General features: G+C 51.8%; 2 protein-coding genes across 3 annotated transcripts; both read left to right on the top strand.

Annotated features, from left to right (window-relative positions):
• The first annotated feature begins 83,627 nt into the window (after nucleotides 1-83,627).
• PDE10A (phosphodiesterase 10A) lies at nucleotides 83,628-254,207 on the top strand. The gene is made up of 22 exons (XM_037060516.1): nucleotides 83,628-84,510; nucleotides 165,908-166,036; nucleotides 194,380-194,408; nucleotides 201,491-201,611; nucleotides 202,547-202,596; nucleotides 214,433-214,573; nucleotides 216,504-216,659; nucleotides 217,788-217,838; nucleotides 218,772-218,830; nucleotides 220,520-220,571; nucleotides 225,669-225,811; nucleotides 228,221-228,313; nucleotides 230,704-230,890; nucleotides 235,817-235,959; nucleotides 237,023-237,106; nucleotides 238,345-238,495; nucleotides 239,864-240,019; nucleotides 242,674-242,846; nucleotides 247,055-247,166; nucleotides 248,329-248,409; nucleotides 251,125-251,213; nucleotides 252,528-254,207. The coding sequence occupies exons 1-22, from the start codon at nucleotides 83,628-83,630 to the stop codon at nucleotides 252,643-252,645; spliced, it is 3,201 nt and encodes a 1,066-aa protein (XP_036916411.1). The 3' UTR covers nucleotides 252,646-254,207.
• A 10,697-nt stretch (nucleotides 254,208-264,904) lies between these two features.
• CUNH6orf118 (chromosome unknown C6orf118 homolog) lies at nucleotides 264,905-281,636 on the top strand. 2 transcript variants are annotated; one of them, XM_037060323.1, is made up of 10 exons: nucleotides 264,905-264,971; nucleotides 267,638-268,308; nucleotides 269,149-269,265; nucleotides 270,025-270,084; nucleotides 271,475-271,599; nucleotides 274,256-274,329; nucleotides 277,849-278,030; nucleotides 279,506-279,559; nucleotides 280,074-280,132; nucleotides 281,412-281,636. In XM_037060323.1, exons 1-10 carry the CDS (start codon nucleotides 264,947-264,949, stop codon nucleotides 281,518-281,520), a joined length of 1,476 nt encoding a protein of 491 aa, XP_036916218.1. In that variant the 5' UTR covers nucleotides 264,905-264,946; the 3' UTR covers nucleotides 281,521-281,636. The 2 variants fall into 2 exon arrangements, with proteins under 2 accessions (XP_036916218.1, XP_036916289.1); XM_037060394.1 differs by lacking the exon at nucleotides 270,025-270,084.
• The last annotated feature ends 2,235 nt before the right edge of the window (nucleotides 281,637-283,871 follow it).

Here is a 283,871-nt window from a genome sequence, read left to right as displayed (position 1 = left end):
AGAGGCACCTGAGTAATTCCTTACCCCGAGCTGAGCAGGGCGGGGGGTGGGCAGGTGGTAGGATCACAGGCCGGAGAATGCGGGCCGTCTAGTCTCGCATTTCCACTTTCCAGGGAAGGCAGCCAGGGCCCAGGACAGTTCAAGACCTCGGGGAAGCAGCCCAGGTGGTGGTAGAATCAGGCAGGCCTGGGCTGTGTCCCCCCGGCCACCTCTGAGCTGGAGGTCACCTCCTCCAAGGTCAACCTCTCGTGTGCAGGCCAGTCTCAGTCTGTGACTTGTGGAAGATCGGGGTGCCACTGCAGCCAATGTGTGGGACTTCGGGGAGGGGACAGCCATGGCCATGGCAGGCATGAGAGACCTCACTCACCTGGTGACTGCTTACAGTATTCCCGCTCTGGAGCGACCCTCTGCAGACTGTCCCGGGTGATTGGGGATGCGGACTTCCCTGCTCTCCCAGGAAGACCGAGCTTGGACGGACACCCTGGAAGAGCCCCGCCAGCCAGCTCCAAAGCAAGAAGGAACAGGAAAGCAAAGGCAGGGAAATCGGGCTGCACCCAGCAGGTGCCTCTGACTTGGCCGAGAGGCACCACGCGTGACCTTTGAAAGGCGAGTCCTTTTCCTTGCAGCGTGACCCTCCTCCCTCAGTCCCGCAGAAATCCCCATTGTGCATCACACCCATGCGTTGGAGTCGGGGTCAGAAAAAATGGGAATGGAGCTCTGCAGACACACATGGGACCAGGCGTGACGCCGGCCCGACTCTGAACACAGTTGAACTTGGGCCAAACGGGAAAATGTTGCTACCACCAGCTTCCCCGGCCCGAGGCGTGTGGCCTTCCTGTTTGCTGAGCTGCGTCCTTGCCAGCAGTGAGATCGCTTTTGTGTTTGCAGCTTGACTCTGAGTGTCTATAGGACTTTGGGGAGTTGAAGCATGTGCTTTTCAAATGCGTCGCAAGTTCCAAGTAAGCGGGAGGCTGACGTTGAACTTGCCCTTTTCTTCTCTCCAGTGAATGGTCAGCATTTCCGTGGGCCACAGCTCTGACCCGACCTCAGCGCCATCCTGGTCCCCAGTCTCCCTCGAGCCTTAGCCCCAAGGCCCCTCTCCAAACGGTCGGTTCTACGGTAACGTCCCGTCTTCGGTCCTCCCTGCTTTCCTGCCAAGGAACCGGGCGGTGGCACCTCCCACCCCGTGTGGGCGGGAAGGCAGGAAGCAGGTGGGAGCTGAAAGCAGGAGGGACTGGGGGGGCCCAGCGCACCGCCCCAGGAGCACCCTCTGAGCTCCTTGTAGGTGTGGAGAGGTGGGGTGGAGAAGCGACGGCCCCTGTTCCCCAGGGGAGGCCCCGCCGGGTCAGCGGCTTCCAGAGCGGCCCACACACGCGTGCTGCTGGTGTCTGAGGAAGAGGGCGTGCAAGCCAGCCCATGCCTGTGGGCTTGACTGTGAACACTGCGGTTTTTGTTTTTGAGAGAGAGAGAATCGAGTGCACACACTTAAAAAATGAGTAGAGCCCTGGCTGGTGTAGCTCAGTGGATTGAGTGTGGGCCTATGAACCAAAGGATCATGGTTCGATTCCCAGTCAGGACACATGCCTGGCTTGCAGGCCAGTTCCCAGCAGGGTTCTCACGAGAGGCAACCATGCATTGATATTTCTCTCCCTCTCTCCTTCCCTTTCCCTCTAAAAATAAATTTTAAAAAATCTTTAAAAAATAAAAAATGAGTAGATACTTACAGAATCTCTCTCCCAGTTCTTCATCTCAAGTTTTCTCTTCCACGAAGACAGGGCTGGGGCTTGAGCTCCAGGAGCACGTGTTGGCCCGGACCAGCGCTACGTGGAGACCGTGCTGTGTAGATGTTGGGAGGCGGGCCTCACAGTGGCACTGAGAGAGCACGCAGGCGAAAAGGGGACAGTTACAGAGCTTCAGTGATGAGGGTTCCTGTGTTATGATTCCCGTGCCTTTAAATGTACCAAGTAACGCCCAGGACCCAAGGCAGCTGGTTCTGCGTCCAAAGTTGTGATTGTCACCAGTGAATCGAGGTCCTGGAAGGCTGGGGCTCCCAGTGTGTGGGGGGCCCACAGAGCCTTGGGAGGGTCCTGGAGGCCTAGCCGTGTGTCCCAGGCACCGAGGGCCTGAACACACACGTGCAGCAGAGCTGGGCCAACTCAGGAAGGACTTCGAGCTGGCAATCACAGGAGGAGGGTGAGTTCGTAACTAGGAAACGAGCCACGGGTCAGGGAAGACCGTGTGTCTTGGGGAGTCAGGCTGAGTGGGGACAGGGTGCTGGGACCCCTCTCCCTGGTGGGAGGTAGTGGAGCCATGGAGCATGGGCCCCTCGGACAAAGGGCCTTCATTAGCATGACGTGACATGCAGATCCTACGTGAGAACCCCTCATGCGCTGCGTTTTTGCCACAGTCACACGCCCAAGACTGAAGTTTTGCAGTAAACGGAAGAACACGGGGACTGCCCTGAGGTCCCCATGGGGCGTCCGGGAGATGGCTCAGCAAGCGCCCTGCCCGTCGTCGTCTGCCCTGGAGCCTAGAGAAGGTCAGGCCCAGGGAAAGGTGCCTTGACTCACGGCATCCTCTCTCACAAGGCCGTGCAGTCACAGGCCATGTCGCCAAGCCCATGCCTCTTTGAGAGGGGACAATGGGCGTGCCCAAGACCTGCCGCTGACATCCAGTGGTGGCCGAACCCTGTTGGATCTCCGCGTTTCCCGTTCAGGGAGAAGTGCCTCATCGGAAGACCTCGGCTGGGCACCCGGGCAGCGTGGCCAGCCAGCCAGTTGTTTTTGTCACCACACTCTTGTTTCCCTCTGGAAAGAGGTGCCTCTGGAAACATGATTTACCTTCTAGAAACAGTTCAGTGAGCAGGCACTTCAGTGCAGATGGCCACGGCACAGGCGCACGTTGTAAAGTGTTGAACTCTGGTGATGGGGTCTGGTGCCACCATGGGTGGGAGTGGGGTCTGATGGAGCAGGCGGGGCTGGGGGGCTTCCACATTTTGGGGTGGCGGCCCCGCAGGAAGAGTGTGAATCTGCCCGAGGTAGGAACTGGAGCTGAGGAGGAGGGCCAGGGCCGGGAGATGAGGGGATGGCTGTTGTGACAATCATGGGCAGAGAAGGGAGCAGACAGAGTGGTGACAGGGACTCCCAGGTGGCGTTGGTCACTGTTTATCTTTCAGACTCAGGTAGCACAAAGCTTTTGCTCAGCATACTCGCCGGTGACTGTGAGAACCCCCGGCTCTTCCCTCCTCTGCACGCCCCTCTCGTCACTGGCATCGTGAAAACTCACCTTCAGGGCCAGCTGGGTCACTCCAGGAGGGGTCATCCTACTCGAGACCCTCAGTGACCACGGTCACTCTACTTGACCTAGTGGGGGGGCGCTGAAACCGGAACGATCCCCTTGACCACCACTCAACCCAGGCGAGCTTCCGTTCTGACCTTTTGTGGGAGAGAACACGAATCACTTAACGTGTCCCCCTTACACACGTCCGTGCCCGGCTCTGTAACAAAGCAGGGACAGAAAGATTAACGGGGACACAGCACGGTTGGACTGGAAAGCAAGTTGAAGCTTGTGGTCGCTGGCACCTTTGCACTGGGACAGTCCCTGGGCTCTAATGACCTGGCGAGTCCTTTCTCTCAACACAGTGTTGCCTTAACGTTCCTTCGCCGAGTCAAAGCGGACCAGTGCCTGGGAAAAGGGGAGCGCTTTCGAAGCGCTGTGCCTTGCAGGGACGGTGACTGACCAAAGACTCTCCTACTGACCGCCCCCCCCAGCCCCACTGTGGTCAGTGCGCTGCAGAAAGGGCGGGGCTGAAGGATTTCGGAGCGTGATTCACCGAGCGACACTGACGACCAGAGCAGGTTCTGTGCTCCCAGCTTCCTGTCTTTACTGTGACTTCCAATCCGGTGTCATCGGGAGATGGCGACCTGAACCCCAGCCCTGCCCCAGCCCTGTCGCCTCTGCGGCCCCGTGCCTGGTGCTGGGCTCACGCTGCTGCCCGTTCTGTCCACGGCTGTGCAGTCATCACGACCCACGACTTCCCATCCCTCGCTCTGGGGGTGCCCACCAGGGCATGCGTTTTAGTGGCACTTTGGCCTCTAATTAACAGTTGGACCTTGGACAAGTCACTCAGTGTCTCTGACTTGCACGAAGCTAGACAGTCTGGCACCTAGACTGTAATCCTAAGTTTGCAAAGGCAGGTGAGACTGGGGTTTCCCAGGCACCCCCCCCCCCGGCTGCATAGGCCACTCGCCAGGACCACCCTGTGTGGGGCTCCCCTGGGGGCTCGGCTCTCACTCCTCCGCACCGTGAGGGCAGTTAGCTGGTTTGTGCGCGGCCCCCAGGCCCCCATCCCCTGCTCACCCATGCACCACCTCCCATGGCAGCCTTCCCTGTTCCCGGTTTCCTTACATCTCTGCAGGTACACGGTCCCCAGGCCCCTGTGACAGGACTCGTCCATTCAGAGAAGACAGAGCCTGGCCTGTGCACGTCCCGGCCTATGAGTGTCCCAGCCCACGCCAGAAAGACGACCTGAGCCGGCTTCTGTCGTGCTCCAGTTCTGGGCTCCAGGGGCGACACTGCCTTGCTGGGGTGTGCCCGTGCCTTGCAAACAGTCCCTTTGCCCAGCTTTATGGAGCTCCTCCTCCTGAGTGCTGAGCCCACATTGGCGCAGCGAGCAAAGCACCAGGGATCTGTCCCCGGGAAACCGAGAGATGCCAATACCTTCGTGCCTCGACTCCAATACACGCTCACGAGAAAGGAAGCGCGACTCTCCCGACCGGCACCCAGGGGAGCTGCCGGCCACACCACTTACACCACGAGCAGGCGAAGGGGCGAAGCGTGGGTCTCACGGCGGTCACAGGAGCATGTGGCTCTGTGCGGTCCGCGCACGCAGTCCCCGGAGTGGGAGTCTCTTTGGTGAAGACTGTAACATCCACAAAAGAGGGAGAGAGCCGTTCCAGCTCAGGCGAGTGGCCGTTTCGCACAGGGGTGATGGAGAATGAGCCTCAGTTTTTCTGGAGACGGTTAAAGACTAAGCGGGCAATCTCCGAGTGAAGAAGCCGTTGAGGGAAACCGGCCCCCTCTGTGCAGTGGAGGGCGACACGTGTTGGTCGGATGGACGGGCCGTGAGCAGATGGAAGGAACAGTGCCTGCGAGTCGAGATGCAGGGAGTCCCACCTCCTGGACAATTCAGAGCAGAAAGTGCCTTTTCAGGCCCCTCCCAAGGAAGTCCCTCCATGGTGAAGGAGTGAACTGTCCCTTGCCTTTTAGAGGACGGGGACAATGAGATGAGATATACCGTCACCGAGAAGCAGAACCAAAAAATGTATCTTTAATGTTTTAAAAATGAACTGTGCTGTCACTTCGGCTCCCCTAGGCAGCTGAGGAATCTTGCCGGATAGAGACACGTTTTGCAAATTTTTAAACATCCCAGCAAACCCAAACCAACAGAAAAGGCCTGGCCACTTGCAGGAGGACGAGGTGGACATTGGGGCCTCAGGGGCCCCCCTCTTTCTCTGTCTGCATGTCCGTTCACTGCGCAGAAGCCGGACTGGGGCTCCGGTCGGATATGGCCTTTGCAGGTTGCCATGGGAATGGGGCGGGGGCTGTTTGTTTGTTTTTGCCGACGTTTAAATTGGAGTGGCTCATGTTTCCATGAAATCTGTTATCATTAATTTTGATCTTTGATAATCAAGTCTTCACTCGAGTTAATTAGGCACCTTGAACCACACTAGTAGTTTAAATTAGCTTTGATGATTAATGTCATTAAAATGCTATCTTTTCACATGAAGATTTTCAGCTCTTCCCCACGGTGGTGAGACAGTTTCGAGTGTGGTGGTGGGTTCCGGTGCTTCTCTCTCCAGCCACATGCCATCCCTCAGCCGCCCCCCAAAGGTGCGGCTGCCCTTCTGAAGCTGTGGACGGTGGTTGTGGGTTCTGCAGACACTTGAGTGTCTGTGCTCCGCCTTCTCGTGAGGTCCGGAAGTGCCCCAAGTGGCCACGTGCTGGCCCGTGGGGCGACGACTGGGCCCTGGGACCCGCCGGGCCTGGGCCACAGAAATGTGGCCGACATTCCGCAGGCCACCCTGAGTCTGCTCCTTGTTTCCCCGCAAAGTGTCTGGTGCAGGTTTTACTGGGCTTTTCCTCCCACAAGACCGGAGCGCACAGGATCGGCCTCATTCTCTGCTCAGCGAAGCCGATAAGCAGAATATAATCAGGGACTTCACTGTGAATTTATCATTGGTCTTGGTGATCATATTATTTTGAGAAAGGTAATAGCAACATACTTTTAAACTTCCAGAGTTATCTGTTTTTCCAACTCAGTGTAGACATATTTTTTTAAATGGTGTATGTTTCAGGACACACGAAGGGCGGGTGGCCTGGTTTCTGGAACAGTGAAAGACTTCTTCAATAACTATTTCATCAGCAGAAAGAAAGCCGAGCACAGGGTTGCCGATGGCTCTCTGCGCCGCTCACGTCAAGCTTTGCCCAATAACAGAACGTGACCTGAATCTCCTGACGCCCTTGCTGCCTGGTCTGCTGTGTGCCCAGAGTAATTAGATTGCACACCAGCAAACACAGTGAGAAAATCACAGCCCTGCCAGGAAGTCATGACGAATGAGCACACGCTCCTGCTCTCTGCTCAGAACCAAGAGGCATTCGGTGTGTAAACACGTGTTTGTCTTCCATTAGTCCCAGGTCGAACGTTAGGAACGTATTCTCAATACACCTGTTTTTATTTGAAGACTGAACACTGTGATTTAGTCATTTGCTAAGTTTTCAGACTGTCACACACCTGCACTACTGATCGTGTTAAAATGTCACGTGCCGTGAAAAGAGCAAGTGCTGTAAACAGTTGTGAGACTGTGCGTACACAGAGGACCGTGAGACAGTGGCGACACCAAAGAGACAGACAGGGGAAAGGCATCGCTCCCCAGCTGAGGGGTGGCCACCCCCAAGCCATCCTTCTGGACACTGTGAATGAAAGACAAGGCAGGGCCCTGTGTCTGCAGATGGGTCTGCACTTACCCTGGGTGTGACGGGGCCTCTGCGTCGCGGAGCAATGCAAGCTCTGAAACACAAAGGGTGAATGGCAGGTCTCGAAAGGAACCCTCGTAACCCCCAAGGAAATAGCAGATTTGGCCAGGACCTCCAGCAGGCTCTAAAGATTAGACAGAACGAGATATTCTCAGGGTACCCACTCCCAATAATCACCCTGCAGTTTACCTGTTAACTGCAAACAGTAAAACCATACACAGTTGCCACTTAACCGAGTCGTCACGCTCAGTATTGTGACAATGTGAGACACACAGCATCGCCTAAGAGGCGTCCTTACCTGCGTCGTCCCCCTAGACTCAATCAAGCCTTTAGACCAGGGGGCACTGAGTGTCGTTTGCTATTTGCAGCTGTGCCCGGCCTGTTACCCAGGTACAGTTTTATGAATAAGGCCCCTGTCCATCTCCGGGTTCCAGTTTGGATGATAGATTATCTGGTGCTTCATTTAAATCTTTCTCTTTGTGCACAGGACCAACAGGGGCTAGGATGAGTCACAGGGCACTTTGAGGAAACACCTGGTAAAGTCCAGAACATGGGACATTCTACAAAAGAATCGGCCTGTTTCTTCACAGCTTCAAGGTCACGAAAATGAGAAGGAGTCACGGCTGAGCCCTCGTTGGTTAAACAGGACTCAAGGCCCAGAGCAGCCGAATGAAGTCCTAGTTGACCCTCCGTTGGGTCTTGGTTTGGAGTAGGAATAAAAGTTGTAACCGAAGACAGTAGAGAATGAGTGGAGAGGCCTGATTTGACATGCCATTAGAGAGTTATTAGTATTGTTTTGGGAAACGCACCTGAGCGGGAGGAGGTGTTACGGACCACTCTGCGGGCAGGTCCTGGCCGACTCTCATCATCCGTAGCCGTGGGTTCATGTCCACGTTCAACACCGTGCACCGGGCAGGCTGCTGGGTGTGGCTGGGTCCTCCTCTTTGGGGGGAAATCTGTGCTGGCCCAGAAGGGAAAGCCAGTCCCCGAGGGGCCTCTCCCCAGGCGTCAGAAGAACTGAAAAGGGGTGTGTAAGGCGGTCTGGCTGCAGAGCCTCCCGGGCCAGGGCCGCTGTCCTGACCGTGTGGAGTCAGCAGCTTGTTACGATGAGCAAAGGCTTCCTTCAGAGGGACAGTGAGAAACTGAAGGCTAAAACCACAACACGACAAGCCCCCCAAACCCAAGGGCACGTTCCGGGGCAGGCCTCCCCCGAGGACACTCGGAACAGGTGTGCGGGGAGAATATGCAAGATGATGACGCTCTCTGGACCACGTCTGTGTCCTCAGGTCGCTGTGAGCATTTCAGGGCCTGAGAAGGACTGGTGTCAGCCCAGGGTGGTGGCCTACTGTCCCCCCCGAGAAACCGTCCCCTGAGATGTTTCTCGGAGACCCTGGGGAGCCCACCCAGCCCCTCCTGGGTCACCATCAGGGAAGTTTCTGCTGAAAATCAATCTGCTGGGGCGGCTCAGTGGCAAACGGGAATGTGCCCAGGACAGCCGAAGCGGGGGAGAAGTTCCAGGAGGCAGAAGAAGAAGAAGAATGTGGAGAGGAGAGAAAGACAAAGGCGTTGGCAGGTTACCCCAGGGGTGGGGCCGCGGCTGAGTCTCTCGAGAACCACCCCCAGAGAAGGGAACAATAGTGGCAGGCGCAGGGGCTGTGGGCCTCCGGGAGCTCACTCCCTTCGACACCGAACTGACAGCTCGGGCTTGAAAGCATCTAAAATAACCCGTGTCACATAAGGTGTTCTTTTCCAGCAGGGTATCTATAGAATTCTAATTTCCCTCGAGGGCCCGTGTGCAGTGCACAATAGACACATTCATGTTTATTCATTAATAACCCCGCAGATCTCCTCGTCGGTGCCGGAAGCTCCTCCTTCCAGAAAGTTTCGCTTTCTCCCCACACTTATCAGATCCTCACTGCAGTTGAGATGTGCCCCTCCAGGGACAACTGTGGCCAGGGGAGACCTTGGAGAGTCCAGCTGTGTCACACTGTGCCACCTTTCTGTCAGATGAGAAAACGGTCTGGGTGGGTGCTGGAGAGGGTGAGTGAGCATGTGCATGGGCACGAGTGTGTGAGGTCGTGTGGCTCTTCCTTCCTGAATGACTCCAGACAGACGGCACTGATGGGTGGACTCTCGGCCACGTGCGTCCACCCCCCAGCAAAACATCCCCATCAGCGCTCCCTTTCCCCACAGGTGTTTTTACTGCGGTTTTGGGGCTCCAGGAAAACTGAGCAGGGGCGCAGAGCACCCCTGCGCAACACCCGTCCTCCACGCCCCCCAGACCCTGGCCCGATGTTGGCGCCTGGGACCAGGGTGAAACTTTTGCTGCCACTGATGGACCTAAGTTGGTGCTTTGCCCTCACTAAAGTCTGTGCTTGGCATCAGGGGCACTCTCGGTGTCGGAGAGACAGGGACCACGGTGGGCCCTCCACCAATGCGAATGCTTCTTCCTTGGTCATCTCGTGTATTCCTGTTTTCAGCGATTCAGGGCATTTCCTAGTGCTTCCCCAGCCGAGCTGCAGGGGTGCGAAGGTGGGTGCTGGTCGGCCGGGGTGCAGGAGCTCACGGCCGTGGGGCCATCGCCCCTGAGCGTCCAGACGTCAGTGCTGGAGGCTGGGAAACATCTGTGTCATTTCTTGTAAAAGTTCCGTATTCATGACCACTTTGCTCCTCAGAAATTATGTTGCTCTTGTGTGGGTCTCAATGTTTATTAGTAACTTAGTGGTCATGGGGTTTCGGTGGTGCTTCTCCGGGGGGGGGGATTTACTGAGTCTTGTCTGTGTCTTTAAGAGACAGCTTACCGTTTTAGTCATGTTTGTGTTTATTATGTCATCAACTACAGGCCTTATTCATTCGACTGAATGTAGAAATACCCATTGAGAATTGAGTTGCAGTTAAGAGGTGTAATAATATATTTCATGACTAAGACGCATTTTTTAGGACAAAGCCAGAAAATGTTCTCTACACTAATTCAAGCTTCGGAATGGTTACTAGTGCCATTGCCATTATTACTGTATATGAAGATTTGAAATTAGTAGCTTAGTTTGAAATAGGAAAGCCCTATTAGTAAATATAAAATGATTTAAAACAGGGGGCTGTATCGGTGCCTCATTCCACAACCCAGATTTTGTTGTTTCGGGCCCGTCCGTCTCGAGTGGCTGCCGTCCTCGCTGTCGGACTTAGAAGAAGCTGCCCCCCTCCCCCGCCTCTTTCCTGATGTAGTGGAATCTGACATCGGCCGCAGGGGTGCCGCTAAAATCCTGAGCAAAGACCAAGTGCGATCCATTGGCCTCCTCAGTGCACACTGGTCTGCTGTTTGGTGGAAGCCACTGCCTCCCTCGACAGCCATAGGGACACCGAGTTTTCTTTATGTGAAGAAGGGCTTCTTGGGTCCTGCGAAGCAGAGTCCAGTGGTGTTGATCCTCAGCCCGCGTTTGCTCTCTGTTTGAGGGGAGTCGGCGTCGGAGAAGCCGCGTGGCTGCCCCCAGAACCGGGGTTGGCCACTGCCCGTCCTCTTCCCTCGCCCGTGGTGGTCACCTGGCAGCGGGTCACCTCCGGGTCTCGCTGAGTCTGCCCTGCCTGGGATCACCCTCCTCTGCGCTCCTGGGGCACTGTGTGCACCACACGACTGAGGCTTAAACCTGATTTAGCAGTAACTACGTGTGAAATTTTCACTCCCACAGATGTGCACTGTCTTAGGGGCTGAGGCTACACGTTGCATAACTGACCTTGTCCCCACATACGAGCTTCTCAATAAACTGACCACCTGGTGAACACAGTATTTTGGAATATGTCTTTCAGGTCTGTGTTTTAGGGTGTTAAGAAGTGTTATAAATGGTGAAGGATGCCATTAGTATGAGGAATATAGTTCCCATTAATTCAAAGGAGTTACGGAAGCAGTTTTGAACCAAGTTATGATCACATGTGTGTGTGCAAGTTTCGATCCGAAGCCGTAATTTTAAAGGGGGTTGATCCGAACGCTGTCAGTGGCCTCCAAACCTGTTTGCACATCAGAGATGCCTTGTTGAAATGTTGAATATGGGTCGGAAGGTGTGCCAGTGAACGATGTGTATGAACCTGCGTTCTCGAAGTCCCCGTTGTGACGCTGTGTGCAGCCGCAGTGGGGGACAGCTGAATGGGGGTCTCACTTCATACTCATTCTCTTTTTCTTCTTTTAATGAGTGAAACTGTTTTAGAAAGGTGTTCGAAATACTTTGATTTTGAACTAACCCTCTTTTGCAAAGTGCATAAACTTGATAAAATATTATTTTTCGTGGGCAGTAGATTTAGAGACTTTTAAATTTTGATCATACGAAGCGAATGAGAACTTGGTTTAGTTCATAAAGTTATAGCAACAATAATTTTTATCACTAAGGCTTTTAAAAACTAAGTCAGATTGTCTTTGTGAGGATATCTGTATATCTGTAACACTAATCAAACACTCTTGAGTTAGAATCTAAACTTTATTGTGTCGGCTGGATGGAACTATGGACTCAAAGAGAAAGCAGACTTTGGAGCCTCTGCTGTGTCAGAATTTATGTCCCCAATTTGGAAAAAAGAGAAGATGGGAGAGAGGAGGACTGGTACTACTATTGAGCAGCTGGTCTATGTAAAGCCTTGTGTTAGGCATTCAATGTGAATAAGCTCCCTCAGTCCCCCCAGCAGTGCTCAGAGGCAGGGATCATGTACCCTTTTATAGATTAGGAGATCGGGGTTCTGACACTTGCACACGTGGTGTGGCGACACGTAGCGTGTGAAAGCCGAAGTAGCGATGAAGACGTCACCAGTCTGTACAACGGTTATGGGCAGGTTGAATTCTCCCCCAGCCCTGAGTCACACGTGTTGGTTTTTGAGTGGATGACGGCCCACCCTTCTTTGGTGTAGGGCTCCCCACGACAGAAGCAGACCTGTGAGGCTTGCGGAGGTTAAAGGGCAAGTCTGCTCAGGCCCGCCCCACAGTCACGGGTCCACTGGGAGCCCTCCCGGGGGCTGACAGGCCCCGGCCCCAGCGCCACCTCCCTGTTTTGCACTTGTCTTAATGCAACTTGACTGACCACACAATCACATTGCCACAGTTTCCTTGACTTGTCTTCGTCGTCTTGCCTTGGGCAGTGCTCCTACCTAAATCCTGTTCACGGTCAGGGCCATGGAGCCCCCACCGCCTCCCCCCAGGGCCCCTGCCAACCCCACTGCCCGTCCTTCCCCCACTCTCCGGCCAGCTAGCTTGGCCTTCGTGGGAAAGGACAGAATGAAAGCGAAGTCACGGGGGACGTTGGCGCTCTGTGTTCCAAGTGGGCCTTTCACTAAGTGACACGGCGTTGCCTGCTGTGTCTGTACACTTCACTCTATTGAAAACAAACAATGTGAGTTGCTTTGTGTATTATTTTGTATTCTCCCATATTGAATGTGGGGATTATTTACATTTCCTCAATTCTCCTACCTTCCTTCCCTCTGCAGGAAGGGCTAACCATTAAAAAGAGAAGAAGGGCTTGAAATGGCTAGTGGAGAGACCAATGTCATAAGCAAATGAGCAGGAGGTTAATGTAGGAAAGTGGAGAGTGGAGGGTGTGTACCAAGAAGGTGGACTCAGGAGGCGGGTTGAGGCGTGTTGCTTGATAAGCAGCCAGGAGGGCCAATGAAATGAGCTCTACTGCGCACTGGGGTGGAGCCCCGAGGGCAAATGAACCAAAGACCTGCTCCCACAGCCCCATCTTGCTCTCTCCCCCTGATGCCAGCCGGTCCCTCTTACAGCGTAACCCCGGGTTGCTCTTGGCATCTGGGTCAAGGAAAAGAGGGAGCTTGATGAGTCGCTTGTTCGCTTTTGTTCTGATTTCATCTCCTCTAAATGGAATGGGGTTAATTACGTGTATTCTTCCATCATTCCTACAGCGCGAACAGTGTCTTTTCAGAGCCCTCACCTGTCTTACCAACAGGCAGCCGAGGGTTCACGCAGCACCCATCTGTGTTTGGAAAGTGCCCATTCTATGACACCCTGGTCCCCAGTGTGAGGTCTCCCTACACCAGTCCTCTGCCTGACCACACTCTGGCGCCTCCTTCTATGCTCTTTTGAAGAAGAACCTCCCATTCTGAGAACCCTCCTCTCTTCCATGACCCATGTGCCTCGTGCCGCTCTGGAGACCGGGCTCCGACTGAGTCATCAAACGATTAGAAAGCCCCAGTCTGAAGAAGCAGCCTCCTTTTTCGCATGCATGCACATTTCCTAATTCTTTTCCTTCATTCTGGAGAGATGGCAGGAACGAGAAGCCGTGCCCCCGAGCAGGCCGAGGCAGAGGGTAGAACTCCGAAAACTCTGACCAGGCTGTTGAGGAGGGCGAGTCCCAGAAAGACTGACAAGACACGGGTTCAAACCCGATGGGAGTTCTACCCTTGGCCCGGGTGTCAGCCACCAGGCCTGTGCCCTGACCAACGGGAAGTCCGCTCTCCTGGGTCGCTGCTCCCTCCTTCCGTAGAGGGTTTCGGGCACAGGGTCCACTCAGCGCCACCTGGGAACTGAACACAGTATTGGGAACACCGTGGCAGGTCGCCGAGCAGCCTCAGAATGGCCGCTGCCTCTGAGGACGACATTGCCTTACAGGGAGGACAGTCCTTGCTCGCTCACCGTAAAGGGGGCCAGGGCCCATGGGTGCCCGGAAGGACCGCCCAGCACTCGGGGAAGGGCTTCAGCAGCATGAAAACACATACAAACATCTACATTTATAAAGATCATTTTGTGTTTTTCTTTGTATTCAGCATCTTTTAAGAAACTGTATATGACTCCCACATGCAAAAATGGAAACTGGCCTGTGGCCCCTGCTCCCCGTGGCGTGTCCCAGTGGGGCGGGGTGTGCCTGGGGCAGCTGGTCAGCCAGCCTGTGAGTGTGTTCCTGCTTCCTCGGGGTGACGCTGTCCCGGTGTCCCTCCGAGTAGGCATCTCAGTTTTGGAATCGCTTGTGATGGAGACGGTGACCTGGGACCCAGGGGGAATTGTGGTGGATCGAGCGAGCGGAGTTCCAAGTTCCAGAAAAGGTCGTGGGGCTGGGTCGTTGAGTCTGGCGCTCGTCTCTGAAGGTCAGGTGAAGCAGTGACAGCTCACCGACCACTCACTGTGGATGTGACTCTTAGCTAACTCTGGGTTAGCTAACTCTGCTAAATCTCGTGCACGTCAGAACCCCCCTGGGCTCAGCCTGCCCTTGAGGCCGTTGGTAAGGCCCTTCGCAGATTGCCCATGCCCAGCCCCGCATGGCGGCTGCCGATGAGGTTCATGGTGCTTTTGCATTTGGGTGGTCAGGTAGGTGTCTGTGACTGCGGTGAGGGGGGTGTCAGCGGCAATGCCTGGGAGGTGTCAGCCTTACATTAGCGATGTGATTTCTCTGCAGGAACTAATCAAATTCGTGAGGAGGATGACAGCAGAGTCCCAGAAGACAATTAACTTGTCAGCAATTCACATGACTTAGTCCTTTTACTGAGCTATATGCTCCCTTTGTGATTAGTGTTGAATTATTAAGAAACTTTCGATTTAAAGAATGCGAGGCGAACTACTTTAATTAGAACTTTCAGATGACACGTTGCTCAGGCAGCAAACCCACGACCCTGGTCCCCACAGCCTTGAGGGTTTCTCCCTGCTGTGGGCTTTCTTGCCCTTAGTACTTGGGCAGATGACTGGGGCGTCAGATTATTTTTCTGTGGCTGACGTGACAAATAACCAAACATGCAGTGGGCTAACATGACAGAAATGGATCATCTTATAGTTCTGTGAGTCTCAAGTCCAACGCAGGACCCCTGGGGCTAGGTCAAGGTGTCGGCAGGGCTGCATTCCTTCTGGCAGCTCCAAGGAGGACCTGTTTCCTCAGCTTTTCCAACGTGTGAAGGTGCCTGCACCCTCCGCCTGTGGCCTCTTACCCCCTCCAGTGTCCATCTCTGGTCGAGTCCCCCTCCCCAGTGGCACCTGTCCTTCTCTTCCATGGTCACCCTCCTCTGCTTTTCCCTCTGCCCTGGGATTTCACTGAACCCACCTGGATAATCCAGGATTATCTCTCCAAGTCTCAAGATCTGTCACCCAATCACGTCGTGAAGGCCAGTTAGCCATGTAAAGTAACTCTCGCAGGTTCCAGAAATTAGGAGGTGGGCACCTTTGGGGCCGGGGCACAATGCTGCTGACCACAGACACTCTCAGCGTGACATGATGGCTTGTGTGTGTGCGTGCATGCATGCTTTACCTTCTCTTCCACATAAACCCATGCACGGAAGGCTAAAACTGTGGCTGCCTTTGTGTCTCTTTGGCTAACTTACACAATTACTCAGTCATGGGGCCGAGTGCACCAAGTGAGGAATGACAAAGCGTAACCCAGAATCCAACCAGCCAGTGGTCAGATGCCAAACAGATGCAGAAAATTAGACAAACGTGAAACAAATGCTGAGTGGAGGCATGGTCAAGGTCACCTATTCATATGAATAGAGCAGAAGAGTTGACAGTCAGATACCTTGGGCACATTCAAGGCCAGCAGCAGACAGCAATGAGGGAGGGGAAGCCCAAAGTCCTGCCTTGCACCTGTGAACCCACTTGCGACTCACTGTGAAGACTGGGTGACTTCAGAGAGCACAGGATGGTCCAAATGAATCCTCATGGAAGGTGTCTTCTTCTAGCCTCACCAGGCTCATCCTGGAAAGTCCCCGGCACCCAGGGGCACAGAGCGTTGCGTGGGTGTCCATGTGACTCGACTCTTGCACTTTACAGCTTTCCTCTGTCACTGTTACGACTGTTTGTTCTTATACAACAAAGCTCTAACGTGTCATCTAGAGAACATAGCACCTACAAATTAATCACATCAGGGACTTGGTAACTGTTCTCGTCCAATACAAAATGGTTATAATATTGCCTTCCTAGACTCAGCATCTCTATTAATTACATATTGGAATTCATTAAGCATGACAAATTTCAATTACATTTTGAAAGAAAATGATCTTTGTGAATAGCAGAGACTATTCTAAGTTATTGAATTTTCCCAGAACTGTTTAGGCAGAAAAAAGTACTAGGCATTCTTATTTTTATTATTTCTTAAATTTTCTTTTCCACGGAACAGCGATTTTGGAGTGGTGTGCCCCGGGCATGTTTGAAACATGCAATCAGTTATTTGGAGTCGTGAGCAGAGTCGTCGAGCCGGAGCTGTGGGAGCAGAGAGAACTCACGAGAAAGGGATGCGCAGGAGAGGGCGGGCTCTAGAGGGGCCTTCGTTTTGGACGGTGGGATGAGGAAGTGGAGATGAGGTTGGAGTAAACCCACGTCATGCTGGTCTTAACGGAAGCAAAAGGAAGAGGTGTGAAGAGGCACAAACACAGAGAATCAAACAAGCCCTCGATTTGTTAATGAGGTGAACGCCCATGGCCTTGAAGGTGGTGGTTTCTTCAGCCTAGAGCCGTGGCCTGGGGCGAGGAGTCCGGAGGCAGTGAGCACCTGCAGCCCCTCTCCTGAGCAGAGAGCAGAGCCGAGGGTGGCTCAGAATGGTGGAGACCAGAAAGCGGCGTGGGAAGAAGAGAATGAGCCCGTGGAAGAGACGGAGGGGGAGCCCGTGGAGGGTTGGGGGAGGGCTGGGGATGCTCGGCAGTTCCCGCCTTCGCGGTTCTCTTACTGGCCTTGGCTCAAGTCTCACTCTCTGGGGGACACACCCTCCTCTTTCCCCCTTCATCTCACCTCCTGGATTTGGACTCTGGCACCTGCATACCCCCTACTCTGTAGAGCTGACCTGTCCCACCCAGGTGCCCCCCTCAGCAAGGTGTTTGTCTCTCTCCCTCTCGACGCATCACGTGGTTTGTAGTTCACAATGTTCCCACACGCCCCAGTGGGCAAGAGTCGTGTCTTATTCAGTTGCGTGTCCCCATCACTCAGGAGGCTGTGCATGCAGAGCGGGTGTTGTTGACGGGGTACGGGAGCAGGCGCAGCAGGTGGGATTCCGTGTGGCCTGGCAGGCACGCTGGCTGGTTGCGTTGAGTCCAGAATGTGCCGAGTTCTGGAGGTGGCATGTGCCTGGTGTACTTTGCTGCACAGGTTTGGTCTCACAGAACTGAGCAGCGGGCCAGTGAGCGTATCACATTCTGGACGAGCCGAGTCTCATCAGACGGCACCGATTCTCCAGGGGGAAAGGGAAGGAGGGACTTTGCAGGGATATTTTCAAATTGGCTTTTCTTTTTTGGGGGGGTGCATAGCCTTTTTTGTACTTTAAACAAATTTAAATGTGTGTTATAAATGTTGTAATTAGTAAGAAAAAGTTACATGATTTATGTAACTCACAAGGCTCAATCTGAAAAGATCATTTTAATTGGTGTACATTTTATAGCTAAAAATCTTTGATAAGAAACAGTTGGACTGTTTTTTTTCTCATAGAGTGGAATGTTTGAAAACAGTTAATAGATAAATGAAGCTCAATTCTGTCAATAGACTTCTCTTTCTTCCCAAATATACCAGTCTGATGAAATTATCTTAGGGCTTGGGCAATGCAGAACCTGATTAAATTTATTGTTCGTGGGTTTTATGTGACTATAAAACAACACAATCACTGGCTCTTGTTTTTGTTGCGGTTGCTGAAAATTAAGCATAGGTTTTACACTCTAATGCTGGTTTAGAGTGTTAATACTAACACTATCAATTAAGTTTGCATCTCTGTGACTATGAGTGTTACAGGTATATTTTAATAACCAGCATTAGAAGATGAACCAAAAAAATGTCAAATTGCTCAAACAAAATGATTTGTTTTCAAACAATTTCATTCTTTTTGTTACTCAGAAGCAAAGTAGTAACATGCAGTCAGTCCACACTGGACTGACTGTACTTCTTTCTCCTAATATGCTCCAAATGAAGTTTTATGTTCCCATTTTAGAAAGTGCAGAAAGTTCATTTTCTTTCTCTCAATAAGCTGAGATTTTTGCCTTCGGTCGGATGGGTAGATCTCAAGGGTGGGGGGGTGGGGACAGGGGGGCTGGGCAATGCAGTCCAAGGAAGGTGGCTTGTTTTCAGCTGATGACCTGCCTTTTAAGAAGTTCAAGAACAGCAAACAGTCATCCTGTTGCCAAAATAACTGATGATTTCAAAGTGTTCAGGGAGGCGCTAAGGAAGTGTTAGGCGGCGGGTGCTGTTGTGTGGTTGTGGTGGTGGCTCGGGCCCCTGTGTGTGTCAGGATAACGCCCCTCGTTCCGAGGAGGCCGAATCCTCCCCTGGCCTTGCCCACAGCCCTGAACGGCAGCTCCGGCCCTGCCACTGACCCCTTATCTAGCAACAGGCGGTCCTGGCACGGGGTTCGGAACGGGGTGCCTCTGTCTCGCTGCCACGTTCTCAGCAAGATTTCTGAGTTAAATGAGAACAGTTCTCTCTACGTGTCCAGCTGTAAGTATTCACGTTTCTGTTGGNGTTCAAGAACAGCAAACAGTCATCCTGTTGCCAAAATAACTGATGATTTCAAAGTGTTCAGGGAGGCGCTAAGGAAGTGTTAGGCGGCGGGTGCTGTTGTGTGGTTGTGGTGGTGGCTCGGGCCCCTGTGTGTGTCAGGATAACGCCCCTCGTTCCGAGGAGGCCGAATCCTCCCCTGGCCTTGCCCACAGCCCTGAACGGCAGCTCCGGCCCTGCCACTGACCCCTTATCTAGCAACAGGCGGTCCTGGCACGGGGCTCGGAACGGGGTGCCTCTGTCTCGCTGCCACCTTCTCAGCAAGATTTCTGAGTTAAATGAGAACAGTTCTTTCTACGTGTCCAGCTGTAAGTATTCACGTTTCTGTTGGATGGAATGTAGGCCGTTTTCAAAGGTCACCGGCGAGAAGTGTGGCTTCCATGTCACCCAGCCTGGCCCTCTGCACAGGGTGCTCAGGGGGCTGCCTTTCTTGGTGTTTTCTAAAGGACGACACTGAAGGATGCCGAAGTGGTTGGCCGGTGGCCAGCAGCTCCTGCCGCCCCGCCACCACAGCAGGGCCACAGCCATGGTGGAGGGCCACTGAGCTCTTGGGGAATTATTTTAAGAATTTTTGTAGGAGGTTTTTATCAGGTGGAGAGAGCTCCCATCCGCTGACGGTGGGGTGAGTGTTTTGATTCTGAAAGACGACTGGATTTCCTCACCTTCTCTCTAACTTTCTAGACGACCACACATTCTTGTCTTTTACTATAGTGGCGGGGCGCATTGCGTGAACTGTTTTTACGTGTTAAATCAACCTTTCCTTCTTGCAAACACGGAAGCCTCCAGCAGAAGTCCTCTGATGACCAGCTGTGGCCCAAAGGTCAGGGGGAAACGTAGCCAGAAGCGAGACGGTCCCAGGGAACAAGCCTTTGGTGCGTGAACACCGCTGCTCCACGTTCACCAGCGTGGCTGTGTTTTGGTTTGGGTTTGAATTCATCTCAAAGAGTTTTCTCATTTCCCCTTTGATTTCCCATTGTTCTTCGGAAGCATGTTGTTTAATTTCTATGTATTTGTGAATTTTCCAAATCTCCTTTTTTTAAATCAATATCCAAACAAATCCTATTCTCTTCCGAGTAAAAAAAAAATGAACTGTTACAGAAACAAAAAATGCCAAAAAAGAAAGAAAGTAAGGAAACATAAAGCTATTTCCCAACCATCCAGAATTGAGAGTTACACTTTTGCCACATTAGCTTCCAAGGAATAATCTTCTTTCAAACAAAGAAAAGATTGTGGGCAACCGTGAGGAGTATTTTGGTATCGAGCCCCCGCCCCCACACTGCAGAGGCAATGCCCCTCGGGAATGTGGGGTGTCTGATTCAGGCCATTCATAGATTTAGGGGCAATATGCAGTTCTTCGTATGTGTTCAGAAAATACACAGAAAAATACATTTGTGTCTGCAATTTGCTTTCTGCCCTTGACATTCTCTTGAAAGATATTTCTAATTTCTCTTGTTGCAAATCTATTACTAGGAGTCTATGTAATGGTAGTTTTTGGAGTAAAATAGGAATGTTAAAAGGCACTCTAGGTGAAGATAACCAGGTCCAAGCTGCATTCGGGCCACCTTCACAGTTTAGAAATCCTTGCACATTACTTTGGACTCGTCCTCTCCTTTAATTGCTCTCTCCATTTTTTTTTTCATTTGGCTTTCTGATGGGGCCAGTGTTCGGATCCGAAAGGCCTGTGGTCTCCGGGGGTCCCGAGGAAGCTGCTGCTGCTCCCTCGCGAATTTCCCGAACAACCAAAACACCAGGTCTCTCCTCCAACTGAAAAGCTCAGGCGGAAGCCCTTCTGAAACCCCGTCTGAAACACACCTCAGCTTAGAAAACAAAACCACAACCAAACAGCCAAACGCACGGAACACACGGGCTGAATCCTGCGATCAGTTGTGAGACAGCAGTTCTGAGATTTTCGGGGCGCAGGCCAGTGTTTCCCATTGAGAATCGTTTCACGTGGTTCTGAGTTCTTGGGTATAGGCTGTCTGGTTTCCCCCGTCCATTTACTCATTTTTACATGGACAGGGGTGCTTTTTGCTCTCCTCTGTGGTGAAGGTTCTGGAAACATCCCCATTCCTTCTCTGCTCTGCTTCTTAATAGACTGGTCCCCAAACCAGCGAGCCCAGCTAACCGCCCGTCCGCGCGAGGCTCGCTCCTTTTGCCCACGTCTGCCTCGGGGGTCTCTTCTCTTTCCCCTGTTATTGGCTCCTGGCCACATCCTGGCCACTCTCAAAGATCTGAACTTTTCTGAAATTCGATGTGTATGATAAAAAAAAGAAATACTTGAAAATCAGAATTTTAAATTTTTTAAGTTTATATTCTTATTCGAGGCCATGAAAAAGTAATGAAGCGTGGAACCCTGTTTTGGTCCTGAGAAGAAAACCAGCTTCTCTTCTGCTTCTCCTGCATTTTGGATTTGCTTCTCTCTGTCTGTTTTCGTTCGGTTCGCATATTGCGATGTTTGCATGTCCGCACACTGTGCGGGGTGTAGACGTGGAAACTGGGGTCTGGCCAGGACTCGTTTCCGAATAAGGAAACTGTTTTCTTTATGTGTCAATACATCCCTTGATATTTCCTGAAATAACATTACAAGTAAAACATCAAAATCATGCAATAGACTAAGGATGGTCTTTTTGTCTACAAGGAACTTGTGTCTGTAGAATCTCGTCCAATTCCTAAGATAGCATGCTGCATAAATCATGAGTTTTGTTTGCATATGAGAAAGACGAGCACAGGCTGAGGTGCTAAGGGGGCGGCCGGCAGTCCTCAGCCCGGAGCTCAGAGCCCCGTCTCTCCCTCATCCGTGTCATAAATGCTGTGAGTCTTTGTTCAGACGTCCGATGCCATCCCTGCTCAGAAGCCTGCTCATGTTTTACGCTCCCATCCGAGTGTGCGTGTGTGCTTTCCAAGATTTTCACAGGGTGTAAAGAACTACTAGCAATTAAACTCCGGTTTAATTTTAGTTCCATGCTTGGCAGCACAGAGGGTCTCTTCAGCCAGAACCCCGTGTACGCGCTTGCCTTGGCGGAGAGCAGTGTTCCTGCGCGTCACCGTCTAAGCGAACCCGCATGGAGTGCCGCACGGGCTGTCTCCCACTTCCTCCTTTTCTGAACTCGCTTAGGGTTTCCACAGACTGTCATCCACTCCGAAATTCACGTGCACCGTTAGAGCAGATTCTAGACGCCAGGTAAGAAGACTGCGCTGTGAAGACAGCAGCCACCAGGTACCCGTGGCTGCTGAAATTTACCCGAATTACAGTCCCATCAAATTAAAAACGTAGTTTCTCAGCTGGACAGGCTGCGTGTCAGGCACTCAATGCCACATGTGGCCGACGGCCACGGCAGGGGACCCCAGTCCTCACAGAAACTTCTGCAGGACGGCATCGATGTAGAACACACACCGTCGGCAAGCAGGGTTGTGATGGGAAGGTTTGTGCGACGGTGTGTAAAGTGCATGAAGGAGGGCACGCAGTTTCCCGTGTATTCCTTACAGGACAGGGCAACGCACGTGAAAACTTCACAGTTCGCTCTGCACCGCCTTCCCTCACTGTGCGACACCCCGGACTTCGGGGAGACCTGTGCTTGGTGTTTGTCTGGCTTTCTTTTAGACGAACGGAGGAAAGTGTGGAAATAACCAAGAGGATGGCGGCCGCAGTGTTTCTCAGGGTTGATACTCCAAGATCCGAGTCAAAGTCAACGCCACCCAGGCACAGCGCCTCCCTGGATGGCGTTAGGGCATCGCCTGCCCTTCCTAGACTAATTCAAGGAGAAGTGAGTTAGGGGGCCAGTTGGGACTTCTGCCTGTTGTTCCTAGTGTTCTTTGAGTGTCTAACCCTAGATTGTCATTCCATATATTATGATGGATGCAATAATATCATGTACTTTATGTATCTGCATCTTCTATAAATCATATATACTATATATCCCATATTTCTGCAGTATGTTAAAATGATAACATATGGGATATGTTAGGTTTCAAAACTTCGTAGAATACACAATTGGATTATTTCTATCCTGTTCTAATGCTTTTAATGATGTTGCATGGTGTTCTATTTCCCTGTAAATGTTGGAAAGTTTGAGAGCTACATGAAAGGCATTTAAAATATTGGGTTGGCCAAAAAGTCTGTTGTGTTTTTCCATAAAGTAAAAGACACATTTTTAATTTTCAGCAGTAACTTCATTAATTTGGGTATTTTGAGTGTGTCGGCTCTCTCCTGCTATTGGCTTCTAGTGGGCAGAGGCCGGGGTGCTGCTGAACACCTTCCAGTGCATGAGACAGCCCCACAGCAAAGGGTTGTTTGGTGAAAATGTCAGTAGGACTAAGAAACTTCGCACACCACCTTTGACTCATTTGATCAGTCACGGCACCTTCTCCGCACACAGCACAAACCTTTTTTTTCAGTTCAGTTGCACTTTACCTTTCTTGAAATAATAAAGCACAATACACTGAAAATGTTGCGTATCTTCTTCCATCTTCAATATTAAAATGTCTGCACAAGAATTCACCAATTTTGATAGTTTTTTAATGTACATGGTCACAGTAAAATCTAACAAAATTGCTTTGAGTTAAAGACAACTAAGCCGTACTAGAACCATCGTCTGGAAAAACTAATGAGCTTTTTGGCCAGCCCAATAAATTACTACCTTACACAATGAACAACAGTTAGCTCAAAACAGACAAAGACCTAAATTGAAAGGCTGAAATCATAAAACTCTGAGAGGAAAGCGTGGATGAAATCTTCATGATCTTAGAGCAGGGGGTGGTGTCCTACCTAGGACACCCAAGGCACAAGCAGCCAGAGGGAGAGTAGACAAATGGGACTTCATCCAATTAAAAACTGCTGTGCTTCCACGGGGGCCCCCAGGAAAGCGAAAGGACAGCCCACAGGTTGTATCTGCTGCCGGGGTGGCAGAATACATTTGCAAGTCGTATCTCTGATAAAGGTCCGGCATAGATGAAGAACTCTTACAACTCAACAACAAAAAGACAAGCAACTCGATTTGAAAATGGGTAAAGGATTTCAGTGGGCATCTCTCTAAGGAATGTACAGAGGGTCTATAAGCACATGGGAAGACGCTCAGCATCGTTAGCAATAGGGAAATGAAAAGCCAAACCACAGCGAGATGCCCCCGCACACACAGCGGGGTGGCTAAAATGAAAGAATATGTAGGTACAGGCCTCAGACACTGGCAGGGACTCGGAGACGTTGGAACCCCACCTTACTGTCGGTGGGGATGCAAAGATGGGCGGCCACTCGGGGAACAGTGTGGGGGTTCCTCAAAAAGTCCAACACAGCGACACCCGCGATTCCCCTAGAAATACAGGGTCCGGCAGAAGTAACGCCTGAGGAGTGTGGTTGGTCGGGTAATAATGACATGGGCGTGATGATTTTATACTCAATGTGAACATTTCCCCTAAAATGTCCTGTGGTGCGCTTGAGTGTGATATTGTTATGTTACGGAATTCCATGCTTATGGCTTTGCAATAAAAGCTTTTGTAATAAGAGAGGGGTGTTCCTTTGTGCCGGACCCCGTCTCTACCCGAGATGACCGGAAGCCAACATTCCCACACAACCTGTATTTGAGTGTTCACAGGAGCCGTACAGGAACAGCCCCAGGACGGAAAGAATGTCCATCCGCCGATGAAGGAAAGGTAAATGAGAGACAGCTCCTTCATACCCCGGGACCTCGCTCAGCCACGAGGAAGAGCGCAGCGCAGACACAGGCAGCCACCCGGCCACACCTGGAAAACATCACGCTGCTGAGTAAGAGGAGCCGGCCGCAGGGGAGGGCTCGTCGCAGGACTCCATGTCTGCACAGCGTCCAGGAGCAGCAAGCTCACAGAGGGGAGAGAGGGCTGGTGGTTTCCCAGAGATGCAGAGCCAGGTCTCTTGGGCGTGGCCTCGTGGGCGTGGACGTCCCCTGGGGCGTCAGGAGCCTTGCTGGCTTGCAGCAGGCAACGAGCCTACGACCTTGAGGACCCACTGAAACCCACGGAGCGGTCCGCTTTCACAGAACAGATCCCAGGGAATGTGTATCGTATCTTAATAAAGTATTTGCAATAAATCCATGTTTATATGAACCTAATTCTGGGTGTCTACTTTTTAACCACCTAATCTAACACTAAGTAATTTTTTTCCACTGCTCTCTGACCTAGTCTTTTCGGGAACCCAAGGCCAAAAAAAAAAAAAATCCGAGAAGACTAAGTGTCAGAGTGAAATGATTTAGCAAAATCAAGGCCATGTTTTATGTGGGAGCATAAGAAGGCATTGCTCTTCACTTTAGCTAAAAGTATAAATCAGAAGTGGGGTGTGCTACTTGTGAGCCAGAAGATTCAATTATAAAACAATAGAAAGTTTAAAAGTAGTTGGCTTCTGTTTTAGGCAAAATCGCGTGTTATATAATCTTTCAAGGGAGGTATGAAAAGATCTCTGAACCGTACGGGCTCCTCACACGTCTCTGAAGTTCTAGACAAGAGGGACAGTTCCGAGCGCAGTGGCAAACTCTTCCACACGTGTGTGTCCACGTTTCCGCCTGTTTTCCTCGCGCACAGTGGTGTCTCCAGCGGCTGCAGGCTCCGGGGGCGCCGTGGGGCCAGGGGGAGCCTCAGGCCATTTCCCTGCCGAACTGCCTGCAGGAAATGTTCCCCGAACAACAAATAAACAATAAAAGGGGGGAGCATAACCGTTTTAAAGACCCGACCAGTTGGCAAAACAGAACAATTGCATGGGGAATTGAACTTAATTTGCAGAAGCCTTCAGATTATCTGCTTGCGTTCCAGGTCATTGTCTAAAGTAAAGGTTACACAGAGCTTTTCTACTGGGCACTGAACCTTGGTTTTCATGCTGAATTTAGAGTGAGGAGAAGACAAATCAAATTTTAAAATAAAAGTCTTGCTGAGGCCTTTTAAGCAATGTATAACTAGGCAAGATAATCACACGTAAGGATCGCTCTTTTTTAATTTTTGGTTTTTGCTTTTGGCTTTTTTATGAAACCTCCTGGGGTGGCCTTGGCTGGTGTGGTGACGGAGGTTTCGAGCGCACGTTTCTGTGGTGACTCATCTGTGCACTGCGCTGCGCCCCCCATCCAGAGCCAGGCCGTCTTCCGTCACCAGGTACTCGGCCCCTGCACCCTTCCCCCCCCACCCATTCCCTCTGGTGACCCCTGCGCTGTTGTCTGGCTCTAGGAGTCTCAGTTTCACGTTCTATGTGTAAGTGAAATCATGTGGCTCTTAGCTTTTTCTGACTGACGGATTCCTCTGAGCATAATATTCTTGAGCTGGTGGGGATGTGGATCGGAGCAGCCACCATGGAAACGCCTGGCGGTTCCTCCAAAATCCAGAGCGGAGTGACCACCCACCCAGCCACCCCTCTTCTGGGTGTCCACTCCCCAAATCTGAAAATAGTCGTCCACACAAGCGTGCCGCCCCGTGCTCACTGCAGCATTAGTCACGGTGGCCAGGACACAACCCGAGGGTCCTTCGACAGAGGACTGGGCAGAGAAGGTGGGGGACACACGTATGCGCTGCGGGACACCCCGTGGCTGTAACAAAGGGCGAACACCGCCGTCTGTGAGGCACTCTGTCCTGATCACGAGGAGCCTGCTCTGTCCAGGCTCACCCTCTCGTTTCTAGTAGACACAAGTGGGCGTCCATGTCAGACCTACGAAGGAGGTACAAAAGCGGCTGGGAATGCACCCTTTGCTCCTGGCTACTGTCCCTCGGGCTGTCCTGTCGGTGACTGTCATTCCTGGCTTTCTGGTGCACACGTTGCTCACGTCCCTTTCCCCTTCACGCGGTGTCTGGGGGGGACAGCCCCGCTGAGGGGGCCGGGAACGAGCGAGGTGGCGGGCACCAGCTGTCGGAGATGAGGGAGGGTTTGCTCTTGTTCATGGGTGGATGGCTCACTGACTCGGTCCTCCAGAATAGTTTCTTGTGCTTTTAGAGGAAATATTTTAGAACAGTGTATGAGATATTTAGAAAATAAAATTTTTTTTCAACAATTTACTTCATTGCTTAAATTAATTAAATTAATGACACTAGATAGAATCTGACAAAGGCTGTATCTAAACTTTGTTGATTTTTCTGAAAGGGAAACTAATCGGAGCAGTGTTGCCCCATCTGCTATATCAGATTCTTTTGCAAACAGACTTTTAACACTAGAATATATTAGACCCAGTGTGATTTTCTAAATCGGTTCTAATAATACCTCTCAGTGCTTGGGTGCCTGTGAGGAAAGGACTAATATTATCTTTGTTTTCTAGATGGTAGAATAGAATGTTCCAAACTAACTAACAGGCCCAAGGGCAAGAGCTCAGCCTCCAAGGAGAGCTCAGACCCCCGAACGCCCCAGCCCTGGCCGGACCCCCGGCGCCCAAGCCACCTCCAACGGTCCGCCCCGGCCTGCCGTCTGTCCTGTGACCGGGGACCGCCTGCTGGTCCGGCTCACTCCTCACCAGCCAAGGGATCCTGGGCTTCAGTTGGGGAATAATCAAGTGAAAATAATCATGATTTTACTCTATGATTATTGTCAAGGTACTAGTTTCTTCCCCTGTAAGGAAACGAACATTTTTCAAGACTTCACGACACGGCAAGGAGAGGAGGACGAACTTCCGAAGCGAAGACAGCACATCCCTTCGCCGCGACGGCCGTGCAGCCCTTGCTCGGGCCGGGTTCTGCAGTCGGTGGAGGAGCCGGCAGCCTGTGCACGGCGGCCTTACTCGTGCCGGGGGGTTTCGTTGGACAACCAGGCCAGGAAAACACAAGGCCTCATTAAGTGTTTAATCTCAAGTGAAACTTAAGTGACTCAGCACCTGTCACAACCTTCTGCTCACTGTGGCGATGGCCATTCCGGGGAAGAACGTTGCTCGTTCAAGAGGCGGTGTCCGTGACACTTCAGCTTCCTGCTGTTTTTACAGATTTTTGCCTCCAAAGAAGCACAGATAAGCTTGAAAATTTGTTAAGATTTACTAAAAAAATTAGAAATCAAGATGAATCCGGCCTGCTTTCAGGGGAAAAAAATTACCATTGTAAAGTTGGTAATTCTCTCTAAGTCATTCTAGTGAACACATGAAAATCATTATAATGAGACAAGGTGTTTCTAAAGGTCACATGGGAAAATAAATAAATTGAAAATTGCTTTGCCAGACACGAAGGCATTTCGTTAAACCGCGGTGATTAGAGCAGGTTGATAAAGGCACGTGACAGACACAACCAGGTCAGGGAGCTGCAGGTCCTGCGGGAGGTGCAGACCCAAGGGGGACTTCTGTGCACCCCGAACAGCCAGTCGGCAGCGTTGGGGACCATTGTCGCCCTCTGGGGAAAGCCGTGGGTGGCTCGATCTCTCATGCCGGACCCCGGGATTTATTCCCAATGGGTAAGAGATTTAAATTTAAAAAATGAAGGAATAAACATATAAGAGGCCATATGAGAATTCTCTTATAAACTCAGCAAAGCAATAGCTTCTCTAATTGTATTTCAAAATTCAGAAGCTGCAGAAGACCAGGTCGACGTGTCGAACTGCACTTGAAACTTCAACAGCTCACTGTGAACGATGTCTAAAAGCAAATGGGAAAAAATTTCAAAAACCACTAGCAGCTCACACCGCACCTCCCACAAATCAACAAGAGAAACATCTGCATTTTCACAGAAAATGGGAGGTGGGCACAGGGGACACGGACATCAAGTTCACAGGAAAAGAGCTGACAGGGACCCCCAAGCACAGGAAGGGTGCCCAGCCTCCCCGTCGGAGGTGCCGGTTTTCACAGGGGTCTGGAAACCAACCCGGTCCCAGGCAGCAGGCTCTGCACAGGGGGACTGGGGGAACAGAGGTGACCGACAGTGAGTGGTTTGGGGACACCTGTCACAACCCGAAAGATGTGACTAGCCCAGGACCACCTGCCGCACGGGCGAATTCACTGCGGCATTTTCTGCAACAGCACAAAGGAGCAACAACCCAAAAGTCCGCTGGTGTGGAGCTGCTCCCACAGTGAGCTGCGTTTGTCCGTCCGTCCGCCCGCTCTCGCGGGGACACAGAGAACCGAGCCCGGCACCGAGTGGAAGCGGCTCAGGCTGTGTTATTAAGGGGGAAACAGGAGGTGCCAGACTCTGTGTGTGCGCGGATGGGGGAAGCATCTAGTCCTGTCTTCTCGTGCACCCCAAGCTGCTTAGTGGGGGGGTGAGGGTGCGGATGGGGGGTGGGGGGCACAGGTGAGACGTGGACTATTCGTGTGTGAATAACCGTGTTTAAAATTTTTGAACGTGAACACCGAACCTTCTCAAAAACGAACGAAACCCTTTTTGATGTAGGGAGGCGGGGGAGGAAGGTGTTTCTGGACTCCTCTGTCTTCCCAAGCAACCTGCCCTAGCTTTTTCCTACTGATATTCTAAAAATTTTTATGGTTGACACCATTACAGATGTCCCCATTGCCCCCCTCCCGCCACTGTGCCCACCTCGGCCCGGTCCCCACCGGGCCAGGCCTTCCCCGCAGCGTTGTCTGTGTCCCTGGGCGGTGCATTCGTGTCCCTTAGCCCGTCCCATCTCCTTCTTTTACCCGATGCCCCACCGCCGCCCTGTGACATCTGTCTGTCAGTTCCACCTGTCCAGGCCTCTGTTTCTGTTTGGCTTGCTAGTTCAGGGTGTTCTGCACACGAGTGACACCGAGTGGCACTGGTCTCTCCCCGCCTGGCTTTTCCACCTGGGGTGATCATCTGCGGGTCTGTTCACACCGTTGCACAGGGCAGGAACGCCTTCTCTCTCACTGCCGGGCCACCTTCCGTCCTGTGAGTGACCACAGCTGTTTCATCCACGCGTCTGCTGGTGGGCACTTGGCGCTTCCAGGTCTGGGCGACTGGAAAATGACGCTCCTCCATTTCTGGCATTACATCGTCATCAAATAATATTGTTAGGTTCCCCCAGAGCCTGGTTCATCTGCATTGTCTGTATCCCTTGGGATCAGTTCGGGGCTGAGTCTGTGTGAAGCCAAGGTCACGTGTCCCTCCTGGACCCGGCCTCTGTGGGCACAGCTTTCTGCGTCCCCGGGTAGAGTCAGTGGCAGGAAGAGAAGTGTCAGCCCAGGGGCTCCAGGCACACCCGCCCATGCATGAGTCTTTGCTCTTTTCCCACATGTCTCAGGACTGTGGAATGCGGGTCTCATCCCCAGCCCTGCTACTGAGTGAGGTGCCCCCGGGACCCTCCGTCGTGACCTCTGGCCGGGTCCTGGTGTCCACTGTCCAACCTCTCTTCCCAAGGTGCTGTGCTGACCCCGTTCCCTGTCGCATCTTCTGGGAGCCTCCTCGCCCGATTCCTTTCAGTCTTCCAGCGTCAAATGCTATCGTCTCCTGGTTCGAGTCACTGTCAGCCGTTCTTCCAGATTACTGGGTAAGGAACAGCTTCGCAGGTTCCTTCACAGTGAAGACAGACGCCCTGCTCACTGTGCCGTGTGTCATGGAAACCAGTGGGCTCACAGCGCCGTTTCTGGGTGATGGGAGAGTGACGAGCAGAGGGAGCCTGCCTCCGAGGAGCCCGTGTTTCAGGGCGGCCTGTGCCTCCGGGCCCCACGGGCTGCCCCCGCGGGGTGGGTGTTGTTTGGCAACCTGATTGTCCGCAGCCCCGTTAAGCACCGCAGAGTCCAAGCTGGTGTTTACCGTCTCTCGGCATCCACTGTGCAAGGCCGACACTGGGGCAGTTTTCCACGGGAATGCAGGCACGTCCGGCAAAGCACAGCGGGATTGCAACTCAGTCCCCCGACCTCAGGTCCACCTCTGGGGGGCGGGGCCGTCAGCTCGCACCCGCATTCGTGTCCACTGTTGTTTTGTTTCACGTCTGGGGGTCTGTGTGTGGGGGGCATGGCTGCTTCTTAAGGGAAGTTCAGCTGAAGGAGAAAAACACAGGTGGGGCCTTATTTCCGCCTCGCCCCACTCGCTCGCATCCCTCAAACACCCCAGCACATGCACGGAGACACTGTCTACGTCCTCTCCAGCCGGTCCCTCGGGTGACCTCGCCCTGCTTCCCCGACCCGGCGCCTCTTCCCTGCTGGCTCAGGTCACACGCCCTGCCCACTCCCTTCCCCGAGGCGGGCCCTCGCATTTCCACCCAGCTCTTCTGGAACGCCCCCCCCCCGCCCCCCGCGCCCGCTGCGAGGCCCCTTCTCTGCTTCTGGGGTGCTGGGTGGTCACGTCGCTGCGAACAGTTTGCACCCACATCTTTCGAGTCTCTTGTTGGCATAGTCAAGGAAACGTCAATACTTCTGTTGTGTTCTTGACATTGAAGCGGCAGTGGTGGTGTCAGTGGAGCCAGTGGCTCTGCCGTACGTGGGGCGGGGGAGGAAGGTATTTGACGGGGTGGGGGAGAAAGGCAGACCTCCCAGCTGCGGCTCAAGGACGGGCCTGCACTCGCCCGAGGTCGAAGCCGCCGACAGAGGACGGGCAGCAACCCACCCCCGCGCCTCCCCTTTCTCCGAAGCCCAGGGAGCCCAGCACTTGGTATTTTCTAGGGGTCCGTGCGTCCGTTTCCAGGGCACGAGGCGCCCGGACCCGCTCTCTGTTCCCAGGGGCAGGAACCGGAGTGGAGTCCACAAGGAACCACTAATGGGCCCCTGGGAGCTGAAGCTCCTCCAGGAGGAGGAGGAGGAGGAGGAGGCGGCTGGCGTGGCCATGGCCGTGGCTGCTGGGCTCGCAGGCCCGCCTCGGGCTGGGTCTGCACAGCGTGCGGGGCTTGGGGGGGGTTCGTGGACGGCGGGCGGAGGTGGGCAGGGCTCCGCCACGGAGACCTCCGTGGGGGGAAGTGAGCCCGGAGCGGGGCCGCTGCCTGCGGGGGGCCGACACGCTCTCACCGCCCGAGGGTCCCCGTGGGTGCTGCCTGTCTTTAGAGAAAGTGCCCCATGCCTCGCTCCGTGACAAAGGTCGAGCCACACGGGCTCTGGTCCCCCTCCGGAGGGGCCAACCTGCCAGCCTGTCAGCAACCCCTCCGCCCCTACCCCACCTGTGGGCTCTCGCCTGGGCCCCACAGAACTTGGCCCACGCTACACGGCCACGGCCACGGCCACGTGGGCCTGTCCACCAGCAGCCTCATCGCCTTTCTGCCTCCAGGAAACTCGCCGAACTCCCTCATCTGCCGTTGGTCCCTTTTGGTTCTCTCTGAGGTTCTGGATTTGTTTACCTCAGACCTTAAGAAAATCTCTCTTTCCCCGCTGACCACTGTGAACACAGACTTGAGTCTGATCACCTGGGTTCCAAGGTCCCTTCTGCTGCTGGCCGGCGCTGTGGTCTCACCTCAGCTCCTCATCTGTAAAGCGGGTAAGATGCGGGCACCACTCCCAGGGCTGGCCGCAGGTCGGGCGGACGTGAAGGGGACATCCGAGCAGCACCCGACGCATCGCAGGCTCCCCGCAAACGTCTGCGGATGTGATGTGGTCTCGTGAGCGAGTCGGGACGGACACCCGCATGCTCAGTCCGACGTCTCCACCTGGAAGCCCGTTTCTTTTATAACTTAGGAACAATATTAATTTTTAATATTTAACTGATTAGACAAAAAGTAATTTAAACATTTACTTTAAAGCAAAGGATGCTGAGAACCTACACAACAGAATCGGCCACTTACCCTGGGTTGTGCTTTTGTGGTGGTTCCTTTTTTCTATAAAAGTTGGTAAATTTTCAAGTTTTCTATAATTAATATATAGCACATTCTCATCCGGAAGAACGAACAGAAAATATCGGAAGCAAGATGTATAATGAGGCAAAACAAACCTTTGCATTTAATGTTTATTTTTAAAAGCACACAATTTGTAAGGAAGCACTTGGAAAGGTAACATTCTCGCAGGCAGTTTATCAGCACGTTCTGGAAACACATCGAGCTGTTGAGGAGCTCATAGCAAATGTCACAGATGCGCCGAAGACTCAGACTTTCCCGAGCCTTATTAGTCCTCCGTGTATGTTCTTATTTTGAAAGATGGCGATCAAATATTTGGATAGCTTGGCAAACAGCTACATCTTCTTACTTCATCCAGAGTCTGCCTGGCGACAGGCCGCCCTGCCCAGCATCGCTCTTCCTGCCCCGGGCGGGGGCCAGCAGGCCGCTGTTCCGGAACAGGGACACCAGGACTGCGCCCTGCACTGCTCCCCTCCCCCCACCCCTGACACTGGTTCCCTAGGGACCATGGGCAGAAGGAAGGAAGAAACGCGCTGTTTGTCTAGGGAAAGCGCCCCCAGGGGAGGCGTCTGCGGGAACAGCCCCCCTCTGTCTCATTTCCTCACATGTCGGCTCACAAAGGAATGTAAACTGCAGTGGGCAGAGCCTTGGCCCACTCTGGTCAACACTCTGTTCCCAGAATCACTGACTGAACCTTGAGTGAATGAGTAAGTTCACCCCGCACAGTCTAAAACTGTCCCTGACCTTGACCCCCATGCACATTACTGTGTGCGCTGCTTCGTGTATTTTTGTTCTGACTTGGGTATCACTTTGGTCATTATTAACACAGTCATCCCTCCCCGAACCTTGTCTCCACTTCCCCCACTTCCAGTTCCCCACAGTCAACTGCAGACCAAAATACTGAAAGTTCCAGAAATAAACAATTCATAAATTGTAGGTTGTGTGACATTCTCAGCAGGGTGATGAAATCTCCTGCTCCCCCCTCGGTCCTGTCCAGGATGTGAGTCATCCCTCCGTCCAGGGTCTCCACGCTGGCTGGGTGCCCACCTGTCACCCCCGGAGCGGGCGTGGTAGTTGTCTGGTCGATCTCAGCAAGCCCAAGAGTGAGACAGCCTCCACATACTTTCTGTCACCGTACGTTGCTACGATTGCTCTGTCTCGTCATTGGTTGTTGCTGTTCATCTCTTACTGCGCCTAATTTATAAAACTGTATCCTAGGTGTGTATGTCTAGGAAAAACATACTATGATATTCGTGGCATCAGTGGCAGGCATCCACCGGGAGTCTTGGAATGTGACCCTGGCGGAGAGAGGGGACCGCTGTGTCTCTTGTTTATCAGGCTGAAACATCTCCGGAGCCCTAGGCAGGGCTGGTCACTTCCAGGTCGCCCCTCACTCTGGCTCCTGGCCGCCCATCCAAAGTGCAGATTCCTGGGCCCCGCTTACAGAATACCCACACACATGTGCACATGCACACACGTCATTGTCATGAATGCATTGCCCATTGTATCTGGCTCAGGAAACAAAAGAAAGACTAGTGAAACGCACATCCGTGCCACTCCCCCCAGTCTGAGACCCCTGCCTGTGTGTGGCCCTCAGCCTGGTCTCACTGCCCTTCTCCGAACCCCGGGAAATCACCGTCCTCGAGTTGTTGTTTGTCGTTTTCGGCATGTTCAGAAACCATTACAACAAAAACACAGACCTGAGCAACACTTGGGATTTTTTTGCCCATTTAAAGGCCATCCTCAGCGGTCTTGTGATAGTTCCACACCTTGCCCTTTCCACACGCTGACCTGCAGCTCGGAGTCGTTCGGTTTTTCAGGGTTACAGGCAGCCCTGCGGTTCGGACAGGTTTCAGCTCATCAGTGTGGGTGTGTTGTGAAGGACATTGAGTGCTTCTTGTTTGCTATTGCAAAGTGCTCTGTTTTTGACACGTACCTCCTTGTGCGTGCGTGTGAGAATTTTTGAGGGTGGGTTGGTGACCTGGGCCACGCGGTAGGTGCGCCTTCGGACTTAGCAGCAGCCGTCACACACTCTGTCTCCAACGTCGTTTGACCGAGTGCAAATGGTCTAATTCTCTCCAGCACGTGGGCATTTCAGTTCCCAGCAGTCTGCTCTGTGAGAAATACTGTGTGGTGGCCCTAACTGTGATGTTTTTATTACTAATGGATTTAAATACATCCTTCTGCTTACTGAGTGTTTGCTTTTTTTGATCATTTCTTTTGCTCATTTTTTAAATCTGGTATTTGATGTCTTCCCTAGTTGATTTGGGGATCTTTAATATTCTAGATGCTTTCTCACTTCTATTTCTATTCATAAACATTGTCTAGCCGTTAATGTCTTGTTTGGTTTTGTTTGTTTCCTCTTTATGGACAGAAGTTTTTTGCTTTGAAGTTCTCACTTTGTCAATCATTCTTCTTAAGATTTGTGTTCCCGGAAACTGGAGATATTCTCCCCAATTTTCTTCTAAGTATTTCGAAGTTTCTTTTTTACATGAAGGTTTTTTTCCTAGCTGAGCTGACTTTTGTATACGGTGCAAGGTAGGGAGACAATTTTTATTTTGTTCAGGATGGAAAAACAAGACCGAACAACCGTTCAGGCCCTGTCTGTTTAAACAGGTACTGTACTTCCGCACAGTTTCACTTCTGCCGACGTGAGAGTCGTTCCCAGGTTCTGTCTCATCCCTGTGGACAGCCGTCCTGTCTGTGCAGTGACCTCATTGCTGAGTTTGCCGCGGATGAGAATGAGTCTTGATATCAAGAAAGGCTAGTGTCTGCTCTGCTTCCTCAAAATGCTCCCGGCCCTTGGCTCTTCCCCAGTAATTTTGGACACGTCTTCTCAGAAAGTGCCCTTAAGAATCGGGTTGGAATTCGTAGGATGCTCAGGTTAATTTGGGGGAGAACGGACGTCTTCATCATACTGGCCTGCCCATCTCATCCATATCATATCACTCCATGTATTCACATGGTTTAAAAATCATTTCCAATAATGTAGCCATTTTTTGTTTAAAGATAATTAATACTTTTTATCAGACTTAGAATGTGTGACTCTGTAATGAGCTGCTATTGGAGTAGCCCGATATTTGACCTGCGTTTTCTCAGTGGCTGTTACTAGCTGTCAGGAGAGAGTTGGTCTTCTCTCTGGCAAACTTGAACTCATTCCAACAACCTGTCTTTTTGTTTCCCAAGGTTCTACGTGGTTAGTGATATCATCTGTACACATGACGGTCCGAAATCTCTCTTTCCAATAATTCAAGTGACTTCTTTTGCTTATTTTGAGTTCCCTATTGAACGCTGACAGAGCCAGTGGACAAGCGTGTGGCATTGCTGATGTGACATGAGATGTCAGACAAAAACATCGAAGAAATGAAGCGTAACCCTACCAGTGACAAGCGGTGGCCAGCACAGGTCGGAGGCCCAGGCAGAGATGGACAGACGAGAGTCAGGAGCCGCTCACCTGCCCAAGGCCCTGTCCAGCAGCCAGTGGTGTGAGTCATGGCTGTGATGGCCACATCGTTGAACACGCTGGATTCTAGTTTCTCAGAGCTGACAAATGGTGGCCGGCAGCCGGAGGCGAGGCACAGTGGCCTGGCTGCTCTGTGAGGGGCCTTGGCTTTGGCCCTAGAGGCATGTCTGATGGGAGTGGGTGGGGGCTCACAGTCAGATGGCCTGGGTTTGGACAAGGACATTCTCGCTCATGGGCAACTTTCTTAACTCTGTGCGGTGGCCTTTATTCCCGGGACCCGGTCAACGCTGAGCCCCACCAGTGTGTCACGGTGGTAATGATGAAGTGACGTCAGACTCGGGAAGGGCCGGGAGCGGAGGCACTGGCTAGATGTGGGCAGTCCAGTGCTGAAGGGCCGTGGGGGTGGGGGGTTGTTTTCAGTTCTGGTGGGGGAGACGACGGAGCATGGCGAAGTCGCGCAGGTTTTGAAGGCTCTCAGACTGGTTTCGATTGAGGTGTGTGACATAATTCTCTGAGTCTCAGTGTTTTTCTGCTTTGAACCTGAACAGAAAATACTGACAAATGTGATACTCAAGTAAGATGGCGCACAGAGAGAGGGTGTCCCCAAACAAGCGGCAGAGGCGGCGATGGCTGTCACGGCCCGGACCACTCGGGCGCGCAGGCCTGCACCCCCCGCTCTGCGCTCCTTGCTGCCGGCACAACGCGGCCTGGCGCAGCCGCTGTCCCAGGGCGTGGTCTGTGCAGGTCAGAAACTGACATCAAACCTGTAGGAAAAGCCCTTGTCCGTGGTCCACAATCCGGTAAATTGAGAGGTCATGCTCTGCAGACTTTTTTCCAAAAAGTAAATCACTAAAAACAAAGAAATCTAAGAATTTTGAGCAGACCGGTAGTTTCTCTGGTTTGAGCTTCTGATGTCTGGGGACCGCTAACCTTGGCATTGTCCCAGTCCAGTCTCTCTCATGTGTCTTGTCTCTCTCGTTTGGCCGTTTTAACCTCGATGCCTTTTTGGGTGGGTAGCCAGTTGGCTTAGGTGGTGGCGATGTCCCGCCAGGTGGATTTGCTCTTGTTTCTGGCAGGCAGCCCAGGAGTGTCACCTGCCTGTGCCCCATCCTTGGGGTCTCTGCATCCCAGCAGTGGTCCCCCAGGAGAGCACGTCTAGACCCCAGACCCACACGAGGTGCCGGGACCGCGTGTCCCCACCTGGGACACCTTTTGTGTGACAGTGGGTGGGGCTACCGGCTGCATACTCTGCCTTTCCTGGAGGCCGGGTCCTTCCGGCCCCCTTTCTCCTCTGGGAGCAGCCCTGGGAGAGTCCTGGCCCTAAGCCGACACCCATCTCGCACGAGAGCTCCTGTCCCCAGCTTGCGTGGACTCAAAGCCTCGTGCCGCACCCACGGATGGAAGGACGTTCGGCTGGGTGTGGGGGTTGCTTCCCGACCCTACATCTCCTCGTGATGGTAGGTGCCACTGTTAACAAGCCGCAGTTTCTTCGTCCTCCGGGACTGGGTTGTCTTCTCAGGGTGTATCTGCACAACAGTCTCTCATACATGGAACTTTCTTGACTTCAGTGAAAGTTGGTGCAGGAAGAGAGAGGTTGTGGGGTACAGTAAGTGAAAAAGGAGCATTATATCTTTTGAGACGAGAGAACAGTTTAATTTTCTCCTGTCAAACAACTGGGTGTTTTAATAACCTCAGCCTTTTAAAGGCTCAGACTTTCAAGTTTCCTTACATCTTTGACATGGTGTCTCTTTGCGATTCCACCCACTCTTTGTGGGAATAACAATGTGCTAATGTTCTATTCTCCTCCGGGGCTTTTTGTGCAGAGAACGCCCAGCACTTCACAGACGTTGCCACTTACCCTGACAACACCTTTGCAGGGCCTGGGGGCCACATTGTCGGGAGGAGAGTCAGACTAATGGGAGCTGAGGCCAGGCCGCCCAACTTCGGTCACGTGGACACCTGTCTCGGAGCGCACCTCGGGCAGGCTCACACAGGGCAGCCCGCGGCGTCCGGGGGCCTTGCCCCTTTTTTCCAGCCCTGAAAGCTGTTTTCTAACGTAAAATGACACATAAGAAAATAAATCTCCATCCTTCAATATTCTTCAAGGGCTTCTTGCTTGACCGGGTTTTGTGTCTTGGTCTCAACGGGCCCAACGGGAGGAGTTTCAGCGGCTGAGAGCAGGGCTGCCGAGGGCAACTGTGGCAGGAAGGGGGCCTGTGTGTCTGCAGTGCCAACGACCCCAGGCTGGCTGTTGGGGGCACGCTGATGCTGGGACAAGGCCTCCTCCGCCGGCGGTGACACTCTGGAATGTAGAGCAGGCCCCTGGCACCCCTGAGCACTGTCACTGGAAACCAGTGTGGCAGAGTGAATATATCCACCGACTCCTGTAAGAGAGTTTTCCCAATCTGAAAGACTGCCAGGGTGCCATTCAGCATTGCTGAAACCCTGAACCACCTTTATGGGAAGGAAGGGGGCAGCATGCAATCGTGGAAGAGCCCAGGGAGGTACCCCCAGAAAGCCGAGTCCGGCAGCTTCAGCTGAGGAAACTACTTGTCTTCACGTTCCCTGAAGCCACAGCAGGGGAGCAGGATGCGCTCACTGTCTCACAGCGAGGGGCACCCGCCACGAGGGGTGTCCCGCACTGGGGCTGGGCAGTGTGACTGTCTGTCTCATGGAAGAGCCCTGACATGCCTGCCTGGTGGCCCAAACTCCATCCGGGCAGCTAACTGTGTGGGTTTGCCCGAGAGACCCTGAGAACCACGGGCATGTACATCTTTAGCTGCACTTTCACCAAAGACATGGAGATGGAGAGGTCACTTGGCCATGTCTTCCACGGACCCTCGACGGCAAGAGAAACAGAACAGAAAATGCTGCGTTTTCTGCACATCTCACAGGAGAGGGGCCAGAGAACCTCAGAGCGCTTCCTACATCTGCGGCACGGCGCTGGGTGTCTGAATGTCTGCACACGCAGTCTCACGGAGGGACTGTTCAGGGTCCACATCGCAGGAGGGGAAGCGGAGGCGTGGAAAGGTGGAGGACCCCGCCCCCGGGGATACTCACACAGGCGCACAGGCAGGGCGTGCCCTGGAAGTGTTGGCTTTAGAGGGCGGCGTGGAACTGCTCGCTCTGTCCGGGATGTTCCCTGGATTGGGGCAGTGCGGAGAGGCCATGGAGAGCATTCACGGGACACAGTCGCATGCTGGCCCCATGTGACACGGCATCGGATCGCTGAGGCTGTTTTCATGTTTAACCCCGGCGGTCTTTTCCAAATCGGATGCGTACCGACAGCAGCACCCTCACTTTCCTGCTCCCCCGTTACCAATACGACACCGTGGAGTCATTCCTCCTGCTGCCGATTGTCCCCCGGCCACAGTAGCCTCTGCTCCTCCTTCAGGGCCCCGGGCACACTCCTGCTGAACATCGCTCCCAATGCTTCTGCCCAAACCCTCTTCCCCAGGTGTTCCCGGGGCTCCCTCTCTCATCTCTCCCACAGCTGAACAAGCCCCACTCAGCAAAGGGGCTCCGGCCCCACCTGGCGCTGCACACCCTCCTATTGGACCGTCCTTTGTGGTGCTCGCCACACGGCGCACACTAATTCCTGATCGCTTTCTGATCCCTCACTCCAGGACCCCAGGGTTTGCTCCTCACATCCCCTGTCTCTGGGACCCCAGGCAGCGGCTGCCTCAGGGGTCTCAGCGATGGGACTTCAGCGGCTTCTGGGTGTGGTGGTGTCCGTCTCCCAGATGGCTTGGGCACCTGGTTTGGCACTGTTGTCATCTTTGGAAGTCACACATTTTTGTGTATGTGCTGGGGTGCAGGCTAATGCAGAAAACACTTGGAGGCCAGAGAGGGTGATTCATTTGACGCAGGGACCAGGGAGTACGGAATGACTTCCAAAAAAAACGTGGCTTTTGAGTTCAGCCAGAGAGAGAGGAGAGGAGGCAGTGTTTTCACGCAGCTCCGTGTTCACTGGGTCTCGGGATTCCGCACTAGTGTTTTTGTTCGTTTGTTTTTTACCCTGTCTCGAGTTTGGGGTGCGTTGAGGCTTTTTTGTCAACTTTTCACTAGACTGATCTTCTTGGTACCTTTCAAGAAACGTATACAGGTAGCATATTTACTGAGAGAAACTGTGTATCAGTTGCCTTCAGACAGCCTGGCTGCACAGGTCATTCTCTGTCACCAACAACAGACACTGTCCCCCTGTCTCTGGTGTATGTGTTGCCAGCGTGTCTGAAGCTGGTCTGGTTCCCCCTCTCAAACAGCCTGGGCTTTTTTTCTGCCTTACAGTCTGCAGCAGGTATGGTTATTTGAGGGCAGATTTGAGGACTTTCAAACTTCTTCTACCCTTTACAAAGGGTCAGCTTTGAAGGAATCCCTGCTGTAGGCCTCGCCGTGCGTATGGTTTAAAGAGATTGGAGTCAAAGGCTCCTTAAGACCCAAATGATGCGCAGGAAACTTGGATCCCCAGGGCTGGCCCCTGGCTGCCCATCTGTGCTCCCAGGTCAGCTGAGTATTGGGTTACCACCCCCCGCAGTGGTGGGAGCATAATCTTTGTCTGTAAGTGCCTCCCAACACAATACTTTTTAAAAGTAGATTTCCAACTTTCCATATCTAAGAATACTTTAAGTGATTTATCCAAATATTCTGATTTTTTAATCTCTTCAAATCTAAGTTAGAGAATAAAATGAGGGTGAAAAACATCTCTGTGTAGTTCTGGGATTTTCCATCTGAAGGAGGCTGATACTCAATTTCACTGAAATTGAATTTTAACTGGAAAGGTTTAAATATATCCATTTTCTAATTCTCTTTAATTAGTTTCATTTCAAGTGATAATTCTTCTTTTTGTTGAGTATCTATAACTCTTACATAATACAGCCACTAAAGAAAGCAGAGTGTCAAAAACTAAGGGGCTGGGGCCACCTCTTACACCACGGATGTCTTTTGTCTGGCCCCAGAAGAGGTTAAATTTCCTCTGGGGACGTCTGTGCCTTTGGGGCACGTGGTCTCTTCTCCCAGGCTCCCGGACCCCTTTCAGCCACCTCAGCCGTCTGACAGAGGACTGCAGTATCATTTTCCTGGAAACGTCCTCACGACCCCCAGGCTCTCCCTGTGCTCTCCCTGGGAGGCTGTGCTGCGTGGGGGAAGCTGGCTGTGGGAAGTGCACGCAGATGCCGTGTCTTCCAGCTGTCACAGCTCTCAAGATGCAGATTACTTCTGGCAAGCTCCCAGTGCAGCGGGAAAACCGATCTTTGTGCGGGTCCGTGCCCTGCACCTGAGTCCCTTCGGAAGTGGGTGGAGCCCGCGGTGGGAGCTGACCTTGTGCGGGTGCCCTCCCCTCCTGCGCCCTGGGGAACGTGTGAAGGCGTGTCCTGCATCAGGAGCAGTGGCTCTGGTGGGGAGCCCGGTGGTAGAGCCGCGGCTCTCCCAGAGGACACAGTGGACTGGTGGGTGCAGGGCTGGAGAGCGACTCACATACCCAGAATTCCTGCTCCCGGCCTGTTGTGGCCCGGGCGGGGGGATCCCCCCTGAACTGCCCGTGTATTGGGGGTGGGGGGCTTCTTTGCACGGTGGGGGTTTTGTCTAGTTTTCAGCTAAGACCAAAACCTACTTGACAGTCTGAGAAAGATGGTAGTGACCCCTTCCTCTGTTCTGCCCTCAATCTCACTTCTGCAAATGTACAAAACAGCTTTCAGTGGTGGTCTTTTCAGCAGGGTGAGCTGAAACGCAGCCGGGCTGAATCAGGTGTCTTTGGAAACATGGGTCAGTCGAGTCCTGTTTCATTGAGTAAACAAATGTGCTAGGGTTTTTCCTTGAAGTGATCGGACAAGAAAGCACACGCCTGATTCATTTCTTTATTACCTCTGATCTTTGGGCCACCTTGCTCCTGGCCGCTGGCCCAAGTCTTCGTAGACATCGAGAATTCTTGAGTCACCCCTGGCTCTGGCTCCAGCCTTAGGTTCGGCCAGCCAGCTGGCCCACGTGTGGGACCCCCCAGGGCCAGCTGCCAATTAGGGCTTAGCTTTCCCCTAGGGACCCCTCCTGGACCCAGGCAAGGGAAAAAGACATTTTCAGAGAGAGGAAAAGAGGGAGTAGGGTTCACACACTGTCCTGTAAAAACGTCCCTAGAGAGGCTCCTCATGTCCCGCCAGGGTGGGCTCCACACCAGATAGTCTGGCTTCGCTGGGAAGCTGGGTGCTGACCTCTGATGTCAGCCCCTGAGTACAAATCAAGGCAAGATGTAAAATTTGGCTACAACTTCAGCACGTGATTCTGAGAAGGAGAAGTGTCAGTTCTCAGGTCTCTGTACTAATCACTCTACTGGGCGCTCAGTGCTTCTGTCTGAAGTCCGTCCTCAGCCAATCCATGGTGGGGCAGTCCAGGTCGAGTGGTTCAGGTGGGGTCATTCAGGTGGGGTCTTCCATGGGAGTGGTCCAGGTGGATAGTCCGTGTGGGGTGGTCCAGGTGGGGCAGTCCAGGTGGAGTGGTTCAGGTGGGGTCACTCATGGGAGTGGTCCAGGTAGAGTCGTCCAGGTGAGGTTGCCTGGGTGGGGTTCAGTGTGTGGCCATCACAGCTGAGAAGGGTTTCCTGTCCTGGGCAGGTGCCCAGCACAGATTCTGGGTGGCAGGAGGGTGGAAGGAAGGGCAGAAGCTCCCTCAGCATGCTCTCTGCTCCTGTGCGTTCGTCAGAACCTCTCCATTCGGGCTCCCTACTGACAGGCTGGTGTGTCAACGTGTTAGGCTCTGCAGACCCGGGCTGTTATGCACCTGCCCCTAGGCTGGTTTTGTTGATTTGGACACATTTGAGCTCCCCTGTCATCTCCAGTGTGGTCAGTGAAGTGGAGGAGTTTTCCAAAGGAAGTCTCAGCTTAGCTGAGTCTCAGCTCGTTTCCTCCTGGTGGGCAACTGGTAAAACACTCTACTGCGTCTTCAACGCAGCAAGGATGGTCCTGCGCTGCCCTCTGCCCAGATGGCGGGGAGACGGGCCTTCCCCGAGGGAGCTGACCCCCAGGGCTTGGCGGGTCTGGGCACCTGCTCTTACACAGGCCCGGCCACAATGACTGGCCCAGACTTCATCCTAACAGGGAGCCACTGAGCACATGTGACTGCCTCCCAGCCCCTCCTCTGCAGGCTCACGCTTTGAGTTTTTGCCAGCATCGCTCGACTCCCGTCCTCTGCAGTCGTTTATTTCGCTTACTCGTGAGACCAGCTCCGCCTGTGACTAGTGCGAAATTTTGAAGATTTCCATTTAACTGCTGAGCATAATTCTTGTCCCCAGTGAAAAATAATTTTTAATGTTTTCTCCATATATTTCCCCCAAGGTTATAGTGTTTTTCAATTCGCTAAAATAATTCTCAATTTATTTACTTGTGTGCTTCAGAGAACCCAGAGCTGCTGGAGTTCCTGCATTCTCCCCCCTCCTCTTCCTCCGAGAGCTGGGAAGTTGCAGGAAGCAAATGTCTGCTGGGATGAGCTGCTTGCTCTCTGAGACCCCAAACTTGACCCTTTGTGTCCATGTGGCTTGTTGGGTCTCCTCTCCCCACCTTGCGTGTGCAGCAACGTAACACATGTTAGCGTACACGAAGTCCAGCAGACTTAGAGCCGGTATAGTGAGACCGTGCTCTCTCGGGGAAGCTCCTGGGAGGAAGTGGACTGCGCTGGTTTCCCTCGCCCTGTGTAGTGCGGGTGGACACGGCCCTTCAAAGCCCCTGAGCTCAGAGGCCAGTCCTTCCACCTGACAGGTACAGACATGGCCATGATGAAAGGTTGCAGATGGTGGCATGGAGCTGGGGATGGCAAAGTGGACACGTCGTGGTGGCCAGTCATAGCGGAAAGAGCACGACTTCTCCATGGGAAGCAGCAGAAGAGGGATGCGGGGGGCAATGGGAGAGTGAGGGAGGTGGCAGGTGGGGACAGGGAGGCCGTCCATCCGCACTGCAAAGGAGAGACGTACCAATGGTTGATTTCCCCAGTAGCACAAAAAGCAGTGACCACACTGAGAAGAATGAGAGTTGAGAGACAGCCATGAGCTGTTCGGTAGAAGGCAGCCAGTTACTCACACCTGAGCGCACAGGTCTCAGGACACCCAAGCACAACCCACCACAAGGAGATGACCTTTAATGAGCCACCTCTGAGATCTGGGTCTTCTGCACCCCTGGAGGGGGGCCTGCCTCTGCTCCGGAACAAAGACGTCACTGGGATCGGGGTTGTCTGGTGAGCAGTCGGCAGTCTCCTGACTTCCAGGGTTCCCCTGCCTTGACGGCACTGTCTGATCCTCATGTCGTCCTTTCCCCACCTCATTGGCAGCGTAGGTGAACCTCATCTGATGACCGCCATTTCCCAGTGAGTGGGGACGCTGAGCAAACTTCCACCGATGACACTTGTAGGCAGGTCTTGGAGGGATTGTAAGGACCCCATGGGCACGACAGAAGAAACTTTGAAATGATGCTTGATATACTCAAAGGCAGAATGGACCTCAAGAGGACATCAGAAAGAAACGTTTCTTGCTTTGGGTTGGGAGACTTGAGACGGCCCCCTGGGCTCTTAGCTGATGTTTTTCTAACTGTCCAGCTGTTTACCTCCTGGTCTAGCACAGGAAGACGAGACACATGGTCCTTCAGCCCTGCGTCTGGGCCGCTCCCCGCGTTTTCTCAGGGCGCCTCGCCTCAATGGCGCTCTGAGCCTCCAGACGGCCCGAGGGAGTGGGAAAGGTTTTCTAGCCTCGATTTTTAGATGACACATCGGAGGCCCTGGGAGAGTCGACTCTGTGGCTTTCACTGTCTTAACCTGTGAGTTTGCATCCAGTCCCTGGTTTTGCAGAGTGACTACCCAGCCAAGTCTCCCGGCATGAAGTCATCCCAGGTGAAGCCTGGCGTGAGCATGTGAACGAAGCTGATTCCCATGTGGCAGTTCACTGGCCACCTCTCAGCTCTCCCTCTGAATGCTGGTGGGTTGCATGCCGCACGCTTTAACCCAAAGCACCGAGAAACTCCAGCCATCCTGGTCCTGGGGGAGTTGACACGATTCAAGGAGTGCGCTGCTTGGTGGAATAGGTTCCTTGTTTTCCCTGGCATCTCTCAAGAAGATTTTATTATTTGAATAAACTTCATAGACTTACCTGCAAGGGAAAATAGAGAAATAATCAATCCTTTGTTTAATTCCTTGTTTGTTCACACACCTGCAAAGTTGGCTTAACAATGTTTAAGGCACCAACCGAGGCTGCTGAGCAGAGCCAGCGTGTGGCTGTGGCTGAGCTCAGAAGGAGAGGGTTTCAGTTCCCGTCTGGCCTGCTTCTCTGGAACAGGCCGGGGGCTCCCCGTGCATTCCCCTGCTGCTTCTAAGTGTTCACTTGAAGGTGCAGAATTGTGAGCGACTTTGGCAAACCATGCTCCAGTTGGGTCCCTGTGAGACCAGGTCACACGGCTTTGGAGCCTGACGGGCAGGACTTGGAGTCCGATTTCCAGCTCCAGCCTGTGCATCACAAGCAAACCCTCTGCTGCGCGTGAGCAAGCGGGGTCTCGAGTGAAGCAGGACGGGGGGCTCACTGCTGTTGTAGGAATGTCATGTTCTGAGCTCAGAGGCGCAGAGATCTTTGTGTACCAGATAACAAGCAGGCTCTCCACCCACCCAGAAGGCAAGGGAGAGAGAATGCCAGGGGACAGCGGGAGAGGAGAGACAAGCAGTGACTGGGGACTGTCTACCATGAGTCTCAGAACTGTAATTATGACCCTGGGCAGCGTCCCACAGCCTCCCCTGACCCAACGAGCCTTCGGGACGGTGCCGCTCAGTGGCCTGCTGCAGAACCGTCAGCGGGTTTGTCTGATGCCCCAGCTGGACCGGGTGGAGCTGAGATCCTAGGGTGTTCGCCTTTTGTTTGTAGTGAGTTGAGAGGACTTGCGACTACGTTGAATTCAGATGAAAGTGCAAATTAGTTTTCTGAGGGGCAGAATAGATGTTTGTTCACTTTGGATCAGATTTCGTGGAAGAAGTGGTGAGATCCGTGGGCTGTGTTGTTCTGCCAGCGAAGGTGTGACCGATGTTAGCTCGGATGGTTTAGGTGTAGGTGCTCCGCAGAAGCCTTCCCGACTGCCCAGTGTCTTGGCTCACCTGGTGTTGATGTGGTGTGAACATGAGTTAAAATTAGCCCTGACACTGTGTCCTAGCTGCCCCCAAATGGAGCAGGGTTAGGTTCCCGGGAGGCACCTCGATGGTGAGGTGACAAAGCAATGCCTGCCTCATGTGTCACAGCATGGACATGTCCAGGAAATGGGTTTCCATTAGGTCTATCTGAGATCAAGATGAGATTCACCAGGCAGAATTATCTGACCACTCACAAAAATTATTCTGCTCCACTCCAAAATTTGGGAAGGATAGATGGGACTACTTACAGTGGTCTGTGGTTTAGTGCCGTGTAAGAAATTCCCCTTGGAACCTCTAGATTTGGAAACCGGAGTCGTGGAATCTGTAATTTCCACACCACCAGTTTGTAGCTGGATGTGACAGCTTGTCACAGGTAGCTCTCACAGGACATTTTTAGCAGCTTTAGGAATTTTACAAAAGCCTTAGCATCTCTTAATTAACATATCAATATTGTTTCCTAGGCCATATTCACTGCGTGTGGCGGGCGATACCTGCCGGTGAGTGCACCTGTAAACGGGGGTCGTGTGCTCCCTGGGTGCAAAGGCCTGGGGTCCTCATATGCAGATAAAGGGCTGAGGGCAATCCATGAGGATGAGTCCCATTCTGCTTACTTTTGCTACAAAAACAACTGTTTGCCAGGAACAGCATCTGGATTCCATTGCCTTTTTTACTCATCGTGGACCATGACGAAGTCTGGAACCACTTACGATGTCCGAGTCCCTAAGTGGCACTTAGCAATGGACAGGAAATGACGGTGAGAGGAAGAGCTCTCCAGGGCAGCTGGGGAGTTCAAGTTCACCGTCCTTAGGGGGTTGTCTGGGGTCTTTTCGTATTTCAAAGATGCGACACCTCAAAGCTGATGAAGAGCAATGCAGTGCTTTTGACTAAGAGGCAGTGTGGGCCTGGCACCCAGCGGCCAGCTCAGAGGCCTTGGCAGCTCCAGGGAAGGGTGGACGTGCGTCCATCACAAAGCCCTCGCTCTGGGAAGCTGGTCTGGCCAGCGCAAGGCGGTTCTCACGACACTGCCCTTCTGGCCCACGCCGCGGGGGCAGGGTCCAACCCCAACAGTGAGGCGGCGCGGATCATTTTAGACGCGCTCCATGGGAATTAGAAAGCCCTTCTCCATAATGAGCCAATGTCTCTCTCCCGTGTGTTCGTTTCCATCCTAAGAAGTGTACTGAGCCGTTGTTCCGTGCTACGTTCTGATCTGGGGACGAGTTACGAACAACCGTTCCAACTCGGTGTGGCCTCCTTTCTCCGTCGGGGGAGCGACGCTGCCTTAGTGCTGGGCCAGGGCAGGGTGTTTGGAGACCGTCTTTCATTTCTTGCCGAGAACTTTAATTCCTTCTTCCTCAAACTGCCTTTCAATGCCTTACCTCTTAGCAGTCACGTCAGACCTTGGGCGCCACCTCAGCTAACCCACTGAGTCCCCCAGCCACACCTTGTTGCGGGACATAACTGCCCAGCCCGGTCAACCAGCTCTGTGCTTCCCAGAGCGCTTCTCAGCCTGGTGGGAGCTTTCAGGGCCGTGTAGGGAACTCTGTGAATTCCCACCTTCATGGGACAGGCGTCTCCTGGGACTGCCTGGGCTCAGTCCCTGTCTCAGGGTGGAAGGGTTATTATTCTGCACACAAAGAGTGGTGGTTGGCCGTGACCCTGTCTCGGCCCGGGGGCACAGAAGAATGTGTGTGTGTGCACACAGACGCCCCTGCGATGTCCCCAGCCCAGCAACACGGTCAGTGAGTCACCAGGAAGGGGCTGCTCTCCCCTCCCTCTCTGCAAAGCCGCGGGGCAGGAGCCGGCGCCCAGGCAGCCCTCGTGGTCTGCTGAACCGGCTGGATGTCAGTCCTGCTCACCTCCTTAGCCCGAGCAGCGGGCACCTCACCACAGCCTGGGGAGGCTGCCTAACTCTTGCCACAGGGAGAAAAACGGGGTGCCAGTGGGGACAAGGACAACCTGCCAGACAGCCTCCTGAGGTTGAGCGCCGTATCATAAACTGTCCGTGAGGTGTTTTTACACGTCCAGCTTGGATGCCGGTAATGAACAATATCCAGGGGGTGAAACGAATACCAAGCAACCCACCGGGCAGGTCTTTTGCAAAAAAGACCCACAGGGGACATTTGATACCCACAGGGGACCGTGGCCGTGGTGTGACCCCTGGGTTGCCCTGCAGAGCGTGCAGCTGAGCGTGGTCTACGCTGTAACCTGGACAAGCAAGTTCGTCCTGCTTGTCACCCACACAGCCCCCGTCACCCCCACCCCCTTGCCCACCCCAGGGTCACACACGCTCTCATTCGTGCGTTTCAGGTCTGGTCAAGGGTGTGGGGCAGTGCAGGCTGAGCTGAAGCCCCTTAAGGAGTCTCCCAGGTCACGTCCAACTCCCAAAGCCCTTCCGACAACGACAGTTGGCGTCCCGTGGTATGGTCTGAAGCAGGGAGTCTCTGGCGTCCTGGCTCTGAATCCGTAGCTGGGAGCCACGTTTGGGTGGGTTGGTGGGTGCCCCTCTGACATCGGAGTGTCAACTGCAGCCCTGGCACGCTGTCCCATGTCCGTAAGGGTCTCTCTGTGATTGCAGACTGCAGGGTGCCCCTGACTACAGTGGGTGTTTCAGTAAGAGTTGACATCAACCCCATGTCCTTCCTGTTGTTCTCTACAGCCAGTCGTCCCCCCTTCACACCGGAGAGTGTGAGCAAAGGGCCCGCCGTGCTGAGCCCTGGTGGCAGGACCGAGGCCCGGGAGCAGATGAGCCATGAGCCGGCCGGAGGCAGCCTGGACCCCTGCAACGCCACAGGTACCAGGGCATGGCCGCGGTGACTCCGCCCCCTGCTGGGGCCTGCCCTTCTCCGACCTCGGTCTGGTTCTGAGCAGGGCTTCCCAGGCAGGTGGGGGGCAGGTGGGGGGCTGGCGGGGGGCTGGCGGGGGACGCTGTCTGTGGCTGGAAAGCTGCGGGTTCTTGGTGTTAGAACGGCGTCCGGAAACACAGAGTTCTCTGAAACGTCTGCATGGCGTTGCTTTCTCTTTTTTCTACCTTTGAGGACTTCTGTGGCTGGCGTACTTTCTTTTTATCTTTTATTCTTTGAGATGAGGTCAGACACCTTCCTGATTAATGCCACTGCCAAATGAGTCACTTAACACAACGGAGTGTGTCCAGAATCACTGCCAACCCAGAACACTCTCTACACCCAGCATTCTTATGTTTCTTTTATCCGATAGTCCCTATGGCTAGACAGAGGATCTAGCCAGAGGTTCCTGTTTTATTTAAAAATTTTTATGAAATAAGACTATTAGAACCTTGGAAGCACAGTTCCCCAAATACAAAACACGTGTGTGTTTCTCTGTTTCTGACATGGAGAAGATGGTGGCCATCTTTGAAAGGCATCAGTTTGCATGCCTAGACCTGTTTTATGGGGGGAAAACACTCACAACTTCTGAGCTGACTTTCTCTGTGCGTTCATGAAAGCCGAGCGGACTTCGCCCGGGGCCGGGAGAGGACGCCGGTCAGCCGAGCGCTGCCCGGGGGTGAACCCACTCATTCCTCCACCGACAGGGCGTGGCTCCTGCTGGTTTGGCTCTTGCACTGGAAGCCCAATCAGGGCGAGACACAGTCTCTGTCTACACGGGCTCACGGCCTGGCTGGGAAGTAGAAAATACAGAGCCCACCCCCAGCACCACTCTGAGGACACGGTTGGCGGGGTCTGCCGGGATATTGTGGACTGGGGAGCAGTGCGGAGAGAGGACGGAAATGTTCCCGTGGGCTGTAGGGTGTGGTGTGGGTCCTTGTCCCAGGGAAGATGCAGACATGTGGACTGGGGGAACTGAGGAGTGTTCCTGGATGTGCTGGCGGGGGGAGGGGGGAGAGGAAGGAGGGGCCAGGCCTGTGGGGAGAGACACCCGTTTAGAGAGACACCTGAAGCATGGACGTTGAGTAGACAGAGGATGTGAGACTCTGGTGTGGAGGGACCAACAGGAGCTGAGGAGCCCTACCTGGGTATTTCCAGTCACCGCTGGTGGAGAGGCCCTGGACAGAGCAGTGTGGCAAGCAGCTGAGAGCGGAGCCTGCGGCCTTGGGGCGTTTAGAATGCAGGAAGGTGGGGGAGAGGAAGGAGGGGCCAGGCCTGTGGGGGCCCAGAAACCTAGAGGAGGGGGCGTCTCAGGGAGAAGGTGAGCAGGTGTGACAAGCACATTGAGGACATGATGATGGGACAAGAAGACCATGTCGGCCTGGCTGAGCGCTGCTCCTGCAGGGGCAGGAGAGCTGTGGGGACAGCCGTGGGGACAGCCGTGGGGACAGCCGTGGAGTGGTGTCTTCCAGTAAGTGCCATTTACAGAACAGAGACGTGGACGACCGTTGGCAGGATGCTGGGTGTCAAGTGAGCTTTTTTGTTTTTTTTTTTTAATAGTGGGCCAGGCAGACTGGCTGAAGCCCACGGGCAGCAGTGGGGACCGCCCCCGACCCCGGTGGGAATCCCTCCTGCCTGTGGGAGGGTCAAGAGCGAATCAGGACGTGTGGTTTCAGTCTGGGTCATGGGGAACGGTCGCTTATCCCCTCTCTTAAAAGAACTTCGCAGGCAAAGGACACCAGGAAGCTCCAGGTGAACACAGGGATGGACACCCCCACACAGGCACACACACGCACACTTACTTCCCGTGCAGAAACCAATAAAACGTCCTCCCGTTCTGGGGTAGCCACTTGCCCTCCGTGGCCGTCATGGTTCAAGCTCATTGAAATTCCATTTCTCAGTGGCCCCACCACCTCCCATGGCTCTGAAGCCGTGTGTGGCCAGAGCAGGGACGCGGCCACCCCAGCCTCACATCTGTGGGGTGGCACTGCTGTCCACGGGGGAAGGGGGTTGGTCCGGAGAGGCCCGCCCCGGAGAAGAGGATGTCGTGAGGAGAGGTAGCAGAGCCGGCCAGAGGAGATTTCGGTCAGACCCTGGACACTGCCGGGAGACCTGGCAAAAGCAGGGCCTCTGAAGCAGGAGGAGACGCTGAGTCACACTAGGAGATGCTGAGTCACAGGTCGCCGGTGAGGACCCCGGGGACGAAGGCCAAGTCGACGGCTGCTAGCTAGAGCTCAGTGTCAGAGGAAAACAAAGTGCACAGACAACCGTCAAAACGCAGTCACGAAGCTCCAACAGTTGTCCTTCGGAATCGGTCTGCCATTGGGTTCTCAGCAGCCCGCGGTGGAGCCTGAGACTGGGCCATGACCTCCAGAGGGACCTCCATGCCACCACCGCGACCTCAAATGGCAGGCTTCTGATGGGTGCTTTGGCGGCTGAGAGCTGCTGTGTCCTACATGAGGGAGGCCACGGGGGGAGGGCGGTCTTGGGGTCCTGGGTCAGGGTTCTCTCTGGCCTGGACTGGAGTGTAGCAGAGAGGGGGCAATGTCAGCCCCAGTCTGGAGAGGACCAGGGCAGGGCTGGGGGCCACGGTGGCCGGGCAGCCTGGCTCCATGTGCAGGGACACAGATGTGGCACCTCACCAGGATTCCTGCAAGCACTGTGGCAGCTGCACTGGGGGTGAGACAGGGTTTTCTGGACTTCCCTCAGCAACTCTCATAATTTTGAAATTGCTTTTCTCCCGGGGAAATCTTCTCTGTGTTTTAAACCACTGATTTGGATCACAAGCGTTGTGTGCTAACACTCCTAGCGAGTACCCAGGGCTCCCGTTTTCAAAGGCTCTGTGTGTTCGAACCCCCTACTGTGGCAGGGACAGCCCTGGGGCTGGGGCTGGTGCTTCGTCTTTTACAAACTGTTCTGAAAAAGGGCTCTCCCTGAGTGGGACCAGGGAAGTTGTTATTTAGAAGTGTTTTCCTCCCTAAAGTTCAGATGGTAAACAAAAGTTCGATTTTAATATTTTCTAATACGGGCTCCCAAAGGACACATTTATCAATAATGAGAATTATTCACTCAGGTTTCCCCTTTTGTCTTGGCTACCAGGGAGCTCCTAGCAAAATGGACTGACCGAGTTGCATTCTTTGGGGTTTTAATGGAGAAAAGGTGTTAACACGAAGACCAAAGGGAATCATTAGGATTGGGGGGTGGGCAGCAAGGGGGCGCAGGGGCTTTGGTCCGCTCAATCCTTGTCTTTATCAGGGTCAGAGATGGTATTTCAGCGATTACCTGACGGAAGAGCTGACTGCCCCCGGGAGTGTTTATCAGAACACTTGCTTACTGACTCACACTGACTCACAGTGGCAATAGTCCCTTTCCAGTCACCGGAAGGCTCCCGTCTGTGACGCATGGAAACCTCTTCCTGAGATACCTGGGGTATCTGAGATACCTGAGATACCATCAGATACATCCAGAAACAGCGACCAGGATCTGCTCAGAGAACACGGCATGGAGGCAAAGGGCAGCGACTCCTGCGCAGGATGGACGTTTCGTCCAGGTGACAGCAACGTCCCTGGAAGACTCCTGTCACTCGGTCAAGAACCTTTTCCCTGTGACAAGGGCGCTTTTGCCTCTCAAACTCTCTCTCTCCTGCTCTGCAGGGCCCAGCCCGGCCGGTGTGTGCTTCTCAGCGCCCACGACGCCACGTGAGCCTCCGCCCGTGTCCGCCTGCGTTTCTGTCCCCGACACTGTTAGAGCTCCACACCAGGACGGCTGCCCCGCTCGGGGGACAAGCGTGCCCTGACCTCCAAGTTCTTGGAGGACCGCGGTCCTGTCCCCCTGCCGTCCTTTGTCATACCCGTGTTTCCTAAGCAGTCACAGGTATTCCTGAAGGGAAGGCTCAGTGTACGTCTCGAATGCAGATTAATCAGATTTGCAATATTGAAATAAAGACTTCAGCCGCAGCCGATGATTGCGCTAGTTGTTGTCTAAATAACACACAGGCAATTGTCAGATTTTTAAGGTTGTGGCATCTTTTAAAAAAAATAGACTCCATATTTTTTCTTTCATCAACATTATCTGTTACCTCAATGATAATAGCCATCTTAAATACCAAAAGAATCACTCCCCAAGGCTGTGTATGACTAATTTTCCAGCTGAAAGTCGTCTTATAGTCGGTTGTATTTGGAGTAATGCAATTATGTTGTATCCATTTATTCGAACGATCCTTTGAATTCATGCAATCTGCCGCCCCACCCGAAGCTTCTGGGGTCCTAGCCTGCATGGGGTGCCATCCTGTCGGGAAATATAATGAAGCCCCAAACAGATCTCTAGCTGGGAAGGCCTATTCTTCTAAAGCTTTACGGGAATCCCCAAGTGTTTTCTCACGGGAGACGCAGGGAGAGCCCCTGGCTCTCGGATGAGCTCCGCCCCTCGAGAAACGGCACACCCTGGTGGCCGGGTCCAGTAGGGCAGGGTCCACAGTGCTGAGGGGCGACCTCTGAAAGGGGGATGCCTGGCGAGAGGGCTGAGACAGAAATGAGCCGGCCTGGAGAGCGAGGGGAGCCACAGGTGGAAACCGCTGTGGGGGATTTGCCTGTGGTCTTTCACCCACCGAAGGTGGGGTTCGTTGGTCATATGTGTTTGTTGCGTGGCTTTGTCGTTTTCCTGGCCCGCAAGCACGAGAGCGCCGAGTGCCCAACAGGAAAGACGCTGTTGCATATCTGTGGTGCGCCTCCCTTTGTGTGTCTACGTCAACCTCTTATTCTTCTCGCCTAAATTGACAAAGGGGGCTCCCTGGTCAGTGAAACCTGTTCATAAGACCGAACCAACACTTTTTCTCTTGCTGTTGGACCAAATCTCTTTGATTCGGTTTTTCCCTCCAAGTGCTCGGCACATTGATGGCGAATTTGCAGGTGTGGTGGCGAATTTGCAGGTGTGATGGCGAATTTGCAGGTGTGGTGGCGCATTTGCAGGTGTGGTGGCGCATTTGCAGGTGTGGTGGCGAATTTGCAGGTGTGGTGGCGCATTTGCAGGTGTGGTGGCGAATTTGCAGGTGTGGTGGCGCATTTGCAGGTGTGGTGGCAAATTTGCAGGTGTGGTGGCGCATTTGCAGGTGTGATGGCGCATTTGCGGTGACAAACAGGACAATGGATGTAAACCCTGAAGCCTCTTCTTGGAAAGCACCCCATGCAGGGAAGTGTCCCTCCCGACTGTCCCTGTGGCCAGCTTTCCTCAAAGCCGTCCTAGCCACACCCCCCGTGGGCTGGGCCATGGAAGGGTTGGTTGGGTGACAGTTTCGGTGGATCCCCCGTGTTCTCCCCCCGTCCTTCCGATCATCACACCATCTCCCGTTCCTGGAAGGAGCACAGCGGCCCCCGGAGCCGTCCCCAGTGGGTGCGCCTGCCCCGCTGGCACTGGGTATTGTTCGAGGACCCCAGCCAACAACGCCCACGGTACTGGCTGGCCCAGCGCCCGTGGACGCGCGCCCGTGCCCCAGCGCCTACAGACCCTCTCTGTCAGGGACAACATATTGTGCGTGGCTGCGCCGCAGCTGAGCCTGCCTGAGTGAGTCTGCTGGGGTGTGTGTACAAGAAAGTGCTGGCATCCGTGCTTGCCATGACTGGCCCACTCCTGCAGCTGACTGTTCCATTCATTCTTCTGGGTGATCTGAGTTTTGACTTGTGAAGTCACTCCGTGCTACTGCGGGACGGACTGGCCACCAACGCTGCTCCTTAGAGAATCTCAGGGGGCCTTGAAACGAGGAGACACAGGCTGGCTGGGCCCCGGTCATCTTCTCAGCCCCCTTGCCACCCCACAGCCGTGTGCGAGGGTCAGGGAGTGGGGACAGGGGACAGGGTGTGGGGCAGCTGCTGGGAGGGAGTGGCGATTTGGGGCATGGGAGGGGCTGGGTGGGGACAGGGAGGTGGGAGTTTCTGCAGAAGGTCAGGGGCTTAAGATGGAGTCTCACAGAGCCATGCGGGCAGGACAGCCTGCCCTTCAGAGCAGGTCCGCACACCAGACCGAGGTCCCGAGCTTTCACGCGTGTGGTGTTTCTTTTCTGTGTTCTCAGAAGACGGTACCAGCTCATGGCCGCACCCTTTAACTCTGTGTTCACAACAGCTGCCGAACTTCCTCCAGATGCTCTTAGCCGATGCACAGTCTCGACCCCACGTTGTCCTTCTCTGAACTCACGACTGGGGGCTGGGGAAGACCAAGTGAAGCCACAGGTGTGAGAGGCTGTGGGCCACCGGTCAAGTCTGGTCCTGTTCTGCGGGTGGCTTTCGCCTGCAAAACCGTTTCAGGCTCTCAAAGCTGGTGGGTGGACCCAGTTTCAGCCCCCTGCTCCCTCTGCCTGCAAGAGGCTGCAGCATCGGGGCTGTGGGCCTGGCATAATGACCCTGATCGCTTGTCACGGTCCAACCTGCCCCTGGGGCCCCGGCCCCACTCTGGGTGTCAGGCCTTGTGACCCTGATGTGTGAGTTACACTGTTAGACTTGGGGAACAGTTGTGGTTCTGTGTGACTAGAAATAATCACTTGCAATGTTGCAAACAACCCAAGAACCTGGCCTTGGCCGTGCAACCCAACCTCCCTTCTCCAGAGTGAGTTTCTGAGTAAGTGAAGTGGGCGCCGTTCCTGGGAAGGGACACCACCTGGCTGTTCCCCGGGTGCGTTTTGCCCACTGCAGGGGCTTGAACTGCAGCAGCGTTTCAGTCACCAGAGGCCACCGCAGCTGGTGATCCACTGCTGGTTGACGTCTAGGACCCCGCGTTCCCAGAGCCTGACCTGGTTCCGGGAATTGGGCCTCCCCTTCCCTCACTCCGGGGCAGATTAGATCAGGATGGGAGCGTCACTGAGCGGTGAGGCCGGCGGGTTCGGGAACGCCAGCCCCCTCGGGCGCAAGGCTGGCTGCTGGCTCAGGTTCCTCAGGGCTGGCTCTGCCTGCCTCCTCGGGACCTGCTTGTCATCGGGGCACAGGTCAGAAGGCTGCCACACACTGTCCCTCTGCCGCAGCGAGTCAGTGGACCTTAACCGCCCACTTCTTGACACTCGGCTCCATTTCTGAAACGTTACTGGAAATCTCCCTGCCTTGGCGGGGCTGTGCGGACAGGTGTGCCCTGAAGGGCAGTGCTGTCCCAGGGAAGCTGCCAGCCCACATGCCAGAGATTAGAATCAAGCCTGGAGGGCCGGCTTGAGGTCCTGGCTTGGGCAAGAGGCCCATTGACGTCAGTACCCTGGGAACGTGGTCTGGCTTCATTGTGACACAAGAGTGGCCAGTGTCAGGAGGAAAAGAAAGGGCAGTGTGTTTTTAGAACATTGCATTTCAGAATGTGCCCTCTCTCCGCTCTGCTCCATCGAACAGGGAGCTTATCCTTACGTGGAGGGTCTCAGGGCGTGTTCCGCGTTCACCCGACCCTGACCCTGAGGGAGCTGCGCCGGCAGGGCTCAACACGGCTCGCACTTGGAGGAAAGTGTCAGTCACCCGTGGGGCTGGGCTGCCCTCCCCCTTCCCGGAGCTGCAGCGCAGTGGCCAGGCGCTTCCGTTCCCCGCTCGTCCTCCGAGAGCATCCCGCCACCAGGAGAATCCCCCTTCCCTGTGTTCCCCCAGCAGGCAGGCTTCCAGACGGAGCCCAGGGCACACACGAGGGGGCCCAGGACAGCTTGCTCTGACTCTCCGAGTGTTCCGCCACCGTCCACTCCCTCCTCTCCCGACTGTGACTCCCTGACGGAAGAAACCGTCCTAGTCCCTGGGGTGTCCTCAGCTCCGAGCGGTGTTGGGTCATGTGAGAGATTCACTGAAACAGGTTTCGTGGGATCTGAGTGGAACTCCCCCGGAAAGTACAAGGAAGGGGTGGGGACCCATGGTGAGTGCTTCTGCGGAAACTCGGGGGACAGAGGAGACCCCCACCTGCAGAGGGCCCGGAGGCAGTCTGCCTCAGCAGGGCCCAGGAGGGCCTGCCGCTAGCCTTCCTGTGGGCCAGGAATTCGCAGTCGGCCGGGCCTTGTGTTTGAAGAAAATGTGCCTCCTTCCTTGTATCTGCAGGTGCCTGGGGCGATCTGTTCACTCTCTGTGGGCAGCACCCTTCACTGACTCTCAGCTACGAGGCTACATATACATGTGTGTTTATACACACGCACATGGAACTCCAAGTAGGGTCTTCGCCTCTGCCCTCCGAAACGATGCGCTGCGGTTTCCAGCCGGTGCGGCCAATGCACTTGCTTCCGTACAGCCTGGGAAAGCCTGTCCCTCTCATCAGACCCACCACAAAGTCCCCAGCAGCAGGCCGTCCCCTCGAAGAGAAAAATTACTTACAGAAAGCGCCTCCTTTTCTCGGAGGGCCTCCAAGGCGGGCACCGAACCTGGTGAGCTGCACGATTTTCGTGCTGCTCGGAAANTCAGCTACGAGGCTACATATACATGTGTGTTTATACACACACACGGAACTCCAAGTAGGGTCTTCGCCTCTGCCCTCCGAAACGATGCGCTGCGGTTTCCAGCCGGTGCGGCCAATGCACTTGCTTCCGTACAGCCTGGGAAAGCCTGTCCCTCTCATCAGACCCACCACAAAGTCCCCAGCAGCAGGCTGTCCCCTCGAAGAGAAAAATTACTTACAGAAAGCGCCTCCTTTTCTCGGAGGGCCTCCAAGGCAGGCACCGAACCTGGTGAGCTGCACGATTTTCGTGCTGCTCGGCAATCAAAGATGAGTGGGCGACAGGACTCCCTGTGGTGGGCACTCGGCAGTTACTTCCCCGCTGGACGGTGGGGCTGCACCCTCAGCACGAAGAACACCGAGCCTCGTTCTCGTAAAACTGGGCATCAGACAGCCCGGGGTGCACCCCGTGGTCCGTGTCCAAAGGTAAAGTCCCACCTGACCAGTTAATTCTCCCCGTTTCTGAACGTACACGATGTATTGGGTGACAAACGACATTTTGATGTCCTTTCCTCCAAATGCTCTTCTGTGTGGTGTTACCCGCGAAAAGGGGCGTGAAAGAGATGCGCCACGTGTGCGGCGTCAGGACCCGCCAAGCGAGGGCACATCTGAGGCTTTATTGGGCTGCAACTTACCCATGCGAGGCACCAAGTTTCACAATTTTTGCCACATCCATAGATGTGCACGGCGGCCAGCGCGGTGAATTTTAGAGCGATTTCGTCGCTTCAGAAAGGACCAGCAGGCCCCTTAGCTGCATCTCTGCCCCTCCCACCCTCCCCGCCCCGCCTGGAGCAACCCCGCTCCCGCCTCCTGTCTCTGCAGAGTTCCCCGCCCCCTCCCCGCTCCGAGCTCTCACCGGGTGTGCTCTGGGGACGTGGTCTGCTGTGACCGGCGTCTGTCCCAAAGCATAATGTTTTTGAGGTCTCTCCCTGTTGTGCCTGTGNTGCCCCTCCCACCCTCCCCGCCCCCTGCCCCGCCTGGAGCAACCCCTGCTCCCGCCTCCTGTCTCTGCAGAGTTCCCCGCCCCCTCCCCCGAGCCGAGCTCTCACCGGGTGTGCTCTGGGGACGTGGTCTGCTGTGACCGGCGTCTGTCCCAAAGCATAATGTTTTTGAGGTCTCTCCCTGTTGTGCCTGTGTCTGAACTTCATTCCTTTCTGTGGGCGAGTCATATTCCCTTCTGTGGACCCCCGCACTCGTTCGCCCGTCACCAGTGGGTGGACGCTGACGGTCTCCCACCTTCTGTCTCTGGGGAGCCCCGCTGCCATCAGCCTCTGTGCACCAGGCTGGGGCTTCCCTGGTGCCCTCCGCTGCCCCTTTGCCCTGTGTTTCATCCGTTTCCTCTCTAGTCTTTGACTTCTTTTCTTCCACACGTGAACTTGAGTGTGTTCTTCTTCTCGCAGTGTTGTACGTGGTTAGGGTAGGTTATTGATTTGAGAGCTGTCTGCTTTATTAATGTAGGCATTCACAGCTATAAATTTCCCTGTGCACATTGCTTTATCTGCGTCGCACAGTGTCGGCATGGTGTGCCTCGATTGTCCCTCGTCTTGAAGTATTTTCTGATTCCCTTTTTATTTCTTCTTTGACCCATCAGTTGTTTGAAAGTATGTTATTTAATTTTCACCTGTTAGTGAGTTTTTCAAACTTCTCCATGTTATTGATTTCTAATTTCACTCCACTGTGGCCAGAGAGAAAACTTTCTACATTTTTTCTTATTGAATTTGTTGAGGTTGTTTGATGGCCTAGAAGACGGTCTATCCTGAGAGCCTTGCATGTGTTTTTGAGAAAAGTGTGTACTCTGTTGCTGTTCGGCGGGGTTTCTGTAGATACGTGTCCCACCCACTTGTTTCGTGGTGCCATTCTGGTGTCCGGGTTCCTCAGGGGGCTTCTGTCCCGCCGTTCTGGTCATTGTTGGAACTGGGGTGTGTGAGTCTCTAACAGCTGCTGTTGGCCTGTCCATTTCTCCCTTCAGTTCCGTCGTTTCTGCTTCAAGTTGTTGGGTGCATGTGCTCGGTGGTTTTCGCTCCTGATGGATCGAACTTTTATCGTTACCAGATGTCCCTGTATCTCTAGTAACCTGCGCTTTTTGTTGTTCACAAACCTATTTTATCTGATATTCGTGTAGTCACTTCAGCTTTCCCAGGGTTGTTATCTGTGTGGTGTGTCTTTTTCGTTCATTTTTTAAAAATCTGTTTGTATCTTTGGATCCAAAGTGCATCTTCTACAGACAACAAGCAGTTGGATGGGTTTTTTTTTCAGTCTGTTTTCCTTTTTTCATTTTTCTTTGTTCATTTTTCTGTCCAGCCTTCCAAGTCCCTATCAGTGTCTTCGGGTTTGCCAGTCCGTTCTTCTGTGAGTTGGTAATTGCCGCTAAGCCCCTCTGGTCACTATTTTACTGTACTTTTCAACTCTGCAATTTCCACCTTTTTATTTCTCATGATTTCTCTCTTTGTGTCGATACTTTGTATCTGATGCAGCGCCGTCGTCACGGTGCCTTCCCACCCCACCCAGCACTGCCCCCCACGTTCCGGATTATTTAGAAAGACTGCTTTGGAATCGGCCACCCTCGCGGGCGGTTTCCGATCGTGGTTTAGTTTCTGCTTCCTCTCACGCCCCAGCCCCTGTGTGCAGGCCATACTTTCCTGTGTCTTTATGTGAGATTCTCCTAATTTTGTTGTTGTTTTGGAAGCTGGCCGTTTCAGATAATACACTGTAGCGACTCTGCTGACTGGTTCTCTCTCTCTCCAGAACTTGTTCCTGTGCTTTCACTGGCTGGGTTGCTTTAGTGATGCCTAGTCTCTCTCTCTCTCTCTCTCTCTCTCTGTCTCTCTCTCTCTCTCACACACACACACAGCACACACACAGCTTAAGCCTCTGCTGATGCTCCTCAGGAAGGCACGGCTTCAGGTCTGCCCACAGTCACCCTGGGTGACAGTGGCCCCTATTGGTGGGCCCTGGCGGGGGCCTGCTTCCCACTCCCTCCCACAGTACACAGCTGTTCATCCCTAAACAGCTGCCTTGCTGGCTGACTGGTTTAGGTCTTCTCAATAATGCCCTGGGGCACAAGGGGGTTCACAAACAAATCCAAACAAATTATGGCTTCTTGGAAGGAGTCCCCTCGGAGGTCACACAGGTCATGGGGGCTCTCCTGACCCCAGGGGGGCTCCCACCAGCTCTGTCACCCCAGGGCTCTCTCCCGCCTGCCGGCCCTGGGCTGTCTCCTCATTAAAACCTCACCTCGCTTTCCAGTTGCTCTCACCACAACTCTGCGGTTCCTGAACATGCACTCAGGGTCCGGCTTCTCCGGGCTCCGTGGCCAATGAAGCCAGTTCCTTTGAGAAGAGAGAGCAACCGTTTGTTTTACAGCCTGCTTCTCCGCCCCCCCCCACCCCCCCGCAGTCTGCGCACCGGGGCGCTACGGCTGGGGCAGGCTTCTCCGAGTGGCCCCGCTGCTCTAGGAGCTGAGCGTGTGTGGGGCGGGAGGGACAGGCAGAGGTTTGGGGTCCCCTTTGCTTTGCTTGCCTCTCTTGGCTCGGAGCCCCCACCTCACAGCTGGGGGAGAGTGACCAGGGTTCGTTCACTCTTCTCAGTATGCTCTGCCTTCCATGAGCGGAGTCTGGGCAGACAAAGGGGCCCCACCTCCCCCCTGCATTCACCTGGGACACAGGTGGAGGGGGGCAGGGTGAGGGAGCACGTCTCCTGGGAAGCTTCTCCCAGGAAGAAAGCCCTATGATGAGGACTGGGGGGCAGGGGGCCCCGTGTTCTCGGCTGCAGCTGCCTGGAGTAGATTCCCAGTCTGGAGCTGGGGGCCGGCCGGGAGTGGAGATTCCCCCTCAATTCAAATACCATAGGTACTTGCTGTTCTAATAAATTTCTGTAGATTTTCTCGAATAGGTGCTTCTTCCTTTTCTGTGGCCCTTAGGACCATTTCCAGAAGCTTTAAGTGTTTGGTTTTTTTAAAGCAGTTCCCGCCCGTTTCCCTGGGAAAGGAGTCTGAAGCTCCACACGTCGCGCGCAGGAAGCTAGCCTGTAGGGGACATACTCTTAGCATGACGCATGGTGTATGTCCTGGGGGAAACTCTCCTTTCTGTTTCTCTGTAGAAACACTGTTCGCATCAGGGGAAAACGTGCTGCAGAAATGGGGCCCTAAAATCAACATCATTTTCCGTGCATTTCCTTTTCAAATAAGAGACTTATTCCCGGGGGGCAGGAGGCAGGGGCCCCACAACTGCTGGAGTCAAAGCTGTGGGAAACGCAAAGACAGGCAGCCAGCCCGTCAAAGTCGTGTTCTCCATGGCTAGGTTCTCCTTTTGTTTGGGAGCCAGATTTGGTTCCGACTTGGCCTCTTCCCTATCAACACGCCTGCTGTCTCCTGCCCCTCTGTGCGCCAGACAGAGAGGACCCTCCCACCCCTGTGGTCATGGTGTGTGCCCCGTGGGGACGGGTGTGATTCTGGGGCCAGCGACCCAGGAGGCAGAGCCCACGGCTGGCGGAAGGAGCAGAGCCTTCGTCGTGGTGAATGATGAAGAGGTAGGGTGTGCCAGAGGCTCAGTCGCGCGCCCTGCCCTTGTTCGCTGATGCCTCGACCCCTTCAAGGTGCAACAGCCTGCTGGGAGGCCTGGCCCCGAGGTGACGCCCCGGGGCCGCTCCCCAGAGTGAGCGTTGGGGCTTCTCCAAGGGGAGTTAGCGCGTGCTGGGGCCACGCTGGGTGCCAGCACCTGGGAGGCAGTGCTGCATTGTCTCAGGCTGCGGCCTGGGGTGGGGGCGCTTCTGGCTGCCTTGAAGGTCCTGACACTGAACGGTCACACAGGCTCCACCAACGCCACACGGCTGGTGAGGGGAAAGCCAGGTCTGCAAGACCGGAATACCTATGTGAATTCTGCGCAAACGCCACAGTACAATTTCCATCATTCGCATACATTCCATGCATGTGCTGCCTAGACAGTGCCAGGGGGTGGGGCGGGGGTTGCTTCTGTTCACCACATGACTTGAAATTTGGAAAATGTAAATGGCCTGATTTGAAATAAAAGTAAGGTCAACGGGAATACTTTTCGAGGGTGGCCTTCTGTCCCCGCCCCCTTAGGAGCGCTGTGATAAAGCACTCGGGCACCGCACAGGGCAGGCGAGTCAGCGCGCAGATGCTGGGAAGTCCCCACCTTGCGTCCCCGCAGAAAGAGTCCTTCTAATGCCTGTCTCTCAGTGTCACTACCAAACACTGAAAATGGCCCCTTGCTGATAGACCTGGTGACCAAGTCCAGTTGGTTCAGCATGGTTTTCAGGGGGTCTCCCTGCAGGGGGCGGTGCCGAGCAGACACCTCTCAGTTCCTGAAGGCCTCCACTTGGCCTTTCTGGCCTTCTCAGAGTGACGCCCGAGGTCGTGATCCCCATCTTCGCTTTAAAGAATCACGTCAGGGCCCCTCATTGGTGACTTTCATCCCGTGGTTCAGACACCTTTGTAAGCTGTGTGACTTTCTCACCAAAAACCCGCCCCTCCGGCCGGAAGCAGGCGCCCCCAGCCCTCTGGCGGGGGGGGGGCAGTAGGTGCAGGTGCTCTCAGGGGACAGGCAGTTGGAGGCAGCAGTGCACCTGGGGCAGGCGGAGGGGAGGCAGGACAGGGAAGCAGCCCTGCACTGGGTCATGGCTGGTGTGCCAGGACTTTGGGGGGGGGGGTTTGTGACGTTTAAAAGAGCCCTAGGTTTCGTTCTCACATCATGCCTGTCACTCACCTTCACATGAGGCTATTTACGTCCCCCCACACCTTCCTGGAGCCCCCATGACCGCACCCCTGGAGAAGGTGGCGCCGCAGAGGGGCGTGCAGCCCGGGCTGGTGCAAAGGAGACACTGTGGCCCCGTGGGAGAAGCACAGTGGCTGTTCCCCCGGTGGGCCCGGTGCTGCTGCCAGTGTTGGTGATGCCCCAATCCACTCGTTTGGGCGCTTTCTGCAGGTTTTCTGAAAAAATGCTTATTCAAGACATGGGAAGCAGGAGGATCCATGTGGATGTAATTTGTGATTTGATTGGGAAAGCGGCCATTTCTCTTCCTACCACACGCGTCTGCCGTGACCATCCTTTGCTTTGGACACCGTTCCCTGCGGACAGACCATCCAAACGGTGGTCCCTGCAGAAACTCAGCCCACGTGCCGATGTTCCCAGCAAGACCCTTAGCCAGGTTCTGGGGTGTGGTCAGCACAGCCACCAGAGGCTGCATGCGTGTCCCAACCGGGAAAGACCTTGAACGACAGATCCAGTGGCGATGCTTCGGGACAGTCAGGCTCGTGGGGCAGGCAAATGGGGAAGTTCTCACCGATCACTCAGGACTCGTCGGGCGCGCCATGGCCAGCATGAAAGACCTGAGAGCTTCCCAGGCCGAGACTGCAAACGCCTGCTGTCTCTGGACCCCAGGGCTCCTCCCCAGGGAGGGGAGGTGGCCTCACATGGTGCTGTGTGGCCGGTGGCTTCAGGGCGGGCCTTTCCCATGTGTGGACACAGCCAGCCCATGGGCACAGCCGTGCACAGTTAGGATGGGGACAATATCTGGCAAAGAGGCAGCTCCGAATTCTTCTGCACTTGTTTCCGACCCCGCCCTCCAAGGAGCCACCGTGAAACCAAAGAATGGTGCCTCCTTCTGTGCCCTCTTCACAGAAACCACTAGGCTCATGGGCTGGATTTCCTCATTTTAACACCCTCCTCCTATTATCTATCCTAGAGGCTTCTGCTCCCACCCATCCCACGCTGAACCCAGTGTATCGTATCGTAGCTGAGAGGCTGCCTCTGCGTTTTGTGTCTCTAAATCGAAGAGCAGCCCCGTGCCCTTCAGGTGCTCTCCCCGCTGACCCTGACCGCGGGGACTCCCGCTCTGCTCCCTTCAGCGTCCTCTGAGGTGGTCCCTGCGTTAGTGGCCTCGCTGGGACTCTGCTCCCTGCCTGCGCAGGCCCCACCCCGGGTCCTGCATGTGTCTTCCGCTGGCTCACCGTGGGAAGCGCTCCTGTCGCGCTGGGGAGGGTGAGAATGAGGATGGGACGGTGCGGTGGGAAAGCTTCCTGGGAACACACGCAATAAATCTTCCCAAAGAAAAGCATGGGTCCTGCCTTTGACCCACGGGCAGCTGCTTCTTGTTTGCTTCGCCATCACGGTTGGTGGGCAGGCCCGGTGTTCTCTCGTCCAGCTTTGCCTTTATCAGGTGGCCACGTGACCGTAGAGGTGACCAACCCTTCGGCATCTCTGGCCACACCGGAAGAAGAAGAGTTGTCCTGGACCACATGTTAAATACGTTGTGACACATAATCACAGGGGAAAAAAATCTCATAATATTTTACACAAACTTACGACTCTGTGTTGGGCTCATTCCCATCCACCCTGGGCCGCATGACGCCCGTGGGCCATGGGCCGGACACCCTGCTCGAAGAGGCCCCCCAGCACGCACGGTGGGCCGACAGGGGGGCGTTTAGCAGCCTTTCCCTGGAATCACTGCACACACCGCCCATCATTTGGACCAGCTTGGCCACGCTGCTGAGGAAAGGGCTCTCTTTTGGAGGCGTTCCCAGATTCCCAACTAGCGACCGTCAGTGAGTCAGTGGCTGTAAGAGACAAACGGAAGCAAGATTGTTGACTCTGTGTTTACATGTGCTGACGATTCAGGCAGCCATAGAATTCAGCTCGATGAAACCGACTCTCCTGGACCTTTCCAGGGTGTTTCTGGATCACAAAGCACAAGATGGCATAGTGACACGTGGCAATTTCTTAGCCTATGTCTTAGGCTGGCAACGACCTTTAGTAAAAATATACTTTTAAAGATCACGCCTGTATTATTTGGAGCTGTGGAGGTATTCTCTGTTGGACGGCCACATAATTAACTTCCAGGAAGTCCGCTTGACACCTTGCCGTCCCTTCCTGGTTTGCACAAGGACAGTACTGGCTCAGCAGGCCCCGGGGTCAGTGCTGAGGCCGCTCCACAGCAGGACCAGCTTGGGGAGGAGGATAAAGTGACCAAACAGGGCATGGAGCTTTCCCCAGAATTCCAGCACCTAATAAGTTCCATTAAAGGTCAGGCTCCATTTCTTCCTTATGTCCACTTAGCTACTGAGTGTGGCGTTGGGGAAAGACGACTCAGGTGCCCAGACACAGGTTCTAAAAGGTCTTCCTTCTCCGCCCATCGGGAAGCTCGCACAGGGGACCCGGTGACTCGGACTGAACTGAGTGGTGGGACCCGTGGGGCTGAACTCAGGAGCGGCCCCAACTTGACCATGGCCAGGACAGCAGGCGGGAGGTGAGGCTGCACCATGTGGTGGAGGAATTTGTTCTGGGAAGTCATTAATCACTAACTTCTCCTTCAGCAAGTATTTGTGGCCTCCCAGGTGTGTGGCAGGGGTGTGCTCACACAGGTTGTGGACGTTCACTCGAGGAACAGCTTTTATGGAGTGTCCATGTAGACAAGGCTGTCCTACATGCTGGGGACAGCCGTGAGCAATCTCCTGCTCCCAGGGACCTCATGAGCGGAGCCTCCGGGAGTAACTAGTCAGACACGGAGTGCACCAGTGACCGGGGAGGGAGCATGGGGTGTGGGGAGAGGCTGGTAATTTGAGATCATGTGGTCATGGAGGCCTCTCGGACAGAGTGACCTTGGCAAACAGTTTGAAGGAGGTGGAGAACATGGGTACGTAGGCCAGGAGCACCCTGACGGGGGAGCAGCCGGCTGGGGCGTGTTCAGGAAGCAGCCAGGAGCCCTCGGCACTGGAGCAGAGCAGGGCGGGGTGGGGGAAGGGTAGAGGAGGTTTGCAGGGAGTGCAGAGGGTTGATGGCAGGAACAGGAGAGAGGGCATGAGGGGCCCGTTCTCCGTAAACAGCACTCAGAATGCTGCGGTCGACACACACTCAGCTCTAGCGCTCGGGCCCTTTGCCCCACCAGGCTCCCGGCGTGGCCCCGGGTCCCCCAGGGCCCCTGGTGTTCAGTGCGCTCAGTCACATGCTCGGGAGGTTTGTGAGCTACTTTGGAAGGGGTGATGTTTTCAAAAGCATACTAAAGCGTGAAATGGTCAGGTATCTGTAACGAAAGCCACCTCCAATTCTTTAAGCAGGTCCCAGTTAAGGACAGCGTGAAGAGTCTGTCTGTCTCACCATGTGCACAGCATGGGTGCACGGCTGTAGCTGCGCAGTTAATACCCCGCTGGGGTATTAGCAGGGCCGTGCGCGCCCCCTATGTGTGCATGCGCATGTGTAGGGGTGGTGGTGTTGTTTGACTGGAGTCCTTCTCTGATGTCCCCTCGGGTACCCGCCGCCTCAGCTGTTCCCGAGGTGGCCGTGTTGGTGTCTCCAGTGTGCTCTGAGTCACATTCTCTTTGTCCACCCTGTGTCCTTCCACCTGCCATTGGAGCGCTGTGTCCTGCTCTGACCAGCAACCCCTTTCCGAGACAGTGTCACCCTCTGTGGCTTCCCTTCCTGTAACCCCTTCACTCAACAGTGTTGCTGTGAGTTCTTGTTGGGGGTGCGCTCAGTGTGAGACCCACAGCCCAGTGTTCCCATCCCAGGGAAGGGCGGCTGTGAGGGGGGCCACCAGCCTGCCAAACAGGCAATTTCAACACACCAGCAGACGGGGACCGTGTAGGAGCCTGCAGGAGCACCCCAGTGGGGCGGCTTCCCAGAGCTGAGGGGGCAGACGCGCTCGTCAGGGGCAGGAACACACTGGCTGACGTCAGCCAGATTCCGGGCCCTGCTGTTGCTGACGCTCACGTCCCCAGGGCACAATAACTAAGGCCTTTAGATAAATTCGACTTGTCCTCTAGTAGATTGGTGGGAATTCAGCGAGTCACGTACCACATCAAGGACTTAGGGGGATTTCATCAGGGCCACAGGACACCAGCTGCTCTCTGAGCCATTACGCCCTCCTCTGGGGATGGTGATTGCCGAGGAGCACTCAAACCGGCTGTGTTAACGCAAACAGACATATGTCACCAGATGGGTTCAGGATTTGGGAACCTCTCTCAGCTCCTCGCTTCCGGGAGCAGCTTTTCCGGCGACAGGCCGGGACTGGAGAGGCACCACGCCCTTGCTCGGGGCTGCAGCTTGGCCGGTGCTGGGTGCACAAGGAGCACATTTCACTGCAGTTTCACACGGCGGCCACTCTGTCCGGGCCTCACTGTGCTCTCCTTCCTGGGGGAGAAGTAGATGAAATGGCCTGGATTCCTCTCTGGTTTCGAGAAGCGGCAGAGGCAGGCTGGGCCCACAGGACCAGCGCGGGGGAGCTCGGTGGAAATGCACGCCCTCACTCCACCCCAGGCCTGGATCCGAGCTGTAGTCTGTTTCCCAGAGACCCTCTGATGACGGACCCACCCACGGCTTTGAGAGAAAATCACTCACCCACACCCCTTCCCAGAGCAAGGACTGACATTAGTGCTGGTCCCTAAAATATGGGATTTTGAAGTTTTCTGTTAAGATCATACACACACACACAGACCTTCGTGTGAGGAGCACACGTTTTACTCATTTCTGTGCAGCACACGCCGCCGTCCTCCACTTGGAAACCGATTTAACGGTCGAGTCTGATGTCTGTCGCACGGGCACACAGGCTGAGGCCAGCCCACTCCCTGTAGGGCCTTGTGAGTCGGCCGTGTTGCAGAGGACAGAGACCCGCAGACGGGCCGTCCCACTCTCCCGTGGGGAGTCCTCTGGGAGTCTCTCCAGGCGCTTCCGCATGTAATTCACACAGTCATTTGAGAGTCTTCAGAATTACAGGTTCTGTAGTAAGGTGACAATATTAGCACTTAAATAAAAGCATATTCTGCCAGTGGGTCACCCTGAAATATATAGGAGGAAACACTTAGTACTTAGGCAGGAGGTGCTGAGTATTTTGAAAGAAGCATTTTCACACATTTGTGTTACACGGGGTGGGCATTTGCCAAGGCTCTTTTATCTAAAAATTATCTGCGGATGATGACTCAAGTTCAAAGTCAATGCACATAATCAAGACTTCAATGTCTTTTTTTCTTACTGTACCTAACAGCTGTCCGTCTCCAGGGAAGGCCCCTCAAACTGGCTGCAAGTTTGCTTGCTGCTGAAATGGAGAAGGGGTGTTTCTCTACCTGGTTTGCTTGGTGGAGGTCGCTGCAGCTGAACTGTGATCCTTTCTGGCTTTTGGGGCAGCAACTTGCTTACATTTTAGAACTTGCACATTATTACATTAGGCCTTCAATTTCTCTTTAGTATATTTCTCCCATGACCTTAGAGGAGGAATTCCACTTCTCCCAGGGAGATGTTACACTCCTTCCAGGAAAAAGGGAAGAGTGAAGGTCATGGTCGTGTTTGTGTCTGCCCCAGTACTTAATGGCTTTGTGGGACCCAACAGCGCCCACTGTGGGTGCCCAACACCACCCAGCGACACTCACTGCAGGGGACCAGTAGGACCCAGCAGTATCCACAGTGGGTGCTCAATACTGTTACCAAGACCCACCATGGATACCTGGCCGCACCCACCAGTAGCCACCGTGGACACCCAATAGTACCCAACAGTGCCCACCACGGGCACCCAACATGAGACAGACGCCGTTCTAGAAGTGCCACCCCCCAACCTCTGCCTGTGGCTCTGTCTGCAAAGGCAACTGAAGGAGGCCGAGCCATGTGAAGAAAACACCATTTCCACAGCCGAGCACAGACGAATGTCGGCAGCTTCAGAGGCTCAGCTTCACTGCGTAACTTTTCCTGGCTGTGAACGGGGACAGCCTCACACCTGAAGGGGTCCGTGAAGAAGTTGCCTGGCGTTCGTGTGTACAGACGGCTGTGGGAGCCTGGCCTCGCTTTGCCGATGCGTGTCTCCTGAGGGTTTCTGTCCGGAGGAGGAGGCCGAGGTACCCCCCAGCCCCGCAAGGGCCGCGAGGCGTAAGAGCTGGGTCAGACTTTCCCTTTCCAAACAGGCTTCTCCACTTCCCACCCTCTTCTCCGCTCGCTGCTCGGTAGGAAGGGGGGAGAGGGCTCTTCACAGCTTTTCTGTATCCGCTTTGGTGCCTTGCTTTTCTCCTGCGGGTCCCTCAGGCTGATACTTAAATGACACAAAGACTCTAAGGTACGGGTCAGGTGACCTGGGTTCAAACTGAGGTCTGGCTGCCCGAATTGGTTCTTGAACAGAGTGAAACTACCTCGCCCCTCTCTTCACTCTACCTACCTGGTGAGGTGGTTCTGAAGGTGAACCAGGATGCCTGATGGAAGCAGCCCCTGATACTGGACACTCCAGGCCACAGGGACCTGAGCTGTCCACAGGCTGCATGCTTTGCATGTCCATCACAGCTGTTGTCACGTGCCCTTGGGAGAACCCCCCGTCTCTGAACAAACCATTGCGATGGGATTGTTTCCCGGATGGCCCCTTCCCTTTCGTCTCACAGTGTGCTGCTTAGCCTAGAAGAATCTGGAAAAGCCTGGCCGACTGTGTCAAGTCTCCTTCTAGAAGGAGCCAGACGCTGTCCTTGTGGATGACGGTTGATTTGGTGGCCGTTGCCAGGGTAGAATTTCCGCCTTGTGTAGACAGCAATGTGCATGCTAATTTGTCGTTCCAAGGGATTTTTTTTCTTTTCCGTGAGAGCTAATGTACAAAGACTCTGAGTATACAGAGCAAGAGATGGGGGAGAGCTGAGTGTGGGCAGTGGAGGGTTGTCCCCCAGCTCTGGGGGAAGATTTCAGAGCCACTCAGTTGGTGACACCAGTGGGGGCCGTGGCCAGGGGGGCAGTGCACCTGGAATCACGTCACGAAGGGGAACCTGTTACTGCCTTCGGCCTGTTACTGCCCGAATGCAGAGGTGGTGGCCTGACAGCAGAGAAGGAGTCACAGGGAGAAACAGCAGTCGGGGTCCCCTGGAGAGACACAGACTCAATAGTGTGTGTGTAGGGGGGAGGGTCGGGGGTAGAAAGACACTACCGACTTTCAAAGGCATCTGAAAGACAATATAAGCCTTCGTTTCCAAATGAGCGGTGCGTGGCCTGGCCCAATCGGCACATAGAATGAACCATCACAGGAAGGAAAGAAGCGGATGGATTGTGCAGGCTCTGCGCTTCTTCGGTGGAAGCTGTCTTCGGAAACGGCCGTTTCCCGGGAATGAGTTCCTGCCGGAGGAGACCAGGCTGAGGCCCAGAGTCACGACCGGGGCCCTCTGAGGGCCTGCCCTCCTGGCTGCTCCCGAGGCGGCTGGCCCCCCCCCAACACACGGGAAGGGAAGGACGAATGTGGATTGCCACGTTGTCCACCCCAGCACACCCCTGCCTTCAAGAGCACTCGAGGAAAATATACGCATGAAACATCCATGGTTTTTAGAAATCATGGTTTTTATCCATTCATTTTTAGAGAGAGGGGAAGGGAGGGAGAGAGGGAGGGAGACAGGGAGAGAAATATCGATGTGAGAGAGAAACTTCAATCAGCTGCCTCTGGTTTGTACCACGACCAGGGACCAAACCCACAACCCAGGCAGGTGCCCTGACTGGGAATCAAACCAGTGACCTTACGCTTTGTGGGACGACCCCAACCCACCGTGCCCCACTGGCTGGGACTAGATGATTGTTTCACGACAGATCGCGTGAGTTCCCCAACGTCTCCCCATTCCAAGGAGAAGGAAAACCAAGGTCGGTCAATGGCATAAACCGCTCACAGGATCTGGTCCCCAGCAGCTGTGTAAACATTCTTATGACTTGTTACTAGGTAGGCTAATGTATTTACGCTTTCCAAGGATGAAATGTGAAGCTATATGGTTGTTCATTTTGCTTAATACGTGTCATCCAAAGCAAAAACAAGCACACAGAGCAGATACTTAAATCTCGGGCTTTCAGAAGCCTAACAGGAGTTGCTGGTTTGCAGAGTAGCAAACCGATATAAAAAATTTAGCCATAATTGTAGGACAGACACAGAGTGAAGAAGACCACTGATCTGGACACATCGCCTTGCCTCGATGTCTTCACCTCTCTTCTCATCGGTGAGAGGGCTTGTGCTGAAAACTCAAGCTTGAAAACAGACCCTTCTCCCCGGAAGAGAGGTGCCGGTGCGGTGGGCTGGGTGTGTGATAGGGAAGCGTCCGCCTCGGGAGGAGCGAGCGGTTGAAGCTGGAAGAGGGAGAGGCAGGATGAGGCCGCGTTTCTCTGAGCTCTGAGAAGTGTGATGGCAAAAACTCACTAGTGCGAGACGGAAGCTGGGCTCCCGGCGTCCCCGACAGCACGCTGGGGTCCGGTTTGGAAGACCCCTCCGGACACTCAGGTGGCTGTGGCTCCTGCTCTTCTGTGACAAGCTGCTTGGCTTTTGCTGGCCTGGCCAAGCCCTTGGGGGGCATCAGTGAGGCTACAGCTCCTTAGCCGAAAACACAAGTCAGGCTGCGTTGTCCTACTTCACAGCCCAAGAGAAAGGGCAGGTCCCGTTACCGGGCGCCGGTTCTAGGCCAGTCCTCGCTCCGCCTAGTGGCTTTCAGGCATTTTTCTCTCCGAGTCTTCTGTTTCATCTGAAGTGATTTGTCCAAGGGCAGCGGGGGTGTGGCAGACCCAGGGTTCAAAACCAAGTCTGCTCTGACTCCAGAGACCAACATTTGTCTGTTTGTTTGTAGTAGCGTTTCTGTTTACGGAGGACTTCCTGGGCGCTTTTACACCCACACGATGCTATAACTCCCACAGCGGCATTAGGAGCTGAGGGTTGTTACAGTTCCGACTTTAAAGATGGAAAAAGAAGCTCAGAGAAGTTCCGTACTTTGTCTAGAGAGACACAGGTAGAAGGAGGGAGGAGCAGGATTTGAACCTGGACAAAGCGGCTCCAGAGCCCAGACGTGAGTCCACTCTTGCTTGAGTCCGCCCCACTCGGGTCTGCCTTCCCCATCCAACCTTTCCAAAGGTGGAGCGTGTGCGTGGTACGAAGGTCACCTTCATTAACATTTAAAATTAGAGAGTTTACTGGCCACATTCTTTTACTGCAATCCAATAATAGTAATAATAACAATGTGGCTGGAAATATTTTTCACTAGTCGGCACTCAATAAGCACACTTCTCTATAACCGATGCATCAGAAAGAATCTTAGAACTGAAATTAGGAACCATCTAGAAACACGTGAAAGGAGGGATGCCTTATGCTTTGCTCTCACGCAGGCTCTGTAATCAGGGGCAGTTTTCTCCCAGGTACATCATGAGTTGAAGTCACTCCCATCCCCCTGGCTCAAAGGAGGGCCACAGCTGTTTAACATATCTATGAAACCAGTTAAAGGTTATAGACATGTTAAGTAACCACACCAGAGGTTAGCTGCAAAACCCTTGCTGTTCAAAACAGCTCTCAGTGGCCCTGCTCCACGCGTCCCATCCCCCAACTCAGACTAGTGGGGGTGAGGACATCCTATACATACATATTTTTTCTAATATTTCCCGGACACCGAGTTCTGGGCCCATTACAAATCCCCATTTGCCCGCCCCCGTTGGCTGCGCCCCATTACATTCCCACAAAGTGTGTCATCAGTGGCGTGAGGCATGCAGGGCGCACCGTTGCTCTGCGTTGTGCCGCCGTGTCTCTCTGCTTGACCAGACCTTTTTGCTCCACTCCAGCAATTCGATGGGATCCCCCAAAGCTCAACTCGGGGAAAATCTGTGGATGAAAATGTGTTCAATAGGAAAGAAGCAAGACTAAAAATAAAGGACCTGAATACACATCCTAAAATAGTTTAAAGAACAAATAAGAAACACAGTGCAAAGAGAGAATTCATACACAGCCAAAACCGATGCCACATAAAAGGAGACAAAGTAGAAGTAACTATGCAGACGGAGCCTCTTGGAACAGAGGAGGCCCGCGTGGAGCAGACAGGGCATCTTGGCGTCTCCAGGGCCCCGGCCACCACTCCACAGGGACTCCTGCCCTTTGGGACTTGGCCTTCGGCCCTTTTCTTTCCAAAACAAAGGAGTTACTTCGGTTTAATGAAGCCAGCCTGCTGTGACATGAAAGAAACAAGCAGAAATATTTAAGGGCCACATTGTCCTCGAGATAGTGTCCATCAAAGTGGGTTCCAGCCCCATGATTCGTGATGTGGAATTTAGCACTGATGTTAAATCCCTGGAGATGGTGCAACTCCTCTCCCCTCCTCCATCTTGTTTATCTGCTGAAAAGGCCGGATTTTCACTAATTCTGCTCTCGGCACAGTTTTGCTGAGCTCGGTGGCTGCTTGCTCAACAAAGCAACTGGGACTCTTGGACCCCCTTTCAGGGTCCTCTGCCCTGTAAAACTCACGTACCACTGGTAGTTTGGAATTGTTGGTGGGAAGCTTTGAGGACAGCATTATAACTTGCTCCATTCAGTTTTGGCTCTTATTTGAAAACCGTTCATACTAATTTTGGGTTTTGCTGTGGTACAAAAATGTTTTTTTTTTAAAGATTTTATTTATTTACTTAGAGAGATAGGAAGGGAGGGAGAAAGAGCGAGAGAGAGAGAGAGGAAAAAAACATTGATCGGTTGCCTCTCACATGTACCCTGACCAGGGACCAGGCCTGAAACCTAGGCGTGTGCCCTGGCTGGGAATTGAACCCTCAACCTTTGGCTTTGCAGGATGACACCCAACCCATTGAGCCACGGTGTTGTGCAAAACTTGCAATTGTGAATCTGTACTTTTACTTTGGGACTTAGGTATTCATTGGTTGCTTTTTGCATGTGCCCTGACTGGAGATCAAACTGGCAACCTTGGCACATGGAGATGACCCTCTAACCAACCGAGCCACCCTACCAGGGCACATAAAAAACTTTAAATTTTGCTAATTACATTACCTTTGGAGTTGCACTGTGCTTGGTGACTCATTTCTGGATGAGCTCACCTAGAGACGACAGCGCGGGGACCATTCACTGAGTGGTCAGTCGCAGGGGACGCGCTGCTGTCACCCTATTTCGATCCACGGTAAGGGGTGGGGGGCACTCTCATACCCAGTGAAGACGGGAGGCTGTGGTGGGCCCCTGTGAGTTGCTGGAGTGGAGCAAAAAGGTCTGGTCAAGCAGAGAGACATGGCGGCACAACGCAGAGCAACGGTGCGCCCTGCACACCTCACGCCACTGATGACACACTTTGTGGGAATGTAATGGGGCACAGCCAACGGGGGGGGGGGGGGGGGGGGGGGGGGGCACANTGTCCTCACCCCGACAAGTCTGAGCTGGGAAATGGAACGCGTGGAGCAGGGCCACTGAGAGCTGTTTTGAACAGCAAGGGTTTTGCAGCTAACCTCTGGTGTGGTTACTTAACATGTCTATAACCTTTAACTGTTTTCATGGATATGTTAAATAGCTGTGGCCCTCCTTTGAGCCAGGGGGATGGGAGTGACTTCAACTCATGATGTACCTGGGAGAAAACTGCCCCCGGTTACAGAGCCTGCATGAGAGCTCGGAGATGATTGGCTCCGCACCACAGGGCCACACCTGCCCGGACTTACTATGGCAGCCCAGGCAAGCTGGAAAAAAATACGGGAATGCTGGCAGCTGTGGCCAATTGTGGGCGGAGTCAGAAATGGTGCTGCAGAGGGAGATTGGTGCTGAGACTTAAACCCAGGGGTGGCAGCCAGGTAGCATCTTTTGGGGACTCTGTGGCTTGGGCAGAGACGAACCATGGCCTTCTACTTCTTTCCCTGAGGTATGTTACCCCAGACTGGGCAGAGGGGGAAGGAAGGACTGTGTGTTTGTGGGTCTTCTAAAGGACTTTGGGATCTCGATGAAGACATTAAGTCACTACTCTTAAGTCTGTATAACTCTTTAAATAAATGCTCCCTTTCCTTTTCACCAGTCTCTGGCACTGAGAGACGTCTTCCCCTGGTGGTGGGCAAGGCGAACCTAGTATGGGGTGGAGACCCCCGGAGGACAAGGTGGGTCCAGTCGGTGATAGTACATCATTCCCCGCCCACCCCCCCCACCCAACCCAGGGTCTGTTCTGTAACAGAAACTTTCTGAGAAATGGTATGGAAATCTTCATTTTTATAATTAAAATCAGGATCTAAGTGCAGGATTCATAGGAATGTTTTTGTGAGTCTGCTTGTGTTATCTCTCTTCTGAGAACGGGCTTCTGTTGGACTTCTTTAAATCAGACCCGGAGACCAGCCTTGGCCTGCACTGCGTGGTTGGCTAAGAAATAAAGCCGGACTGGACACAGGCGGGTGGATCTTCAGAGCACATGCGCTGACCCACCGTGAGAGGCCTGTCTGCGTGCACGCTCACTTTTTGGTGGGGAGGGCATTCGAACTGTGCTCTTTACAGTGGCCTGTCCGGCACAAACACAGAATTCTGGGAGTGCTGCATGTTAATTAACACCCTGCCTTAGAGAATAAAGTATGGGATCTCTCAAGGGGAAACCAAAAGCCCCAATTTGCCTTCATAGCTGCTGTTGCCCAGGTTTATAATCCGAGGATGCAAAATCTGTAAAATAGATCTAAGTTCTACCGATGAAGACTGCCTGGGGGGTCGGCGGCGCCGTCCCACGCGGTCATGGCAGCCGGCAGCGAGCTGAGTCTCTGAGCAGGGCCATGGCGAGCTCACTTGTAGAGAGACCAAACGGTCAGTGGGCAGGCGGCCCGGCAAGCCACTGGTCTCTCCCCGGCGTTGACTGGGCTCGCAAGGGGCTGTCTCCCCGGGCCTGTGCTCAGCTCTGCGGGTGACCTGGGCCAAGGGACCAGGGCTCCCTATGCCTTTCGGGGGTCAGTCCCACTTACTCCATGATCACTCTGGGTCACTGTGGCCATCGTGTCCCTAAAAAGTAAAATTCCCAACCCTGCCAGTCTCACGGGAAGAGGGCGAGGACAATGTCACTAGGGTGGGTACCTGACAGGAGAGGGCTTTACCCTTGCTTGTCAGTTGGCGATGGCCCCAAAGGCGATAGACTGGGGGATTTATAGCGAGGACGGCTCCCTCTCTCTCTGTGACACACATATATATAACATATACTGCATATACACCATATAAATACACTCTCTATGTTTTATTGAATTTATTGGGTTCCGTTGAGTAATAAAATCACACAGGTCTTGGGTGTATCTGCATATTGTACTGTGTGTTTACCCCCAAAGGCAAGTCCCCTTTCGTTACCACTGACCCCCCTGTACCCTCTTCTACCTGCTCCCACCCCGTGCCCCTCTCTTTTCTCTTTGGTCCTCGCCATACTGTTGTCTGTGTCTATGAGGTTTCTGTTTTGTTTTATTTTTGCTCCATCCCTTGCCCTATTTCACGCAGCCCCCCATTTCAGACTCATAAATATACATAGAATAGATGGGTATCTGTCAGAGGGGAAGGGGTTGGACTAGGTGAAGGGATTCAGTTTAAAAAAGTTTATTCTTCAAAAGCCAGTGAACTTCTTGCCCCCAAAGGGCAATTAACACTGACACCTTGAGAACCTACCAACACCATCCCTTCCCCAGTGGCGCCTGTTCTGACAGGTGCATTGGATAACCGTGGGCCCTACATATTAGGAAAAGGCAATCGTAGGAAATAGTCACATTTAAATTCAGGTGATTATATCGTAACTCACGTGTCAGTTACGTAAGGTTGTTACGTGAAAGGCACGGGCATTTTCAACTTGGTTTTAATTGTTCAATTCCGTTTTTTAAAGTCCAGTGGGGGGATCTTTCAGAGCCTGCTTGCCAGGCGTTCCGCTCTCTGACGAGCTGCTCCGAGCTGAGGGTGCCCGCCGTGTTCCTCCGTGTGCCCGTGGCCCAGCCTTTATACCACGGGTGGGCAACTGTGATGTCATTGCCTGTGAGCCGCCCTGCGTTTTCTGTGTTTCACACAAGCGCACTTTTTGGGGACTCGTGAAGAGTCTATGAGGAGAATATCAGTCCATACACCATAAAGGGCAGGTCCCCGGATAAAATCTCCGGGCCAGAGGCCCCCCCCAGACCCTCTGCAGGAGGGGTGGGCAGTCTCCCCATCGCTTGCCCACCGGAGGCTCTCTGGCTGGTCTCCCAGGAGCCACCTGGCCATCCCTGTGTGGCAGGGCTATTTTCCCAGTGGCCCCGGCAGAGCGAATGCAGACAGTCCCCTCCTGCCCTGTTCTGCCACAGGGGTACAGACTTGGGCTTGGGCCCACCAGGTCCTTTAGGAAATGACCGATACGACGTGGTAAACCAACCGAGTTTTTATACCACTTCACTTTGGCGTGTTCTTCTGTAAGGTCGGCATCACCCTCGTCTGCGTGGCTGATTCCTTCAGCCCGAGGCCCTGGGCGCACAGCAGGCTAACGCAACATCTCAGGGCTGAGAGGTAAAGCGAAGGTGTATTGTGGGAATTCCCAATCGGGAGAACACGGTTGGCTCCAGTACTTTTTCTCTCAAGTGGGGTTGACGCTCTACTCTGTTTCTGTGACTGATGGCCGTGGTGGCGCGCCCTCTGAGTAGGGAGGGTGCAGGATACGTTCGAACACCTGCAGGCATAGGGCAGGATAACGTGGCAGGAGCCCAAACTCCAGGGTGGGCATTTCTGGAAAGTTCCAGGGGAAGTGCCTACCAGGATGGAATGCTGGAGGGAGACTGGGCGGGGCGCGGCTAAACTTTCTCACAAGAGGGTGGGTGATCCCAGGATTCTAACCTCCACCTGGAGTCAGAGCAGAGGGCAGACTGGAATTCAGGGGAGTCCCCGTCCTGGGCGAGCACCCCCACTCAGTCAGGGCTAACTCACGGCCACCGTGTTGGAAGCAATGAAACCGCATCAGATGTCTGCCTGCGCGTCAGGAGCAAACGAGCACTGGGAGGAAAGATGCTGTGTGAGACTGTTCGTCGGTGATTAACTCTGAGTTAATCGGACGATGTGTGCCCCAGTGAGGGGGGAGCTCGTGTCCAAGGGGCTCACTTCTCTATCGTAAAATTCACATCCTCAAGAACTGTCCCCTGCAGACACCGTGTGTCTAAGCGCCTAATGAATGTCAGCCACCCAGGGCGGGGCTGCCTGCTCGGAGCTCCCTTTTGTCCTCTTGGTACTTTCGGAGGAGAAGCGCAGGGAGAAACCTGTGCTTATGAGTCAAGGCCTGACGTCAAAACAGTTCCCCCTGTGAATGACCCGCCCTCTGCCCCACACCCTTAAAAGCCTGTCCATTCCCGGTCCGGATGGGAACAACTGGGCTGCCTCCTGGTGCTCCAGGCCAGGCCCTGGTTTTTTGTTGTTGTTGTTGTTGTTATTTTTCCTGAGATGAACAGAAAAGAATACATTCTGTAGATGAAACGAGCCATTTGGATCTTAATTTTGAGGCAAATCTGTAAGAGACAACAGTTTTTCTTTTTCCATAACTGCCTTTGACCCCATGTATAAATGTCAAGGCTCATTATAAAAATAGGGCTTTAAAATAAAGTACTGCTTGCAAGAAAACGATTTCCAAGCCACAGATGAAGGCTTGTCCCAAACAACAGAACAATATGCAGTTGAAACACCACACGATACTTTGTGGGGCCGGCAAGGCCCTGGTTTGGGTGGGACGGGCGTCGGCAGGGTTTTGGCAACCTGGGGTGGGGCTCCGCGTCACTTGTACCTAAGGTGTTCCCCGGGATCAGGACCTGCCACCCTGAGTCATTTAAGCCATTCCCAAACTGCAGGTTTTTGTCCCCAATGCGCCTGTGTTCACGTTCTCCTCCAGTGCTTTCGATGCCCCTCGGCTCTCTCAATTTCTCTTCTCAGCCTGTTACACACAACGCATATGGATGTCATTTCCAAACAGCTTTCATTTGACCCCTAAAGCACAGCCTTAAACGAAATGGACACGGCTGACCTGTAAAACTGTGGTGAATGTGTTGGTTGTTTACCAGAAGTCATAGTTGCATTTTAATTTGCCTGTTTTTGAGAAAGCAAAATGGTGTCAGCATCTACAAATCTCAGTGGACCTCCAGAGTGACTGAGTATTTTTTAACAGCAACCTCTTCAAATGCGGGTTGGTGTCACCACACGGCAGCGTCATGTAAGAGGTAGGGCTCCCATGGTCACCACGGGAATTAGTATCGATTATGTCCCCTGGCTCTAACGCCGGTGTCCTCGGGGCTGGACTGGGCCACCACACGAGGCTCATTCTGGGGGGGGGGCTCAATGTGTGTTGGGTCAGTGGGACTTTACACGTGGCTCTTCCTGCTCGTCCAGAAACACGCGCGACCTCCTTTTCAGGAGGCACAGGGGCTGAGGAGGTTCCTCTGGAACATTAATGTTGTCATCGTCTGCCTACTGTGAATATTTTCACCGAAAATTAAACACTGTTTTGATGTTTTACATGAAGAATAATACAATCTATCCTGGTTTTTAGTTGTTTTAGAGCATAAAGCAGTCATAAAACGGTAGTTTGCTTTGTAGTCAAGTTGTTTGAAGTCATAAAAATAATATAAGTGAAACTGAAGATCTAAGAACATTATGGGTAGCTGAAGGGGCTTTTTTAAAACCATCTTTGGTGTATTTTCAAAGGTGTCTTATTCCATGGATTGACTGTATAATATTTTTCTTACCAAATGTATAATAGCCCCCCCTTTGGGCTTGACTACAACTGTACTATAAGAATGTATCCCTCAGTTTACCCAAGATTTGTCACCATCCACATGAATACAGATTTGTAACCAGCTGGCATGCAGGTGGGGAGCAGTCACGAAGTGCCTACTGTGTGCTGGCCTTTGTGAAAGGTGATGGGTGGTAAGAGAGTGTGCACCCTGGTACCAAGCTGTTCAAAATGGAATTGGCAGTGCCATTTAAATGTGCAGAAAATTTCTTAGGAAGAGGTTTGATGCAACTCGTTCCCATGTGCAGATGAAATGTGTCAGTCCCACAGGTACTGACAACAAAGCTATGATGGATTTGGACTTGGGGAGACACGCACGGAACTCATAGCGGGACGAGGTGGGTATGGGAGGGAGAGAATGGACGCCTGGCCCCAGGACTCCATTTGTAACAGGCCAGATGATGAATGAATGACCTTTCTAATTAGAATGCAGGAAGTTTGTGCAATGCGACATTTCACACCTGAATGACATATATGCTGCTAATCTGCTAGCAGTTATTTAAAAAATAAACTCACATGCAGCCCCACCTGTTTTCTTTGTGCTCAGGGGCAAGAGCCATTTGCTTATGAGTTATTTTGCTCAACTATCTTATGAACAAATCAGAAAAATTAAAATCAATGTAAAGAAAATGTGGCTTTTGTGTAGACTTTATCTGTATGAGTAGATGAGTTTCACACTTGATCAATCTTTGTTTTGTATTTTATTAAGTTTATAAGTGTTTTGAAAGAGAAGCAGATTTTTCAAGAATCCACCGGCAATGTAAAATTCACAGTTTGTAAGCACTAACATCAAAAGTTGCGAAGTACAGTCATTTAAGACACAAACCTGCTTATTGACTAAAGAGCTCATAAAAAAATAACTGCATTTGTCGTAAGCCTCCCTCTTGGGCTATTAAAAGGCTGCAGGGTTAATTAGTAAAGAAACTTCATAGTTTGACGAGGAAAATCATTGCTTTAAAATTTGTTGGGGGTCTGCCTCGACTCTTGTTTTCAGGTGTTTAGGAACATATCATTTAAATTAGATAATGATCATGTAGATATTGTTTCCTCTTCAAATTGATTATTATGCACAGAATACTAAAACAAATATAGAATTAGCCTGATTAAAAACAATATATGGGAGAAGGTTTGGAGAATCTAAATACACTTACGGTTGCACAGATAGACTAAGTGGGAGATCCCATAACCCATATAAATTCCTTCTCCTCATCCTCCTTGGTAAAGAGCAGAGGCAAATGGTTTATATTCTTTTAAAATATTTATTCTTTAATAAATATTCTTTATTTGCTAATAATTCTTTTGAACTACTAGTAATAATCACCCTAATCTCGGCACTTTTGCTGGTTTTAAGTGACCTCTCCAATTTCTCCAAGCTTTTATTCTTCGCAGGGTGGGCTGGCATTGTCTCAACCTAGAATGAGGAAGGTCATTTATGTCACAAAGAGGAGCCCCAGCGGTGTGCGTCCAGAGCCCCTGGCGGGACAGCTCTGCTCGAATGGTACTGCAATCTGATGATGACCCGGGACCTGTGACGGAACTGCACGCTTCGTAGGGACAGTCGGGGTGCAGAGTTCACTTAGTTACAATGCGTTTATTCATGAAAGGCTTGCAGTCACACATGTTCAGTGGTGGTCTTCTTCCTCTTCTGATGTGTTACTGGAAGGTCAACCAGAAGGAAAAGAATCCACGAGAAACGCTACGCAGGTCCCGCAGCACCCGCGCCAGGGGCGAGTGCCCCGCGTCTGCCCCTGGGGGTTTGTATGGACATTTGTGGCTGACCGATTCCCTAGGAAGCGTTTCCCAAGGGAAAGTGGCCGAGTGCCCGTTGCGCGGAGAGCAACCCCAGTGGACTCCGGAATTAATTGGGGGGCACACTTAACAAACGTGACCACTAATCAGTAAACACCCCCTCAACACGTTCCTTTTCCGTTGTCACGCTTTTTCTTTTTAACTTGTCCAGGAAATGTGTGCCTTCCACCAAGTATTTGGAGAAAAGAAGAACGAAAAACGGAAGTTTGATCCCAGAAAAGGCTTAATGAAATCTGTTGCTTGCATCCTGATTTAACAATCTCAGGGAAAAAATATTTGATGTTTTCCTCCCTGCACAGGTACGGAGGTTTACTTTCAAGTTAAATGTATATTTGTTTGTAGCTGTAAAGTCGCTTGAACGACTCCAAAAAGGCAGCTAAGAAAACAAAAACGACAAACAGAAACATTTTGCGGTAAGGAACGAGCAGTGTGCACTCGGAGGAGAAACTCGCCCTCTCCGACCCCATGGGCAGCCGCTGAGACGCCTTGCGCGGTTCGGGGCTGCACCGGCCGCAGCGCACACCCGCGGCTTCCGGGGAAGTTCCCCTTGTCGGTAACTTCCAGTCAAAGCCAGGAGGCTGCCTCGGACCAGACAACGTAGCCCCGTCTTCTCCTTCGCTACGTCGCCCCCCCTTACCCCAAATACAATGCAAAACTACACCGCCCCCCAGGTAAGGTAAGAGCCCTGGGGTTGTTTAATCCTTCCGCAAGTTTAGGGGTTCTCATCTGGAGGGCCTGGGCGGTCGCCCCGGACGCCCCTCGCTCGGACGCCCGTCCATCGCGGAAAGCCTGGGTCCTGGTTGCGGCAGGAGGGCCTCCCAGCGTTCCGGGGAGCTCTGCCTGCCCAGCTGGATTCGAACACAAACATACCCTTTTTCTCTGTGGGGCGTTTGGATGGGAGCGAGGAAAAACATAGACTAAAGAAGTCTCCGGAGCAAACTTCACAATGAAAACACCCGAAAACTGGTCGGAGAGAAGAAAACGGGCAGCGCCAGGACTAGCCCCGAGCCGGGCGCGCTCTGGGGGCCCCCGACCCCTTCCTCAGCGTAGCAGCGGCACCTTCGTGCGTGCCTTGGGCTTTGGGGACGGACTTGCCCTTCGCCAAAGCTGGGCTTGGGCGCGCGTGCTCCACTCCTGGGAAGGTGACCTAGTTCTGGGAGTCCTGGCAGCCGGTCCCACCGCGAGACAGCAGGCCCGCCGCCCCCACTCGAACCCTGCAGGCGGCGGCAGCCCCGCGGTGAGTGCGCCGACTGGCGCGTGGACACCTGCACTTCTGTGTGCGCTGGCTCTCCCGCTTCCGAACTCGTGGCAGCTCCCCGTTTTTTAGCGCCCTTTGGGCGGCACATTTCCCTCCAGTAGCTACTGTCTGGATTCAAGGTCGGGAACAGAGGGGGAGGGGTCGTCTGAGACATTCACAGGTGACTGGTCGGTCCACAAGGCTTTGGGGCCACGGTCTCAGTGTTTCTCTTTCGAGCCCTAGTCTGCCCTTCCCATTGTCGCACTTCACCCGGGCAAACTGGCCCGTGCACCCGAAGAGGTGGGTGTCCGAAAGGAGGGCTGGGATGGACTGACTTTCTAAACCTTAGTGTATTGTCCCCCCCAGCACTGTACGTGGATTTACAACCAAATCAGACAAACATTCGAGTTCGAACTCTCCTCGGGGAGCTCAGGGCACAGCTCGGTGGGAGCTGCTGGCCCCCCACCAGGAGAGCTCCCCGCCTCGGACGAGGGACAGGCAGGCGTCTCTCACCCAGTAGAGCACAGCTGGAGCAGGTGCTGTCCTGCGGGTTTAAAATCCGGAACAGCAGGCACAGCTGCGACGACCGACACCTGGCCCAGCTGCAGGCGTCCCCCTGCCCCACTGCCCCTGCCCAGGTGCACAGTGTCGGCAGAGGTGCTTTGAGCGTGGGGGCCTGCGCTGCCAGGCCAGGTCGCGGTGGGGCACGCTACGTGGGCGCGGACCGCGGCGGCGTGGAGAGAGCTCGCTCCAGCAGTGGGCGTCTTCTGCTGCTGCCGCCGCCACCGCCTCCCCGGGCAGCGGCATTGCGGCGCTTTTCTCCACTGCTTTGGAGCAGTGGCCGCGGCTCAGCCGCCGGAGCGCGCACAAACCACGCCACGCTTGCAGGCAGCGACTCCGCAGCCCGGCTCCCCGACCGGGAGCACGCCGATTGTGTGCGCCAGCCAGCAGCCAGACGCCGCCGCCCCGGACTGGCTGTGGCCCCGGGTCCCCCCACACCCAAAGCGGTACACGATGTGAAGATTGGGCCGGTGAGGGGTGTGGAAGGCGGCAGAGAAGCTGGGGCGGACGCTCGGCTGACCAGCGGAGGAGGGCAGGTCCTGTGGGGGCGGAGCCCGCCGAGGTCGGGCGGAGGAGGAAGGCCATGGCCAGCCCAGAAGAGCCGCTCGCTCCCCGCCCCCAAGCCCCCCTGCCCACAGCCGGGGACCAGTCCTGCTCCGGCCACGGCAAACTCCGCCCGGAGCCCCAGCGTAGCACTGCCGGCGGGGGGAGCGTGGCGGGCCCGGGCCCAGCCCCCGAGCGGCCTGGCTATGGCCCGGCGGAGCGCGCCTCGCCCCCGCCCCCCTCCTGCGCAGGCCGCGCCAGCCCCGCTGGGGGCCCGGGTGCCCAGACTGCGCGCGACAGCGGCAGCGGCAGCGGCAGGGTCCCGGCCCGCGCTCTCTTCGCGCTCGCCTTCTCCTCCTCTGTCCCCTCCCCCTCTCCATCTTCCTTTTACTTCTGGTCGCCGCCCCCGCTGCCCCCTCCTTCTCTGGTCCCCTCCTCATCTGCCTTCCACCTCCCCGTGCGGCTCCCCGGAAGGCAGGGCGCAGCAGTGGTGGCTCGAGGAGGTGGCGGTGATGCTGGCGGCGGCGGCGGAGGACAAGAGGCGGCTCCTTTGAGCGTCCCCCCCAGCACGAGTCCGCACGGCGGCAGCGCCGGCGGGCGGCGGCGGCTCTTTCTCTCCCCTGCGCTCCTGGGTTGGCTGCTTCCAGCACGCGCCGGGCCCCGGCCGCCGCCGCCTCCCCGGCTCCCTCTGTGCTTGGCTGCCCGCCGAACGGGCTCCTCTGGCTCTCCGGGCGCCAGCGTGCACGGCCCCGGCCTCGGGCCCAGCCCCAGCGCAGGAGGCGGCCGGACCTCGCAGCGGCCCCGAGGCGCCAGCTTCGCCCCAGCCGCTGCGGCCGGGCTGCTGCTCGGCTCCGACATGGAAGATGGACCCTCTAACAACACGAGCTGCTTCCGAAGGCTGACGGAGTGTTTCCTGAGCCCCAGTGAGTGCCTGCTCTGCGTTCCCTGGGTCAGGGCGGGCAGGGCGTGTAAGTCCAGGCGCGTGGCGCCCAGCGGGCTTCTCTGGAGGGGCGCAGGCTGGGGCACAATAGCAGCTCGCGGGAGCAGCGCGGGCTCCCGGACACCGGGGTTTCCCAACCTCATCGTGCGTGCGGGAGAGGGGTGGCCCGGAGGACTCCGGGTGTTCAGAACCGGTCCTGCCGCCAGCCGGGGGCTGTCCTGTGCTGTTTCCGTCCGCACTTCCCCGGCTGGTCTCCATACGCCCAACTCTGAGCACACATCCCAGGCTCCGTGCACTTTAGCCTAGGACCACTTGGCTGGAGGAGCAAACGCGCGTTTTTCCACTGGAGGTCCTGCCTGCTGAGACCCCTGGCTGGGAGAGGGCCCGCCAGGGTCCCGAATCCCTCTCTCCCGAAGATGAAGGCATTCGTGGTCCCCGGGGTTTCAGTGTCTGTGTCCCGGTCGCTGTCTCCCGTCCCCACCCCATGACCCTGTTCCAGAGGTAGGACTAGCCGGGTGGAAACGGCGGGCCTCTGCAAAGAGGGCGCACCCCACCCAACCCAGTCTCCACTTTGTAGATCGGGGGGATAGCTGGCGCTCAGGCCAGCAAAGACAAGGACAATGGGCGTCAGGGCGTAGGAGAGAGTGGCCACCAGTTCTGAGCCCCAGGTCGCGCCCCTCATCGGACCGCGGCCAGGCCGCCCCCCAGACCCTGGTAGGAGGTAGAGAGCGTTAGAGCAGGGGCGGCAGAAGGCAGAAGGCGTGTCATGGGGGCGGGAGCGGGGCCAGGCAGAGCAGAGCAGTCAAGGCGAAGGTTCTCTAGAAAGCAGGGAGCGGGAGATGTCCAGCGAGAAGGCAGTCGGTACGCACGGGAGGGGACTGCCTTTGTTGCGGATGGAGGGCGAGCAAGGTGAGGACCGGAGATGCAGGACCTACGGGGCCGTGGGGTGCCGGCCACTCGGGCGCCAGCCGGTCGGGCGCGGCTCCTCACAGCCTTAAGCGCGGGCGCGGGCGCCACCGTCCACCGCGTGCGCACCGAGCCTTTGTCTGCGCCTAGCAGGGGAACCGCGTTTCCGCGGCGCCTGCTCCCGGCAGACTCTTCCAGGGTTGGGTTGCAGTTTCGTCTTCCTGCTCCCGGTCCAGGCCTCCGCGCAGCCAGGGTCCAGCCCCTCCTCCCGACTGGAACTCCTCCGGGTGGCTCTGGGGTGTAGCCCCAGGCAAGTATGAGCGCAGGCTAACCGGCTGGCTACCCCCACCCCCACACGATCCTTCCTGCGGTAGGCTCCAGTGGACCTCGTGGCCAGGCGGCCTATCTCACACTCCTGCGTGGGTGCAGCCCGGCAGTCTCTGCTCCTGCTGGCTACCTGACCTGGTCCTGGCTGGCGGTGGGTATGGGCTCAGGTCTGGCAGCTGACCCCCCATGCTGTAGTCTCCCTCTGTTCTCAGGGGCACAGTCCCCATCTGCCTACCTGCAGGGATGGGCGTTTCAGAGAGGCTGCGGTTGAGGAGTGATGTGGTCAGGTGTGGACATCAGCACCTAACTAGACAGAACCCACGTGGCTGTGGGTGGAAGTGGGGAGAGCAGGCGCTCTGGCCAGATCTGAGGGGTACGGAGCAGGCCAGGCTGGGCCTTCCTTCTCCACTTGTCCCTTCCTTTTTTTAAAAAAAAATAAACATGTACTTTTACAGTCTCCAGCTAGTGGTGGGGGGGGAGGAAGAAAGCTGCCACATCTTGCTTGTGCCATCATCATTTTGGGGCAGGGGTGGCGGCAAGGAGAGGGCCACTGGGACGGAGCGGACTTTCCCGAGACCAGGTAGCTCCTTTTTGTGCCTCCTTGCTGCTGCTGCTTGTTTGGGTGTTTGTGGCTGGCACGTGGGGGGGGGTGTTGTCGGGCAGAGCAAAGGGGAGCAGATCTGTGGGACGAACTTGTCCCCAGGGACTCCCCCGCAGGCTTTGCCTTGGGAAGGACGGAGGACCTGGAGCAGACAGGGGTCACCCGGAGGGGCCCCTTCTGCAGAGTTCCCACAGGGAAAAGGAAACCCAGCGATGGTCATGCATTCAGGAGGTGTGGTACTTTGGTTTGTTTTTTTCTTTCCCCTAACCAAGTCAGCAAGAGAAGATACTCGGTGTTGGACTAGGAAGGGAGATGACAGAATCCTGCCAGGGCCCTTGCCGAAGTAGTAAGTGTAAAGACCTTCAGGGAATGCCTGTTACTCGAGTACCTGGAGGGAGGGTTGGCGATGGCTGCACGGATGCTTGAAGGACAGTAGCCAGTTTCTGCCGGGACGCCCTCCCGTCCACGGTGGCATCTTTGTCCTGCCAGCAGCTGTGTGGCCAGCCGCCTTTGTCTGGACTGCTGAAGCGCCCAGTACTTGAGAGACTTTTGGGTATTTGGCAGTAAAAACGAGCCTCTTTGAAAAAAAAGCCTGGGTATTATGAGAAGGTAAGAATGCCCATGTGCATATAAATGTGTCTTAAGCATGTTTACTCCCCGTCTTCCTTTCCGTGTGGTCTCATGTTCTGGCGAGCACTTCGCCATGTATCGTGTTCAGGCTGCCGAGGTCAGTGGTGGTTGAAAGGGCTGCCTGTCCTGTCTTAATCACCGGAAAGCCCCTCACGTGTTGGCGCTGTGATGCCCGAGCTGCACGCCTGTCCCTCTGGCCCTGGACCTGGTCCACGCGGTCTCCTGGGGAGCAGGTGTACTGCGAGCTCCTGCCCCCTCCCAGGAGGTCCCTGTGCCAGAGTGGCTGACGCAGCAGCAGGAGGGAGCCCTCTGGATGTGGCACTGGCACCCAGTGCTCCGGGCCCGTGGTCAGCCTCCGACTCTGTGAGGCTGGCCCCGCCTCCTCTCATCCCACCACCTGTCTTCAGGTGTGGACCTCTGTGCTCCTCAGAAAGGTGCTGGTTGGGAGGGAAGACCTTTGCTCATGCAGAGCACCAGCCCCGGGAGGCTGGGGCGGGGGGGGTCCACTCTGCAGGGGTGTATGTGTGTGTGTGTGTGTGTGTTTGTGTACAAAGGAAGCTAGGAAGTCGTGCTGCGAGAGGCCAGCAGGGGCTGTGCCAGTCTTCTGGAAAATCAGTTTACCTTGTCCCCACCTGGTGCTGGGGACAGCAGGGGAGGCACCACGAGGAAAGGCCCTTTGGTGCTGACTTGAAAACGCTGCCTTAGGGATTTTGAGCATTCGTCTGCTCTCACCAGGGCCCCCGCCCCGTCCCTCCCCATGACGTGTGTGAAGTACCGGCCGCTGCTGGGAATGAGGCACAGCAGTGGAGCGAAGAGGGACAGAGAGGGCAGGAGGGTGAGACCGGGCAGATGTGCAGATGCGGGTGGCAGGGGCCCCTGCAGACCGCTCTTCACCGTCTGTCTCTCAAATGTCCCGAACAGAAAACACGCATCCGCAGGAACTGTGGGTCCGAAACACACCCGCATGCCTCCCTCTTGTTCTGCTTCCCAGGGACCGAGATGCCGTGGGGCCAGCGCTCGGACACACTGAGACGAGTGCTGTCCCGCCTGAGAGCAGATGGGTGTGACACAGAGGCTCGACACTCAGCCGCACACTCACCTTCTTTGGCCTGGTGGGGCTGAGGTGCTTGGGGCGGGAGCCCGCAGCTCGACCGTGGCTGGGGGTGGGGATCCATGGACAGTTGACTAGCAGGTGGTCCCTGAGTACCTGCTCAGTGCAAACTGTTGCAGGGCCATGGAGATGATGGTCGCTCTCCCCTCAGAGGACCTGAGGTAGAGATGCGGGGACCTGCCAAGGTGACCAGCCAAGCAGGCCAGGCCCCAGCCCGCTCCGGCGTCCGTGGGGAGGCCAGGGACGAGAGTCATCAGAGAGGACTGACATCCAAGCCAAGGACCAGCTTTTTGAACTGGGTGGAACTATTTAGGTTCCTTAATTTAAATTTCATGGCGTTTCTGTTTTAATAAACAACAACAGCAGCAGCAGCAGCAGCAATAAAACCCTCTGCACAACAAAGAAAAAGCCACAGAAGTTTGAATGAGAAGCAGTAGAAACAGTACAGACGGTATCCTCTGTCATCTCAGCCTGACGCACTCGCCTTGGGTACTTTACACATAAAAGTTTTTCTGGCCCGTAAGGAGAAAACAGGCAGTTCCATGAGATAAGTGGGTCCCGGGTTGTAATGTGCAGCGAGGCGCTGGGCTTCACAGCACCGCATGGCATGTTTGAAAGTTGGTAAGAGACTCGGTGTTTAAAGTCCTGGTGGAGAGGAAAAGATGCGCTCTGCTGGGTGAGCGAGCAGGTGTGGGGGTCGCCTTCGCCACGTAGCGGGTTAAACGGGGCATGGCCAGCCTTTCCCCAGTTCGTGCCTCGTTCCTTTTGGCTTGTTTAAAAACAACTCATGGAGTGTGACAAGGGAAGAAAAAATAATTTTCACGAAGGAATATTTCTCCCTTAGAAGGGGAGCCCTCTTCCTGGTAATTCAGAACATTTTAATTTCCTCTCAAAATGTCAGTGAAGCTGCCCCCGCCGATCTGGAGCAGGCTGAAGGCGCCCCCAGGGATTCAGGGCCCCTAGTGATTCCTGCTCACGCAGGAAGCAGAAGATGCTGCTCTCTTGGGTGATTGTAGTGCTGACCACTTTCTGGAATTCTCTGGCCCGCCCATGCCTAGGGGCCTTCTCACTTCCTGCTTGCCTGCCCTCCCTCTGCAGAGCGGCTGGGAGGGCCTGCGGGCTGGGCCAGGCCGGTCCCTGAGCCCGGCAGATCACACACACACACACACACACACACACACACGGGAGGTGCTCAGATATTTGTGTTGGAAACCCGAAGATGCAGAGGAACAAAAACAACACCTGGTGCTTATCTTCAAGGAACTTAGGCTCACTGAAAGCCTTCTTGGCTTCCCCGCTGCGGAGCCAGGGTCCGGCCTGTGAGACAGCTCTCTCAGGAGCCTGCAGCGGCGGGAGACGCGGCAGAGCTGGCAGGCACGCGGCCGGCGACAGAGGCAGACAGAGGGCCCTGCATGCTCTGGTGCCCCCCCCCCCCCGCAGGGCTTTCCCGGAGGAGCCACCCTGAGTCGGGCCTGCTGGGGTCACCCAGCCAGGGGGCCTTGGTGGGGAGGGGCCTGGGGACTGCCCCTCTCCAGGCCGCCCAGATGCGGTGTGCAGTGACGCCCAGGAGGCTCGTGGGCCAGGTCAGGGGACAGATGTGTTCCACTGCATGTGCAAGGGGAAGCTGCTGGAAGGTTTTCAGCAGGTAGGCGGCAGGTGACCAGTGCTCTCAGGAGCTCGTCCAGCTGAAGTTTGCTGAGTAGATCTGGGAAACAGGACTCGAAGGTCACTGTCGCCTTCCAAACAGGAGACGATGGAGACTTGGGCCAGGGTGACACCGTGGAGATGAAAAGTGTCTTCGGGAGGTGTGTGGAGGAAGGGCATATCAGCACTTGGGTGGGCTGGGTTCTCGGAGCACAGGGTGGGTGGGGAATCGAGAACTTGGCCTCGGTGTTTGGTGGGAAGGGTCTGGCCCTGTGGGGGCTGGGCTGGGTGGGGGGAGCAGGGGGAAGGGGTGGAACCGGGAGGAACCCGGCAAGGAACCGGGCCTCTGCGTGGAACGCCCACTCTGAGGTGCCCATTGCATGACTCCGTGGACTGTTGAGAAGGCCATTGGGTGAAGGAAGTCAGGAAGTCAGAGGGGCGATGGATCAAGACCGGAGAATAACGACTTCAAATGTCACAGCATTTGAAGTCACCGTGTCCCTGCGTTGAGAGTCAGTCGCCATGCCACGTGGTGTCGGGGCTTCAGGGAGGCTGGCCCATAAAGTCGGTTCCCGAGCGGCTGTGGGGCCAGGAGGGAGTGTTGGCAGAGAGCTCTGGGTCGGTGACTCTACAGATGGTCGTGGGCCACCGTCCTGAGTGGGAACCTGAACAGAACAGTGGGAGCGAGGGGAGGGCAGAGGACAGATTGACAGGAGAGGAGGGAAGAGCCCTGGGCCCCCAAGGAGGAGGCACCTGAGCAGGAGGAGTGGGGCGGAGCTCACTGGACCGCTGTGTCTCGGAGGCTGGAGGAAGAGCCTGAGGATGGAAGAAGCCAGGGCCCCCAGAGCTCCACCGAGCTGCCAGGTGGACATGAAGAGTGAGTGACTGCTGTCCTGGGACCCTGAGGGCAGTGGCAGAGGTGCCTGCCTGCCTTTAGTGGGGCGGGGGTCCGTGGAGACTGCGTGTGGCCCTGTCGGTCCTCGGTGAAGGGAAGGAGTGAGCCAGAAGCTGGCCCCTCCTGCCAGTCCCAGGTGGGGCTGACCTGGGGGTGTCTGTTGGTTGAGGAATAGTTTGGAGAAAGAGGGAGAAGAGAGTGGGAGAAAGCCTTGCAGAAGTCGGCTGGGGTGGGCGGACAGGACCTGCGCGGCTTTGCACAGGGGGTGGAGTGGTTTCCTCAGTGGGCTGTGGGGAGAACGGTTTTGGGTTGTCAGACACTGGCAGCGTGTTCTCGAAATCCTATCTGATGGACAGCGCTACGGTCACCTGAGAGTGAGGGGAACAGGGTGGGGACAGGCCGAGGGGGCCAGGAGTGGTGACAGAGATCGGAAAGGGTGGACCGTGCACAGAGGTGTGATGGCGTGATTGAGAACTTCCTTGAAGGCAAGTGTCGTGATTCGAGTACCACTTTGGAAGACTCACCATTACCAGTGTGTGGTGAGGATGGTGCAGGACAGGGGGCACTGTGTAAGCCCAGTGCTCCTGGCATCAGACCTGCACGGAGCCAGAAAGAATGAACACTGTGAGCTCTGGCCACGGCGCGGTGAGCGGTGTGTTGAGGGAGGAAGAGTGTTTGCTGTGCGGAGCTGGGAGCAGGGTTCCCCGTGGAAGAACGGTCCCGGCGGAGTCCTGGAGGTGGGCGCCTACGGAGCGAATTCAGAGAACAGCGGGTAGAATGAAGGGGTCGATGGGGGCCAGGGCTTCCCGCTTCCTGCTGAAGAGAAGTGCGAGAGGAAGCTGGCGTGGGGGATCAGAAGACCCGGGCCTCCCGAAGTGGACGCTTGCGCGTGGGCGGGACGGGGAGGGGGCAGAGTGCCGTGGTCCAGGTCACGTGACCTGCTGCCTGCTCTTGGAGTGTCCCCTCTGCGCCCACTGCTGGTAGCATCGCCGGGGAGAAGTTTGGGCGGGCAGACCTGCTCCTCGCCTTTAGGGAGCCACCGTGTGGCGAGGACTCCCAGTGAGGTGAAAGGCGCCCCCTGTACCCGTGAACAGTGACCTCTGACCGAGGAGTGCGTGGGTGGGGGACGAAAACCTTGGTTCTTCCAGCCCCTCCCGGGAGGGTCTCTGTGCAGACACTCAGCCTCTTGCCGAGTGTCCCCTCCGCGCCCCCTGCTGCCTAAGGGACTGTAGTTAGAGGACTGCTGCCCAGGGCCCAGTCCCTGCTGGTGGGGAGCCCTGAGCCCCCACCTCCTCCGCCCGCTTAGGGTCCCCTCCTCCGTGCCGCCCAAACACCCAGCATTCTGTGTGTCTCCCACTAGCGGGTGTTCCTTTGTTCATTTCCTGAACCTCAGTGCCCAGCACGTTGCCAGCCACAAAGTGTCTAGTGTGCAAGGAAGCGAAGGGGTTGAACTGGGAGAATATGATCACAACGGCCCTTTACAAAAATTGATTCTCCTCAAAGGAAGGATGTAATGAAGTAAATAATGGGGTGGTTGAATTTTGCTAGCATAATGCGAACCTTCATTCGCTCCATCCTCATTATCGTGTTTTATGTCACCCAAATCCACTGTTAGCGGCCCCCTGTGGGGCCCGGACTTCTGAGTTACGGAGGACAGTGTGGTTGAGAGCCTGGGCCCCAGGTCGGCGAGCGAGTGCTAGGCGCTGCTGGGAAGGAAGGAGGGAGGTGCTCAGGGTGTTTTGGGTGTCTCAGGTCTATTTCCCGAGGCATCGATAACATGCTTTTTCCTTGGGCGGAAACATTTCCTGCAGTAGCAGAGAGAAAGTAATGCGTACGAAGTGCAGAAACAGTGCCACGTGTTTGGATGTGGTGAATTATTTATGCAAATACAAGCATCTTTGGAGTTTTTGAAGTTGGCAAGTACCGTGTAAGAGCAATGCTGCATGAAGAGTTGGTCACTGTGCCGGAGCACACACCGGACGCGGCCTCCAGAACGGCGGGCTCGCCCGGGGGGGACGAGGCAGGGTGGGGAGGGGCGCGCGTGGATTCAAGGGGTCCTTCTTGTGTTTAGGTGATTATGTTTCTGTAACACAGACCTCTAAGGTCCCGTCCCAGAAGGCTGGATTACCACGGCTTCCCAGGTTTGGAGGTTGCGCGTCATATCACTCTATCAGGGTTGCACGCAGCTTCAAAGTTTCTTTTTTGCCCCGAAATCAGAAGTCTGCTTTTGAAAACGCACTCATCTCGTCAGGCATCGTGGCTCTTTAGAATAATGCTGGTTGTGTCTCATGGTGAACTATGCCCTCTAATTATTTTGAGGCAGATTAAAGACCTAGTTATAAAACCTCCACGATTAAAACAGCGTGGCCCTGGCATATGAATAGAGAAACCAATGTAACAGAATAGCAGAGTCTTAAAATAGACCCAGATGCATAAGGAATGAAGTGTATTTTTAAAGTGTCATCTCATATAGGAGTAAAGATAGAGTATTGAGTATACACTTGGGGACATCTAGTAAAAATAAAATTAGATCCTACTTTAACTGTGAATCCAGGATAAATTCCAAATTCGTCCTGTGTTCAAGTAGATACACTTTTGACCTTGATCAACATGAGGGTTAAGGGCACTGACACCTTGCCATTGAAAATCCATGTATAACTTTTGACTCCTCTGAAACTTAACTACAGGTGTCCCGCGGCCTCCGTGGGGGACTGGTTTCGGGACCCCCGTGGGTACCCTGGTCCGGCACGCCCGAGTCCCTTATCCGAAGTGATGCCGAGCTGTTGGCCTTCGGACCCAGACGGACAGGCCGCTCTGGATCCACAGTTGGTTGAACCTGCAGATGCAGAACTTGGCAGTGGGGAAGGTGGGCCAACTGTGTGTTTATTTTTAAAAATCTGCCTGTAAGTAGACCCATGCCATTCAAACCCATGCTGTGTAATGGTCAACTGCACATTAAAAAAACCAAAAGGGAAAAAATAGGAGGAATTTCTTTCTAGCTTTGGTGTGGGAAGAACCTTTATATGTAACTCAGAATCCAGAAGTAATCAAAGAGAAGATTGGTCTTAATCTACATTAAAAATCCTTCTTATGGCCCTAAGTAAGCCAGGCTGTGACTCTGTCCTACGAGGCTCCAGTGCAGGGACCCCTGCCTTCTGCCCCGCCCCTCGTTCGTCCATTTGCTACCGTGCCTTTGAGGCCCGGGCACCCCCACACTGCGGGGAGTTCTTGAACGTCTGCCCTAGAAAAAGAAAACAGCCCGAACTCAGATCCCCGCGGGGGGCCCGCTGTGCTGACGTGTAGAGGCAGCTCCTGGAAATGGCGATGAAAAAGAGCAACCCAGTAGAACGCAGTCCGAGGCTGTGGACGGTTTTTAGAACTGTGAGAAAAGAGAAGAGGCCCAGCCTCGTTCATGATGAGATCAATGCAATTCAAAAATAGCCCCGAGGCACCTTTTTCACCCCCCAGTTGCGGAAGCCAAAACACCGTATACACACGGCGTTGGTGGTTCTGTGAGGAAGCCGGTACTGGGGTGCGTGCCTGGTGAACACCGAGGGGCCCGGCCCTGGAAGAGGGCTGTGTGGGCGTCAGCTGGTATCAGAAATGCATGTCCCCACTGATCCAACAATCCTACTCCTGGGACGTCATCATTAGACGGGCTCACACAGAGGTGGTGTGATGGACCAGGTATTGGTGCACAGCAGCACCGGTTGAGAGAGGGCTCTGGAGACCACGCACAGGGCGGTCCCCAGGGACCTGGCTAATGCAACGAGCCCTGAAGACATCCTGACACATTCCTGGGTGAGAAAAGCAGAGTGGGAGGCAGTACACACCATGCTCGCACTTTTGTGTCAGGAAAGCCTGTGCTTGTGTTTGTTTTGGTTGCCGAGAGAGAATGGGCAGAAATTGGGGCAGTTATGGGCACACTGACCTGGCTGCCTGGGATGCCCCTGGGGGCCGGGTCTCGGAGAGTAGGCGGGAGGCAAGAGTTAGAGACACTTTAACGTGCACCTTTTAAAAAAATATATATATTTTATTTGTTTATTTTTTGAGAGAGGGAGGGGAAGGAGAAAGAGTGGGAGAGAAACATCAGTGTGCGGTTGCCTCTCATGTGTTCCCCACTGGGGACCTGGCCTGCAACCCAGGCATCTGCCCTGACTGGGAAATGAACCGGCAACCCTTTGCTTCACAGGCCTGTGCTCAATCCACTGAGCCACACCAGCCAGGGCCGTGTACCTTTTTATATTTGGGGATTTTTTAATTATGTAGTTCCTGACCTATTTAAAAGTTACATTTACAAATAGGAATTTGCCCTGACCGGGTGACTTGGTTGGTTGGCACATCAGCGCCGAACACGAAAAGGTTGCGGGTTCGATCCCCAGTCAGTGTGAGCACAGGAGGCAGCCCATCCATTCTCTCTCTCACACTGATGTTGCCCCCTCTCTCCCTCTCTCTCCCTCCCTCCTCTCCCTCTAGAATCAATAAACCTACTTAAAAAAGTAAGAATTTATGAGATGCCATTGAACAGTCGTCAGTCCCTCTACTGTGTGGCTGATGTCATCTTTCTTGTGTTTTTTCATTGTCTCCCTATTGAGATCATAGTTTATTTTTCAGCCCCTGAAGTTTGTGCACATGATTTCTGTCTTCCTCTAGCCTCCCACCTCCTGCTCCTCCACGAGATCCCCGAGTGTCAAACCACGAGTGTTGAAAAGAAAAACACCCTCGTCAGTGCCCCTCATGTCGATCTTATCAACGCCTTCCTACGTCACCCAGATTTAAAAATGGAAACAGAAAGCACTTGTAATGTAATTTCTGACTCGGACACAGTCTATGGCTTCCCATTGAAGATACGAACTATTGTTTAAACTGTTGGAGGGCTGCCCAGCCTGCTTCATCTGGTAGAAATCACTACATTTTGGCAAGAAACTGAGCGTCTTCCCCGTGAAAACGTGGGCTGTAAATTCCAGCACTTCTCAAGTGAATGGAAATGTATGTAGCCTCAAGTGCTCTTGCCATTTCAGACCTCTAAACAGGGGCCACCTCCCCCTGGCATTGACTCTGCCGTCACGGCGCCTGGAGTTTTCTTCGGAGCAGGGCCTCTGTGAACTGAGGCAGCTCATTCAGGTCTCCACGGACATTTGCGGGGCTGGTGTGGGAGCCATGCTGGGCAGACCGGATGGACGACGCCAGGCCCTTCGAGACTGTCCCCATGAGCAAGGACCGTCACCTCCCCTACACCCCCAAACCCCCAGCTGTGCCTTTGTGGTAGAACCGAATTCTTCTGATCCTCCTGTTTGATCTAATCCTTTCTTGATTTTATTTTGGGTTCAACATCAATACGCAGTGTTTCTCTTAGGAGCTAAGTGGGTTTCTTCGCTTTTCCCTCAGCGTGGCTATCAACCCTGCTGATTTTCCTGTGTTATGTTTATGATGTTGACATTTTTCTTTGTCTTATCACTTATTATTGTTTCCTCCTTGTCCACCCATTGGTTTTATTTTAGCTGCCACTTCCTTCCTACTTCCTGGATCCTGTGAGAACCCTTTCCTCACCTTAAATGTCAGCCTTCCAGTCCCCCAAACAGACGCCTTGGACCGTGCATGGCGGTTCTGGGGTCTCACGTAGTCAGTGGGTGGCACCTGTCCCAGGCTCGGGGGTACAGATACTGTCAGCTTGCGCATATGTGGGCCTCTCTTGAAGGCACTGTTTTCTCGTAGGGGCCTGGGTCTCAGGAGGGCCGCATGATCATTGCTCCTGTTTTGGGGGTGGTTCATGGTCACGGGGTCCGGGAGCAGATCAGGGTCTCTGCTGAGCACCGCAGATGCTGCATCCGGGGGCCACTCCAGTCCCTGGGAACGTCTTGTGTTGAAGGCTGTTCTAAGTGTCCGTGCTCCTGCCAAGTTTCACATCTCGTAGGAGCCGTCCACCGCTGTAGAGTTGGGCGTCTTCTGGGCTGTGTATCTGTTCTGTCCATTGCGTCATCAATAGGAAATCTCTCACTTTTTTTTCCCTAAGCGATGCTTGGGTTCTTTTTGTTTTGTGTTGATAAAATTTTAAGTGTATCCTGGCCAAGTGTTTGCGAGTGAACATGATGACGATGTTTGATGTCTGGGTTACAGTCTGGTGCAGGGGGAGTGCCTCCTGTTGCTAATGGTGTGAGGGACCCAGTACTGGGATTGGGGATGACCTCAACTCTGTACAGATGCCATTGTCAGGTGGAGATCGGCCTCGGAGAAAGAGCGTGCGTGTGTGCAGAGCTACACACACCCTGTACTCTTGTTCCTCTTCCAGTCTTTGTTGACACGCACTGGCCCTGGTTACGTTCATAGGCAGCGTTCATAGTGCTTTGGGGCTGACAGCCTCCCAGTGAGACCCAGGGGGTCGGCGGTGTTGAGAGGGGGCTTGTGTCTGCACCGCACGGAGGTGCAGGCTGACACGGTGTCGGTGAGGTGGCCTGCGTCAGTGTGGCTTTGCCAGCGGTCACACTGAGGAGAAGATGGGAGAGGTCACTGTGTGTCGGGGGCGGACAGCGGAGCTGCAATGGAGGATGCGAAGCACGTTTGCATCACCTCGTCCTTGGATGCCCAGGGGCCCGAGAGCCCGTCCTTTGGGGAGGGCAGCCTGCAGGCCCTGTGAGGGCATCCACGTGGCAGCAGGGAGCTGGTGGCAGTGGCGGTGACGGTGGGGCTGCCTCCTGTGTCCACGGCTGGGAAAGGAGTGCGTGTGTGTGGGGACAGGAGGTGCAGCCTCTGGAAGCACTGGCACCAGAAAGTGCTGGTGCTTTGGAGCAGCCCCACTTCCCTGGCGCGACACGAGAGGCGGGCGAGCTGAACGCAGGAGGGCAGGCTGTCTGGAGGGAGGAAGGGCTGGAGGGGTGGTTTGTTCCAGCTCTTCCACTTGGGGGCAGTTGTTTGGACGGCCTTGAGGGCCCTTCCCCCATGTAGGAGCCTCTGCACCCAGCAGCTCTGGGCTTGAGTCCCTGTGTCTGTGAATGGTCTACGTCCCCCCACCCGACCCAGTGGGCATCCTCCCTCTGGGGCCCCTGCTGCCGGGGCGATGGAGCCTCCGAGGGAGCAGACGGGGCCAGGGCGCATCGCCCATTGGTGCGCCATTGGTGCCTGGCTTTGGTTTGCGGGTGTAATTTTGTTTCCTTTGTAGCTGGTTATTTATCTCCTTTAGAATTTGTAGATTGTTGGTCCGGAGTCTTGGTTATCTACAGGAGTGGCCTCAGTCCTAGGTAGGAACAGCCCTTGTTATTATTATTTTTTTTTGTAATTTAACTCACGCTAACTTGGAGAAAGGGGCCCATGGGCCCATGAGCGATTCTCTGTGGGGGCTACACTTTAAATCCCTTTAAAATCCATTCTAAGTCTGGTTTGCATTTATTTGAAGCAAAACTAGCATGATGGTGTATCATTTTATTTTTTATTTATTTATTTTTAAAAATATTTTATTTATTTATCTTTAGAGGCGAAGGAAAGGAGAGAGGAAGAGAAACATCAATGTATGGTTGCTTCTCCTGCATCCCCTGCTGGGAACTGGCCTGCAACCCAGGAATGTGCCCTGACTGGGAATTGAACCTCGATCGTCTGGTTCGCAGGCTCATGCTCAATCCACTGAGCTACGCCAGCCAGGGCTGATGGTGTATCATTTTAATTTAAAACTGTGCAGAGAATTCGGGGAATTGCACTTTGATCTGTGAGGAGCTTTTGGAACTCTTTACTACTGTATGGTAGACATGTAGATACTTCTTATTCACTGAATTGGCTTCTGCTGTTTGGTAGGCAGCACTTCATAAATGCGAGAAGAAATCGCAGGCAGGCATTGAGTTGCGTGGCCACGGCGACTGGCCCTCCCCTGCACGTTGCCCCTTGCGTGGCGCACCTGGATGGTAAGCGTGTCAGGAGCCCGCAGTGATCGCCTGTCCACCCGTCCTTCCTTGACGTCGTGGGCGTGAGGCTGGCTGAGTTGGCGTCTCAGACGATGACAGTCCAGTAGGAAACTCTCCGGAAGTGTGTGCTGAGTGAAGTGCTTCCAGGAGGCTGGGTGGTGCCCTGGAACTGTGCGTTTTACTGTAAAATTTGGGCTCCAGTTTCAGCTCTGCTTAATTTCTGAGAATTCCAGTGTAAAATGGGTGCTCCAGAAGTCACCAAGTATCGGAATTTTCTTGAGTTGTAAGAATTTTACATTTGTGATATTTTCCTCTTGATGTTGTATTACATATATGCAGCTCACTTTAGTTTTTAAATACAGAATGAGAAAAGGAAATGTAGGGTGGTTTCTAAGAATCTGTAATGTGTAGCTGCTGACTCTTAAGGAAACTGTGACCTCGTGAAAGGTCCACGGAGAGTGTCCCTGTGGCCCCGGGCTGTGAGGACCGCCGGCAGCGAGCCTCCGCCTCCCGTCTGGTGCCGCGTCCCGGGCCTGTCCCTGTCCTGTCCCCGTCCTGTCCCCGACTGGCCCGTTTCCTGAGAAGACTCAGCAGGCTCCTATTTTCGGATGTGACCTGCTGCTCGGCTTGCTGGCAGACCTTGCCTTCCTCGTTCTGGTTTCCCGGCATAGATGGGGACATGGTCCTCGAGCACGGGCGTCTGAGAAACTATTTGTTGTTTCCCGTGGAGATGAGGAAGTGGCGGAGGTCAGCCAGTCACTGGGAGACCTGGGCTGACTGCTCGCGCGGGTCTGGCCGGAGGCGAGTGTGGCTGCCCGTCTCTGAAGGCCCGTCAGACCCACCCTGTGCCTCCCGTGTCCTCTCAGTCACCCCGTTTCCCCCGAGGAACGTTGCCCACAAACTCTAGGCTCCTACCTCGAGTTCCCTGGAGGCAGAGCCAGACAGAAGGGCAGGAGGTTCAAGTTCCAGCAGGGAGGTGGGAGGCAGGAGGGGGGCTCCCGGGCAGGGGCGTCCAGCCCGCAGAGGGGGAGTCAGTCATACTGCGACGTGGCAGGTGGGCAGTGGGGCTGGGTTCCAGTAGGACCCGCCCCCACCAGAACCTGCCACACCCCCGGGGAACCTCCCTCCCCACGGAGCAGGGGCAGCGGCATCCACCCATCTGGTCCTTCTGCCCCTGGCTCCGCACATCCATACGTTTCTTGCTCCGGGGCCACGTGGGCTCTTGGGAAAGCAGCAAGGCTCGGGGGCCTGCACCTGTGTAGGATGAGGACCCTCAGGTGCGGCGCCCCCTGCTGGGAACAGGCCGTCAGGCAGCAGAAGTGGACTGGGAGGTGAGACTGGGCGTGGGGGAGGCGCTGCCCCCGCAGGTGCTCGGGGAGATGCATCTGCCCTCTCGTTCCACTGGGAGGGGCTGGGGCACGTGACAGGTTTTTAGAAAGCCCCAGACAGTTTTTAAGTCCCAGGATTTTTCTTGAGATCAATGTAAATCCAAACAGTGGAGCTCATTCCGCATCCACATGGTACTTGGAGGTGAAGTCATGTGTGCCCAGTGGCGTCTCGCTGTCAGAGCAGCGCTGGTATGTCGGCTGCCGGCTGCTGGGAAGGCAGGGATGCGGACAGAGCACGTCTCGAGAGGGTTTAGCCAAACTGTGGAAACAAGGAACGAAAGGCCTTCCGATGAACTCACGTTAAAGTGAGTGTTAAATAATCCAGAACGTTCTGTTCAGAGAGCGTTGGGGTCACCCAGAGTTTCCGCATTTTGGAGTTCCTGGTCCCGTGCTTTGAAAGGGGGGACACCATATTACACTGCATAGGGGAGGCAGCTTTGTGACACATTCCGCAAGGTGCATTTGAGTTTGGCAAAAATACATGAGTATCACTGTGTTTTTCTGAATCAGAATATGATAAAGTAATTGATTAAATTATTAATCAATACTGTTCAGTATCAGTCAACATGGTGACTAGACTGTGTAGACTGTTTAGAATTAAATGCTAAAATTAGCATATTGTTTGAAAATATCTATATGACATTATTCTCTTTGAATAAGGGCAGACTTTCCTGTAAGGGGCCAGATAGAACGTATTTCCGACTTCGTGGGCCTCACCGCAGCTCCTTGTGCCACCGTTGCCGGGGCAGTGGGGACGCCCAGAGCTTCCTGGTTGTGCCTCAGCAGAACTTTGTTCACGGAAGCTGGCGCGGACGCTAGTCTGCCGAGGGCTCCTTGTGTTGGGACCGATGCTATTTTTGATACACAGAAACTTCTCCCTTTGGCTCTTTAGAAAGCCCCCGTAATTCAACAGTTCATAGTTGGGGAGTGTTGACACCTGCCCCAAACCGGGGTGACCCGCTGGCTCTGGGCCCTGGTGGCCCACTCTGGGTTGGGGCAGGGCACGCTGGTCTCTGTAAGTCTCCTTCTGTGGGGGTTGGGCTGTAAGGGCAACCTTGTGCAAGAAAGGAAGTTTTGGATTTTCTGTCTAGAGTTTGTATCATTGATTTTCATGTTGTTTTTTTCTATTTTGTAGTCTTAAATCACTTTACAAAGAGTCAGACAGACATCAAGAGACACATGCAAATACGAACTCATCCCAGAGAGCCCCATGTCAGTGGAATTGCTCTTGGCAGAACACTTGACATTTTGTGTGTGCCCTTGAAGTGACTCGGACAGCTGACACCGCTTTCCGTGTGGACGGCCAGAGTAATGTACACAGAGGTCAACGGGTATAGAGCCAACAGTGGCCAGTTTGTCGAGAAATCCTTGTGTTGTGTGCGTCGGCATAGCTTCCTTTTTTCCCTAAAATACTGATTTCTGCTCCTAGTGAGGATCGGAATACTGCGTCCTTTCTTATTGTTTAGGAAAATTTAGGAAAATTGTAGCAGCGTTTCTATCATGAATGGGTAATGTGTGATATGTATAATGTATAATAAAGTATTATTATATACTATACACAGTGCGTTATTGTTATAATACAGTCACACATCACAGTGCGCGGTCATGTTCCGAGGAAATGTGTTGTTCGGCAGTTTTGTCATTGTGCGAACATCACAGAGTGACTCTCACACCTCGATGGTGTGGCCACTGCCCAAGTGGCCATGCCTCACATGTACGCCCGGCAGTGCGGCAGGTCACTTTGCACCAGAAGCGCCACAAACCCGTGAGAGACACTTGGTGCCCGGATGTTAGGGTGGCCACAGTGTCACCGGGCGGTAGGAATTTTTCAGCCCTGTTACAGTCTCAGGGGACAGACAGGTACATGCTGTCCATCGTTGACTTAAATCTTGTTACACGCACGTGTCTGTAGGTTATGGAGGAGCAATGCATGTGCAAGACGAGTGAGTGGCGCAATGGGCGCATGGAGAAGGGGGAGCCACGAGGCCCCTCTCCCGTGGGCGATGTGCAGGGACAGCCAGCAAGCCGGGTACTGAGAAGTGGGCAACTGAGTTGTAGTGGCTGCTGGTGGGGGGTGGTTGTGGGGGGACAGCTGGTCGGCTGGGGGAGCAGAGGTGACAGACCTGGTGGAGAGGGTGCTCTGTGCGTGGGCGCACGTCTCCAGTGTCCTGGACAGCGTGGTGGCGGCAGACGGACGGCCTCCCAGGGTTGGGGCAGCGTGTGGCGTTCCCCAGGAAACAAACAGCGTAAACACACTCAGAGCAGGCGACATCCCCGTCCTGGCTGCAGGTGCAGCGGAGGCATCGCAGTGGGTGGGCACTGGTTCCGCAGAGAACAGTACCACCCAGGCCTGGGCCGGTTTCCGGTGTCTAAGTAGGTTTATACCCAGGGTATTGCTGGGGTCTCCCTGCAGTTGGAAGGGGATGAATCCTGCATGGAGTGAGACTCAGAGCTCGGATTGCGGTGGCCCAGTGGGGCGGATGCGGTGGCACCGGCTTGGGTGTCTGTCCCCAGCATCTCCCATGGTGCCCTCAGCAGACTTATCTGCTGAGTGGCTGTCACCCTGTAAGGGATGGCCTTGGCCTCTCTGACCCAGTCGGCCTTTCTGGGCAAGACAGTGTTTTCCAGTTGCTGAAGTATAACTTTTAAAACAGCTACTTTGAGTATTTAAGTTATTCTCCATATAAACCTCCCCAAAACGAATGATGCCTTTCTTATGTTATGAAATGTATATTGAGATGCTGACGTTTTCCCCTTTCATCTTTATGACTATCAATTATGTTATTTTATAATATAGAAAGGTCTTTTAAAGGACTCTTAAGGTTTATGGTTCTATTTTCCACCTTAGTAAGCCCAGATAATTAGGCGTTTATATTTATTTTTTTCCCAGCTGTTAGAGAGTTTTTCTTTTTCCTCTGTGGTTCCATCAGCACCCGCCGCCCTGTGCCAGTTGGTCCCCACGTGCTGCTCACAGAGCCCTGCCTGCCCTCCTGCTGGGCGGCTGGCGGTGTGCGTCTCCTCTGGACCCATGAAGTAGGCCCCACACTCGTGTGTGAGTCACCAGCCCAAAAGACGGAGTCATCCACGGGGCCGCCTGTGGGTGAGGGGCGCCCACTGCTGGGTGACATCCCTCTGACACCCTGGGGAGCAGTTCGGGACGTGGAGCCTCTCAGGAGTGGTGTTTCTTTAGTGGGCGTGTTGTTCCCCCTGTCTCCTCGTGGGGTGCTGGACAAAGTAGCCGGGTCAAGTTACTGTGTTTTTTGGATGAATGTGATGACTTTTGCCGGACTTACCATGTGTATAAACAAAGGCATCGTCTGTGACTTCACACAGTGCACATTTGATCTGAATCCATATGTGACAGCAAAACGACATCGCACGGCACAGCTTATCTCGACTTCGCTGCCCACGTCGACCCCCGGTAGGAACGCGGAGTCACCTTGGTCCTACCAGCGAGGATGCTGGACGCGGAGAGCCCAACAGCTACTGGCAGCTCACAGTGACAGCTCGAGGATTGTCACAGGGATGTTCTTGCTTTTTAGTGAGTTTTCCTGTTGTTCGCATTCTCTTCGAGCTGACGGAACCAACCTCGTACCTTCCCAGTTTGCAGTTCCGCCGGTGAACTTGTTCAGATTGGCCGGTGCGCTTAGCTGAGCAGGTAACACGAACTGTTCACTGTGAAACCCTCCAAGACCAGGAGTGGCAGAGATGCATTTATTTAAGGTGCTCATTGAGAGGATAATGTGTTATGGTTGGCAAGCTGAAAGTGGTACAATCTTCGTAGTGGATGTGTAGGATTCGTACTGAAACGGAAAGGCATGTCGTTTTCAAAGAACTGGTAAATAAAAGCCATCAGAATTTTTATCTTTTGAACACATCTTGGCAGGTTACAAGCATTTTCAACATCTAGAAACTTCACATTTTCTGCATTTCTTGTCTTCTAGTGGAAAAGGGAGGCATGCATGCAGGAGAGAACTTCAATACATTTGATGTTACATAGATGGTTTTTTATGTGTCCTTTTGTTTTTATCTGGATTAACTGCAGTTGAGAATCATAAGAGGCATAGCTTCCTGTCAAAATAAAATTAGGCTCAGTTTGCAGTTGCACCAACCCAGGTAATGCGTGAAAAGGCGTAAGCAGCAAGTTGATAAAATGTCGTCCAAGGGTAAGGTGGGGACTTCACACTCACCACTGAGGGGCTGCGGTTGAATGTCGGTCACCTGACTGCTGGCGCCTCCGTCACTGGCTGTGGACGCCTGGGCAGGTCACCTGTTTTGAAGGTTTCCCTTCGCCTATGAGGTGGGCCCCTTCCTCTTCCCCGCCCGCCCTCTTTTGGTCCAGAGGAAGAGGTAATAAAGAACGTGTTCTGCACACTGTAAAATTCAGCACAGGTGTGAGGTGTTGTTGCAGAGTCAGGGAGGCACAGAGTAGGAAAGTGAACGACCCCCTTTGTTACATCCTGTTTGAGTGGCAGGTGTGTGCTCTGCCTCCCTGGAGGCTCTCTTCTTCCTCACGCGGCAGTTAATTTGCCATTGTCAGTCCTCGTTCCACCTGAGAGGCCTAGGTTGGCAACTAAATACACACCTTATTACACAGGGTGGGCGGCCTCATGCTGGGACGGCGGACCTTCTAATTTTGACTAGTGTGTGGCTAAGTGAGCATGTTTTAAGATTTCAGAGTACACGCTTTTTAGAGTTTTACTTTTTGCACTTATCCGTGTAGTTATGTTTACAATACATACCAGGCTATGTGAGCACGGATGGGAATGAGAAAACTCTGTTACTTCTTTTTAAAGCTAGATGTTTAAATATAAAAATGGCTGAGCCAACCCTTCCTTCCTCCCCTTCCTCCTCCTCTGTCTCATTCCGTTAAAACCTCGCTGTGCTCAGCTCTCGTTTGCACCTGGTTTGGCCCCTCCTGTGCTCCAGGTGATCGGAAGTGTGAAGGGGACGTGGACGGGGAGGCTGGACCTGCTTCGGATTAGAATCATTTTCAGAGAGGGAGGGTTCTGAGAGCTCGCGGGGTTTTTTTGGGAGGGGGGGTAAGAGCCTCTGCCCTGAAGCACCTCACAACCAGCACGCGCACACATGAAGAAACCGGGGCCGTTTTTAGGGGAGGTCTCCTTGCTGACGTTTCCTGCCAGCCAACACAGCAGGGAGCGGGCAGATGGCGCCGCAGGGAAACCCTGTGTGGGGAGAGGGCTCTGGGGTGTGACTCCTGAGAACGCATTTGCTCCCTCTGAGAGGTAGAGACACGACGCGTTTTCAAAAATTCGTCTTCGGCTACAGGGAAATTCAAGTTGGACTTCGCCTCCAGGCTTGGCATCTGCCTTTATGGCAAATGCCACTTCCCACACCACTTGGCGATGGCTCTGTGGCCCGGCGATGACTCTGTGGCCCGGTGTTAGCGCAGACCTGGGGGGTCCTTGCCTGTGCCAGGGGGGCCTCCCCCTCCTCTCTCCCGTCTCAAGAGCGGGAAAGTCCTCGTACTGGTGCAAAGCCCTCCGCACAGTCAGCCGCGATGCCTTTGTGTTTGTCATGCTGCACACCGTAGGTGCCCCATAAGCGTTACTGAGTGGGGACTGGGTGTGGGCTCTGTGTTCTCATCTCAAAGGAGGCCAGTTCCCAAGTCTGTGTGTGTACATCACAGCCAACCTTCACGAAGCTCTGGTTTGGGGAGCGGAACGGGCCGCCCTCAGTGGTCCTCAGCCAGGTACCATCATGCGTGTCACCCGGAGATGTTTCTGGTCCGAGGCACACACCCTGGAAGCCCAGGCAAGCTTGGGGGGGGGGGAGCAGTGATGGAGGAAAGTCCTCGGAATCCGCAGCCCTGGGGCGGAGGTGGCGGTCATTCCTTCCTCTGACAGGTGCTTTGGCGTCAGTGGTGTCCTGGATTCTTTCATCTGACGTGGCACAGTGGTTTGGGGCCTTGGGCCTGGGACCAAAGCTGCAGCTCCCACCCGGCCTGTCGCTTCCCGTCTGCGAGAACTGAGTCCCATGACGTGGGCTGGCCTCGAGACCACATCTGTGAAAGAGCATGGGGGTGGCGGTCCCTTGTTCCCAGGATGATACAGTCGTTAAGGACCGGGGTGGTAGGGCGAGGCACTGACGATGTTACTCCCTGTGTTTCGGGCTTTCAGGTCAGCCATTTCAGGTGTGCTCATAGCCAGCTTGCTCGAGAGGCAGGTTCCGAGGGGTCGGGTGATGTAACGGTGATGTCACTCAGCCAGAACCCAGGTCCTGACTCACTGCCCCGTCCTTTCCACACTCTGCTTTACCTGCACAGGTGAAGGGTGGCTGGGCAGGTGCTGGTGTGCGCAGGCGGCTTGTCCTGCAGATGGCGTGATGTCCTATGAAAGCGAGCAAACACGCTGCATCAGCAGGGGGCGTGTCCCCGTCTCCAGTCTCTCACAGGGGCCTTCACGGAGCCACCCGCACTCCCCAGCTTTTCTTTCCCTGTGGGACCGGTGAGCACCACCCCTGCCCTCGCCCGCCCTCCCCCGCCCTCTCCCGGGGGCCCAGGGATCCCTGGGGGTGGGGCCTGGCCCCGGAACCTCAGGGGTGTGGGATCAACCTCAGGGATGTGGGATTTCCCAAAGGGCTGCTTGGCCTGCTTCTTGCCCTGGGGTTTTCCAAAAAGCTGCAGCGTGCACTAAGGTTAGAGGGCTGCCCCTCTGGGACTGATGTTTGATCTTCACGATTGTTTATCAGCGGAAGGACGATCGATTTCACAAGTACAAGCCAGCAAATTATATTCCCTTGTTTTCCTTCTCCAGTTTGCTCCGCAGGGAGGAAGTTGTAACTTTGTTGAGAGGCAGGTGTGTGTGTGTGTGTGTGTGTGAAGACTTCCTTTATGAGTAGCCCAGGAATTCCCTTGTGTGTTTGCTCTCTGAAAGTGTGGGGACAGCACATGGGAAGTAGTTCCTGGAGGTGCCTGTGCCCCAGGGCGAGAAATGTGGGTTCTTCTGATAACACGCACCTCGTGCCCTGGGTAAAGGAGAGGTTCATGTTCACCACGTGCGTGCAAATGCCTGTCTGGGATAGAACCGCGCGCTTTGCAGTTGTAAGAAAGTAAAGGACAAAGGCCCGGAGGTCACGGGAACGGCTCGTGGTGGACTGAGGTGCTTGCTCAACGATAACACTCGGCTGGTGGTGTTTGCACTGGGGTTGAGCGTTGCCCCGGGAGACGCTCCGCACTGGCGGCTCACGGTGACTGTGTAGGTGCGGTAGGCGGCACTTTGCTGTGGAAAAATGGGATCTTCCATTTTCATTAAATTAACATATCAACTACTAGTTATTTTTTGTGTATAATTTTTGCTCAGGTGGTTATTAAAGATAACTTTTTTCTTTTTTCAAAAGATTTTGTTTATTTACTTTTTAGAGAGGGGAAGGAAGGGAGAAAGAGAGGGAGAGAAACATCAATGTGTGGTTGCCTCTCATGCGCCCCCCACTGGGGACCTGGCCCGCAACCCAGGCATGTGCCCTGACTGGGAATCGAACCAGCGACCCTTTGGCTTGCAGGCCAGTGCCTCAGTCCACTGAGCCACACCAGTCACGGCTATCTTCTTTCTCAAATGCCCCAAATGATATATCTCACCAAAAATAAAGATAGTACAATGCTCATGATGGTCTTTAAAGTTTTTGACCAGGACAGACCTATTATTTGGATACAAATGAAAGTGTTCTCTCTAACAAAAATATCCCAAATCTCTGGAAAAAGTTTACAAAACACAGAGGTAAGTAACTTACTCCCTTCCAGGTAAGTTAAAATAGATATATGTACTCTCTCACTCAAGCACCACTCATGTTAATGTGTAATTCCAGACCTGGCATGAATCTTGCTAAGTTCACTATCTACGAGTATGGACCTAAGAATTTTGGCAGGCTTCCTTACTCACTCACCAATTTGTCATGCTGTCCTTGAGTGGACATTCAGCAAGAAGCCGGATAGTACTGAGCCCCTGGCTCCTGAACAGCAGTGAGCACCCCGCCGCAGCCCCCGCCGCAGCCCCCTGCCCCTCCTAGCACTTGACTTTGCAGCATGAAGACGGCGCAGTTGGTGCTGGTGAAGTGGCCTGCATTCAGTCTCGTACAGCGGTAGGTAGGTAGGTAGGGAACAACCATTGCCCCTCATGGACGATAGTACAAGTAAGATCCTTCTGGGGACATTACCCTCTTCTGGGGCCTGTTGTAGACCCCGCCCCCGTGCCAGGCATGTGCCGTAAAAGAGTTTGTTTTGGGGCCGTGCTTGCCTGCTCACCTGCCCGTTAGAGTGAGGAGGAACGTGCCCAGGCGAGGGAAGCCTGTGGGGGCGGGAGTGTGACATCAGGCTCCTGTCTGGGGGAAGGACAGCTCCTTTTCCCTTGTCTCCACTTGGGACTAAGGCAGGCAGGTCTCTGTCTCACACCCTGAAGGGGCGAAGTGGGTCATCTTTTGGGAGGGATGACAGTGAAGGCTGCCAGGTGGACGCGTGAGTGACACCAGGCCGGAGACCTGGGGATTTGCCTGTGCCGCATCCCGTTGCACCTGTCCATGCGTCACATGGCTCTGTTCTGGGGACACCATAAGTGCGGCCGTGTCTGCAGGGGGTCTCTTGGGGAAGACCAGCAGCTGGGGGAACACGCCCATGCTCTCATCGCTGGGGAGAGCGCAGTGTGTTTGCAGAACCAGGGGTCTGCTTTGATCCTCCGGGCTCTGGGGGTGTCAGCCCCCAGCTTGCACTCCCCCCTGACCGCTAGGAAGTTTGTGGGCCAGTGTCTGGCTTCTCTGTGATGCGCAAGGCATGTTTCTGTGGTGTGTGTGTTTTGTCTTGCCCCTTTCTTCTGCTAGTTTATTTCCCTGCTCTTTCTTTCCTCTCTTTCATTTCTGTCAAGTGTACGTCGTCTGCTTGGCTGGCTGTACTGCATGTGTACTTGACTGCAAACTTCCAGACAAGGCAAAGAGCCTTCAGTTGCTCATTCTTTGTTGCATTCCTGAAAGAGCAGGATCTTGTTTCCATGGAGGACCCCGTGGTTGGGTGCCCTAAATTGAGCGGCATTGTAGCTGGTAGTCTTCCTCCCAGAAACCCGAGCTGGTGCTACCGCCCGTGCCAGGTTCTGGGTCAGGAAAACCAGCACCTGCAGTGCAGGGAGTCCGGGTCGCTCCTGCACACACACACGTGACCTTGGCTGGCCGGCTGGAGACACACCTCCACACCGCAGGCCACGCTCACATCCAGATTTGCAAAGCCGGACCCAGACAGCTGTGGCAGTGAACTGGCCCCGCCACACTCACCGCGTCAGGGACACGGGCCCCGGGGTGCGCGCCTCACGTGGAGAACCACTTTGAGTGTTCATTTCGGGCAAAAAGTGATTGTTTTGCTGATAGGGTCTGCTCACATAGCACGCCCTTGAGGTCTCTTTACATTAGCATCCAACGGTAAGGACTCTCAGGGAAATGCCTGCTGAGGAAAAAGGAGTTTTTCAAAGTAAAAATGGTCGTCAACTGTTTCTGTCCCCCAGCTCTCCTTGAAACGACCGTTGCCTGCTTCCGCTGGGGCGGTGAACACTGGGTCTCTGGAGGTTCGCTGGTTGCCTGGTTTCTTCTTCTCAGCATTCTGCCCTTTCTCTCGTCCAAGGCGTGTCGTCTGTTTTCGCAGCCTGTGGTCTCTGTAACTGTAAAGAAAAACTCGGTCTGCAGGGAAGGACTTTACGAGAGGAGATCCCACCATGCACGTGGCCTCAGGTGGGCGTCATGAGTGAGGGCACTTGTGGGCTCTGTCCTTTCCCTGAGGGTGGGCCAGGCAGCCCTGCTTTGCCTGCATGTCACCCCAGACCCTCTTCTGTACAGAAGAGACAGGCTCCTGGGTTCTAGAAGCCTCGACCCCTGCAGGCACAACGCAGGCCCCTCCGCATGGACAGACTGCTGCTCAGCTGCATCGAAGGAAGACTGACCTGCTGACGGGTGGCCACGTGGGGCCTTTATTATTAATTCTGTAATATCTCCCTGGTGCTCAGAGGCCGCACAAATGTCACGTCTCTCGTGGCTTTGTTTTGATGTGGAGAAGCGTGTCAGCGTCTCCACATGTGTGCACTGAAGGCACTTGCTTTGTTCCGTAGTGTTAACATCCAACCGAGATAAAAAGCTCTGTTTCCACGGAGTGACCTTGTTTATTCTCGGAAATGATCGTGGCGCGTGCCCTGCCGAGCTTGCGAAGGGACCTCTTCCAGCTGTCGGTGGACTGGAAAGTGCGCACGGCGATCGGACATGGCTTCGCCCTGTGCGTTCACGCCAGAGGTGTGCTTCTGCCCTGGCATTTCTGGGCGATTCTGGGGGGTGCGGCACCGAGGGGCGCACCGTGCTCCAGAGCAGCAGTCGAGAGTCCTGGGGTGGGTGTTCTGCGGGCCCCTAGTGTCTCTTTCTGTTTGGGGTTTGTGGGCCCAGTGGGACACTCCTTCCCTCTCTGGGACTCAAGCTGTTGGAGGTTCCCAGTCTGTCCTGCCAGGTGTCTTGGACAGCTCTCTCCACAGTCTCTTCACCCAGAGGTGTGTCATCTGGGCCACGCTTCTCCGACCACTCTTGACCAAGATACTTGGATGAAAGTCGTAGTCAGCCCATTTTTTTGTTCTTCATTTGAAATCACAAGATGCTTACTGAACTGTGGTGGTGAGCCCTCCCTCACAGCTTCTTGGGGACTGGTGGGACCTGGAACATGGCCCAGCGTTTGTGTCGTTCTCGAAGCCACGTGTGTCAGGGCGGCTCCCAGAGGTGCGAGGCCTTTGTTACCACGACAGTGCAAAGACATTTCGGTGCCGAGAGAGGGACTCTCCGCCACTCTCTGCCCCCGGGGGCCGTTCTGACCATCTCTCCGTGGTGCGGCCTTCCTACGGGCCGGGAACTCGAGCAGGGCTTCTCTTTCCTTTGGCTCAGGGAGGGGTGGCACCTGTAACCTCAGCCTCGTCACATCCCTGTGAAAAGATGCTCCCCGTGTCACCGTCACCTTGGGTCCTGTCTTGTGGTAGCCGTTTACAGTCTGTTTCTGGGTGTCACAGGGTGATTTCGTGGACTGAGATTTTCCAGTCAATGTAAAACCTCAATTTTACATTGTAAAACTACAATGTCAGATGTAATATCTAATAGACAGGTCCACGACACTCTGTGGGTCACACACGCTGCTCTTCACTCCTGGCGACTGCGGACGGTCCTCACGGCACGTGGAATGCAGCTGCCCACCATGGCGCCGGCACAGCGATGTGACCGTGCAGCAGGAGCGGGGGGACCGTGCCTTGGCTCGGGGGGGCTGTGGACTGTGGGTGCACAGTGAGGGGCTGGCGCAGCCGTCATTTTGGAAGGCTGTGCCGGCGGGAGTTTGCTTTCGTCCAGGTGGTCTCGCTTCCCCTGGGCTGAGGGGCTGTGCTCTCTCTCCTCCCACCCTCCACACCAGGTGGGTGTGAGGACAGTGTGTGCGTATGGGGAAGACCAAGTGGTTGAGTTTGAAGCGGAACCCTCCTTCATCCCGTCATAGGGAAACAGTGACTCCAGCTCCTTTGGTGCCTCCACCTATTTGATGGTTAAAGTACAGCTCATCACGCTGGGCCCACTTGCAGGAGAGCCTGGCCAGCTGTGGACGGCAGTGCTGGAGGGGCCTCCCCTCCGTCCTATCCCGCCCTCATTCAGGGCCCCCTCCCCACTGCCCCCCGCCCAGTGCTCCCCAAGGGCTCATGGGAGTGGCCCTCCTCCCTGGCCCCAGTGTTGTGCCAGGCTTCCCTGCGAGACGCCTTCACCCTCCCTGCATGTGGGTCTGCGACTGCGGGATGGTCGAGTATAAGTCTAAGTGGGAACGTGTCCTCCACATGTGTGTTTCTGAGTAGAAATATTTTTCTTTTCCACACGTGCTCTGTCTGTGTCCTACCCGTGTTAGTCATGGCGGTCAGGAAGTGCATACTCTGAGCGTGTGATGAAGAATAAGAAATGGGAAACGGAGTGAAACGGAAAAACGTCCTTCAGAAACAAGTATCGGTTTCCTCTGCTGTTCGAAATGTAGAGCATCCTGATGAAACTTAACGGGACAGTTCGGGGGTCCCCGGACCCCACATTTGGTGCACCCAGAGTGTCTTCATTTCATGGACCGCCATCAGATCACTTGCCTATGTCCAGTTTCATGCCAAGCCTGACGCCCTTGTGCGCTCTTAGGCTTTTCTGCCACCTTCCGCCCATCCTGCTCACGGACGCACAGAGCGAGGGGAGACGGAGCCCAGACGCTTGCAGACCCACTCAAAGCTCTGGCAGCCAGACGCCGGGTGCTCCGTGGGGCTCCCGGAGGGGGCTCACTGGGGCCGCTCTCCACACTGGGCTGCCCACTGCCTCTGTCAGGCTGTATGCAAAACAAACCCTCAACATTCTCTTCACCTTTTCTTTTTCTTCTTTCTAGCAAAAGCAAAAATCCTTTTTGGATTTCTCACGTGGAGACAGCATTGATGTAGGTCTTTCCTAAAAGCTAAGTGGCATAAAGAAAAACTTTCAAAAAGTGGGGGGTGCCTGTGACGTGGGCAGTGGGTTCTAGGTATGATCCCCAACGGTCAAGCAACAAAAGGAAAGCTAGGTAAACCAGACTTCCTCAAAACTAGAAACTCTTGTGTCCCAAGGGACACCGTCAAGAATGGGAAGAGACCAACCCACAGGGTGAGAGAGCATGTCTGCAAATCGTGTGTCCGATAAGGATTGACACCCAGAATGGGTAAGGAACTCCTACAACTCAAGGACAAAAGGACAACTGCTCAGTTAAAAGGGAGTCGAAGGACATTTCTCCAGAGAAAACATACAGGTGGCCGGGAAAACACATGAGAAGATGCTTAGCATCATTAGTCACAGGGGGAACGCGAATCAGAACCACAGTGGGGTACCATTTCACACCTACGACAACAGCTGTAGTTTTCCAAAAGTGGAAAATTAGTCTTGGTGAGGATGCAGAGACATTAGGACCATTGGACTTTGCTGGTGGGGGAAACAGCCGCACAGAAGACAGCCCCTCAGAAAGCTGGACGTTGTGTTGCCACGTGACCCAGCAGTTCCCCTCCTGCGTGGACAAACGAGTTGCACGGAACTCGCACAGATGCTTGTGCACTGATGCCTATTGCAGCATTTACTCGCGAGAAAGGGCAGCAACCACCTGAACCTCCATCGGCAGGTGCTCGGATAAACAGAGTATGATATACGCACACGCTGGAGTATTGGTCAACCTTAGAAAAATCGGGAATTCTGAAACGGGCTACAACATGCAGGAATCTTGAAGACATTACGCCTGGTGGAAAAGGACGCGTGTTGTGCGATTCCACTCACGTGAGTTACTTAGGCACATTTGTTAAGACAGAAAGGAGAACAGAGGTCCTCAGGGGCTGGGAGAGAGGACAACGGGGGTCAGTACTCGGTGGTGACGGGGTTTCTGTTTGGGCTGATGATCAGGTTTGGGACTAAGTAGTGGCCGTGGCTGACCAGTATTGCTTTCCACACTTACTACCATTGACTTGTACACTTATAAATGGTTCATGGAAAATTCGATAGTACATGTTTATCCCAATTAAAGCATGTTATATACCAAAAACCACTGAGTCGTACACTTCACATGGACTAATTGTAGGATATGTGAATTACATATATCTCAGTACAGCTTTTGAAAAATGCAAATGATACAAACATTTCCAAGGAGTTGGTTGACTGTACGACATCGACTGTGAAAGAAAACACATTGCTCCCTGTTGCCGAAAGCTCGGTCTCTGTGACCCCACCCTTCCTCCGCCCCACACGGGGGCGTGTTTGCTCACGGTCCGTCCGCGTGTGCAGAGGGCTCGCCGGTGCACCGGGGGAACTTGCAATTCCACTCGAATGTGCCTCCCTTAATAATTACATAACAGACGGGGTGGGGAGGGGACAACGAGAGCAGAGAAGGAGAAAGGAAGGAAGAACAAGCCTGGGCAATGCCCTCAGGCCACCGTATTTACCTTTTACAGTAAATGTGTTGTGGTGACATGGGTTAGTAAGATTATATGTGTCGGGTGCACAGTTCTGTGATACGTCATCCGTGTATTGCATCCAGTGCCTTCCGACCAAATCAAATCGTCTTCCGTCACCATGTACTGGACCCCCTGTAGCCCCCACCCCTCCCTCTGGAGACCACCACACTGTTGCTTGTGTGTGTGCATGAGGGTTTGCTTGCTTGTTCTTCTTAGTTCATTCCCTCGTCGCCTTTAGTTTTGTATCCCACCAGTGAGCGAAATCATAGAGTTCTTAACTTTTCTGACTTATTTATGTTGTGGAGGATTACTACAGTCCATTCCCATGTAATTACAGTCTTTAAATACGCTCACATCAGTGCGGACATGACCACGCTTGGATGGTCTGCTTTTATGAGGAAGGCACGAAGGAGCTTTCAGAGTTGTTTCCGATGGTGCCTGTTTCCCATTATGTTGTTGCTAATTGTGGCTGGGTCTTTCTATTGACAAAGGTGTTTAACTGAAACCGAACAGAGGCGTGCCTGGCAGAAGTGATTCAATGTGACAGCAGTTTGTTCTGGTCCATGTTCAGGTGGAATGCGATTGCTCCTCCCCGGCTCGTTGGCGTTCTCCTGTGTACTTTGACGTGAAACACCTCGCGACTCAAAGTAGGCTAATGGAAAGTAGTTTTCAGTATTTCTTCTTGCTCTACTTGGACAGTTCAGACACTAATTTATGTCTGACTAAAGAATAAAATGTTTAGATTTGAAAATGTCATCAAATGACTTGTTTTCTGGCTTTCTGCAGGGGGGGTATCATGCTACTTAGACATTTGGTTTGGGGAAACTGTTTTCTACGAAACCTTAACCATGTGCTCGTGGAGTCTCGCCTCGTGCTGGCACGCAGCGCGCGGCTTTCTGGAATTCTCCTCTCGTAACCTTGCTTTCCCCTTGGCATCTGAGGAGGACACGGAGAGTCCATGTTATATGCAGCGGGCCGTGTGTGAGTAAGTTTCCTTTGAATTCTCGTGGACTCGGTCCTCCGTCCGTGAGCAGCTGCTGTGACACTGTGGAGTCTTTTCACACCCACAGCGTCATTCCCACAGCTCCGCGGAACGCTTCAGAAGTTTCTTCAACACTGAGTCATCGCACCCTCCCACACCGTCTGCCCACTGGCACATTAAAAACCCTGAAATAGTGAGAAGTCCTGCCTCTCTGTGCGGAAGAACAGCACACGCCACGGACATCACGGTATCGAAGACCCTGACGGCTGTGAGAAGGGCCTGGACTTCCAGCGCCCAGAGTCTGCTGCCCTCCGTTGAGTGAGGGCGCTTTTCAGAGCCTCGGCTGTTTTCAGGGTCAGCACTTCGACTCCTCAGAGCCTTGCCGTTTTGTTCCTTGTGGAGAAGCTGCAGTAGCAAAGTCTCAGCTATGTGGCATTCGGGGGCGGGGACCAGATTCGTAGGTTGGTAAGTTTCAACACCGCTCGAATCACCGCACTTGAGAAAACGAGCCCTTTTGGAGGGAAAATCTTTCCGATTTTGCTTAAAAAATCACGTGTGCTATGTGGACTTCCAAGTCAGAGCAAACCAGTCTCGTGTAACCTTTCCCAATACAAGCGACGTTGGCGTGTGTGTCCTGGGCGGCAGCCTGTGCGGGGTGAGCGTCCTGCCCGGATTGCTGTCCCCAAGGACCTGCCCGAGGAGGGGTGCTCGGTCCTCACCCAGTCCACCGGGGACGTGTCAGAGCCGGCCCTGGGGACCGTGCACAGAGGCTCGGGACCTGGGGCGCTGCTTCCGGGCCTTCCTCGGCCTCTGCTCTTATTTCTGACGGTTGAAGTTTAGAACTCCAGCTACGCTCTTAAATTCTCATGGTTTAAGAGTTTCGTACTTTACTACTTCATTTTTGCTTGCTCTGCTGATGTACCTTGGTCTTGGTTCATAATTCAGACGAGCAAGGTTTAGTACTGTGTATATATATATAGAGAGAGAGAGAGGGGGCTGAATAAACCCTGTTCAGAGACAGGCTGGGAGGCGCGGCTCCCGCTCGAACCCGGGTCCCTGCCCGCCGCCGGCGGGTACTGAGCCACCTGCTTAGCGTCGTTTCTCACATTCCGGTCTTTGTTAAAGCTCAGCCAGCACATTTCGTCTGCCACGTTTCATTGGAGGGCTTTGTGCCGTGAGTTGTGCCTGTCACATGAATGAGGCCATTCACGGCGGGGACGCCCGTGCCGCTCTCCAAGGTCTGGCCCCGGGAGGGGCGGGGCAGGGGAGCAGAGGCAGAGCTGCCTTTGCTGCCTGTCGGCACAGACGGTCCTTGCTGGGGGCCTGAAAGAATGTTGGGGTGGCCCCGAACCCCCTCTTCGTGACTCTCCATGTGGAAAGGACCACGGACTTCCTGGGTCCCTGGTTCCGAGGGCTCTGTTCCCCCTGCCTGCACGCTGGCTGATGTAAAGGCTCCTCTAAGTTTGTACTGACCCAAAGAGGGTGGACTGTGGGACTGTGTAATTCCTCATGCTGACCCCAGGCTGACTTCCAGGCTCTGCTCCCTTGGGTCATCCTGCCAGTGGAGTTGGGTGGGTGACGAGAAGGGACGTACCCTGCTACGCCGGCCCAGAGCCGCCCCTGGCATCCGATTCAGGCACATACTCGNCCCGCGCCGCTCTCCAAGGTCTGGCCCCGGGAGGGGCGGGGCAGGGGAGCAGAGGCAGAGCTGCCTTTGCCGCCTGTCGGCACAGACGGTCCTTGCTGGGGGCCTGAAAGAATGTTGGGGTGGCCCCGAACCCCCTCTTCGTGACTCTCCATGTGGAAAAGGACCACGGACTTCTTGGGTCCCTGGTTCCGAGGGCTCTGTTCCCCCTGCCCGCACGCTGGCTGATGTAAAGGCTCCTCTAAGTTCGTACTGACCCAAAGAGGGCGGACTGTGGGACTGTGTAATTCCTCATGCTGACCCCAGGCTGACTTCCAGGCTCTGCTCCCTTGGGTCATCCTGCCAGTGGAGTTGGGTGGGTGACGAGAAGGGACGTACCCTGCTACGCCGGCCCAGAGCCGCCCCTGGCATCCGATTCAGGCACATACTCGTTCTCTCTGGTCACAGCCAGCAGCTCTAGTCGTAACATGTACCTTCTTGAACTTGTGCCCGTGGTAGTAATTCTAGGCATCTGATACGGTGATAGCATTGGCTCATCCTGTGTTCACTCGGGAGATGTCTGCCCGCAGAATTAAACATAAAAACACTTATTTTCAGTAAGATACGTTGGACAAAAGATCTGTTCTCAACTGTGTTACGATATAAAGAGGCTTCACGTTTTCGTGGAAGTCCCGGTGTGTGCAACTTTCGTGGAAGTTCCGCCTTTGACTTTATTGTTCGCAAATCAACCTCATATTTCAATCTGTGCAGGAAACTTGGGTCCGTTTCAGATCGTGAGACTCGGGAGGAGCGAATCGCAGGGAGGTGTCTAGTAGCAGAATGAGCTGTGCTGGGGGGAAGGTGGTCTGTGAGCCCCTCCAGGGGCAGCGGAGGGCATGCTAGTGGGACAGGAACTCGGCGGCCTGGCCGGTGCGTGTGGCGGCTGGTCACCCGTGTCCTGTAGTATCTCATCACCACGGAGACACTCTAGAAAAGTCCCCAGAAGTGCTGCCTCCTTCAGGCTGCCTGCCTAAAAGACATGCTTCTCTAAAGCAGTGAAAGCTACTTGGGAACAAAGGTAATTAATTTAAAAAATGTTTATTTTTTAATCCTCACTCTCGGGTAGATTTACTGATTTTTAGAGAGAGAGGGAGGGGGAGAGAGGGAAGTATTGATTGGTTGCCTCCTATATGCAGCTTGACCAGGGATTGAACCTGCAGCCTTTTGGTGTACAGGACGACATGCCAATTCATGGGGCGACCTGGCCAGGGCCTAAAATGTGTTCGTTCCTGCCGCGGAGTGAAGCGGCCCTTGCGGAACGCACAGTTGGCTGAGGTGGGTTGCGCCCAGGGCCTTGGCTGGTGGCTTTGCTGAACCTGGGCAGGGACGCTCGTCCTTGTGAAGCTGGGCCCCGTGCTAAGGAGGGCAGAGTGCAGAAGCAGGTGGCGTCGTGGCTCCTGGTTACTGTCATGGATTATGTCACGGTCACAGCTACTGCCTCCATTCTGTTCCTTCACCTGGTGTGCTGTGTCAGGGGTGCAGGGCCAAGCGGGGACAGAAGCACGCCTGACCTGGGAAAGGCCTTGGGCGCCTTTGCAAAGAAAAACAGGGGAGAGGAAGTTCAAGAACGTACTCGAGAGCCAGTATTTCCAGACTGCAAGTCAGGCATCCAAGTTCAGGAAGAAAACGCAAGTTGGTGGGTAAAACCCAGGGTCTGAGGACATCCGACAAGCATCAGTGACCGTAGACTCAGCGAGATGTCCCTGGGTTTGGCCTGCAGGGCGTGAGTCATGCATTCCCCGGTGGCGAGGGCTGCAGACCCAGCAAGAACACCGCTGAGGTCATAGAAACCGGAAAACGAAAGTGACCACAGGGAGGGAACCGTGCCAGCTCGCTGTGGGCGCCCGGGGAGGTGCTGAGAGAAGGCGCATGTGTGTGAAAAGGCACTTAAATTTCAGTGCAATAAATCCAGTAGTGAGCTGAAAGAGGTCACCTAAACGGACCAAACAAATCCTGTTGTTACGCGAGAAATAATACTTTGCAAAAGGAGTTTTAAAATAAAACTTTTAAGAAGTATTTCGGTAGCTGCTCTATTTAAAAGGGCCTCAGACTCACAAATCTAATGTTTCAACGCTTTTTTAAAAGCATTCTTTAAAAAAATAACCAAGGCCCATTATCTCCTCGCTCCCGTCAGAGCCTGACAAGCTTCCTTTTTGCTTCTGTCTCATGTGGAAAAATCCCAAGCCGCTCTTCATCGCTTTGGTATCAGGAAGATTCCTCAGAGTTTTCTGAGAGTCTGTATAAAATGCGTTTTAGAAAACAGACATTTAAAATGACAGGTTTTACGTAATTGTTTTGACTTATTTGGCTGCCCTGTCCAATTTGCTTTATCTTAACATGACGGATGGAGTTAGGCCCGGAGCGTGTATGTTTTGTCGGTTCTGTCCAATGAGTCTCCCACCTCGGACAGGTGCTTACGTGATCACGTTCTTAACAGTGAGGCCCCCGCATCCCGTGTTCCCTGTTTCTGTTTGGCCGGGAAGGCCACGGAACCTGCGTAAGGATACGTGCGCATTTTCTCTGTTGAGTTTGTTCATCATTCGTTCAAGCATGCGCCAGATGCCTTCTGTAGGCCAAGGACCTGGCCAGGTATGGACATTCAACAGTGAACAAAATAAAAGTAGTCTTCATTTCTAAAGAGAATTTAGGGAGAACATATCTTCCTAAAGATATGTTGGGGAAAACTGTGCTGGGATCAGTCTTCCTGAAGGGAAGTAGAAGAAGAGGGGTCGGTAGGAGCTGCCAGGCTGAGACAGAGGTGGGTGGGGGAGGCTCCGGGAAGAGGAGACAAGCTTCCCGGGCGAGGCCAGGCGGGAGACCTGGGGGTGGGCCGTCCCCAGGGCTGGCGTGCTCCGAGTGGCAGTCAGGAGCGGAGTGGGGCAGGTGGGGCTGAAGGGGTGGGGCCAGCCGGGAGTTGTGGAGGTTTGGGGGCCTGTTAACAGCTTTGGCTTCATCCTCAAGTGACGCGAGGAGTAGTTGATGGTTTTTGAGGATGGAGCGCGAGGAAAGACACGAAGCTTTTACAGTGGTTCCTTGGGCATTTCTGGGCAATGACGTGGAGGGGCAAGATGGGAGGGGGGAGGGGATAANCGAGGCCAGGCGGGAGACCTGGGGGTGGGCCATCCCCAGGGCGAGTGGCAGTCAGGAGCGGGTGGGGCAGGTGGGGCTGAAGGGGTGGGGCCAGCCGGGAGTTGTGGAGGTTTGGGGGCCTGTTAACAGCTTTGGCTTCATCCTCAAGTGATGCGAGGAGTAGTTGATGGTTTTTGAGGATGGAGCGCGAGGAAAGACACGAAGCTTTTACAGTGGTTCCTTGGGCATTTCTGGGCAATGACGTGGAGGCGCAAGACGGGAGGGGGGAGGGGATAAAGAAGCAGAGAGTCCAGGACGCAGTCCTGGAGGAAAGCCGCAACAATGAGGGGGGAGGGGGGGCAGAGGTCTGCGGGGCTAATATTGGTTGCATGGCCTGGGGCTTACAGGCGCTCGTGGTGGAGGGCCCAGGGGACCCTCCGGGTGTCAGGCTTGGGCCCTGAGAGGGAGCCCCGGGCTGAGGGCCGGCCTGGGGAGGGGGACGTCGAGTTCAGCTGTAGGCTGACTAAAGTCCTGTTGGGCAGAGGAACAGCGAGAAGGAGCCGGCTGTGGTGGAGTGAGGGCGAGCGTGCGTGTCAGTTCAGGTGTCCCCATGTGTCTAACTGTGATGTCGCCGTTCGGAAGAGGAGCCTGAGGCTGCGTGTTGACTGACACGATTTCCCAGTTAGCTGTGACCAGTAATAAGTTTCATAACCTCAGCTTTTCTCTCTGTCCTGTGGGTGTCCTCAGTGCCCACCAGCAGGACATTTCCTGACTGTTATGAGCTAGACACTCGGCCCATTGACCGTGGGGTTATGGAGTGCGAAACAATAAAATAATCATCCAATCACACGCAAAGAATGTATGACGTGACTCTTCAAAGGCAGTCCTGTTGGGAAACTAGCATCATCGGGTCGACCGCCCGTGACAAGGGACACAGCACAGGGAGAGATTTGTGAACACGAAGGGACACCGGCCGGTATGAAGGAAGAGCCATCTCCTAAGTGGGGAGAAAGTATCCTTTCCTCTTTGTTCTCTAACGTCTGACAGGTCAGGTCAGCCTGCGTGCTCACCTCGAAGGCTGTTTCTGATCGCACGTTCGATAGAGGACTGCCCATCATTTTCATGTCGTTCTGTTCGCATGCATGCCCGGGTGGTTAGAATGGTGACGTCTTAGCTTTTGGTCTTGTTTTGATGTTACAGTTATTCATGAAAAAACTGTAGCAAGGTGAGACTCTGGTTGTGTAGGTTTTCTCGCATCATTTTCTAATGCAAAGACTTCTGCAGGCAAGTGTGGCAAAGAGGGTGTCCCCATGTGTGCCTGCAGGTGTCATCCGGGGGAAGGGCCTCCCCCACGGTCGCCGGAGTTGGGAGGGATGGGACAGTAACAAATGTTTCCCGCCAGAAACGACTGTCGGTCCCTCTCTGAACCACACGACCTGGCTCGGCCCACTTCCTGGTGCTGAGAGGGAGTTTGGCATTCTCGTGTGGGTTCCTGTTCTCGGTGGTCTCCTTCGGTGCACAGGGCTTTGGAAACCTTCTTGCGTGCCGATGACGTGTGTTCTCAGTGCTGGAGAGGTGAGTGGGGAGGGGTGGGGAAGGAGTGGGGGAGGACAGTGTCCGATCTGGGCCACTGCCCAGGCCGTGTGCGGTGATTACCGGTGACAGAAATTTTCGGGTGGAACTTGGTGAGTCTTCGTGGGCTGGGGAAGAGGCTTGATTGTGAACGAAGGAGTTCAAACCACCTGAAGAGCACAAGGTCTCTGCGACGCTCAGTAGTTGCAGGAAACAAACCCCAGTCGTTTGATCCAAACAGAGTGGCAGATTCCTGGGGACAGTTGTGTTCGCCACCTGCCTCGCTGGGCCTCAGTGCATGCACCCGGGCTGCAGCCAGGGGACACCTCCTTTATGCCTTCGTGCCTTCTCTCCGGACCTGCTGTTTGGCCTCTGTAGGCCAGGTGCCCCTTTTCCTCCTGCCGGCCCCACCCTGCTGCTCGTGGACTGTGACTGCCGCACCTGGGGACTCTCGGAGGTGATCCTCTGTCCCCACTGCAGTCCTGGTCATCAGCAGTGCTGGCTCTCGCCCGGGGAGGGCAGATTGCATTGCTGGACCCCCGTTACGCTTCTGGGACAAAGCGAGGGAACATCCCAGGACCGCAGCAGCGAGTACAGGGAGCTGGGCTAACTCCTGGGTGTTTGGAGAGGTGCAGATTCTGGGAGAGCGTGTTACCTCAGCAGACCTTACCCCCCTCCCGCCACAGCCCCGACTGCTGCACACCCCTGTCATCAGCTTCTCTGTCCTCTTCGTTCCTGAGAAGTTCTGGGTCAGGCGTTTCATTTGTGTTAACAGTTGACTCTTGTCAGCTGTCCTGCACGGCGTTCTCTTTATTGCTGTTGCACCTCGGGAAGCCGTGGCTTGGAGCTGTGTCCTTTGTTCCGGTCGTGCTGTGTGGCCCCAAAGCCTGTGCTGTCTAGGGCTCCTGGCCTGGGTCACCCAGCCGGTGTCTGTGAGCTCAGGCTGTGTGCCGAGCTCTGTGTGCGGTCCGAGGACCAGCTCGTGGGTCAGACATTATCCCTGCCCATGGGAGGACAGGGTCTGACCTGGAGAGAGACATTTAAGCAAGTGCATACAGTGATGTCTTCACACAGCAGCATAGATCAGTGGGCGCTGGCAAGTTGGGGGCCAACACCTGTCTCCCTTGCTGGTCTTGGAGAGTCCTCACCCCCAGCCCCAGCCTTTCCATTCTCTCCTTCCCAAAATGGGGGAAGCTTCCAGCTGTGCATGCTGTAAAATGCAGGAGCCTGCCTGCCTTGGGACAGCGTCAGCAGGGGATGGACCGAGCACAGTCCCTGGTGCCCGACCCGAGTGACCCCCGGGAGTTCCCGGTGGGTGTTGTTTCAGTGGAAGCGGGGGTGAGCACGGGGAGGATCGCTCTGCTGCAGGGAAAGGAGCAAGGGTTTGTGGAGGTGACCCTTGATTTGAGTTCATGGACAGGAGGTAGGAGAAGGAAAGTACATCCAGGCTAAAGGAAGCAATGTAAAGAATGAGGAAACATTTAGGCAGCTACAAGGAATTTATTATTGCGAAAATGTGGAGCACAGTAGGGGAAATGGTGGGTGGGGATGTCCTGGCTGGTCTCCCGGGCTGACCAAGTTCAGTGAACTTGACTGCTGGAACCATGGGAAGGGTTAAGTCCGTGCCATGGTTATGATCTTTGTTCTCAGCGTGTGTTCAGGAAGGGGGGACGCAATGTCATCAGAGACAGACTGGAGGGGTCCCAGGCGGTGGAGAGGAAGCCGGCAGCAGAGGGCGTGGAATGGAGCGAGCAGGTCAGAGGGCCTGTAGCTCACGCCCCTTTGTTCAGACAATTTCAGGAGGGAGGACAGGGGGCAGCCAGGGCCAGCCCCCCGGGGTCTGATTTGGTGACTTGGGAGATGTTTGTGATAAAGATTGGGAATGCAGGGGACAGTTGGGTTGATTTCTTAAAAAACTGTCGACATTTCTTTTTTGTGTAGGGATTATTCACTTTAAAAACTCAAAAATATGAAAAACAAAGGGAAAGGAGAAATTCCACCCCCAAAACTCGATCTTGTTAGTTTCCCCCCTTCACTGTCCAACCCACATACATGGGCGATGACGATCTGAAACAAAAATAGTACCAACTGGAGCTCTTATGTTAATGGCACTGCACAGACAGCCCCCCATGGGCTCCTGGGGGTGAGCCCACCTCCCTCGTTAGGGCCGCAGGGCGTCGTCCCGTGGAGGACGTTCCTGGCTGTTTCTTTCTGTTTGTGTCACAAGTGTTCTATCAGGGATAACCCTGCCTGCCTTTGCCTACTTTCGACAGTATAGGAAGCACAGTTTTTAGAGAGTAGGTTCAGTTTTGTGCACATAGCTTCAGGCAGGTGTGGGTCAGAGGGGCTGGTGCTGTGGAGAGGGGGCCGGCTGGACTTCTGTATTCCCAAGGTACCAAATGCGCACGGTTTCAAAGCGCTGGACTGTGATTCATTTATGGAAAGTCTTTATTGAGGGTCTGCTCATTGTCGGGTGCTGTGTTATCTTTGGGCTCTAGTGCCCCTACCCTCTCTGAGCTTCTCACAGAACGAGGAAGAAGGAGATGAAGTGTGGTTATCCCATCGATTTACTATTAACAACTGGATACAGCTTTCAAAGGAGCAGAAACGGGTGCCGGGAGGAAACCCGGTGTTGGACTCGGGGCGGGGGGGGCTCCTGCCTGTCCCGCTCTCCTTAGTGCTGCTCCCCAATACTCTTTTTTTTCACGTTGCCTTCACTGCACTATCCACATGTTGCGAGGATTTGTGTGGTTTTATTGCCTGATGCAGCTACTTGGGGGAGAGTATTCCTGTGTTTGCTTCTACCGCCTCCTGTTCATTCATTCCCCACTGGATAAACATTCAGGGTACTACACACTCTGTGTGTGTGGAGGGCATAAAAGCTACTTGAGAAACAACATGTAATAACATTGAACTTGCCTTCCTTCTCTGAGTTTCTGCTACTGTTTCTGTTTCCAAGGGTCAGTGACTGCCGCCAAGTTGCTTTTTGCTTGGAGAAGCATCCCCACCCCAGGCCCTCCCAGGTAACCCCCCTCCCAGGCCCCCTGGTCAGTCTGTGGTCCGAGGCGGGGGTAGCTTAGAGTCTGCAAGCAGCAGGAGAGAACAGCACATCTCACTGTTTTCAGGATTTCCTTCTTGCAGGCAAAAGCCTTCCCACTGTGGGTATTTCCTGCTTTCACTGGGATGCCTTCCAGCCACCTTACCTAACAAGGTGTTGGAAGCGTCATTGTCGCTGCTAAATGTTCCTTCTCCGAGTTCATGTTTCCTGCTAACACCACGTGGGTTACAATCGCCTCGGCCCTGTCACTCAAGTCCCACAGCGCTAAAATCTGTTCAGCGTCAGTGGGGGTTGGCCGGGAGAGAGTCCGTGAACCTCCAGTACCTTTGCCTTTCCCCGCTTGCTGCCCCACAGAGCCCTGGGGGATTCTCCAGGTCCCCGTCCTGCACGTACTCACGAGGATGCTTCAGATGGGACGTTCTTTAAAAAGACACCCCCGAGTGCCAAAGTCGTTTCAAGGTCTGTCTGAAAAAGAGTCGTATCGTTAGTAAACCTCATATTTTGTCATTATTCTTTTTAACATAACTTTTTTACTCTTATCTCTCTTCTCCTTTAACCTAATAATCGTTTTCATGTTGGACGAATGACAATTTCCAAAGTCACATAAACACACTGCCTAGTGTTTGGACTTCATGTAGTCTGCCTTTTAATCAGCGCTGCAGAGCTCTGTACAGCGTCTTTTAGGAGCACTGGATTTTCGAGGGGCTGGGCTTCCTAGCACACGGGTGCCTTCTTTAAGAAAAAGAACACAAAAGTGTCTCACTTTGGCCAGTTTCACAAAAACGCATCACCAGCGTCGCGCCAGGATCTTGCAGGGGGCCTCTCTCAACACGGAGGCTGAGTGTGAGGGCAGATCGGCCCCCAAGCCTTGTCCCCAGTCGGGTGCCCCAGTGACTGAAATCGCAGGTTGGGAAGGACACTCCAGGGGTACATTTATTTTTCTGCAACTCTTTCTGTGCAATCAAAATCTCTGCGTGAAGCTGCACCAGTGAGGCTGCCGAGGTCAGGGGTTTATTTTCCAGGTCGGCTCCCATGCACTGGGTGGGGGCTGCCTCCCGGAGTGCTCTGTTGTGATTGGCGGGGGGGGGGGGGGGACAGTGGTGGGTCAAGGGGGCTTTGCTTCCCTTCGCTGCTGCTTGTCCCTGTCTGACACCTTAGCACGAGACACTGTCCTGATTTATGAAAGACTTCCCTCCATCCCCATGGAAGCCCGTGAAGGATGCTGGGGCCCAGGTGGTAGTGAGGAGAGGGAAGGCCGCAAATCTGGAGCGAAAGGGCAGGGTGATGAATAAAGACCCCAACTTGTCTTCTCAACCTGTTCACGCTCAGTATAACCTGACCTTAGGGTCTGTTTTTAAAAAGATAAATTATAAAAGCAATTTTCCCTTTGTTTTTGGATGTCTACCATATAGCTGTAGTCATTGCAGCTGGGACGAACTTGGACCGAAGGTCGGGTGGTAGGTCAGACCCTTAGTGCGGGACTCTGTATTCAGAGACTTTGAGAAGAGGTGGAGTCGTCGTGAACTACCGTGAATAAATTGCAGCCGCCCAATCCTGGGGTGCACCCGCACGTGCACGTGTCAAAGCACCAGGAAACCGCCGCCTGACTGATGGGTGTCAGTTTTAGAAGGACCGCGACCTCAGCAGGTTCTTCATGGACCAGTGTCGGGGCTGGGAGGTCGAGACAGCAGGCTCTCTCGAGAGACCTTACCCCTGCGACAGGAACCCGAGGGACAGGCACCCTGCGTCTTCTCTCCGTGTGGGCATCCGCCGGGTTGTACGTGTTAGCTTCCTCTTCTCTACCCACCAGGCCAGCTGTGGGCACCACGCAGCAGTATGCCGTCGGGGCATGGGACACACTTCGGAGCCCGGAGCAAACGCTCCGTGAATGTTCACGAGTCGCGTGTGGTACAGCCCCGTTTGCAAAGCACAGTGATGATGTCACAGTGATGATGGAGTGGCCGGCCACGACGTGCTGAAACCATACTCAGCATAGAGATTGAGCCCTGGGCCTGGCAGCTGTGGCTGTCCCCGCCAGCCATGCTTAGGGGGTTCATCTGGGTCTGTGAGGCACGGGTTTGAGGACTCGAGCGGAGCAACCTTGGAAACTTCGGCTGTGCTCGCTGCAGTTCTGGCCGAGGGCTCGAAGGCCGTTCCGTGGGTCCCGCGGGTGCCTCTGTGGGCAAACACTGCTCTGCACCCTTGATTAGAGAGCCGTAGGTTGCCATGGAGTGTGCGTTGTGGGCGTGAAAGGCCTGATGAGGAACTGGGCGGAAGGAAGTCTGACAGGGGGACGACCAGGGGGATGGAGAGAGCAAACCAGTATGGGCTTAACCCAGGGAGGCTAACGGGACGGGGCTGGTGTGGGAGCGCCTGCAGGGAGACAAGACGTCTGGTCTGCAGTTGTGACCCGGGAAGAAACATTGGCTGCTCTGTGAATCGAGGGACATGCTAGAACATTTGTGTGCACCCACATGCACAGCACACACACACACACGCACACAATCTGGTTCCTTGAGTAGAAGTGAGGACCTGTGAGTGACAACCCACTTTCCCCCAGGTGACGTTTTACCCAGATCTTGAAACGCCGCTTTACAAGGAGGTCGTTCCCTGCCATTTTCCTAGACAGTCCCTTCACAGAGCCGTGCACATCTCCCCGCTCTCCCTGCGTGCGGTGAGTCGGCGTCCTGGAAAGGCCGTTGGCCCCCTGGCAGTGCGTCCCCAGCAGGTCCCCCTAGAAACTAGGTGACCTCCCTGGACTCCAGGAGTGGTGGTGGTAGAGTGTGAGGTGCCACAGGTGGGGAGTGTTGACTGAGGGACGGGTCCTCTGGCTGCGGAGGGCTGTGTGCGGGGCACAGGGTCCAGGATTCCGGAGTCCACTGTGATGTCAGCAATGCCGAGGGACCGGGCTTGCCCTCAGCCTTGGCAGTTGGAAGCTGTTGGAGGGTGGTTGGCCAGTCCTGGGCCTGAGAGGGTTGGGCAGTAGAGGACCCACTGGGTGTCACCATTGACCCTGGGAAGAAAGGAGGTGACGTGGTGCCCGTCCCTGAGCCAGGGCAGTCTGCAGGCCTGATGCCACCACCGGGACGCCAGCTGCCCGGGAGGCCAGGGGGCCCTGTGTAGAGCCCCCCCGCCGCAGGCCAGCCCAGTGCTCCTGCCCGTCCTGCTGCTCTGCTCGGCCCGTCCTCGGTGACCCGTGCTATGAAGAGATCAAACGGTGAGGAGGGTGCTTGGTGAGGAAGGCGCTCGTTCGGGCAACAAGGCAATGAGTGCGAATGGAGCCCTTACCTGTGTGCCAGGTGGTCTGCTGAGTCTGTTGGGCCACCGGGGCTCCCGGTGGCTGCTCCGTGGTGCTGTGGTGGCAGAAGCGCAGCCATCCGTGGCTGACTGTGAGGGCAGGTGCTGGCAGCAGGCTTCCTCTGCCTTTCAGGATTCCAACACTGAGAAAGCCAACACCCAAGCCCAGACCGATCGGCATGCGGTCCATCGGAGAGAAGCTTGCAGAGAGGTAGACAGGGGGCCTCGGAGGAAACTGCCCCAGGCCAGGGCAGGAGTGCAGCCGGGCAGGGATTGCATGGGACATTGGTTTGCCTCCGCGAGGTGAGGGCCTTGGCCTGGCAACTGCACGTTGTGTCTCCTCATCCTCCTGCTTGTGTGTCCCGCGGAGCCCTGGTGCCTGCCGTGAGCTCTGGCAGTCCCCGTCAGGAGGACTGGACGTGAAATCCATCAAGACGACGTGTGTTCTTTAAACCTGCTCCTTTGTTTTCCTATAATCTGGCGATTTTAAGATTACAGAGTGAAATAAACATCGGAGTACATTAGAAGGCAGGTGGGGTTAGAGTGAACGCCGCCTCGGGAGCGCGCTCGGCGGGGCTGGCCCTCGCCTTTTCAGGAGGGCTGGCGTGGAGGTGGGGAGGAGCCTGGAGGCCCCTGGAGGTGGGCTGCGGGCGAGGACAGAGCCGTGCAGAGGCCGTCTCCGTGTGGGGACCCTGTCCCTGTATTTTACGTGAGCGGCGGTGTGTAGCCACGCTTCAGGGGGGGCAGGACAAGTTCCTAACCCTGAGTCCGGGGTGAGTAGCTAAAATTTTCCTAATTTATTGGAAAAAGAACAGAGACAGTGGAATTCCTTTTCTTTCAGAATTGATCTGTGATTCAACCCATTGTGTGAGCTTAATAGAAAGTAGAAGAGCCCAAGGAGCCATTTTTGAGCAATGACTGTGTTGTGGACAGTGTATTAAGAATGTCCCATGCGTTCCTTTATCAGTCTTCACAATAACCCTTATCAGGTGGTACAGTTGTCGTTGTCCCTTGTGGATCTGAACGTCAGGACCGCAGCAGGGGCCACGCCGTGTGTACTCTGGTTGCCAGTGAAGCGGGGAGGCTTGCCTTTTCCCGATGTGGAACAGCTTCTGCACCAGTGTCTTATGTTTGTAAAATTTTAAGCAAAATTTTGCTAAAAACTATTTTTTCATTTTTTTCCCCTGTTTCAAAAGGTATCTTTGACTGAGTTGCCTGTGCATTTGCATGTAACTCTTAAAATTTGTATTTTTAAGATCTCTTTGATTGATTCAGTCTTTTGGGGCTCTCTCTCTCTCCACGCTCTGGAAATGAGGAGAACAGAAATTCAATATGAGTTGCAAAGTTTGCTCTCAAATTTTTGCAACAATAAATTTCACTGTTCTAAGGTGTGAGTAAATAAATGCTAAAAATGTGCATTGGTATTTTGAGATCTAGCCAGCAAATGGACAGGCTGGCTTTTTTCTTTTCCCACCACAGAAAGTAAGTGGAAAAAACATTTTTTTAAATGAGGCTGACGAGTGTTCGAGCCGGTGCCTTGGGCTGACCCATGGCCTTGAGTGGGGAGGAGGGGGACCAGAGTGTCACCTGAGCTGGGGCCGGTGGTTCTTGCCGCCGCAGTGGCCGTCCCGTGGGGGCCCCTCTGCTTTTCCGCTGGGGACGCGGCCCACACACAGCGCCCCCTGCTGCCCTTTCTCGGGTTTCCCGTTGCAGGAGCCTCACAGTTTTCTTCCCGTGGGCTTCTCGTGGCCCATTGCACAGAAATGGGCCCTCCAGGCACATGGAGAACACACCTGTGAGTGCCCCCAGCACCACTCGTGGGCTCCCTTGTCCACCCTGGTTTGCCTTCGCGAAGTTCTTGTCCTCAGTGGTGAAACTCTCTGGGGCACGGGGCGTGGGCCTTCTGTTTCTAATGTGGGTTTGTGTTGGTTCTAGAAAATTCTCCTGAGTCTTTGGGTTACATTCGGACTTATTTGAGGGACTTTTTTCTGCTATTAATTTGTCACATGTAATATCATACATACGCCACCTTAACACTGGTTTGTAATGAGCTCAGATAACCTAAAAGGAGGAGACATTTTGGGGCCAGAAACCCGACTCCCTAGAGGAAAAGTCTTGGGTACAAAGACAACCGAAGACTCATCGGCTTTTCCACATAGAGTTTAAGAATTGTGGTGATGTCATGACTAGTTCAACAATGAATGAAATGAATGAATGAATGAAAGTAATGAAAGTAAGGTTTGGATTTAGTGCTCCATGTTAGAAGAAAGCAGCAGGAAAACATTCACAAGGTCCGAGTCCCTGGTCTGCACGTCTGGGTTGGTCACGCGTTCACTGGCTCGCTCACTGGTTCGCCGGCACGAGGTGCCTGCTGTCATTACCGCGGAGAATGCAGGAGTGAGCGGACAGACGGGAGGGGGACCCCTGCCCTCCTGGATTGCTGCACGAGGAGGGGGGGACACAGAAGGAAGCAGGGGACACACGGTTTGTCTCAGGCCGGTGGCAGTTGCTATGGAGAAAACACAGCGGGGAGGAGGGGTGCGTCCTTTGCCTCAGACTGATGACAGCGGGGTAGGCTGCACCCAGTAGGTATCCTCCTAGCCTTGACTCCAGGCGGGGGGGCCACACACAGCGCCAGTGACCAGGTGTTCAAGGTGAGGGGACAAACAGCACATGCAGAAACCTCGCCCCAGAGCCTGGCTGGTGGACCAGGGTGCCCAGGACCCTGTGAAGGCTTCTGCCTGTCTTCTAAGTGGCCTAGGAAGCCATTAAAGGGATTGCAGCAGACCTGTGACCTGACCCAGCTTCTTCATAAAGTCACCCTGGCTGCTATGTTGACAGCAGACTGTTCGGAGGGAAAAGGCAGAAATGGGGGACCCGTCAGGGGGCCAGTGACCGATGCAGACCGGGGTGATGGTGGCTGGGCCACGGCGTAGGTGGCAGCCTGGGCGAGCAGTGGAGGGGTGATGGGTGTGTTTTAAGGCCCAGCCAGCAGGATCCCCTGGCCGATGTGGGGTGAGAAAGATGGCCATAGGTGACGGAAGACGACTTGACTTTTGGGTTCAAATACAACCAAAGACTTTTTTTTGTTTTTTTTAGGACAAGTCTATAAAACATCTTTATTTATTTGTTGCATATGAAGTTTAAATATAACTTCACTTTCAACCTTCACACTTTTTATAAATCCCTGGCAAGAAAGACTTTCAGTTTGCTTTAACAAACACTGACCTAGGAAGACACATTTTTTAGCAAAATGTGTTATAAAATTCACCAGAAAACACTGTTCTTTTTTTAACCAAAGTGTTACATAAAATCTTTATTAAAAATACGCGCATCACAAAATAAAAGTTATGACTGTACATGTTGCTCCTGATGTGGCCCGAGGGGCCTGCACTCCACGGGGCGTGCAGGGGAGCACACTAGGTATTGTGATGTCAACTTGCAGTGCAAACCTGAATAAATTACATCCTGAAATGGGAAGGCTCTTATACACGATGCTTCAAAGGGACCCTTGAAGCCTGTGTAATCTTATTAGACAACGTCACCCTGGTATGTTTCACCTTTTTGTTTTAATCATAAAAGGTGAAAACCCAAGTTTTAGCCAAGTTTTTTCCTCCAAATTTGTGAAATGGAGGGTCAGGTTCGTAGGAAAATCAAGAGTCTGTGAGCTATTGGGCGTGTTGACTCGAGGGGTTGAGCAGGCTTTCGGCTAGATTATGATGCGGGCGTGGCGTTGGCGTCAGGATTGATTAAAATAGGCCCTGGTTTTCCTGGGCTGTTATGCTGGGTCACAGATAAGCATTGCATGGGTATGTCTCATAGTTGTGGGGGGTTTTTTCAGTCATTTAAATGGACTAGAACAATAAAATGATAATAATCTTTTAATTTTGGTTGATCTACAGGCTCATCTTTATTACCTTTGCAGGCACCCATCCTTAGGATAATTGAGCCTATTTTCTTGACTTAATAATAAGGCCAAGGATTCTCAGCCTTTACTGTTCAAGCTGTTACCCAGCTCATTGGGCGTGTTCTCATTAAATCTCCTAAGGACAGATGCAGAGACAACTCGCTGAGGGAAAGGATGGAAGGAGGCGGGTGAGCTGTAGGGCTGCCCCTGAAGGAGATGGCCAGGGTTCAAGGGGGCAGTCTGTCCTTGGCCAGACCCAAGCTTTAGAGCCAAGCTCCATAGTCTAAAGAATCTGGGTTTCAGAATCAGACAGAGCTGGTCCACATTCCACCTTTGCCCATCACCAGAGAGCCTGACTTCGAGAGAGTCACCTGGCTTTTCTGAATTTCAGCTGCTTCACCCACAGACTGGAGGCAGACCAGCTCGGTGATTGGGGTCTCGTTTTCTGGCAGCACCAGCCTTGTTTCCCGCCATTCCTTCTTGTGTGACTCTCGTTTAGGTTGTGTGGGACTGTTTCTTGCAGCATCACTTCATGTCGGTTTTGTCTTCCTTCTGTGATGCGAAATTTGCTCTCTAGGTTCCAGTGGTGTCTGCCAGGTGTCTCCGCTGGGAAGGTGTCTTTGCTGCTTTGTAATGAGTACTCGGTGGGATGAGAGTTTGAGACGGTGTGAATATTGTGTTTCTGGTTTGGGCATTCATTGATTATGAGTTAATTAATGGATTAATTATTTTGGGGAGGCTTCCAGAATGATGACTGGCGAAAAATTCTACTATTGCTTCTCCATGTAAATCTTTTTTTAAAAAATATTTTATTTATTTATCTTTAGAGGGGAAGGGAAGGAGAGAGGAAGGAAACATCAATGTATGGTTGCTTCTGGTGCATCCCCTGCAGGGAACTGACCCCTGCCGGAAACTGGCCTGCAACCCAAGCATGTGCCCTGACTGGGAATCGAACCTCGATCGTCTGGTTCACAGGCCCACGCTCAATCCACTGAGCTACGCCAGCCAGGGCCCATGTAAATCTTGAATTATCCCATAAAGAGTGCCTCTCACCTTCCCCCTCCATCTCCTCTTGTTTCGCTTTGCTTTGGGAATCATTACAGACTCATGGGTTCCTTTTGTATTCACTGTTATAAAATACATTCCCATATTTGTTTTTTGCCCTTTTATGTTTACTGTGTTACATCAACTGATGGTTATATTGGTTATTTTCTGATCCTCAAGCTGCCTCAGAGGTGACCCATACGAATTCTTTCAAAACATTTTCTTAGTCCACTTCACGTGTCTCCATTAGCCTGAGGTTCTTCCTTGTCCTCCTGGACACAGTTTTCCATGCTTGCTTCTTGCTTTCCTATCTCAGACCTGGAATCAACCATTTCTCCAAGCAGCCTTGGCCCTGTGAATGGGGACTGGTCTTGAGTGATCCAGACCTCAGCACTGGGTGTGCTCACTGAAACCTGGGTGTTAATCCTTCTGGGCCCTTTCAGTCTATAAAGCTAGGGCATATATTTTCAAATGAATTCCTAATGCTAGCTCCAGATGAAATCCAATGTAGCATTCTTTCTCACTAGCAAATGGAATTTAAAAAATCATTATATAAAGTAATCAGCGTAGAAGCAATTAGGAAGCTTGAGTATTATAGGCTTCTGTGATGCAGTAAGAATCTCAGCTGTGGTAAACGCATTGATGTTGGTGACTCAGTTCACTTGGAATAAGAGGGCTGTGATAGAACAGGAAATCTGAGGAGAGTTTTGGTTACCTGTGGAAGTTTGACTGGATGCTCTAGGAGCCCTTAACTTTTTCAGGATGACCTGTGTGAGTCATAATGTTAGTGTCCTTCCAAGATAGACAGATCAGGAGTATAGTTATCATTTTAAAATATCTTGGGTTATAATATAGATCTCTTCATAAAAACATAACTGTTTACCATGAAATATTTAAAGAAATGAAAATGTGACTCATGTCGTGCCTTAACATAAGTTAGCTGTAGATTTTGCTGATGTAAATTCCAAATTATATAGTTTATTTTATGTAATTGCAACACACCATATCTGTGCTGCTTTTGCTCATTTTAGAATATTGACTCATATTACCAACTTTCCTACTTAGGATGTTTTGAACTTCATATATAAGGATTTGAATTAAAATTTACTAAGCTGCAGTGAATAGTTTTTATGCTAGTATGACATCTTTGTCTATTTGTATTTTAAAATAGCTATTTGATCCTTTCATTATGAACACATAATATTCTTTTAAATGGTAAGCATCGATGGATGAATGGGTCAGCTTTATGGGTTAAGTTCTTTCCTTCTGGCAAACAGCGTAAAGCCCATTAGGGTCAGATAGGTTATATTCCTAATTTGTGTCAGGGTGATATATAGGGTCTGGCAGAAGTAAGGCCCACTTGAGTGTGGTTGGTCGGGTAATAGCATGGGTGCAATGATTTATAGTTGTAATTGGAACATTTCACTTAAAATGTCATATGGTGTGCTTGAGTGTGATAGTGTTACCTTACAGAATGACATGCTTATGATTATGTAATACAAAAGGGGAGCTATTTTGTGCCAGGCCCTGTATATTAAGAAGCTGTAAAATTTTTTTTTTCTGTTTTTGTTTTGAAGAGCCTTGTTTGTGTGTCTCAAGTTTGAGGTGAACTTGATATTGCCTTTTGGCCAAGACTGCAGAGCAGGGTGGGGCCAGATGAGTAATGCGGGTGCCGCCCCCATCTCTGGCACGCCATTCCACACAGCTGCGGTTCTTGTTGGGGAACCAGGCTCTGAATGAGGGGCAGCAGCCGGGACGGACAGGCTTGCTCTAGCAGAGCAGGACAGAGCAGACACAACCGTAACTTTCCATATTGGCACCCACTACAGCGCGTAACTTAAACCTCATTCCAGGTTATGCCTTCAATGAATACCAAACACAGACAGACTGAGAACACTAGTCAGGGAAAATGCTTGAGCTCTGTTCTCATTTTGGGGGCTATGAAGAAAGCCCCCTTGTGCTGGCTGATAGGACGCGCAGACAAGGAGGTTGTGACGTGTGTTGTCCTGACCTCGTTCCTTAATTTACCGTGAGTGATGCCCCCTCTCATTCCACCTCCTCTCCCCCTGAAAAAGCCCCTTCTCTTGCTTTATGGCCTTTATAACCCAGATGACCAACATCTATAATAAGAAAGTATCCGGGCAAAGCAGCTCTTTCCCATTTTCAGATTTATTTGGATTTAAACACTTGGTTATTTGAGGGCAAATAACTCTACAAATCTACGATTTCATCAAGGTTATTGTAATTGAATTAAATGTCTATACTATTTATTAAAAATGATGTTTCTTTAACTTAAATCGTATGTTAGTCTCTACCCCAAACGCTGTAAACGTACGCATTACAGGAAGAATACGGGAGGCCCCAGGGTTGCCACGGGCACATTTAAAGCACTCAGAAAGCTCGTGGGTAACAACCGAAGTGTATAAAGCTCCTCGTGTTTGGCCAGCCCTCGAGTGTGGTTCAGTCTGTTTCGGCAGGTGCTTTTGCTCAGGTGATGGGGAGCAAGACTCCGGAGGCTGAGGCCCGCGTGAGCCCAGCTCTGGGGCACACCTGCTGAGCCACTGACGGTTTGAACTTCCTCTGCCTCCGTTTCCTCATCTGTGAAATGGAGGGTAATAATTCTTATCTTACAGGGTTGCTGGGAAGAATAAATGAGGTAAAACATGGAAACAATACAGTGCTTCCTCCATGGTAAATACTCAGTGAGTGTTACTTGTTGGTATTGTGACTACTTCATGTAAATTAGCATTACCTGATTCTTAATTGTATAGTTGAGGGAAAAAGTCCAGGGGCCAATATTTTCCTGAAATTAATATTGGTTTTATTATAAATGAAGACCTAGTAATTAAAGATTAATTACTCAATATTATCCTATTTTTGAACCTCTTTTAATATCTATAAATATCTCTGAATCACAGTCACCAATAATTCAAAAATTTATCTCATTCTCAAATGAAAATCCAATTCTTCAGGTAATGTTCAGAATACTGTCTTTTATACTTTTTATCTTAGCTTGTCATAAAAAATGAAGTAGTACAGTATGCATATTTAAACCTAACATTTTGATTTTTGAAGGTTTTTTTTACACCTTAAATTTAAAGAGTTTCTATGTATGCTCTGAGTTTTATACACAGCTGAAAGTGTGGACATGCGCAGATGAAAATCTACCCCCACGCTCTAGTTTGGTGTTAAACTTGCCCTTACTCCCACATTGCAGGTCGGTTAGCGAGGCCGAGCACATAGAGAACTCGTCTGTGACTTTTTCCCATCCACCTGTCTTTGGCTTTCCACCCGTCCATCTGTCTGACCATCTAGCGAGGCACAAACACTCTTCGCAAGGCACTGTTTGTTGTGGGGTAAATGTCAGCAGTTCAAAATGCTCAGGAATGAAGTGAATAGCCATGCGCCCACAAACCAGTGTAAGAAATGCTAACTTGATCTTCAGAGTTAAACAAAGGTGGTGGTGTTCATTTTCTTTAGTTATTTTGGTTAGGTCTTCATTTTCCATAAAGCTAACATACGGAAAGAAACCGTTTTTCTTATTATTCAAACAACACGTTTTTAATGGAGAGTAATAGAACCCCTAAGAGAACGAGGGAAAGTGGGAAAATGTAACATTATCTGTTGCACAGATGTGCGAAGGCCATGTGTGCTGGGCTGTAGGGAACCACAAGGAACACGGACCCAAACAGAGGTCTTACTGACTTGAAATTCATTGTCATTGCAAATAATTTTACTCAATTTACTTTCTCCCCCGCACCTTGTCCAATAAGCAGAAGTAGAAGCTGTATAAAGACCTGCAATATCTTAATGACAATGTTGTAAGTGTTTGCAATTGATTACATTTTATTTTTTGGACTGCAGCAGTGTGTAGAGAAATGTACAACGTGAATTCATAAATGCTGGCAATGTATTAATCTGTGTTAAATATGTTAGTTTTCTGGCTGTGGCTGCTTTGAAAGGAACTATATAATTTTTCTTAATAATTTCATTGTGTACTAGAATATTTTTAAAATGACACTTAAAAATATTGAATTTTTTGCTATTTTAAGATATTTTAAATGTTTGTTGAGTACTTCCTATGTAATAAGGCTCTAGTAGAGTCTTCACATAATTTATTTAGCATTCGCATATACTTTATAGTGTATGTGGGGAAGTTTTTTTTTTTTAATTTTTTTAAAAAAATTATCTTTAGAGGGGAAGGGAAGGAGAGAAGGGGAGAAATATCAATGGTTGCCTCTCGTGAGTCCCCTGCTGGGAACTGGCCTGCAACCCAGGCATGTGCCCTGACTGGGAATGGAACCGCGATCGTTTGGTTCGCAGGCCCTTGTTCAATCCACTGAGCTACACCAGCCAGGGTGGAAGTTTTTTATACAGAAGTTATATTAGTGGCAGAGTCTAAACTCAGGCTCATATTTGACTGGTTCTAGATACTGTGTTTTGTCCACTGCACTAGTAATTCAGAGGCTTGTGGATTTCATGAAATAATAACATTTTTATTTAAACAGGAAAATGCCATAGGTTTGCCCCTTTGTTTTGCCAGCTAATGATATTAAAAATAAAACGATCATTTCATTGGAAAAACAGGACAGTGCCCCCGTTGTAGTGAGACACCACAGGCTCGAGCCCACAGGACAGCGCTTTAAATGGGGTAAACCTGTCTCCTGAATGCGCGTGACGTGGAGCCGCCCTGCGTGCCCTGCCCGGGACCACCCTAACCCCCGACCGAGCTTCCTTAGTCCCAGGGGTGCTACCAAGGTGGGCGTGACCTCACGAACGTGTGATAGACGCTGGACAAGTCTCAGGCCGAGACCCAGTGGTCTGACCCCTGCTTCCTGCGTGTGTTCGGCCAGTGTGTCCCGGACCGGCCTGTGGGGAGGAGAGTGAGAGTGAGGCTGCGCGTACTGCAGGCCGTGGGTTTGGATCATTAGGAGAAGTTGCTGCGTGGCCGTGGCGATCACAAAAGCCTTCCGCGTTTAAACTCCTCAGTCCAGGCGCTGTTCGTGGCACAGTGATCGGGAATGGGTGCCCGCGCACGTGGTTTCCTTACAGGCGGTGCCGGAGGGTTGTGGCTTTAGTGGGGGAGTTGCCCAGATGCAGGCTCCTGTTTCAGAACGGGTTGTTCACTTTCTCCCTCAAATCCCCTTTTGCAGGCAAGGACGTGTGACTTCCATGTTGAAGACCATTTATACGCACAAGGACCATCTTTCCAAGTGTTACAGAACAGAGGTCCAAGTGGGGGGCAATATTTGGCCCATCCAGGGATCCCCAAAACTGCTACAGAACAACAAGGCCATCCTAAGGATGGTATACTAATACCTACTGGGCTCGTCTGTCCGCTGCCAGAGGAAAGACATCTCTCAATGCCAGAAATTTGTGAAAAGGAAAGGCTTATTTAAAGGTATACAGACTTAAAGTAGTGACCCAATGTCCCCAGTAATGTATCAAAGTCCTTTAGGATAACCACAGATGTCCACAGCACTTCCTTCCCCCCTGCCCTAATTCGGGGCACCGTATCTCAGGAAAAGAAGCGCACATCTGTGTTTCAGGCCGCTGGCACCATCAGCTGTGTCGCCGTCCAGGCAGGATCTCTAATACTCCATAGCCATGAGGCACCTTCTCATGGCCTACTGGCGAAGAGTTCTTTCACCCTTCTTCCAGCAAAGTCTCTCCTGCTTCCCAGGCCACACGGCCAAAGGGAGCACCCCAGAGCCGCATGGTTCTCTTCTACCAGAGCTGCAGGGGTCTGTACTCTGGACAAAACTATATGGTACTCTTCTTCACCAGAGCTTCGGAGAGGGTAGGTCGCCACTCTGGCCAAGCTGAGTGGCAATTCTCTGCTAAAGCCCCATGGGGATTCCTCACATGGCTGCAGGGGTCCTCACTCTGCCAAAACCGCTTGGCTCTTTCTCATTGGCTGCTGTGTCTGCGTTTAAATCCCTGTGCCAGTCCTCCTTTGCAGCCCTATTTCCGACTCCTCCTACAATCAGTTACACCTGCCAGGACTCCCATATCCTCCCAGCTCTACTGGGCTGCGGTAGTGAGTCTGGGCAGGTGTGGCCCCATGTCCTAGAGCCAATCTTCTCCAAGCTCCCACACAGGCACTGTAACTTGGGGGGACCACCCCTAGTTACACCCAGGGTAGAAGTCACTTCCTTCTCCCTGACTCAAAGCTTGGCCACAGCTATTTAACATATCTATGAAACCAGTTAAAGGTTTTAGATGTGTTAAATGACCATCCCAGAGGTGAGCTGTGAAGCTGTTGCTATGCAAAACAGCTCTCAATGGCCCTGCTTCATGTGTTCCTTCACCCTGGGGTGGGGGATGAGGATATCTTAATACTCCCTGGACACCTTGAGCTCTGGACCCCATTCCAAATCCCCCCCCCCCCCGCCTTGGCTGCACCCTGTAACATAAGAACCGACCTAATGGCAGGAACCCAGGAAAGGCATCTAATTTTATTCCCCTCCCTCCCCAGCAGTTTAATGCCACCGGGGTATTTCTCTAATGTCAAGCCAAGGCTGGGATGGGAGGTGTTTCCCCCTAGGGTCTGTCACACCAAGAGTAACATAGTTTAAAATGTATAGACATAAGTTTTTAAAAACTCCTTTTTTTAGAGCAGTATTTAGCACCTTCATAAATTACCTTAAGAGTGGAAGACACATTCCTGCTTGATAATCAGAAAAAACACAAAGGCTCCTCTAGCTGAAGGAAAATAGGGGCACCAGGTCTTATAGGAGCCACCCCAGACACCGAAGGCGAAGGGGGTGCAGGGCCAGAGTGCCTAGCGCGGTTTAGGTTGCGATTGCTGGACTCTGAGCCCCGCTGGGCGGCAGCCATCACCCCCCGGCACTCTCTGGCCGCCCTTCGGGGCATGCAGACACCTCGTGTCATCACAGGAGTTTGCAACCCCAATTCTTAAAAGGCAAAAATAATTGTTCTCTGTCCTGGAAAGATGTGAAAATTAGATCTTGCATTTTTTAAAATAGTACTTTGCTGAAGTACTGAGGTCTTCCATCACGGGACTCAAGCGGAGAGGAAAACAAATGATAGGTCAGGGACATTTGGAGAAAGCCCCAAGTACCCAGCCCGAGCCGGTGGCTTTCCAACATGGACGGTTCTGTGGGTCACGACGTCCCTGCCCACGTAAGCAGCCTGCTGGCGGGGTGTTCGCAGGAAGCCTGTCGCGTGGTCTCCGCCTCGGCTCGGTGCCGGCTGACTGACTGCATGGGGCCAGCTGTCAGTAGTGAGAAGGACCCGGCATTTCATTGGGGTGTTGACGCAGCGCGTAGCATGTGTGAGCCCGGGCGCAGGCGCGCAGCTGGGCTGCGTTTCCGTTTCCGGCGTGCGCCTGTGGTCACCGGAAGTGCCTTGCACTTTCACTTCGGGGTGGCTGGTGGGGCGCGATGCAGCTTGTGAGGCGGTTGGGGGCTTTCTTGCGCGCCCCCCCTCCCCCTGCCAAGCTATCGTGCGTGGCCCGGGCCAGGACAGGCTTGCGGGGCCAGGACAGGCTTGCGGGGCCAGGAGGGTGGAGGGCCGCGCTCTACGGGCCAGTGGCCAGGACGCCCGGCTTTGACTATGGGCGAGGGTGCTTTGACTTCAGGAAACTGCCGCGGTCACGGTGTCCAGTACCTGATGGTACTTTGGTTTTCTCGTTTGGAAGCTGAACATAAATGTGTGGGATGCACCCACAGAGACGTGGGGTGGAGAAGATCTTGAAGATCTTGAGGGAAAGGCCTGTGGCTGAGCACACGGGCGGCAGCGGCCCCTCCCACAGGTGAGCGGGGAAACTGGAGGAGGAGGCGCAGGCGCTGTGGAGTGGCCTTCGCAGCGCCCACGGTCAGGAGGCCCCGCCCAACTCCCGTGGGTTCTTTCTAAGAAGGCGCTTTTCCGGGACACGGTTCTGAGCAGGGGGCGGGGTTTCCACGTGGAGGTGTGTGGAGACCCGGTTCAGTCCCGAGTGAGACGGGTGGGCACAGAGGGAGATTTTGTCACGGGAGACTGGGAGCCGTGGTTCTACATGCTCATGGTTCGTAGCAGCGTGGCCACCAGCCCGTGGAGAGGAGTATGTAGGTTCAAGCCAATTGCGTTTATTCTGACTTAACAGATAAGCGGGAAGGAGTAGTAAGTGGTGGGTTCGCTGGGTGGCCGAGGTGGCAGTGTGGTTTGCGAGGTGCAGTGTCCTGAGATAGGTGCCTATCGTGGTATAAAAGCGTGTCATTTTCTCGTGGAGGACTATTTAGCATATGGATTGAGATGACAGTAGTAGTTATCTTTTTGATATTAAAAATATAAGCTTATTGCATTGGAAAACTAATTTTTAATTAGCAAATGTGTTGCTCTAAATATTTAAAATGTCCTTTAAAATGATTTTAAAAGCAGCTTTAAAAAAATTTTGAGTAACTTTTATAAGGCTGTCTTAAAGTTTCTTTTAAGTGATTTTTAAATCACTAAAAAATAATTTCTGGGTAGTTTTTATAAGGCTGTTTTTCTCTTCAGCAAACCCTCGGTCCTGGTTGGAGTCGGGTGACTGGGTGCACCCCTCCGCCCTTCACGGCTCCCGTTCCCAGGTGCAGGCCTCAGCATGCGTTCGAAAGCAGGTCTAACCCCACTCTCAATGCCCGAAGAACTGTTTTAATGGAGCTATTGTAAGAATTATATGGACATTTTCTAACAAATTGCCTTTTCGTTAACTCTTCTAAGGGAAATATAATGGAATCACTCTTCTGGAAGTATGATTCTGACGCACGCTTGCATAGGTAGGAGAAGTAAGTGGTTTTCATTTGTAGTTAGAGTCTTTTCATTTTTAAATCCTCACCCAAGGATACATTTTACTGATTTTAGAGAGGAAGGGAAACAGAGGATGTGGGGGGGGGGGGGGGAGAAATGTCAGTTGGTTGCATGCCCTGACTAGGAATCGAACCCACAACCTTTTTTATGTGGGACAACACTCCAGCCAGCTGAGTCGCCTGGCCAGGGCTGGAGCTCTTGTTCTCTTCCAGACTGTGGTATGAGTCTGGGTGTGAGGGCAGAAACTTCCATCGTAATCAGTGAGTTGGCCTGCTGGTTTTGGTAGTGAGTGGGGAAAATCTGCTTAGCTCACAGCTTGAACCAACATCCTCACCAGCACACACCTTCCTTCCTCTCCAGCTCACACAGTAATGGCTGAAGTGCCAGACCCCATGACTGATAAGATAAGAAACACACGGTCTGCTGCCCTAAGCCAGAGGTCCCCACTGGGCCAGCTGACGCACCCAGTCCCTCTCTGATGTCAGACGGCCGATAAGTAGCCCCTTGGCTCCTTTCCCACGTTCTGTGCCAGAGTGGGAAAGGCTCTTTGTCTGAAAAAGCAGCTCTATTGAAGCATTTTTCTACAAAATATTTGATTGCTTTTCTTGACTGCAGGCCAGATTCCTGTCTGTTTAAATGGCTCAGTATTATTTTTGAATTGTTTGGCAGAAATAAGTGTTTGTTAGCAAAAGTGTGTTAAATTCATTATGCATAATATTGTATGGTATGTTTGTTACCACTTATAAGTCTTCACATTTGGTATTTTTTTCTGCGAAAAAATAAGTATGGCAAATGTGACGAAAGTGGTAGTTCAGTAGGTCTAGAAAACCCTCGTGGGCTCAGTCGCCAGTGTGCGTGCTCTCACTGGGACTGTAATCCCCCTGGAGGAGGGGCTGAGTGTGGGCGAGGACCAGCTGCCAGGCTGCTGCTCTCCACGTGCTGGGTGGCCTTACTGACACAGAGCAGGCCAGTTAGGCTCCTGAGATTGGCCTGTTCAGACGGGTGATTGTCGGGGAGCACGGCGAACGTTTTCTCGCTGCTGACTGAAGAAAAAAAAGGCAGAACGTGCTGCAGAGCCCGGTTGTCACTGTACTGCCGAAGCTGGAGCAGTGTGTCATCAGAGAAAATGCCAGCTAAACTGTGCTCATGGTTCATGGAGAGTACAGATGGCTTCAGCCTGGTGTTTTCTGCTTGCCTTGGTAGCAAGGGGCCCCCGTGCCGATATCAACGGGAAAGATCTGAAAACCTAAGCAGGGTAGCATATCATGGTAGGGAATCCCCCAAAATGAGGAATTTATTTATAAAAACTTTTGTATTTATTCTTACGTGTTTAAACTTGAGTCACTCAAAACACTCTCCATTTGATGCAGCACACCTGCCAAGACGTTTTTCCACGGCTTAGTTTTTGGACTCACCAATTTTGATGCCTTTTTGTGCTTCTGCCATTGTTTCACCTCTTCTCATGGGAAAAACGTTTCCCTTTGAGGACTTTTTTCATCCAGAGAAACAAAAAAAAATTTGCCGGGGGAGAGATTGGGTGAATAGGGAGGGCAGGGCATGGGAGTCATGATACTTTTTGGTCAAAAGTGCTCAACACTCAGTGTGGTGTGGGCAGGTGCACGTGTAAGTCACCCATCATGAAAGGGCAAAAGTATCGAGGGTCTCCAAAAAAAAAATCACTGAAGCCAAATGCAGCCTCTCACAGCAATGCCAGCTGGTACACTGTTAAGGATGGGTTCCTAGGGCACTCACCTAGCGGGGGAAGCCTGTCCTACAAGGGGGCCACCCTCCATAATAGTCCTGTTTTTTCAGGGTCCCTCCTCGTATATCAAGACTAGCTCAAGTTAGTGAAATTCAAGTTTTGCATTGCCACGTAAACTGCATTTCCACACACACAGCTGTCAGAGTCATCAGGGAGAGTTGTGTCAGTTGTCAGTAATCGTGTATAGAACCAGGAAGAAGGGTGAAGTGCGTGTGTTGACCATGAGAAACCTGACAGTGACGGTTTAGGTTCTGATTTTTGTTCCCGAGGAAGCTGAAAAGAAGTGTTTCTGGAGTTTAGAAATGCCTCTGAATGCCAAAGTTCTGTTTTTAAGCCATGATACTCTACGGAGGCCACTTGTCCAACAGTGTAGTCTTGTGTCTTTTGGTGACTTATGTAAACTGACGCCATGTTTATGTGGTAGCAAACATGTACCAGCGTCAGTGTAAGTGATTTTTATCTGTTATTGTTACTTACCTTCCTGTGAGGTGTAGATACCAATGTTACCTGCATTGTCAGGTGACGGGTTGAGGCCCAGAAAGGTGTGGTGGCCTGCTGGGAGCTCGGCGTGCGGGGGAGCTCCGAGAGGAGGAGGCTGGCAGTCTGTCTCTGTCACCGGGGCTCGTAGGCTGCACGGTTAGCGATGTCATTGTGCAGAAGAATGTGCCCCTTCTCTCCAGCTGCCAACTTTCTGTCCGTAAGTGATCATGTGTTGAGGAGGGCAGTTGAAGTTTTGGAGTTAATGTGGGACAGTCATAAAACCTTCAAGAGGAGATGTGCTTTGTTTATAGGTACCTGTTTCTCTGCTAGAAAGACGCGTGAACGCAGTCCTCTGCTGTCCTCTTTCTGTGAAGTAAGCGTGCGTTAGCAGTGTGCAGGATTTAGATGCGCGTGTCCCTGTCGTGCGTGGCATTGCTTAGTCCCCAGGGGCATCTGGCTCGTTGACTGTGGAGGAGGGCTTGGCAGCTGCGGTGGGGGAGGCGCAGGTGGCGTGATGGGCCCCAAACTGGGGAAGCCTGGCCGCGAGCAAGGGCTCAAACACCTGTGTACAGTTTCTGCACGACTCCGCGCCGTGGAACGAGTGTGCATTGTGAGGAGGGAAACATGGTGGGCCGACCAGCTGCTGCTGAACATGGATGGACGGAAACCTCTGCAAAAAGCAGACTCAGTGTGCCCGAGAGGCAGAATGGGCCGCTTCCGCAGGTTGCCGCCACATTGCCGAGTGGCCGAAGTCGAGAATCGGAGGAGTGTCTTTCCGAGAGTGAGTGTGGCGGAGCTCTTGGGCTGCGGCATCGGGCGCTGCTTTCCCTCAGAGACCATGTTATCTGCAGTGGCCATACTGACACGTAAGCACAGGAATGTTTTTAATATCTCGGGCCGATGCCTAAGTGGTGTGGAATTTCTGTTCCAGCCTGTTGGAAGCACCTCATTGCTTAGGATTCCCAACAGAGTTCGGTGTGATGACGTGTTCTGTTCCAGAATTTGCGTACTTGTCAGCAGAGAGCTATTAGAGCAAACAGAAAGGAACCTGCATGTTGGCCGGGCAAGGCGGGAGAGGCAGCAGCCGCAGACGCAGCCTGGGCCACGGACGTGCCGCTCTCTGCCCCGTGGATTCGACGTCCTGTGGGTGTGTCCCTGGAAGCGAGGGGAGCTCCTCCTTACATTAGTGATTTCATTCACTCGCTCTTCAGCCCCAGCACATTCCTTGGACGTCTGCCGTGTGACAGCAGAGTCTGTCCTCACTACTCGCAGAATGTGCACTCGCGGGTGTGTCTGCTTACCAAAGTGAGTGTGTAACCCTGGTGTCAGTGCTCGTCGTCGTGGTCCTGGCGCTGTTACTGCACATGTGCACACGCAGAGCAGTGGAGAGCATGAGTCAGCCCCCGAGCCCGTCTCCAGCTGTCACCAGAGCAGCACTCTGCCCTCTGTCTCAGCTCTCGGGCTCTACACAGCAGTCCTTTCTGCGGTGTACCGAGTGCCTAGTCTGTGTCGTCTTTGTGCATTTTATTGGTGATTTGCCCTTTCAAATGCCCCTGGGGCTAGGGCCGGAGCTATGTCTAGTGTCCTGATGAGCACAAGGAGGCTGGGGTGTGCCTTGTGAAAAACGTGCCATGTGTCACTTACGCTTTGTCCAGGCCTGAGCTGGAGTTCAATGTCAGTGAATGTGCAACTTACACCTAAATACCTGTGTTTAAACAGGAACACGTATACAACAAGGTTCTGTGCGGGTCGGTTGATGAAAATGTGACCAGGAGGTCCCAGGAACCTGACCCCGTGTTTTCCCCAGGGCAGTGGTTTAGTGTTGGCTGAGTGTTGGCATCGACTTGGTGGGACTTGATGCTGCTATCAACAAGAACCGACAGTAGTTAAAGGCCCCAGGGGATAAGGTGCGTACGTAACACGTCGTTTCTTCCTGTGAAGATCATGCCAATAGTGGACACAGACTTATGCGTACGTAACACGTCGTTTCTTCCTGTGAAGATCATGCCAATAGTGGACACAGACTTAAGTTCCTGTTTTGAAAATGGATTTTCTAAAGTGCTACGTGGCATAAATTTTTCAGCAAATACTTTGAAGATGATTTTGGGTTGAGAAGTCAGTTTATTACCTTTATTAAAGAAAATTGTGTTCTTCCTACCTCAAAATTAAGTAGCACTTGAGAAAACTGGTTTTGATTCTGCAAACATCTCAAACAAAACCGGCTGTTTTCTCCATATTGATACAGAGATAATGCCAGTTGTCACTTCCTCCATGTGTTTTGAGTACTGTCTGTGCATTGCAGTCGTCCTTACTCAGGGACTCTCCCGTGGGTCTTGCCTGTGCCCTTCGAGTGGGCGAGACCACACCGGAGCACTCGGCAGATGGCAGTCATGCCTCGCACGTCACAGGGGTCAGATTCCTAGTCTCTGGTTATTATTTCTTGACACGATATGCAGTTGTTTAAAAGATTCATTCTGTCTTGTGAAAGGATTTGAGAAATAAGTGTAAGGTTTTCGGAAAGGAGAGTGTGTTAGTTCGCCAGGGCTGCTGTGCGGGCAGTGGCCACGCTGGACACATCCTATGCGTGACCTCCCATCACTTGCCAGCCTTTTCCAGCTTGTGAAGCGCAGGCCCCGGGGGGAGGCAGTGTCTTTTCACCTCGTGAAAAGACCCTTCTCTTGCCCTGGCTGGTGTAGCTCAGTGGATTGAGCGCGGGCCTGTGAACCACGTGATCGCCGTTCGATTCCCAGTCAGGGCACATGCCTGGGTTGCAGGCCAGTGCCCAGCAGGGGACTCACAAGAGGCAACCATACATTGAGATTTCTTTCCTTCTCTCCTTCCCACCCCTCTAAAAGTAAATAAAATAAAATCTTAAAAAAAAAAAGAAAAGACCCTTCTCTTGATGGCGTTGCTCTCTGCCCTATTTAATAGTTTAATGAAAGGTGAGCCAAAAAATATTGTAAGACCAATAATCAGTCCAAAGGTTTGTCAACATCAGCATGTAAAGATCGCCCACAAGTGAGGGAGGTCTGGCTCCACACTCTGGGAAGGGGGCGAGGTGCATCTGTGCACCAGGGTGCTGCTCCGCTCGGCACGCCACACTGCGTTCCTTCTCACCGTGGCACCGGGGTAGTAGGAAACAGGGTTTTGGTCAGTCAGAGACCGCGACTTCGCCTCTGTGTGTGCTGTGTTGTTCTTCACGGAGTGTCTGCTTGGCCTAAGGCACATGCAGAGCGGAGGTCTGCAGATTTGATTCGGCACTTAAGGCCAGCCCAGATGTGGGATTCTTTCCTAAAGCAGGGGAACCCTTTGTAAAGCGTGTCATAAGTCACCCTGCCAGTGAATGCAGGTGCCTGAAACCCTAGATTTACCCGCACTGTGCAGAACAGGTGTGCGCTGGGGGTCTGCAGATCACCCTCTGAACCCCAGGCTTCGCAGGAATGAAGGCAGAACTCTGAGCGAGAAGGGGGCGCCCAGGAGCCTGGGGGTTGCCGGTGCAGGCGGTGCACTGTTCCTTTGATCCTGACGATCGTCAAATGCCAGTGGACAGGCGTTATCACTTTCATCAAACAAAGCAGGCCCGGCGGGGAGGCGAAGTAACTTATCCAGGGTCACACAGTTGCCAACTGTTAGAACCACCTTTTGTCTCCAGGTCTGCCTGACTCCAAACCCTCCCTTTCTCCCTAGTCTGCGTAGCTGTCACAAACCCTGGGAACGACAGCCAGCACCTGTGACCTGGACCACTCAGCCCAGCTCCTGTTCAGAGCAGTGACTCTGGGGACTGCAGAGAGTGTACAGGGTTAAGTGGCGCCCCCACCCCCTGCTGGAATGTTTCCTTATTTGGGGAAAGTCTTTGTGGCTGTGACTAAGTTTAGGATCTTGAGAGGAGCTCGCCCTGGATGACTTAGTTGGGCGTGAAACCCCATGACAGATGTCCTTGCACCAGAGAGGCAGAGGGAGAGCGCACACGCCCGAGAGAGAACGAGGCAGGGTGACCTGGGAACTAGTGGTGGAGGTGCCGAGGCTGCCGGGTCAGAGATGCTACAGCCAAGAGCCGGGCCCTCTCAGGGCCCCGGGGGGAGGGGGTGTGGCCCCATCTGGTTTCGGGCCTCTGGAACTGGGACAGCGAAGCTCCGGTGTGTTCAGCCTCCCCTCCGTGCCCATGGCCGTGGCAGCCGCAGCAGACATGGGGAGGGCGACTGGGTATTCCGCGGACTGCCGAGAAGGCCTGAGGGTCTGGTTCGGGCCTAGTCCTGGGTTCTCCGCACAGCCCCGGTCTTCGTCACAGAAGGGGGCAGCAGCTCTGTCCCCTCAGCGCTCTTAGGTAATCACCGGAAGTCGCGTGCTGGGCGAACTAGGTACACCCTACGTGTGGTGTTCAGTGACCCGAACACCTGAACTGATTCCTCAGGGTCAGAATCAGTTTTTCTGCTGAGTGACCTGATGGGTGCCTATGTGTTCTAATAGAGCCTTTTTTAATCTTCAGAGGAAATTATACCTATAAATCATTTAGTTCTCTTAAAAAGTTTTATTTGAGTGCTTGTTATGTGCTAGGCACTCTGTTCAGAGTAGACGAGACAAAGATAAACAAGTTAGAGACTGGAGAAGACTTAAACCTTGAGGGCGAAACAGAGAGAGTGATCGTGCCCAGTAAGATACAGTGAAAGGTGGAAACAGCGTAGCAGGTAGAGCTCCGGAGCTCGATGCAGATACTGTTGCTTTGAACCCACTTCAGTCCTTTTCACAGTGGATGATTTCTCGGTCATGCCCCCTGTATTCTTCAGAGACTATCCGCCACATTATTTTTCTGGGGCTGCCGTACAAAGTACTGTAAATGGCACAGCGTAGCCAACAGAAATGTAACTCACAGCCCGGGAGGCTGGTGGTGTGAGGTCCAGGGCCACAGGCCTGGGTCCTGCTGTGGGCGGTGAGGAGCAGTCTGTCCCCTGCCTCTGTCCTCGCTGCTGAGGGTGTGCTGGCAGCCTTTCGTCAGGGTAAGGACATCCATCCCTGTAGAGAACATCTGTAAGAATTTATCTGAGCTGAAGGAGGACGTGCCTGGAAGCCAGATCACGGTCGGCGGAGATGAAGGCTGCTCAGAATGGCAGCGTGCGGCTGCTTTTACGCCTAGGGATTATGGAGGTGGGAGAATGCAAGGCAGGGGTTGGATTGCAGGCGAGTCAGCAAGACTGTGTGCCCTCTTGAGGGCGGTCAGGCTGATTTCAAGCAGGGAGACCAGCTAGGCCCTGGGGGCCGCTGCCATGGGCAGGCGAGTGGGGCATGGTTAGCAGGAGCTGGGGTTTGAGTTGTGGGAATCCAGGGTTAGACCCAGCTGTACTCAGCAACAGGCAGGGAGCGAGAGCACGTCGGGGAGTGAGTACCTTGGGGCGTGGAGCTTTCGTTCTATTTGCTGAGATTATTAAGGAGAAAGTTTTAATGGAAAGTTTTTCGATTTTACTTTGGAAATGCATCGATTAAACAATTCTAGGTAGACTGGCACACCATAATAGTGTATTATTAATTTAATTGTGAGATACACCACTGTGGCCTTAGAGTGTCTCAAATATGTAAATCTTCACCTCCTGTTTTCATTTTCATTTGGATCCATACAAATTTTTGATAGCTTATCAGTTTTTAAATAAAAAGCTATAGTTCAATTTAGAATAAACATTGTAACAATATTGAGCCTTTTGATACATGTACATGGTGTATCTGTCCATTTCAGTATTCTTTGATTTGTATTTGCAGTGTTTGAAAGGTTTACAGTATATGGATCTTAAACTTACTTTGCTAAAGTTATTTTTGCCTATTTTATTCCTTTTGATACTATGTTTCAGTTCATTTTAAAATTACTGATTAGTAGTATTTAGAAGAGTCATTGAGGCTTGAATATTTATTTGTATCTCATGTCTTTACATACACCCTACATAATCTGATGTGAATCCTGTGAATGTGATGGATTTAATAAAGTATACTTAATTGTTCTAGTAGTTTCTTACAGATTTTGAAGGGTTTTTGACTTACGAGATTATGTGTGATGTTTGAATAAAGACAGCTTTATTTTTTTCTTCCTCGTCTCTATGCTTTTACCTGTTCCGTGCGGTTTGCTTCCTGCATCAGTATAACTGGTGGAGCCTTCAGTGCAAAGTTGAGTGAAGGTGGTGGGAGCAGCCGTCTTTGCCGCGCCTGTTGTCTTAGGAGAGCGTCAGCTGTCACCGTGCACTACGGTGTTCAGTGCAGACTTTGCATAGATGCCTTTTGTCTGGTGAACGAGGACTCCTTCTGTTGCTACTTTGTTGAGAGTTTATGTCATGAATGGATGTTGGATTTTGTCATACAACTTCTGTATCGACTTAGATGATTGTGTGTTTTTTTCCTTCATTCTGTTAGTGTAGTGTATCAGGTTGATGGACTTTTGGATGTTAAACAAACCTTGCATTCCTAAAACAAGGCCATCTTGCTTGTGGGGCCTGTTCCTTTCTACACTTTGCTGGCTTGACTTGCTAATGCGCAGTTAAGGGCCCGTGCTCGGAGTCCACGGGGCATGTCAGTCTTGGGCGTCAGGGTAAATGCTTCTTCACGTGAGCTGGGAAGTCTTCCCTCCTGCTGTGGAGGGATTTTTTTTAATCTCCTGGAGTAGAATATAATTCAGTAGTGCAGCTGCAGCTGTATGCGCATGCACGCAGAAAAAGTCGAGCCATTGTTGACATAATGAGAGTAGTTTGTGCCACTTGGATGGGACCTGGCAGCCAAGGAGGGTGGACTGGAATGCACATGCGTGAACAGTGACAACTCCACTGCACTAGTCAGTGGGGGTGGTAGATGCTGCTGAGTGCGCATGTGCACTGTGTGACTGTTGTATTCAAAATGACTGAGCGAGTAGAGCAACAAATCTGCATCCAATTTTGAGTTAAGCTTGAACATTCCTCCATGGAAACTATTCGGATGATTCATTAGGCTTTTGTGGATGAGTGCAATGCAAGTAAATGTGTGGCACAAACACTGCAAAGATGGTTGAGAACCTGTTGGAAGTGATCCCCGTTCTGGAAGGCCCGCAGCAGGCAGAACCCCTGAGACTGTTGAACATGTATGGGCTGCAGTCAGCAAAGGTGGGTGACTGATGGTGTGAGAACTGGAGGCTGATCTAGGGATTCCAGAACTGCTGTGTCTGGGATTTGGATGCAGGGTCTTGGCAGGAAATGTGTCGTGGCAAAATTCATTCTGCGGCTTCTGCTATGGGAGCAGACGGAACATCATGCTGCAGTTGCTAATGACTTGATTGGAGCTGCTACTGATGACCCAGATGTCCTCAAGAAGGTCGTAACTGGACACGAGTGGTGAGTCTACACTGTGACCCAGAAATGAAGGCCCAGTGCCCCAGTGGGAGTCGCCTGGTCCTCCACGCCTGGACAAGGCGTGGCAGAGTGGTGGCGGGATCACGACCACGGTAGCTGTTTTCTGATTGGGGAGGTGTAGTCCATCACGAGTGCGCCCCCCCCCCAGGCCAAACAGTTAACAAGGAGCACGGCCCCGGTGTTCCTCATCGGCTGAGATACAGTCTGACAAAAACAGCCACAGCTGTGGGCACCTGGTGGCTGGCAGCTTCATCACGACAATGCGCCTGCTCGTGCATCCCTTCTTGTGAAGAGTTTTTTGGTGAACCATCAAATCGCCCAGGTGACTCAGCCCCACTACTGCCCAGATTTGGTGCCCTGCAACTTCCGGGTTTTTCCAAAATGAAAGTCACCTTTGAAAGGGAAGAGATTTCAAACCATCGATGAGATTCAGGAAAGTACAACGGGGCAGCCGATAGCAATTGGGAGAACTGTGAGGTCCCAAGGTGCCTCCTTTGAAGGGGACTGAGGCGTCACTGTCCTGTGTACAGTTTCTTGTCTCTTCTTCAGTAAATGTCTCTTTTTCATACTGCACGGCTGGATGCTTTCTGGACACACACACATACACAGTACCCTACACATGTACAAAATGTGTGTTTTTATATGTACACATGCACACGTATACCTTACATGGACATGTGTGTATTTCCATCTACCTATTTTATATTTATATCAGAGCCGCCCGACTGGTGCTCTCGTCTCGGGTGTGTGTCCTGACTGTGCTCTTGGGTGGCTGGGTTCCTGTAGGGCCTCTGCACCTGCTTCCTGGGTATGTCTGCGGAGAGACTGCCCCAGTCGGCGGCCCGGCACCTGTTCTCACACAGCGTTGCTGCGTGGGGACGTCTGACCCCAATGGGTGCGTTCCCGCAGGCCGTTCATGCACAGGGTCCTGCAGAACTGCTGCTCTGTCCCCCAACCTTTTGGTGCCGCTGTGACACTGGCAGAGTAGTTAGTGATGGGCTCTTCTGAGTTTGTCCTTCCATTATGCAAAACAGCAGTAATTACTTACAAAGTCATAGACTTTGACAACTGTTGGCAGTTGTGCTTTTCGTTAAACTGGTTACAGGTCACATTGTTTGGGAACTACCATTCCTGTTAACTGAATTACTAAAGTCACCCACTGCCAAAGGCGTATTAGTGTTCTGTTTTTGCATAAGAAATTATCCCAAGTTTAGTGGCTTAAAGCAATGCCGCGGTCTGTAGACTGATAGTCTGTAGTCTGGTACTCTGTGTTTTCTTTCTTTCTTTCTGTGCTCAGAGTATCACAGACTGAAACTAAGTTGGTAGGCACAGTGAGTTCTCATCAGGAGGCTCCGAGGGAAGCTGCTTTCAGACCTGTCCTCATCATTGGCAGGTTCATTGGCTGGTGTCCGTTCCTTGTGGTTGTAGGACTGAGGCTCCCATTTCACTGCTGGCTGTCAGCCTGGGGTCTCTCCCAGCTCCTGGGGCTTGGCCGTGCTCCCTGACACAGATGTCCCATCTGCAGGCACACAGCAGGGCTCTGAATCTTCTCGTGCTTTGAATCTTGGATGTCCTCTTTGGCACTAGTAGGAGACAGTCCGCTGGTCCTGAAGGGCCAATGTAATTGGGTGGGACCCAACTCAGTAATTGCCCTATTAAGACTGATCTGCAGTTGGACACAACCTAATCACAGGAGTCATACCCATTGTCTCCATAGTCCTGTGGGTTATGCAGGGAGGTGCACACCAGGGGGGGTCTTGGGGTCACAAAGATTTCAGTTAAGTGAGTATGTCCGTGGTTTTGAATCCCTGTGATTTGGATAAATGTGGGATCAATCAAAGGATTTACTATGATACAGTCCAACTGAAAAACACACATATATGTTTTTAAGTTTTTTTAGAATGACTTAATCTTTCTAATGAGACTGTATGTAATATAATTTTCTTCCATGATGTCAAAAAATTATAATGGGCAAATATGGGAATTCACATTTTTCTTTTGCCATGTAGGAAGCAGTGCAGTCATCCTGGGAAATGTGACTTCTTTGAGACCTGCAGTTGATGTGGGTGGCAAGAAGCCACCTCCTTACTCAGAGGGGCTTCTCCTAAGCTGCAGTTCTGTGTCCCCTGCTGGCTGCAGGGCCAGCTGCTATGCAGACCATTTCCTTGGCCTTGAACCCTGCCGTACTCCCTGCATGTCACATCCCTGTTAGTCATCTGAGCTGGGAATGGGCTTTGACATCGCCCTCTGCTCCATTGCCTTTTTTACTTCGTCACTAGTTTCTGTTGGCCAGCCTTCCCCAGCATTCATGGTGATTTTGAAGTCCCGTAAGGTTAAGGACATTGCTTACTGGCTGGTCAACTGCACAGATACGCCCGGTTCACAGGGGCGCTCAGTGGGCGTTTGCTGAGTGAAGAAAGGAATCTCACCGTGTAGAGTTGATTGGGTCCCGTGCACTCTAGGTTCAGTTAACACACCTGTTAAGTCGGTTACCTAGCTGACTACTCACCTTTCTATTACGCTATTATTTGAGTTCCCTGATTTATCTTAAAACATGACTTAATGCCCAATACCCTAAGACTTTAATAATATTTTAAATGAATTACTACATTGACTGGAGAAGTATAAATAGTGATAGACTTTTATAGAGGAAATCTAGAAAAATACCATTTCTAGATCTACTTATAGTAGGTAACATACTTTAAGAAGGTATGTTTTGTAGCAGAGAAGGAAAATGAAAATTCTTTTCTTTGTTTCAAAATTCTTTATGAATATCATGATTTAACAAACTCCCATTTGACAAGTAATATAAAGAAATGGTTTATAGAAATCTGTAACATATGGGATTGGCATACATTTACCTTTAGGATATAATTCTTTTAAACTTAGATGAATGAAAATTCTGATGTAAATACTTAAAAAATTATTTCACCAGGGTATTAAATGGCCATTAAAAATTATAGGTGTTATTCTGCTTATCTAATCTAATTCCCAGTTTTAAAACACTGAGGTTATTAATTTTAAATCTACTTGTACAGTTATGCTATTGTCTTTTTTCAGTATCTCTTTTCTCAATTTTTCTCTTTATTTCACCGGATTATATTTCATCACATGAAAGTATGTCTTTCCAAAGTATTTCAGAGCTTTCTTAAAACATTATATGCTACTACAAGATTTATTTCTGTGGCACTATTTATCACTGGTTTTTAAAAATATTTTCAACGGCTTCACTGAAAACCTCAGTGTATAGTAGTAAATTTAAATGATGTTATGGTTACTCTGAATGTGTAGGTTGTACTGGTCTTGGGAGCCGAGATGTTGGTGCGCAGATTCTGTGCGTGCGTTGGGCTAAGGTGCAGCACGGACTTGCTAAGTACGAGGCTCATCTGGTTTTAGTGGCTGTTGTGCAACAGATCACTTTTACTTCCAGGTAACAGAGTTACAGTCACTGGGGTGTAGTTACCATGTGGATTGTAGATCACATATGTGCTCTATCTACTTTTTTCCAAAGTCAGGGAGACTCTGTCTTGAAGCCTTTAATCCAGATCAGTCTCTCTGGTTCTTGAACCCTTGGAACTACAGCACCATCCTCCAAACAGACAGCTTTGTCCTCCCCACTGTCTCCAAGGCAAGGGCCTTGGCCTGTTGTGATTACTTCTGCCTCTAGGCTGCTTACTCCCTTCCTGTTTTCACCCACCTCCTGATTCATTGACTGTTTCCTCTAGGACCCTCTCCAGTTCACGTCCGGATCGGCCTCGACCTCACTTCACCCCGGCGCTCTGTGGGCCGATGTTCTGTGCATGCCCTTGGACTTCATATTCTCTGCATGTGTCATATCCCTGCCCCCTGCGATTATTGGCCCCATCTTGTGGGTGTGTGTATGTGTGTGAGAGAGAGTGAGAGGCTGAGAGGGTCACCTGACTTGCTGTTCGAGCATGCATCTGGTGACTTTGAACCTGGAAGATGAGGAGATGCCATCTCCCGCTGGGACTCGGGATTTGAGGTGACGTGCTGAGAGGCTGAAGGTGAAGGCTTGCGCTGCACAGCTGGGCCCAGCTCTCTGCCTCCAGCTTGGACTTCACTTTGGCAGCTGCAGTTTTCTGAGTCCTGAAAAGATAAATTTTGGTGCACTTAAGCTTACTTTGTACTTTCACTCAAAAGCATTCCTTTCACCTTTATCCTATCACTTCGAGGAGTGGTAAGTTTTTATTTGTCTTTCCCAGTTGAACTTTCACTGGTGTCCTCAGCCGTGGGGAAGCACAGCAGTGTGGGACTTGCCTTCTGGTAGAGGCAGGTTGTGAGTGTTTGAAACAGTGTCTCCTGTGCAGCTTGGACCCGCCCCCCCCTCCCCGCCCCGCCCCAGCTGTCAGTTCACCGTTGTGTGGGTCAGAGTCCTGGCAGCGTGTCCCGACCCGGTTCACCAAGTGGCTGCTTTTTAGCTGCGGACGGATCTCGCTGCAGTGGGAATGTGCCTGGATGGGAGGAAGTTATTTAGGTAAGGGAGATGGGGAGGTGGGCAGGTAGAAAGCAAGGACAATTATAAGGCAAAAACATTTTTCCAGCTTTGTTGAGATTCTTGACTTATTAATGGAAGCTTCGGGTGCACAGCTTGCTGATTTCATACACAAGTATATTGGGAAGCGATCGCCACAGTAAGGCTAGTGAATCATACCCCTGTCCCCTCACACGATTAACGTGTAGGGGTGACGACTGTCCAATCTCCGCTGTTAACAGCTGACAGGTACATAACGGGGTGTCGTTAGTGGCACTCGCCCTGCTGGGCAGTGGCTGCCAGACTTCTTTCCTATAGAGCCAGACACCGGTGCCCTTTGACCGGTGTCTCCTGTCTCTCCCCCTCCCCCAACAACCACGATTCTACTCGGTGTTACTTTGCCTTCAGCTCTTTCGGATTCCACGTGCCAATGAAATCACGTTTGTCTTTCCCTCTTCCACCCATGTCGCAGCATGATGCCCTCAGGTCCATCCTTGTCGCAAAAGGCAGGATTTCCTTCTTTACGGCTGAAGGATACTCCACTGTGTGTGTGTGTGTGTGTGTGTGTGTGTGTGTGTATGTAACAGATCTTTACATTTATAATCTGATGTAAAGTGTGTAATATAATTTCAAATTGGGAAATAACATTGGTCAGTAGCAATTCCATTGAGATGCATTAGTTCAGACAGGAGAAAGTGTCAGAAGAGCCCCTTTGTTTTGAGAGGCGGACTCTTGGGCCTATCTCTGTTTCGACCTCAATTATTGCTTCTGTGGCCAACCAAGTGCAGTCCAGTTACTGCTCTGTGCTCGCTTTCCTCTTTCATACTCCGATGGTTGTGATTTCATTGTCTAGCCGATATTTCTTGAGCATTTACTCTCTGCCAGATACGTGGTGCTCCAAGACTGCAGTGAGCTGCCATTGGCCGCCTTCATGGCACGGCGTCCTGTGGGGAGGGGGCACTCCGAGGGCGGCTGCGGCTAACCGGTACTGCACGGCGCCTCACCCTTTGCCGGGGGAGAAGGGTGAGTTGTTGCATAGGCACAGGGCAGAGGTGCGTGTTCAGTGGGCGAAAGGCATGTCAAGTTGAGTTTTGGGGTCCTGAGAGCAAATCTCACTGATTTCGAACCTCTCCGCTGCTAATCCTCATTTGCTTTGGGTAAAGAAGAGTTGTACATAGAAGCAGATATGCAACCTGGGAGAACAGTTACATGCAACTCGTGTGAACACAGGAGCATGTGCTCTCGCACACGCATACTTGCACATGTGTGCAAAGGCAGCCTGGCCAGAAGGTCACCATCAAGCGACATGAAGCCCACCTACTACCTGGTATGATGTACAAGGACTTACTTGTTTAAACTTGACGTACTTTGCTATTAAGTTGCTAAAACCATTCATTTTTATTACTAGTGGAAACTTTTCTGATACGTATTTTGGCATTGTCATTTGATACCAATAAGAATTCTTTTTTTAAAAAATAATTCTTTGTTTAAAAGATTTTATTGATTTATCTTTAGAGGGGAAGGGAAGGAGAGAGGGAGAGAAACATCAATGTATGGTTGTCTCTTGTGTGTCCCCTGCCGGGAACTGGCCTGCAACCCAGGCATGTGCCCTGACTGGGAATCGAACAGCGATCCTTTGGTTCGCAGGCCTGCATTTAATCCACTGAGCTACCCCAGCCAGGGCCTAATAAGAATTCTTAAAGCAAACTTGTATGTGCACCTGTCTGCCAGGTAGTTGAGGTGCGCGGACACCCCGGATGGGGAGGGTTTGTAAACGCACTGGACCCCCCTCCCAATCCTGTCCGTCACGAGACAGCATGCACGCTGGGTTATGCCGGTTGGTCCCCTCATACAAGTGTGTGTTTCCCAGCAGTGTCCTGAAGTCCAGTTGTCACCTGGCTCCCTACAGTGTTAGGTCTGGTTCGGCCCCTGGGCTCATGCCCTGAACAGAGAACACAGAATCAAAGAGGTCAGTCCAGATTCTTACCTTTGTTTACTCTCTAGCGTTCCGACTGCCTGGGGTGGAGTCTGCCCGGAATCCTGAGTTTCCCCAGCCACAGGCTTTGCTGGGACTTGCCCTCAGCACACAGCACAAGCGTGGTGCCCCACCCCCCCAGGTCCGTCTGCTCTTGGACCCTTGAACTGTGACTGTGCAAGGGCAGCAGGAAGGGAATTTTTCTTTTTTTAGTCATAATCTGTATTAGAGTCGTGCAAGACTTTGAAAAGCTGAAAGTTATTTACTCATTCATACTGAAACACCTAGGAAGCTATAAAACTGAGACAGTTACTCTGATAAATCAGAAGAAAGATTTATTAGTCATGTATAATTTAGAATTTTAAAATGCATAGTTTCTTTTAATCTAGCTGAAATTAGCTATAGTAAGATAATGGAGATTTAGACCCGCCCTTTATCTGTGATGGGGCAGGAACAGAGAACTTGATAAGACACGGAGTTTGGGAGATGTCTTCTAAGATCAACCAGACCTGGGTCTGGGCGCCAAGGCAGTGGCGTGGAGCTCAGGACTAGGACTGTGATGGGGGTGGCCAGGTGCCAGGCTCTTGCTGTTTTGTTTTGTCTGTTTTCCCCAAATAATAACACACACGTACTGTGGTTTCTGTCCACAAATTAAGATGGTAGAATTAATAGTGGAAAAGTTGTTCTTTTTAAAATTTCTAACAATAGATCTTTTAGTATTTATTGATTAATTAATAATACCCTGCTGAATGAGAAAAGCAGGTTATTTTCAGCCTCTGCTTTGAAAGCAATTTTCTAAATTTTTATGACTATTAAGATTTCAGAAGTATTGAAGAATAAGTGCTTCAGCATGCAGATCCTATTTTATATTAACAGTTTCTCATAAGGACACTTTCAAAGACACCTGAAGTGAAACTGAATATGGGTCCAGGGGGTGACATAGCCAGAGAGAACATTTCAAGTGATTTTAAAACACAGAATGGCCCTGGCTGGTGTGGCTCAGCGGGCTGGGTGTTGTTCCACAAATGGAAAGGTCACCAGTTCGATCCCCAGTCAGGTCACAAGCCTGGGTCTTGCGTTTGGTCCCAGGGTGGGGCATGTTTGAGAGGCACCAGATGGACGTTTCTCTCTCATACTGATGTTTCTCTCCCTCTCTTTCTCCCTGCTTCCCCTCTCTCTAAAAATAAATAAAAATCTTTAAAAATAAAATACAGAATTTGTTCATAATTAGTAAGTGATATAAAGGACAAAAAACCCCTTATCTATTCATAGCACGCATGCACTGTGTGCGCGCTGTGTTGATGAACAGGATGTGATATCAGTCTGTCCATCAGTACCGGACTGCAGTGTTGCCCCCCACCACAAGGAAGTGCCCCTGAGGAGTGCTGTCGGCCCCCAGATCTGGGTGGCCAGCTGGCCGGCGTCCAGTCGGACCCGGAGACGACCTGGCCATGGGTGGGGAGCAGGCCTTCAGGGACTGCTGTGTTCCCGTCTCGGGCCTGGGAAGCAGCTGGAAGAGGCATCTGCCGCTGTTGCCCGGACGATGGGGCAATTGGAGTATCAGGCCCCAGTTATAGTGGGAGAAACCTGCCAAATTTGTCCCAGTATTTCACTGCGTACTAATACTGGTATTTGCAGTTCGTTGTCCACAGGAGAGTGCTGCTGAACAGCTGCTGACAACGGCTGCGTAGAGGGGAGCACATCACACATTTTCCCTGGGTTATCTGTGTGAACGCACCAAGCGGTAGATGGGCTGAAGTTTCTCTTTTATTATCCCAGGAGTAAAGAGAGAAGCATTATGAATTAGGAAACCACGCGTTCACGCCTGCTGAATGACCTAGTGACTCTCGCTTCGTTCATGCTGTGAACATCACAGAGGGCCAGAGGGCCTGATCCTGCGGACGGAAAGCAGTACCGCTTCTGAAGTCGTCTCCCCAGCCCACACTGAACCTCTGTCTGTTCCGGCCTCCAGATTGAGTTTCAGGAAATGCAGAGGGCAGATAACATGCTAAACACCACCACAGGGATAAAGTCAGAAAAATCCAGACTACGGAAACCCACAGGATAAAAGATCTGTTTTCTTTGTAATACATTCCACTGGGGAGAAATACAAGAGATGGAGGTGGAAAGGATAGAACAAACGTTGAAAAATACGAAACCACTTCACCTGTACCTGTAGACCGAACCTGGGTTCATGTTCATAAAAACCTGCAAAGAAAACGAAGAGTTAGGAACTTGAACGTTTGAATTATTTGAATGTATTAAAAGTAATTACTAGTTTTTCCTGTGTATGAACGTACCGTTTGTGATGACACTCATTCTTGTCATTCAGAGATACACATTGCCCTGTGCGACTGCACTGAAATATGCCTGTGATTTGCATCAGAGTCATATCAGAGGAGGGCGAGGAGGTCCAGGGGCGACCTTCAGCTCCATGTTGACAACTCGGGAAGCCGAGTGTTGAGCCGATATGGTCTGTGTGATTTTATGAAGGGTCAGACTTTCATACACATATGTGTGTGTGCACGCACACACACAATCTTCATCAGGAGAAGCTGGCTTGTGGACTGCAGACAGCAGAACCAAGAAGACAGTAGGATAGCATGGTGTGCAGTCAGGAGCTTGTAAATTTCGGTGGAGACAGAAAAGTAGCCTCAGTGTTACTAGATTAAAAAATAAAACAGTGGAAAGTGCCCGGGCATTGATGTTGGCATTTCGTTTTGAAACTTGGCAGCACCGTGCATGGACACCCAAAGGAGTGAACCCTTTTTCCATAGAGCTCTGTGCGTGATGGATGGAAACTCGGGGTAGGAGGGCCTGCGGGGCTTTCATCTGCCTGCCTCTGTCTTCTTTGAAAGGCATTGCTCAGTGTCAGATGAAGCCATTCTTTGTGTAAACCCTTAGGCTGTCAGCTAAATCAGTAGCCACAGGAGCCATTGCCTTTCCTAAAATATCTATCAGTCTTTTACTTTGCCCTTTGTTGCGTGTTCTCAGGTTCAGTGTCCCATCTAACCCTCACATGGACCTCTCTCTGCTTGAAAGCTTTGGTTCTGTTGGATTGTAACCCTTCGCGAGGTTTCCAGCAGGTGTCGCGAAAACGAATAAAATTCTCCCAGCCCTGCCTGACTTAGTGTGTCCCTTCTGCCTGTCAGGGTCCCAGTGGATACTCTCTCTCACTGAGATGGTGCCCAGCTCCTTCTCGGGAGCCCCTGTCACATGTTGGAAAATGAAATAAGGATGAAAGGCCGTTAATCTGGTTATCTGTTTAATTAATTTTATAATTTGTTTGCCTCTTAGCAAAATACTGCACAGAAGAGAGAATGTAGTTTATTAGAAGTGAAGTTCAAATACACATGTTACCTTGGAATAGCTATTTATACCAGGAAACATCTGGGCTTGTACCTGTATGACACATCGTGTGGATTGTTGGTGGCAAATTTTTGGTCATTGGATGCCAGAGTGTGCCAGTGATGGAAGTCTGGTCTGACCCCACCGCTCTCATTGGCTTCGCCCGTGAAGAAGCACTGGGTCTTTCACTGGCAGAACCAGGGCCGTGGGGTGCCGTGGGAACCCTGAGCCACAGCTCAGCGACAATGAAAGGAAACTCTCACCCATACGTCTGCCTGTGGCCGGGAGTGCGGCTGGGCGTTTCAGGGTCTCACTCTGGGTGCTTCTGTATCGGCTGAAAGGCCCTCCGCACGCCGGGTGTTGATAGGAAGTGAAAGTGGGTAGGTGTTGAAGGAAGGAGGGGTACTATGCTTTTGATGGCAAAGGAAGGTGAGCGTACATTGAGTGCTAAAATAAAAACCGAAGTTCTAGAACATTTGGAGTTGTGAGCTTAAGTAAGTTACAAACTTGTGCTGTGAGTCTTGGCTCCAAGCAGGTGAAACATGGCCTTTTGGTGCCAGGCAGAAATGCTGCGTGTGGTTGGTCTCACTGGAACATGGCCATGACCCTGTGAGACAGGTGCTCTCCTCACTCCCGCTTCCACGGAAGCCCGTCCCCGTACAGTGGGAAGCCAGGCTCCTGCCCTGCACGTTGAATCCCCCAGGCGGTAATTCCTCTTCCTGCCGTTCTGGGATTGAAGGAAATGCTTTCATGAGACGCGAGTGGTAGTTTAGGGAGAAAATCACACTGACTTCTTTTGAGACATTTGAGGCAGAAAGGTATGTGTTAACTTCTGGCATGTTAAGTGGAGCTCACAACCAAAATGCACTCATTCTCTTCCACATACTTACTTAACCCTAGGGTTTGATCAGCTTATTTAGTCTAGAGGTTTACTTAGCTCTCATGACTCATTCATGACTCAACTGAGATTTAAAAATTTAGTTCTGACTGATTTTTACAACACAGTTGTAAGGAGTAGGGCCTTCTACTCTGCCTTCTTGAGGGCAGGGTATCTGCATCAATGATTCGTAATTCTTCATGGGAGATTTGTCTGTTCTCTGTTTATTCAGTCATTTATTTACATCAGTACGGACTCGTGGATTGTCCTAGTCCAGGTCCCTGTCCTAGTCAGGCTTCTCTAACAAAAGACCAGGAACTGGGTAGCTTCTAAACAACATGAACTTACTTCTTGCAGTCATGGAGGCCCGGAAGTTCAAGGTCACCGTGCTGGCTTGGTTGGGTGAGAGCCCTCTCTGAGTCACAGCCTCTGCATAGCCTCACATTGACTGGGACAGCCCTGCAGCCACTCTCTAGGGCACCAATCGATTCCTAAGGGTGTCCTCTCCTGACCTGAGCGCCTCCCAGGGCCTGCACTGACTGATGCCGTCCGTCGCCTTTGGGGGTTAAGGTCGTAATACAGGAATTTTTTGGAGGGGGCACAGACCTTCCGACCAGGGCATGGACGTTTATTTTATTCTTTGCGTCAGTATTAGTTTCTTTTGTGACTCAAATTGTTCCAATTTTGAACCATGGGGTGCCCTTTCAGTCAGCAGCTGTGCCCCTTAGCCATACCTGTGATTCCCTGTGTGCACGCGCACATGCATTTTCCTCACTTCCTGACCCTCTGCTGTAGTTCAGGGTGACTGGAGCTCGTCTTAGGTGCTGTTTCCTTCCTGTCCTACAATCAGCCATCTCTCCAGGGAGTCTTTCCTTTTATTGGAAAGGAAAGGCATTAGAAACCGTGATCTGGGTGCTATGTGTGTTTTTTGGCATTGGGACATTGTTGCTTCTAGGCCTTCCTCGCTGATGTAGCAAGAAATATATGTGTGCATAGTAACCTAAGTACCAGTATGTACACATACGTACCAGTGTTTCTGCGTGCGACCATTTTTAGCTCTAGTCAGCCAAGTGTCAGTTCAGACTGACATCTCAGTCTCTAATTCAATTAATACCATGTAGATCGTTCTAGGCTTCTCTTGTATGTAATGTCCTGTGGGATCTACTGTTGAGAAACTTCATTCCCACCACCCCCTTATTTAATTGTTTGGTTTCTGTGTACATGAATAGTGGTATCAGAATTATTGGACCTGACCCCACGGGATAACAGCGTGACTAGCTGGAGTGTAATACAGGGAGGGCATGCGTTCCTTTGGCTTTTGGTCTCCCAGATCCCACTCCCCTGCAGAGTCCTGTAGGGCAGCACCTTCTCCACAAGGTGCTTTCCTCCAGCGAGGCTGCTTCATGCATTCATGTTACTCTGTCATATTCTGACTTCTGTCCTGGGACCCCTGACCTTCCAGAGGTTTTAACCTTTGTATGCATTAAGTTTATTTGTGTGCTGGAAAGTCCTGTGGGTTTTTCCACGTGCACAGCGTTGTGTGCTCCCTGTGGCGGCGTCTCACTGCGCAGTTTCACTGCCCCGCAGGGCCCGTTCGGTCTTCCTCTTCCCTTCGAATGCCTGGTACCCACCCACCCTTGTGCCCTCTCTCTCTGGTTTAGCTTTTCCCAGGATGCTGTGCGATCAGGATCGTGTAGCCTGCAGCCTTTGCAGACTTTGCACGTAGCGGCGGGCGTTTTAGAGTTACCCACGTGTTTTGTGACGAGTGAGCCCATTTCTCTTTATTGCTGCATCACAGCGAGTCACACAGACGTGCCACAGCTTGCGTGTCCCTACTGCAGGGCTCCTCGGTCGTTGCCGCTTTGGGTGACCGATGACGAGTAGAGCTGCTGCAGACAGTCACGTGCAGGTTTGCGTGGACACCAGTCTTCACGTCAGTTGGGTAATTCCCTAGCGGTGTGGCTGCTGGGTCACATGGGAAGACTGCAGTTAGCTTTATAGGACACTGCCGAAAAGTCTTCTAAAGTGACAACTGTCTTGCATTCTTACTGTCAGTGAACGAGAATTCTTGTTGCTCTGCTTCCTTACCAACAGTTGGTATTTGGTTTCTTTAATTATAGCCGTTCTAATAGGTACGTAGTGAAATCTCATTTTTTATTTTACCTTTAGTTCATTAATGAAAATTGAGCATCTTTTCATATGCTTATTTGCCATACCTTTATCTTAGGGAAAGTATCTGTTTAGATGTTTGACTCATCTTTAGTTGGGTTATTTTTCTTGTTGAGTTTTAAGCATCCTTTGTATGTTTTGTCAGATATGTAATTTTGTAATTTGGCAAATAAGACTTGTATATATAATAATACACTGAGATGAAACGACATGACAAGAAAGGATGAGTCAATATGACTTTATATTTTCAGCCTGGGTTTCTGAGAAAGTGGAGAGTAACAAAAAAAGGAAAGTTGAGAGTTAAAATCACTTTGGGAAGAAGTGGCAGGAGATGAATCACTTCGTTTTGAGTCGAGAGGGAGCTTGAAGCGGTGGAAGAATATCCAAGGCCTAACGTTCAAAATATGTTAAGACCCCCAGCTTAGATTGTGCTGTTCTCATTGTGGATAGTTGAGGAGGAAGCAGAAGTAATGCACGGGGGGGGGGGGGTCTGGGATGAGACCTGCGTGCTGTTGCGCCAGCACAGTGGTGGGAGGACATTGAAAGAAGGAACCAGACTTCAGCTGTCTGCCACTGTGGGGACACAATGAGAGAGTGTGAAGTGTGTCCTGTCTGTCTGCTTGGAGGTCCGGTCAGCTGTCAGCTCGCTCCAGTGCCCTGGGCTTTGTGTCTGGGGTTGTCACCGGCTCTCTCGGGGGTTCTCTCTTACTTTATGAGCCCTTCACATGCAACGCCTTGCGGAATTTCGCCAGTGAGATTTTCAGGGCAAACATGGATGGGGCCTTGTCTTCTAGAACTCTCTTACGAGTACCCATCTCTCTGTATGGAGCTGTATCTCGCTGTCTCCACACCTCCATCTGAACACTCCGTGGGAGAGGACTGGGTAAGGGCCGAATTCACAGGGGGGCCCGCCTGCCTTCTCAGTCAGTTACTCTCTCCTGCTGTGGAGCCCAAGTGGTCGTGACTTCGTCCTTGCAGAACGGACACCCGGGACTCTGGGCCTTGTCTGCCACTGCCACATGCGGTCCGTTTCTTGGAGTCACAGAGTTTGCTTCCTTTGTTTCTTTTTGCATCTGGGAGTACAGTTTCCTATCATCTTTTTTTACCCAGTCACCCCAAGGAGGGTGCTTGACTGAGTAATTTACAGAGGGATACAGTCGTAGAAACAGTGAGTTTCACCAGCATGAAGCACCAAATGCAGACCAGAAGCTCGTGTGTTCAGCAGGAGAGCATTGAAAGGCACTCTGAAAACCCTGTGTACGTGAAAGCGCAGTTGTTGTTGGACTGTGAAAGTTACCTGGGGGATCAGACTGTGCACATGGGGTGTCAGTGTGTGCATTTCAAGTTTATTCTGAACTGACAGTCATTGGGTTTAGTGCCCCCGAGCCAGCAAAAGTAGGGTTGGTGTTGTCAACAGTAAGGGATAAGAACTTGCTCATTGGACACTTTTTAGGACCTAAAAGGCACCAGTGGTATATTCCTCTGTTTCGTGCTGTTACCAGAGTTTCATTTGCCTTGAGTGTCAAACCTGTGCTAGCTGTTCATACACAATAAACACGTACTTTGTGGGGCACGACCATGCAGCTGGGACACGGCATCAGTCCAGATGTGACGGTGAAATCTGCAGAACAGCTGTTTTGTGATGTGATGTCTGTAGTTTCAGAGCACTGGTGTTCTAACTTCTTTTTTTTATTGCTTGTTGTGGTGGTAATGTACATAACAGAAAGTTGCCATTTTAGCCATTTCAAGTGTACAGTTCATTAAATGTACTCCCAATGTGTACAACCCTCACTTTGTCTACTTTCAAAATATGTCTTCATTCAAAGTAGAAACTGTACCCACTCAGCAGTGATTCCCCAGATCCCTCTTCCCAAGCCCCGGGAAGCTGCCCTTAATCTGCTGTCTCTGTGAGTTCCTGTCCTAACACTCCTTGCAGGCGGAGCCACAGCAGACCGGTCCCTCGTGCGTCTGACTGTACTTGTTTCAGGACCCTTCCTGTTGGGGTGTGTACGAGACCACCGTTCCTTATCGGGCTGAACGATGCTCCGTCCTGTGTGTGTGCATCTTCCTGTTCTTTCTGTGCTTAAATTTTACATCAGTCAGTGCAGTGATATCTTTATTCTTGTCAATTCTTTTACAGGTTTGACAGATGAAAAAGTGAAGGCGTATCTTTCTCTTCACCCCCAGGTATTAGATGAATATGTTTCTGAAAGTGTTAGTGCAGAGACGGTAGAAAAATGGCTGAAGAGGAAGAACAACAAACTCGAAGGTAAGAGCTCGATCAGATCAGTGTGGACTGTGTTCGACTGCGTAGTGACCACAGCCCGCGTTCGGTCCATGCTGCGAGTGAAGTGAAGCCAACAGACACTAGCATTTTAATTTTGTAATAGTCTTATTCTGTTTAAAGAGATAACTTAAAGCTAGAATGAGAGAGAATACATACAAAAGAAAGATCCTTGGTTAAAAATAAATTTTGGCAAATAAGTCTTGAAAATTTAAATACATCACAAAATGCAGTATTAGACTTGGTTGTATTTAATGATTATGATTAATGATTCCAAAAATCTCTATATTGCAAAGCTGTATTTATGTTAATATATTTTACAAAAAGAAGTCTTTGAACAACTTTTATGTGTGCCCCATGGGAAAAGACCTGTTGAGTTTGCATTAAATGTTTCATTCACATTCATCCATGGAAGCCCCAGTTCTGTTGGTGAAAGAAGGAATGTGGGCTCAGGGCTGCGCAGTCACATACGTGCCCAGCTGAGGGCACATGGGCTCAGGGCTGCGCGGTCACACACGTGCCCAGCTGAGGGCACATGGGCTCAGGGCTGCGCGGTCACACACGTGCCCAGCTGAGGGCACATGGGCTCAGGGCTGCGCGGTCACACACGTGTCCAACTGAGGGCCTGCATCAGTGTACAGGACGCGAGCATCGTAGTGTGACTTTGTTCTTAAGTGAGTTATGTTTGGCCAGGCATTCATGTCTAAGAATATTTAGAGTGGAAATTAATTTCAAATATGATTTTAACTATATGGAGATATTTTATATTAAAACCAGTGAAATAGATCCTGTTTTCTAGATGTTTATTTAATATAGCAAAGTGCTGTATTTAAAGTTAAAAGTCATCATTCCTGAAATGTGTCGTTAGAAGCCCCTAGTATGTTGCTTGCAGCTTATTTTCCTCACTTTAGTTTTGAAAGTTTCTCTCATTTCTTATGTAATTTTTATAATAAAAAGTAAAATTTTTATTTATTTTTAAATTAAATTTTTTCACTTAATCCCTTCACCTTTTCCACCCTGCCCCCCGCCTCTCTTGACAACAGCCTGTTCTCTGTATCCATGAGTCTGTTTCTGTGTTGTTGTTTTGTTTATTATGTTCATTAGATGCCACATACAAGTGAAATTATATTTGTCTTTCTCTGACTGGCTTATTTCACTTTTAAAAAGAGAGCTTTTTTTTTTTTTTATATTTTCTAGATGATAAGTTCCTAATGATTTCGCTGCCCTTCAGCAAGGGCCTGAAATTCTGTGTTTTCTTTTTTTTTTTTAAGATTTTATTTATTTATTTATTTATTTATTTATCTTTTAGAGGGGAAGGAGAGGGAGAGAAACATCAATGTATGGTTGCCTTTCGTGCGTCCCCTGCTGGGAGTTGGCCTGCAGGGAACCGGCCTGCAACCCAGGAATGTGCCCTGACTGGGAATCGAACTGCGATCCTCTGGTTCGCAGGCCCGCGTAAAAAGAGAGCTTTTGATATTGAAACACAAAGCAGTTTTTAAAGCACATGGATATGAGTGTGTGTGTGTGTGCGCGTGTGTGTAGACTGAGGGGGAGGGCAGAGGGAGATGAGTCGCGGAGTCAGGCGTGCCCCTCTCAAACCATCAGGCTGTCTCAGGCCGAGCCCAGGGCTCGTCCTGGCCTGTTTCACCGTGAACACCCACAAACACTGAAGACAATGTTTGGTGCTTTGAGAAGTGTGGTGGGGCTGTGCTCAGGGCTCACCGTGGAAGACGTGCCTTTCAGTCTGCCGTGCACGGATGGCCCAGACACTGTGCGAGAAGGACACACACCTGGTGCGTGTGACGTGGGAAAGACACCTGGTGTATGTGACGTGGGAAGGACACCTGGTGGGTGTGACGTGGGACGGACACGTGGTGTGTGACATGGGAAGTTGAGTGGAGGTCTGCGAGATTTTCGTGTGCTGTCTCAGTGTTCAGTGTTTCAGTGAGCGCTAACCCTCACATTTCTGTGAACGTGCCTTCCCCTGCCACCCAGGTCTGTTATCTGTGTGAGCTAGTCAGGTGAGGCTTTGGACTGTTTAATTCGCGGACTCAAGTTATGCACTGTATTTTTTGGACCATAAGACACACCTAGGTTTTAGAGGAGAAAAATAGGAAAAAAATTTTGAAGCCAAAAAATGTACATTATTTAATGACATAAATAACATAATGTTTCATCAGTGTAAACAGAATTCAACAGCGGCATTAACAACCATTATTCCTCCCAAATTTTGGTGGGGGGGTGAGTCTTATAATCTGGAAAATATGGTAGTTATTTGGAATATTTTGGAATATTAAGAATATCCACTTACTATCTTAAGTATTATAGAAACGAATAGGAATATAATAGGTAATGTAAGTATATAAGTAATAAGATATAATGCAATAATAAAGTGTGAGTATTAAAAATTAAAACTGAATACTAATGTTGATGTTGTAATGGTAGTACATAGTATTGAAGCCGTACTCAGTTGCGCTGGAAGGAAAACTTGCTGGTGTAGGGAGACGACTCTGACCTCGGCCCTGCCGGGCTCCGACTGGGAAGGAGGAGGCTGCACCAGCCGGGCAGCTGTGGCTCCCCAGCCGGCGGGGCAGTGGGTGGGCCTGGAGCGAAGGCATTGCCCAGGGTGTCAGTGACGAGCCAGGACGGGGATGTGCGAAAAGAAGCCTTTGTTCAGCCTCCACAGCCTGCGCAGAGCCTCTCCCTCCTCCCACGTGGAGTGGGGCACAGGGTGGGCTCGGCCGCCCACTCCCCACGCAGCCCTCGCAGACTGGCTGTTTGGAACGCAGCTCAGCCCCAGCCCACGTGGACAGTTGAGGAGCAGAGAGCCCGTGGGACGCCTTTCCCTCCTGCACGCCGCCGCCTCCTCCTCGCTGCCTCGGACTGGACTGAGGAGGGGCCTCGGACTGGGGAGGGGCCAGCTGGAGCGTTTTGTGTCTGCCCTCCCCCTTCCTCTCCCGAGGTTTTCACGTGTTGCGCTCTCCTCTGGCAGCCCTTACTCCTCCCATCCCGCTCAGCGGGCCCCTCTCCAGGAGGAAGCTGTACGGAGTGGATTTCCGGGTGGTCTCCCGTCTCCACGCATGGGAGGTGTGCCAGGTGGGGGTCTCAGGGGCCAGTTTGTGGGCGGGGAGACCTGTCTATGCAGAGGACTCCTTTCTGCATCAGTTTAGTAAAAGGAAATGAAGGAAAACGGTGCCAGAGAAAATAATGGGTGCATTTTTACATATTCTGAATAATAAGTATTTCATTCTTTAACCCTGGATAACCAGCCTCATAGGGAAATGATCTCTGTAGGGAGGTTGAGTGCTGGTCTGTTGTGCCTAGAGGAAGACGAGCTCTAAAAATTCATGTTTGTAAGTGACTAAAGGGGTGGCTATTTAAATTTCAAATTATATTTGCTTTTACAGCGGTCAGCTTTCTGCACACAAGAGTTGTGAGTGATATGTGTCATCTCAGCTGGCTTTCCTTGGTCTGTTCAGTGTCTGTAGGTAGAGCCTTACACCTGGGTTGGCGCTCGTAGGGCAGATACTGAACCAGAGAGACCGCGGGCCTCTCTCAGTCACACTGGGCACTGGGCAGCGCTCCGCGACTCCGGTGAGCACCCAGCTGCTGGCCTGGCCCTTTCCCCTGGGGCGGTTGGTGAAGACCAGGCAGAGAGAGGGCGGTCTGCTGGGCAGGCACTGGCGCTGCAGGGGAGCTGGATGACCCGCCTCGTCCTTGAGATGGACTCTCTGGACAGCTCTGGGCCCTTGTGGGCAGCAGAGGGCATGGGCTCTGGGCTCCCCTCCTTGAACAGCACAGCTGACAGGGAGGGCGGGGTCTGTGAACACGTGTGAGCAGAGGAGTGAACGAATGAATGGTTGCATTCACGAGGGGCAGATTCTAAGACTGCGGGTGGGCCATGAAGACACTTGTCATCATGCTTGATCATCATATCGCTCCCCGCTCTGGACTGCATGCGTGTGCTCCTTAGCTCCCCCACTCTCATTTAGAAGCTTCTGGAGGGAAGGGACTATAGAACGTATATTCTTAAATCTATCAAAGGGGCTGTGTCTTTTCATTTATTCAACAAACTCTGTGTAAAGCACCGTTCATATACGGGTGGTAAGTTTCTAAGGAGCTCCCGGCTCTGAGAAGCAGGAAGAGTCAGGAGTTCCTGCTTCCATCTCGTTGGCCTGACGGGGAGTCTAAGCACAGGCCAGCCTCTGAGGCCCGGGGCCAGCTCGGCCCCGTGGGGGACGGTGCTTGCAGGGAGTCACTTTCAGTGAGTGTGGACTTGGGGGGGGGTGGAAAAGGTGAACCAGCACATGTTCTCAGAGACTGGCTTCTCAGAGAGTTCACTGTCCTGGACTTCAGGGTAATATCGTTGCTTTCGTGCCCTCGCATTTCGGACGCAGAAAGTTCTGTGTGCAGTTTCACGGCAGGTTTGTGTTTTAAAGGATGACTTCCGATTCTGCTTTCCAAACAGTCAGCTTTCAGTTATATTTTTTAAAGAACTTGAAATATCAGTTAAAAATTTGTACACATTTCCTAGAAACCTCTGAGGACAATACACCCTTAAAACCGCTGTTACGTTTGGGAAAAACTTGGGAAAGAGAGAATGATCTTGGTCATGATGTATTTCACCAGATGTTATACTTTTATGCTAATGTTTATCCAAAGTAAATTTGACAGACTCAGCTGGTACTCGTCAACATTCAGGTTACTAAAGTACGTAACACCTGTACACACATCAGAGTGTAAGTATAGAATTAGCAGATGTAACTTAGGGTCCAGCGCAGGTCCAGCCCTCCATTTCTCGGGAGAACATTGTGAGATGGAGCGCGCCGGGGCAGCCCGGCGCCCCGTGGCGTCTCAGTGACTCAGTGACGGGTAGGGAGCGAGGGAGCTCCCCCTGGCACTGTTCCCTTTGGGCTTCCGACGGGGGCGGCGGTGAGTTGGCGGTGGTGGCATTGTCCCAGAGGACGGTGGGGTGTGAGAGCATCGGGAGTCAGCGTGCCCGTGATTGATGTTCTGTGTGTTAGAATAGTATTAGAAATGTGTAAATTAATGTTTAAAAATGTAACCGTGATACTAATTTTCGAAAGGGAAGATATTTGGTACTCGAGGGTGACTGATTATCTAAAAACTATGAGGAGCAATGCCATGGCTTATGGCCAATAATTTTTATTATATTCCCATGTTTAAAATATTCAGTAGCAGACCATGTAGCTGTTGGTGAACTTACAAGTGTCAAATAACTAATAATGAAAATACTGATTTCAGCTGCCTTAAATATTTTCCATCAAATATATGAGTAGTTTCTTTTTTTCTCAAAGAATACGTAGTATATCCTATGTATTTCTTGCCTGTCCATGATTCTAGAAATGGGACTTCATTTTTACTAAATTTAAACTGTTGGATATTTCATACTGGGAGGCAGTGGGATTTAAGTTACGCCCCCCCCCCCCAGATGCAGATGACCCTGCATTTGCTCTGCTGTGTGCATGACCAATGTCTTCATGTCATGTGTACACATAGTGGGGCATCATGTTAATGGCATGCGGAGTCTGCCCAGTGCGCACTGTTTGAAGGTTTTAGTGAGGAGGACAGTAACAAGCGGTGCAGTAACTGTTGGTAATACCACGCATAAGAGAACAATATGGTTGAAGTGGTTTACCTAGAACTTCCAGATACTGTTCATGTATTGAAATTACAGTCTCACATAGAACTTCCATATCTTCTTTTACTTTTCTGTGATGCAAACCAGAGTGTGTGTTGAATGCCTCGATCGGCATTAAAAGCAAACGCAGGTTTAACGTCTGGTACCTACAACGGGGTGAAGTTGATAGTAATTCATTTGTGAAGTCACTTGGTGTCTCCCATCGGTTTTGTCCATGTTCTGTTACTGTGAAGGTGCACAGTAACGTGTTCTTTTTGGGAGCGTCTGGGCAGGTCTCTGAAGTGACTTGTGCTTGGTGACTAGGGCTCCGTTGCAGTCTGAGTGGATTGAGGTTTTGATGATTAACCTAACAATTAAGTCAGATCATCGTGCGTTTTGTTAGTGATTATGAAACTAATTCAAGTGAATGTAGCAGCTTTGTTGCAGGTTGATTTCTGCGGCAGTGTTTAGAGTTTCTGCGAAGTTCCTCTCGATGGTGGCTGTGATCTCTACACCCACCGTTGCTAGTGTGCACCCAAAGCACAACTCTGTTTACAAGGGGGTCTAACTGATGAAAATGTCATGGTCTATTGGATTTTTAAAAATACTTTGTTTTTACTAGGGTTTCTTTTTATAAAAGTTCTGTTTGCTAATAGTACATGATATAAAAATGTTTAATAAAAGAAATTGCATCTATTTAGCATTCTTTTCAACATTTAAAACTTTCATATAACACAGATTTTTAAAAATGAAATAAAAACCTGTGAAAGATTAAGTGACAAATATATAACTGTTTCTAATTTTTTAAAAAACTCTACCCCTTAAAAGTTTCCTGGATGTTTCGCATTGATCTGGATTATGTAACCAAAAGTTGAATAGTCATTTCTAGAAACACTTATTTGGGTGGCGAGTTATAGCTGGAATGTGGTCAGTCACTCCTTATTCCTGTCACTAGCCACTCAGCACGTCAGCAGACATTTATTGAGCACCTACTGTGGGTACGTAATTGTAGAACAAGCAGTATATTGGGTTGGCCAAAAAGTCCGTATGTTTTTTTCCATAAAATAAACACATTTTTTCCATTTTCACCAGTAACTTTATTGATTTGGACATTTTGGGTATGTTAGCTGTCTCCCGTGTGTTAGAACATTGATTGTTCTCAGTTCGTGTCTCGATTTGGTCAGTGCCCACTTCAACCAGTCTGCCTGACTGTGGAGCATCACCGCTGAGAAATCCCCGGTGAGAAACCTAGCAAACCACTTTTGACAGGTTCCGCTGGTCACAGCGCCTTACACGGCACAAATGTATTTTTGCATTTTAGTTGCATTTTTACCTTTCTTAAAATAAGAAAGCTTAGCATGCTGAAAATATGGTGTATTTTTTTTCGTCTTCAGTATTAAAATGACTACACAAAAATTCACAAAATTTGGTAAGTTTTTTTAAAAAATGCATGCTGATGTGACAGCTGTCCCAATACAGTCTAACACAATTGCTTCAAATGAAGGTAAAGACAACTGAGTACTACCAGAGCCATCTTATGGGAGAAAACCAAATGAACTTTTTGGCCAACCCAGTATAAACTTGAGGTCATTTTCATGTAAGGAAGACAGATAATCAACCAAAAACTAAGATGATTGCAGTATTTGTTGCCTGTGTATGTTTGAAAATACCTACCACAAGGTCTAACAAGTGGAAATTTTTAATGAAATTACATTTGCTTGAGATGGTAAAATTCTCACTGGTCTCTTTCAGCCAGTCAGGGGAGGCCTGTGCGTCAGCGCGTGTGCCTGGCTGTGCCGTGTCCCGGCCCCTCTGTGACCGAGCCACGGCGGCAGTCTGTCTTCCCCGTGTGTGCTGACGCACCTGCACTCCCGGGGTGTGGGAAGAGGTTCCGAGGCTGTGACGGTGCAGGGTGGTGGTGCGTAGTCACCTGTAAGTGTGTGGTGCAGGTTATCAGGACAAGGCTTGTGGGAGCTGAGGCCGTGAAGAGCTGGAAGAATTCAGAAGGCTTCTTAGAGGAATCGGCTCTGGGTCTAGGCCACCGATTCTCAAACTGTGGTCCCCCGCACACTGTTGGGGACACGAGCTAGACATGTTGCAGGTCAGGCCCCACCCCAGGCCCCCCGAACCAGCCGCTCCTGTCGGGGGGCCTTCTGGCTGTGTTTGGACAAGCTCCCCAGGTGGTTCCAATGCAAGCTCACCTTTGGGAACCCTTGTCCTTGACGTTGGGGCCTGTGCAGGAGCAGATGTGGTGCCGCTGCTGCCTGGGGAGCGTGGGAGCAGGGGCAGCGCGTCGCGTCGGCTGTGGGTTACCTGTGGGTTACCTGTGGGAGCAGCTGGCCGCTGAGCTTTGTTGGGGGGCAGCGGGCCGGGTGAGGGGGAGCAGGCCAGCGCAGCCGTCCACCGGCGAGTGGCTCGGCCACCCCTTTCTCTCCTTATTTTTGAAGTTTCTGGCTATTTTTGGTTGCTTTTATAGTACTGGAATAGGAAAGTTCTTGAGAGTGAGCCCTAAGCATTCTCATCCCCAGGATAACATTTTTATCTTTCTCCTGTCTCCGTGAACGACGGGAGTTAACTGAGTGCACTGAGGTGGTCGTTTCATGACACGTGTCGGGGCAGTCGTCATACCGGGCCCCAGACGCGCACCGTGCCAAGTGCCATCGCGCCTCAGGAAAACTGGAAGAGAGGTGGGGTGTGCTGACAAGCAAGGTCAGTGGGCGCCGGTGCGGTAGCGGGAGGGCCTGGTTCTGGGGGCGCTGGGCAGGTGCTCCCAGGCAGGAGGGCTTCAGTGGAGGCCTGAGGTGGGGCTGGCTAGACAGACGGGGAGGGGACCGAGACAGGCAGTGCCTGAGGGACAGAGGGCCTCGCTGGGGTGCTCTGGAGGGAGAGGCTGCTGGGGAGCAGACACTGCCCGTAGGGCCTTTTCGGGCCCGTACGGGGGGGCTTTGGACTTGACCTTATGGACAGCGTGCAGTTATGGGTAGGTGGGAAGGAGGTTTGATAAGACACTATGAATGGATTTTTCCTCACCCGTGTCTCTCGTTCAGTATGAACGTGATCCATGTGGTGAGGTTGCCGTCGCCTGGCCCGCCACCATCTGCCCGGAGCATGCCAGCACACCCGCCAGGCGGCGGCGTGGCGGCGTCCCTGCGTCCCTGCTAACTTACTTGCAGACACCCAGATGCAGTAGCCCCGCCTTTTAAACCTGAAGCAAGACCGTGTCTCTGTAATGTTTGTGAAACACCGAGGAATGCACTTGTGCTGGAAACTAGTTTGCTAGTTCCTTTTTTGTGGTTTTTCTAGAACCTACATGGCTAATATTTTCAAGGGCAGTAAATAATTGTTCCTTTGGTTTCAGCACAGTTTAGAACCTAATGGTAAAACATTGCGTCCATTTTGGGAAAAGTGCACACTGGGCGAAGAATCGGCAGGAGATGGGGAAGCTCCCGTATCGCCTGTCCGTGTAAATCATGAAACAGTGTCAGGAAGGACTCATGAAGCAGAGGACATTGAGCAGAGACACCAGGAAGGAGGACTGTTCTTAAACTTCAGAACACTTGAGCCAGAAATGATAAAATGAAAAGAATGCCATCTCGTGGAGTAATTATGTTTTAGAAATTGATCTGAGACTAAGGGTTTTAAAAGTCCTTAGATCCATCGTAGTCAGAACTCCTTATTTTGGGATTTGCGTGATGTTTTTTGTTTAGAGTTTATCTGAAGTGTGTACCAACAGCGGTAGTTACTTCCCAGTTATGTGTGTGTGCGGGCAGTTCCAGACGGACCTACTGACGCCGCGCCCATTGCCTCGGAGCGCTTCTTTAGGGTTCGTGGTGGCGATGAGGCCAACAGGAGCCGACCCGGGGAAGGTGCAAATCGGGTCTTTGCGAAAGAGTCCGCCCTCCCTCTGGTGTCTGAGAGGGTGTTTTAAGCCATAAATGCCTGCCATTTCCCTTGCGTTGTCCCATGTCACTGCTGTGACGAGAGCCCTGCGTCAGCACCCAGGACCCCTGAAGACCACCCTTGCACCTGCGTTCTCTCTTGCTCCACATACACCCCTCGCTCAGTCTGTGCTGAACTCCCAACACGGGGTTCTGTTTAACAGCCCCTGCCCAGCCTGGTGAGTGCCTTCTCCCCTCTCTGCCTGGTTTGGTCATTCGTACTTGTCCTGGAGAAAATTCAGTTTGTGCTTCAAAGGATGCAGTCAACCAGTAGAAGGCAACCTGTGAAAATGGGGTGTTTGTAAAGTGTACACCTGGTACGGGGTTAATGTCCAGAATGTAAACGACCCCTACGACTGAATAGTAAACAGCCCGCGTTTAGAAGTGAGCAGAGGACTCGAATGGGTGCTTTTTGAAGAAGGTACCCAGACCGGCAGCACCTGAAAGGACTCTGCGCCCTCGTAGGGGAGCGCAGGGCGGGAGCGCAGTGAGACCCCGCCCCACACCATTCAGAGGGCTGGACCGCGGACGTGCGGAGGGGTCCAGGGGGAAGCACTGGCACGGCTGGGGCGCGGCGGAGCCCTTTCCGTTCCGCTGGCAGGAATGGAAAAGGAGGCAGGAAACCGTCATGGCGGTTTCCCCCCAAATGACGAGGCAGACAGACAGGTGACCCAGCAGCTCCACCCCTGGGTAGGTGCCCCCAGAAGTGAAAACGGAGACTGGGAGGGAGAGTTACACACCTATGTGCACAGTAAACGGCCGCATGTTGAAAGCAGCCACAGTGCGGGATCTCCCGCGTACACTTGGCAGGATGTTGCCTGGATCGCTCGTCTGTTTCCTAGTACTGCCGAGTGATGTTTATCCACTTTCTCGCTGAAGCACGTGGTTATCACACTGAGCTTTGGGGAATTACGAGTAACATTAGTGCTATTTCAAGTAATGCCCTAGAATGAGAAATTTCATGGGAAATTCTGGGTTATAATTGCTTTTCCTGGAGTACTTGTATGTTTTTGTCTCTTCAATGGGATCTGAATTTCACCTCTTTGGTAGATGGACATCCGTGAGTCTTGAGTCCATTTGAGACTTATGTTTTAATATGTAGGAAGAATGTCATGTGTTCACACTTACCTGACTTAGCCTCCAGCTCCTGGAGGTGCGTTTTATTGACTAGGTGTGTTTTATTAAAGTTGGAGAAGGAACCACATGGTGACAGAGCTCTCCGTGCCCTGGCCGAGCCTCTGCTCTCTCACGTGGCGAGGGACAAAATGGGCCACATTAAATACTCATTTAACGAGCGAAGGCTTGACTGAGTAAATAATTTAAAAGCACTCATGTCTACAAAGAGATTAACTTTGACTCATGCGTGGTATGATAGTGATACAAGGTTGTATTTCTTAGCACAGTATGTTAAAAATTAGAGGTCTTGACATTAATTGAAAACTGTTGTCTTTTGAGGGATTTATTTATTGCTTACCACAGAGAGTGGGCTATGTTTCAGTGCGAGAGGATCCTGTCTAAAGGCAGTGGTAATTTTATGCTACTCTGGCCTTGAATGGCTGGGCACAGCAGAGGGCCGGAGTCTGTGTCTGATTTAAAGTGGAGTGTGTGATTCATGATTATCGTAAATGTTTTTCCAGTTGCTAGAGGGCCCCCCAGGGACTGCGTTTGGGTAAACAACAGAGACGCCTGTGGCCTGTTCTGAAACGCACACGACCCTCAGGTCAGCCTGTCGTCCACGGCTGCAGGTCCCTTCTGGAGGTGGGTCCTCCTTTGGGGCGTGGGGTCAGGTGCGAAGTGCTCCGACATTGTCATCAGAAGTACTGTTGTCAAGGAAGGTGTTTTGTGTGACAGTTTGACCCCGAGGCCGTTTGATCTGGGTTGGAAAAATGGAGAGCCTTTTGGACATGCGTGCATCTTGGGGAGTAACTTGACTCGGAATTAAGCAGTCATTCGAATCTGATTAATTCTGATCTGTTCAGGAGTTTTCTATCATACTCTGAATATCAGGGTTAGGACAGGGAAGCAGCGTGGGTGTAGGTAGAGGTAATTACAGTCAGAAAGTATGTTGAAAACCACAGCATTCGGACAGTTTGCCGCGGTTCTGCTGCTCTGCACTGCTTGTGACGTGGGCACGGGAAGGCACTCGCTTTGTCACGCTCTCTGTGTCCTCCTCTCGAGAAGGCGAACTCAGCTGGGAAGAGCTGACTGCCTTCATTGGTCTGTGGTGCTTTGGGGGGGGGGGCATGTATTTTAAATAACTTCAGTAGGGATGTCATTTTGTCATTACTCTATAAATTATTTCTGGGCAAGTCCGAGAATCGTATTTAATTTCAACGTCACTCTGACCACAGTGTGACTACACTCTCGCGTCTTAGTGAGAGCGTGGGGGTGGGCTGGGACCCCTGACTGGAGAAGGCGAGGCTGTCGCTCCCTGGTGCCACCACAGCGCAGTGGCCTTTCACTCGGGTCCATCTCACCATCCCCAGCGTGTGTGGCCCACGAGGACTCAGTGCAGTGTGCTGTTATCCATCCATCTGTTCACTCATTCATTCATTCTTTCACGTGTTTGCTCCATGCTAGTCAGGCCAGTTCTAACAAAAGCAAGTGACCAGGTGGGTGCATGGTCCTGTCTGTTGTGACTCTCAGCCTGACAGAGTTAGAGGAAGAGGCAAAGCATGTTACCTTTTGTAAGTTATCACTTACGACTACATTTGTTCTTCCTTATTTTCTTAGTGAACAAAACTACACAGGTAGATTCTTCAAATTCTAATTATGGTCAATTTTCTGATGCAGGAACTTTCAATTTTCTAATTTTAGAAATGCATATTTGCTAATAAAATGAAATTTGTGTAGAGAAAGTACATACTTTTTCCGTTTAACCTGTTCACTTATAAAATCCAGTGTTGAAATTAATTTCATAATATCCTCTTTTTGGCTGATGCAGTTGAGTTGTATTATTCTTATCAGATGGGATTCTAAATCCTGGGATATATTTATGTCTTTATTTAATGGGCGTCAAATTAGCTTTGTCCAAGAGCAGCCTAATTTCTTCTTCGATAATTTTTAAAAATGGAAGCACAGTGGTATTTAATTTATAAGGATGGCTTAAACTTACCCTGAGGCTTCCCGTCTACCCATATTTGAATTTATGACAGAGTAATTCATGACTTAATGGACATACCATTACTTTATAGCAAAAGGTATGTTGAACTTATTTTAAATAGTGACTTCTAACTTGAAAACATCTCTCTAGTCTTACTTGTAGAAGCAGGGGGAAGTTTGAAGACGGGAATACAGGCAGAGTGCGTCTTTTTGCGTGAGTGGCTGTCCCAGTCCCATCCCAGACGTGCAAGTCAGAGACGTGCAGTGGACACACACGTGCAGTCAGATTGGCTTCGGGCGTCTGAGTCCCACGTTCAGACTGGGACCACGGTTGCGCCGTGTCTGTGGCATGGTGGTTTGGCACACAAACGGCTCCCTTGAATTGACAATTGAATTCCGTTTTAAATGGAAGTGGATACAGTCAGATGACGGTGTGTGTCCTGCAGCCAAGTTATTGCCGTGTTTAGCCCCAAAGTAAAGCAAAAGTCCGTTGAAGCAGGGCTGTGGTCCTGCCCCGTGGATGCTGATGGAGAGGATCGAGGTGACAGAGTGCAGGCGAGGGAAGGGCAGTCGTCCCCTGGGGGGCTGCAGCGGGAGCCAGCAGGAAGGTGGCCGTGTGCGGGTGGTGGGCAGGGCTGGTGTTAGTGCATTCACACGACTGTGCCCAAACTGCCACCAGCCTGTGGAAGTGACACTGAAAAGCAGCGGCTGCTCTGCAGCCTGGGGATGCTCCCTGCCACCTCACCCTCTGCTCTGGGACTACTAGACCTCCTGCCACAGGTTTGATTCCTCAGGAAGTCAACCCGAGATGGGGGTGGTGGAGCAGGTTTGTCAGTGACATGCTGTCCTGGGATTGGCCGCTGTGGGGGGAGGGGCCGGGGACCGCAAGGGAGGCTCAGTTTGGTGCAGGGAAGCAGTAGGCAGTGGCTGCGTCTGCTCGGAGCTCCGCAGGCCCTGGGTGCCGTTCTGGAGCCGGTGCCCTTCTGAAGCGGGTGCCCTTCAGGGCCCTCCTGGGTGGGCTCAGGCCTTGGGGCCTTGGCCTCCCCACTTCCCACAGGCCCCTGGAGCTGAGTGGGGCGGCCTTTTCCTGGTGGTCAGTGCTGGTAGGGAGCTGGGCTCTGTGCCCACACTACTCCTAGCATGGGGGAGAGGGTGTAAGTGCCCCATTACCCAGGGGTCACATGCTACACACCGCACACTGTACAAATCAAGTGCAAGAAAGCCATTAATATGGTTTACAATCCGCGCTTAGCCCATCTGCGGAAAACCGGCTTGCTGCGTTTGGGTGTGATGTCAGAGAGAGCATGTTCGATGCTCTGAAAAGCCTTTTAAAACTCTTCCCCTCCTCTGAACGCCTGTCTTTGGGGGGTCAGGTCCAGGTCATACATTTTGACCAAGTGAGATGGCAACAAACGCAGAACCAGGTTGGGGAGTGCAGCCGCTTCTTCGCTTAAAGCGGCCTCTAAGAAGATTTGTGAAAATGTAAGATGATGCCCCACCACCCAGTAAAATGTTTTTCCCTTGGAAAGTATTTTCACAAACACATGTATGCATGTTATATGTAAAAGTTATGTTGTTGTTATTTAATATTAATATACTTTTTAAAAGCCTCTTTTATTTCTGTTTTAGCAGATAGCAATACTTATAACATAAATAAGAGGTCTCTGAGGTCTCATTAATTTTCAGTAGTGTCAAGGAGCATTAGAGAAAAAATTTGAGAACCGCTTCAGTGTAAGAGCCTCCCGGATCTCCTGTGGCTGGCTTTTAATGAGAGACTGAATCTTTTAGGAAGTTAGGGTCTGCACTGAGGATTCCGCGTGTTCTGTGCACCCCGTGCAGCAGAGTTGTCCCTGATTGCCCGTTCGTGTCATCTCCGCGGTTCTGTGGTGTGGTGACAGGTTACTCCTTCCCCATGCTGCCCTGCTGGCTCAGTCCTGCTCTGCCTGCCGTGCCGTGCCGTGCCGTGTCCTTCATTAGTGAGAAGTCGGCTCAGTACACCGGGGTGTTTTTACCTGCTCAACTTCACATGTCCCCATCTTGATGGCAATTTGGATTTTACGTGTTAGAAGCAATTCTGAAACTTTATGTGGACAGGCCACGGGAGCGGTGACCCTGAGGAAACGTATTGTACATTTTAAGGAGCACATCTGCTGCAGCGTGTGTTTTTGTGAGACGTGCGAACCGGCACTGAGCAGTGAGCGCTGACGACGCGGCCGGAAGCGCTCTGTGTTCACCTTCATACGAGGCGAGTCTGGCCTGCAGTGCCGTTAACATGCTTCTCACAGACTGGTTTGGGTAAGTGATCTGCCTTGCACACAGCCTTTTCCAGGTTGTAAAATTGTTGGGAAGTATACATTGTTGGGGCTACCATCGTACCCATTTCCGTACAGATACAGATACCCAACTGTATCTAAGGATACAGTTCATGGGTATTAGATGTGTTCATAGAGCTCTGTGACCATTGCCACCACTGTCCCCAGCGCTCTTCACTCGTTGAGCTGGCATGCAGTGGCCATGCAGCAGGGTGTGCCGACCCCTGGCTTCTGGTGGCCACCATCTGCTCTCTGCTTCGTGGGTTGGAGGGAGAGCTTCGCTGCTTCACCGCTGTGGGTGGCGTTCCATCTCGGTTGGCCAGTTCGCTGGTGCGCAGTTGCTCACAGCGCTCACTCGTGGTCCTTTTTGTTTCTGTAGAAGCAGTAGCAGCGACCCCACCTTTGATTTTTAGCAATTGGAGTATTCTTCTTTTTTTAAGATACTTTATTTACTTATTTTCAGAGAGAGGGGAAGGGAAGGAGAGAGGGAGAGAAACATCAATGTGTTTACCTCTCATGTGTCCCCCACTGGGAACTGGCCTGCAACCCAGGCATGTGCCCTGACTGGGATGGAGTAGTCTTCCTTTTAAAGCCCCTTTATCTGGGGCTTGTCCATTTTGTCAATTTCGTTGATCCTTTCAAAGACTCAGCTCTTAGTTTCATTGATTCCATGTACCGTTTCCTGTATTTTATTACATTTGTGTCCACTCTAATCTTTATTGTAGCCTTCCTTTGGCAGGTTTGGGGCTTAGTTCTTCATTTTCTGGTTGCTTTGTTTATAAAGCTGAGTTGTTTTGAGACCCTTATTATTTTTAATGTAAGCATTTATAGGTGTAAATCTCCCCCTTACCACTTTTTCCTCGTGCCCCTTATGTTTTGATAAGTTGTGTTTTTGTTTATACTCATCTCTTAGTATTTTCTGATTTCCATTGGATCTTTTTTCTTTAATTCATTGGTAGTTTTAGAGTGTATTATTTAATATCCACAAATTTGAGAATTCTCGATAGTTTGTATTGTAACCTATCTTTTTCAATATATTGAGACTTAAATTGTGGTCTAATGGTCCGTCCAGCAAAAATGTCCCCATTGTGCTTGAGAAAAACTGTATTCTGTTACTGAGTAGAGTGCTTCGTGTGGTTGTATTAGATTTAATTGGTTTACTACGTTGTTCAAACCCTGTTTTCTTCCTTATTTCCTGTCTGATCTATTCATTTGTTGACATAGGAATGCCCAAACTTGTAAATAATTTTTTAGAAGAGTTTATTGGAGTTTATTTGACTCAAACAGTGGATATACCTGGAAGCAAGATCACAACGGACTGAGAAAATTCTGCTTCTGAGAATGACAGCTTTGCGATTTCTTTCATACCTTTGGAGTTCAGGAGGGAACTTAGGGAAGGTTACTGAAGGTGGGGAGCAAGCAGATGGGGAAGCCTCTCTGGTAGGTGGTGGCGTCATTAGCCAGATTAGGGCTGCCTTGAGGCGAGCCCTCGGGCTGCTCTGCCTCCCCCCAGGGGTCTGCAGGAGGGTCACTCTGGCTTCACCCAGCTGTGTGAAGCCAGCTGTTGAGGACAGTGGATGGGCTTTCAGTAAATAAGTGGTGTGCCTGGGGTGTGGCTGCCCAGTGCCACCTGACTTACGACCGGGTCACCTTTGTCAGGTTCCTGCCTGTCAGCTCTCCCCCTTCGCCTGCCCACGTGTTCCTGCGAGTGGGGTTATGAAGTGTGTGACTGTTTTTGTAGAACTGCCAGTCTCTTTTGTTCTGTTCATTTCTGCTTTATATAATGTGATAGTCTGTTATTAGGTGGGTTAGAACTGTTATATTTTGTTTCTGCATTAAACTTCTTATTAATTCATAACATTCTTCTTTGTCTCTTTTAACCTTTCTTGTTTTGATGTCTGTCATCTGAAATTAGTATAACCACTTCTGCTCTCTTTTGGTTATTATGTGCATGGTCTGTCTTCCTGTCCTCTCACTTTGAACCTGTTTGTAGTTTGGGATCTGAAGTGAGTCTCTTATAGATAGCGTAGAGGCACATCATTTTTTTCAGTCATTTGCTAATATCTCTCCTTTGATTAGAGCATTTAAAGCATTTATGTTGAATTAATTACTGTTCAGATGAGACTTTCGTTTTGCTCTCCATCTTCCACGTATCTTACAGTTTTACTTTGTCCTTCATTTTCTGCGTTATCGTCTTCTTTTATTTGTATTTAATTTTTGTTGTGCTGCACTTGAATTCTTTTCTTCTTCCCTGTGTGTGTGTATGGGGGGTGGGTACCAGACAGATTGCATTTTGCACCCAGTGTTACAGCACTTGAACTTGAATGGAAACCAGCTTAACTTCAGGAACTTGAGTGCTTTAAGCCCCATCCCTTCCCTTTTCAGTATTTTTGTCACAAAACTACATTTTTATATATTGTGTGCCCCCAAGCATAACCTAATAATTCTTTAAAATGTGTTAGTCCCTTAATTTACATAGGAAAAACACAGAGTTACAAACCAAAGTTGCAGTCATGCTAACTTGTAGACTGGTAATTCTTTTAAAGAACGTATCCGTTTCTTAAAGCATGTCGATAGCAAGAGTAAAGTGGTGTTATAAACTGTTGTTAAGGTAAGGCTGTCTTTCATAATTATACGTCTCAGTCTTTATTTCCTTGTGCAGCTTTGAATTACTCTGCGGCGTCCTTTCATTCGTTTCTACCTCTCGGGCTCTGCCGACGCCTCTGCAGGTCAGGTGTAAGGCGGCAGCCCCTCGGGTCTTGTTGGCCTGAGAACGCCTTGCTGTCTCTGTGCTCGTGCCTGACAGTGACACTGGATGTACGGTTCTTAGCTGTCTGTTTTTTGCACTTTGAATAGTTGGCCTCCACTTTCCTGATGAGACATCTCCTTACTGTTACTGAGCGTTCTGCAGATGACCGTGTTCCATCCAGTGAGCTCATTCTGTGTTGCTGCTTTTAAGATTCTCCATCTTTTGAAGATCTGAGTACAGTGCATCTTGTATACATCTTTCTGAATATATATTACTTGGACTTTGTTTATATTCATGTCTTCCGTCAAGCTTGGGAAGTTTCCAGGTGTTAATTACTTACACATTCTCACTACGTCTTGCTCTTCTACAGCTTCTCCAGTGCGTACGTTGACCCGCTTCCTCAAGTCCTGTGGGGCCCTTAGGCCCTGTCCCCTGTGAGCATTGTTGGCCTTCCCAGTCTTTGTCTACAGATGTGCCATCAGGCCTTTTTAGGAGCAGTTAGCGTTGGTTTGTTTTTTCCTCTGAGTGAGCGATGTGCTTTACTGTTACTTTGTAAGCCTTATGATTTTTTTGGTTAAAATTGGATATTTGAATGTAGTGGATAACCAATCACAAATCAGATTCACCTTCTTCTCTGGGTTTTGAGGTGATCTCTTTCTGTGTTTTTGAGTGTTGTGAGCCGCTCGGTGTCTGGGACCAGCCGAAGGTATAAACGTGAAGTGTTCTCAGTTTTCTGGGCCTGTCTTTCCCTGTGCGCGCGTGGCATGTGCAGTCGCTGTTGGAGTCTTCACTGTTCGTAATGCCCCCCAGAGGAGAACAAGGTAGATGAGGGTGGGTAAGAACAGCCCGGCCCTTTGGGTCCCCTGGAAGCCTCCACGATCAGAAGGGAGGACCTTGCTGTAGCTGGGGAGGTGTGACAGTAGCCCCCGCCTCGTTGCACCTCTGAAGTCAGAAGTCGCTGTTGGGACTCAGAGAGTAGACCGCCAGCATTTGGGAAGCAGGGCCTGTTTTTGTCGCCCCTGACTCCTGCAAGCTTGTGCAAGCTGCCCCAGGAACAGCGGGACACAGGGGCCAGTTATGTGGCTGGGGGTGAGGGTGGGTGTCTGCCGCCATGCTCAGAGCCAGACTTGATGGCAATGAACCACAGTTTACCACTGCGCTTTCCAGGGAAGCCCCAAGCCATCAGTGTTTCCAAACTCCAGGGTTTCCAAATTCTGGGTTGGCCAAAAAATTCATATGTTTTTTCTTTTTTTTAAATTGAAACAACTTTGAAATCTTTTTTTTTAAAGATTTTTATTTATTTATCTTAGAGGGGAAGGGAAGGGGAGAGAGAGAAATATCAATGTATGGTTGCCTCTCTTGTGTCCCCTGCCAAGAACTGGGAACTGGCCTGCAGCCCAGGCAGGTGCCCTGACTGGGAATCGAACTGCGATCGTGTGGTTCGCAGGCCCTTGCTCAACCACTGAGCTACACCAGCCAGGGCTCATATGTTTTTTCTGAGGTTAAGAGACATATTTTTAATTTTTACCAATAAGTTGATTGATTTGGGTATTTTGAGTATGTTGGCTATTTCTCATGTTGTAGAACATGAATTGTTCTCAGTTAATGTTTCAGTTGGATTGGTATCAACTTGAACTGGTCTACCCAACCATGAGCATTGTCCAGCAAGAAATCTCCAGCATGAAACTTCACATACCACTTTTGACACTTTTGATCTGTCTTAGCACCTTCTTCATACAAAGCACAAATCTTTTTTGTGTGTTTCAGTTGTGTTTTTCCCTTCTTGAAATACTGAAGCATAAATGCCCAAAATGTTGCTTATTTTCTCCCATCTTCAGTATTAAAACAGCTACACAAAAATTCACAAATACAATCTAAAAAATTGTTTTGAATGAAGTTAAAGGCGACTAAGCACTGTGAGACCTATGTTACAGAAAATAGCCAGATGAACTTTCTTGCTAACCCGGTATCAGTGACGAGAAAGACTGCATTACATACAGGGTGGGAATGACATGCTTGTCCCCAAGGTGACCCACTTGGCCACCTGTTGGTGAACTCTTGTCTGATGTTGGTGGTCAGTGGGCAAGTTCAGCTTAATGGTCTGTTTCTTCAAGGACACCCTTGGATGAAACCGGCGTTTTATTCTGCAGGTGCGCAGGAGATTCAGACCTGTTACGCAACACTTAGACTATTTTGGCACTGCGTGTGCTTGTTGCCTAGTGTTTATATGAGAGATTTCCCTGCGGCCTTGCCAGTGCATGGTAGAGAAGGGTGCAGCGGCTGCTAGCACAGTTCCGGGCCTCACCCTGCTTCGTGCCAGCCACCAGCCCTCCCACCACATCGGAGGCTGGCACGCTTGTTCCCAAACTACAAGACTGGAAAGTTACTGAACCCGAGTGTTTCAGCACCACTCATCTCTGTCCCCCAATGTTTACATAAAAGATCCTTCACAATGATTGTGCTGATTTCAGACAAATGTAATGAAAATGGTAACTCTAGCCACACCTGTAGGCTCATTCATTATGAGGCAAAATTGAATTTTGCTGATACTAACTCAATCTTTATGTCTGCAGCTGGGTCTGTCGTGAGTTACTCTGTCATTCGAGGAGTGACGGCGTTGTGAGTCCTTCTACCCACGCTTCCTGCGGCGACATTTAGTAGTGCCAAGTGTACACACGCTATGATGGTCTTGGCTGTTGTGTGCATTTCTATGGTAACACAGGGACAGTGACGTGCCCCGAAGCCAGCGCTCTGACACTTCTGTTTGAAAAGTTGTAACAGTGGCGAGCTTTCAATGAGTGTGTGATGTGGGCCTTTAACACATTCAGGCTCTTTTTCTCTGTCCACTCAGTGATTGGTCTCGAAGGGACCTTGCCAGTCAGCGGGGACCGCTGTCCTCTTTGAGGCTGTTCTGTCGCAGGGACAGGATTGGGCGGGTTGTTAAAGCCAAGAGAGTGGCCGGCTGTCAGAGTTTGGTTTCTCATTTGCAGCTTCACCTGTTTCCGTGGAGCAGAGTCCTCCCTTCCGGAGTCCGAGACCTGTCTCCTGATAGGTCAGTTTAGTCTTTTCCAGTATCTTTAGACATAAATAGTGCAGCTCTAGGTTGAGGAAACAAGCTTACTTAAAGTCCTTCTTTTAGAGCCAATAATCTGTCCTTAAATAAAATAAACTATACTGTAAATACATTTTACTTTAGGGGAAAATAATTAAATTTAAATAATAGTTTTAGATAAAGTGTACCTCTTATCTTTCTGTGTAGGTGCAAAGAAAATGTGGGATTTTCAAGAGCCATTTATTGGGTGTAAATAAAGTTGCAGAGACTGGTAGCAGGTATAACTGAAAATATCAGATAGAAATGGCTGTAGGAGCATTGAGAATATGAGTTTGTCTGTGAGAGCGCGCATGTGTATTCGAAATCAATGACGTGGAATGTCCTAGAAGACACTACGAGTGAAGCAGCCTCTGGACAGGTGGTGTGCACTTGGGGTGGAAGGAGAACGAGGCCGATGGCGCTTCCGTGTCCCTGTAGAAGCAGGGTTCACGTGGAGCCGCTCCGTGGTCTCCGTCCCCGTCTCTGGGCATCACTCCTGTCAGGTTGACTCCGCCGTGACTGCCAGACAGTCCCACCACCACCCAGGGCCAGAGGCTTCCTTGTTTGTGGCGCTCTTGAAGCCACGGAGTTTAGTTAAGTCCCTCCCTTCTGTCCAATGGGACACTCTGAGACATTTAGTCAGTGTCTGGCACATGCCAGGTGTTTGGTAAATACCCGGGAATGGGTTCATAGTTGGGAGACATGTGGCCATCTTTGGACAGGCCCACAGGTGTGGCAGAGTGCCAGGGGTGCTGGGGCAGGCTGAGGGCGCCGTGCCAGCTCGCACGGGATGGGCGTGTATATAAAACGAGCGGCCGGTCTATTAGGACTTAATTGTAGTGAGAAGACAGACATGCTTCATTGAGGGATGTTGGAACACTGGCACGGCGCATGGGATGCGAGGGCTGGAGGATGGAGGTGCTGCGAGGCCCTTCCAGGGCCCAGCACGTTCTCCCCCTGAGGTTGCTGCTGCTCCTCCGAACCCCTCGCGTTGATACGTGCCTTCTGGGACCGCCCAGTTTTCCCGCAGAACCAGCACAGAGAGCAAAGAGCTCAGCCACGGAAGATGCAGTAAAAATGAGCGCACGTTGGGCTTCAAGGACCTGATCAATCACTGTAGGTAGAAATTGTTCAAAACACGTTCTCTGAACATAGAGTAATAAAGCTCAAAATTTTCAGCACAGTCCCTACTGAAGGTTTAAATTTAGGTTATGTAAAAATCGTAACTTAGAATTTGGAATATAGAGTGTAGTTTTAAAATTTAATTTATAGTATAGGTATTGAGTCATCACCTCCCTCTTTATTCTGATGTCTTCTTTATTTATTTAACATAAACATTAAAATATAGAACTTTTGTTTAAAAATTAAATTTATTGGGGTGTCATCGGTCACCAAGGTCATAGAAGTTTCCAGTGTACATTCGTATGGTACATGATCTGATACCGCACTGTGCGCCCACCACCCAAAGTCAGACCATCTTCCGTCACTACACACTTGGCCTCCTTCCGTTCTACTACTCCCACCCCTTCTCTCTGGTGACCCCGCACTGCTGTCCGTGTCGATGAGTCACATGTGAGTGACCTCATATGGGTCTTAGCTTTTAGCGATTGACTTCCTTGGCTCAGCATCGTGTTCTTGAGGTCCCTCCGTGTCGTAGCAGACGGTAGCAGTTCCCCTTTTCTTACGACTGAGTGGTGTCCTCCAGTCTGTCTGCACCACGTCGTCTTTGTCCTGTCCTCGGTCAGTCCTTTGTCGTCTCTGTGTCCGGGCCACTGTGAGTAAGGCTGCAGTGAACGCAGGGGTGCATATGCCTTTGCAAATCGACGTTTTCAAGTGTTTGTAGTAGAGACCCAGAAGAGGGGTTGCTGGGTCATATGGTAACTGCGTTGTTAATTCTTTGAGGTGCCTTCACACTGTTTTCCACAGTGGCTGTACCAATCTACGCCCCCGCCGGCAGTGAATGAGGGTTCCTTTTTCTCCACAACCTTTCCAACACTTGGTATTGACTGTTTTTTTTTTAAACTAACAGCCATTCTAACAGGTGCAAGGTGGCATCTTGTCCTTTGATTTCCCCAGTAGCTAGCTAGTGAGGTTGAGCATCTTTCCCTGTATCTGTTGGCCCTTCATCTGTATTTTTGGGAGAAGCATCTGTTCTGGTCCTCTGCCTAAGTTTTCATTGGATTGTTTGCTAGGTATTGAGTTGTGTGAGTTCTTGGTGGGGCTGTTTGCAACTACCTTCTCCCATTGGCTCGGTGGCTGTTTTCCTTTGTTGGCACATCCATTTGCTGTGCAGAAGCTTTTTAGATTGACATAGTCACACTCATTCATTTTTGTCTTCACTTCCCTTGTCTTTAGGGGTAAATTCATAAAATGTTCTCTAAGACCAAGACACATAACTTGAGCACCTCTGTTTTCTTCTATGTAATTTACTGATTCAGATCTTCTGTGTAGGTCTTTGATCCATTTTGAATTAATCTTTGTCCTTAGGGACACACTGTAACCTTGTTCTGTTCTTTTGCACATGGTTTTCTAATATCCCAGTACCATTTCTTGAAGTGACTTTTTCTTCTCCATTGGGTGTTTTTGCCGCCTCTGTCATTTGCCTATATACATGTTTGGGTTTTTTCCTGCACTTTCCATTCTTTTTCATTGGCCTGTCTGCCTTCTGCCAATACCATGCTGTTTTAATTATCATAGCTCTGTAGTATAATTTAAAGTCAGGTAGTGTGATACCTCCAGCTCCATTCTTTTTTCTCAAGATTGCTTTGGCCATTGTAGAACTTTATTTGAAGTATTTTTAATACCAGGCCTTAACTTTTTCTTAACAGTATAACAAAGACCAACTTTGAAATATCTTTGTATGTGTAAAGCAAATGGCAAGCATAGAGTTAATTTCTACAGAACTCATGGCCGAGGAAAAGGGAATCTATAATGTGTGAGTTCGTTTACTGTATATTAAGCAATAAAAATTCCATCACCCACAGTTTCCTGTTTTACTTTGGTTACTGAGACGTGTGTCATCCTGGATTTTCATATCGTGGATTTTTAATTACAGTTTCCTTTGTTCTTTTCCTGTTACTTGACTTTGTGTATTCTCTGTTAATTGTGTTTGCTTATGCTGTTTCTTCTCTGTTGAACGGAAGTGGCGTGCTTTCTGGTGAGAGTGTGGCAGTGGTTTGTGTCAGGGAACGTCAGACACCTGGGGTCCCCTCAGTGCAGAGTTTGCTCTCCCGGTGCTGCTGCAGCCGCCCCCGGGTGGGGCCTTAGCCTGCAAACCGGGAGCACCCAGGCCAGCACGGACAGGCAGGAGCAGTGAGGGGGCTGTCTCTGGGAGCCCCAGGGTCCTGGTCCTGGCTGCACTCCCCCTCACGGTTCCTTTGTCCTCCACACTCGTGCAGGCGTGTGGGGAAAGGTGGGGGAGAGACCCAGGCATTCCAGCTGAAATTTACTGCAGTTTATTGTGATTGTAAAAATTTAGAAATGTGAGTAGAAACGAGAGAAGGCCACATCATCTCATAGAGGTACTATTAACACACATTTACATACATGTAAAACGTGAACCTCGCCACCCAGAGATACCATCAATGCACATTTACATACATGTAAAACGTGCGAGAAATCTCATCACCCAGAGGTACTGTTAACACATTTACACACATGTAAAATATGTGCGAATCTCACCACCCAGGGACACTATTAACACACATTTACATGCATGTAAAACACATGAGCACATTTTAAAAAAATTTCAGGCTTGTGAGATGACATGATATACTGTAGAAAAAAAATTATAATTTAATTTGTGTGTATATTTATATACATATGTAGATTAATACGTAATTTTTAGCCAACATAGGCTCATATATAGTTCTGATTTTCCCTTGATTTTAACTTACCCAAATTATGTTAAATTATAAAAATAAACAGTCACCATCATTTTTAGCAGCTGCATTTTTGGATCATGTTGTATTTGCATTTTTTAATTGTAAGCCTACTTAAATCTTTCTATTTTAGTGGGAAATGTTTAAACATCAACTAAGAATAAAAACACTTAAGGAGGATGAGGATCAGTCAAACTCCTTTTCAACCCTTTACTGCCTGAGCTTGTGAGACCGACTGCCTGCGGAGCCGAGAGGACTAGTAAGGCCTGATTGGAAACGGATGTTTAGAGGCTCGTAACGAAGGAATTGATTCTGTTTGATTTTTCTCTTCACATTGTGTCTTTTAATAGTGTTTACTTTTGTCTGTAGTCTTTATGGATCAAATTGTAAGAAAATGTGATAATTCCTTTTAACTCTAAAGTGTATGAGTTTCAGTGGAATTTCCTTCTGTTTCTTAGATCTTAATTCAGAGTACAGAAGAATATTATAAGCAGCCACTGAACTTTAAATCAACCATCATAATATGAATTCCTTTAAGTTCTAGTTATAAATTTGGATTTATTTCCAAAATCCCACTTTATATAAAAGACATATCAAGAGTGATCACACAAAGGAAAATATAAATATATGCATTGTTATAAAGATTTATAAAATATTCCAGAATAAGGATTTACCATGAAGGGTGTACTTACTTGGAAGTTCACAAGGGTTTCTCTCTCTCTCTCTCTCTCTTTTTTTTTTTTTGCATGAGCTATTGTCCTTCCTAAAGCTTTAAAAAATATTAAAATGATTTTTAGATTTAAGATGGGTTCTTTTTAGCATACATTTCTCTTTAATAAGCGTAGATAGTCTACTTCCAAAATTAATTTTTCTTTTTTATTCACCTCACTGGAATGTGAGTTCCTAGAGAGCAGGGGTGAGTGTCTGGTGCACAGTGGGTGTATTGTAGGTGTTTGCTGAATAAGCAGATGTTCATGGAACCCTTAGGCTTCATGAAAATGAGTGTCTGCTGTGTGGCATTTTTGTTGCGAATTAATTGTTCTTGAATGATTCGAAATCTGGTATCCATGGTAATTCCCTTCCTTCCTGTTGTCCCCTGGCCTTTCCTTTAGAGCGAGTGTCTCTGCTGAGCCCTGTGGCATGCCAGCAGGCCAGTCCTGGGTACGCATGGGGAGTGGACAGACACCCAGGGTCGGAGGTCTTCACTGGCCCCCGGGGTGATCTGCGCAGAGTCAGGAAATGCGTGTGGAGACTGGTCCCTGTTTCTTCTCAGTTCCTTTGAAAGTGTCTTTGTGGGAAAAAGTGTTCAATGTCAGATTGCATTGCCTGGATATCGTTTCACCATAGACTTAAAAGGTGGCAAGAGGAGCCGCCGGGGTTCTGAGTGACTGCCGCTCGGGGCTGCGAACGCAGCGCGTGGTCTCGGCCGCTGACACGCAGCCTCCCTGGTGCTCCTCGCAGTGCCACCTGTCTGGGGAAGGAGTGAAACGAGCTCTTGGACCTGTTCCAGTGTCCCTGGGGCAAGAGCCCTCCCCACACAGGGAGCAGGAAGCAGGGTCCCTCCTGGCGGATTTTTCACCGTTGTCATTAATGTCCTCAGCTGAAGTAGCAGTTCTCCAAATGCAGGGAATCTGACATCCATTTCACAGAAATTATCTGACACCTAAGTGGGAGGAAGAGATAGCGGATGCATTTCTCCATCAGTGCATATGGTGAGGAATCTGGAATTCAGCTGAAATATTCTTTCAAGTATGTTAAACTATCCATTAGGCAGAAAAGAAGTTTTTTATAAGTACATGTCAGCAGAGCAAAAAGAGCACTTACACAGATGTCTGGACGTCCGACTCTCCCTCCGAGGGCTGGCATTCACCCCGGCCGCTGGGCGGGAGCAGGCCGTTTGCCTTCGCAGCCGGTGGCTGCCTCCGCCTTGGCGGGGACCTGCCTGCACCCCTGCTGCGGCTCACCCCTGCTGCGGCTCACCTGGATTTTCACCTATCTCACTGAGCGTCTTAGCTGAAAACTTTAAAGGGTTTGAAAACGTACAAGCCTCTTTAACTTTAGAACCTGTTAATCTGTTGCGATGGAAACAGATAGTTGCATCTTCAGAGAGGGTAGGGGAGGGTGGGAGGTTAGGGATTGAAGAGTGGGTGAAATATCTGTGATGTGCCTTTGTTAATGTGGAGAGAAGTGTTTTTCCTATAACCTGCTTATTCTTAGGACTGTCAGCAGCAATACTAAATCACTGTAGAATTACAAGAAAACTGTGTAAGCCACTGTGGTATAATGACAGAACACACACTCGAGGTGCTTTTCCTGGGACACTCACTGCCTGACACATTTCCCTGCTTGGTGAGGGGCAGAGGCTCCCAGGGAGTCTGTGCAGAGCCGGGTGGACACGCAGTGCGCATGGTGGGCGGGTGAGAGCGTGTGCGTGCACGCTTGTGTATGAGCATTCATATGTGTGTGCTGCGTGTGTGTGTGTTGTGTGAGTGCAGTATGTGTGTGAGTATGTGTGTTATGTGTGTGGGGGCATGACTGTCTGGGCAGACCCTGGATTTGGGGACGAGCTTGGAGGCTCCTGGTTGGCACGTGGTTTGGGACCAAATGTGGTGTGGACATGGTAGGTAAGCAGTCAGTTGGAGGAAGGTTAGAAAACACAGGAACCACCAGGTCCAGTGGTTAGCGAGTAAGGCTGTTAAAAGAGAAAGAAGAACCACACCCCTGTTTGAGGTTGTGTTTCATCACTGTGCAGACCACCTGGCTGTACTCGGGAGTAACGCAGCAGGCCTGGAGTTGGGCGTGAGAAGTGTGCGCCAGGGCTGGCCTTGGACAGGGTCAGATCGCTGCACGAGATGCGGGCGGTGGCAGCGGCAGAGGGCAGGCTGTCTCCCTGAGGGGACTGGAGAGGCCGCACAGACACACTTTCTTTGAGTCGGAACTGGTGACCCGGGCATGGGACAGTCAGAACCGAGGGGCCGCAAGTGGAGTCGTGGCCAGTTTGTTTCCTGTACCCTGTTGGTCACACAGGGATATTCTTGCCACAGGGCCAGCCCCACAGGGAGAGCCCTTCAGCGGGTCTCACCTGAACCACTGTGACCTGTCGGTCTCACTGTACCAGGACCTGGTGCTGACGAGTTGGCACGGGCGCCCCGCCTCCCCCGGGCCTGCGGTCAGAGCGGCACTGTTCCTACCAGGGTGCCACACAGGGACCGTTGGGTTTCAGCAAGTAAGTGTGGCGTTTCCCTTGCGGCCAGTGGGGTGTCCATGCAGGTTGTGTGATTCGGCGCACGCTGCAGGTGTCACGGAGCTTTCTCTGTCCACGTGCGTGTGAGTGAACTGTGGTGCGGCCGCATTCGCAGGCCCAGCTGTTGTGTAGGTGATCTGGAAATGACTAGCAAGTTGGGCTGTTTCGTGTCCCTCCAGAATTAGTATGTACGTGTAGCTCTGAACTTGTCATGTGATTTTTTTTTATGGGATTAGAAAATGAAATTCTAGATTTCTTAAGCAGAAGCTTTGCAGAGGAACCTGTGCTGTGTTGAGAGTGATGACGCGTTGTGTGTTCTGACCTGCTCCGAGTTTCTAACTGTGTTTTCCCTTCCTTCTCCCTCCCCCAGACGAGACAGCGCCTAAGGAAGTCAGCAGGGTGAGTACCGTGAGTATGATCTCTGCTGTCACCCAACAGGAAGTAAATCCTGTCGTGTGCATCTCGGGGCTGTGACGTGTCAAAGTGTCAGAAGGTCGATGACAGCAGCCAGGCGCCTTCCCCGTATGTCTCTTGTTGGGGTGGAGCCAAGTCAGTGGGCGTGGCGGCTGCAGGATGGAGCCTCAGGACGGACCCCAGCAGGGGCGCCTTTCTGAATTAGCTGCCAGCATGTAGAAATCGTGAGACTGTGCATCAAGATGGGTCACGGGCTCGTGGAGAGAAAGCCATGGTTGAGGCGACTCCATGCTGCCTTCCCACGTAGCAGCTGTTAACCTTCCCCACGGCCCACACTCTGTGGCTCAGTCACATGTGTGACTGGCTGACCCTGCCTTTGAGTCCAGGCACCTTCTCTGTGGGGGGACAAATGGTGACCTCTCGGGTGTCAAAGACATAAGCTTCTGTCCCTTACAGAAATATTAAATGAGCTGTTTTCATGTCCGAGAGAACACTTAGGGTTCACTTTGAGAGACTTGGCAGACTTAAGAGCTTATGGGGAACGAGTGCTGTGTTTAATATTGCACAAGCATAATTATTCATGTGTGAAACCCATTTTGTCTATCCTGTGTGCAGATAAAGATCTCACAGGTGGACTGAACACTGAAAACAATTAGTCCCAATTGCATCTGACGCAGCCGCGTGTGAGAGGTCACACACTCCTTGTCGTAACATGAGCTGTGACTAGTGTGCCTCTGTGTGACCCAGCCTGTGAGGACACTCCTGCAGTTTTGGTCACGTGCCGAAAGGAGTCTCTAACGTCACCAGGGTCTTTGCTGGCATCTGGGCCAGAACATCCTTTGTCCTAGTCAGTGCCACGTTCTCCGTGCCTCTCTGGGTCCGACTGGGCACCTTCTCGCTGACGCCATACCCGAGGGGCTACCAGGGAGAAAGTGCCCAGAGAGAGCGCTTCACGTGGTGCTGAGGGATGGCCGGGTCAGCTGGGAGTGTTTGCAGCTCTTGGGAGCGGCCCACCGGGCTGAAGGTGGCCGTGGGGGGGTACAGAGAGGGCTCTCACGGGGGCGCTTGGGGCAGGTGCTGAGGCCAGTGCCCGCCACGCCGCTGCGCGTGGGCGTGCGCCTCGGTGGCAGGAAGAAGAGCCACGTGTCCATGCTCTTCAAAGACCAGACTGGCTTCAGCTTCCAGGGAGTGCCTGAGCTCTCAGTCTCACGGCGCCGCCCTCCTCGGCGCAGCCTCGGGGGTTCCGGAGGGCGAGGGGAAGAGTCGCTTTAATGCGGGATGCTTTTGTTTGCTGCCTGGGACCCAGGCGCCCTGCTGTTGGATTTGTCCCCGTGTCCTGCGCTCTCACGGAGTGCTCGCCCTGGAGCCCGCGGCACGGTTCTGCTGCTTCCACTCGGGGCTGTGTCTGTTGCCACTTAGATTCACAGCGGCTCTTTTAAATGAGGCTTCTGTATTTTGGTGCTTTCCCTTCATTTCCGTCCTTCTTATGATGTCGTTGATACTTTCTTACCGTCAACTGTTTAATTTTTGAGGTTGGCCCTTGTTCCCATGAGCTCGCGTGGCGATGACGCGAGTGCCTGTGGTGGTCGTGGCTCCGCCTGTGCGCTGCGCCGTGGGCGGCCCGCGGTGCCCGCCGTCCAGCGCTGCCTTTCGTGACCCGGCAGGCGTGTAAGACTCCCGGCGACTTTCCGTGTGAAGCGTTCTTTCTTTCTCTCCCTGTTGTTGAATCTTTAGGTTGTTTCTCATTTTTCGTAGACTGAATGTTTTTCTGTATTTAGCAGTTTTAGTCCTGTGAAATGTTTCCTAAGGAAAAATACTAGGGCTTGAAGTGACTAGGTCAAAGGACATGGGTATTTTATGGCTTATAGTACACATTGCTAAGTGGGTTTATCAGATTACTCTTCCAGTTTAAAGTTTCGCTTTAACCCAGATAAATTACCAATTAAATAATCACCATGTCTGTACGTGGCTTGACATTGTCTGAATATTTTTATCTAAGCAGGTAGGCACAATCCCACCTGTTAAGGAACCATTTTCGTTTGTGTGAGCCGTGTCTGCGTACTCTGGGACACGTTTAGCAGAGCCACTCTGGTGCCGTGCAACCACGCCGAGACTCGAGTTTCTGCTTTGCCTGCATTTATCTGGGTCATCTTCTAAAAAATAGCTTTCAAAGCCCCAAATGTAAAATGGGGGTCAAGTCTACTGGACCTAAGGGACAAAATAGGGTGAAATTTGTATCTTACAGTCATTTGGAGTGCCAAAATTAAACTCTTAAAAAAAGAGAGGGGAAGAGTTTGTAAGAGAAGGAATTAACGGCTCACAGTTTAAAGTATAGACTTGATTAATAATGCAAAAGTGTTTCCTTAAATAGATCAGTAAAGTGGACTATCTTGTCCATCTATTCCAGGAATAAGAAAATGCAAACATTAAAGAATGAGAAAAGGAATATGACTATACATAGGGCGATTGTTTTTTTTTTTAAATATTTTATTTATTTATCTTTAGAGGGAAAGGGAAGGAGAGAGGGAGAGAAACATCAATGTATGGTTGCCTCTGCCAAGGACACACAATGTATCGTGCGTTCCCTGCCGGGAACTGGCCTGCCACCCAGGCATGTGCCCTGACTGGGAATCGAACCGCGATCCTCTGGTTCGCAGGCCCGTGCTCAGGGCAATTGTTAATAATTTCGTAAAAATACTATATATATATATATATACACACACACACAAACATTTGTGAAAATTTTGAGGAAATGGCCAATTTTGAGAAAGTTGTAAATCATTAAAACTGATTGAAGAAGAGTTAAGGGACCTGAATATACTGTTAACCAATGAAAAAACTGAAAAATTAATAAGAGGGAACCTAAAATGGCATGATACCCAAAATTTTTTATTGAATATTTCCACTGGACATTAAAGATGAAAGATCTTTTTACATAATAGACAGTATGTATGTCAAAAGGTAGGAAAAGAGCTCGTTCCAAGAGGAAAGTTCTCTGTGGCACAAAGGTAGTGCATTATACAAAGTAGGAACACTCTCCCCAGTCTTACCCGTGCGGACGTGAGCTCAGAAACCTGCAGTCAGGCACTTCAGCAGCTCCGGGAGACCGAGTTCTCCTGGCGAATGGGTGTGGGCCAGGGTGGTGACACGGGAGGTGGGACGGTCCCTGGGTCCCACGGAGGGACTTGTGGGTTCATTTGGAAGGCAGCGTTCACACCCGTTGGTTGGATGGTGGTTGAAGAAAGAGAGGGAGGGGGAATGATGGTCAAGGTCTGGCCCCAGCACGGAGGGAGGGTTGCCTGACTTGGACCGGAGTGTGTGCAGGAGGGCAGGTCTCTGTCAGGGGCTCGGTTTGGGAGGCGCTGAGTTAGGGGCACCAGGCAGATTTCCGAATGGAGACGTTCAGGAGTTGGATGGTCAGTCAAGCGCAGGGGGAATGGTGTGGTTTAGAGATGTAAGTTGGAGAGTTTTTAGTAGAACGAGTGATTTAAGAGCCGTGTAGAGAGCAGGTGTGTAGAGCCCCTGGGGGTGGGTGGGGTTTGGAGGAGAAGAGGGGCTGCAGAGAGCAGCTGGGGCGTGGCCGACCCATCCAGCTCCGAGGGGGACTCGCAGAGAGGCCCACGGGCAGTGCTGACCGGCCACGTCCCCGAGGCAGGTGGGCGCAGGGCCACGTGCATCCCCTCCGTGGTGGAGGGACACTCCAGGGATGGAGTGCTGGCTGTGTCGGAGGCTGTGGGGTGTCAGGGAGACCTCTGGCCCTGGCCCGGTGGAGGGCACCAGTGACCTCAGGGACAGCTATGACCCTGGAGTGACTAGAGCGAGTTGGAGAAGGAGATCAGGGAAATGGTGGGTTGCAAAATGTGGACAAGTGTGCTGTGGAGTTTTGCCCTGACAGGTGTAAGAGAGAAATGAAAGAAGGACGGAGGGGGTGGACGACTTGCTCAGGGGGTGATGCAGTGGATGCTGCCGAATGGGAATCGGTGACGGCGCACGGGAGCTTTCTGCGCTGTCCTTGCAGCTCTCTGTGCATCCGAAGTCATGTCAAGATAGAACGTTGTAGAAAAACAGAAAAAAGTAGGGCAACTTTGAGCAACAATGAGAAGATACTATTTAGTTGTTGAGGTTTCTGCTGAAAATTGAGAGCTGTTTTGCATGTGAGTGTTTTAAGTGTTTATCCAAAGTAACACCAGCTTGTGATTTTTCCCTGAGTGTGTTGCTGTGGCTTCCCAGGTGTCGGGGTGTCCCCCTGCAGAGCCGGGGTGCCTGGGGTGCCCCAGGGGGGCAGACCTTGGTCTGCATCTCACTCAGACTTCCGTCCCCTCTCGCTGCGCAGCTGACCTCCCCTGGCGAAGTGCCTTCCCCCCTGCATTTAGAGGCTGTTTACTTTCGTGAGTCCTGGCTGGGCCGTGGCTCCGCATGCCCTGTGGCGTCACAGCGGACAGGGCGCACCAGTGTTTCCTGGGAAACACAGCCTCCAGTGGCATAGGGGACAGAGGTCACACAGCCTGAGGCCTTTCCAAGGGCTGTGTCTTTGCGAGTCCCTGTCTTTGGTGGTTGTGCCCTAAGGGAGAGCTGGGCCTGCGCAGGCCAGCGAGGTCTAGAGAGGAGGGTCTCGGTGGCCACTTTAGTCCCAAGGCTTGAGGAGCGCACTGCTCAGTTCCTCCTGCCTCGAGCCCTGCTGACACCGAGTGTGGGGCCGCACAGGTGTGCTCCGCAGGTGCTCCGCGTGAGCACTCCGAGACAGTGAAGGCAGGGAGGGGACTTTGTGGGACTGGCGATGAGCCCTCGGGAACTGCAGCAGGATGGTGGGCACGGAGGGAAGGGCCGGGGGCAGGGCAGGGTCATGGGGTCAGACACATGGGGCCGGAGACATGACTTTGGGTGGTGGGCACACAGTGCAGTATGAGGATCAGAGAACTGTGCACTGACCAATGTCACCCCTGTACACTTAATTAAAAATGCTTTGAAAGTGCAAGTTCTTAATAACACCATTAATATGCTGTTGTAAATTTCTGGTACTCAAGCCACAGAATTAAAAGTTTATGTCACTGAACTGACCCCTCAGCAAGCTTTTCTCGTGGTAACGTTTTCACGACAGCCTCTCAGAAGTGCAGGATTTGACACGTGCCTCCCTGTGTCCCGTCTGCCTTTCCCGTCCCAGCAGCACCCGGGGTGGCAGCTCGGCTCATTTGTTCACATTTATTTATGTAATTCTACATTTTATAGGGCGTTACATTAACATGAAGAGTAATTATAGTAAAACATTTTGCAGTTATGTTATTTATGCAATTGTCATTGGTAATCAGAGGAAACAGGGTGTATAACCCAACTATTCGGTTAAAGATAAGTATTTGAAGCTTGAACAATGCAAATGAGGGTCATAGCTTTTCGTAGCTAGAGTTGAAAAATACCCAAAAGACCATGCACTTGGGCCTTCTCATTCTGCACTCGAGAAAGCCAGAGCCCAGAGATGCGGCTGAAGGGGCGCCCCCTCTCCCTACACGCCCTCCACACCCCGGCACCCGGCGTCCTGGGGGTCTCACTTGGGCCCGACAGGGCTCTCTCTGGCCTCCATCCCCCCTCTGGACCCAGAAAGGGCCTCCTTCTGCGCACTCTGCTCTGCGTGGAGAGCTGTCCCCAGATTTCCCAGGTGGGGACCCTCCACTGTGGGAACCCTGCCAGATCCTGAGAAGGAGAGTCTCCCAAATGAGCATCTAAAACCCCACTGAGCCCGGGGGCAGGGTCCCTGCTTGGTGCGGCCCCATCAGACCTGTGCCTCTGTCCCAAGCTTTCCTGCTCCCCTGCTTCCCACTGCTTTCTGGTGTGTGTGGGCCCCCCACCCCCCGCACATCCTCCTCCACACTTCATTTCCTGGGGCTGCCCGTGCATTGGTCCCTCTATAGGACAGGACCACAGAGGGAGGTGGGGGACCCGCAGTCCCCCCAGGACAGCTGGGGGTGGCTCACGTCGAGTGTCACCCAGCCCCCTTCCCTGGTCCTGTTGGAGAGGGGAACCCTCCCCCTCCCCGCTCCACGTTCTGTCCCTATGGTGCCTTCTCCCCCACCACATGGTTCGCTTGTGCATCCTCTTCCAACCGCGGGTCAGCTGCTTCAGGACCAGAGATGAGTCCCGTTCACTCTCTCTCGTGTCCCTGTGCTGGTGGAGCGCCTCTGTGGGACAGATCGCCCAGAGTGCGGTGTATGTTTGTGGAGTGGTCAGCTGGTTCACCCACCCTTATGGTTATTCAAATTCCACATCTGTTTCTTGAGAATTACAGCAAGTGATTCAGCAAGTCATAGACCTTTAGGAGAGAGATATGAGTGGTCCAGAAAGAGAAGGATGGCTTGAGACCATTTCCGAGGCGAAAAATCCCCACGTTGTGAGGAGGGGAAATGGGCCCTTTGCGGCTTGTCTGTTCATTGGAGTGCAAGGAGGAGCCTGGGAGCTCTGCAAGATGGGAGCAACAGAATCTCGCTTTATTTTTCAAGTTCACAGGGGCTGTGGTTGGGCAAGAGGCCTAGGAAGGCAAGCCCGATAGCTTATTTTTTGAAAAGGGAAGGGAGGGAGAAAAAGAGGGAGAGAAACATCAATTTGGTTGCCTCTTGTGCGCCTACTACTGAGGACCAGGCCTGCAACCCAGGCATGTGCCCCGACTGGGAATTGAACTAGCAACCCTTTGGTTCGCAGACCTGCACTGAATCTACTGAGCTACACCAGTCAGGGCAGGCTGACTTTTTCTAACATCTTAGGATATTTCACCTAGCAAATTTTTGTACTTTTTTTACAGATTAAGTTGTTTGCTACATTATATATAAAACTTCAGAAACTGTTAAAATTTGTAACATTTGATAGTGAATATAAATAGGCATTTATAAAATCTATAGGTGACTCTAAGTAAGCCTGCCATTTTAATTTGCAATGTATTTTTATAGTTGAATATATCAAATCATGCTCAATAAAAGCCTAGCGAGGAGCTAGTATGTGAAGTCAAACACAGAATGTTTTACAAACTGAGGGATTTTTATTTTACTTTATTTAATTACACCCTTTATTTTTTTTATTCAAAGTACCAAGATACGAATATGCAGGGTGTTGTGTATGAGCTGAACAGCTACATCGAGCAGCGGCTGGACACGGGCGGGGACAACCAGCTGCTCCTGTACGAGCTCAGCAGCGTCATCAAGACAGGTGAGCTGCCTTGCGCCCACAGGCGGCCCGGCCCAGGGCCTCTCAGCATGGCAGATGGCGAAGACAGCGCACCTACTAAGGAGCACGTGACTGTCACCTTTTCCTTCTGTTCCTGCTGTGTTTGGAGTCAGAATGTTTTATTACAAACCTACCAGAATTCCAGAAAAAGTATCTGCCTCATGTTTAAATGGAATACACTCTGCTTTCTCATCAAAAAAACCTGGTTTTCTTTGTGTGGTTTTGTTGAACTAAGTCACATGTGTGTGGAAAATCATTCATTTTTAAGGAAAAAGCATTATAAATTTAAATGGGGAGAGGACAACTGTATTACTGCGGTCTGAATGCTGAGGCAGGTAGGCCAGGTGTCCTCCCCAGAGCCACAAGGTGCAGAGAAGCCATGCTGGGTGTGCGTCTGGCCACGCCTCCATGACTTACCCTGTTCACTGCTGTGGCAGTTGCCTTCTGACGACCCGGAAGCAGTTTTGGGAAAGTGTAATTTGTGTTCTCTTTAGTGATGATAGGTAGATGTAAGCATAATTCTTTTTGGCTGATGCTTATATTGGTTATTCTGAATTATGAATATCAATTCTAAGAGATTTAATACTTTAAAAATTAAATACAATTCTCAGATTTTAAAAATAATTTCCAATAATTCTGATTTTAAAATTTGACACATTATTATGTAGTGCATAGGCTGCTATGTGATTTGAGGTGGTCACATCTTCGAATTTGCAATAGCTGATAAAAATAAATGAAAATACTCCAATTATGTAATTCAGTAAAGCCACAAATGAGTTTGTTCAGTTCCCTGCATGGCCGTTTCATGTTAATACGCCCACAGGAAAGACCCACATCTGAGGTTTCACCCTAGAGGATTCGTGCGTGTTGTGTTCTGTTATTCAGATCAGTCTCTTCCTCTTTTGTTACCTTGGCAGCCACCAAAGCTGATGGATTTGCACTGTATTTCCTTGGAGAGTGCAATAATGTAAGTATCTAAGTTTAGATGTTGGTGTTATAACCTTTTAAAGCAGATAAACTGTTGCGTTAACAATTTAATAGACATATTGTAATGAAGCACTTTACAATCACCTTGTTGTAATTTCTTTCTATATGTAGTTGTTATCAGCCAAGCATTTTACCAGCGTGGCAACATTTAAAGTCTTGTAGTGGATGGGCTGTTTGGGTTTTGGCTGCTGTTAGTCTGTCTTCCAATGGCCTTGCTACAGTCCCAGTTTTGTGGAGAAGTTGCTTCAACCCTGTGGGCAATACGAGCCCTCTGTGCACAGGGTCTGCAGTAGGACTGGATGAGGCTCGGTGTTTTCGACGTGCGCTTTCAGGTTTGTGGAGATGATGCCCCGAGGTCTGGGGGAGTGCCCGAGGGGGCGAGCTCCCTGAGTGTTGGTGGCTGTGGTGCTCAGACCCTGTCCTGGTGGGGGCCTCAGGTGTGTCCCCAGTGTGCCCATCCCCTCTGGGGGACAGGCTGGTCTACCTGCCGCAGACACAGCCTGCTGTGAAAGGTGGCATGCGTGTGCAGGCACACTCAAGATACTCACTTGCTGGCATTTGAGTTTTGTTGTGGTATTAAAAATTTTAGACTAATATCCTGAGCCAGTGATACCTGTATATAGCTTAAGTACATAGAGCCCAGGGACTGTATGAATTCACTTGGCAAACTTATGCTGTGAGTATCTTACGTGTCAGCCAGTGTGTTTTGAGATGGGGATGCACTTCGGCCATGTGGCGCCTGCGTTCGCGTCCGCTCACACTGCGTGAGCAGGGGCCGGAACAGAGACCTAGGCGGTGAGGCCTTAGCCGTGCGAGCAGGGGAGGGCGGCCACGCAGCACCACGCGGCTGGGTTCCTGAGCTGGTGGGCGGCCCCCTGCGCTTCCGCAGCCTCGCGTGTCTGGCTTTGCAGGAACTCCTTACGGGACGGAAAGGGCCTTTCCTCATCCACGTCTGCGTTCACCCAGCATCTCCGCTGACCCTTCGGGAGCCTTTACACTCGCCACATGGGGGTGATTTTAAATGGCTCAGGTGCTGTGGCAACAAACAGATCTCACTATTTCTTGTCCATTCTAAGAATTTCTAACGTTTTGGATTTTTATTCAGAAATAAGAAAGAATTAGTCCTTCTAGAAGATTCTTGTATAATTTGCATTTATTCTTGTAATTTACTGCCATGTAGATGAGCTTCCTGTCATGGGCCGCCTCCCATGACTCCTTCCCTGAGACCCCCAGCCCCCGTGGGGTCGACCAGGTGAGCCTGCTGGAATCACCCGCCCTTCCCGTCAGCCACGGTGGTCTGCGAGCCAAACTGGATCGACAGAGCCCCCTGAACCCCGAGTGTCAGGCGCAGCACTGTGGGCTGGTCCCCGGAGGGATGGGCTGTGGGCCCCGAAGTGGGCGCTGCCGCTCCAGCCGGCCTCTCCTGCTCCGGGAGGAGGGCAGTGGGGGCCCTCGCTGGCAGTGGTGGGATGGGGGTGGGGGCTCCAGGTTGGACTCCTGCCCGAGGGGCTGAGGTTTGGGTCCGAGCTCTTGGTCCCTTGGCTGCCGCCTTCACTGTGGTGTTCGTAGACTTCTTCACACACTGGCCTCAGTGAAGCGGCTCCTGTCGCGTGGGCCTCAGGGAAAGCTTCACGTGCACGCTGGCTGAGCCCCGGACCTCCGCCTGCCACGTTGCTCTCGGCCTGCCACCTCTCATCCACCTCCGAGGCCTCGGGAGGCATGGCCTCCCCTCCTCCCCCGCTCTCCCTGGGCTCCACTTCTGACATCCCGTCGCCACCTGGAGGGCTCTCCCACGGGCCGGGGCTGTTCTCCTGGGCATGTGGGCACAGCTGGGCGCAGAATGGGAGCCCTCTGAACACCACCCCCCCTCCCCGTGTAGGCTCCCTGTGTGTGGTTTCTGAGTGTCACACACTCCCCCCCGCGGAGTGGAGCCCAGTCACTCCCGTGACAGTGTGCGCACCTGGCCTTTTCACTGGAGTGTGCGCTTCCAGGAAGCAGAGACCTCGTCTTCGTGGGAGGTAACTTCCAGGCTAGTTACTGTGTTTTTCCACTGGTTTCTCCCACGTGGGCCGTAGCCAGGGCTTTCCTGTTCCCTGACCGGGGATTTCTGTGGGTAGGGAGAAGACCCACTGTCTGAAGTCCGGAGTTCTCGCGTGCTTCTTCAGCTGCACGGACATGACTCCACCGGGCTGCCCTTTCTTCTTGCTCTCAGCTCTGCCACTTGGAGCCCTTTTCTCTCCCCTGTGGGGTTTCCCTGTAACAGGAATCTGCTGTGGGAAGGTCGGTTTTTGCCTGAGTGTGTCCTCATTTCACCGCTTGCTCTGAAGACACCTTTGCTGGACAGAGGTTCAGATTGATATGTGTTATCTCTTTGAATATTGACAGTAAAGTAATTCCTCTTTGGTTGTTTTCGGTCTGTCTCAGTCCTTCATTATAGTTTTTTTCATTCCCTGAACTTACCCATTATTCCTTGAAATAGATTAATTATACATTTTTTATATTGCTTTATACTCTTTCTGAATTTAGAGCATCCTGGCTTTTATTTCATTAATCTTGCATAGATGGTGACTTACTTGCTCGTGTTTTCTGTTTTTCTTTTTTTAAAACTGTGCATACTGTTACCTCTCGGGCCTTTCAGAAATGGGTATTCTTGAGGCCTGTGTTGAGGTGTCTGTCCTGGACATAGGGTGTGACTGACATTTGTTTGCTGGTCACTGGAGGAAGCTCTGCCAGTCCAAGGCAGTTTTAATGAGATGATCTTAGACTTTTTCAGACCAGAGTGGTTTGGATCGCAGCCCCCCATCCACCTGAGGCTGAGTGCGGTTTCTCAGAGGTCTCTGTTCCGCCTCCTGCGGTGAGGTCGGGAGGCCCTGGTCTCCTTGTCCCACCCGCAGCTGTGCTGCTCCTGCCCTTCAGCCTCTGCCGGCCCGGCCCGAGCAGGGGTCCTCGTGAGACTCCCGTGGGCAGCCGGCCCAGGTGTCTGTCCCACCCCTGTTCGCCGTGCAGCTTTGCCGAGAGCTGTCTGTCAGTCTAGGCTCTGGGGGCTACACTGAGGGAGAAACGGTTTGGGGGTTGCCTTGCGGATTCCTTTATGCACTTCCCTTCGGATTTGTGTGGGCTCCTTCCGTTCTTCTAAGCCCGGCAGTGTGTTGCGGAAGATTTGTAGCTTACTCTTTACTCGGCCTCTAAATGATTTTAAAATGGCTTTTTTCAGGGGCATCGACTCACCTAATCTGTCGTGTTGCTTGCAGCAGACGCCGGCACACTTCTAACGTGTAAGCTAACCGCACTGAGTAAAACACGTCTTTGTACAGGCGAGCAGATGCACAGGTGTTTCCTTACGCTCCAGCCTTTCGTACGTGGAAGTCAGCACGTTGTATGTTCACCAGTGTCTTCAAAATTGCCCGTGGACTTTGGATCGTAGTTAGAAAGCTTTCTTAGATACCTTCTTCTCTAAACAAAATGCGTGTGATTTACTGGCAGAGTCGCAACATGCAGCCTAAACGAAATGACATAAAGTGTTTAGTGCGGATCAGTAAATACCACGATGGAGACAGAGGGAAGAATTGTGAAATCCTTATACTTTTAAAAAAGTATTCATTTCCTTTTTTCATGAATGACAGTGAGTATAAGTAATTAATTTTTTGAAAGTCATATACGGAGAAATGCCATTTAAAATGTTTCAATATATCAGAAGTTCCGGTAGTAGAGTAAAAAGTCAGCATTAATGTTACCAGAGAGCAAAGACTTGAAGAAACCACAGAAAGTTAAGTAGGAAACAAACTAAATAGTATTAAAGCACCAAGAATAGAACATCAAGTGTGACTGTGAGACTCATTATAAAAACATGCCACAAAGTTACAGGTAGAATAGGTCCGCTTATTGAAAGAAAAAATTGTAAATCAGCTTAAAACCCTCACAACTTTCCTCTGTTTCATAGAGGGACATATAAACAAAGGACATATAGACAAGGAATAATTAATATAAAAAGGAAATTTTAGTTGGAGCAAAACTACTCCAGAAAAATGCAGGGAAAGCAGAGCGAGCACCACGAGATTGGCAGCACGGCTGAGTGAGAGAAAGCCAGGGTCTGGGGAAGGGGGCCACGTGGCTCGCGATGGGCTTAATCTGCCGTGAAGGGGGGCCGTTCCGAAGTTTGTACAGAAACACTGGTGCACTGAAACGTATACGGCAGTGGTTTTACTAAAGAAAATGGGTAGGGGAGTGCAGTAGTTCCTGACAGGTCAAAAACACAGTTTAGAGGATCTGTGTTAGTCATATCATCGATTAGGTTTTCCAAAAAACTTATGTATGCGATTCAGTTTATGATTTTATGATTTCCCAACTTGGGATTCCCTTTCTTCTCTATGTTAGAGCCTATTTTGGTGCATTTAGCCCCATTTAAGAAATTCAGGTCCCCATGATGGCTAAAGACAAGGAAATTAGACCTTGGTATGTAAACATAAATAGTATGCCAAGTAACTCCTTGAACAAAGGGAAAAAAATCAAATACAGACAATGGAATAATTAGGGAACAGTGTTGATGAAAATGAATTACAGTATTGTTAAATCTGTGAACAAAGTTATTCAAGTGGAAATTTACACTTTAAGGTATAAAACATTTTATAAATAGTTTTGAAACATTAACAAATGAGAGAAAATAAGAGAATGTATCACTTGGATGCATTTTTATTGGGCACGATCACGTGACAGTGAACCTGGTACCAGGGACCGTTGTAAATCAAGGCTCCTGCCCCCGTGGGGTTTGCCGGCCCCACCTGTGGACGCAGAAAAGCTAAGTGAGAGCGCGGAGGTGGAAGGGCTCTGTGGGCCGAGTGCCGGCCCAGTTAACAGAGAGAACACCGCTGTGTATGTGGAGTCATGTAGAAAATAGGAAAGCAGTAGCTGCAGTGGAAATGACATGTTATGAGAGGGTCCTTGGACTAATAAAATTGAAAGTTTAAATAAACTGGACAGTTTGTTAGGGAAATAGAAGTGGCTCCATTTAAAATATTCTAACAATGATAGAAAACCCAATAAACTGGCAGATGGAAGAAATTGAAAACACTGTTAAAATAGTGCTTTTCTGAAAGCTAGGAGGACATTTACTCAACACGCTGTTCCCGAGCGCCAGTCGTGTGGCCCAGCCGGGAGGCAGTGATGGGCTGGGACAGGTTCCTGCTCCTCCCTGGTCGAGTTCCATGGGGACAGCCCTTCAGGAGAGAGGACTCCTGTGCATCTGTCCCGTTTCAAGGCTCCCCAGTAATGCTTTGCTTTTCAAAGGAGTTTGACTTTGGAGTTAGATTGAGTGCAGTTCACTACTTTTTGACTTGGACAAGAATCTTAAACTTTCTAAAGGTTAACTTAATCTCCATTGCTTAAATGTTGTATCATGAATGGTATTCATTCAACAAACCTGGCCTGTGCCCAGAACTGCCGAACTGCTAAGTACACAAAGATACGTAACAAGTCATTTTTGTCTGCAGTGTGTACCACCAGCAGGGGAAATGGGGAAATCCACACTAAATTATAGCACATAGAATTTGTTTATTGGTTTTATTTATTTATTTACTTTAAAAATATATTTTGTTGATTATGCCATTACAGTTGTCCCATTTTCCCCCTTCACTCCCCTCCACCCTGCACACCCTCTCCCACCCACATTTCCCACCTTTAGTTCATGTCCATGGGTCATACTTATAAGTTCTTTAACTTTTCCATTTCCCATACTATTCTTAACCTCCCCCTGTCTATTTTCTACCTACTGTCTATGCTACTTTGCATAGACGCTTGTCTATGCTACTCTGTACCTTTCCCCATCCCACTCCCCTGTTGCTAACCCCCCATGTGATCTCTATTTCTGTGGTTTTCTGTTCCTGTTCTAGTTGTTTGGTTTGTTTTTGTTTTTGTTTTAGGTGTGGTTGTTAATAATTGTGAGTTTGCTGTCATTTTATTGTACATGTTTTTATCTTTTTCTTAGATAAGTCCCTTTAACATTTCATATAATAAGGGCTTGGTGATGATGAACTCCTTGAACTTGACCTTATCTGAAAAGCACTTTATCTGCCTTTCCATTCTAAGTGAAAGCTTTGCTGGATAGAGGAATCTTGGATGTAGGTCCTTGCCTTTTATGACTTGGAATACTTCTTTCCAGCTCCTTCTTGCCTGCAAAGTCTCTTTTGAGAAATCAGCTGACAGTCTGATGGGAACTCCTTTGTAGGTGACTGTCCCCTTATCTCTTGCTGCTTCTAGGATTCTCTCCTTCATTTTTATCTTGGGTAACATAATTATGATGTATCTTGGTGTGTTCCTCCTTGGGTCCAACTTCTTTGGGACTCTCTGAGCTTCCTGGATTTCCTGGAAGTCTATTTCCTTTGCCAGATTAGGGAAGTTCTCCTTTATTATTTGTTCAAATAAGTTTTCCACTTGTCGCTCTTCCTCTTCCCCTTCGGTTCCCCTATAATTCGGACGTTGGAACATTTAAAGGTGTCCTGGAGGTTCCTACGCCTCTCCTCATTTCTTTGAATTGTTACTTCATTCTTTTCTGATTGGATGTTTCTTTCTTCTAGCATATAGTATTAAGGGAGATCAGAGAGGAACCCAAGGTTCCTTGGGGTTCTGCATTTGAATGGGGTGCTGGGGCAGGTCGCACTGACAGAGCTTGGGTGATGAGCCTGGTCTGAGCGGAGCATGGAAGGCCCCTTCCCCAGGAATATGAGGGGATTGGGGACTTTTTAGGAAGAAGCAGCAGTTTGTGAGTGGTCCAGGCTCGGGGAGGGAGTAGGTGCTCTGCGTCCCGGCCTGGAGAGGCGTGCATGCCCAGCTGTGTGCAAGGCATGCTGGGAGCGCTGGCTGGAAAAAATGAGTGTTTCCACGGTTCAAGTTTTGCTTAATTCAACTTTTAATGTTTCTACCGTGTCTTGCATAGCTAGCCACGCCCTGCAGCTGACCGTGTGCCACGTACTTTATGATGTTGTCGTTGCAGTGTCGTGTGCTACATGTAAGAGTGTGTAGACGCTGAGAATCTCAAGGACTCTAATAATACTCCAAAAGCTTTAATATATACAGTCAGTTCGTAGATGACTTCCCACCCGTTGGTTTCGGAGGCCAGTTTAGAGCCAGTAGTTTCCAATAATTGTGTGACTTTTCTCAGTTGTCAGTAAGCTTTAGTAGTAGTAGGTTTATTTTTAAGAATTGTGCAAAGTTCCTTATCCAATTCCAGTTCAAGGTGAATGGGATCTAGTCATTTACTACCTAGCGCCATCTAGTGTCTTCAAATAAAAATAATGGTGCACCTAAATAATTTTTTTCATCTTGAAAAGTATTTCTAAGAGGTAACTGGTTGTGAGTAAAAGCCTTAACATAAAAATGAAGTTTCATGAGTAAAGAGGTCTTTGAATTGTGAGTGGGAAGGTGAGAGCAGGTGTCCACCAAGTAAAGTAGAGTTGTCTGTTTGTTGATGCTGATGAATCGCATATTCTCATTTCATTAAAAAAGTAGGTTTTTATTTTATTTTATTTTTTTTAAAATTTTTTTTTAAGATTTTATTTATTTATCTTTAGAGGGGAAGGAGACGGAGAGAAACATCAATGTATGGTTGCCTTTCGTGGGTCCCCTGCTGGGAGTTGGCCTGCAGGGAACCGGCCTGCAACCCAGGCATCTGCCCTGACTGGGAATCGAACTGTGATCATGTGGTTCGCAGGCCCACGCTCAATCCACTGAGCTACACCAGCCAGGGCAAAAAAGTAGGTTTTTAAAATAACTTGTGATAGTCCATTCTGTTTTCCACCAAATCTTTTTTTAATTTGTTTTTTTTTGTAATTTTAAAGTTATTTTATTTCTTCACTGAGCCAATCTACTGGCTAGAAAAACTACCATTACCAGTTTTCTCTAGTTGAATCACCTAACTGTAGAAATATATATATGAAAACTCGCTGTTACTAGGAAACTTTGGCCAGCTCACATGAATCTCTTTGAGCAGTGGGAAACCTTGCTTAATGCTGAGCACCCTGTGGCCTCAGTGTCCGGCTCGTCGGCCTGGGTTCTGGACGCCCTGGCGGGCTGCTGGGCTAGTGCCGGCTGGGGCCTGCAGGCCTCCTGTGGGGGCCAGACCCTCCGCCGTCCCGCAGTGGGCCGCATGCGGCAGCGCAGTGAAGTTCTCCTCTAGTGGTTGAGGTTGGAAACCCTAAACCTTTTCCTTGCTTTTAATTGTAGGTTTTATCTCTAGCTGCTGAAAAGTGCTCGTGCTAATAAAGGTTTTCATAGATTTTTACAGCATTAGACCAGCAATCAATTTTAGGGGCGCAATTCAACACGGTTTTGTAGGCAAATTTGATACGGAAAGTGTGAGCAGAATAGTCAGTGTGTTCTAAAACTGTGTTGTTTTCAGATTTTCATTCATCCTTTATGGAAAGATACAATATTTTTCTTACTAACTCAACAGCCCAGTCAAATCCTTACATCGAAAATCATGACAGACTTTGAAAACCAAAGCCCTTACTTCCTTTTTGAGTTTCTTTAGAACTTACTTGCTAACGCATCTTCTCAGGCCCCTCACCAGTCAGAAGCACTAGCTGTAGCTTATGAAACACATTGTGATTCTTCTGAAAGATAAAGAAACCAAGCAAGTCTCACCTTGCTGGATGACAAGAGTGTACCACAAACTAAGGGGATTAGCACGGTGTGGTCGACAGATCAGCCGAAGGGCACTGAGGAGCGTTCAGAAACAGACTCGAGGGCAGGGGGGTGAGTCAGTCTGTAGGGGGGGGGGTGGCTTGCACCGGGAGACGACTTTTCAGGCCGCAAGTGTCCGTCGATGATTACTGGAAGACAAGCGAAGTAGCTTGGTGACCTTTTCCCCATCCTTGAATATACACACAATTCAGAGGGTTCCTACTGGCTTTTTGCAGTGATAGCCGCCTGCCATCCACTCGGCTACAAAGATCACGAAGAACATGAATGAGAGACCGACCACACAGTTCAGACCAGAGACTGACCTTCAATCAGCCATGGGTGTTACAAAGGGAGCTTTCACACAGGTGACTTTTATGGAGGGGAAAAACCCCAAACTCAAAAATCCCAAAATAATGCAGGAAACCCCTCACACAGAGGAGAGAGTGTGAGGCTGTGAAAACACCCATGAGGGTGTCTGTTGCACGGTGTCCTCATTTCGCTCCTGCCCTAGCTTCGGCCTTCATGTGACAATACGGCATGAAGCTCTTACCCTCAGCGCTCATCTGGGAATTTCTGTTGATCAATAGGATTAAAAATTGTGAGCTAGTTAGTATAACAAGCAGAAAGTTCCCACTATAAAGAGTTACTTACTTTTTTGATAATTATCCGCAAAGAGAAGTCTTTTAGATTCAGCCAAAGAATTGAAAGATTATAAACCACTTTTTCCAGCGAGACTAATACATAGAAAAGCTTTTCATATATGGTAGGTCCAGGGTTTGCTTATCTGTTGTGTGTGTATGAGTGTGTGAGAGAGAGACAGTAACCCTGTATAGAGGTGGGACATGTTCTGTAATATTAAGTAACTGACCTAATAACACAGGAATGTGTGAGCTGCCCCGTCACTGTTGCATTCTGATGCTGAGTGTAGCTTAAAGACATGACTAAGTCCGGCCTTCATGGGCACGCAGTGAAGTCATCCAGCAAAGATACGTGCTGTGTATTTTTGAACCCCACGGTCAGTGACCGTGACGAGAGTGAGTAGAAAGGCTGCTGCCGGGGGCTTGCTGCAGAGGCCGCTTCCCACTCCGTCCCGGGGGCTCTGGGCGGGCTGCCTGCAGCCCTCGGTGCGGCCGTAGCAGGAGGATGGCTCGCTGCTCAGCCTCCTCCTCGTGGTTCACTTCTCACAGTCTGAGAAAGTCATTGTCAATGCCGGTTTGTCTTCAGCCCGAATGGGCCATATCCTTCTAATTTTGGTCTGAAATCATCTCTCTTCCTGTTCTGGGTGCATTTTCCTGCTCTTCTCTCAGTCGTTACACACATGGACTTGCATCGTGACAGTGAAGTACTAACTCTGATGGAGACCTTACCCCATTTGTGCCGCATGGAAATTGGTGCAGAATAAATCATAACAACTTTGAAATGGGTGCTGATTTCTGGCCCCTTTAAAACTAAATAAGGTGAAATGGTCATTTGTCATCTTTCCTATAGTTAAATGTTTAAACTCTTTTTAAAACAGAGTATAACTTGTATTTAAGCATTTTAAAATAGAAACACTGAAAGCGTATTTCCACAGGTATGTACCTAATAGCAAATACCACTTAACCACTGTCCTGACGGAGGTACCAGTAGATAGACTTGTGAACAAAGTTGTTGGAACGTAGCCGCCTGAGAGGATGGTTTAGTTGAGGCACCGGGGGCCTGGCACTGCCCTGGTCCCCCGATGGGAAGAGGCTCATTCACTTTCTGGTGGTGGGTTGTAAATAAGACTGTATTTGAGAGAAAGAGGGGGTGTGTTCGACATTACGAAGCTTGGACACCCACCTCGCTGTCTTCACCCAGAGCCGGCTCGGCGACGGCAGGAAAGTGTAGGAGCCTGCGTAGCTTCAGAGGGCGGTCTAGTGGGGCGGCACAACTTGGGCGTCTGGGCCACACCGGAGGAAGAAAAATTGTCTTGGGCCATACATTAAATGCATCGCAACATGTAATCTCTCTCTCACACACACACACACATCCCATCATCTTTTAAGTCAGTTTCTGATTTTGTGTTGGGTCCAGGTTGTAGCCCTCCCGGGACACACATGCCTGAGGGCTGTGGGTCGGACACACCTGGAATCCTTTGGCAGGTCTTTACCTTCTAGTGCAAGCGGGTCCCACTCAGGTGAACGTGGTGTCAGGAGAGCCACCGAGCCTCAGTAAGTTTCAAGTTGCGTGGTAATCATAATACAGTCAGGTCAAATTGTTGCCCCCAACTTAGGGGTGTCCTGCCCATGGTCTGTGGGCCTCATGTGGCCCAACACACAATCGTAAATGTACTTAAAACCCGTGTTTTGGCTCATCAGTTTTTGTGAGTGCTTGTGTATTTAGTGTGTGGCCCAGGACAAGTCGTCTTCCAGGGTGGCCCAGAGATGCCGAAGGGTTGGACGCCCTGCTGGCTGATTTGTTTAGATGAGCAATTCCGATTTAGTGGGTATTTAAAAATATGATATGATTTAGTCAACATAACTAACTATATTTTTAAAGGCATTTATTGAAAAGTAGTGTCAGAACTCCCCTCCCCCCCGCCACTCATTTGAAAGGGGAAGACACGCCCAGACTTGCCCGAAATGCACTCGGCGAAGAGCATGGTCTCATCAAGGGTGCTCAGGGTTGTGGTCTGGCAGGCCGGCCCATTTCAGGGACAGAGTGACTGACTGAGTCCTACGGTGAGACCATGCTCTGGGAAGGAGGGTTTTCCATGAGACTGGCACACCTGACTGAAGCCCTCTGATGCGCGGTCCACCCCTGTCCTGAGATCCGTGGGCCAGGTTCCTGTGTGACGCTATCCTGGACCCAGGCCAGCTTCCTTTTCTTCCCTTTAGTATTTCGTGTGACCCCCCCAGGAGGCTGCTGCATGAGCCTGTCTGCGCACCGACAGTCCTCCATGCCCTGCCCTGCCTCTGGCCTGTGTCTTGTGTGCAGGCAGAGTGGGCGGGAGTCCACCCCATGTGCTGCAGTCTGGTTGTGGCACAGCACCGTCCCTGCCTGGGCCCTTCCTCCTTCTCGGCACCCAGACTTCTCAGGACTGTCCCCTCGTGTCCAGGAGTCTCTCCGTGCCCGGCACAGAACAACAAAGTCTACAAAGCATGTTCCTTTCTTCTTGCCAGAGCCTGTGCATGTTCACCCCGCCTGGAATCAAGGAGGGACGACCCCGGCTCGTCCCTGCGGGGCCCATCACCCAGGGCACCACCACCTCCGCTTACGTGGCCAAGTCCCGGAAAACGCTGCTCGTGGAAGACATCCTCGGGGTGCGTGGCTTCCCCCTCATTGTGCCGGTTGCAGTCGGCAGTGTTTGGTAAACAGATGACATACCGTGTTGATGTTGTAATTTAGGCATTAAAGCAGTAGAGCAAGATACAGGTCAATAAATGAGTTTGTGAGTACCTGAACTCTTTGTGCTCAGAAATCCATCACTTAAGTACCCACTAAGAGCAGATTTGACTAGTTCCTTTGAACACATACCAACATAGGGCAGACACAAATGCGTGTTTATCTTGTGGGAACTGAGTGACGGCTGTCCTGTGCTCATGTCTGAGCAGGGTGGGCATCAGTGAGTAGCCGCAGCCATGTGACAGTGACCCTGAGTTTTACTGGTGTCCTCCAGCAGCGCTGTCCTGTTCCCAGGAGTCTGTGAGCTGGGTGCTTCTGCTGCTCTGGGCTCTGTTTGGCGGCTTATGCGCCTGACGTCAGCGGACCGCCATGTCCGAGTGGGCTGGTTTCAGAGGGCCTCTGCTCTCCCGGTGGGTTGTGTCCGGCCCCCAGCATGGGCAGCCTGGCAGGGTGCTCAAGAAAGAGACAGGACATGCATGGGTGGGCGTTCTCTAGCCTAAGCTTACGTCAGATTCTGTCCCCTCTCAGCGGGCCAAGCAAACCCTGTGGGCAGGCCCGGACTCTGTTCAGGGTCTGGTGGCGGACACTGGCCTAGGTAGCGTGACTGGAGCTATGTGTGGTCTAGGTCTCCGGTGCATGATGACGCAGCGTGGCCACGCACACTTAGCCTTTCCGGGTGACAAATGCACAGACAAATTTCTAGGTGGAATGATTTTGCTCTGAAGAATTATTGATTAGACCCCTGAAATCTGAGTTTTAATTTTGGTTCTGCCCCTGTCTGTATGACCTTGAGCAAATCGGGTAACTAGTTATTTTATTTTAAAAAAGGAAAGTGGTTAAAGTAAGTGTCGTATAATATAGTTGAATATAGACAATGATAGCATATTATAATTATCAAACTTGTGGGGATACCAGGTTTCCGTTATTCCCATCACAAAAATAAAAGGTAATTATGGAAAATGATGGAGGTGCCAACTAAGGGCTGCGGTGGCAGTTACATCACAGCCTGTGACTGTGTCACCGTGTCAGTGTGCTGTGACCTCACAGCTGCGCTGTCATGTGTCAAGTGCAGTTCAATTTTAAAAAGTATTAAAAGTGGACGCTATGGAAGTTGCCATTTGAAAGGTTCAATTTTATATGCAAACTTTGAGACGTTTGTAAATCACAAGTATAAACTGGTGCTCTTCTTATTCATGAAAAGCACCCTGTGGACAGCAGAAACTGAGCGAATAGAGTTGGTGCTTTGCTGTTAATTCTTTTGATTTCCCTGTGTTCTTTTGAGAGATTTCGCTCAGCTAGAGAATTATTAAAGAGCCAACTTCATTTCTTATGATAAACATGGGTAGATTGGGTGATCTGAATATGTAATACGAGTCCTTGAGTCTCAGAACGACTGTCGTCAACATCCGCTGTCGTGTTAGTCTGAGTTTCCAAAGAGAGAAAGTTCTGCCCCATTTCTCTTTACATGGGCAGCGTTCACCCCTGGAGCCGGCTCCCCTGGTGCCCTTGCACTCACAAAGGCCCGGTGAGCGTTCTGGCCCAGTGGAGGTTGGTGAATGTTAAATTGCTGGCCGTGATAGTTACTGTATTATTGCCTGATATCGATATGTATTCATTGATGAAACCCTTGTGTGCAAAGGCAAAAGTCAAAGCAGGACTCGGGGCGGGCAGGCTCCGTGTTGCTGGAGGTGAGCGTCTGCCATTGTGGCCATGACCGTCTGGGTTTTCCTCAGAAGGTCTGCTTGTGAGTGAGGAGAGCATTAGGTGATTTCTGATGGAAAGAAGGATGTGACTTCATTATTCCATTTTGTTTGCTGAGTTTATGTCTTGCCCCATTTTATTTTCCAGGATGAACGCTTTCCAAGAGGCACTGGGCTGGAGTCAGGGACGCGGATCCAGTCCGTCCTCTGTCTGCCCATCGTCACTGCCATCGGTGACCTCGTCGGCATCCTGGAGCTGCACCGGCACTGGGGCAAGGAGGCCTTCTGCCCGAGCCACCAGGAGGTGAGGCCGGGCCGGGGCCGGGCAGCGCCCTGCGTGCTGTGCACTGAGCCATAGTCCGGTGAACTGTGTTTGACAGTGATGACATTTTTTAAAACTTTGTTCTGCACTTAATACGTAGAGAGGGAGGAAGAATTAAATGGGAAATACAGGCATTTTTACAGTGAAAGTCTGTTTTACCAAAAGAAGGGAAACTGTGTCGGACTGTAAGTCAAAGTGGTGGATGACTTTGGAGAGTTTTCACGTTCCGGTGGTCCCCGTTTTCTTGAAAATGTCATCTTCCTAGAGTAAGTCCTGAACAAAGGTTCTGATACCAACTCGGTTTGGAAATGATGAGTCCTGTCCCCTCTCCCCTGGACGGGAATTGGCTTATTCGTACTGAGATCCAGTATCACAGCGACCTGCCTGCCACGCCCAGGGGCTTGCACCCCAGCTGCTGTCCTGGGTGACACCGCCCTGCCCCACCCCCTCCTCCAGGCACACGGGGCCCCGGAGCCTTTGGGTGCCATTGTCCTGCCGTGTCCAGCCACCTCCTGTAGTGAGGAACGAGAGGCAGCCTGCTTAGCAAGGCGAGGCCTGACCGCGCCTGACCAGTGTGCCCGTCCTGTCCTCCAGAGCCCACGCTGGCTGGTGTGTGTGCGGTGCACTCCCTCCCTTTGTGTCCCACGTTCTTCTGTGCCCGAGTCAGCCCGGAGGTCGTTGGTGCTGTGCCTCCGGCACAGAGAGCAGTGCCTGGTACCAGCAGGCCTCTAGTGAACAGGGCTGAGGGAATGGTGAGGGACTTGAGAGCCTGTCAGCTGAGCATGGGAACTATGCCATCACTTCAGAGTGGTCGAGGCCTTTTCGGTAGTATGCATATTGACTAAAAACAATGATTTTATGTTGAAATCATTGGACTCTAGCTCTCTAAATCCATTTATCTTTCTTTCCATCCCAAACGAAGAGGAACACAGAAGTGTTCAATTCCACTGTAAAAAAAGGGAGGATGTAAAAGAGAAATCTTGTCCATGTTTGGCAAAATATTCAGAAGCACCATGACCAGTGAAAAATCCTCACGCGCATTTCTGCCAGTGTCCTGTGTGGGGGTGTCTGCACGTGGCTAATGGGAATTTTTTCCATCCTTGTTTTCAGGTTGCAACAGCAAACCTTGCCTGGGCGTCCGTGGCCATCCACCAGGTGCAGGTGAGCCTGGGGCGTGTTGGGGCTCAGCTCTGCCTTGGCCTTGGGCTGGGGGCAGGCAGGGAGGGGCCTTGTGCTTTCTGTCTGTGTCTTAGACAGTTTGTATCTGTTCCCTCAAATATACCCACTTTCTATGTTAAGTATCTGGCCGTGTTTTACGTCTTTACGTGTGATTGCAGTAAACGGGCCGGTGTCCTATTGTGATGTGTATTTCCACTAAAACCGGGAACCATCGCCCACTGGTGACAATACTGATGCTTTTATGACTCCATTTCCTGAGTTAAAGCCTCCTCTGTGCCACGTGGTAGAAAAGAACATAAATTCTGACATTTAGGTGCCCGGTTTTCTGGAAGGAGCGAGCTAGTTCACAGACGGCCCGAGTTGCCCTGGGAGCGTTTAAGTGAGGCCCCCATAGGCCCCGTTCTGCCTTGTGGCCTCCGCTGCTTCGTGTTGCTGATTGTCTCCCAGCGCCCACCTCAGCCGTGCGGGGGGCGGGGGGCCTGTGTGCTGGAGGGGGGCCCTGTGTGGCCCCACGGTCTGCGGGGCAGGGAGCCCCGGCCCGACGGGAAGTCTGTAGTGGAGCTTGGGGAGGGTCTGAAGAGCGGCTCTGGGGGCCGACTTCGTGGCCTGCCGTCGGCCCGCCGCCCACCCTGTGTCCCTCGGGGGCTGAGCACGTCCCGAAGGGCCTCATGCCGCCGTCAGGAAAGCGAGTCCCAGCCCTGTCCTGTTCCATGGGGGTCACATGAGGTCATAAATACGAAGTGCTTAGCAGTTTAAGCATTCAAGAAAAAAATGCTGTCGATGGTATTATTACATTGTAAGCTAAGTGATTGTATCACACCTTGTAAAATGAGGGAGGGTCAGCAGCCTTCTGGAGTTTCTACTTCAACGAGGCCAACAGGGCTCGTTGTTAACGGCCTTTCTTTTCTGCCGCAGGTGTGCAGAGGCCTGGCCAAGCAGACTGAGCTGAATGACTTCCTGCTCGACGTCTCGAAGTGAGTGTCCACTGAGGGCTGGCCCAGCACAGGCCTGGAGGTGACAGGGAGGCCAGTGCCGTGGTCGTGACTTCACGCTGCAGGCGCAGGGTTCAGGTGTCTCTGTGCTGAGTTCAGTTTGCAGTTTGCTGTGTGCTTTCCCCCAGACTCGCTGGGACCGGCCTGAGACGCCAGGTGTCAATGACTTGTGGGCGAAAATGAGCTGCAGTAGGAGAGGGGGAAATGTTCTTACTCCCTTTTTCCCGTCAAGTCCACTCGGGCATTTCCCACAAATGTCAGCCAGTTAAAACCAGTTGTTACTGTTACTATTGTAGCTTTCTCACGTGGAGCAGCTCGGGTATGACTCAGACGCTGCTCCCGGTCCTAGGGCTTGACTGGGGACAGCGGCTGCCCATGGAAGCAGCCGCAGACGCTGGTGAGACCCAGGCTCGCGTGGGCTCTGCTCCACGGGGCAGACCGCCCGTCATCTGGCCTGTGCACATGCCCTTGGCACCCGGGCCTCCAGGAGTGGTCAGGCTCCCGTCCTCCCAGCTCGCCGAGGGAGGAAGGTGCGCTGGGCCCTGGTCGCCCTCAGAACGTCCGTGGCTCCCTGGTCTGAGGTTGCTGCCTTGTGTTGCTCTACTTTCCGAAATACGAAACTAGGGAAATGTGGGATTGAATGAGGCCTCTTCTGACCCCCTAATTCAGCTACTGTCTTTGAGAGAAAATTAAATAACAGCTGTGGGCACATGGTATTATTTCAGAACACAGCAGGGGAGGCTGTTCACCTTCTCTTGTTCTTGTGAGTTTCCAGAGTCTGGTTCAGTCCCTCACGTGACACTTCCAGTTTACCCCGCAGTTCCAAATCCGTTTGCGTGACCACCTTCCTTGCCGTGTATTCCTCAGTGAACAGAGTCGTGAGCATGTTCCAAGTCTCAGTGTAGTCCAGCTCGGTAACTTGTGTTTAAATGAAAGGCGTTGTTTATTGCTGCGTTCCCTTAATTTTGAGTACACTCCTCAGTTCATCCAAGCCTATGCTGGAAGCGTACCTTGCTCATTGACTCTCGTTGAGACTACTTCTTTGCACATTGCATCCCTATATTACATGACTATTAATTCGTCTGTTTTTCAGGTTTACATTTTCATACATATACCAGCTGTCTCCCAAACATTTCCTAGCTGTTCACAATAATGAGTATGAGTCACTTCGTAAGGTCGTTCGGCCTTTATCATCACCTGTACTCTGGTGTTTCTTCCCAGGTGAACTCTGGGGCTTTCCCAGGGCAGTTTCACTGCATTGGAACTTTCTGATTTTTCAGTGGTACTTTACATTTTAACCAGGTAGATGAGATTTAGCTTAATATTTGCATTTCAGATCCAAATTATTAATGATGCTAAATGGGGTGAACCCAAAACACTTTATTCTTTTGTAGTTTTAGTGAAATACTACAAACTTTCCACATCAGTCTTTACCAATAAATAGTTATTTAATGCATCCCCTGGAATTAGAATCCTCATACTGAAGTCAGTAATAAAGTTGCATTCATCTCTTTAAAATAATGTTATTGATTGTTCCACAAGATGACAGAAGTCAGACATACATCTTTGTTTTTTATTTAAATGTAGACAAAACGGGGAAATGTATTCAAAGTGTAATGTGCTTGGTGTTCTCAATAAGATTACTGACATGTTTTATGTCCTTTCTTTCAGGACATATTTTGATAACATAGTCGCAATAGACTCTCTGCTTGAACACATAATGGTATGTGGCCTTGTTTTGCAAACGCTTTTATTTGGCCTTCGATGCGTGTCTGACACAGGTTGGGGCGACGGGACACCGAAGTGTGTGCGACATGCACGCTGCTGTCAGTGAGCAGTGGCCTACAGGACCGCCTTGGTTGTTTTCTGTCATCACTCTGTTCCTCTCGAAGGGTTTTGAATAATGTTTTGAAAAATACCTCCGAGTGTTTCAGTCCTTGGTGGTGAGTTTCGAAAACCTTTGGTTTCTTTTGATGGCCTTTAGCACACCGTTGCATGTAGGTGGTATTGGGGATCCCCACCCAAGTCTCGCCGACGTGGTGGTTCCCTCGACTCAGTTTCAGCCTGACTTCCTCCCATCTCCTAGAAGGCCAAAGGGCCTGTGGGCCCAAAGGCCACCCAAAATGGGGTTCTATCCATGTCTCCCTGCCTGGCTGCTCTGGTGCTTTGGCAAGACTCCGCTGAAGCAGTGGCCTCTGGTAGTCAGAGTGACATGTGCCGTCCCCCCGTTGTGTGTTTCGTAAATGGTCTTTCTCCTTCTTGCTTTCCTGGTTGTCTCCAAATATATGGCAGTCCTGTCCAGTAAGGAGTTGCCTTGTGTCCAGATTTCATGGTGTCTGTTCTCTGGCCTCTTTCTCTCTAATCTCAGAGCCAGAGAGTGGGGGGTGTTTCCGGGGCAGTGTCCTGGGAGACAGAAGGTGACCGAGGGTGACCAGAGTGACATCAGGGCTTGTTACTTTTCTGGGACCACACATTTCTCCAATAATCAGTTACATGGATAGTACTGTGTAGACAATAAAAAGAACACTTCCCTGCCCAGTAAAAGACAACTTGTTTCGTTATGATAAGACTCAAGAAGTTTGCAAAGAAGTGAAGTATTTAGAAGAATGGAAAAATATGAGGATGTAATATAGAGTGACAGAGCTTGTACTAGGAATATAAGAAACCCTTATTGACTAGTCCTTATATTATTAACGTTTCAGAAACGTTTCTAGTGAGGTAGAATTCACACCACACTGCTCATCCACTGGAAGTGGCCAGTGCAGGGTCTGGGGCTGTGCTACACGTGCAGAATGAACCGAGGGGCATCCTGTACCTCGGTGGAATGAGGGAGTTGTTGGTGCCTTCACGGTTCGACACAGCTCAGCTGTTGAAGCACGTGGGTCTAATTGGGGCATAGATCTGTGGTTCTCTTTCCAGTTTCTTTTATGGCATTGATCTCTCCAGGTTTTCATTTGTCCATTTTTGCTAAAGCATATCTTGGGCATCTATATATTCCCATCCAGAGAGCAGCTGGAGTTCGGAAGCGGTGAACGTTTTCCTGTCCTGCCCTCAGGGCTGGTTGTCCAGGTGGGGGACAGACATGTTGTTGAGGTGGCGTCATCAGGTGTGGTCCCAGGAGGGAAGGAAGGAGCAGAGAGCCGTGGTGGGAAGGGTGGGACTGAGTCCGGGGAGCCGCGCCAAGTCTCAGGGATGTGGGGAGCAGCGCACTCCAGGGAGGAGGGGCAGAGTGCCACCGGGGAGGCAGCCGCTTGGAGACCCATGTCGTCCAGGCTTGTGGGCAGCGGGACTGTAAGCTAGAGGGACCAAAGCAGGTTTGTGTTCGAAAAGATAGTCTGGGTTAGAGGACATCCTAGGGGCGTGACGTTCGGTTTGTTTGAAAGGCTCTTGCAATACAGGTGAGGTTGCATGCTTCTCGTGGATCGAGGCTGGGTGCTCTTTACCTGGCTAGTTTATCAGCTGGTCTAGGCCAGTGTTTTCCAGGGAGGAAGGTGTGGTGTGCTGGGCAGAATGCCCCTTCTTGCACGGGATGGGCCTGAGCACTGCAGGTGCCCGGCACCTGTAACCTGCGAGCTGGGAGTGCCAGGAGCAGCCCACCTCCACCTGGTCCCGTAGGGCAGAGAGGCCTCCACTGCTGCACAGGCTCTGCGGCCGGTGGCTGTGCTGAGTGGGTTTCTGTAAATTGCTGCACACTTTACCTAGTGTTCTGGGTGGTGCTGGCGACCACGCCCCCTCTGCTGCGTGCTGAGTGATGCCTCTCTCTCTCTCTAATACAGCCTTGCCTTGAGCTGGTTTGGGTTCATAGGTATTGCCAGCACGTCTGTAGGGTTTCTTTGTCGGCTCCTTTCCGCCTGTGAGTGTTAGTTCAGTTCGGGGCAGAGAAAGGTGAGTGAATGGTCAGGGGCACTCACAGCAGGGGCCTTTCTTTACCACCTGTAATTGCTTTTTCGTGGGTTTTTCAGCATTTTCAGTAACAGTTTCACCAAAGAGGAAAGCTTTCGCTTCTTCAAGGATACATGCTCTCCTTTCTTTCTCACCCGTTTCTGGGTTGATAAGCACAGTAACATGTCTTTGTCTTGCTGTAACTTTGATGGGGTGCCTCTGATGCTTTTTCTGTGAGGTTAACTGTTGTTTTCGGGAACATTTCATCAGGAGACATATTCTTCTATTCCATTTTGCTAAAAGTTTTTATCATGAATGATTGTTGAATTGCATTACATAAATTTTTGACGAAGATAATTTTGTGACTTTTGTTTTTTTCTTTTGCTATTTACAATAATAGACTATGATACTGAACAGTTCTAAAGTATAACTTTAAAGTATTGTAATTTGTTAATTTATTTCTACATTTGATTTTGTTACTATTTTTATGTATGATTTTTCTTTTGTTTCCAAGGAAAATTGGTCTGTGATTTTTCTTTTTATAGTATCTTTGCTGATTTTTAATATCTTTGACATAGGGTTGCAAAAATAACTGGAGAAGTTCTGTTCTTTCTGAACTTAAAACAGTGTAAATTGGATAAGAATTTATTTATAAAGTATTCTTTTAAAATTTTATACTTGGAATCATTTGGGCCTGATGACTTTTATGTATTATCATTTTTGACAATTTTCTAGTTGCCTTTTGAGTGCGTCTATCCCAACTTTTCAACTCCTAAGTTTCTTTTTTTCTAGGAAATTGTTCATTTCACCCAGATTTTTAAAATTATTAGCGTGACCATGTGACAGAGCGCCAACCAACTGCCATGACCCTGGGCACCGGGGATGCAGGGTCGCTGCAGATGACCTTCAGCAGCGCAGGGCCATCATTACTATTTAGGGATTCCGGGTCTCGGGCTTAGCCGGACAGGTGGGCGGTTCTTCCCTTCCTGCCAACAGGGCTGCCCCGTGCTCTTTGCAGAGCCCTCTGCCCGTGTCCTTCCAGGGTCCTCAGTGACGGCTCTCAGGTTGTGCAGGTCCTGTGTGCTCCTACTCCCAGCGGGCACACTTTCTGTCAAGGGCCGATAGGCGTCACGGGCCAGACTTCACGGGCTGGCCACAGCGGCCCTAAGCAGTGCCCAACGGGACAAGCACGGCAGTGTCCCCTGAACCTTCACTTCCGAAAGCAGGCAGTGGGCTGAGCTGGCCTGTGGGCTTCAGCTGACCTCTGCTCTGGGCCACGTTCTCGGCCCGTGGGGCACCGTGCGGGGAAGCGCTGTCTCTGCTGTCACAGAGCTCGCGGGGTAACGGGGGAGGCGAGGCAGCTGGAACTTGAGATGTGCACTGTGCTGGCCTGGTCAGTCCCTGGCCTCCAAGGCCCGGCCAGGGCGGGCAGGGTGAGTGAGCGAGAGCAGCAGAGAGCAGTGACAGCGATGTGGAGTGTGATGGGGGTGCTCCAGGGCCCAGGTGGGCCCCTGGCTGCTCTGGCTTCCTTTTGGTCGGTCCATCAGCTGGCTTTATACGAGATGACCTATTGTCCTCCGACCACAAGGCGGCTCCTGTCCCTCTAGAGTGAGCTTGGGGACACCTGATATTCTCCTTTTTCTCTAAGGAGTTTCGTGCCTGTCAGCTGGTGGGCGAGGTGGCCAGAGTTCTCAGTGTACGTGAACTCAGCGCTCGCCACCTGCTGCAGGCCTGCCCCTCGGGGCCCAGCGGCCGGTCTGGCCTTAGGAGAGTGCTTGTTGAGTGCAGTTGGTAGAAGGTGATGAAGTGAATGCACAGTTTCTCATCCAGAAACAGAAAAGCGTATTTGTCAGCACAGCGTAGGCCTCTGAGATAGTGCATACAAAATGCCTGGTACCTACTGACCGCTTCATAACTGCTGCCCATTGTTCTCCATGCCACAGATAAAATGCAGCTAGCGCAGATAGGAACACTGTGTGTCCCGTTAGGGGCTCATTTCATGTTGTTCATGCCTGGTGTGTCACCAACCCCAGCCGATCAGAATGCAGCTCCCTTTGAGCGGACAGAGGCTCAGCCCATGGTGTGCAGCGGGGAGAGGGGGCCTGGGTGGCAGAGAGAATCGTAGGGGTCAGAGCACTGGACGCTTTCCTCCCCGCACTGCAGTTCACCTTTGAACTACCCAGGTGTAAGGGGCACAGGGCCACTTAAACGTGGGTGTTGTCCAGGAAATACCTGTGCTGTTTCCAGTCTGTGGCTGGGAGTCTGCAGACGGGAAGGGCAGCCATTGATCTGAGCCATTGACCATAGCGATTTTCCACCTTTTCTATCTCATGGTGCACAGAAAGTAGCTGGTGACTAAAATTCTGCTGATCTGACAAAAACTAGGAATAATTTTGATTCATTCACACCAGACAGCTGTTGCTGTCTTGGCCGTCATTTTTATTTGACAGTCTCAGAGAAGAGAAGTCCGTGGCCCTGACTAATTAGTCAGGCACTGCATGCTTTAAAGTTACGGTGAGCCAGGTGAAAACGGCTGGTATGTAGGGGACTTGAGCATCTGTGGCTTTCGGAACCAGGTCCCTGTGGATACCAAGAGACAGCTGGTGTGCTTGTGTTCCGAGGAGTCAAAAGTTGTATGTGGATTCTCGACTGGATTGGGGGTCGGTTCGGGGGTGAGCTGTAGGTCAGTGTCCAGCACGTGGCAGAGAGGCACGGCAGCCATCTGTCCGGTCAGGTCGGGGTCTGTCAGTGTTGGCCCACGGTGGTGACCATGTATTTTATGTTCTGTGTGTACATGCCTTTATTTCATTAGCTGCCACACTGATTCCCCACCTGATTAGAGTGTAGGAACGCTGAACTTGGTATTCATGTGAGATGATGTTTACCTGGACACTCTGAGGTTCTCATTGGCTTGTCTTGCTTTATTGTTTGTCTTCAGATATATGCAAAAAACCTGGTGAATGCAGACCGCTGTGCACTTTTCCAGGTGGACCATAAGAACAAGGAGCTGTATTCGGACCTTTTTGATATTGGGGAGGAGAAGGAAGGGAAGCCTGTCTTCAAGAAGACCAAAGAGATCAGGTACAGCCGGGCGTGGCCTGTCCGTGTGCTGTGAGTGCGGCTGCACAGGTGTCCTGTCACCTACTGTTCTGTGCCTTTCACAGGTGCGCTGACAGTGCTTGTCGTGCTGTGATATCATTCCCACCAGGACCCGCCTCCTGAAGGTAGTGCTTCTGGGAATGACATTGCAGTGCCAGCGAAACCGCGCCTAGGAAGCTTTAGCGTCACTCCTGGAAATGCCGTCTTCCGGAGGCGGTCCTTTTGGAAATCATGTTGGAAAAACTTACTAGTGCTCCCAGGTAGGTAAAGGTGTGCCCCACCTGGATGGGGTCTGCAGGTCTTCTGTGTCTAGGAGCAGGTTGTGCTTAAACCACCGGTGCCCACCGCTCCCCAGCCAGTGGGGCCGTCTCAACCTCCAGACCTCGGTGGGGCCCGGCCCGCTGTGTGGGATGACGTTCGCACCTGCTGCTGTGACGGAGCGGTTGGTTCGGTGTCATTTGACACTCCTCCTTCATTCTGTGAGTGGCAGCTTTTGTCACTTACGGATGAACAGCATGTCACAATCTGAACACCTGCAAGGAGCACTGTCACGAAATTTTTAAGAATCAAGCTTAACATTCGAAAATCGACCTTTTGTAGACATTTGCTTCTTTTCCCTTTATGTGTCTTATTTAACTGCTTTCCACATAAGTCTGCAGGGGAGTCCAGCCGGTGGCCTGCGGGCTGCAGGTGGCCCAGGATGGCTGTGAATGCGGCCCAATGCAAAATTGTGAATTTACTTAAAACATGATGAGATTTCTGTGGATTACAGTGCATTTAATGTGGGACCCAAGACGACAGTTCTTCCAGGGTGGCCCCAGGACGCCAAAGTTTGGCACACCCACTCTCGAGTGCCTCGGTTGCTCCTGCACCTTGGGAAGGCGCTGTTCCCTGTTCATGAAGGGCTGCTGTCCACTCGGGCCATCAGTCGGGGGAGGAGACTAGCCAGGTGTGACGGGACCCTGGGGGCTGGCAGGTGCTTTACCACTGCCCCCCCACGCACATCCTGTTCTGGTCCTGGGGGCGGTCTGTCCTGTGTCCCACACCGGTGGAACGCTGGCCTCCTGGCACGAGTTTCTCAGTGTCATGGTCCGGTTGGTCTGTGTTTTAGACCTCAGTCAGTCTGGGTGCAGGCACTTCTGCTGCTACACTGAGGGTCCCGTGCTCCCTCTCAGCGCGGCAGTCGGGCCCATGGAGCCCGCGCCAGCAGCCAGGCAGCAGTGAGGGGTCGTGGTTGTGGGAACCCTGGCAGCGAGCCTGGGCCCTGCCGCGGATGGTGGCCAGCCACCTAGGATGGGGAGCAAAGTCTCAGTCAGGCCGCCACAGGCCGAGAAGCCCAGCTCAGGTGTTGCAGCAGCGGGCTCTGGCACTCACTGCTCACGGCAGCCGGCGTGGCTGGGGCACGGAGTTCACGGCGCAGGAAAGCCGGGGCGGAGTGCTTTGCGCAGCACTGGGTTCCCTTCTGATGTTTTCGGTGTCTGTCCTGGTTCTCTTCCGAGTTGTTCTCAGTGAGAGTCCTTGTAGGGGAGTTTTATCTCAGCGACGATGGCCTCCTCTTATGTTCAAAATGTCATTTATGGAAGTTATTTTTCAGGCATTGAAGCGTGTGGATTATAGACATCTTTGTTAATCACTAAGTTTCGAAATGCATGCGTGACTGATGACACTGTAATGAGAAAACCGTGTGAAAGACTGTACTTACAGTAGAAAATGTTGATACTAAACAGTAAAACATGATGAAGCGTCTTTAGATAACGCTTGTCTTGACTGCTTTTCCACCATGCAAGTTAGAGAAATGAAAACGCTGGGAGTTCCATGTTGGGTGGTTGTTACACAGTGCCTGTGTTGCGGGTGCCTTAGAATCCCAGGCCTGCCTCGCTTCTCAGGATCAGACATCCCCAGGGTCTCGGTTTTAGGTGCGGTGGGAAGTCCACTGTTGCAGACCTGCACTCTGTGTTTATTGTGTCATCAGTATTTTAGGAATTTTAGCAAATTACTGAACCCACACAGGCCTCAGTTCCCACCACTGTGAGAATGAACTGAGAGAATTTATGTCGAAGCGCGCTGCGAATTAGAAGGCACTTTGCCAATATAAAGGACTGTTATATCCTTTATAACAGAATCTAACTCTTCACTTTCAGTCTGTGATTCAGTATGAGTTCATATTTTGAATTACACCATACATCAAGGTTCTCCAGTGATGACTGTGCAATGTTTTTCTGCGTTTGCGTGCTTTGTAATAATGTGACTTGGATGTGTAAACGTAGAGTTAACACGAGTGCTTCAAGCACAGCAGTGTCCTCCCGCTCGCTGTTTGGTGGCAGCTGGCTGTTTCAGACTGTGTCACACACCTGTGTGCTCACGCTCCTGCCCTGTCTTCTGTGTGTGCAGGTTTTCCATCGAGAAGGGCATTGCCGGTCAGGTGGCGAGGACGGGGGAGGTGCTGAACATCCCGGACGCCTATGCGGACCCACGCTTCAACAGGTACACAGCTGCCTCTGCCTCGCGTCCTACGGGTGGGGCCCTGCCTTGGTCATGCGTTAGCTCTAGAGTGACTGGAGCGAGTGACTCAGTCACTGAACCTCAGTTTCTCCATCTTTAAATTGGGTACAGTACAGCTTCTTTAGTAGTTCTGTTCTCGTTTTCAAGGTGTGAGGACATGTTCATAAAATGTCCATCAGCTGCACCCAACACACGAAGTGGGAACCGGACACACTGCAGCTTTATCGGGTGTTGTTGGGGTCAGGTCGGGGTGACTCTAAAAGACTTTGTCCAGTCCTGAGTCTCTCTGGAGACCCAGGAGCCAAATTATGTAAATGGAATTTTAATGTCTTTAGCAGTTGAATCTTAAGATTGGTGCCATGATTATTCAGGAGCAGTAGTTCAGGTATTTTGTCCAGAGTGGTCAGATAAATCAGACATTCAGTTTATTTTAAGGGACACTGAAATAAAATAAATAAGAGGATGTTTTATCAGGTGTTTGATAATGTCAAATATATACAACTTGTATATAAGCACAGGTATCTCCTAGTTATATGTTTTATCAGTAAAGAGGATGCCAAAGATCTTAATTTTTTAAAAAACCTGAGCTTATTATTTTAGTGCTTAAATATTGAAAATACTTTTATATTTTTTATAAAGCTTTTATATAAAAATGTATACTTTTTTAAAAAATAAATTTTATTTACTTATCTTTAGAAAGGAAGGGAAGGAGAGAGGGAGGGAAATATCAATGTATGGTTGCCTCTCGTGGGTTCCCTGCTGGGAACTAGCCTGTAACCCAGGCATGTGCCCTGACTGGGAATCAAACCACGATCGTGTGGTTCGAAGGCCCACGCTCAATCCACTGAGCTACCCCAGCCAGGGCTTTAAAAATGTATACTTTAACTATTGAGAACATGAGAAGGCAAGAAACAGATTGTGAGAAAATATTTATGAAACATAAGTCTGACAAAATACTTGTACCCAGAATATATAAACAACATTTCCAACCTAATAATAAGTTAACCCAATTTGGGATAAATGGGATACAAGATTTTAAGAGATACTTCTCAGAAGAAGAGAAACAAATGGCCGTCAAACATGGGGCAGCACACTCAGCGTGGGGAATGTGAACTTCACTGACAGTGGGGTCCCACCGCACACCAGCTTGAGCGGCTGCAGTTCTTCAAGGTCGCCGTGAGCAAGGGCTGGCCAGGAAGCAGAGGGCCAGGCAGGCCCAGGCTTGGCTGATGGGAGTGGATGATGGCACAGCCACTTTGGAAAGCAGTTTCGTGCTTTCTTGGAAAGTTGAGCATTACTAGACTCAGCTCCACCGCTAGGTACCACGTTGTGCTGTGTATAACGTGTACGTTTTGCCCAAACTTTGGGGGGGGGAATACGGATGCACTTTATACAGGTGTATAATGGTTACCTACCATGGGCATAATATCCTGTGTACAATGCACACAAAAGTGGGTGTGCATCATACTCAACAAAATGTGGTGTCTCGCCAAGAACAATGACAACATTGTGAACACGCCACACGCAGGTGTCTCTGTGAGTCACGTGTATGGCTCTTAGTCACAACGTCTGTCACCTGGTGAGTGGACACATATGATGCGATGCACCCCCACCCTGGAGCAGAGCTCCGCAGTCACAGGGCCGGACTGCTCTGTGGGCACCTCCTGGACGGGCCTCAGAAGCACCTGCCTCCAAGGGGCTGAGCAGCCCAGTGGGCTCGCCTGACCCGCTGTCTGTGGTCACCTGGCCGCCTCTGGGCAGAGGGTCTTATTTCCAAGCAGTACCTCCTCTGAATCAGTCGGTCTGCCTTTCCTATCAGGAATCAGGTAGCGAGTGCTCCTGCCGCGTGGGGCCGTGGCGTCTCTGGTGAGGGCCGCTGGCAGTCCATGGAAGTGTGCCGGGCTGTGTCCTAGGAAAGCTCCACCGCAGGGCAGGGGGGGCCGGGGCTGGTCCGGCCCTGCACCCCTTCATGTCTGCCGAGCACGCTCTGTCCCTCGGAGCTGTGAGCGAGGCCGGAGGGTCACGCTCTTGCACCAAACTGGCTGTATTCTTCTCTGGGTGGGTGGTTTGAGTTTTGTTCCTGATGCTGGATACTTAAAACTGGTCAGCAAGCCGAAGGCTTCCTGATACTGTTCTGAAAAACTCTTGAAAACAAAAGAACAAATGGGTTAGAAAAATTTTGGGAAAGGTTTCCATAAATCACTTTCAGATGCCACATGGCCCTTGAATTTAGAGGATAACAGTGCCATTGTAGTTAGTTGTGACAGAAGCATGTGAATTGCAAAACGGACTTGAGGCTCAGGATAGAGCGCATCACTTACCGTCCGTCTGCTTTGTTTCCTTTGTGCTGCTGTGCGCCCCCGCCACCACAGAGAAGTGGACTTGTACACGGGCTACACCACCCGGAACATCCTGTGCATGCCCATCGTGAGCCGCGGCAGCGTGATCGGCGTGGTGCAGATGGTGAACAAAGTCAGCGGCAGTGCCTTCTCCAAAACGGACGAGAACAACTTCAAAATGTTCGCCGTCTTCTGCGCTTTAGCCTTACACTGTGCCAACGTAAGGGAGCGGTTGTAAACCTGTGTCTCGCTACTCGGTGTCGGTCGTCAAACCCTTTCAGTCAAGTAGTGTAGGGTTTTCCACGTGAGTTTCCTTTATAAACCAGAAGCGGTGATTCCTGGTGGCTCGTATTGTAGGGGAAGCCTTAGAACACTTTGGAAGAAACAATTTAATGTTTTGCAGTTTATTTCAAGGTGTGAATTTATTTTTTAAAATGAAGTGAAGTAAATTGTTCAAGCCTCAGGTTTGCATTTCACGAGACCCAGTGAAATGAACAAGGAGATGCTCTCCAGCCCCTCACTGCCTGCGATGTGCGTGGTGTGTGTGGCTCTTGCACCAGGGAGCGAGGCTCCTGCCCAGCTCCGACCAGGAAGGCCCGCGGAGGGGCAGGGCCGCAGCTGCTCTGTCGGGGGCTTCTGGGCGTCACCCGGGAGTCCCCGCGGCGGTCTCACCTGTTAAGGACAGAACGGACTGTTTGTTTACAGACTCTCACTTTGGAGGAGTTGACGTTATCTTCTTCCTTTTATATTTTAGTCCTTTTAAGTGACTTGAGCATTTGGTACGCTATAAATGCTAGTGACCCTTCAGTGATATTACTGGCATTTTGATGTTGGGGAAACTTTTATTAACCTTTTTATAAAGCTCAATCAGTATCAGTGGGAGTCACCGCCTCAGCAGTTAGAGGAATTGCCTTCTTGGGAAGTGAACAAGTTTCACAGGGTGAACATGGTAACTGTGGAGACGGCCTAAGGATGGCGAGGGACAGGGATGGGGAAGAAGAGCGTGTCAGCGACTGGAGACAGCGGCTCTCAGCTCGACCGGTGCAGTTTTGTGAGCACGCATTTTGTCTTCGGTGGCACCAGGGTCCTCTTCTGGGGACAGTCCCCTGCTGCGTGGCTCCCTGGAAATAAACTGATGCACTTTTCAGATATCTTTTTGTTTCAAACAGGTCCTTTGTCTCTCCCATTAATAAAGATAGTGACAGCATATATTTGTTTAGCTTAAAAGTTGCAGAGAATGTAATTTCAAGTATATTTGGAATATTGATTTTCATCACTTTTTAAGTAAATTTAATGGAATGTGAGTATTGTAGCAACTTGATACCTGTACAGTCCATTTAAAAAAAAACAAAAACAATGACAAGCTCTTATGATTGGACAAGTTAGCATCATTTCTCTGTGGACATGTATTCCTATTATCCTACAAAAGCTCATTTTGATATATTTAGGCTTTAAATATTTTAATAATTACTGTGAGACAATACTCTCAGACAGACATTTACAGTGAGTGTGAAAGGTTGGGGTCATGGCAGCCCAGTGTGCATGTCACACTAGTGTGCCGTATGGGCGTCATCGGCACGGGGATGGAAGCAGCCACGCCAGGAGGCGTCCCAAAGAAGCGTTAACTGTCAGAGCACGAGGCACGGGGACCTGCTCCTTCCTAAGGAGGTGGCTGTGGCTTCACTCGGGGACAGGCCATCACTGAGGTCGCAGACGTGGAAGGGCTTCCTGCAGCTGCTCTCGAGTCGGGCCGAGCGGGTGGTCCTGGGAGTGCGGTGTTGCTGCTCCTGAGCAGGTTAGCGTGTCCGCGATGGGAGCACGTTCCGTACGTGCAAGTGCTTCCAGTCCCAATGGTGGTCACAGAGGAGCCCTTTCACCGTCATCCAGCTCAGTGGTCTTGCTCGGTTAGGAGGCCTGTTCGCGAGGCCGGCATATGGGCCCTAGAAACACTCACTGCATCTTTATTCTGTCTTCATCCATCTGTGGTTCTGTGCAGTTTTTATCCCTTCTGTTGGATAAAGGGGGCGCCAGGGTTTCTCATCCACCTCTCCACTTCATTTTTTTAAAGATTTTATTTATTTATCTTCAGAGTGGAANGTGTGAAAGGTTGGGGTCATGGCAGCCCAGTGTGCATGTCACACTAGTGTGCCGTATGGGCGTCATCGGCACGGGGATGGAAGCAGCCACGCCAGGAGGCGTCCCAAAGAAGCGTTAACTGTCAGAGCACGAGGCACGGGGACCTGCTCCTTCCTAAGGAGGTGGCTGTGGCTTCACTCGGGGACAGGCCATCACTGAGGTCGCAGACGTGGAAGGGCTTCCTGCAGCTGCTCTCGAGTCGGGCCGAGCGGGTGGTCCTGGGAGCGCGGTGTTGCTGCTCCTGAGCAGGTTAGCGTGTCCGCGATGGGAGCACGTTCCGTACGTGCAAGTGCTTCCAGTCCCGATGGTGGTCACAGAGGAGCCCTTTCACCGTCATCCAGCTCAGTGGTCTTGCTCGGTTAGGAGGCCGGGAACTGGGAACTGGCCTGCTGGGAACTGGCCTGCAACCCAGGCATGTGCCCTGACTGGGAATCGAACCGCAGTTGTGTGGTTCTCAGGCCCATGCTCAATCCACTGAGCTACACCAGCCAGGGCCTCTCCACTTCATTTTTAACAGATAACGGATGGTATGTCGATGGAAAGATAACCATTTAAAAAGATGGAGAATATTTTAAAACCATCAATTAATTTTCTCATACGTATTATAATCTGAAAGAAACAATTAGGGGTGATTCAGAAAGCCGGCAAGAAGAATGGTAGTAGCTGCTGTGTTTTTTTGCCTAGAGAGAGGACTCCTCAAGAGCAGGTGATTTGGATGAGAAGACATTTATCAAAATCATTATGAGGATGAAAGCAATCGACTAAGACAAATTTAATAAATGGTTCCACCTTTAATCAGTCCTGAGCTCCGCAACCAAGTACTGAGTATCTTTTCTGTACCAGGCAGCGCGCACACGGTGCCCATTGTGAGCCGCACGGGGCCTGACCCTCACTCTGGGGCCGGCACTGCTCCAGACCCAGTCTCCCTGTGGCCCCAAGTGAGCGTCTCATTACTTCTGAGAAATGGGCAGGTAGAGGTCAGTTTGCCCAGGTCCACCCAGCGAGTGACATCGACGTCGGAAACAGAGCCGTTGCTTTTCCAAACAAACGCGCCTCCTAAAGGGAGCACTCTGGAGACAGACACTGCGGGGACGGCTTTCCTCGCAAGGCCCCGCCAGCGCCCTGGATGAGAGGAAGCGTGACAGACATGATGTGATCTGCTTAGGGAGGAGAGGTGGCCAGTTTCTCCGGAGAAAAAGGTGTTGAGCTCCCTCCTCTAGGGGCTTTTATTGGGTTGTAATACACAGGAATACAGGGTGGCAAGGATCAGACAGTAGATAACATTTCAAAGAAATCTGAGGGCTTCAGAGTCTGAGTCAGAGTCTGTCAGGAAGAGAGTTGCAGAAACTTTGGGAGACATTCTCATTTCCTCTCAGACCCTTAGCATATGAATGAAAGCACTCTTAGCAGAGCAGATTCCACAGGTTTATCAGGAAGCCTTTGTGATGCCAGATTTTTCCCCAGGACACGCTCTAGCAAGGCAAGGGGCTGCACCTCTCCCCAACAGGTATTCAGGCTTAAGGGGATTAGAGTGAGGAAGCACTTCTCCCAGAGAACATGGGGACTCGGGCTATGTCAAAGAGGGGGGCCGTGTGAGAGCCCATTGCTCCCTCTTTGTTGCACCCCCCAAGTCCTTCCATGAAGGCCTCCCAAGTGATGGAGTCTGGCTTAGGTTTCCCCCCGCTGTGAGGGGTCTTACCCGTCATTGATTTCCGACCAAGCTTTGGGGGCAGGGAGAGGAAATTGAGGCAGCATTTGTTACCAGAGACAGGCTTTGTCTCCTGCAGCTGGCACTCCAAAGGTTATCCCTCGCCCTTAGCCACAAGGGGTCGAGATACAATTCCTAGAGCCAGGCAGAGTGGTCTACAACAGACATTTGCAAGTTGTCTCATTGTTTTGAACCTGTTTGATAGTACAGTGGTTGGCAAAAGCAGGTTTACTATTGTTCGTATGGGAAAATACTACAATACTTAATAAATAATAGTACAAGAGTAAGTTCTGTTTTGCATACTGCCAACTGTAAACCTACTTTTGCCCACTCCCGCTTAAAAAAATTCAGCTAATAAGTTTTCAGTATTAACTGGGTGACATTAGTGAAAATAGAAATGTATCTTAATTTCAACCAAAATATTACCTGTTAGAGAACAAAACTGTAAGTGGATGTTTACGAACAGCCAGGACCACCTCTTATTCCATTTGGTTCCATGCACTTCTTAACACAGCTTTCTCAAATATTACAGCTGAAAATCAAAGCACTGAAATAAGTTAAACCGAAGTGGACATGAATATCACCATTTCACAAAGTATTAAACAGCTTGACAGCTGATAACATACATTTCTTTACCATGTTTTTACTTTAAAATACATAATTTTTCAGTAATAAAAGGTCTCATCAAGTAAAACATAAAAATACATATTTCTGTGAGTTTCTATTTTAGTGCGTGTTTTCTACTGTAAACCGCATGTCAGCACGGTGCGTGTGCCCACGGTTGCTGAAGGGACGCGCATTTATTGGGCCGCATCTCCAGAACTCTTTGCCCACAAAGACTTCACAAGCAGATCTTTTAGAGACTTTTTGGACTAGAGGACTTTGAGATCCCTGAGAATCAAATTAAATACTTTAAAAGAAGGCTAAAATTAATGCATTTTTATAAAACTTAATGAAAGGAGAGGAAAACGGCTTGCCTCCTGACGCACTGGTCTCCGTCCGCACCCGTCCAGGCTGCCCTAACAGAACACCCGGCTGGACAGGCCGCCGGTGAACTGCAGAGCGGCACTCCCCCAGTTCCCGCAGCCGGGCGGCCCCCAGCAGTCTCGCCGCCTGCCAGGCAGAGTGTCTGGTAAAGAGACATGTGCTACAGGGTTCTTTTAAAGCGGGGTTGGCAGTTTGTATCCCATGGGCAGTGTGCACAGAAATGGGCAGGAACGGCAGTTTTGATCGCACGTCTGCTTTCACACCGAATGCTGAGCCTCAGTGACATGTGCTTTCTTTCCGGCGTCTGCTGCCCAGATGTACCACCGGATCCGCCACTCGGAGTGCATCTACCGGGTCACCATGGAGAAGCTGTCCTACCACAGCATCTGCACCTCGGAGGAGTGGCAGGGCCTCATGCACTTCACGCTGCCGGGGCGGCTCTGCAAGGAGGTCGAGCTGTGAGTGTCCGCACGCGCGCAGTCGGGCGGCCGCCCCAACGAACAGGGGAGGGGCCTAGAATTGGGGCCCCGGCGCCGCGTTCCCTGTGTGGGTTCGCTGTGCTGGTTCCCCTTCCGAGGGCATTCCGAATCTTAGGCTACAACTTGTCCAGACCTCATCATCTTAAAAAACAATCTGAGCGCAATTTTTAAATGAGTTAGCCTGAATGGTTGCTTTCTTCGTTAGTCTTTTGTACACTTTACACTATGTAATATCTAATATTTAAATGGCAGTTAGTATCAGAGATCTAAAAGTTTACACTTCTGTATAAATTTAAATTTGCAGATTAAATTTGAGAAGTTAGTGTTACTTCAGCTTTTATGCTCTGTTTTCTAACCATGTGAATCATGTAACTCCTGGTGGTAGGACCTGTGATAACCTGTACATCCACTGTAACTAAATGCCAACACTATTCAACTGCATAGAAGATTTTCAAAAGTGCCCCAGGGCTGATACTGGCCTTAGAGTTGGGAAGACAGTGTGGTCAAGCTGAACGAGGAGGCCATCAGACTGAGGCCGTCTCACTGCCCTGGACGCCCAGGCAGGCAAAGCCTCAGGGTCAGGACATGGAAACACTAAGGACAGTCTATCACAGAGAGCCCGGAGGCTTCTCTGTGATGTTTTCTCGGGATTTAGATAGGAGGTAGAATGATTTTCACCCCCCAAAAAATTTGATAAGGTTTCCTCCTCGTATTTAAAGGTTGTGTCATGTATGTGTATTATTATTCCTTATAATGTTTTTGTATTTTTTGTTGCTATGGTAGTAGCCACAACATCCTTTGTTGACGGATGGTTTCATAGAAAATTAAGTGATGGCCATTAAGCCACCGTTGAACTGAGTTGCTGAGGGAATGTGCAGGGTTTCCTTCGTACACAAGAGCGCTCGGCCGAGATGGCTGGGCTCCCGAGCTTTTCCAGTTCTCTCCAGATGGACAGGAAGTCACATCGCTCTCCTTCCTCGTTACTGTGTTCACGCTGACCGTGTTCAGGCACGAGCTGAGCCGCCTTTCCATTCCCTTTCAGGTTCCACTTCGACATCGGCCCTTTCGAAAACATGTGGCCTGGCATCTTCGTCTACATGATCCACCGCTCCTGCGGGGCATCCTGGTAGGAGCGGCCTGCAGACGCCCTTTTAGACTGGGGAGCAGTGCGACCTCTCCCTCCCTTCCCTGCAGGCCTTGCTGCTTTTGTGCTCGGTCACTAAAATGTGCCGTGTGGGTGACTTTCTCTAAACACTTCCAGTTACCAAGGCTGGCACACCTGTCGGGCCAAGCCCCAGCCTCTCCCTTGTTTCCCTGAGAGCCCGGCTGCCCCTCGGCTCCCGGCCACCAGCCAGCCAGGCCACCCTTCCAGTAGAGGCTGGATGCACTGAGGCCGTTTCACTGACAGGGGGTCATCACTCCGCATCGTTGCCCGCTGTGTTGACTGTGTGGAGGAAGCGAGTCCCCCCATCCGAGAGGGCTGGTGCCGTCTCTGGTGACTGCCCTTCCTGCCTGCCCTGGCCGGTGCTCGGGGGCGGCTCTCTGCTCCTTTGCGCCATCAGCCCTTAGGTGGCTAACAGGGCTCTCCGTTCCTCTAGAGGGAAAGTTTATCCTCCTGCCGATGTCTGCATTCTCCTTCACATCTGTCAGTGACTTTTATCAGTCGCTGATTAAAGGCTGTGTGCAGAGTGACTGGCTTCAGTGAGGTCCTAGGTGGCCCTCGAAGGGCCGGCCATGTGCAACGCTCAGAATGACACGCCTTGGAGTTTTAAGGACACTTGAACACTTCCAGTGGGGAAAATACAGGTTACATGTGTTTGAACGTTTTTTGAATGATCATTTCTTTGGTGTTTCAAAGAGCCCTGTTTAGTATTGATGGGCTTTTGTGTTAAGCTGCTTTAAAGTCCATTGAGAAAGTTGCTAACCTCTTAAAGGAGTATAAGTACACGGTAATATAAAATAAAATACAGTAACCACACTGTGTAACAGGAATGTCACTTCTGTCATGGATTGTGTCGGGATATAGTCATTGGCTGCTGACAGTTTGCAGACCTGGGTAACCTGGATTCCTTTGGAAAGGAAAATGCTCGTGGTCGGCCTGAGAATGTTTGTGGTTCGCGCATCTGACTGTGCTCTTTGGAAAACACGGGTTAGGAGCACTCTGAGCAGGATGGCGGAGCAGAGCGCTCTCAGCAGAGCCACGCAGGCTTCCTGTTGGAACTGGCCGGGAAGCGGCGAGGGAGGCTCCGGGGCGCCGGGTTCCCTGGAGACCCGCGCGGTCCGTGGGGAGGGGTCCAGGCGCGGGCTCCTGGCTGCGCTGCGCTGACTCCCGTCCAGCGTCTGTCCCATGTCTCTTCCCCACAGCTTTGAGCTGGAGAAGCTGTGTCGCTTCATCATGTCAGTGAAGAAGAACTACCGGCGCGTCCCGTACCACAACTGGAAGCACGCGGTGACCGTGGCACACTGCATGTACGCCATCCTCCAGAGCAACGGTGGGCTCTTCACCGACCTGGAGGTGCGTGTGTCCCCAGCCCAGCGACCTGGCGGGCTTCGCACCCGCGTCTGGAGCACGTGTATGGTGCGGACGGGTGCCATGTTCCAGGACAGATCGGGCTCGGTGAATTGGTAGAAGCGCGTGGTGTAGAGTGCTGTTCCCGAGCATTTATCGTAGTATTTTGTTTAAGAAGTGTAGATACCCAGATTCCACCTTCACTAAAATAACCCCCAAGGAAAGAGTGGTTTCTGTGGCCTTTCTGCCTCATTAAGTCTTCTGAAGGGATGTACCAAAGTGCACTTTTTCCATGGGCCCCGGGCCCTGGATGAGCAGACACGGCCTGGCGATGGGCCGCCCCAGAGTGCTGACTCCAGTCCGAGCCCCAGCAGGGCCTGCACTCCTCTGCAGGGTGGGCAGGGGCCCTGTGGAGTCCCACTGATGATTTCTGGTCTTTTACCCCTGGAGACGGCTCCACACTGGGCATTCTGGTCTCGGGGTGGGGAGGTTCCGGGACGGCCTCGTGTGCTTGGGCCCCGCCATGTGCCGGGGGCCAGGGCCCCTCTGCCCAGCCAAGCCTGGCCCTCTTCGCACCCGGTCCCAGTGAAGCTGGGAAAGCCGTCACCAGATCCCCTCTCCCTGCCTTGTAAAACTGGCATCAGAGGGCATCTGCTCATGTAGAGAAGAGAGCTGTCATCTCTTGGTACACAAATTGCTGTCCGTGTTCCCTGACTCAGGCAGAGTAGAAGGCCTATGCGATCCTCAACCTCCCCTCCTCTGTCTTTCTCTGTCCTCTCCTTGCTGTGCCCGGGCCACCTTCCTGGCCCTCTGGACTCTCAGGGGACGTTTACCTACAGCCATGCACTCTGACTGCTCCCCCACCTGGCCCTCCTCTCCCAGAGCCCCCTGCTTCCCTGTTCAGCCTTCACCTCCCCGAGCACCTGTGGCCCTTGGTGGCTGCCATGGGCCGGCCTGCCTCCCGCTGTGCCCTGTAGCCATTTGGCACACGCTGTATGATTTTCTTGTTGTAGTCATAATTTTCAGTAACAATAGCATTGCTAGAATGTAGCAATGAATACACTTCTAACAAAGGACTGGTACTGCCCTCTCCTCATGCAGCTCCATTTATCTGTAAATTAGAACATTTGCTTTTGTGTGATACCACCTACACTAACTCCCAGAGTTGAGGGGGGAAACACAGGAGTAACTTGGCTCTCAAGTTCACAAGCAGAACCGCTATGAGCCTAACTGAAGTTAGATTACTTGGAACGCCAGAGCCCAGAAGGGTGTTGCCGCCTGGAGGGTGTGGGTCAGTGCACAGGCGCAGTAAACAGTGGCCCCCGTGTCTCCCTTCTTGGTTTTGAGTGTCTGTGTACCGCCCTGTTTCTCCAGCGCAAAGGGCTGCTGATCGCGTGTCTGTGCCATGACCTGGACCACAGGGGCTTCAGTAACAGCTACCTGCAGAAGTTCGACCACCCGCTGGCCGCCCTCTACTCCACGTCCACCATGGAGCAGCACCACTTCTCCCAGACGGTGTCCATCCTGCAGGTGGGCAGCCGGGCCGGCGCGCCCAGGCTGTGGACGCTCGGTTGTCGCTCCATCTCTGTGGGTTCAGGCCGGGACCCCTTCACGGCGAGCTGGAGTGTGTCTGGCAGTTGCATTTGGTGTTTAGGGACATGATGCTCCAAGGCATAGGTGGCTCGTGTCGTGAGTTCCATCCACGTGGGTCCCTGGTCTTGAGCCAGGGTGTATTGAATGATGGTCTTGAAAGTGAGGCAGATTCAGGGTTTGAAGTGCCTCCTGAAGTCCTTTAAATTTTTCTGTGTTTTTAAATTTCATTTTATTGCATTTAGGATGTTCTTGGTGATTGATCTAGGCAAGGACACATGTCACTTCTCTGCAATACCTATGTCTCTCCTTCACGTTCAGCCTCTTCCCTCACGCTCACCTGAGCAAGGCAACCGCCACCCTAGAGGGCCTGGGCCCTCTCACAGACGGCTGTTAGCAAGGCGTCTGTTTGGCTTGGGGATGGTGGCCCTCTGTCTTCCTCTGGCTGTCCGTCCTCTGCGTGGGGAGAGGGACCCTCCCAGGCCTTCAGGTCCTGTGTCGGCGGGAAGGGCTGGGAATGTTTGGGCAGTAACCAGCACCACCAGGTGTCCCTGAGCGAGCTGTTCTTGCTCATGTCACCCGGGGCTCCCTCCCCACCCCAGCGGCTTCTCCTCCCGTGCCTGTCACTCACTGCCAGCTCTGCCCAGTGGGCCTGCGCAGGCCTGAGGATCTGGGCGAGGAGGGACAGACGTGAGGCGCTGTCTGAGGACCTGCGGGTGGGAGCGACAGGCATGGGAGATGCAGACGGTTTGTCTTCAGGTCACACCCTGTAGGCAGGGAGCTGTCTGCCCCCATGAGTGGGTTCTGTCCCCCAAAGCAGCCCCCGGACACCAGCTCTTCCTCTTTTTTTAATGACGTGTATATGGATGGATGGACGGACGCAAACGTACCTCCGTACCTAGAAATTTCAGCACTCTAGGAGGATTGTGTGGGTGTATGTGTGTGTGTGTACGCACACGTATGTAAAACGTGCTTTTTGTAAATAGATACAGAAAGTCATGTCAGCGTATCCTACCGTGGCCTCACGCTCATGCTGGGCTGTTTGTACAGGAAGAAGGATGAACAGGAAAGCGTGTGCCGCAGCGTAACAGATCCCACGCTAGGGAGATGTGCCCGCCGTCCTGCCATGCCTGACTGCCCCCACCCCGCCCCGCCCCCACTCTGACGAACCGGACTCCACACGCACAGCTCTGCCCAGTGCCTCGCACGCGCACTCTGAGCAGTTAGCTGGGTCCTGCCTGGCCGAGCTCCCCCCTGCAGCGGCCTGCTGTCCTGGTGAACGTCGCTGCAGGGGTGCGGTCGCCGCCCTAAAATGACTATGGTGACCAGGACGTGCAGTCCCCGCAGTTCCCCTCCAGTCCCCTCCAGTCAGCGAGGCAGCTCGCAGGTGTTTCAGCAAACTCTCCGCTTCCGATGGATGTTGGACAGGTGTCTGCGTGTTGTGATTTGGGAGAGAGACCGTGCGTTGGGAAGGGCTGTGTGGACTTCAAGTGCCGGGAGGGAGTGGAGCCAGCCCGACCAACTCTGTCTGCTGCTCTGTCGAGGGGTCATGGAAACATCCGGACACAGCAGAGCGAGCTGCGCAGGAGGATTGGGACGGACGGGCACAGATGGCGCACCGCAGCTTCCCGGCAGCAGTAGGGGGCGGGCTGTGTTACGAGGTGTCCAGGTGTGCAAAGAAGTGCACTCTGATAACTAAGTAGGGGGTGGTTTCAGTGTATTTTGTCGGCCCGTAGGCATGAGCTCACGACAAGTGAGCACAGTTAAAGTCAGCTGTGGGCTGGGCAGCGATGGCTGGCAATGAAGTGTGACTAAAAGTGACTGATGAGCTCACAGATTTAACGTATCTTAATCATCTCAACCTTTCTGCAAAAACCCATTTTTGTGTCAGTTACAAATAAAAAACTCACATTCTCGGAGGAATTGCTGTGAAGAGTTTTTAAAAGGCTCCCTTCCAGGCTTGTTGGGAGGCGTGTCCGCTGAGTCGGGCTCCCTGGGGACAGAGGGGGTCTCCCTGCTTGGGGAGCGGTGTGTGTCGAAGTCCTGGCCCGTGGGGAGGGTGTCTCAGGTGCCGAGGCGGCGCACTGTGTTCTGGGACCGTGGCAGCGGGGGGGCAGGGGGGTTCCTTTGCGGACGAGGAGGCAGTAGTGCAGCTCTCCATTAGGTGTGTCCGAGTGGCCAGGGGTCAGGATGGCTCTCCAAGTCCAGTAGTCTTCAGTGTGATGTAAAGATTACCACCACTTTTGACTTAGGAAGGAAAGTCTTTACTGAAGTATTTTACATTTTATAGTCCTTTAGTTCCTTATTAGAAATGTCCCCAAACTAGGAACAGAGTTAAATCACTAAGATTTCGTGGTAGCAAACGCTGTTACTGTGGTTTGGATAGTTCACTGAAAGGACAGCCTCATGGTTGTAGCTCGGAGAGGGGCCCAAACGTGAGTTCCGTTCGTCACTTCAGACTGCTCTTGGTTCCCCCAGACCTGTCATTTGTGGGCCAGATGCCACCGACTGACTCTCGTTTTCCAGGGAAGGAAAATGTGCTAGGGTCCAAGCCGGTGCGCGTCATTGCTGGTCTCCCTGTGTTTCTCCCCCAGCTGGAAGGGCACAACATCTTCTCCACCCTGAGCTCCAGCGAGTACGAACAGGTGCTTGAGATCATCCGCAAAGCCATCATCGCCACGGACCTCGCGCTCTACTTCGGGAACCGGAAGCAGCTGGAGGAGATGTACCAGACCGGCTCGCTGAACCTTAATAACCAGTCACACAGGTAACGGGGATCTGGAGGAGGTTAGAAGCCCAGGAAGTGTGGTCTGGAGTAAATGTGTATATAAAAACGGAAATGTAACATGGCATAAATTTATATTGGAAAGTCAAAGTGTAAATTATATATGTGTGTATATTATTTTATGTGCACTTTTTATTGACTTTGGGTATTTTTATTTAACAAGATCTCTGACAGTGTATTGGGAGGGGATTTGGAATATGAATTAGGCCCTATGTGGGGCACACGGGAGGCGTGCTTTCAGAGGGGAACCCCCGACAAGCTTTGCCACATGTTGGCCCAGGCCTCCCAGGCTCCACAGTGTACCAGCTGAGCTCACGCGATTGCTGCACGGAGCTGCAATTGCACTTAATTGGTCTTACAAATACGTGTTCAGTTCTGAGCCTCGGAGAATCAGAACCCTGTGTGGTCAGAACCAAGCAGAGAGCCGTGTGGCGTCAAAGCTCTGTCTCGGGGACACGGAGCCAGCACCAGGGGGTCAGGTCCTTCAGTGCCCGGGGGGCACTGGGCTCTGTGTGTGCATAGGAAACACGTGTGCACGTGTATGTGTATGCGGACACACTTTTCATCTCACACTTTTTTTTAAAAATGTGATTTTGCCAAGTACGTTTCTTTTTTCAGAGTTCTGTAACTCTGAACTATGTAAAGATTTATTTAAATTTGTCATATATGATGCACAGTTCTACGAAGATCTTTGCATTATAAATAGTGCTGAACTAACTCTTGCCTAGGTAGTCTTACCTACTGGTCCTTTAAAAAATACACAGCACACACACATGTTGCTAGACATGGACACACACTGCATTTTCCAGAAGGACAGTGTAGGCCCTCATCTTCCCACGCGGGTGAGAGCCGTCCCGTTGATGGTGCCGGTCACGGGCAGCTCCCCACACGGGTCTTTTGTGCTCACAGACTGCTGCTCCTACTTCCGTGTGTTCGCCTCCTCGTAGCTTTTCCTTATTTTTGTGGAGGTGTTTACTTCTTTATAAATCGGTTGGCAATGTATATTTTGTTAAGGATTAAAATTTGTTATACATTACAATCATTTTTTTAAAGTAATTTTTCAAAAAGTACTGGGTTGGCCAAAAAGTCCATTTAGTTTGTTCTGTAAAAATAAGAGGCACATTTTTCATTTTCACCAACGGCTTTATAGACTTGGACAGTCTGAGTGTGTCGGCTCTCTCCCACGTGGTGGGACGCTGATTGTTCTCGGGGAACGTTTCAATCTGATCGCTGTCGACTCCAGCTGGTCCACCCGACCGGGGAGCACCGTCCAGCGAGGATCCTCCAGCAGGAAACCTCACAAACCACCGCGGAGACGTTCGGTCGGTCGCAGCGCCTTCTCTACACGTGGCACAAATACTTTTTGTGTGTTTCAGTTGCATTTTTACCTTTCTTGAAACAATAAAGCACAACATGCAGAAATGCTGCATGTTTCCTTCCATCTTCAGTATTAAAAGGGCTGCCCAAAACTCTAGCAATTTTGGTAAGTTTTTTAAAAAACGCATGCTGATAGGACAGCTGTCACAATACAATCTAACTGAATTGCTTCAAATGAATTAAAGACTAGGAAACATTACTAGAGCCATGTTACAGAATCAACCAAATGAACTTTTTGGCCAACAGAATGTATTCAGATTTTCTTTCTTTTTTTCTTGTTATGTTTTTTATTCTTATTTTTATTGTATTTTCCATTACGATTTAGTCCCCTTGTACTCCATACCCCCCGCAGCCCCACACTGTTGTCTGTGTCCATGAGCCCGTTCTCCTTTGTGCTCAATTCTTCCACCCTACCCCCCCCAGCTGTCATCCTGCTCTCTCTCCATCTGTGAGTCTCAGTGCAGTTTGTTCATTATCTTCCACGTATGAGCGAAATCATATGGTGTTGTCTCTCTCTGACTGGCTTATTTCACTTAGTATAATGTTCTCCAGGCCCATCTGTGTGGTTGCAAAGGGTGAAATTTTCTTCTTTTTAATGGCCAAGTAGTGTTCCACTGTGTAAATGTCCCATAGTTGTTTTATCCACTTACCTACTGATGGGCACTTGGGGTCCTTCTGTATCTTGGCCATTGTAGATAACACTGCAGTGAGCACAGGCGTGCTTATGTTCTTTCAAACGAGTGTTTTGGGTTCCTTTGGATATATTTCCAGAAGTGGGATTGCTGGATGGAAAAGCAAATCCATTTTTCATTTTTGGGGTACCCCGCACCGCCTTCCAGGGTTCCCGCCCCAGTTTGCCATCCCACCCACGGTGCACGAGGCCCCCTTTTTCTGCACCCCCACTGCCACTGTGGTTTGTTGATTTACTGATGGTGGCCATTCCGACAGGTGTGCAGTGGTGTCTTCTTGTGGTTTTAATTTGCATCTCTGTGATGATTAGTGACATTGAGCATCTTTTCATACGTCTGTTGGCGTCTGCATGTCCTCTTTGGGGAGGGTCTGTTGGGTCCTTTGCCCATTTTTAATTGGATGTTTGTTTTTTGGTGATGAGTTTATAAGTTCTTTATCAATTTTGAGTATTAACCCCTTATCAGAGGTATCAGAGAGTATATTCCCCCATTTTGTGAATTGTCTTTTTATTTTGTTGATGGTTTGCTGTGCAGAAACTTTCCAGTTCGATGCCATCCTGTTTATTTTTTCTTTTGCTCCCCTTGTCCAGATTTTCTTTTGAATACAAATAAATTTAATTTCATGAGGCCACGTCTGTCGTTTTTATCAAATCTCATTTCCTATTTATTTTCAGGTTATATGACCAGTAGTTAAACTTTTCTTTGTGTATTTATATAGTCTTAATTCTTATTTTAGAGCTTAATTTTGGGGGGTTGTAGTTTTATTAATATAACTGTTTCTTCCAGATGTGTTGAATCAATACCACTTAATTAATAATTCATTTTTCCACTGAATTGAATTTATTTTTTTTTCAAGATTTTATTTATTTATCTTTAGACGGGAAGGGAAGGAGAGAGGGAGAGAAACATCGATGTACAGTTCCCTCTCGCGCGTGTCCCCTGCTGGGAACTGGCCTGCAACCCAGGCATGGGCCCTGACTGGGAATCGAACCACGATTGTTTGGTTCATAGGCCTGTGCTCAATCCACTGAGCTACACCAGGCAGGCCTGAATTGAATTTATTTTTTTGTATAAGCTTGACCAGCTCTTGGGACTCCTTAAGCCATCCGAATACTAACTATGTAATTGTTAACTGTGATCATGCTGTTTACTTACTATAACTGTTGAAATGTCTCACCATATCTGCGGAGACGACCTGCACCTTTCATTTACTTTGTTGTGCTCAGAGCAACGCCCAGAGATACGAGTTACGTTTATTATTTTATTTCGACTGAATCCCAGGGAAACCTCTGCCCTTCAAAGACCTTCCTTGGCCCCACTTCTTCCAAAGACTTTTCTTAATTTAGACTTAAGTGCACATCAAAGGAAGGACACAACATGAAATACTTGAAAAATACTTCAAACAACTTAGAACTGGGAAAGTTTTAACTAATTTGTCATTAAAGAGTAAAAATGTGGTGTTTTTTATTAGAAGTATTTACTGTAAATTTATTTTACTTGCTGGCGAATAGTGAACTAAGCACTGCTCAGTTGTTCTGTCGAAGTAGTGCTCACAGTGAAGTCTAAACGGTGACTCGCTCGTTGTCTTTCCAACCCTGACCCCCCCCTGTGGAGCTGTGCCCGGCAGGAAAGTGGGTCCCAGGTGATTCGTAGAGTCCAGTTAGTTACTGACGTTCGTTTTTGTTTCATAGATTTATGAGGCATGAAATATTTATGAGATAAAGAGTACTAGAATATTTTTTGTAAATATAGATTGAATGAGTTTGAATAATTTCTAAGTCGTGAAATAATTATTTGTAAACAGAATAAGAGCTTTTTTCATGTTACTGTTTCTGTTTAAGTGCATTTACCTGTTGAACAAACAGATAACACTTGTTACTTTAGAAGCCCAAATCCAGAAATAAACGTTCTTCTTTTGAACCACAGAGTGCTTCAGAAGCCACCTCATCACGAAGCGCTGAGTGCTCTGCTCACAGTCGGGCTGCTGAGTGTCCCCAGGGCATCTGCCTGCTGTCACAGGACTGGCCCGTCAGAGGCGGTGCCCACGTCACTGCCTCCTGCTGGTCCTGCAGGGCCTCAGTGTGACGAGCAGGCGCTGACCAGGTCTGTGTTCCTCTGTTCTAGGGACCGTGTCATTGGCTTGATGATGACTGCCTGCGACCTTTGTTCTGTGACGAAGCTGTGGCCAGTGACAAAGTTGACGGCGAACGACATATATGCAGAATTCTGGGCTGAGGTACGTCCTTGGTTTCTTTGTGAGTTAACATGGAGAAATGGGGAAAGAGCATAAACGTGTCGGTGACGTGGTAACTGGGTGTTGCCCACGTTCCAAGGTGTTTCAGAAACTTCAGTCCATGCTGCAGTGATGAGTTTAGCGTTCACACAGATAAAAAGCGAGGCTGCCCGTTGCTGGCCCGGACTCCCACGCAAGTGTGAGCTCTCTGGGCTCACCGGGAAGAGCCAGGGACAGCTCCACCGAGCGACAGTGCAGCCCTTTCCCTGGTCTAGCAGTGGGTCTCGTCCTCACTCAAAGGTCACTGCCACCCGTCTCCTTTGGCATAGGCACTGAGTGTCCAAGGGACCCACGTGTCACCTCTGCACACGCCTGCAGTTAGGAACGTGAGAACGTCGCTGTCATGTGCCGCAGGCTGTGTCTCCAGAGCAGCCAGTCAGTTCACAGCCAACTGGTGACACTCCTGACATGTAAATGACCTGTTTCTGAACGCCTTTTCCTGGTGGAGTTCTCTGAATGCCCAGAAGTGTGTGTTTTACTCCTTAATTTACTTTCTGAATGGCGACTAAGCGGAGTTGACTTCTGCCATTCAAATTAACCCGCTGGAACCTCAGCCCCTGCACATTGAAAGGCTGGCTGAGTGCAGAGCGTTTCATGAGACGAGGAGGACAGAGGGCACGCAGGTCACTCAGCCCAGAGCCTGCAGCGCAGTAACTCTCCAGTGGGTACCCGTAGCACCACCCCTGACGGTGATGTGTGGACGGTTACCACCGCACCTTCACTGGCGCAGTCCGGGTCGGTGTTCCCCCAGCGCCTGGCTGCACCCAGGTCAACGCTCGGGAGTCGTTTAAAAACAAGGTGGAAAGGCCTTGAAGTCGTTCACGTTCTGTTCTTGTTTCTCTTCACCATTTATTCACTATGTTTCCTCTCTGTGACTTCTCACTCCGGCACGCGGGACCCAGAGGTTCAGCTGCGTTTCTGGGCGTTCAGTGTGGGGACTTGGGGCAGAAAACCAAGGAATGACACGTTATCATTGTTGGGGCTTTCTGTGTGTCAGTTACCAAAACTCACAGAAAGTTTGTAGATAAAGGGAAGAACCCCTGGGTGCCCCAACTGTGTCACTGTGGCTAAGCCAAGAACACATGACTGTCCCCGCCTTTTGCAGGGCGACGAGATGAAGAAGCTGGGGATCCAGCCTATCCCCATGATGGACAGGGACAAGAAGGACGAAGTCCCCCAAGGCCAGGTATGAAGCGAGCCGCAAGGAGGTCCTCAGTCCCACCTGAAAAACGAGCAGGCCCCACCCTGAGTTCTGTGTGCGGTGCCCGGGCTGGCCGAGGCCCAGCAGGGAGTGTGGAGACCCCAGGGAGTCCTCTCCCGGGGGGGTGAGCAGCAGCCGAAATGGCCCCATGGCCGTGCCTGCCACGGGCTGCAGTGGCCTTCCGTGCTCGGGCGCTCTCGCGACTCACTGACGGTGACGGGCGCATGGGCTCCGACAGGGAGTTCGTTCCCAGCTGGTATCCCCGGCCTTTGGTTTTGTCCCCGAGGCTGCCAGCTGATCTCAGAAGCTGAGGGTGTGGCCGTGGTGTTGCCAGAGGGCAGGCAGTTGGGGGACAGAGCTGAGGCCCCCGGAAACCCTGGCATCCTGTTCCCCCTCAGATGGAGTAGCAGTGCGCAGGCGTGCCTTTTTGACTTGATATTGAGGGGATGGACGAGGTTGATAGTTTAGGCAGAAAACATTTTGTCACTGAATGTGCACAGATTTTGGCGAGGGGAGAGCACCATGGATTTCGATGGCTCTGCCTTTCCCAGCCGATAGTGCGTAGTGTCTTGGTACGTGCTTAGTTTGTCTCCTCGGGAATTGACAGTTATTCCCTCTCCAGGTAATACACATAAAAATGCGTAATTTATGTTGATTTTTTATGTTTGGAGAGTTCTTGGGACTTTTTGATTTCCCACATGTATATGTATGGTATAATACACTTCTCAAGATGACGGTCTTTTTAAACTACCAATTGTCTACTACTTATTCAAAACTACCAGGTTTTGAATAAGCTCTCCAATTTTCCTACTTTATTTAAGTTCGGTAACTGTCAGGACAGACATTTGTGTGCAGAAGGTGCTGGCGTGGCGAGGGCTGCGTGCGATCCCCCGCGCCCTGGCCTGGCTGTGGCTTCAGTGCGCAGCGGCGCCGTGTCCCTGACCCGTGCGTCTGACTGTGTCAGCCCGGCGTGCGGGGTGTGCAGGCAGCACGCACACTCCGAGTTCAGTTGCTTCCCACCGTGGGCAAGGGCGCTTTCCTGTAAGTGCAGTGGGCAGTGAGACCCTCCTGCCGGGCGCCTGGTCTGCGGGCCTGCCCCACGGTGGGAGGCTTCCCCACCCTGAGACGGTGTCCTGCTCGCCGGTTCTCTCTCTGCTCACTGTTTCATCCCTTCCTACTCGCTTGATTTATTTACCTGGAGTTTCTCACGTGACACAACCTAAGGCAGCGACCTGACCCTGTCTCCCTTCTGGATCGCTCAGAAGCCACCCTGAGAGGAGGACGCACAGGTGGCCAAAAATGATGGCCAGGGTCGGGCTGTGTCCTGGTGTCACTTAATTACGAGAAGCATTTGCTTTTCCAAAATGACAGGTTCATTCACAGTGTGACAGAGTTTGAAAGAAACCACTTCTGTGATCAGCCAATATTTTATCAACTGTATTCTAAATTGTGGTTACTATGAAATTTTTCTTTGCTATAATAATAAAATACTCCACTTTCCAAGATACATCCTTTTACTCGGCATCTTCTGCTCCAGGAGGTCTGTGAACAGGGGTGTCCAACCTGCGGCTCCTGGGCCGCATGCGGCTCAGGATGGCAATGCGTGCCACCCCTCACAAAACCGTGAATTTACTTAGAACATTATGAGGTTTTTCTTTTTTGTGATTACGTGTTGCAGTGTATTTAATGTGTGGCCCAAGACGACTCCTCCTCTTCCAATGTGGCCCAGAGACGCCACAAGGTTGGACACCCTGCATTAAAGCAGGCGAGTGTCGCGTGAGCCATAAAGTTAAAGACAGAAGCACAGACACGATTCTCCCTCGATCACTAGGCTGGCCGAGCCGGCAGCAGGAGAACGCAGACAGGAACTGAGGGGATTTGACCCTGCTAGATCCTTTGCACATTTCATTGAAGTTCATTTTTTTTAAGTGTTGGTAAGCTGTGGCTTGGAGGTCACCTCCCCCAGGGGGCCAGTGATATCTTGTCCATGTTTGTCAACCGCTGGGCGGTTACTTTGGCTCAACAGTCGGATGGCCTGGAGCCTGGCAGGACTTTTATTAGTACCTCTGTCCTTCTGCAGGCCAGTCAGAGTTAGCATCGTCTACTGGCCGGTGGCCCAGAATTCCTAGTAAAAATGCTCCTTCACCTGTGTTCTAAAAGTGCCTCAGCTGAGAAACTGTGGGACGGGACTGTGGAGGGACGTGTGACAAGGCGGTGGGGTGTGGTGTGGGGCCGAGCAAGGGCAGGAGGGGCAGTGCAATCTCAGGAGGCCAGGCCAGGCACTGGAGCTGGCAGGGTGCCAAGCACGAGGGACAGCCCTCTGCGGTGCCTCATTACCAGGTCGTCTGTGTGCAGGCGCAGTGGCTTGGCTTGGGCACATCTGTGGGGGAATCCGAACTTGACCCGAGACGAGAGCAGCACCTGCGTCATAATCTGACTCACCTATGAGTAGATCTCCTTGAGTGTTGCCCCGGGGGTTTACAGCACCTTTTTCCACATGTTTTAAATTTTTCCGTGTCCCACTTGTAGGGTGTGTGTGATGCATTTTGACACGCATTCTGCGGGGGTGGTCTGGAGTCCCAGTACCCCGTGGCAGAGCTCAACCCTTGGCTGTACGGTCGGGCCAGGGAGCAGGGCACGCCGGGGTGTGCGGTGGGGCTCGGGTACTAACTGCCTTGTCTCTTGCCGGTGTCCGCGCAGCTGGGCTTCTACAACGCGGTGGCCATCCCCTGCTACTCCACCCTCATGCGGATCTTCCCGCCCACAGAGCCCCTGCTGCGCGCCTGCAGGTACGGCCGTGGGGGGGGCGGGGGGGGGGGACGGGGCCCCATGGTGCGTGTCTGTGCCTCACCTCCGTGCTGTCATCTCACAGCTGTGCATGTGCCCAGGCCTCGTGTCTGTGTCAGGAATGCGGAGTCCTTCAGTCACCAGAAAGGACCAAGCCTTTTTGGGAAGATGAATGGGCGATGCCCCCTCCCCCCTCCCCACCCCCATACTGTGTGTGAAAAGATGGGACAGTGACATCTGTCCAGACTGCTGCTTAGGAGGGGAGCCCAGCCTAGGATTGGACAGGACAGGGTCCTTGACTGGGGCCACCTTTCTCTCTGACGGGGTTGCTGCCTGTCGGGCACAGGAGCCGTCTGCTTCCTGTCCCCGCTGCCGAGTTCTCCGTGACCAGCCGCCATCTTTCATTTACATCTGTACTGAATTCGCTGGCACTGCCCCCAAAATCATACAGGTTGCACGGGTGCGACTCTGTGACACCTCTGCGCATGGTGCTGTGTGCTCACTGCTCTGAGCCTCGTCTCCTCACGCCCCCCTTGTCCCCTCCCCGTCTCCCACCTGTCCCAGGCCCCTCTCTCTGCCCTTCGCCATTCTGTTGTCTGTATCTGCGGGGGGCTTTGCTTCTTTGTTTGTTTTGCTTGCTTACCCCCTTCGCCTTTCTCTCCCAGCCCCGCAAACCTGGCCCCTTCATCTGTCGGCCTGTTCTCTGTCACCACGGTCAGGGCAAGACGGGTCCTCTGGGTGGCTGGCACTTGGCCGAAGCGGCCACGAGGCTCCACGTGGGCCACGCAGGCATGGGGAGAGAAGGGCAGGGAGCTCAGGGAGACTCGGCCGCACCGAGGCTGGAGTGCCCAGAGCCAGGGAGACTCGGGAGTCCACACTGGGCGCAGCTCACGGTGGCCTTTTGTATGGGACACAGTCTACTGTGAGGCCTCAGGTGTCATGTGGCAGGGATACCCCATGGAGCTCAGCTGCCGACCTGCTGACCCCGGCCTGGCAGTAACCCGATGGCGGCACACTGCTTGGTACTCCTTCTGGCCAGTTCAGAGTGACCTCTCTGGAGCCCGCCTTCCGCCCTTGCCGTCGGGGAGCAGGGGCCCCCGGGTCTTGGCGTCTGAAGCTCTCCTGGGATGTGGAGCTCTGGTGTCCCCAGGACAGCTAGGGAAGGCTGCCAGGCCCAGTCGGCTGGCGAGGGTCAGAGGCAGGGCAGGGCTGCAGGCCCAGGGCTGAGCTGAACCGCAGGGCGGGGCGGCTCCTCGTTGGAACGTGGTCCGGAAACTGCGTCTCAGCAGCAACTGTCACTGCATCTTGTCTCCTAGGAACAACCTCAGCCAGTGGGAGAAGGTGATCCGAGGGGAGGAGAGCGCAGTGTGGCTGACCTCCCAGCCTGCAGCCCCCGGCCCCTCGGAGACACTGCCTGTCAAGATTGACGACTGACGCCGAGCCGCGCTGCCTGCAGCTGCTCGTCCTGCTTCTTTGACTTCTCTGACTTTTATTTTTGTGGGGGAACCTACACCCAGAAACGGGGATGCCAACCTCGCCCAGAAGGTCACACGCAGTGAATCTGCCCCAAGAGGACTTCCCGCGCATCTCGTCGGTGTCGCACCCCAGACAGTGGCCAGGCAGAGCCCCGGGGCCAGAAAGCTGTGTCCAGGGCCTGCGCTGGCCTTGCAAGCCTGCCTCTTCTGGTGACTGATACCGCCCAGGCCTCGAGGGGACAGACAGAAGGCGGCCGGGGTCCTTCCCCCTGCGTCTCTCTAGGGAGGGTGTGAATGGTACTATGACGACGCTGTACCTTGGCCTCAGCACTGGTGTTGCTTCGATGTAGTTGGTCATAAATAGGGATTTTTACACATCGCTGTTGTGGACACTCCTGTGTGGTCTGCTTGTGTGTCAGTGAGTTGTAGCAGGCACCTGCGGCGATGGGGGCTGGGTTCCTGCTTCCAGGCTGGACGGACTGGAAGGCGGGGCCTGCCACGGGCCCTCCGCGTGTACCCAGGGGCTCGGGGGTGGGCTGAAAGCCGCGGGCAGGCAGCAGGCTCCCGCCCCTGGGAAGAGCTGCCGGCTCGCACCGGGTTGACTGCAGAGGTCCTTGTATCGACTCAGAGGATGTCAAAGAATATTTTTAAAAAATCTTTCATTGCAGTCTTGGCAAATTCACTAGTCATTTTGCATAAAGAACAAAATAAAAGCAAGGCATATGATTTTTTTAATGGACAAGTCTTAGAGATAAAAATGAATTTCGAATAATGATTTCTCTATATTTTCACTTGGTGTCATTGCAGAAGTTTAGAGTCACATTCAGAGTGAAGGGTTTATTCAGCAAATTATTTCTTCAGCATCATTTCCCCTGCACTCAAACCATCAACTGTGTCTTCTGGAATTTTTCCTCCGCCTGCTGCAGCATCTCCCCGGCCCCTCCCCTGCTGCTCAGTCTTCCCGCGCCGCTCTGGGCGCACGACGGGGAGGAGAGGGCCGGGGCAGCGACCAGAGCTGAGTGTGTGCTCCGCTCCGCTCAGCACCTGTGTCTGCACAGACACCTTTCGTTTGGGGGGTTTCTCCTGCATCTTTTTTGGCTAATGTCGCTCCACAGTGTGAACGTTTAGGGAGCGTGTGCAAAGGCAGTAATAGTGTGGGCCCTTTACTGCGGAGACTGCAAGCCGAGGAGTGCGACTCTGGTGCGGTCAACGCCACAGAGATCTTCCCCGGGACGGCACAGCGACCTCCGAACTTGGAACCTGCAATTAGTCCTGACCTGAAGGAATCGGCTGATAGCCTCCGAGTGTGACAGGCTAACCCACAGCAAACCCACTCTTCACGTGGCAGGAGACTGGAAGGATACTTTCAATGAAATAAATTTGAAAATATTCCTCTACACACAGTACGGTACACAGTGTTCATACAGCTTGTTTTTTTGCAAATATAAATCAATTGTTTCTACAACAGGGTTTGTTTATGTTGCAGCAAAGAGCTATACATAAATGTTGCTCTTTTTTTTTGAAATTAAAACTGTGTGTTCGGGTTCCTTACGGGCTTCTGAAAGTTGCCGCCTCCCCTCCACTCAGCCCCTACTGCGGTGGTGGTTACACTGGAGGTTGAACGAAGCAAACACGGCTCCGGCTAGGTACACAAGTGTGTGTAGCTGTGCACGTGTGCATGTAGATACACGTATACAGACACACAAATACATGTGTGAGAGAGAAGCAAACCCATCTCTGAAAAATAAAAACCAGCCACGTTCCTCAGAAGCAGTGATTTTTCCTGTTGAAAACGTGATAGGTTTCTGATCCAACACTGACTGGGCGGCGCTCTTCCATGTTAGTCTTTTCGCAGGATTGAGTTTTTAAAAATGTCATGCTTTTCGGCATCCGAATTTATGAAACTTCCCCAGCAAATTCAATTCAGTCCCAGGCGAGTTTGGCCAGCTAGTTAGCTCGGAGACGGCGTTGGCGAGGGGGTGGGACGTCCGTCAGGACGTCCGGTCACAAGGGCTGCTGACTGCAGAGGAGCGTGTGCGTGAGCCCTGCTTCTGGACACGGGGCTCGGCTCGGGGTCCAGCGATGGTCCTGCTTTGAAGGTTCCCGCTCCACCGGGTGGCTGCAGGGCTCTCCCGGACTTTGATACGGCCGGCTGCGGAGCCCGGACCTCTGCCCAGTCTCCCGGCAGTGGGGGTGGACTCCCCGGTCGGTGGGCTTCCTGTGAGACGCTGTTGGGGCAGAGAAGTCTGAGCCGAGGACTGGGTTCTAGTGCTGACTGTTCCTGCTGCTTTCACCAGGTGTCACATTCACTTACGGGTCACAGGCTGGTCCAGAATGAGTGCTCCCAGGGTAATTTAGTGATGCGTAGTCAGTCATCTGCTGGGAGAAAAACGTGCGGTTAGGAGCGTTGTTCTGTTACTTCGGCAGATGTGTTTAGCAGGCAAACCTGATAGTGGTGTTCATTCTTCTCCCTGGATCTTTTCTTAAAAGGGTGGATGGGCTTTACTCCCCGAAGTTGTGATGTGTTGCTTGTGAAGCTGGTATTTTCTGTTGAGCTAAATTCTCCTGTTCAGTCTAAACTTGGCAGCCGTCTGTGAGTGTTGGTAGAAGGCTTGACTTCTGCACAGTTTCATTGGTTTTGCTGATTTATAATGGACACAGTTTCTATTACCAAATGCAGTTATTCTGTTATTTTTTCAGAGATAATGAATCTATTTTCTAACTAGAAATGTTCTTGGAAATGCATGGCGACAACACGGAACACGGATCTTGAGCAGTGGAAACAACATTTGAAAAATGCTAGCCTCTTCTTACATGGCTGACCGCGGCAACTTTAAAGAAGTGCAGTGGGTTTGGAAAGTGTGTGTCAGGGGAGGCCCTTCTCCCAGGGCAGGGATGGGGCCCGTACCCCAGCAACAGCTGTCTCTAAGGGGCGTGTGCGAGGCCCCTGTCTCCCCTCCTCTCTGACTGTCCTCTAGCAGACGAGGCTACGCGAGGTGACTGTTCACAGCCACAGAACAGAACTCCCTCGAAATGAGACTCGTTTAGTGTAGGTTTCCTCTTTTAGCATGATTCTTAGGTTTTTAAAAACTTTGTGCAGTCTCAGTGGATTCCGCCTCTTCGGAATGTTCAGGCACGCTGGACATGTTTGTACACGACGCGGTCTGGCCGTGCATGTATTCCACTACCTAGGCTTTTGACAATAAACATAGTTTTCGGTGTTACGTTCTGGCCTTTGAACTTGCAGTTAAGGTTTGAACTTTAAATAGGACTAAATTACTCACCAGGCCTGCCTGTGCCTTTATTTTAAATACTGTAATTTTTCGTCTTTCCTCATCTATTTCTTATTTTGCCTTTCTTAATTGAAGGCGTTGAAAGGGACCCATCCTTGGCTAAAGTCACCGAGTTGCATGACCGGGACCTCAGTCCCCCAACAGGTTCCTATCTGTGGTCCGATTTGCCCCCCTTGGCCGCTGTGACTGGCACCGGTGAGCGGCCCGGTCTGGTTCTGTCTGTCCCAGAGCGGAGACTGGCGACGACGTGGCTGTGTCGGGCTCTGGGCACCTGTGCATGGTTTTGAAAAGCGCTTCTATCTTTATACATTTCTGACACGCATTGCTTTCTGCACTTTGCTGATTTAGGGTTTAATTCTTTAAAGACATCGAGCTGGTCACACGAGCACACCCCTCCTACTGCAAGTAGAGTCTGAGCTTCGAGTCGCTTCGAGGTGCGATCAGCCGAGCGTGCGGCAGGCGTCTCACCCGGGCTCATCCGCAGTGCGGGGCAGTCGTGCCGTTACATTTGCTAACTATTTATCCTGACACTCATTTTGCCGGTTTCTTTAAAAACGCACCCTAAGTTTTCATGAGTTAGTGCTGTCCAGTAAGTACATTTCTTGTTTTCTGTCTTTTTTTAACTGGATGTTTTGCTTGTTTGAAGCATTGGATGCATTTCTGCGATGATAAAAACAGTGACCAGAACCAGTCCTGTTGTGGTTCTAAACCATCAAAGGTGGAACGAAGAGAAACACGTTGAAAATCTGCAGCAGCATCGCTCTCTCCGCCCGGATGCTAAGCTGCTTCCTCCCTGGGGCTGTGCTTTCCTGTGGGGGTGGGGGCAGAGCGGGGTGCCTGCCCGCCTGCAGGCCCAGCCCGCCCTGCCCACACTCGGCAGGGGGCAGGGGCGGGGTCGGGCGCCCGGGCCAGTGTTCGGCTCCTGTGTGGGAGGTGCGGCCTGTCTACAGAAGTTAGAGCGGACGCTTCGTGTTGCTGGTGACATAATGGACGTTTTAAACGTGTGCGATCCGGGGCTCCAGCCCACCCAGAAGGCCGTGCTGGGGCGGGCAGCACAGCCCTGTTGTCGTCATAGCCGGCCCGTGTCGTGACGTGTGGGGCCGGTGCCCCCCGCAGCTGCATGTGCGTTTGCCACTCTGTGCGTCCGGTCAACACACTGGCTGAAGGGACAGCAGGTTTATCTGCAGAAGGCCGGGCTGTGCGACGCCCCCACCTGTTACCAGACCCACCCCGTGCCCCGTCTGAGATAATACGCTCCCTCCAGACACTGTGAAACCCATTACTGAAATGCATAGAAATGCAGCATTTTGACTCCTTCTGAGAAGAAAAGGCGACTTTCTTCACAGGTCCGCAGGAACGTGTGTGCCTGTCGGGCTCGGGCCCCGGAGAGCCTGTGGGCCGCCGCCTCTCCGCCGAGCCACACCGCCCCCGTGGGGCGGGGTCCCCGGCTCCAGACCGCAGTGCCCGCACCCCGGCTTCTAGGTAGAGGGCCTGTACTCCAAGTGCCCATGGGCTCTGTTTTGGAAGGAGGCAGAATTTCAAGTGAACCATATCCAACTGCATTGTAGTTGATGAGTGAGCAAATTTCAAAAAATATTTTATACGTGTAACAAAAATCTTTGTAAAATGCACAAGTGCAATAACTTGAAGAGGTCTTAACTCTGCATTTATAAATTATACATACTGTACATGTGTGTAATTTTTCATGTATCCATTTGTAGTCTTTGTATTTAAAAGAGCCCTTTCCCATCACGTCTGTATGATAGAACGATAACCATTTATTATAACCTAAGGCGAGTTGTAAATAAATCGTCACCCAAGCAGCCGGTATGTACGCCTACACGGGCATGGTGTTGCGGAGCCTGCCTTTGTTGCATTCACATGCTTAGGAGCAGCGAGGAGTCTTGTCCATATGTAACTATACATACAAAGTATATATATGTACGATACATGAAATATATTTAGAGATGTTCATAATTTTAATGGCTACCCTTCAGTGTGAATAATTGAATACAGAGTTTTTAAAACACCACTGTGCTCCTTGGTCACGTGCTGTCATTTGCGGGGAAGGTAAGAGGCGTCTGTGTGTCCTGGAGGCGCACGGGCTGCAGGAAGTTGCTCAGCAGATGCCCCAGGCCCTGTTGCTAGGAGACACCAAGTTCGAGGGCAGCGATGTGGGTGTCTTGCTCCGCTGTGTGCCAGCAGAACGGCTGAGACACATGCTCAGCTTCCCCAGGTGGGTTACTAACTGTTCAGTGGGATTTCAGGGGTGGGCACTCGGCGGGGAGCTGCGGCTCTCCAGAAAGGCTGCGTCGGGTCGCAGGGCTGACAACCCTGAGGCCGAGCCAGGCCTCCTGCAGCGGCTCCCCGGCCTACAGCGGCCTGGGACGGTCACACCCTCGGGGGCCATGGGAAGGAGTCTGCCGCCTGGCGTGTTGATGTGTAAGTGCTGGGATTCTTTCTGCCGCAGCGAAGGATGTTCCGGGCCACCCCTCACTGTGCCGTGCCTTGGTGACTGTACTCATGGCTCTGTCTTCAGAGCTCTGCTTAAAGAAATTGTGTTAACTGGGACACCCCTGCTTGCCGCCAGGGGTGGGTACATGACAGACACTTGCCACCAAAGTGGAGAAGTGCAGCCACCCCCTGCACCTGCGCTAACCACGAGCAGGCTGGGAGTAAAGTCAGCGTTGCCTACAGGGAGGACCCGTGGGCACACCCACGGCGTCCACGCCCTTGCTCGTCAGAGGCTGGTGGCTAGGGACACCCTGGCCCCTTGACTAGAACCTTCTGGCCCCAGCAGCCCTGCCCAGCACCTCGGGACGCACAGCCCTGTGTGCTGGAGCCGGATTCCCCGAGCTGTATGGAATGTTCGCTGTGTTACAGTAAATGTCCCGAGCTAGTACGTCCCTGACCACACTTGGTAATTCAATGTGCTGCTCCTTCTCTCCAGCGGATCTGAACTTGAACCTAATGCTGATGGAGCCTATTTGACTTGTGTCAGCCTCAGTGTACCCTGAGGGCTGTGGGGATGGTGGAGGGGGCAGGCCTGAGAGCGGCACCTTGTCAGGTTTTATTTCACAACACATCCTGCCACTCGGGTGAGGAAGGAGCACAGGCGGAGGGAGGAGGGGACCAGGCAGGATGGAAGGTCCCTTGGTCAGGCTGTGGCTCCTTCACGTGGCCTGAGCTTCTGTTATGTGGCTGTCACTCCTCTGTGTGGTTTACCACGGTCACGATGCCTCGAGAGAGGAGAGGGACACTCCAGGTTCATGGACCTGTGAGGCACACCTGTGACAGTCACACCTGTGACAGTCCACATGCTTCCAGAGTCCACAGCGCAGGAGCCCAACAGCATGCAGCAGTGGTGTCTCTCCGGGGGCCGCCTTCAGGGCCAGACCGAAGCCCCCACGTGCCCCCTGAACAAGTTCAGCTGCCCCCTTGACGGGTGCTGAGCAGAGGAAGGAAAGTGACTGAAGAGGAAAATCCGAACTGACCTGAAACATCACCTCCCGATGTTTGCTGGTCCCCGCGTGTGTTCGGCCAGGCGTCTGCAGCTGCGCAGAGCCCTTGTGCTTGGAGCCCGGCGACCACTCCGTCACGGGCGGACAGGCACACGTTTCAGCAGAGAATGTAATGCATGTTGACGTGTTAAATGGTGCCTGGCCTGCACTGACGACGGCAGCAGCAGAAGCCACAGCGAAACGCCCCGTGTCCGAAGCCCTGTGGGGGATTCAGTCTTGTCCTTGTGATGTTGTGACCTGGCGTGGCACCGGGGTCACTGACTGCCCCCTCTCCAGGGGTGCAGGACACGCTCCTGTGATGTAAACCAGGCCATCGTTTGGAGCTCTAGACAGAAAGTTCTATGAAAACTCCCGAAATCTGTAGTTTTGTAGTTTCTATGGCAAGATCCTAGTTCTGCTACGGAGGCCACATGAGCGGGGGCCTGCCGCCTCTTCCAACAGCCTCTCCGGAGCTCACTGTCACTCTTGAAAAAAGCCATTTTGCATCATCATGTTCACACCCTCATGGCTCAGTGGGAAGAATTTTTATTTCTTAAAAGAAGCTGACTTAGGGCCCTGTGCTGTGTTTGATGTCACCCCACCCCTGGAGTTCGCTGTGGTCTTCTGCTGGGTCCTTTCTTGAGAGGGAGTGAGTCAAGTTCGTGGGCGGGCACATGGGGACCTGGCACACTCCCGGGGCTCAGCTGCAGGCAGTACGTGGCCCTCAGAGCTGTGCACGGGCTCCCCTGGAAGGCCACACCCTGTGCTCCACCAGAATGAGCTCACACTCGCTCCCTGTGTCGTCAGTGCCTCCCTAGGGGTCCGGGGCCCCTCGTCTGTAGGAGAAGCTCCCCGTCAGTGACAGGTTGCCGGGGACCGGCCTGTCATGGGCTGCACGCCCAGACCGAGATAACAGAGGTTAACACACAGCAAACACTAGTTTACCAGGCACCGTAGATAGTGTTTGCACGAACGCAGTTCTCACAGCCACGCTGTGAATTACGCAGGTCACGGCCCGATTGAAAGGTGAGGGGAATGGAACTCAGAGGTTGGCCAGCAGTGAGTGAGCAAGCGGGGTGGGGCGTGCGGGGCCCCGGCTGAAGTGCCCCACTGTCCTGACCTGCTTCTTGCAGCAGATCTGACTTTGCTATCACTATTACTTATGCTCAAGTGTGCACAACTCTGTCTCAATGCAAGCACAGACAGTGTAAAGTACGGGTCGGAACGGAGTCATCAGCAAGGCCGGGTGCTTCTGAAAGCCCCTGACGGACAATCACGCATCCCTTGTCCCTCAACTGTCGGTGTGAACTGAGAGGGTGGCCCTGCTGCGATCTTGGTGACATCCCTGGTGTTGGCTCTGCCCGCTGCTGCCCCTGGGGAAGTTCAGAGGCCACAATACAAGGTGTCTGGCTTCTGACAAGCTCCTCTAGACAGGGTTCTGGGCCTAAAGCCACTGCCTGCTCCTGACACCACAGGGGTGGGGACACGGAGGGCTCGCTGTCACCTGTGCCTTAGCAGTGGGGTGACTGGGAGGTCTGGCTGGCTCTGGGTTGCTTTCCGCAGTGACAGGGCCTTTCCCTGTGTGCCCTGCGTCCCTCGGGCAGCTGTCCCATGCCTTTGAGATGTGCACTGGGCCTGGGACCGAACGTTCCCATTTTCAGCGTTTCCTACCTTGCAGCCCAGTTCCCCAAACCCGCTCAGATCTGTCTGATCACAGACACAACAGAACAAAAACGAACTCCAACGAACCCAGAGCAGCAGGGCCTCCAGTCTGCCACTCTGGCTTCTGCCTGAGCTCCGCTGTAACCTCGGATGGGAGTCTGGGGACCGGCGTCTGGGGACGGGTCTGCGTTTGCCTCTGGTGGTGCCGTCACCTTGCAGTCCCTGTGCCGACACCAGCTCTGTGCCCGGAGCCTCGGGTCTCGGCCTCCGTGCAGCTTGTCTGGGGCGGGGGGTGGCACAGTAACGGTCCCTAGAAAGGCCCGTGGCCTCCCACCCGGAGCAGGTGGTATGTCAGGCTGTGGGACAGGTGGGGTGGGTTGGGGTGGCAGGTGGAAGGAAGCTCTGACCGGCTGACCTCCGCCCAGTAGGGAGAGGAAGTGACCAGCCTGTGTCCAAGTGTCCAGGTGTCCCAGTGTCTGGTGTCCTGGCATGCAAGTTTCCTGGTGTCCGGGTGTCCCAGTGTCTGGTTGGCCCAGTGTCTGGGTGTCCTGGTGTCAAGGTGTCCAGGTGGCGGATGCCACCTGGACGGATGTCATGAGGGTCCCTCACAGCTGGGACGGAGGCAGAGGAGCATGATGTGAGAAAGGCCGACCAGCTGTTGCTCATCTTGCTCCGAAGGCGGAGACAGAAGCTGAGAGCTGAGGAGGCTGGACGGACCCTCCCTGGAGCCCCTGGGGGCACGGAGCGGAGCCCTGCCCACCTCTTGGTTTTACCCTGTGAGACCCCTGTCAGACCCTGTTCTCATTGCCCCTCCGTCTCTCACTTAATGGTTAGATTCCTCTGGAAAGCGGAGATGTTGAGGCGAGAAGTCATTATGTTACAAATGCTTTCACTATTTTTAATGCAGAATCACCAGCTCCTCCATCCTGACCCAGGCCAGCGGTTTTCACAGCTGGAAAACACGGGGAGAGGACGACTGGCCATGGGGGCTCCAGAAAGGCGAGAGGACACGTTTGGGGGAGCCACTGGCACTTTGGCCTGGGGGAGGAGGGTGGAGGACTCTCCTTCCACGCTATTGGCTCCAGGGTCAGAGCTCCGGGGTCAGAGCTGGCACCACTCACCTGTGCCTCCTGTTGGCCAGCAGCCTGGCCCCCAGTGCCGTACCCGCGTGCCCCTCCCCACCATGTCTCGAGAGTTCTCTTTCTGAAGTGGAAGTTCCTGACCTCTCTCCCACGTGAAATCTCTCGGTTGGTGCTTGCTGTCTGCAGGACCGCCCTGGTGTGCCCCGACCTGCTGTGTGCACCCCTGTGGCCCACACCTTACACACCTCCCATCAGGCTACTGTCCAAGCCCCGCCACCTGGCAGCCCTCAGACACCCCCCAGGGCTCAGACAGCACCGAGGACTTGCAGCTTCGTCCATTGTGCACAAGTTCTAACAGCGGAAAAGCAGTGACTGAACCCGTTTATTTTTGACCGATTTCCAGCCCATCAGCTGCCAGGGCCACACTCAAAGCTCCTTCCTCTTCGAGGACAAAGAACTGCTGCTCGCCCACCCTGGCCCCAGCATCCTGTGGCCCCGGGGGCCCCCCACCCGCAGGCAGGTGTGCTCACATTGGCTGGGCCACTCCCAGGTCACCTCCGCTCCCTGGAGCTGCTTCCAGCAGGAGATAAGTTGTGCCTTTCTGCATTTTTATTGAATGCCCAGAGCAGACAGTGCCTTTTCCCTGATTGAACACAGGGAGGTTGGACGGATGTGTGGGAAAATGAATTAGTTGGAACGATGGTTTTGGCTGCGGTGAGCAGCTGCCTCATCAGGTATTTTCACGGGCCTTGCAGCTCCATCTAGAGCCGGGAAACAAAATAGCAGCATGCTAACCGGAACCCCTGCACACCCAATCTGCACCGTGAGCGTTCCTGGTGATTCTCACATCCAGGTGTCGCCTCTGGGAAGATCCTGTCTGCTTTTGGCAGATAAACTCACCGCACCATAACATATGGAGTCAATACGCTTCTGCCTCAAACACTTTGTGGAAATACTTAGGAGGGGGAGCATGGCAGGTGGGTTTTTAAGGCTCAGTATCAGCTTGTCCACCAACCTGTTGACCTGTAGCGTGTGAAGGGTGGGCCAGTTCAGCTGTACATGTGCCCTGCCGGGAGGCTGACTCAGCAGAAACGCAAATCTTTGGAACAGGTAAGTCGTCTTTCTGATCCAAACCAAGACTCTGCAGTTTCATGTGAGGTGAGTCAAATCCGTGCGTGTGCTAATGAACGGGGCGAGGGCTGCACAGGCTGGGCTCTGGACGTGACCTGCTGGCCCCAGGGGCCACGCTGCCCAGGACTGGCTCTGCCAAGGTCCGGGAGCCCGTCCCTGAGCCCGGTGGTGGAAGGTGCTCGCCTGTGCGGGGCAGAGGCTGCGGGATGTCGTATAGTCTACAGGACACCCAGCCGCTGTGCTATAGCACCAAGTAGCTCTGAGCAGAAAGACTCGACGTTTCATCTCTGATAGCTGGATCGCAGCACCCTGGGTGGCCGTGGCTTTGACCCTAGTTTATAGTCAATGGAAGGTCAGAGACGAAGTGTTCTCTCCCCAGCACCAAGGCTTAGGTCCCTGACGCAGAGCGGGCACTTCTGTATCAACATTTCTGTCTGTGGCCGGGCCCCAAACTGCGCGAGCCCTGGAGAGGGAAGACCCCAAAACACTTTCCTCCCCTGTCTGCAGGTGACATCCAGGTGCACCTAATTGTGGAGCCCTCTGAGCATGTGGGGTCGTGGCGACCTTGTGGCTTATGAGCACGCTCGCTCGTGGACAGTGCCCAACCAGCACCGACAGAGATACAGGAAACCGACTGAGCGCCTTCCCAGTCGCCTCCTGTCCTGACGGCCACAGCTCTGGGCTCCACTGTTGTGGCCTCTCTTGGTGCAGAGCCTGAGGTGGGGGGCGTTTAAAGTCAGTCTCCTGGAACCAAACAACAATAAAGTCATTTATGAAAAAAACAATGAAGTCAGTCTCCCGGGAGCAGCCCATCCCTGTGCCTCTGCCCTTGAACGCTGGCTCTCAGGTAGGACAAGGCGAGCCTTGGAGCTTTGCCTCCTTTGACACGGGGTGGCCTGAGGGAAGGGCATGGCCCCTGTGGTCAAAGCTCCTTCTCCCTGCTACCTGGTCTCGGGCAAGTTCCTGCACCTCAGCTTCTGTCAGTGTCCTGCTGGGAGATTCCTGGTTCATTGCAGTGAAATGAATACCCGATGGTTTAGCGACTGCCCCTCCTCTGTGCTAGAGCTCTGGATGCAGCCCTACTGTGTGCTAGAGCTCTGGATGCAGCCCCTCCTGGGGGAGAGCTCCAGGTGCAGCACCCACTCTCTGCTAGAGCTCCAGGCACGGCCCCTACTGTGTGCAGGAGTCCCAGGTTCAGCCCCTACTGTGTGCGAGAGCTCCTGGCACAGTGAGGGGGTTGTGCGCTGTGCAGTGTGAACCTCTCTCTACAAGATGCCCAGCTGAAGACCACTTAGCTTTTCAGCGCCCGAGGCTTTGGGGAGGAATTAGAGAGTGCAAGGGTGTTTGGGCGGTTTTTCAAATCATAAAGAGTGTTTTATCTTACATGGTAAACCCAGCAAGCTGAAGAAGGCGAGAAGCCCGGGAGAGGGAGGGACCAGGGGAGAGATGCAGCTGTGGGGCGGGGTGGGGGGGCTGCCTGTCCTGGTTGCCTGGCAGCAGAGGAACAGGGTGGGAGGGACTCGGAATGTTTGCCGTCTCCTCGGTGACTCCCAGCCTGGCTGGCGGCCAGGAGCGAAGCGCGAGGGGAGGCGATGGCTGAGGATTCGGAGCAGGACTGTGAGTGGCACCGAGTGCCTCGCGTTTGCTGTTGTGTGTGCGTGTGGTGTGGCACTGCCTGGGGACCCGCGGCTCTGAACCCTGGCGGGAGATGGCGCTCCTCCCGGAGGCTGCATTCCCAGGCGTTAGGACTGGATTTGAGGTCGAGTTGCCTCCACAGAAAAGCTGGTTGCGACACACAAAGGGACAAAGGGAGTGGATCAGACGCCTGCGTGGGCGCGTGTGTCCCTGTCCTTGGCAGGAGCGGGGATGAAGGAGGACATTCCTGGCTGCTATTCCCGTATTCCTTTGAAAAAGCCACACTGTGGGGCACTTTCTGCGGTGCAGGGCCCTTCCCCACTCCTCGCCAAGCCCCCACCAGCCCCTGGGCACCAAGCGCTCCACTTTCTCTTTATTTGGGGTCTCTCTTTGGTCCGGGGCTATTGTGAACTTACCAGTGGGGGGGTGGGCAGGGAGCCTCACCCTAGGTCGTTGCCGCTGAGGCCGATGCGTGCGCATGGGAATGAAGCCTGTGGCCCAGGTGGACTCCGGGCTGAGAGAAACCTGGCTGGACTGAGCAAAAGTTACCAAATATTTTTATAAAACTTTTATTTGATGGCTTCCAAGCACACGCAGAACCGTGCTCTGTGTGCATGGCTCGGCTCTCAGCCTGCCGCCCCTGACTCTAGCCGCCCCTGACTCTAGCCGCCCCTGACTCTAACCGCCCCTGACTCTAACCGCCCCTGACGTGGTTTCCCGTCCGGAAGGTGGGGGGAGCAGTGCCTGCCCCTGTGAGTTCTTTGGCTGCTTCTCCTGTGTTAGTAAGACCCTCTTCTCTACAGTGACCCTGCCAGTCTGGTCCCTGGGCTAGTACAGGCCTGAGAAGCCATTCTGGCCGTGAACTTGAGCGTTTTGCTTTCCCCCTTTCTGCTTCCAGTGTGCCGGCTTCCCATCCCAGTGGTGGGGTCTGTCTCGGACTCTCGGCCAGTCCTCCGGGCAGTTCTGCGTGCTTTCTCTGTGCGCACCGTGCGGGGTCTCTGTGGTCTGCTGGGTGGTGGGGCGAGGAGGTCCCAAGGTGTCCGGGAGGGACAGTCTCTGAGCTGCCTGCCTCCAGCCTTTGTACCAGAGGAGCTGGCTGGTCAAGAGCTGCCCCAGACCACCCCCAGGCCCTTCCTGTGCAAAAGCACCTGCCTGGTGGCTGGAATTGGAAAGGTATCCCGTCTTACTTTGGCATTTCTTAATAAGCACATGTCCTGTAACTTAAAAACTAGGAGGAAGAATTCGTTGCCAGATAAGCCGAAACGCACGAACCAGTGGACTCGGGGCAAGTGGGGCGGAGGTGCCTGCGCACCCCAGCTGCGCAGCGGTGCCCTGTGGTCCTGGGACGGAGGTCCTGACCCTGGCCGGCTGGCAGCCCCAGCCTCTGCCTGGTGCCGGCACACGGTCCCCCCGCCTCAGAGCCCCTGCAGAGCTCTGAGCTCATCGTGATGTAATGGAGCAAAGGCTGGCCTCACAGAAGGAGGGGGGTTCCCTGGCCAAGGCCCTCAGACGAGAACGGGGTCCCCAGGCTGCTGGCCCGACTTCAGGTTGTGGGCTTACTGGACTGTAGACTCCTGTGAGTCAACCCCTCAGGATAAACCCATGCACCTCTGTCTGTCTGTCCGTCCGCCTAAACGCGTCAGTCTGTCTCCTGGAGAAGCCTGAGCAATGTGGTGTGGTGTCAGCACACTCTTCATGTGCCGATGCCTGTGATAAGTCGTGATGATTGTCAGCCTTGGAGAAGTATTCTGTTGCTGTTTTAACGTTCCCTGAGTGGTTTCTGGGAAGAGCTGGGCAGACCCATGGTGGAGATTCTCAACAACCACCCCACTGGAGGCAGCGGCTCTAGTTCCCGATCTCCCAAGGCGAGACTGGGCTTGTGCTTGGTGACCCACCGCCTCCAGAGGTGGCCCAGCTCTGGGAGGCCCCGAGGTCCCTGCCCCCTCGGCGGGCATGAGGAGGGAGCACTCCGCCCCTGGGCCGTGTCCTTGGGCCCTGGTGGCTCCCAGCTGGGGAGAGTGTCTGGGAGGGGGGTGTGGCTGGCCTATCGCAGGAGGCAGGCCAGAAGACAGGGCGTGGGAAGGCCGTGGGGGCCCTGCTGGCTCCCAGGTGGAGGGGCCGTGTGTTGGGGAAGTGGGTGTTCTGGGGGCAGAGTCCCCCACAGCAGCAAACAAGGGGGTCGGAGCCCTGGGTCCAACAATGGAGCATGCCAACTGTGGGCACGGGCCTGGAAGCAGTCCCCCCAGCTTCCAATAAGTCAGCCCGGCTGGGCCACGTCTTCTTGCCCGAGCTGCTGCCCACACGGAGGCCTCGGCCCCTCCAGGCTGCGGCTCTGACCCAAAGAACCACGAGCTGATACGGGGTTTGTGGCTGTTGCATGTGGGGAGGTTGTTAGACGGCAGGAGACGCCCCCGCCCTCTCCACTGGTCCGGCTGCTCCTTCCTTTCTCCAGGAGGAAACAATGCCCCCGACCTCCCATCCCTGCCTCAGAGCAGGGGCCGCCTGGCCAGTGGGGGTCGTGTCCCCTCTCTGTGTGGTCCACCCCACTTTGGGAGTGGCTGTGAACTCTGCTGCCGTCGCGCACAGCTGCCCCAGGGCCTTGCCACGGCCTCGGAGCGGGTTTCACCGTCGGCTTGTCTCCCCTGCAGTTTACCTGCGGTGGAAGCACTGTGAGACCCCGGGAGTGAGGACCCTGTGCAACCTCACGAAGCTGCTAAACAGACTCGAGAAGAGCCACAGGGATGACATCCTGCTCTACACCTCCGGACACCTGAACCCCAACAAGCTGTACAGGCCCCCCGAGACCATCCTCCGCCACTGGCACAACGCCCACAGGCCGGAGGGCCGGCGAGCCCACAGGGTGGAAAGGCCGTGTGATGAGAAGGTCGCCAAGATGAAGGGTGCTTGGGCCTATTTTACCATCAACACGGCTCTGGGTCCAAACGATGGCCCCGGCACCCCCCTCTTCAGGTACCTGAACCCCCCCGCCGGAGTTTTGCACACTTCCCAAGAGGACGTCCCCCCAAAGCTGACACCGGGGGAAGAGGGCGCCGGGTTGCGAAGGAGAGAAGAGCTTCGATGGCCGGAGATGAAGGTCCTGAAGCCGCAGGCGGGGCGGTCCAGCCGCGAGTGCGTGATGTCGCCCGGGGGCAAGGACGAGTACTGGTACCTCAGCTCCTACTTGGCCGGCCTGACGAAAGCGGACAAGTACAGGGAGTTCTTGCACTTCCAAAGGGAAGTGCTTGCCACGCAAGATCTCCTGGTGACCGATTTTACTGGGCGCAGGGTGGCCATGTGCCACGAGAAGAAGTTGGAACAGGTGAGGAGGGCGGTTGAGGGGTCCTGGGCAGGGGGCGCACTTGCTCCTGTCCCTGGCGGCTGGGTGCTGTGGGCAGACTCTGGCCCTTGGACACCTCACTCCTCGCCCAGGTGGAAGGTGGCAGAGCTGCCAGTCACTGACAACGTCCCACGTGACGCGGGTGGTCACAGCTGGGGCGACATAAGGGAGGGCCGAGCTGGGAGCCCAACCGGGGAGGTGACGTCATGATTTGAGCATCAGGAGCCACGGGCAGGGTAGTAAGCTAACACCCACAGGGCACGGGAGCCCTGAGGGAAGGGTCTCCTGCCTCCGTGGAGCCAAGTGAGGGAGAGGGAGCAGGGGAAGGGTGAGTCACGTCCCGCAGGGGACGTCTGCGAGCGGCCACCACGTCTGTAGAAGGTGGACAGGGCCACACGAGGAGCCCAGAGAGCTGCCCAGGGTTGTGCCCGGGGAATGGGGGCCCCGGCCTGATGTCGGGAGGGGAGGGTGCGGGAAGGAGAACAGAGGTTGGGTGTGAGCTGACCAGAGGACTGCTGGAGAGAGAACGGTGTGGGGACGTGTGGGCAGAGAGGGAATCCCTGGCCGCGGGGTGTGGGGGAATGAATAAAGGAAACAGAGGTCAAGAAAGACCCCAGGTGAGCAGGCCGTCGCAGGTTCTCAGCGCCGGGTGCAGGGCATCATACGCCCCCGGGTCGTCTCCTTGCCCTGCTGGGTCCCGATCCTGGGGCGACGGGGGCTGAGGCTCTGATGGAGGCCCGTGGGGGCTCCAGTGGGCAGCCGGCGGACTCCCTGGGAAGGGAGACGGGCACCCCGAAAGGGCCGGCTCTGGTTCTCCTCCAGGAGCTGCAGAAGGTGTGCCCCTGCCACCCCCGCAACAAACTCCAGGTGCTCAGCGCAGTCTTCGAAGACGTCTGTAAGAGTTCTTTGATATTTGGAGATCTCTTGAAAGAGGTTAAGGTAGGTAGCATTCCTCTCCCACCGCGCAGCTGAGAGCCAGGCCTGATGTGCCGCACACACGACCTCAGGCCTCAGCAGCGCCCTTCCCCGTGTCCCGGTCTCCCTCCCACAGACGCGGCAAACCACTCAGAGGCACCGTGGGCCTCGGGCCGCAGACACCCTGCGAGCTCGGCCCCAGAGCTGTGTTTTTCACCGAAGCTTCCCCGTTGTTGGCAGATTTACACAATCGTGCATGTGTAACATACACACTTACAGTCAGGCACGCGGAATTTCTGTGAACCGTTATGAAAACATACATTTGCTGGGATTGCGTGGTGATAGAGACCTCCAGGTGGAAGCCGAGCTGAAGTCAGGTTGTTTACACAGCTCATGCTCCTCCAAGTCCCTAATGACGTGGAGTACCTAGACGCAGCCCTGCGGTGACAGGATGTGACGAGAAGGTCCCCCGGCCCGGGAGGCTTGTCCCTCAGGGACCCACCCACACCCACGGAGCTCCTGTGTGGCCGGCGGTCACCTGTGTACATGGGCGAGGCATTTGTCGGCACAGCTCTGCGGGGACGGATGGTTCATGGGCACGGATGCTTCAGAGTTGCTCCGACTGTGCGCAGGCTGGAGTGTGCGCCTCGTTTAGGGCAGCGTGGAAATGGTTTGTCTTCTTGACGTGGCTGAGGCCGATGTCCACATCATTCATGCACGCGACACCCCTGACCCTGCTGTGCCGGCTCAGGACACAGCCCCGGGCCTCTCCTCTCTCTGCAGGACGAGTACGAGCTCTACATGGCCGTCTTGCTGCACACCCGGCCCGCAGAACGGCACCAGGTAACGACTCGCCCGTGGGTGCCTGAGCGGGCCTAGTGCTGCCCGATTCACGGGCTCTGAGCACCCCGCTCCGTGCCTACGTAATTCAGGACGGCTGCAATTTAGGCCGTAAGGGCTGTGCCTTGGGCTGGCTGATGGACACACTGGTGAAGGATTTACTTCTTACCTGCTGTTCACTCGAGAGTCGGGGGTGGGAGGGGCACACGCACGGCTCGTTTTCTGTCAGTATCTCTGGCCGCCGATGCTGAGCCGCCTTTTCCGCCAGCTGACCCTTCCGGTCCCCGGTTTCCACTCTCTGTTGACAAGCATCGTTTGTATAACTTCTGTGCGCTGGTGTATATGTATCTCTTTATATACACGCATACATATAAATAGATGCATATTCCTCGTGATGGCCTCCAAGGCAGCCCTGGAGCACGGTGAGAAGTGGGGGTTACTGATTTGCTCTACGTTGGGCTTACCCTGCTGCACTTTATTTGAAAACCAGTGACAAATGTGTGTGTGTGTGGGTGTGTGTGTACACCCACACACACCTCTGTCCCGGCCAGGTGGCTCCACTGGGCGGAGCATTGTCCCACCCACCAGAGGTGTCGCGTTCCAGACCTGGTCAGGGCCCATACGGGAGGCAACAAATTGATGTTTCTCCTTCTTTCTCTCTCCCCAAACCCTTCCCGTCCGTCCCTCTAAGATCAATAAACACACTTCAGGTGAGGATTAGAACAAGCGCAGCGTTACCTGAAGTTCAGTTCTGGCGTCCTTCTTCAGGTCAAACCCCACGTGCGGGTTTTTTGCTTTGCTTTGGGTTTTTTTGCGGCAGGAAAAGACACTCGTGTGGGACAGGATTACCACCATAGGCCCAGCTGGGTCTGCCCGGCTTCCTGCCTTTCGAGGCTGAGTCACGGTGGGACATTATGCCCATGCGTCAGCCAGCGGCCGCCGTGACGGGACCCCCAGGCCACAGGGCACCGGCTGTCCGCTCTGGAGGTGTGGCAGCCCCCCCCGAGGGGCAGCATCGGCTCCCTCACCGGAGCACGGCGCTGTTCGGGGCCCCCGAGGCGCCTACACTGAGCTGCTCCTGGAAGACCACGCGGGGCCACGGCCACGGGCTCGAAGCGCTCGATCGGCATGCTCTTCCCGCGCCACCAGCAGCGAGACCCCCGCCGCCTAAAACACTCCTCAGGAGAATAAAGCCTTAAAATACTGAAAAATGCACCGCCCAGATCATCGCGTGACTAATTGTCCCCCCTCAGCCCTCGGGCCTCCCCATCATTCACCTCATTTCACCTTCTATTTTGACTCAGACCGGCTTGAATACCCTGTAGTCACCCAAAACAGGCAGGTGCTCACCCTTCTTGTGTGTTTGTGTCGCCCGTGGGCCTTGTTCTTCTAGGCGCTGCTGGCTCAGGCCAAGGGGCTGGAGAGGAGGCCAGTGAAGACAGCGGACGTCCAGCAGGCCCAGGAGCAGCTGAGGGCGCTCGTGACAGCCACCAAGGCGGCCCTGGAGCACAATGACAAGTGAGGTCACGGTCTGATTTGGTCTGTGTTGGGCCGACCTAGTTCACAGCATTTGCACCCCAGTGACAGCATGCACCTGTATATGCTGTTTTCTGCATCATTCCCCTCACCACGCCGGTCCTCTGGCCTCTCCCACGAGCCGTCATGGGTGGCCAGGACCTCGAAGGCCTGTAGTGTTTCCATGGGGGGCAGTCTTTCTGCTTCTTGCACCTTTGCTGGTGGTCCCCGGGGGCTTCACTTGATAGTCGAGAGAGCTGAAAAGGCACCCGTGATGCCCTTGTCCTTCATCCTAAGGAGCCCCATTAACCTCTCTGTGTGCAGGTCCTCCGGGAAGAAATGACGAGGGATTGAAAAAAAATGAAAGCATATCAGACATACCCTAAATTTCCTCAAGAAAACAAAATAAGAAACAAAACCAACCAACCAAACACACAAAAACCCTCAAAGAAACCTCTAACTTCAGTGCAACTATTAGACAAGACGAAGCTGTGAAATTCAAAAGACCTGAAAATAGGAAATAATCACGGAGTGTCAGTGAGGTGTTGTCACTCGCTGCAGACCTGCGTGAGCAGGGACCGGTGGGGAGGAAAGGAGGGAGCCTATAGACGCCCTAGAATGTTCTAGACCCACTGCCTGAGAGCGAGGGGGTGTTCCTGGGCGAGGAGTGGCAGAGGCGCCTGGTCGGTGTCCCAGAGCACTGACCGGGGAGGAAGGACCAACGGTGAGGCTGGAAGGGAGCAAGTTCTGAGTGGGGGCGATGGGGGGAGCGGGGGGGGGTGATCACCACCCTTCCGTAACCGTGTGGCGTAGAAAGAGCATCCGTCGAGGGGGGTTAGAACCCCACAGCGGGAGACACTTGCGGGGCGCTCAACCCTTCCCACTACCGGCCTGCCTTTCTTCCAAAAAAAAAAAAATGCTATCCAGATAAAGATTAAAACAAAAAGAAAAAACCCCAAACCACAGGGCATGAATATTTGCTACTCTTGAATTAGGGAGTCCACACCCCAACTGCCCCCCGCACCCCCAGGCATCGGCCCTGCCCGCAAACTGCAGAGGCACAGAATGTCTCGTCCATGAAATCTCCTGTATGGAGAGCAGAAAACGAGAATCCCACCGATTCAGCTGGTGGAAATGCCCGCCCCGGGGGAACAGCCAACGGCTGGCGAAGCTGCCCCGGAATCCGAACTGAACCAACGCGCCTCAGAAGAGCCTGCGGGCTGTGAAAACCGCCTGGAGTCAGAACTTTAAACCTAAGCACAGACATCAACCACAGAAAAAAGAGACACAAAACAGGGTGTGACAACTGAGGAAAGAGGCTGAAAGTCAAAGTCGGAGATGAGGACTACATGATGGCTTGCAATGAGGAGGACTTGTGAATAGAAACACATTGAAGGGGAAGCAGAGGAAAGCAGGAGAACAAGACAATGAAAAAGATATATAGAGCCCTGGCTGCTGTGGCTCAGTGGGTTGAGCTTGCGCTGCGAAGCAAAGGGTCGGGGTTCGATTCCCAGTTACAGCACAGGCCTGGGGTGCAGGCCAGGTCCCCAGTGGGGGGCCCTGTGCGAGGCAACCACACACATCGATGTTTCTGTCCCTCTCTTTCTCCTTCCCTTCCCCTCTCTCTAAAAATAAAAAAATAAATATTTTAAAAAGATATTTCTCTCTTTCTCTCAGAGAGAGAGATAGCGTTAGAGTGGAAGACCCACGGAGAAAACCCACTGCGCGTGCAACCAAAGTCCCTGAAGAAGGAGAAGTAATGGCCTAGAAACATATGTAATGTGTAAACCTGTGCTACGTGGAAAATGTATAGAAATGAAACATGCTGAATTTATATATTGAGAAGGCTGTTACCATTATTATCAATCCAGCTAACCTCAGCTTCTTAAAATTGGGGATCACAATACTTTTCTGTTTTTTTAATCTGTGATGAGATGAGCCAATAACGTGAAAGCCTTCTGAGACTGTGAGGCCCTGTGGACATGCAGGATCCGGTCACTTGTGGGGTTAATGTTTTTACTAAAATCACAGGTTCCCCTCAGTATATACGACACATTAGATCTCTTGGTTTTCCTCACTCTAAATCTGTTAGAAATAAGATAGTACATTTCATTTATTTTGAACCAGGAAGAGGATACAAAGGAAGAGATTGCAAAGACTTTTATTTTCTTATTTCACCATTTCCTGCATTTCATTTTGAGTTTAAATACAGTGGCATTTGTAAATTGCATCTGCGGATGAGGACACGATACAGGAAGAAAGGAAACCTTGTTCCGACCTCAGGCAGACCTTTCCATCGCCCTTGATTGGTTGTTTGCCTCGGAGTAGAAAATGCTAGGATTTTGCCTCCTTGCCTTTTCGGAATTCAAGTCCCAAAATAATGTCGATACACAATGTGGGAAGTCATTTATTTTCTATCAGTGGGCTCCTTTAAATAGTGGTTTGTGCAACCTTGACGAAGAAGGAGTCTCTGGGTTTTTTAACTCGACACACTTCAGGTCTCATATACATCTTTATGTACATTTTCCGATGAGCTTTTTGTTAGAAAATGAGAGGGCCTGTTTTGGTTTCTCCATTGAAGCAGACATGAAGTAGTAACCCAGGGGAAGAAGGAGCGAACGGGCTCTAATATCTCACTGCTTTGCTTCTCGCACCGCAGACTCCGGAGCGAACTGGAGGTGGAACGCAGTCTGCTCCACTCTGCTGCGGAGGGCGCGGGTTCTGCACAACGTGGTGAGTTTTGGTTCAGTCTGCAGTGCTTCAGAGGAAATGCCGTAGGGGTGCAGGAAGAGGTTTGTCTGAGGGCTCCCGTGAGGGCCAGGACAGTCACCCCAGGTCCCGTGGCGTCCCGTGCCTGTGGGTGGTCCGCGTCTCCGGGCAGCAGGCAGGACGCTGGCACCGATTCGTATTCTCTGGAGCAGGGGTCCCATCCCACCCTGTGGCGTCTCTGGGCCCCACTGGAGGAAGAGGGGTTGTCCTGGGCCGCACAGCAAATCCATGGTGGCATGTTGTCACAAAAACATCATGTTTTCAGTGAGTTCACGATTGTGTGTCGGCCGCAGGCACAGCCATCCTGGGCCACCTGCAGCTTGTGGGCTGCAGCCGACACCCCTGCCTCCAGTCTGTGCGGTTTTCAGGGGAACGTTGGATTAGGTCAGGACCTTGTGTAGAGAAAATTATGTTAAGTTCTGACCCAGACATTTGAAATAGATTCTGAGGAAATACACCGATGGCCTAAATGTGGAGGTGAGATCCCACAAGGGCGTGCTGGAGGGCTCCACGCTGCTCATCTCAGAGAAAGCGTCTGAAAATACATAACGGACTCCGGAGCGTGGAGCTTCTTGCTCTGAGCATCCCCGTGGGCATGCACCTGAGGACGTGGGCCGGGGCCTCGGGGGGTTTCAGAGTCACAGCCATGAAAGGGACCTTCGTTTTTGCTCCTCGCTCAGCTCACTGAAGTCCGCCTTTGTAGACCCCACCGAGCTCCGAGGCTGTCCGCATTTGCCGGGCCCTCGGTCTGGCACCCCATTCTCGGTCTCTGCCCACGGGGGGACCCCTCTCCCAGGGCAGCTCAGTGGCGGGTGCAGGGACAGGCTCCACAGCCAGGCAACGTGACCAGTGGTCCCCCAGGATCTGAGCTTCATCCTCTCAACCTGCGCAGTCTCAGCGGCCTGACTGTAGGTGGGCATGATGGACATCACGCCCCTCCCGGGTTCAGGGGGAGGGCTGAGGGTGCTGGCCGCACGCAGGACGCGGTTGGGCCCAGTGAGTGGCTGCCTGTTCCTTCTTCATTCTACCCGCCTTCCTGGGGTGGAAAAACACGCAGTTCGTGGCAAATGTATTACATTTTATGAAGACTGATGCATTAAGTGAATGTTCAAAATTACCTTCAATTAGACGCACAGATGAAAATATGATTAAATAATCAAAATAGGTTCAGTTATGTTTGTTGCTCATTAGTTTTTACTGTTGACACAATGATTCAGTCAAACGCCTTCCCCCCCCAAGTTTGTGGAGCACGACTCGGTAACTCACGGGGAACCACTGTCTTTTCTCTCGCTGAGGTTCAGAACAGACACACCTAACTGCGTGAAGTTCCCAGCAGGCCTCGCCTCAAGGGTTCTTGCCAGAGTCTTTGTTTTTCCTTCCGAGGGTGTTCTGTCCTTCCCGGGAGCAATGTGTTCTTCACCTGCTGTCTCTGGTCACCCGCATCCCCACGGCCACTTCTCAGACCTGGGCTGGCTCTGTGCCTGACTTCTCATCTCAGGGTCTGAAGTGGGTGGGGTCCCTTCTCTGCCCGCACCCATGCCTCTCTTTCTTGGTCAGGGTGCTTCTCACCAACAGGTCCTGGAATCCTGGACCGGGCTCTTGCCTGCTTGCCGTCTCTGAACACACGGCATCATTTGGTGTTTTCATTGCCCACTGCTCACTGCTGACGGAGCACGAGGCAGAGACGAACGAAGTTCCACCACTTGTCCGGAACTCAAGCCCGTTTTTCTTAGTATTGGGTCTGACACTCTCTCCGCGCTCCGGAAGACACCTGGTGTCCTGTGCTCTTCCTCCTGAAAGCTTTTCTGAAGGTTTCCCATCCCAGAGTCCCCTGGGCTTTTCCCTCACTTGCGGTGGCACCTCCCTGCTGAAGCACCTCCTCGTTAGGAAGAACGGGGTGACAGAGGCATGTGACCGGCCTTGCCCTCCCCCAGGCTTCTCTGCTGCAGGCCATTTCAGGTTGAGGCCTACAGCTAAGGTCAGGGATGAGGTCAAGGGCTTTCTTTTGTAGTTTTTCTCACAGTTGTTTGGGAAGGCTTAACAAATTTCCCCACATTTCAAAACTGAACTTCCAAGTTTCCCCCTCCCTCGGATTCGGTGAGGTTGTGTGACAGCGGTGACTTTGGCCTTGTCACTGTGCACGAGGGAGTCTTTTGTCCTCCTCGCTGCCTCCTTTCCTATCAGAAGATAACTGTTCTCTCTCAGAAAGTTAAGCCTTACCCCTCTCATCAGAATCTGCCCGAGCTCTGGGCTAACGAACACCTGCGGCCCAGCAGAAGGTCCCGCCCAGCGTGGGTCTCCTGTCTACATTCTGTAGGTGTTGCTCTTCACTGGCTCCCGCGTGTCTTTGAGTCAGTCCACGTGTCTTGGATTTAAACTTTCTTTCTTGCTGGAATGTTTTTTTTCAGTCTTGAGATCAGTACATCCAACTGCCCGGTGGGCATGGCCCCCGAGTCTCAACTCAGCACGTCCAAGACGGGTTAACTTCTCTCCTCCTCCCACGCCCCACTGACCCCATGTCCCTGGCTATTTCAATGAACAGGGTCACCAAGCACATGGTCAGAAAGCCGGTGGCAGCCGTCCTTCACCTTTCTCCCCTGAACCACTTCAACACAAGGGGTCAAGTTCGGTCCCAACCCAGATCTTCTTACCTCTCTGTTGCATTGATCTCGCTGCTTCCCTCCCACACGTCTGCCCGAGCTATGGCCCAGCTGAGACCTAGGGTTACTTGGGCACCTGCCTCCTCACCGCAGCTGGGTCTAGTCAGTGACCCAGTCCTGTGTTTGGCCTATGTCCTGAACTGGCTTTGTGTCTCTGCACTTCCCCGTACTCCGCAGGCACCGTCCTCATCTGGTCTTGTTGAAATGACCTTGGTGGCTCCCTAGGGCGTCTTCCTGACTCCAGTCTTGCCTCGCATTGTGCACACTTGGTGCCGGACACATGGTGACCATGGTCTCCTGGTTTCTCCCAAAGGTGTTTTCTCCCACATCCTTCGACCCCTTTGACTGATTTCTCAACATCCCCTCCGAGACTTGTTCAGATCGGCCCCCCGCGTGTTTTCTAGCCGCACCCCTGGCGCTCAGTGCCCTGGCCCCGATGGACAACCTTCTTTTCCAGCGGAGGTGCCGGGTTCTGCTCCTCCACCGCCCCCACCCCTTTCGCTCGTTGACTCCTATCATCTTCCAAGTCTGGCGCAGGCGTGGTTCTCTGGCCGCCCACTCTTGTGTCTTCCCCGCGTGGTGTCGGCTGCTGCGGGGAGGGTCTCAATAAACAGCGACCACACGGACGGACTGAAAAAGGAGCACCTCGTTCCTGAATCAGACACTTTCTATTGACGTGCTTGGAGGTTGCGTTACATTGTATTTTATTGCTACATAATATACACAGCCATGTATAGCATCATATTGTTAGTAATGCGTAATATTAGACTGAGGGCTATGATATTAAACACAGTGATGCTTTGCTTTCAAAAAACACCCCCAGAATCGTGTGAGGAAAATGCGGGGAAGGAGGAGCCCCTTACTCTGATTGACAAAGTGGAAAGGAAGAGGTGGGAAATACTTCAGAAACTGGATGAAATTCAAGCTCTTGAAACAGAAATTAAAACAACTTTGGTTCACACTGGAATCTTACATATCACTGAGAACAGGCTTAAAAGCATAGAGGTATGCAATTTATTTATTTTGATGTTTATGTTATTCTTCCCTTGATCTGGGTGAACACATGAAGCAATTTGATTTTGCAATAAGGTAAAAAATTACATAAAAATTGGTCCAAATACATTTTCATTTCAAAACACTTGTAGCTAATGCTTCACAAGTGAAGCATTTGTTTTTTAAAATTAAATAATGTCCTGAGAACAGATACCAACTTATAATTGAATTTTTAAACAATGAAAATAATAATGAGTTACAGCTTTATATAATGTAAGCATGATGTAATGCCAAAATCATATACATCTTCTTTGATTATTAGCATCTCTTTAAGTGGACTAAATGAAAACGAAGATTCCCTATAATGATTCCATATTATGAATTTGTATTACTTTATTCGTTATTCATAGTTGGTTCCTTAATTCAAATAATGGCATGTGCAATAAAACCGCATTTACTGTCCTATTAAGTAATTGATTTCTGGTGTTGAATATGAAGTACATTCTTTCTAACCCAAAGGAAAATAACTAAGTGTGACATCAATTAACAGTACACCAGATATGGCTATGAACGTTTAAAAAAATACCATGTCATTTAATTCTCAGCAACCTTAGAGAGAGTAAGAAATAGGTGCTCTACTATTAACCCTATTTCCGGGTAGGGCCACCAAGGCACAAACAGGCTGTGTGACCAGGTCGAGGGCGCAGTGAGCACCTGGGAGGAGGAGGCGTTCGCTCCCGAACTGGGTTCGTGACTGCACAGCACACGCACAGGCTCAGGCCTGGGCTCTGGGAGGGCAGCTCTTGGGCGGCCCCTGCTGGTCATCATTGGTTTGCGGTTATTTTGCATGTTCTTTTTCATAATGTTCACTGACTTTTTGAGTCTCAGTAACAAAACTTTTGGTATTTCAGTTGTGCTCTCAATGATTTTATAGATTCATTTGAGAAGAAGTGACAGCTTTATAATATTCACATTCCCATCAAGGATTATTTTCTATTTATTTAATTTACTTTAGGCATTGCTTTTAAGTATTTTTTGTTGTGTTTATTCCTATGACTTCAGGGCATCTGCTACTATTATAAATGAAAACGTGAAATAATTTCACATGATGGTTGATAAGCAGTTATCATCGACGTATATGTGATGTGTTGACATTTATATTTTTATGTCGTGTCCAGTCACCTTAACAGATTCTATTATTAGTTCTGAAAAGTGAAGGCGCCTTCTATTCTGGAATTTTCCTAAAGTTCTCTAGCGTTTTACAGCGTCACCCTCACCCCTGTAATTGGTGACCCAGCAGAGCAGCCTCTGCCTTCCTTCACGCCCCTCCTTCCAGGTTTGTCCCGTCGTCTCTCCTGGGTGGGACGCAGCTGGGTCCCACGGGGTCAGGACAGTGACATTCACACAACACACCGTGTTCCATGGGTGGGGTGCTACTTATGTTCTTAACCAAGTGTCTTTCTCTTCAAACCTTTTTTCCCCTTCAGACTGACGCTATAAAATTGGAAAAAACAAACAATATTCTAATGAGGAAGATAAATGTAAGTTTTTATAAATCGACATTTTTCCATAGAAACATTCCCTATAGTGCCTTCTTATACTATGTCACAAATCAAATAGAAATCTATGCATTAGCTTTCTAAATGATAAGTTTCTCTAATGCTAGGAAGAGCTGGCTATGTAGATATTAGCTCAAAATTGAAAAGGGTAAGCTAATATATTAAAAAACCTTTCTAAACGGTTGAATGTGCCTGTCAGAACCAACCAGTTCTCTAACCCTTCCACCAAAACCAGTGAATTGTAGTGAGTGCACTTGCTTACAGGGAGTATGACGGACCGGCTCCTCCGACACCTTTTGGGGCGCCCCTCCCACATACGTGCTAACAATGAGCCAGTTAATAAATTATAAAGATTATAATTCTGTCTCTGCATGCGTCTCTGTCTGTAATATACAGTATAAGCTACAATGTGATGCCTGATTCTAGAAGCAGTCGTCTGTTTGGATTCAATGTCATTGCCGGCACATGTGACCGGCTGATGTCTACCCGTTGGCAGGTGGTCGAGTGCCAGGTGCAGCAGTGCGTGGGGAAGCGTGTCGGTGGGGAGGAGCAGCGGTAAGTGGCGGAGCCACGGCAGGAGCGGCCATGCCGTTGGGCTCCCCTCAAGGCCATGCATTTACACTTAGAGCAGACCGGGCCGGACTTCTGAAGCGTTCACAGTCATGAGTCTTAATTTGAAATGTTACATCCCTGCCTGGGCTTAAGAATGCTTAGCCCAGGATTTAAACCTCTCCATGTTTTTTAGCAAGCGAGCCAGAAATTCTTTGGAAAACACTGAAGAGGCGAAGGTTAATTCTCGTGGGCAGGGTGTTGTGGCTGTGGGTGGCTTTCCTTTCTCAAATGACACAGCATTCGTTGCTATTCAATCTTCGGAAAACCCACGCATGTATTACTGTAAAACTTTTAATTTAAAAATGAAATGGCTGGTTTATATGATCTGTTACATACGTTTAGAGCTGATATAGTTGAAGTTCTTAGAGTTTGTATGCAGTTGAAATCCTATGACTTCGGTAAGCTGGGGAGCAACAGAAAACCCCTGGAGCTTTAAATGTGGAAAGGGCTCATTTTTCCAACAGTAAAGACACATTTCATTGTTAGTGGTCTAGGCCCAATGACGCCATCGTGCTGGGTTCTTCCGTCTTCCTTCCCTTTCTCCTGACTCTAGTTTCCCTCCAAGCATCCATATGTCTGTCTTCAGGCATCGGGTCCACATGTCCCGCTTCTCAGCATGAGGCTTTTCTGTTTTATTTAGGAAGAAAAGCCCTTCCCAGGGTCTCCCACTCAACTCATTGGCCAGCACCACGTGCCGAGGCCAATGCCGCCGTCCTTTGTTGCAAAGGAGTCCAGAGAACAGAGCATTTCCCTCCCAGCTCTTCCACGACGGAGAAAGTCACGGGGGAAAGGTGTTTGTGCAAGTGCCGAGTGAGCCGCACAGGTGGATCCTGGTTTCTTGAGGCCTGACGATGCTGGGTGTCCTCAAAGGAAAAAACGGCATCACAAATACAGAGTTGGAAGGCTCCTTTCACAGTCTTGCCCAGGGAATAAATGGATCTCCGTTTCAGATATCCTCAAGGCGTGTCCGCCTCAGCTGCTGCATTGTCCTTACTCTGGAAGATGCTGCGGGGAGTCTGTCCGACTGCAGAGGGAATCTCTGCTGCCTTCGCGGCCAAAGCTCTACTCAAAATAGTCTGTAAAATGAAAGTGGAGGGTTACAAAGACGCACTTTGTGTTTTTGAATAAATGTGTTCTAAAATACATATTTATGTTGAAGTTTTCTTTTATGCTTGGTGTCCTTTTTTCTAATTTATTATATTTATTTGTTATGTATTTTAAGGAACATTTTGGAATTTATTGAAGAATATGTGAAACTAAAGGAAACAGATGACGACTCTCCAGTGGCTGGAAAGACGGTCTGTGACCATTCAGAAGTACCAAGTGTGTAGCGTGTGTGGTTCCAGATACACAAATTCATGGAGATGCACCTCATGTTGTTGCTCTTAATTTCCGGTAAAATTAATGTAGTAGCTATGTCTCACTCAAGATATGGAAATAAATACATGTGTGCATGTGATAGTTTTACTTTTGTGTTTTTTTAACTTTTAATAGTCTATTTTATTTTATTAATCATTTTATTGTTATTTAAGTATAGTTGTCTGTACTTACCCCCACCACTTCCCCCCCACCCCAGCCATCCCCACCTCCCACCCCTGATCTCACCCCCTCTTGGTTTTGTCCATACAACCTTTATAGTTATCCCCTCCTTGCCCCCCCATTGTCCCCTCTCCCCTCTGGTTACTGTCCAGTTGTTCTTAATTTCAATGTCTCTGGTTATAGTTTGCTTGCTTGTTTGTTTTGTTGATTAGGTTCCTGTTAATGGTGTGATCATATGGTATTTGTCTTTCGTCGCCTGGCTTATTTCTCTTAGCATAATGTTCTCTAGTTCCATCCATGGTGCTGCAAAGGGTAGGAGCTCCTTCTCTTTTCTGTGTAGAATTCCGCTGTGTAAATGTACCATAGTTGTTTGGTCCATTCATTTACTGATAGGCACTTGGGTTGTTCCAGCACTTGGCTATTGTGAATTGTGCTGCTATGAACATTGGGGTGCATAGGTTCTTTTGGATTGGTGTTTCAGGGTTCTTAGGATATAATCCCAGCAGTGGAATTGCTGGGTCAAAAGGCAGCTCCATTTTTAGTTTTCTGAGGAAATTCCATCCTGTTTTCCACAGTGGCTGCACCAGTCTGCACTCCCACCAGCAGTGCGCAAGGTTCCCTTTTCTCCACATCCTCTCTAACACTTGTTTGTTGATTTGTTTATGCTGGTCATTCTGGCCGATGTGAGATGGTATCTCATTGTGTTTTTTTAAAATTTTTAAAAAATTTTATTTATTTATCTTTAGAGGGGAGGAGAAGGAGAGAGGAAGAGAAATATCAATGTATGGTTGCCTCTCGTGAGTCCCCTGCTGGGAACTGGCCTGCAACCCAGGCATGTGCTCTGACTGGGAATTCAACTGTGATCCATTAGTTCACAGGCCCGCGCTCTATCCACTGAGCTACACCAGCCAGGGCTCATTGTGGTTTTAATTTACATCTTTCTGATGGCTAGTGATGTTGAGAATCCTTTCATGTGTCTCTGGGCCCTCTGTATGTCCTCCTTGGAGAAGTGTCTGTTCAGGTCCTTTGCCCATTTTTTAATTGGGTTCTTTGTCTTCCTAGAGCAGAGTTGTATGAGTTTGTTATATATTTTGGACATCAAACCCTTGTCCAAGGCATCATTGGCAAATATGTTTTCCCGTATGTTTGGTTCTCTTTTCATTTTAGCGCTATTTTCTTTAGCTATGCAGAAGCTTTTTATTTTGATGAGATTCTATTTGTTTTTTCTTTCCTCTATGTCCCTTGCTCTAGGGGACATATCAGTGAAAATATTGCTGTGTGGCATGTCTGAGATTTTTTCCCTATATTTTCTTCTAGTACTTTTATGGTATCATGACTTATATTTAGGTCTTTTAGCCACCTTGAATTGATTTTTGTGCATGGTGTAAGTTGGTGATCGAGTTTTATATTTTTGTATGTAGTTGTCCAGGTCTCTCAACACCATTTGCTAAAGAGGCTATTTTTACTCCATTTTATGCTTCTGTCCCCTTTGTCAAAATATTAATTGACTGTAGAGACTTGGTTTTATTTCTGGGCACTCTGTTCTATTCCATTGATCCATGTGTCTGTTCTTATGCCAGTACCAGGCTGTTTTGATGACAGTGGCCTTGTAATATAGTTTGATATCAGGTGTTGTGATCCCCACTACTTTGTTCCTCTTTCTCAAAATTGCAACTGCCATTCAGGGTCATTTATGGTTCCATATAAAATTTTAAAATGTTTGTTCTATATCTGTGAAATATGCCATTGGTTCTTTAATAGGGATTGTGTTGACTCTGTAAATTATTTTGGGTAGTATGGACATTTTGATGATGTTAATTCTTCCAATTCATGAACACAGTATATGCTTCCATTTGCTTGTGTCTTCCTTAATTTCTCTCTCCAGCGTTGTATAGTTTTACGTATTTATAATAATAGTTCTTAGAGGTTTTTTTTTTGCTTTCATTCAATAACTTTCTCCAGGGAAAAGTACTTCCAGTTACTTGATAGGAATAAGAAATTCAGCACGGTTGCAATACAGATCAAACCTATAGGTAGGCACTTAATACAATGCAGTCATATCATTAATGTCCATTTGGCTAAATAATCTTGGCTGGTGGTAAGGGGTACAGGGGCTTCACAAATCAGCATGTGCCTTGTACCT

Source organism: Sturnira hondurensis, unplaced genomic scaffold (assembly GCF_014824575.4).
Source record: "Sturnira hondurensis isolate 20B ecotype Veracruz unplaced genomic scaffold, ASM1482457v3 Scaffold0000167, whole genome shotgun sequence".
Classification (NCBI taxonomy): domain Eukaryota; kingdom Metazoa; phylum Chordata; class Mammalia; order Chiroptera; family Phyllostomidae; genus Sturnira; species Sturnira hondurensis.
The sequence above is the reverse complement of the archived record's forward strand: the minus strand, read 5'-3'. Positions and strand labels throughout refer to the sequence as shown.

Bases quoted from the DNA above. Each gene is read 5' to 3' on its own strand.
- PDE10A (XM_037060516.1), top strand. From the start codon at position 83,628: ATGGCCAGCCCAGAAGAGCCGCTCGCTCCCCGCCCCCAAGCCCCCCTG. The intron at 237,107-238,344 runs GTAGGAGCGGCC...TCTTCCCCACAG, and splicing joins CGCTCCTGCGGGGCATCCTG to CTTTGAGCTGGAGAAGCTGT. The intron at 242,847-247,054 runs GTAACGGGGATC...CCTCTGTTCTAG, and splicing joins CTTAATAACCAGTCACACAG to GGACCGTGTCATTGGCTTGA.
- CUNH6orf118 (XM_037060323.1), top strand. From the start codon at position 264,947: ATGGCTGAGGATTCGGAGCAGGACT. The intron at 264,972-267,637 runs GTGAGTGGCACC...TCTCCCCTGCAG, and splicing joins TGAGGATTCGGAGCAGGACT to TTTACCTGCGGTGGAAGCAC. The intron at 270,085-271,474 runs GTAACGACTCGC...TTGTTCTTCTAG, and splicing joins GGCCCGCAGAACGGCACCAG to GCGCTGCTGGCTCAGGCCAA.